The sequence below is a fragment of the Caloenas nicobarica genome, chromosome 2 (genome assembly GCF_036013445.1).
Source record: "Caloenas nicobarica isolate bCalNic1 chromosome 2, bCalNic1.hap1, whole genome shotgun sequence".
Lineage (NCBI taxonomy): Eukaryota > Metazoa > Chordata > Aves > Columbiformes > Columbidae > Caloenas > Caloenas nicobarica.
Window position 1 is genome coordinate 153070835 of NC_088246.1, and position 288358 is coordinate 153359192.

At 42.8% G+C, this 288358-nt stretch overlaps 5 protein-coding genes and 1 long non-coding RNA gene across 15 annotated transcripts in view; 3 read left to right on the forward strand and 3 right to left on the reverse strand.

Moving 5' to 3' along the window:
- Positions 1–83075: 83075 nt before the first annotated feature.
- Positions 83076–119223, reverse strand: TMEM65 (transmembrane protein 65). 3 transcript variants are annotated; one of them, XM_065629233.1, is made up of 8 exons: positions 118629–119223; positions 110574–110654; positions 94829–94873; positions 92679–92746; positions 91392–91446; positions 90197–90239; positions 88690–88795; positions 83076–87124 (listed from the first exon to the last, which is right to left on the reverse strand). In XM_065629233.1, the coding sequence occupies exons 1-8, from the start codon at positions 118981–118983 to the stop codon at positions 87029–87031; spliced, it is 849 nt and encodes a 282-aa protein (XP_065485305.1). In that variant the 5' UTR covers positions 118984–119223; the 3' UTR covers positions 83076–87028. The 3 variants fall into 3 exon arrangements, with proteins under 3 accessions (XP_065485305.1, XP_065485306.1, XP_065485307.1); XM_065629234.1 differs by lacking the exon at positions 110574–110654; XM_065629235.1 differs by lacking the exons at positions 94829–94873; positions 110574–110654.
- Positions 119224–120995: 1772 nt separating this feature from the next.
- Positions 120996–127774, forward strand: LOC135986334 (uncharacterized). The gene is made up of 4 exons (XR_010605870.1): positions 120996–121104; positions 123032–123092; positions 124041–124149; positions 127704–127774. It is a non-coding gene; the product is annotated as an uncharacterized LOC135986334 (long non-coding RNA).
- A 10835-nt stretch (positions 127775–138609) lies between these two features.
- RNF139 (ring finger protein 139) lies at positions 138610–160140 on the forward strand. Of its 2 annotated transcripts, none has more exons than XM_065627345.1 (2): positions 138610–138629; positions 158084–160140. In XM_065627345.1, the coding sequence occupies exon 2, from the start codon at positions 158143–158145 to the stop codon at positions 159892–159894; it is 1752 nt and encodes a 583-aa protein (XP_065483417.1). In that variant the 5' UTR covers positions 138610–138629; positions 158084–158142; the 3' UTR covers positions 159895–160140. The 2 variants fall into 2 exon arrangements, with proteins under 2 accessions (XP_065483417.1, XP_065483416.1); XM_065627344.1 differs by lacking the exon at positions 138610–138629 and adding an exon at positions 152847–153089.
- Positions 160141–160675: 535 nt separating this feature from the next.
- Positions 160676–177292, reverse strand: TATDN1 (TatD DNase domain containing 1). Of its 3 annotated transcripts, none has more exons than XM_065627346.1 (12): positions 177256–177292; positions 175746–175811; positions 175080–175129; positions 173079–173142; positions 171724–171867; positions 171584–171626; positions 167149–167234; positions 166984–167024; positions 165519–165595; positions 164763–164833; positions 163826–163952; positions 160678–160921 (listed from the first exon to the last, which is right to left on the reverse strand). In XM_065627346.1, the coding sequence occupies exons 1-12, from the start codon at positions 177275–177277 to the stop codon at positions 160819–160821; spliced, it is 894 nt and encodes a 297-aa protein (XP_065483418.1). In that variant the 5' UTR covers positions 177278–177292; the 3' UTR covers positions 160678–160818. The 3 variants fall into 3 exon arrangements, with proteins under 3 accessions (XP_065483420.1, XP_065483418.1, XP_065483419.1); XM_065627347.1 differs by lacking the exon at positions 177256–177292 and adding an exon at positions 176853–177074 and having other exon boundaries at positions 160679–160921; XM_065627348.1 differs by lacking the exons at positions 171584–171626; positions 173079–173142; positions 175080–175129; positions 175746–175811; positions 177256–177292 and having other exon boundaries at positions 160676–160921; positions 171724–171816.
- A 26-nt stretch (positions 177293–177318) lies between these two features.
- Positions 177319–182435, forward strand: NDUFB9 (NADH:ubiquinone oxidoreductase subunit B9). The gene is made up of 4 exons (XM_065627349.1): positions 177319–177453; positions 178160–178352; positions 181087–181200; positions 182185–182435. The coding sequence occupies exons 1-4, from the start codon at positions 177368–177370 to the stop codon at positions 182314–182316; spliced, it is 525 nt and encodes a 174-aa protein (XP_065483421.1). The 5' UTR covers positions 177319–177367; the 3' UTR covers positions 182317–182435.
- A 3800-nt stretch (positions 182436–186235) lies between these two features.
- MTSS1 (MTSS I-BAR domain containing 1) overlaps positions 186236–288358 on the reverse strand; it is a 127122-nt gene continuing 24999 nt past the window's right edge. The window contains exons 4-14 of one of the 5 annotated variants that reach the window (XM_065627513.1): positions 219916–220000; positions 218576–218667; positions 216776–216850; positions 204942–205099; positions 203562–203669; positions 202693–202790; positions 200469–200676; positions 191921–192115; positions 189658–189822; positions 188758–188920; positions 186236–187512 (exon numbers count right to left, since the gene is read on the reverse strand). In XM_065627513.1, coding sequence (XP_065483585.1) covers positions 186815–187512; positions 188758–188920; positions 189658–189822; positions 191921–192115; positions 200469–200676; positions 202693–202790; positions 203562–203669; positions 204942–205099; positions 216776–216850; positions 218576–218667; positions 219916–220000 — 2045 coding nt within the window. In that variant the 3' untranslated portion in view covers positions 186236–186814. Of the gene's footprint in view, positions 187513–188757; positions 188921–189657; positions 189823–191920; positions 192116–200468; positions 200680–202692; positions 202791–203561; positions 203670–204941; positions 205100–216775; positions 216851–218575; positions 218668–219915; positions 220001–288358 lie in introns of all 5 variants that reach the window. The other 4 variants (XM_065627512.1, XM_065627511.1, XM_065627515.1 and 1 more) reach the window with 4 other exon arrangements.

Consider the following 288358-nt stretch of genomic DNA (forward strand, 5'->3'; position numbering starts at 1 on the left):
TATAGTCTGTTTGCTTGCCACTTCATTCCTTTAATGACTTTTAGGGTCACATAAAGCAGTTGTTTAAAATAATACAGGTGAAATAGCTCTATCTCTTCTAGGAAGAGGAGGACATAATGAGATAGAGCAAAGACAATATTTGATCAACATGTTGAGGAAGATTTTTTTTAAACATAACATCTTTTATGCTTCAGAAAGCTCTGGAGATTCAAACACAAGGTGAAGGGAAGAAGATGGTCTTGGGCTGAATTAAAGAGAGAGTGACGCTATTGATGCAGGAGCTGGAGAGAGTAGCGCAGCACAATGTTGATCATTTTTGGTAGTGAGTGATAACAAATACTTGGGGGTTAGCAGTGCACAGGAGGACAGACCCAAAGGACAGCTGGCCTGAACCGTAAGGTGCGACTTGACACTAATTGATTGGAACCCTTACAATGGAAAATAAATTGGTGGAGATACATCCTGCAAGTCTTAGGAACTTGGTGATAGTGGTAGGGGAAAATGCAGAAATGACAAGCAACATTCATGGGTACCCAAGAGCATTAACCTGCACCACTAGAGGTAATAGGTCCTTTTATTCACATTCAGGCATCGCAAGATCAGGCCTCACTTGCACAAGGAAATATGTGGCCTGTGCATGTGAATGCAGTGGCTGTGCAGTTAAATCAGGGCTATGTTGTGCACGCTTTTCCAAAGTAAAACTAATGTGCACAATCTGGAAGAAGGGTCCAGCTTAAAGAAAAGCTCTTAAAGTCCTTGAGTAACTGAATTTGATTTCAGAGCATGATTACTACTAAATTACTTTTATCCTCTAGATACTTTTCAACCTAATAAACTACTGCTGAAAATTCGCATGAACTTGTGGCAATGGTTTTATAGACTTAACTCTAGAATTTTGAAGGGTGTGAGAGTTGTGATGTGCATCTATGTTTAACTCTTCAGTCTTTGGATGGGTCTTTGGAAACCACCAGATATTTTGTTATTCTTGCTGATCAGTTGATCCAGAATTAAACAGATACTCCTAAGCAGCTGAAGATTTGGATATATAGCATGTTAAGGAGCCTTAACTGGGTTGTAAAGTAAGGATTTGTCTGAGCAAATATTGGCTTCTGTGTTCCCCATGTCTTCACCTAAAATATAATCTAGACACTCATTGGAGTCAGCAGAGTCGGTAGATTTAATATGCAGTTTGTCTCTTTTTACAACGGTGTTTAAATAGGCAGGAAGACTCACTCCCTACAAGCCCCTGTGTTCACTGGCTATCAAGAGACATTGAGATGCAAGGATGTTCTGTGAGCATACAAAGTTCAATGATTTGGGCAAACGTTAGTAAACTTGGCTATTAACAACTGTCTATGGGCAAGCTACTAGTTCTGATCAGTCAAAAGGTAATGTGAAAAGCTTTTTTATCTGGTGCTTAAAGTTGGTCTGTATCATCTTTCACTGAATTTTGACCTATTACCTCCTCTTCGTGGCATTACCTCTTACTGTAGTAACTTGAACAGGACAGTTCAGTAGGCCAGAGGTGACTTGTTCCATCTCCGCTGTTTGGTTCTTGTCTGAGCCAGACAGCCAGTACAAGAAGTCCAAACTTCATCTGCAACAGCCATTTGAACACGTGGTATTTTTTTTCCAAATCTATGGACATAAGTTATTTACTCTGCATTCAGAAATTAGGCAAAGTCTGCAAGGAACATAGATTTCTAAACAGGCTTACATTAATCTTTCCCTTTTTTCCGCCTCATCATTGCAAGCCTATTATCAATTATACAACTTAACATAGAAGATCCATTTTAAAAACCACACCTAGCACAGGTTTTGATTGATTGCACTGACATGTGGAGCCACAAAGGGTGGTTTGGCTGAAGACAAATAGACATATTTGAAAAAAAATGTGCCATTCCTGACCTTGCAAGATGTAGAGGAGGCATGAGAGTGTGAGCCTGAAAATCTACTTGAATGATAAGATGAGAATTCATTTCCTGATGAGAATATGCCTTCAACTTGTTCTTCCACACTATAGATCAGCATATATAGCTTAGGGAGAGATTTTGTGGCATTGGTAAACCAAAGATCAATCAACAGCAACACCCATGTGGCATAAGACACTTCGTAATCTATGTGTGGTCTAAGTCAGACCATTAAATACAAAGATGACAAGTAAATGTGGTTTCAGCACTGGCTGAAATGAGTTCCTCACATAGATGCATTTGCAGTCTGCAGCACCCACCCACTAAGAACAAAATAAGACAGTATTTACAACGCACACTTCATGTAGTGCTGTCTTTTCATTCTGTTTGCACAGGACCTGTCATGTACCATACTGGTCCACTCCTGAAATTAGGCACCAAAATCATGCAGTCAGCCAGTCCAGAGCAGGGGAAATCTGCAGGTACTTCTTGCCTTCTCCACTGTCAGTTGCCAGAGCAAGGCTGACCATGCAATAGCTCAAGAAGATGTCCTGCTAACAGAGCTGTGTTCAACCAGCTGGAGTAAACAACTAAGTGATGCATTGTTAATATTCAAAAAAATAGATCAGAGTTGAGAATTAGAAACAGGAGGCATGACCTTTCCTCTGTGTCAGGAGACCTGTGATTTGAGGGGAGTCTTTCTGTGGCAAAGCAATTGTTTGAATGGTAGATGGTGCCACTGCCCTTACACTGCGGCTGTACCAGAGGTGGGAATGAGGCAGAAGGGTCATGAATGGCCCGTTATCTGCCCCATCTGCCGCAGCATGGCACAGGGCAAGTTAGAAAATTTACAGGTATGCTTTTTATTTCTGTTAGGATATGGCACTAATTTGTGTTCCCCAAACCGTTTTTACTCATCTCTTGTACACATTCATGTTGAGGACAGGGGTTATTTTCATAAAATGGGGGATAAATAAAATCACCCTGCTTTTAAATAGGCGTAAAAAGTGGTGAGGGATGAGTTGCTGCTGTTGCTCCAAAGCATGCTGTCTGGGTGTACACTCTGTCAGAAGGAGAATGTGCGTGAAGAGTCAGGAGCACAACTGGAAAGCCTTGGTGAAACTAGAGGTGCAAACATCTGCTTAATGGTTCAGAAGCAACCTAGAAGTGAGCATCAGTCATTTAAAATTCCTGTAGCTGCCAACTCTTGTGGTTTTACAATGTATTTTTCTGAAAGCCCCTGACGCCGGGGTAGGTCATATTTGGCAATGAAAAAAACCTCAATTTTCCTTTAAGCTGTTTCCATTTTAAACCTTAGTGTGGAGGAGAGACTCTTCTGCCCCTCTGGAGATCTTAACAGATCAGATGTGCTTCTGGAAGGCTTGTTTTACTCAAACACATGCTGTTAGGCTTCATCCAAGAGTCCCAAGGTGGAAGTCTAAGTTCCTTCCATTCAGATTGTCACAACAAATTATTTAACAGTCTTTGCTGGCTTTAATATTTATGCATCTAAATAATAAAAACCAAATGGCAAATGAAAATAATTCCATTGGCTGTTGTTTTGGTTTTTTTAAAAGAAACTTTTTAGTATTTATCATTTTCCTGGTTATGGATGGTTTGGCAAAATTGATACCGGCTTCTCTCTTCAGCCTGAAAATATTTTTACATTTTTTTTACATCTAACATCTACAATGCAAAGAGATCAGCTAAAAGTCAGTGGGATAGATCCAGTGATGATTATGAGCATAGCATCATGAAAGGCAGCAGCCCTAAACTTTATCTTTTGATGAGAGCCAGGCATCAAAAGTTCATTTAGCCTCATAACATCTGCCGTTAAGTTTAGCAGTATTATTTTGTGCTTAGAGATGGGAAAAAAAAAGTACTAAGAGGTTATACAACATCATTATGGTCATTCAGTCTTTCATACAGATGGGAACTGATGTGGTTTAGAAAATAAAGACATTTGCAGCCATTTCATTGCCCATATTAGCAATGCTTGCACTAGCAAGCAATTTGATAGATCAGATTATTTGGTGCCGAGGTCTTTTTCTCTATGCTGTATGTTGCTGGGGGACACAATTTTGACGAGTTTCTATCTGTTTGCCTGGACTACACGTCCCTGTCAGTTGTGTTGCCCCAAGCTGCCCAAAGAAAGCTCTTCCACAAATCTTTACCCCTCCACAGGCTGCCCCAAGAGCTGCACTGAGCTCATGTGTCCCTACTGTCACCACCCGTATACGGCTTTGCAGGTGGGAGAAACCCCTGTTATTGCTGGTGCTCCTGCCTTATTTCACTAAGAAGTTACCATTTTTACAAAAATATCCTATACAGCCTTTGTGCAAACAGCTGGTTTCATCACTTTGGAAGGGGTCAGATTTCGCTGTGGAAAGAAGCCAGGCTGTAAGCCAACACAAAGCTCTTCCTTTGCCAAAAATTTAGTTAAAAAACAACAGAGCAAGTGTTTCCCCAAGCCCTGCTGCATCTCTGCTATCTCTCTCTATGAGTCCTCCTGAAGTGGGATGCAGCAGGACACAGGATCACAGGCAGGACCGCAGAGCAGCTTCCATAACTCAGTCTCACCCAAGGGCTGTTTGCAGGAGCTGGGAATGCAGCCCCTCTCATAAGGAAAGGGCCTCGTGTTTCCAGCAGAGCTGTGCAACTGTGCTCTGCAGGTCTGGTATTTTCTAGACACCAAGGCAAATTCTCTCTAGAAAGAGAAATTTGTCAGAACTGATAAGCACTAGATACTCTGGATAAAGTGCTCTCAGCTGAACCATTTCCATATTAACTCTTCTGGAGCATCTTTCTGAATGCTAACTCCAAAAGTTCAGAAAACAGGAGTCATATGCAGAAGCTGTGTCTTTAAAGCTATCAGATCTAGGGGGAAAAAAAATCCTTTAATTTGCTTTCTGTCTCGTATTTGGGTCATGAAATTTATTTTCCAAGTTTTTCTGCAAGCATGAGGAACGAGGAGCTCAGATTGTGGCAAATACGACCATCCAAGTCAGGAACTAGGGGTATATGAAAAAAGCAACCATAAGATGGGAGGTAGAAACAGGAAATCTTTTCAGACATCTTTCTAAATAATAACTGAAACCAAACAGAAAATTTTGCAGTTACTGTGGATATACAGTTCCCCTTTGACTTATTCTAATATCTTCAAACTCTTTGTTATTATTTATCTGTTCAGGACTCAAATCAACAGGGTGAGAGTGTAGTTTTGGGCTATAAGATACCATTCATCAGAGGTAAAAAAATGAGTGGAAGCAAAAGGTAAAGGAATTTAAATATGCTAATATTAGTTTCCCTCCTTCCTGCATTTTACCCATATTACATAAATCATGGCAACACCCAGTTGTAGACTCTCAGCAAATGAAAGGTTTTATAGCAACCCACAACCCACCAAACACAAGGATTAGAGTTTTATCATCCTAAGAGGTGATGATTTACATTTCACAAGAAATGTGATACTCTGACAAGTCCTAAATTATCAGATCTTGATGTTTTATAGCTGCTATAAAATAGCATATGGAATGATAATTTTAATGATGTTATTGCTTTATTCAAACAAAATGTGTTTGTTTCTGTTCAGGATTAACTTAAGAAATTAATGGTCTATGATGGGTACACTAAGTTCCCAGCTATTCTGCACCAGCAAGATTGAGAGACTTTTGGGCATTAAGGATCTCAAAAACCTTTACTGAGACAGAAAAAACTGGCCCAGGAACCTTCATAGTTTATCCATGTAGTGTTTCTAAAAGCTACATTTTGTAATCAGATATATAGAAATGTTTCTCAGAGCTCAAAAGTGTGCTTGTGCTTCAGATTAGAGGTGTAAGGTTGGAGGAGGAGGTTTCATTGGCAGAGGCACCAAACATGGTTTTACACTGACTAATTACACACGCCAGGTGTGGATTTTGCATATTGGATAGGGTTGCATCCTTTTTGCTGCTTTTTACAGTCACTTTTTGGCATGGAAAAAGTTAATTCCATTTCATATAGTTTTACTATGGATCTTCAAAAAACTTTGAGTTAGTCAATGACCATTTAGTTTTTCTTTACAGTCTGCCTGGCAAGTTACAGTACTGGTGCAGTAACTGTGGGAATGGATGCTTGATAACATGTCAGAATCCTTTAACCATGAGGAAATGAGTTTTCTCAGCTCCTTCTTAGCAGTGTTGAATATCCAGCACAGGATATATTTATTCAGACAATGAATTACAACACCATGCTGATAGGTTGGAAAAAAGGCCCTTTCTCCTACATGAGGACAAAATGATAGAAAGACAGGGTCACACTGTATGTTTCCTCCTGGTTGGCCCAATTTTGTGTATTTGTAGGGCTGAATGTACTCACACAATTGACAAAAGAATAAAATTGTCAAGAGCTGGAGCAATCCCGCTGATCAGACACAAAATGGAGAGACTGAAATGTCTGACTAGTCTTAATATAAAAGCCATTCATATTCACATCTTTCTTTCAAACATATGTACCAGCTGAGGACATGCTGCTCCTCTTATTATTTCCTTTTAGCTGTCTGTCTTGTGAGGGCTTCAATTATCAGATTGTTTAATTCTTTAGTAATTAATAGTTTGAAGTTCTTTATACATCTCAGCAGACATCATGACTCAGAAAACAACCCACTCTTCTGAACGGATTGTTTAGACAAAGCAGTTCCATCAATCATTCCATGAGCCCTTGAAACATATCCTGGTTTTCCTAACCATTCTTTTCATTTGGACTTCTGAGCCTGATTAGATGATGATAAGGGATGATGGATGAGCCCATGAGGGGCAGCACGGAGGCCAGATGGGTCAGGTTTGATTAATCCCTCCAGTGGTGGTATTACTGTGCTTGGCTCAGACACAGGACTTCACAATTCAAAATAAAGCATTAAAAGATGTGTACGTGTCTGGTGCAGATAGGGAAACATACACAAAAAGGACAGGATACAATTAGATGGGATTTTTTTAAATTGAATTCACCTGAAACTATAGATTCTTTCTGCTGAAAAAAAGTCAGGACCCACTTTTTCAAGGATCTGACTCAAGAAACCTTCACTGATGGCTAGAAGGGCTCCAAGAACAGTGAAACTTCTTCGAGTATGAGCTGTCACCCCTGGGCTCTCACATCCATCAGTATTACCAAAAGGTGCAGAGAAGGGCATGCAAAAATACTTGGTGTTGTTCCATCAGTCACCTATCAGGAAGACCAAACAAGAGTGTTACTGTGGTGGGCAGTGTGCCTTGACCACTGCGGGTGGTTCTTAGTCATTGGTGACTTGGTGCACTGGAAGTACTATTTCCATTCCCAGTTTCTGCCCAGTTGTTTTGGCTAAGCCAACTGTGAATTTAACTGAAGAACTTTCTCAGCATTATTTGGCTGCTGAACTATTTTCCCTTAGTTTCATTATATGTAATGATGTATCTTTGCAAGATAGTTATTCTGGTGAAAGAGTTCAAATCAGGTTAGCACTTGAGTAAGGATCAAACAAAATCAATCTGCACCACATTTGCTGTTTTGTCTCCAAACTATGAAAAAGGACCATAGGTCTGCTGAAACAGAAACTTGATTGTGTGGCTAAGTCCTTCACCTGCCTATGCCACAGCTGCCCACCTGCAAAATGGCAATTATAATAGTTTTTTCTCTGGCAGAGCCTCATAAAAACAAATTCATAAGAACCATGAGAAGTATCTGATGTTTTGAAGGAGTTATTATAGAATTCAGTCATGATATTTTCTAAGCTTAGTATTTGTCTGTCTCTGGGAAAGAAGTGGAAAACTAAACGGCCATTCCCAACTTCCAGAGACTGAAGTAAACTGGCATGACCTCTGGATCTGAACATCTCCATCTCCATCAAATTAATGATGAAGCTCTTCTTCCTTCCTGACTGAGATTTATAATGAGTTTCGACAAAAGTACAAAACTGAAATAATCATTTTTGTAAACCAGTTTTCTTCTTAATAACTGCATCTCATCAAGAATATTTAATCTGCTTCCTTGAGTGTTTACTAAGAAGCAGATTGGAGTCTTGTAGGTCTGCCTTGTGGTCTATTTCTCATTTGCTTTTATTTATCTTTTTATTACCCCAAACTAGGTGCTTACATTGTAATTCTGAAGCTTAAGATATTGTTCTAATTTTTAAAATCTGTTTTCCATACATCGTACCCACCTCTTAACATTTCTCTGGGAGCACGATCAACATAATGTAAAATTCTGTGTAGTAATCAACTGAATAATACTAACATGATATCAGCATATGATTTTCATGTTAAGTGATCAGCAAATTAAGAGCGAATTCAATGACACTCCTGTAAGAATTCATGTTTCTCAGAAGTGCATGATGCCAAAAACATTTCCAGGTGAGGTGGAAGTGAATGGTTTCATTTAGAAAATCTTCGCTCAGGTCAAGAAAATTCAACCACTGACGTAATCATCTCAAGACTTCGAACACATATTTCAACATCTTTTTCTTTGCTTTCTGCTGCTTGAGCCTGTACATTTTGTTCTGGCTGGTTTCAATTTGTCGTGCCATCATAGAAGAGAAAGACCTTTAAAAACAGAAAGAAGGGTGGAATTATTATAAATACACAAGAAATAAAATTTTCTAAAAAACACCACCTGGAAACCAGGACCAAAACCATGAGAACCAGCAGATTCTTAACATCTCAGAGCATGAGATTTACCCTTTCCAGACAAGAAAGCGATAGCCAAAGAGAAATAAATGTTAATCAACTAACACATGTCACTGCAGCCCTCAAAAAAACATAGAAAAGCAGAACTCACAAGGCAGTAAAAATGTCTAACTTTTGTCTTACACTGTCACTGTGGCTTTAGGAGTCAGTGGAGGAAAACACTGTTTCCTACATATGTCCCGAATTTAAAAACTCAAACCACTTTTATATATGCGGACATAAGGGGTAAAGCAACTATGAATGGCAGCAATATCTTCACATCAAAAAGGATCAAATTCCAAAATTTCCACCTTCGTCTGTTTCCTTTCTCCTTTTGTGGTGTATCAAGTCAAGGCAGATTTTATGTGCTGTGTTGCTTTGAAAGAAAGGAATTTCAAAGCCTGAGTCTAATCCTCAATCAAGTGTAAACCAGTGAGTACTTGTATATGACCCTTAAGATTTCTGCTGTTGGATCAGGAGGAGAAGGCATACACCATGAAAACAGGTCCCTGCAGGTACAACATTTGAAACCTTGGTGGCAGCCATAAAAGCCAAATCAGTTTTCCAGCCATGAGAGCCAAACCCATCTCCCAACCAAAGTCCATTTTCCATTATGGTCACTGTGAGCACCTCTATGGATGCTTCACGGTGTTACTATACCTTTAGTCCATTTCTTATATTTAGGTGCATTAAATGCATTTCATGCCTCTATCCCATGTGCATACTAATGGGAAGAGATATTCTTTCTCCACCCTCCCCTTCCAAAGAAAGTGAATGCACTGAAGTCAAGGTGCTTTGTCCGTAACTGTACAATTGCGAGCCTTCACATGCGTTGCAGTTCACATCAAGAGCACACCTCAGAAACAAATCCATTGACCATCTTGACTTATTGTGCTTCATTCTGTCTCCCCAAGTGTTGCTGGACAGGACCTGGGCTTCTTTAAGCTGAAATAAAATCTGAGTTGTGCTCCAGGAGCACCCCAAGCACTCTCATGGCTGATGGGTGTTCAGTCTTCAGAGCCAGAGTGGAGATAGTCCAAATTAACCACCCTGAAATAATTATAATGTCTTTAAACGGTGCTCTGATGATCTCTTAGGCAGAAGCTTCACCCAGTGAACTGTGGCTAAACCTACCAGTAGCCCATTACTGTGTGAATTTATCTGCTCCTTTTTGGAATCTTTTTGCACTTATGACCTCCTTTAGGAAGCCCAATTGGGAAATTGCACTTCCTATTAACCAGTACATCCTTTTCTTTGTTTTAAACCTATTACCTAGTAATTTAATTGGGTTCTACCTATGGAATGTATTATGAAAAGTAATGAATACTCTTTCCTTTCCACCTTCTCCTCAATATTCATAATTTCAGAGACTTCTGTCACATCCTATCTCTTGTTTTCATTCCAGACTGAGGTCCCTTCTAAAGCCTTTCCTCATACTGAAGCAATGAGATCATCCTTCTTGCCTTTCTGAGTTCTGTTTCAAGCTGTACTGTATCCTTTTGGAAACAAGGTGACTAGACCCACATACACTATTCCATATATTGATGTATTAAAGACAAACATGATTTTTGGGAGAAAAATCTGCACTTTTGGAGAAAAACTCAGCTGGTATTTATTTGCTGAACCGATAACTCTGGCAGCACCATGGCACTTTGAAATTGGATTTCAAGAGAATTATTGGGGAAAAAGGACTCGAAGTCTGAAATGAGAAAGAGACAGAGGCACAAAAGGGTTGTCTGCATCATCTGATGTTAGAGTAAATGAGCTAGGGAAAGCCAAAAAAGAGTTGGAAGGCAAAGCGTTGAATTTGCAGTCTGAGGAACCATCCCAGTTTGAGTGACAACTGAAAGCCAAAGTCACAAGTGACTGAATTTGTTTATTTATTAGGAAAAAAGAAATCTAGTTAACAAGCTTTCTATGTCACATAAATAACTTTTAATTAGGTAAAGTCTCAACAGTGAAACACCAAATTCTGTGTTGGAGAAAGAGACAAGCAGTAAACCTGTCATTCAGCCTTACTGAAGCACTTTACAAGAAGATGCTGCAGCAGCAAAAATATTATGGAACTGACCAAACCAGAGAAATTATCTTTTCCGAATTGGTGCATTTTCATAAAGTGCATGATTCTGCTCTTTTGTAGTGAACAGGATTTTCGTCATTACATTCAAGACATGCAAGTTAAAAATAGTTTCTCAGGAACATTTTTGAATCCTAATTTCTTATGGAATTGAAGGTTATAATTCAGCAAACGAAATGGTCAAAATACATTTTTCTGCTGTCTCCTGCTCTGTCACAAATAACTCTCCCTTTTTGCTTTGCAATGAGGACAAGAGTACATTCAAGCATTATCAAGAGCACCCTAAAGTTGTTTCAGAAGTTACTATATGAGGCTGACTATAAACAAAGCTTTTAATACCACACATTAAGATTAAAATTACAGCCATTACAAATCTAATTCTGAAGTCTCATTTCGCAGCTAATAATAATAATTGATCAAAACTTTCTGAGGGATTATGTACTGCTTGCTGAATATTTCCCAGATTCTGCAAACTTTCCAAACTCCTTCAAATGAACCTCTTTTCAAATTCTCACCTCCGTTTCCAGTTCTTGTGTGGTTTATGTATGAAAAGCTGGATATGGATGGCAACATCAGAGGGAGATAACAATAAAAGGACAAGAGTTGAAGACGAACCCGTGCTTGGAGATTGTTTACTGTGTCCAGTTCTCGTCCTCTCAATTCAAAAAAGACGTGAACAGACTGGATATGGTCCAAAGGAGGACCACAAATGTGATCAAAGGGCTGGAGAACCTGCCCTGTGACGGAAGATGGAAGGAGTTGGGTCTTCTCACATTGCAGAAGAGAAGGCTCAGCAGGGCACCTCATCACAGTATTTGAGCACTTCAAGGGAAGCCATGAAGAGGACAGAGGCTTTCTCTTCACAAAGGAGCCACATGGAGAAGACAAGGGTCAATGAGTGCAATTTGCACTAGGAGAGGTTTCATCTTGATATAAGAAAGACATTTTTTACAATAAGAATGATCATATACTGGAACAACCTCCCCAGGGACATGGTAGAGTCTCCATCACTGGAGATTTTAAAGACGTGTTTAAGCAGGGTACTAGAAAATTTCACCTAGGGTCCCTTTCCCACAAAATACTGGACCAGATGACCTTTCAAGGTCCCTTCCAACCTGGGCTGTTCTATGATTCTGTGATCATCAGCCAGGGCTTGGTGTGTGACTAGAGCAAGACCAGGAGCTCGTGTGTCTCCACTTGAGTTTCATACGGTCATCAGATCACAGGAGGGCTCAGAGCTCCAAAATGGGGCCACTGAAGGCCAACCAGGGCTCCTCATACCCAGACATGTTATAGTTACTAATGCCTCTTGCTTTCACTATGGCCTCTCTGGAAGGACAAAGAAGTAGATGGCAGCACTATTAAGATGATTTTCTCTTCAAGGCTGGCTGAAATTTTTCTGTTAATTGTTTTTCCAAGTGGAAACTGAGTTTTTGAGAGAACTCATTAAACCTGCTTCATCCAGCTGTGTGCCGGGATATTAGATCAGCACTAACTCAATAGGGAAACCATCTCTTCTTTTATTTCCAGGCTGCAGCCCCAGGAGAAGCCTGATCTCCATGCTATATCAAGCTGAGACCCGCATTAAGATGCTGTGGTTGTGTGTGAGTGACCAAAATCTGTCATGTCACAGCTCAGTCCCAAAAGCCCTTGGGCTTCTCTTACTTCTCCAGCTTCTTTCTTGTGAAAATGGCCAAATAACCAAACACCAGCTGAAAATCCAAAGCTTATGTGAAGCTTCAAACATGGAAATACTACAGTTGATTAGAGGAGGGTGTTATAAATCAGGAAGGATCATAGTGGCAGGCAAACCTACAGAGACACAGAAATCTGATCACCTCCAATACAGAGAAAGGGAACTGGAACCTCCCTTTTGCAGCTCAGCTCTCGATAAATTTAGACACATTAAAATGCAATTAAAGTGATCTAGTTTTGTGTAACTATCTTATGGAGGATAGAGCTAAGTCTAACTTCCAGGCTGGCCAGTAAGAGGAGTGTTGATGCACTAGTACGTTACTGCAATGGTTGATGTCAGGTGATCCAATAGCATCAAACTTATTATTATATCTAGCTGCTGGCTTTGGATTGTCAGCTTGTTATACCTACCTTGAAAGTAACTTAATGTAATGTATTGTCGTGTTCTCCTTCTGCAAGAGTTTGTTTGAAAGGACTGCTAGGGTGCAAGAAACACAACCTACTTTCATATTCTGCCACTGGGATTTGATAAGGAATGGCAGCAAATGTGCTTTTCTCACTGGTCCCTATAGCTGGTAGAATTACAGACTTCTGCTACAGCTTAAGTGAATAAAGGTCCTTTTTAGGATGGCTAGAGAAGCAGAAATATGAATTGAAGAAATGTATTTACATTTGCTGTGTTATCAACCTGAAAACGTCAGCTGTTTTCCTGTAAAGTTTTTCTTATTTCTGCTATTTTTGCACTTTAAAAATCTGAACACAAGCATGTTCACTCACACACACATATGCACGCATGCAGGCACACTACTTAAAACTATGTCCCTGTTAATCTCATCCTTGCATTTTGCAAGCCTAGACACTCAAAAACACTGCAACTGTCAGTAACAGGTCTATTCTGATGTGCTACCAATTTTTCTGCTTCTTTGAAAATGAAGACTGGTGTCTTAGTCTTTGAGGTTTCATTTTTCCTCACTTCCCTATAAAGAACAGTTTCAATCCAGCTGGAATTCCAAGGTGGGGGAGAGGACAACCCTGCATCCACAGGGTGGATGTTGTATTGGTGTGCTGGTGAAGGTTAAGTGACCCACATCCCAGCGCACCCTGGAGCCCTTGTGTGGAGGTACGTTGAGTTGGAGGCAGCAGCCACAGAGCTGCATGTCAGTTCTGAGCTGGATAAAGCCCCACAGGCTGCTGCCAGCCAACACACACCAAAGTACATCTGTTGGTCAGTCCAATTTGCAGCCTCAACAGAGGTGGACCTGCAGATGCAGAGACTGAAGAAGTGTAAGGGGCTCCCAGGCAACCTCCAGTGGCCAAGAGAAACCATCTCTCATCTCCATGGCACTTTATAATGCTCTGATACTCTTTTACTACATAGACCAACACACTTGCACACACCTGTGTCTTCATAGACACAGGACTTCCAGCAAATTCTTTGGTTCCTATTTTTAGAAGACTGGAATTTACTTTTTCACAAGGATAATTTCCCTATTTCTGTCCTGAGTATTTTGTCAAGGATCATATCCTAGGCACAGGCACAGAGTAAACTCTCTCTTATCCACTGCATCTCAGCTGAAAAGAAACTGTTTGGGTAAGTGTCATGGTTTAACCCCAGCCTGCAATTAGGACCACAGAAGCCACTCACTCACCCTTCTCTCTCCCCAAGTGGGATGGGGAAGAGAATTGAAAGAGAAAGGAGAAACTCATGGGTTGAGATAGAAACAGTTTAATAAGACAACATCATCATCATCACCATAATCATAGAAAAAATGTAATAAAAGATACTCAATACATTTATGCAATTCCTCTCACCACCCAATGACCAACACACAGCCCATCTGGCGCTGAACAGCCAGTACCAGAAAGGAGAGCACCTCCAGTCCCAAACAGCCAATCCCAGTAAAAGAGCGAAAAGGCAAAAGGCAAACAGGCCAAAGGCTGACTTCAAAATGGTAGAATAACAAAAAGACTGAATTCCAACAGGACTAACTAGCCGGAAAAGCCAACTCCAGTTATATATGGAGCATGAGGCTAATGGTAAGGAATAGTTCATTGACCAACCCGGACGTCAATCTAGGTGCTGTCCTGCCTATGCCACACTCCTAGCTGCTGTGTGCCTGCAGCTGGAAGTTGAAAAAGTCCTTGGTCTCCCTGGCAACAGCCAAAATATCAGTGAGTTCTTACATTCTTTTCATACCAACTCCAAAAGCCTAGCTACTCAAATGAAAACATGGAAAGCTTGGGTTTTATCACATTATTCTCACACTAAATCCAAAACAAAAGACCGTGCTAGCTACTAAATAGAAAATATTTAACTGCATGAAGAAAATTAACTTGATTTCCATTAACCCAGCGCAGGAAGCTAGAGTAAGGACATGTTTACGTGGGCATATTGCTACTCCTGCAGCTATAACTGCTATTGGAAGATGCTGAGAGCTCTTGGTAAGAGCTGATGTATCTCCTGATGAGTAGACAAAGTGTAGGAAAGAGACAGCTCTGAGGGTCACTATACTGCTCAATCCCTTTCTTATGGGGACCTGCATAACTATCCACCAGTGTCTATGTGCCTTGTGCATAGAGGCAGTAGGTAGCCGGGGTTGGCTAAACTCTCTCCTCCTTGCCTTCCAGCCTGAGTAACCACAAGGTCAGAGACAGTCACTGAGCTGAGTAGCTAAAAGGAAGGAGCTGTTGTGCCTCTGCATTAAAAGTTATCTCAGTGCAGTATCCAAGTGCTTGCTTGTTGGTGTCTGGCTACCATGATGCCCCCAGGGTTGACCCCCCAGCTGGCAGCCTTGTGGTATGGCAGTATCTCAGGAGAAGCCAATATCTTGAGGGAAATCCTGTTCTGTTGGTGCCTGAGCTGTGTATTCTTTTATTTTCAACTTTACTATTATGTATTATTAGAACCTGATAGAGTGAAATGAGCTGGTTTGTGGTATGGATTAATATGGGTAATATTCAGAGCGGTAATAACAGCTATCCTCTATATTGCCCTAATGCTGAAACATTAGATGATTTAAATGAGGGTCCTCAACCTCTTAACATCTATAAAGCCTCTAAATAGCTACTTTTAACATTAATTGCTCTCTTTCTAAAAAAATGGAAAATAAGAAGTATTATCAGCTCACTTTTTTTCCCCCATGCAGCACAGTCTCAAACCAGCAGTTCTCTCAGAAAGCTGCGCAGAAGGTGGGAAAAATGGGAGCAAGAAAAACTGCAGTCACTGCACAAAGGTAACATCACTCCCAGCTGAGAAGATCTGGATTTGGTGGAGGTGTTGGTGTCTTCAGGGATCTTTGATCATTTCACCACTCCTTCATTTCATCTTTCACCACATAAATATGAGAGGTCAGGAGCTGTATGTATTTTGCCTTTACATTTTGCCTAGTCTAAGCAAGTCAAGACCAGACCCTACTTGGAAGAAAAAAATCTGGGAATAGATTTATTTTAAAAGTACCCTGCCTCCAATAAATCAGTGACAATGGTTTCCTACATTAAGACTTGAGCAGGTTCATTTTTAGAAAATATGGAGTCTGGGGCATAATTTATTTTTATTGTCTTCTAAAATTCAGTGCAATTCCAAAATACTCCCTCCTCTACTAGCAGCAATATATTCCCAAAGTCCTCATTAGTGAGCTTTGGGAGAAAGAAAGTAAAAAAAAAAACCTTCAGGAGATAAACAGGGAGAAGATGGGAGAATACAGAAAAAGCTCCAGCCACGCAGCTAAGAATAGCAGCGATTTAGCTCAGGCTAAAAATATCTTCATTTCTAGTGACAGGATCCAGACGTGGAACAAACGCCAGTTCATGTCACTCAGCTCTGACCCGAGCACTTGAGGAGACAGTGTAAGCAAAGAAATGACGATTAAACAGAGTTATAAAACTGTGACTCATGGGATCAGAAAGCAGCAGCATTCCAGTTCCCAAGACAAAGAAACCCAGCTAGCTGGGCTCACTCATAAAATAATAAAACAGGCCAGTGCTTTTTATATCTGATAGCTTTAATAGCTCGGGCATGTCAAACACGCCTTTGCCAGAGATTAATCTCTGCTTTCCAAGCTCCTTTCAGCTCCCCACATCAGCTCCGAGCTCCTGAACTCGCCGCAGGTTTCCTGCTTTGTTTTCGGCAGAGAGCAGAGCCCGGGAGCTGATGGCGTTTCTGGCCAACTGCACCGGCACTCAACACCCTGGCCAGCTCAACCGTGATCTGGGGAGGGTGGTTTGAAAGGGCAGAAGAGCAAAGGGAAGTTTCTTTTCCTGGAAATATCTTTGCTGACTTGCAGCTTCCCCATGCTGATGTTATTATTTCCAACATGGCCACGAGCCTGATGAATACGGGCCAGAAGCAATTATGGTGGGTCCTAATTGCAGGGTGTGCATCACATTAGATAATGCTGACAGGGAAGGAATCTAGCTTTATTAAATTCAGCCTTGGAAACATGTATGAGTGAAATCAAAATGCATCAGCTGCATAACATGCCTGGATACACTTATGGGGACCCCCGGCCTGGGCAGTATGCCCTGGCAAGACCTAACACCACAATTGTAATAGAGCTCTGCTTTAGCAACTGTGTCATGTTATTGGGACAGAAAAATTGGAAGAGCAGCTGACTGGACTAGAGCAGAGGGAACAGAGAGCACAGTGGCATGGAAGAGCTCTGCTTGCTCCTTCCCTGCTCTCCCAGGGAAAAAGGATGAGCAGCTCCCACTTCTGAGCTCTGTCTCTGAACCCATAAGGCTGAGAAAAAGGCTGCCTTACTGGTGCAGATCTGGGAAACAGAGATGGCCTTCTTGGGACTCCCCTTAGTCCTTGGAGAAAAACTTCTGGGGCTAGACGACCATCAAAAGAGCAAAGGAACACAAAGTTCCTTTGCTGCAATGAGCCACGTTGGGAGTTGACCCCTGGTACCCTCATCCAGTTTGTTGTAACTGAATTACATGGTGAGAACTGTGGCTCTGGGACCCAAACTCCTTTGCATGGACGTATTCTGGAGACCCGGCACCACTGTAAATATCTCAGCCTGCAAACATTAGGGACCAAAAGACAGACAAAAGAGATACTGAAGTACCACTTTGGAGATACTTAAGCACCACTTCATGGTGTCCTTTTTGTTGTTTGTGAGCTTTTGGGGGCTTGCAGCACCCTGGGCCAAAGGGAGGTATTTGTCCTTATGGAAGGAAGACCTTGAAAGGTGAGTAGGGAGCAGGCAGAGTGCTCAGTGTAGTCCAGTGTATCACAGACTAAGGATGATGACTGCAAAGCGAGGCAGGACTGTCACAGATATGGCCGTGAGTCCAGCTCAACCGTGTTGCTGTTCAAGTTATACTAAATTGTCAGTCTGTAAGCAGAATGATGCCAGTAAAAGCTTAGGATATCAAATAAAAGCAACCTGTGTTGCAGGTAATAGGGAATTAATCTGGCACATCACTTCTTGCTTGTGGAACAAGTTACCTCTTAATTAGGTGCAGTAAAAGCTTGATTTGTCCTACTTTTATGCCACCTTAAATGCACAAGGTACTGCTCCTCTGAACCTGGCCATGCCCATCCAGAACACAGTATAAATGTCATTTTTAGGTTTGCTCAAGGCATAAAGGAAACCAGGACTACCAGAAGCTATGTCACTCCCAAGGACTGCAAATCTATAAGGTGTTAAAGCTGTCATCTGGATTTTCATGCCCAGATCACTCTGCCTGCCTTTTAAACACCTGTGATGGGTGGGAGATGCTTTGTTGCCTCTCAGGCTAGAAGGGTTTAGAAGAGACAGGCAGAGATCTCTGTGTTCGGCCCAGGCACCTCTGTTGTATGTCTGAAGTGTGATGGCTCAGCCTGTTATCCAGCTGCCTGCCTGTAAATGAAAAGCATCAGAAAGTATCTTTCATCAGGCTAAAACTGAAGAAGATAGTTTCACAGAATATACATATATATATATGTGCAATTAAGCAGGAATATAGGTCAAGAGTAGTAATAACTACTGACTAACGGTCTTTGACACAGTATTGGAAGAGAAGATGTAAAGGCTCAGTGTAGTTCATTAACCCACCCAAGCAGAGCACCCACAGTCGAAATACTGAATTAGCCTTTTCTGTGACTCAGACAAACTGAGGAAAGAAAATTTCAGGCCAGAAAAATTGTCATTAGGATTTTGCACTGTCAGATCATCCAACAACTACTTGATTTTCATCCTAATAAGAAAGTTGTGCATTGCTCCCCATTCAGCACTTTTCACCCTTATGGTTTCAAGGCATTTTGCAAAGTCAGCAACTGCCGGGATAACTGGCTCAGGAAACACTTCATTCACTGCTGAAATCAGGTGGTGCGTTGCATAGAGATGTAAAAACAAGATGCTCTCTCTTCCTACCCAGGAGTACAGAGAGATGCTACATAGCTGGGATGAAGCTGTTCAAGCTAGATGTTAACCACACTGCATTCTCATGATGAGTACACCACAAGTTTTGATTTTTTTTTTTTTCCATTAGGCCCATTATTAGGTAAGAAATACAGCAAGCAAGGGACTCCTAGGTCAGCTCCAACCCATACCGCACTTGAAGCCCAGTCCTCCATCTCTGAGAAAAGGCCATCTCTGAAGGATCCAGAAGGTTGAAGAACTGTCCCCCAGGGCAGTCATGCAATGATCTGCCCAGAAAGACTGCTTTCTTCAATCCCTTTTCAGGTATATCAATATAGTTGTGACACAAAACTATGAACCAGAAATCCATTCCACAAATGTTTTTACTCTGTCTATTCTGATTGCAGGTAGTGCTGTAATTGAGGCAGTTGCCTTTCCCTAGCTCCTTTTCAGTTGTCCCTGAAAAGCAGATGTTTAAAATACCCAAGCCACGTTCCTTCAGGACATCTGGTCCATTCCTCTGCAGAAAGCTTCACCACAGGGACAAGTATAATTTGGATTTCTACATACTCCCTTAGCATATGTTGTCAACATTTCTTTTTCACCAGAGGAACAAGAAGTCCAATCTACAGAAATCTTGATGAAGCATTTCTGTTCGTCGGATTAAGGATTTCAGTCTTCAGCCTGTATACTATATGTCTGCTCCTACATGTTCAACTGTCCCTTGAGTTTGGTTGTTTTGGCATCTGTAATGCATGTTGACTTTGGGCATTGCAGAATGTGCTGGATTTCATACAGTTGTGCAATAATTTGCTGTTCATTTCATGTCAACCATCTGCTCAGATCTTACTTTTCTCTCATGTGCAGCCAGGTTGAAATCAGAATTGACAGAATCAATATCTATAGGAAAAACAGATAAGTTAATAAAAGAGTTAAAAGTGCAGGGATTTTGAAGGCAGCACACAGTTGCTCTGTTTTCCTGCCAGTTACCTTAAGTTTCCACAGCATTTGAGTGAGACTCCTCAAAAACATCCAAGCACATTTTATTCCTGACTTTTTTTGCTGTGCAAGGAAAAGTGACCAAAAGGCTTTAAAATAATAGCTCTATATATCTCTTCTGAGGTCTACGCCCGGCTTAAGCAGAAAGCAAATCTCTGAGTATCGACTGAAAGGTGATTAAACTGCATCTGCTCTAGAAATAACGTTAAAACTCCAGCTCACACAACAGGAGGTCGCCAGAAGCCTCTCTGTGCTCCATCACTCCCAGGACAGATTTCCCCCTCTCCTTTGAGCCAATGGGCAAATTGTAGGTGAAGACCTTGCTGCTGACCAACAGCGGTCGGGGCCACTCATGGGTGCTCCTCCCATGGCAAACACCTCTCTCGAGGGACAGAGAGACAAATACATCAGGACTTCACCACAGTCAGCAATTCCCGAGCCAGTAGGCAAGCGTGTGCTGGGAGGAGAGCTTTAAGAAATGAATACGACTTTGCTATAATTGTAAAGTCAGAATCTAACTTGTAGGCAGCGCACTGAGATTGTCTCTTGTGCTGGGATCTAACCTGGTATCTAACCATTGAGTCTCTTCAGCTCTTCCCTCTATCACTGGCTACCAGGATTTTACTTTACAGGTAATGGGTTCAACCAATGTTTACAAACAGGAATGCTGTGGTTGGGTTTGTTCATTTCCATATGAAAAATGCACACATTTCAGAGCTGAATCAAGAGTTTCTGTCCCCTTTCTATGAAAGGATGAAAGTTCTATCTGTCCATATCTCTGTCACCCAGTACCTTATAAATATGCCACAGAATTAGATGGGCAGAGGGAATTCTTGAACAGAGGCCTGTTCTCATGAATTATATATTTCTGAGATGCCACCCCACACAGATATTAAAGATTCCTAATAACCTTGAATGTTTTACTGCAGGTTTAAACAGTTCAATTCATCAGTTAGCCCTACGGTCTGTGCTACATGCCTGGCTGCCATGGGCTAGATGGTGTTTGCAATGATCTTGTTCCAGCAATGTTACAGAAGCAAGATATACAGGAATGACATCAAGTGCAAAGGCAGCACGAATCATTTTAGTGAGCATGGTTTTCATGATCTGCAAGGATGAGTTACGTCTTACCAAAAAATGGGCAGAAAAGGTGCTCCAAGGTAGCTGCCTATACACACATAAACCAGGCAAGTGCTGAATACTGAGGGGAGCATATTTGTTTTGTCAAGAAGCAAAAGAAGAAAAATGTTCCAATCTGAACAGAAAGCAGAAAATAAAACAGCAGGCATCAGTCTCCAGGCTTTTTAAGCTGTCTACTTCTGCTGCTGAATCGGGAGACAGAAGGGACCTTTCATTGTTTTGAAACTCGTTCCTTGATCTTTCCCCTGTGTGAAAGGGAAGGCAAAAGCATAGCATGATTAGACCAAGCCAGAACAATATATTAAACCTGGCTACAAAAAGCCCTTAGCCAGCAAGAAACCTCAAGGGCTTTTATGGGTGGAAGGGCCACAGTTTGCCTACAGCAAATTCCAGATCAAAGTATACCGTCAACTGAGTGGGTAAAAAATGTATTGTCTACATGGTATCTAATAATTATATACCAAACCCATTAAAAGAAATAGTTAGCAGCTATTTCTAATTCAGACAGAAAGTGCATGTTTGATGGGATATCACTAGTTTAATTTGTGATGAATCCAGCACGTATTGAGCTACAGTTACTTGGATCTGGGTAAACTCCAGAAGGATGCCATGTGATTACTAAAGGCTTTAAAAATCTCTTTTCTGACAGTTTCATGCTCCTTCCTCATTTAACAACAAATACTCACAAAAGCATCATTCTGTGGCCTTATGCATATTTTCAGTTGTTGAAGTTCAATGCCACTGGGATGGATTTTTTATAGCAACTTGAGAAATACTAACGCCTTACTTACAGTGAGACTAGAAACACAAGCTTCCCTTAAAACTTATCCACGACACCTTTGCTCTTTACAACATAGTATCACATCCCACTCAGAAATCTGAAGTTATTTCCTGGTTTCATTCTTTTCTATGTAAGAATTTAGTATCGCCTTTGTTACTCCCCTGCTCAAGTTGTTTTATAGTAATTCATATTTCTTTAGAATCCCTATTGATCTATGAAGAAAATACTGAAGACTGACTTTAAGGTTCAACAAACATTTTTTTCCTAATTTTTACCAGCTCTCCTTATTTTATCATAAATCTCTTAATACTTGGTGTCCTACTTAAAACCAGAACTTCTGAAATCACACAGTGATGTGAATATTTCTGCTTTTTTAAAGAAAAATCTTCTCCCACAGGACTGCAGAATAAAACATTGAAAACATTAATATGACTTCCAATTGAAACTTTGAGAAGGGGATCCAGCTAGGTAAATAATTTGTATTAATAGAAATAAAGCAAAATCTGTGTTTTGCTCAGAGGTATTTTGAACAGAAACTGCTACTGTTTTCTTTGTAAACCACCACAGTTTTTACTTAGACCCTAATATTTGACTGCCCATCCTGTTCATAATATTTCAGACCCTGTTAATACTGACTATAGGGAGTTCTACAATAGAAACTTATTAGCATGCTCAAAACTATTTTCAGCTCAGCATGAAGTAGGATGTCTCAGTACTCATTACAGTAACACCCTGCTGGGTTTGAGTCTTAATTAGTGGATGATCAAGCACTTTTAAATCTTTGAGGCAAAAGATGATATACACTTCCTAAATATTATTACTGATTTGCTTACTTTTCCACTCCTTGATAATCATCTTTTATATCATCATTTCCTATTTTAAAAAGAAAAAGCATGAAAAGGCTGTTTAATGAGCAAGTTGAGCTCACACTTTACAGATACCGGTTGGTTCACTCCTCATAGCATTTTATAACACCAGGTGCACACATCTCTGTAACAGCTATGTTGAAATACTGACCGTTCACCTGTTGATTTGAAGAACTGGTTTATAAAATTAACCGTATAGACAAAAAGTAAAAAAAAAAAAATAAGATGACTGCATAATTCTCATGTCAAATGATCAATGAATGAGCCAAACGAAACCAATCTACCAAGAAAATGTTTGACAGGGTCAAAATAAGAACTGCAGTGCTAAATAAAGTCTAAGTCAGTTTTGATTAATTTGCCTATACCTTAAATACACTCAGGTTGTAAATAGAATGAGGGAAGAAAGGTCTAAGGTACTTTCTGTATCTATGTACTCATGCCCATACCCTGGCACAAAGAAAAGGTCACATTACCCCATGTCCTTACATGTGCTACTGCTTGTGTCCTGCTGCTGCTAGGAGCCTGAATGCATGCTAATAATAACCGCACAATCTAATCTTTCTTAGCAACGCATGGAGTAAAACTGCCACGTACCATACAACAAGGCCCAGCACAGTCAGAAAAAAAATGGGATTAGCTGGCCAAATTCAGGTATTGGCACCCATTTGATATCAACAGCAGTGGGCACAGTCAAACCAAAGAGCTCATCTGGACTAAACTGCTGAAATGACCCCAATAGATGGCTTTCAGCATGCTTTTTGCTACAGAGTGCTTCACATTCAATTCCCCTCTGCATGGGAAGCCTGTCCTCCTATAGTAGGATTATCAGGGGAGGGGATCTTCTACTATGCTGGAGAAAATGTGTGATACTGTCAGAAACTTCCTCAGGTCTCCAGGATGGGGAAGCTGTGTTGCTCCAGCAGTGTGCCCAGCTCACCCCACTAGACTCCAAGTAAAGAACTGTCTGTCATTTCTGCTCCAGAAGTTAGCCACAGTGGTTTGCAACCGGAGAGCGTTTGTCTTGGTGTTGGACAACTCTCCAATGAGTGTAGCAATCAACAGACACTCAGGACCATGCAGTGTGCCTGGTTGCACTCCATCAGGATTTTGGGCAATGCACAGGAGATAACACTCCAGGCCCATGAAGCTGGTTTCTCTTTCCACTGCTGGGTGGTGGATGAAATACCTCCTGTCCCTGCCTCCCTGCCTCTCTTCCATCTCAGATTCTCAGTGCACATCCCCATGGCAGTGCAACACTAACAGCGGAGAATAGGCACAGTGCGTTACCCTGTTTCCCTGAAAATAAGACCTATCCCAAATATAAGCCCTAGCATGATTTTTCAGGATGTTTGAGGATGCTTGAAATATAAGCCCTACTCCAAAAATAAGCCCTAGTTACAGTTCATTAAAAAAGTAAATTTAAATAGTGTCCAGGCAGCTATACATGTAAAAAAAGTAAGCATATTTTGGAGCAAAAATTTTAAAAGACCCCATCTTATTTTTGGGGAAACAGGGTAGGTTAAAGACAAATAAAACTTGTTATTCTGTCTCTGATGATGGCTAACAGCAGATGCTTTAGCAAGAATGACAGGCAACCAGAACGTAACACAGTCCTGGAGAACTACAGCAAATTGCTGCTCAGGGACTTTAGGCACTGAAAGTAAAAGTTTGGGGAGCCTAGTAGTCTTTGATTCATTTTTCTCCCATCTTCAAGAAACTTGTCCTGCCCCATATAAAATCTTAGTATTCATAATACTCTGGAGCAAGGGTCCCACCATTTAGCTGTATGTTGGAGGAAGAAGTCTGTCTCGTGTTTCTTTTGAACCTCCTGTGCAGTGCTCCTCATTCATGCTGCAAAGACACGCTCACCTTTTGTTCCTTATTTGCTTCCTCTGTTTGACCCATGATTTTACAGACTTCTGTTGGACAACCCAGCAGACATACAGATAATCAGGGATGCACCACTGACACCAGCGATGGTTACTCCTGAGTGATCACAGGGACACAAAATGTTTTCAAAAGCTTCAGGCGAAGACATTTTCCTCCAAGCCAACATACTTATACTGGCAGTCTTGCTGTGCTGATTGTGTTTCCTAAGGTCTTACAATACTTTGACTTCCTTGGGAAATGAAGAAACACATCAAACATAACAACTGTCCTACTGCAAGGAAAGAATATGCTATTAAGGGAGCAGATGTCGGATGATCACAGTGTGAGCCTTTGGCGACTTAAATGACCAATAGAAAGGTTGTAGGAGCAGGCTGGAAGCTACCCAGCAAACATTTCTGTTATCGATGCACTCTGTATTCTGCGCACTGAGAGGCAAAGAGAGACATGCAATTGCTGGGGATGAGGGATGAGCCAGCTGCTGATTCCCAGCAGCCAGCTGCGGGGCATGCACGAGAACCAGCAGAGGTATTGGGAGAGTGAGAAGAGCCTGAACTACATGGTCTGACACAGTTCCTTACGATAAATATCACAACATGAGACTTCATGCCTGTAGAGTCAGGAGCTTTTTCTTTTTTTTTTTCCCTTGGAGAGCCCTCCAGATCAGAAGGAAGGTACACTGTGCACCTACACCAGAAGAGGGGAGAACTTGGCTTTTCCCACAACAGGGATTCACGCAATGACAGTATGCCAGCTGCTCAGAAAACAAAGTGCCTCCACGGACCCTGTGAAAGTGCGGATGCATTCAGTAGTCCTACTCTCCACTGGAGGAAGAGTCTTCTCAAGAGCTTTCTGATGTATCACACCAAGAAGGGAAGGTGTATGGAGGAGGACACAGTTGTATCTAGTACAACACCTCCTGAGATGGCCCTCTGGCTCTTTGCTCTCTGTCTCTTTGAAGAGATCCAGTTTGCTGTGGAGCGATCTGGAGGACAACTTTGCTTATACCTCTTGGTGCTTTTCTCTCTCTTTCAGACCTACTTTCAGGTTCTAAAGCTTCATGCTTTTCTGTGAATGTCTCTTCTTCTATATTTTCTCACTTTATTACAGAAGGTCTCAGCAGGTGTAGCAAGAACAGTTCTTCAAGATACCATGAGCTCCAGAGTAAGGCAAACAGCCTGTGTGTTGCTGCTAAATTCAAGAGGCTAACACCAAAATATGAATATAACTCCCCTAAACAGATACAAACAAATTCATATGAGTATAAATATTTCTGTATTCATGGCTGTTGAACAGCAGCAGAGCCCAGTGAAACCATGGGCACACTTCTGGATCTCCTAATGGGGCGTGACCTGATGGAAAACGCAGTGCAAGCTATGAATTTTCTGATGTGCAATGGAGAGCATGATGGATATACGCTTTGGGGGATACTGTCTGGCAATGTCTGAGAAGTCCTCTGGCTGCCCACCACCATATTGTCCCTCAATGACCCATCCTCTCCCAAGATCTCCAGAGATTTGCACAGGAAAGGTCCCTGAAATGCTCACAGAACAAGGCAGCTCTGCTTCAGAACACCCAGGCTGTGAGCAAACGCCAGCTGGGTGAAAAGTTCAGCAGAATTTTTCCAAAGGAGCTGAAAATTGTGCAAGCAGAGATAAACTGCAGCCTTTACAAATGACAAAAAGCTGTGATCCTGGCCAAGTTACGCTCCTTCAGCAAATCAGGCATGTACTGGTTCGGCTGTTTTCGGGATCTAAATGCGACATCCAAATAGCGTATTATAAAAACTTGCGTCTGAGAACTGTGCAACCCACTTTTTCTTCTACAAAATCTTGTGAACTGGATGCACAATTACTGGTTGTTCACAAATCCTTTTCTAATTCCAGAGTATTTATTTGTTAGCAGGAAGATACTGTCACCATAGCTACCCTGAATGCTTCAGTACCCCTCTGCACATAGCTTGACATCAGGGAAAGCTGATTTATTCATTTGAAATGTGTTTTGTTGGATTACATTCCCACAAAAACCCAAGTTCTTTATGCAATAAAAGCCGATTACACAGTATTGACGTGGGAAGACATTTTGGCTGCTCTCTCCTGGTTTTACTTTGTTCATCCTGCATTGTGCTGCTAGGTCATGCACTTAAAATTAGTGACTTATTTCAACAGCAGAATTCTTTTTTTCCTTGGAAATGCACTGTCATCTGCCATCTGGGTAGGGAAAGAAGGTGACTTTTTGGATGCTCTGAGAAACACATGAAAATTAATGGTTTCAGTGAACCCTGACTCTGCCTGAGAAGGTAATTTGTCATTCTGTTCATCGGAGTATCAGTGAAGTCTTGGCTCTCTGATGGTTTGAATCACCTCCTTCCAGCCAGTTCTGATGGTTCTGCCTGGTCTTCCTGGAAAGTGATATTCTCTGTAGATAGGAGGCGTGATCCCACCACCTTTACGCACAAGAATAAAGCAAACAGGAATATACATCTGCTAAAGCTATATTCAGAGACTGAATCATGGCAGATATTCAATAAAACATGGAGCAGCAGCAGAGCTGGTGTGAGTGCATGTACATTAGCATCACTGAGATCAGTGTTCTTGACCTATTGACTGTACCAATACTGTTGCTAGTATGATGAAAAGTCTAACAGGAACAGAGTGGAAAAGAAAGAGAAATATCTACATAAAGTCTTTCTAAATAAAAGCCAAGTTTCCAAGAAACCATGAAAAAGAAGATGGGTAAAATTATACCATACAGTTAGGTTTTCTCAGTCTGAAGAGGGGATCCATTTTTCTTAAAAATCCAGGTATCAGGAGTTAATTCACACTATCCTAAAAGCAGTGCTTAAGTCATCTGGAATGATGGTCCTTCCAGATGTGCTTGTCTGCCTCCTTTAGCTCTATGTAAAATTTTAGAAGACCGAAGGCAGCTGAATCATAGATGATTGCCATGCTGAGAGTGAAACTGTATGCAGCACTTTACTGGAGTTAGGCAGAGGATGAGCATGGAACTTGTCAATATTTTACCAGTCTGCCATCTCTGGATGGTTAGCTGTCAGTCTCTGGTCAAGCAGGAGCCACTTGATGACAAAGGTTTCCTTTCCAACAGCTGCATTTTCTGTAGAAGACGGTCTGTGCTGACAAACAGGAACAGAAGAAGCAGAGAAGTAGTTTCAGTCCCCTTCTTTTCATCTTGCAACAGACCTTGGGGACACCAGTGACATACGAAACGCCAGGACCAGATCCAAGAGATACGTTGCAGGTTGCCTGGGGCCGGACTGGGCTCTGCTCTGCAGCCCTTCCAGCATGGCCTGTGGGGGACAACAGCTGGAAGCTCTTCCCACCACCAACAGCACAGGGACTTGACTGGCACGTTGGTGAACACTCAAGACCTGACTCACACGCAGTGAGACGGAGATGTTTATGCCATCAGGCAGTTGCTATTTTTTGACTGTTTTACCTTGCAGGAGAAGGGGGGAAAATCCTTTGTAAAAACAGATAGTCCTTCTAAACCAACAGGGAGCACACGTCACCACAGCGTAAGCCTAGATGTGTGTCTGCCTATGCCAAAGTAGCTGATGTCATATTGAGAATGACTTCAAGGTCATGATCCACTCAAACTGGGAGCATGTTGCTGGCACGCAACTTCAACAAAACAGTGCAGGATTGACCACAGGTCTCAGTTTACACTGACCTGAGGGATATCATATGTGGAGGAATAACACCAGGAGTGCTTACGCATCTTTGGCTACCACGTGCAGCTAAGTCAAATGCAGGAAGTGGCCACCACACACTAGAGATGCTGAGTGTTTTCTTTCAGAGCCTAAGACATGGGTAAAGGCTTTGGGGATGCTCGAGTGCTGTGGGAGGGAGGTGTATTCTCTTGCCTGCTTAGGCACGTCTAAAAATATCACAGGTAATCACAGATCTGCCTCTCTTTCATTCAATGGAAGACATCTGTAAATTAAAGGAAAGGAAAAGTAAGAGTCAAGTGTATCAGGAAGTAATTCAGTATCACCCTCTCCAAAGCCTTGGAAGTGGAAAGCTTCCAGTTCACTGCCCACCAGCTTCATCAGTTCCTCAAGATGTCCCAAGCCCTCGCTGCCCCCTCCCCTTGTGAGCAGAACAGACCAGCCCGGGTCAATATGGGGTTGTCTGTAGCTGAAACCATTCAGAAGCTGGGTCCCCTGATGTAATCTTGTCCTCAGGCACCCCTAACCACACAAAACCCAAGTACCAGGCATCGTGGTGAGCACGGTCAGCCAGCGACTGGCAGCACTGCCTCATTCATGCACGAGGCTCCAACAGCTTTTGGTTGCTTCAGTCACAGAGGAGTCAGGGAGGCTCAGTTTCCACTCTCCCAGCTCTTCTTGGAGGAAATCTCTTCTGGACCAGACCAGCGCCCTGGCCAGAGGGACATGGTCACCCCGGAGGATCTGTCCAACTCGGTCCCTCCAGATCTGCGGGACAGAGCTGTAACAGCACAAAGATCTGGACGACATGAAGGTTATGAAGATTGGTCAGCATCCCTCTGAAGTCACCCAAAAAATCTGTAGTTGCTGCAACACCCTCACATGGGTCTTTAACCTAAGGAAAATCTGCGTGTACCTTGCTGTGATCACAGGTCCACCTGATGCTCCAGCCAGTTCTTCCTATTGTGAATTTTAAAGCTAATTACAACGGCTAAATCTGCACTTAAATTTGGGTGGAAGCAATGGTCAAATCAATCCTATTTGTGCTTAAAAGATGTTCTTATCTGAAGACTCCTGGCTAAGGGAATTAAACTACACAAGAATGTGAACAGCATTTGGGGGTCTCTGAACAATTCATGAGCTGAATTGCCTGGCCAAAAATTAATTCATTGACAGTCCCCTTGGAAGCAATTACCTTCCGCTGCCTATTAAGACAACACCTGACGAGGTTATTTACCACCTCATTGCACTGCTTTGCCTAATTCAGCTGATTTGTTTTGCACATTAAGTGCTACTAGAAAACTTCTACTTTGTGGCATTAGCTGGCTAAATGATGCCATAGGCTTTTAGTAACAGCGTGGAAGGATGATAAAATACCGAACAACCCCAAATTACATACAGTTATCAAGGTACGTAAGTCCGTATTTTGGCCAAGCACTACAGCCACTGTCAGACATTTGAGAATATTTATAAGAGACTTAACTGTCCCCAGAGGTGATTAGCCTTGCAAGCTGGCAGGGAGATGAACTCCCCAAGCCACTGCTTTTGTGATCAATTGAAATCTTATCCAGTTGCTTTCCTGTTTGGGGGATAAAAAAGTGATTTTTAAGGCCTTTCTCTGTTTCTAGAACAAGACAAAATCCTGGAAGCTTGAAACTACAAGTCAAAAAAGCATGATGTCAGTGGAAAATATATAGATTTGATGTCATGCTGCATGTGCCAAAAATATTAGCTTAAATAATTAGAAGTCATATTGAGCCATAATTATAATATTTTTGTGTTAAAAATATCACGAGGTCTTTTAGAATTGAAACACCTGTCAAGGTCAATGTTCTCCTGGGAAAAACTTCTGTTTTGGCAAGTGTGAATTTTTTAATCTATTTATTCAATAGATACAAATTCTAAACTTATACAAACTTATACACCTTCTGTAAATCAATAATGACCTTCACCAAAGGATTGCTCTCAGATCCTTCATACATAGGAACAAAGCACCTACAGAACCTATTTGGGGAGCATATCAGAACAAAATATGGTTTTCCCTATTTGCAATATGTGCTTGGAGATATTTAATGTGCACAAACAGCACAGGCCTTTTTCTTCATCATGTGGCTGTACATTTTGATCAATCACAATTTATTCAAAGCTTATAAAAAACGAATTATATGCCTTTCCTGAAAAAAACAGTAGCTAATATTTATCTTTCTATGCAATTAATGTTAATTTTACATTGACTAATCAGTCTTCACTCAAGGATTTGGGAGACGCAGGGTGGTTAGTTTATAAGTGTATATACACCACATAGCAGCACGTTGATCCCTGGTTTTGATCAGGAGCTTTGAGCAAAGCCACTGCCTTAAAAAAATGCCAGTCTCTTTTTGTTTTGTTTTGTTTGTTTGTCGTGGCTTGTTGCTTTTGTGGTTGGTTTGTTTTGTTTGTTTATTTAATAAGACTGATATTTGTGTAGTGAAAGGTGCTGGGTTTCATTCTGACTCAGGAGGTATTCTGAAGGAATGTGTTTTTCTTTCCAGATCTTGGTTGAGTTCCACATGTATTTTGGGACTTCAAGGCAGTACATAATACTGCAGATGATATACTGTTATTTCAATGGCTAGAGCGGAAAAGTTGTTTGGCATCTTAAGTTGCGTAATTGTATTAAGGCAGAGCCTCATTTGCATTGAAACTACTTTTTTTAATGCTTTGGGTATTTATTGCAAATTTACAGTAACTGAAATATCAACATTATTCTGGTTCCACTGAGCTCCCTGCCAAAATGCTGTGACCAGTCCTGGGAACGGAGTTCAGAGAGTTTGGCTCCGAGTGCCACAGAGTTTTACATTTGTTCCAGGAAAGTGCTTCTGGACAGATATTCACCAAAAAAATAACAAAATTGATCAGAAGGCTAAAAAACGGAAGGGACTCTCCTTGTGTCTGCACAGTGGCCTCAGAGGGGTTAAGCATGGGAAATCAAGGCTGTATTTGGGCTCCGAAACTTATGTATTAAATGAGGTAAATTAGAACAGCTCAATTTTCCCCTTGACTCAGACTGGCAAATAGTCACTCACCTTCTCAGATATGCCGTGAAGATGAATTTATCAAGATTTTTTTTTTAGTCCTAAGAAGCCCTAAGTGTTAATGATTATTCCCACAGTACCGTCAATCATCATAAAACTCTCGAAGTCATGGTCTAGCAAAGGCAGCTCAAGGCAAGATTCCAGGTATTTCTGAATTCAGAACCAAGTCATTAGAGTAACTCATCATATATCCTTCACCAAAGCAGTTACATCCAGATTGCAAGGAGTATTTAGGCACTGCAGGATGTACATGACTGAAGCCAATATCGAAAATGGGACTGTGAAGTTACCCTGCTCAATGCAAGCCAAAATGAAGAGCCATCAAGTCATCTCAATTCTGTACTTTGCCAAGCAGGACAAATGCAATCTATCCACTGTGGGGAAAAATGAGAAATAATGCATGCAAAGTGATTTGGGAGTTTAAAGCAGATATAAAATGTATCTTACCTTATTGTCATCACACTGATAAGGTGCAATACTTAAATAGAATAGGCACTTCTTTGGCTGAGGGCACTTCTATGGGCTACCTGAGGCAATGCCTGAGAGAATCCAGGGCATAGACAGACATACAGAGAAAAACATGAGGGTTTCACACGAGCTTTTTCTCTTGGTGAATTTAGGAAGGATACTTATTCTGCATCAGACAGGGTGATTATAGCAGTTGGAAACTTCCATAGTGGCCGTAAGTCCACACCTTGTGGCTTTTGACACTTTCAGATGCCACCTTTGAACAGTGACAGTGAATCTGCGACAGACTGAGGAGCCTCAGCCTCAAATACAAAGACATAAATGGATAGACAAAGATAGACGGAAACAGCATACCCAAGTGACCCTATATGAAACCAGCTTCACTTCTTTTTGAAAACTTCTACAGGGTATAGTAATTGCCCCGTCAATACACAAGTTACACTGTTTAATAAAGAAAACAACTTTCTTTATTCCAACACCAATGAGAGTTAGAGCCAACTTTTCATGTTCCTTGGTCTATGGAATTGCCATATGTATCACAAAACATATCCTGACTTGATTTAGGAGGAGATCAGAAGTTACTCTGTTTGCCTGGGGCAATGTTAGACTGTTTAATGAAGTGAGAAAGTATTTTGTGTGTTAGAGCCTCCCTGATAGACTTTGCACTGTGCATAATGTAATTTACAGACTTCATGCAAAGGGATGGTAAGCATCATTCCAGATATTTGAAATGAGACAAATCAATGGAAATGAGAAAACCGATTGTCCATATTGGTGTCAGTAAATTACTTGATTTCCTCAGCTTTGTTTTAATGAGATTATCTAATGAACAATGTTTTTCTTCAATTGCCTACTTAACGGCTAATGATTATGAACTGATTTTTTTTAACTTTAATTTTAACTTTAACTGGTTCTTTAAAATGTACTGCTCCATTTCTTTGCTTTAAAAACATTGTGCAGCTTTACACTGATGTCTGCACCATCGGTGATGGGACCAGCTTAGGGCTGTGGCGGCACATGTTTACCAGCCAGCCCACTGAACTGAAACTCAGTAGCACTTGTCATAAAACTTCAATGCAATTTCAGGGAAAATACTACCCATTATTGCTCATGGCATCACTCCTGTCTGGTTTAACTCAGTTCATTTCACAAGTATAAGTAATAACCTCTATCATATTCCTGCTGCCCTTTAAATCAGTTACACATAGGGACACGTATATATGGCTGCATTACTTTACTTCCCAAATAGCAAGAGGCACAGCAGAGTGATCTTGTCCTCCCTGGAGATGGGATCAATCCTTGTTGCAGCAGTGCTGCAGATCCCACGAGCTCTGAGCACGCTCGGTTATAATGCATCGCATTGCTCCCCGTGGGATGTAGCACAAGTCCTCAAGCTTTTTGAAGACCTGCCAGCTGGAAGTGTCCCAGCACAGAGCATGCAGGTGAGAGACTGGAATGTTTTGCACTCATGCAAGCAGCCCCTCTGCTAGTGCAGACACCGGTGTTTATGTGGGGACAGCCCATGGGGTGCTGGGGCCAGTCCCACTGGCTCTGCCGCAGTGCGGTGCCTTCTTCCCCTCCCAGCAACTGGAGCTCCATGGGGCAAGTCCTGCTGTTTTCTGTCCCTTTGCTTTGCAGCAGATCAGAAAAAAAAAAAAAAAAAGGAAGCCCATTTGTAGTAAAACCTTTGGCCTTCTGAAGCAACTGCAGATGCTCCATGAAAGGCGGTGCTTGGTAGCTGAATCTGTCACCACTTCTAATGGGAGCGTTTGGCCCCTTGAGAATTAATCTGATGACCTGAGATATGTAATTGCTGCTCCCTGAAGCTCCAGTAGATAACCCTATGCATAAATCACCATAGCAATCCAAACACCAGAAAAGCACTGCTTTTTTTTTTTCCCCGTCCACTAACAGCTCTCCCGGTTTCTAAGTATGACATTCAGAGAGGGGGAAGAGGAACGTCACGGCAGGCTAGCAGAAAGAGAGTGCTTTTGCAGGGATTTTGACCAGAAAGGTTCTCATTACTAAGCTGTACAACACAAAGAGAGTTGCCCTTGTACATTTGAAGTGTTAAATATTACAGTTCGTGTCCCACTGAGAGAAGTAAGGACTGCTATGGTTTCCCTACTGTTGTTTAAAAAATGCATTTCTTCATGATAACCCAGCAAGTTTATTTGGCCAATGGAGGGAAGAGAGTTCAGGTCTTCTCTCCTTTAAGACAGAGGCAGGAATCGCTCTGGTGCTGCAGTGGAGGTTGTGCCATCATGGCAGCAGCTGCACAGAGAGTAAAAACAGTGGTAGCAGGTCTGGTCTATCACTGCATTGGTTTAAGTTTCTTATTAGGAAAATCACTCCTCAGTCACTCCTAAAATAATCAGAAAATCTTTTCTCCAGGTCCTCGTGGTGCTTGGTTGGTGCTTCAGCCTCCGGGAAGCGACAGTGTTGGCATGTGTTACCATCGCAGTCTCCTTTACTCAGTGTCAGTTCACCGAATTCAAGGAGTCCAAAGGCACATCAGTTCACAGCTCCAAAATCCCTCCCATCAGGCACGTAAATGCAGAGCGCTCTGAAATTTCATCTGCTGTAGATTATATTTGACTCAAGCTGCTGCGAGCTGATAAGAACTTCAACAGTTAAGCAAATGTTCATGCAAAACAATCAATTCTGTTTTAAGTGGTCATTTCCAGAACAATTCTGTGGTTTCTGAATGGCCAATAATATTAGAAGATTCCAGTGTTTTAAAGCTTGTTTAAGACAAATTGCCACTTTCCTAAGTGTAAACCACCTGGATTAATTTTTAACCACATTCATTCCAAGAATGTGGGGCTTATTGGTTGCTAAATCCCTTTTTACAGGTATAATTCATAAATAACTGGTAACAAGTTTTCCTAGCTACTTTGAGGAGAACTGCATAGAAAGTTTCCTAAGTGCAAACCACCTAGATTAATTTTTAACCACAAACATTTCAAGAATGTGGAGCTAATAGGTTGCTAAATCCCTTTTTACAAGTGCAATTCATAAATAAGTGGTAACACGTATCCCTAGCTACTTTCACAAGGATAGAGTAGAAAGACAGAGACAAAACTGCCATTTTAATTTTTTTTTTTTCCCTAAGGGCTTGTGTTTTGCATGGGAAGCACATATTTACCCTATTTACAAGGATAGTTTGCTCAGTGTCCTGGACTTCATATAATCCAAGTAATCTCTGTTGTTAGCTTGAACAGACACATTCAGTCTAATTCAACGCATGGAAAAAACACAACTAATACAATCAAAACAGTAACAGGAATATAGACAACCTCTCCACATCAGGACACCACTTTTTGGGCTGCAAGGCAGTTTTCATGGCCAAGACAAGCATGAAGCAGGATTTGTATCGACATACCAGCTGGCTAGCACTGTCCTTGGAAAGCCACCATGACTTCATCCCATGAGCTTATCTCCTCTGCTGTCGGGCTGTGCATCATGTCCTTAAGCCAAACTAATACAATGCCCAACTGTAGCAAATCCCACTGTCTTCTTTGTAGGGTGGTCTCACTTTTGGGCAAACTGAGAAGGCAATGAAACTAAGTATGTAGCTCACTGGAGAAAGAGAAAACCCTTGCTCTGTGCTCCTCCATGCTCTGGTACTGCTAATGCTCCCCCACAGCAGAGCTCTTTGACTGGGGACAGCCTGAGACTCGGGATACTTTGTTCAATTCCTTGCTCTTCCATAGACACCTGATCCTTGACAAATCCCTTTGAAAGACATTTAGGCACCAAAATGCCATTTGTATCAACAACAGGGAAACAACAAAATAATTTGCGGTCACTACTGGGCTTCAGTTCTTATTATAGACACAATTGTACATCCTATCAGTTCAGAGTGTCCACAGCAACGTGAGAGGCATGGCAGAGCCAACCAAAGACGTTTGGACGTCCCTCCCAACCAACATTTTGAACCTATGACACTATGAATTGGTCAGTTCACTCTGAATTCAGACTCAAGAGTGAATTAACATTTCGGTAGCTCGGATGGTCATGTGAACCAAGATCTTCTTCACAAGTCAGAAACACTTTGAGGACTTTCTCAAGTCCAATGCTTCTCCCATCCGACTGCTTCTGTCTCACACAGATTGGAAGGCTTTCTGGTCAGAGTCAGCCGTCTCTTTCCTCAGAGAAAATTGTGGAAATCTTTCAGTATGGACAGGGAAACCAGCTTACATGGTGTCCTGCAGGGACGCTACCGCAGGCTGCCCCCCAAACCAGCCTCCCCCAGACAGCCCATGTCACAACCTGTCCCCAGCTCTGCCCAGACTGTCAGCAAAGTTCTCAAACACCATCTGAAATGAAAAGGTCAGGAGAAAGGAAGCCCTTCCCTGACCACTGCAGGAATCCTGGGAAAAACAGCACAAGTCAAGACAACTCAATATTGCCCGCTTCATTCTGAAATATTCCTCAAGCACAGAAGAAGAAAAGGCAGGTTTTACATTACCTTGTGTTGACAAGTGATGGTCTCAGAGAGGAGGGAGCTTTGCCCATCCCACCTTTTATTGCAGCTTCACATAGAACACAGATGTCTGGGGTTTACCAGTCATCAATTTCCACTCATGAAGTTGCCTGCTCTGACCTTCAAGAGCCTGCTTATGTCCTTCCAGGCCAAATAAGCTCTTCTCCTTGAAGGGATTTCAGCAGGCTCTGTATGGGATTTAAAAGAAGGAAGATAGTACAGCGGTTCTTTTGATTTTTATCAAGTTCTGTTCAGCTTCATATTTCTTCAGAGTTTTATTTTATATCCTCCTACCTGCCCCAGTGACCATGTCCCATTTTAGGTATGATGCACATAAATTGCCCTCATATTTTCATTCAAGCTTTCCTGTTACCTTTCACACTTCACCTCTTTATGCACTCCCATCTCTTCACTGTAAATAAATCTAGCCCTGACCAGCAGCTCAGCTTTCCTCCCCTCACAGTTTCTAGTCTAATAGACGTGCAATACCGAATGACCACCAGGGTGCTAATTTGGGGTTATTTTGTGCACTGGAGCATGAGTAGCCATAAACTCACAAATGAAAAAATTGATCTAACTATAGAAGTAGATACAGTTGCGTTGGTCATCCATGACTCCCTTTCTCGTCAATGCAGATGCCTATTTTAGGGATCCTGTGTAGGAATCCGTGTCCCTCTTGGTTGGCCAGAGGGGAAGGTGGCTAGCTCCTTGTGCTTATACCAGAGAAATCGGTCAGATGAATCTTGCTCAACACACCTGCAGGCACTCCCCAGCTCTCTTAGACAGAAAATCTATAGCCTACATCTTGCAGTGCGCTGCTGCAATAAATCGCCTCTTTCTCTCCCTCTTGTAACAGCTCATTCATTTGTTCTGTAGCTCCCAGACACATAGCATGTAGTCCATGCCTGGACTATTTACATTTCCCTGCCTAAGTTAAAAAAGGGAAAAGGCAGCCAGGATATTATTTCTCCCAATCAATTCAGGAAAATGTTCTCTCCTGTCAGTTGGTGTTTGACAATATACACACACAAGTCTACAGCCCCACTACTCTGAATGTTTTAATTTACTGCAGTTCCCAGCTGTGCTCAGTGGAACCGCAATTCAGACAACCAAAAGAGTATATCACAATTCTCTTCTTCTGTCCCAGACTGACAGCCCAGATTGTACCTTTGCACCACGCAGACTACATCTTTATTAATTTTTACTATGGTTAGTTATTTAATCTGCAGAACAAACACCAGGTCAGAAAATGCAGAGGCTGTTCTGAATGATGATGATGATGTCGCTATCACTAACAGCCCTTTGGTAACAGAAAACACCACAGTGTGCTGGCTACTGGACAGATATGAAAGGGAAAAATAGGTGTGAACCCAAAGACCTTAGAGAAAGAGTTGTCACACCCTGCAAACAATCATCTCCAACTAATTACCTTTCACTACATAGCATGTATGGGCCTGGAAAACCAAAGGGCAGGATTTTGCCCTCTGCTAAGCTGTATCAAGTTGTGGTAATTAAGAAGCCCCAGTTCTGTTTCTGCTTTTTCCAGTAAATGACCGAGTCATCAGCGAGTTACTGACCCGTGCTCATCCACCAAGTGTAAACACTCCGAGATCTCTCACTGAAAGCCATTATAATGGTAGATATTATTAATTCAATGCGAGACGCGAGAAAATACAAAAAGAGTATGGTATTTGAGCAAGACTAATGGCAACACTGAACACAGATTTTTAAGTCTAACACCTTGCTCATTGCTTCGTCTTGAGTTCCTCCTGGCAGCTCTCACCTCAGATAAAACTGAATCCCTCCTAGCTGAAAGCCACGTCAGGAAGGACTCTGCGTAATGAGACTGCTGCCAAAATGACAAGTAGGGGATGGAGTTTCAGCCTTTGACAGCAGACAGGACAACTGGCTTGGTGACTGAAGGTCTGTGGAGCAAGGGCAGGGAAAAGGAGATTCACCCCAAGGGGGTGTCTTGGCCGCTTCTTCAGATAAGCCAAAAGGCTTAAGTTTGGCCGAGAGTAGGTTTTATAGATACGTAAAAAGTTTTGTAGTTTTCAAGATAAGGGGTGCAAAGACTTTTACACAGGCAGAAGACATTGAGTGGATGTTTGGAAACAACACTCCTGGCATATCCTGCTCACAGCACTTTGGAAATCACCAAGATGAGCATCCAGCACTGTCCAGCTGTTCTGCTGCTCCTGTTCCTGGAAAATAAGGGAGTGTGAAATGAGAAAATCTTTCTGGGAACACAGAAGGATAATCAAATTCTATTCAAATTTATATGAAAAAGACCTCGAAATTGGGTCACTGAATCACCATTCCTGGCAAGTAGCTTTCCTATAATTCACTGTCCGGATGCTTCTGTTCCAGTGACTCAGTAGCTAACTAACCTTTGGCACACAGCTGAGTTGCTGCCATCAGCAGAAAGAAGGGGGTACAAAAGGCACAAGGGATCTTGCATGACAGAGGGTGTCCTTTTCCAAAAATACCAATCTGAGTGGCAGCGTTGACCTTACATGGTCCCCCTTAAAGGACACATACATATGGGAAATACCACTCTCATCCCTACTATTACTGGAGTTTGAACTCCTGAAAACACTGCACCGTGAAGCTTGTGCTTTTGTAGCACCTATGGAATGTACACAAATATAACAGACATTTCCCTTTGCTCCTTCCTGCCTGAGTGTCCTTTGGCCCAGTTATTTCTGTATGTCAGAGGGCAATTTATTGTCAGCAGTAAATATAAGAAAAAGGCACAGAGGAGAAGTGCAAGAGGTCAGTCACTCACGGGTGCCCAGAGACAAGCCCAAAGCTTTCAGTGGGAGCTATAGGACTTGGCATTGTTACTACTGCACCGTCTTTGCTCTGTGGGGGCTGCATACCTTCGCCATACGTACATCTGTGTGCCAGTGCTTGCTGGCTGGCTCTGCAATGTGAGCCACACAGTTGCTGGAACAAACACAACGTATGTCCCTGATTCTGTTTCCGTGCCCTTCTCTATAAACAGACAAAATGAAAAAATGAAAACAAAAAAAAAAGCCAAAATATATTGGATGTGAAATTTTAATAGTTGCCTGGCATCATTACCCTTCTTGTACAGCAGGAATAGATGAGGAAGAGGGTTCTTGACCTGCAGAGCTGGGACCTGACTCCAGGTGGGGGGATCTGCTAGATGCTCCTGCAGGCATGCTGCAAGCCAGGAGTTGCCCACACACCATCCCCAGCCCGGGTTTTGGCCACAGAACCAGCCTTAAGTGAAGAAAAGGCAGAGGATAAAAGGGCCAAGGAGGCCCACAGCCCTGAGAGCCAGCTCCATACCGAGCAGTGAAACCTCAATATAATGGTCGAGGGCAAGCCCGGGTCTCCTCCTTCCCCAGCTGCGAGGTCCATGGGGAATCTTTTGAGGCTCTCAGTGATGAGAAGACCTGTGTAAGTTGATGCCCTATAAGTAGCAAGTAGTAACGTCAAGTTTGTCTATCATTTTTGTGGTGTCACTGTGTTACCTCCCCTGTGGTCTGCCCACTTGACTTTCAGCAGGACAGAAGATACTCCCAGCTACATAATGAGCAACAGATCCTGGAGACCCCAAGAAGGGGAGAACAAAACCTCAGCACTGCAGATGAGAGTGAAACCTCTGCTAAGTGAAGGGGTAATTCTGCTTTATCTGAGTTTGCAGGACTGGAAAAACCTCTCGTCTCACCATTCCTTCTGCTTGGGAAACTTTATGAGCAGTGTCTTGCAAATGTTGCCTTTCAGCATCTCACCAACAATTTGATTTTAGGGGCTTCTTTTTTTCTCTTCAACCTCTATTTTAAAATGTCTTTGAACACTGAAGATGAATAAGCTGACCAGAGAATGCTGATGATACATGGCTATCTTGAGTCAGATGTAAAACAGTTCTGCTTGTGGTTTATGCTTATCTCACTGAAATTTCCTGCCCATTAAGAGAGGCATCAAACAGATGAAAAGTTTTAAACTGTGTAGTTTGTGCAGTATAATAATAGGCCAGACTGAATATTCAAGTTAAATCAGAGCACTGCTTTTTGCAGAATTATTCCTACTACAATAACAAAGACACACCACAGGTATTTATCATTATTCACACCCTTTGCTGACTTCACTCTGCTCACCACGACTCCCACACCTGAAAGATATTGATATTGATTCTGATTAATGAAAAGTTAATCCCTAGGAAGCGTGGTTTAAATGCAGCCTGCACGTCAGTCTTCACTGTGCAGCCACATGCCTTTGTTCAGTAAAATCCTGGGAGCACGCTGGATTCAAGGCTCAGCTTTTTCCCATTGTTATTTCTCGTGCATGGCAAATGAGCATGGGACTTTCACCCCAATGATATGGCCAATTTACAAACCCTTGCAAGACAGTTTTTATTAACTGGGTTGTTGCTCTTCTATTTTGCCATCTGTTGGTTCACCTAAAAACTACTTTTTTGTTGTTGTCATTTATATCCTAAAAGCTTTCCAGTTAAAATACAATCAGATTTATTTAGGAAATACATATGCCAGCAATGCAGACATTTACCTCCACGCTAATCACTACCTCCTTGTTTCAACCAGCACGGAGCAATAGAGTCTCTCAGGGTTCTGGTCATCTGATCATAATGCAAACGCCTAAAATGAGTCAGATGAGCCCTTCAAGTCCCTGTTTCTCCCTAGACCTTAGAGGGAGTTTTCATGAAAGTCGTTTACAGCCAAATGGGAATTATCAAAATCTCTTTGCTCATATTCAGCAGCACGTATCCATTTATAAACACATAGATATATGTATTTCTAATTCAATTCATGAGATTTAATACATTTATATATATTTGATTTTATTAGTAACAAGTAATACAACAGCGTTTCATTGTATTGCCAATACAGTCAGATACAATGCAATACATCTGAACCCAACCAACTGAAAATCTTTCAGTCTCTCCTACAGAAGGTTGGGATGGTCATTAATGGCTCTTCCTAGCCTCAAATCCTTTACTCTTCAGCGAGATTTTGCAGCTATCTTTTTATGTATTCCTCACTGACCCATTGCCCTGTCCAAGCCGGACTGAGCTACCAAAGCACTTACCATGGGCTGGATCAAACCAACTCCTGCTGGTATCAGCAAGGAGAAAAAGACTCCTGGTCCTGCTTGCAGTGTGTGCTCTGATGTCTGACCTAGCTAGAATACCTGCATATCCATCACAGTTTTCCTCCAATAACACACTGGAAAATTAATTAATTTACCTGCACTGAGTGGAAACTAACCTGACAGTAAGCTCTGTTTTGCTGCACAATTAACTTAATACACAAGTGTGAATTTGTTCCATTTAATTAGTGCACTTGACATCCCCTGTTTGCAGAAAGGGGTTTTCTTACACAGACGCACAAAAAAGCCATCTGTTCACCTCTGTGTAGATCCTAAAAATATACTTGAGAACTGCATTAGACTACGGCTTTACTGAGCAAAGCCTTAACAAAATAAATGTAACTGGTGTTTTTATATTAACAGAGTGCAGTCCTAGATTAAAATAGCATGGTGATGAAAAGGTTAAGGATATTTTAATGTTTGTTCTTGCTCCCATCTGCAAATTTCCTCAAGATCCTCATTTCAGATTTTGCCACCTAAAACAGATACATTGAGCCTGGAACACCAATGATGCTTAGTGCCAACAAATCTGCAGTATAAAAGTCATCAGGATCTCAAAGCTGGACTGACCTGTGGGGAACATGCTAGTACTGCTCACAGGGCAGGAATGAAGCACTGGACCAAGGGGATGCTTTTATCTCCCAGTAGTGCTCTGGGAACATAGGTGCCCTTCAGAGCTCAGAGGAACTTTGTTCTGGAACATTGTTGTCTTAGAAAATATTACTGATTTGTTTGCTGAGGATACTAAGGTCAGACCAGCTAAAGAGAAAGTTCATTTATAACATCTGCCCTGGTGCGGCTGCATTGGAGTACTGCGTCCAGTTCTGGGCTCCCCAGTTTAAGAAGGACAAGTAATTACTGGAGGGAGTTCAGCAGAGCACTACAAAGATGATTAGGGGGCTGGAGCATCTTTCTTATGAGGAGAGACTGAGAGAGCTGGGTCTGTTCAGCCTGGACAAGAGAAGCTGAGAGGGGGTCTTATCGATGTTTATAAATATCTCAAGGGTGGGTGTCAAGAGGATGGGACCAGACTCTTTTCAGTGGTGCCCTACGATAGGATGAGGCACAACAGGCAGAGACTGAAGCAAAGCAGGTTCCATCTGAATATGAGGAGAAACTCCTTTACTTTGAGGGTGCCAGAGCCCTGGAACAGGCTGCCCAGAGAGGTTGTGGAGTCTCCTTCTCTGGAGACATTCAAAACCCACCTGGACACATCGCTGTGCAATCTATTCTAGGTGTACCTGCTTTGGCAGGTGAGTTGGACTAGATAATCTGTAGAGGTCCCTTCCGACCCCAACCATTCTGTGGTTCTGTGTGATTTTATGAAGGTTTTTTTACTATTTATATGGCTTTTGACCTCAAGTCTGAAGGAAACATCAATCCACACCATAATGTGAGGTCCAGTGAATGCAGACATGTCAGACATTTCCATATCAGCTGCAAGACCTTTAGGAGCACACACAGACTAGCAAGGCTCTCTCTAGCACAGTGTGCACTGAAGATAAGCAATGGACAAATTGCTTGTCAGCAACAGTGAAGAGAAAATTTTACCAGTGACCTTTTTCTTTCATCTGCCCAGGGCTGAGAGATGATGCGTGAGCGTGCAGATACCTGAAGAAGAGGGAGCCTTGGGAAGGGCATGGGTTGGTGTCAGAAGGTGGGATTTTTCAGGTTTGCTGTGTGACTTCAGAGGAACCAGTATCCTGTTTCGATCCTCCCAGTTCTCTTCAGTGTTCTTGTTTGTTTAGGTAACTCCCTCCTCCTGCGGGAAGCTTTTGGGGCAGTGACCTACAGCTTTCCATTGCTGCCAGGCTCTCCCTATACCAATATTAACAAGCTGGCTGGAAATAGATTTTGTCAGTCCCTGAAAGGAAATCAGATTCTATCAAAAGCCTCTGTCTTTCGCCCAAATGCTTTTATATCCCTGTCGCCTTCCCCTGGCACAGTGAGTGCTTCTGTGCCCCGTGAACTGACCTCATAGCATTCAGCTATGTAAAACCAGCATTCAGATGTAAAACCAAACCCCAGACTACTACATCCCTGCAGAATAAGTAGAGCATTAAGATCCAGGCTATATCCTATACAGAAAACAAGTTAGCTGGGTTTCTTTAGTACTTTTTAAAAGGGTGCTTTGTATTGAACAACATCCTGAAGTCCTAGTTCCCTCTTACTGCAGCATTATCCTCTGATCTACAAGGTATCTACTGATCTGCTTGCTGCTGTCAGAAAATTAAGGGGCCATGCGTCTAGGGTGACTAGTTTCAAGACAGCCACATAATTACCATCATCACACTAAAATCATAGGATGCTTAAGAGGAGACAGTTTTCGTCCCAGGTTTTCAATGCCCTCGACATTCAGTAACTTCATTTTTTAATGAGGCAAGCTTGTTATCCTGGCTAGCACTACAGCTCGAGGAATTAAACAAGCAGGTAGCAATGTGTGGAAGGAAAGCAGAGGATCCCACACAAGCGCTGGGCTGTGGGCGGGGGCTTGGTCCCTCTGCAATGGGGCTGCTGCAGGTGGAAGAACCAGACGCAGCATGGGAAGGCTGGACCTTGCTCTTGACCCTTTTCTCATCCCAGTACAGCCAAGTACAAGAAAACAGCCTTGCAGAGGGGGCTCTAGAAAAATCCTAAAAATGAGAGTGAAAAAAACACAAATTCCCAAACACAAAAACAATGCAATAGTAAAACAGCTACTGGGACTCCTTGAATAGTAACTCAGTGCCATTTAAAGGAAATGTAATCCTTGCTTGGGGTTTGTACAAGGATTTGTGAATGATGATAAAAATAAGGCCTCCTTCCAAATACACGACTGCAGCAGAACCACCACAATTTGTTGTATGCAGGAAAAAGCCCATGTCTCCTCCTCAGCCATTCTGGTTTATGACTTAACTTTCACATATAGTGGGGCTTTGTAAAGACTGACTGGCCCTGACTACAGGACAGGATGGCAGCATTAAGTGACCCTTTGAAATCTTTGCTGCAAACCGAATCCTCCTCAGCACGCAGGGAATGTAAACAGGTTCATTCTGTTGTCACTGTCGCAAATAAACCATCCCTTTCAGAAAGAAAGGGAAAAGGTGTTTGAAACATGACCTAAAGCAGGAGTCACAGCAGCACTGAACCGGTCAGGCTGGAAGGCCCTGGGGAGGTCTCCAGCCTCTTGAAAAGAGGACAGAGACTGCAGAGCCTCGCTGGGAAACCTGCTTCAAGCTTAGTTATTCTCATCATGAATATTTTTAATTCATGTCTAATTAGAACATCCGTTTCCATTTCTGACTACTGTCTCTTGACCACCTGCGATGCACCGCATCAACAAGCCTGTCTCTGTCTCCTTGATAACTCCCCCATAGGTACTGGGAAGTGCTGTTAGGTCTCATCAAAGTTGTCCTTTCTTCAGGCTAAACAAACCTAATTCCCTCAGCCCCTCCTCATACATCACGCGCTCCAGCCCCAACCATCTTAGCGACTTCTGCTAGGATAAAGATTTTCAACATCTGTCTTGTACTGGGTGTCCCAAAACTGAATGCACTATACTAGATGTGGCCTAAACACCACACCTCTCCCAGTGGGGGTTGGTCTGCAGACATCTGACACACTAAAGCCAAAAGGCAGAGAACAAGAACGACCTCTTCTACAAGGACAAAAGTTCACTAAAACCCCAAACACATGTAGGTATGGCAGAAGTGCTTTTCTGGTCTTAAGCTGAGACCTCATCACTAATGTTAAGGTTGTCACAGGTGCAGCACTGTGGTGTGAGAACTGCCTTGTTGGAGTTAACAGCTTCTTGGTGGGCCTGGAGGTTCCCGGTCCTACATACAGGCAGGAACAACTGACTGTATGAATACTTAATGGAGAACAGCTGTTGAAGATGGCTCAGGAATGCCTTGATCTGGGAAAATGGTAAACATCCCACTGGGATGTGAAAACCTCCTGCAGGAATGTGAGGTGATCCTTGCACATGCTACTGTGCTGGTGGAAGGAACCAGCCCTTGCGCTACAGGTTCAGGATACATGAGGACCAAGAAGAGCAGACGCCACCTACCTGGCAAAAAGGGAAATCTGTAACTCCTAGCCTGGTGATCATGTGGAGGTCATGAGCAGAGGCAGCATACATGAACCTGAGATCTTTTTTGCCAAAGCATGAGAGACATGTCAGGGTGTTGCTGTGCAGAAGTTCTTCGGTTCCATGTGGTCTCTGGGACATCACTGGAGACGCTTGTGTCTGAAAGCATTGATGATGCTGCTGGAACTGTGTCCTGAGCAAGTCAGAATATCTTTTTCTCTGGTAAATGAACTATCTGATGAATGGAAGCTCAGATCATCTCACTCTTGCTCAATTTAATTCGAAATAATAGTACATTGTTCCCACACACTACATCATTGGAGAACTGATCTCTGCAGGCTCAGCCTGGACCAGAGGACCTGGCTGACAGGACCAATAGCCAAGACATGAGGCCAAGGTGTCCAGATGATTGCTGTTGGCAAAGAATTGTTTCCATCTGACCTCAGAACCTTACAGTAAATTTACAATAATTAATCATATTCTAAACCTTATTTAATAAAAAGCCGTTTTAATTGGTAAGCACCTCAAATAGATGGTTGCTTACATGTCCACATCTGTTTCTATTTGTGTGCATGCACAGATGTGCATATGTAGACTTTTCCCATATTTTTCAATACTCCTGCAACTCAAATGCTTGCCTTTATAAGTCTTGCCTCGTTTGCAGATGTCTGCTGAAATTTATTAGGAACAGCATGGGTTTTTTTAATTTAACCAAGATAATAAGACAATGTATCACTTCCAAATTTAATAGATGTCTGGAAAATGATTACATGGTCATTAAAGTAAATTCTTGTGCAAGTAGATTTCATGTAATGAAAAAAGCTACAACAGAAAAATCAGATTATGGATCCGGAGAAAAGTTAAGTCACCTTCCCTCATGTACAAGATTGTTCTCACTTCTAATTTTCCTTCCCTCCCAATCCACTGGAGGGCCACACTTTGACCGCTCGATTAAAAAACTGGGGTCTCTGGTACAGAACAAGACCCAGGCAAGGACGAGATTAAGAGTCTAGTTGTACACGGGAACGCAGCTCACTTCTGCAAAGCACTGTTCTACAGCTTTTTCCTTCTAGTGTGAGAAAGGACTTTGCTTTCCAAAGTGACAGAGAAAGCTGTCTCTGAGCAGCCCTTCCTCTCTCCTGAGAGTCTGTAAAAAACATGCATCTTGTACAAGTGTGAATTGGGATTGACGATCCTTTAATTGTTCTCCCTTTCTTCCACTCCTACTCAGCCTTTATACCTCTCTTTGCCTGCTCTGCCTTCCTCTTCTCTTACTCCTTCTTCACCCAACTCTACCTCCTGCTCTGTCACCTTTATAGCAGAGGTTGTCCATATTGCAGTGCCATCTGGCCCCTCAGCTATCAAGACTTCCATTTTAACGTCGTATTTCGTGATTAATGGAGATTTGCTCATGTATTGCATTTGTCATTATGTTCTCACTGCCTGTCTTGCCTTTCTGCTCTTCCTCAGCAGCAGCCATGTCCCCAGAATGGCTCCCTGCTGCACCAAGGCCACTGTGCCACCTTTAATGGAGGTTTCATCCCTTACAGCCAGCCCTGGACCGCTTGCCCCACTGTAAACACTTTGCCCATGCCATCAGTCCATCACTTTGCCCATGCCATCAGTCCATCTCAGCGTTCAACTCACAAATCATGAGAGCTTCAACATGAAGGTTTCTCTGGGTACCTGCCGTTTACAGTAGGGACACATGGGTTGCTGGGCAACGTCCAAGTTTTGGACATCTTAATTCTAATTGGAATGGCAACTGCCGGTCTCACACGGCTTGCCTCGATTCACAAGTCTTCTGGAAATAGTTATAAGGCAATAGCTAAGAGCAACAAATGGACGCTCACTCCCAGACCTATTCAGTCTTGCTCGTTTGTTATCCAGCCTCCTCAATTATGTATTCCCAGCTGAAGGCAAAGGCCTAGAACAGAAATGATGCTTTATGAAACTGACCCAGTTACAGATCAGCAAGCTGGTGAAATCTGCAACAGAGTAAAGAAAATGAATGAACTCGATGTGCAGCTATATCCAAACCCCAGCCGAAAGAGCCTCAAGAGATCACATTAAGATGGCAATTTAAACAAGATTTATGGCCTTCAGCTCTGGTCCTGGGCCGAAGGCCATATTTTCCACTCAAAATCCCGGGAAGTGTAAACCTCTGAGCTTCCTCTGTGTGGTCTGGCACAAAAGCAACATGAGGGGGAGTGATTGGCAGTAGGGAGCTAGTTTATCAAATGAAGATAATGCCAACTAAGGGAACAATCAAAGGAAAATGCACATAATAATTTATGCTGGTCTTTCATTCCTGCTAGCAGAGAGGTATCTAGTGGGACCACAAACTCTATGGGACAGGGCCTGTGGCCTAGATCTGCAAATACACAGGGATACCAAATTCCACTGGCATTTCTTTGAGCATTAGGGGCCTAAATACCTTTACTATAAATCCAAGCACCTAAAAAAGTTTCCTGTATTTAATCTTATAACTATGCCTTTGTATATAACTTATGCATATATACGTGTGCGCATGTTTGCAATTTTACCTCTGGTGACATAAAGATGAGATTAGCTGTCTCTTCACAACCCTGAGCAGCCCTCACATAAATGACCTATCTGACCTTGTATCACCAGCTCTCTCAAACTCTCATCCTCTGTTTTCCTATTTGTCCTTAGTGAGATCTCACCCTCCCACATGTTGGCCTGGAGGAACAAGCCCTGAATTAACACTGAGAAGGTGAAGTAGGGACCAGTCACGGTTATTAGTGCAAGAACTGCCCTAGGTCAGAGCTCAGATAAATGAGCAAGTGGTTTTGAAATCTTCATCTGTTTCTTGTATGCCTTGTGTTACTCAAGACTCAAATGTGTGGAGCAAGCAGACCAGCAATGCTGAAGCCAGATAAACATCACCCTTGCTCCTGCTCATCTTTCCTCCCTAGTCCGTTGCAGAGATAAAGAAAGACCTCATGTAATATAGCTCCCTGCCAAGTTGATATTTCCACTATGCTAGATGTTTTGTAAATCCATTTAAGAGCTCCCCTGCTCCCAAAATCTCATAGACATTAACTGGCTGTTCAATATTTATACACCAACAATCCTACAGAAAATGGCAGAGTTAGCAGTAATTTCAGTCTCTTGACTTGACTGCAGTGCTCCAACCCAGAGGACAGTGCTGCCACATGGCATGGAAAACGATGATTCCTCTCCTGTTTAAGTGATGCCCAGGCACTCTTTGACTTCAGCAGTGCAGGCGGAATAAAGGTGCACACCAACCCAATATTCTCAGGCTATTGAGTCTCCCACCCATGCTGGTGGGACGGGATTGTGTCTGCAGCTCTTATCTAACACCCACCAGTAACAGCCTCCCTGGGAAATACTTCTTCCTCCCTGCCACCAGACTCCATCACTATATATAACTCCACCGTTATCTGTGAAGTCTAGAGGAGGCAAAGTGAAAATTAATCAATAGGAGCATTTTAACTGAATGCAAAAATATCTTTCAAAAAATAGTTTTTGAGGCCAGGGGGAAGAGGACTTTGTTTATATAACGTGCTATTTTCAGATTGGCAGATGATTGATCATAATCAAAGCTGACTCCAGTAGCAATCATTTTAAAGTGGGACCAGCTTTCAAGCTTGGTAGAAAATCTGTTCAAGTTTTGCACTCAAGGCAATCCCACATGTTTTACCAAAGGGAAAGCAGGGAGACTCAACAAAGCTCAGTGTTCAACTGAGAAGTGGAACAACTGGGGCCATAAGGGCAGTAGACAGGCACAAGCTGCTGGAGCCTTGGTCATCTTGCAGGTACACACACAGAGCGAGATCCTGAGAACAGTCTCCACAGCCACCTCAGGAAAGAAGTAGTGATGGAGATTCATGGATGCAGCCGCATTCCCATTAGTACCTCTGCTTGTAAGAATGGCAGAACACTGGCAAGGTGCTTTTCAAAATCCTCCCATTCACTCTGCAGCACAAACTGAGCTACCGAGCCAGCTTTGCTGCAAAGCTCTCTCTGTGAATGGCTTTGTATTGGAAAGTCAATTTATTCATTGGGGAGGATGGCTGGTTTGGGGCTTTTCTTTAACTGAGTGCTGGAGTAAAAATGAGTCCTTTGCAATTAATAGCACCTGGTGTGGCAATAAAGCTGATTTGATTTTCATTTCTTGATAAAGCTCTGCCTATTTTCTCTCTCTCCACTGCAAAGAACTTGCAGGATCTGCCTCTCTATGAATAATTTGAATTCCCTGATAATGTGATTGTCTTATAAAAAGTGAAATGGTGCTGAAAATTATGTGCATAGGATTTGATGTGTGTGTCAGATTAGAGGAAAAGTGTATTGCAGCTTTCTGTCGTTTGTCTGAGATGATGTATGTTTACTCACCTCTGCACACCATTTTCCATATTTTATGAGCTGAGCACTTACAGCTCCCATCAAATTAGTGAGAGTTATTGGTGTCCTTCACACCTGAAATAAGTCAGCTCATCAAAGGGAACTCATTCCAGTATGCAGAAACTTTACGGCAGCACAGGACACCCATCAGCTCCTTTTCCAAGGACCTTTCCCAGTAAAGTGGCCCAAAGCACAGAGGAAGGTTTATGTGCAGGGAGCTCAGGTACAAGCAGCAGCTTCTGGTGCAGCTCAGAATGTACAGATGACTTTTCTGAGATGAATCTCTTGCTCAAAAGGAAGTTTTCTAGGTAAAGTACCAAGAAGGAAGCATCTTGAAACCTTTCCTGAAATATTTGCCTTAATTTCTCTGAAGTCCTGGCTGTTGGCTGAAGTTCCTCTTCTATATAAAGCAGACAAGTAGATCTGCACTAAAGAGCTTGCTGTTCTGCTAAGCAGACCCAAATCTGACACACCATCTTCACTGTCTCCCTTGGTTCTGCTCAATCTGCAAGGTGCCTTTGTTTTCTGAGGTATTTGCCTACTATAAGAGGAATGAATGGACAAAAAGTCACTGTAACTGGTTTTTTTGCAAGTATATCAAAATCTTGACAAACATTTCCAAAGAAGCAACTTGCAAAATTTGTGCTTTCTTACTGCCTTTTCCCATGTGTTTTCCTGCTAGAGGCAAGAGACAGAAGCATTACAGGAAAACCTTCAATGTCATCCTCTGTCATCTTGTTGCCTTTGATTTCTGAGCATAACAGAAGTCCAGCCCATACCGGTCCAGCTGACTGAGCTCTTCATACAGCATCTTCCCAGTGGGATCTGGATGAAGCAGCCTTGAACTGTGAAGGTCCCGGTTCTCAGTCATTGTGTTGAACAGATGTCAGGGCCAGGCTACCACCAGCCCAGCCAGCATCTGGCAGCATTTGCTGCCCTGCCTGCCTGGCACCAGCTTCAGCAAGGATGAGATTGCTCCACTGACTACTAACATGTGTCACCGCGCTGCAGAGGAGCCACCACTTTCCTTGTGCTCATCCAACATGAACACTGGGACTGAGCCTAGAAACACCAGCAAAATCACAGAGAATTTTTCCCACTAAAGTGACCACTGAGACATCCAAGAGACCCTAAATTTTCCATTTTCTGCCAGTTTCCAACTACCACCACCATCTGTGAGCTACACAGCAAACACCGTCCAGTATATTTACGTTTACAAGTGCAATACAAAAATACTTTTAGGAAATATATTTTTAAAAAAATATTATCTACGTGAGGTCCAGTTGGTGCTAGATGAAAGCCTCAACTGTCAGATATCAGTAACTAATATCAGCAAACACCTACATGGTGCCTGAGAGGAGGAAGCAGCCGCCCCATCCATGATTTGGCCCGTGCCCTCTCCAGCTTTATGCCTACAAGAAGGTCCCACCACTAATTTCCCCCAACATGGAGTCCACCTCCAGCATCATGGTTTGCGGGCTGGGGTTCTCTCATTTGTCTGTAAGCAGCAAGAACTTATCAAATATAATACTGAGACTGACTCATCTCCCATCAAAAGTCTGAAATTATCCTGCTACAGTGCTGGATCACAGGGAACCAAAATCTTCGGTCAGCTTGGCCAAAAAGATGGTGATGTTTTTCTCCGTGGAGAGAGGGAAATGGATGTTATAACTACAGATGGAAGACAATTGTAGGAGGAAAACACTAATAAAGACATAGGAACCTACAGGCAAAGGTATTATTTACTACTAAGCCAAGAAAAAACAAACCTTCCTTTAATTTACAAGTGGTTTCAGTGGTGCCATAAGCAGAGATTGAGCCATATTAAGTAAAATCAGTTTTGCAAACAAGCCCATAATGAATGCATTTATTCTTGACTGGCTGTTCACCAGTAGTAAGGCACAAAGACTGTTTAATACCTTTGTTTGTTTAATGTTTCCTGCTTATTGAAACTTTCCCCTCAACAGCAATTCAGGAGCCTTGAAGGGCACACTGGAGGTTGCATATGGACCCTGCTGCCTGGAACACCATTCTGGTGGCATTTTAATATGGTTCTGCTGTGATGTGGACAGCTCGCTGCTTTTATTGGAGAAATATTGAGCTATTTCAATTACGGGTCTTCATGAAGCACATGCTCAGGGGAGCACCGTGACTGTCTGGAAAGTCAAAGTAATTTTATGGCTTCTTCACCTCACCACAAGCTGCTTTGGGCTGTGCCTACGGTGAGAGTCAACCACTCCTCAAGAGATGTGTAGTCAGAAAGAAAATCCTGGGTATAACCAAACTGCAGTGTTTCGCACTAAAATATGTTGATTTTTGGCTCTTGCCATGTTTAGATGTGTGGGTGTAGACAGACAGTTGCCAGGGTTGTTGTATAACTGTTTAGATTTTCAATTCCCATATGACTGTGAAATATATAGTTTATGTTAGTACTATTTTATACCACGTAGGTGCAGGCTGTGCCGCACCAGTCCTGCATGCTATCCCAGCGGAGGCTGTGGCAGAGGGAGGCTGCCCGCCTGGTTGGGCTGGGAGCTGCGCTCCATGCACTGTTGATGCTTGAGCAAGCCCCTCTGTGCCTGGAGGGGTCTGGAGCCCACTCCGGGCTTTGGCTTGCCCATGAAAAACTGGGGCTGAAGCAAGGGGATATATTTAACCCATATGATGTTGGCGAATGAGGTGTTCAACCCACAAGAGGAACAGAGGAGGAGGTGAGGTGCCATCTGCTAAAATTTGCAGCCAAGAGCCTCAGAGGGAGAAGCCAGAGATGTTTCAATGTCTCCGGGGAAACTAGGGAAACCACCAAGGGGCTGAAAATCTGCCAAAGCCCAAAGCTCCCAAAGAAAAAAAAGAACATAGAATCATGGCATCATTTAGGTTGGAAAAGACCCTTAAGATCATCGATTCCAGCCATTAATCTAGCACTGCCAAGTCCATCACTACACAAGTTCCTAAGCACCACCTCTACACGACTTTCAAATATCTCCAGGGATGGTGACTCAACCACTTCCCCGGGCAGCCTGTTCCAATGCTTGACAATGTGCATCAGATTCATTTCACTTAGCTTTGTATCCCTCATTCTTAGCTGGTTAGCATAGGCTGTCCTTTATGGTCAATGGAGGGAAACAGGTCCCTTTATCCAAACAATTTATTCTAAATATATTTCATTCTATATATTTCTAGATACAGTTTCAGTCTAAAACCATAGAATGAAATGAATGAAATTCTGAAAGTGGTTTTCCTCCATGGAATGCAAAGGGGGTGTAGACAACCTGCTCAGATACAGATGTACAGTTGGTGAGATGGATCCCAGCAACAGGGTCTAAACACAACACACACAACTATAGGCGGCACATCAGCATGACACACATCAGCCAGCTCTGAAGCAACATCAGTCATGGCAGCCATGCTGCTCTGCACAGAGAAACACCATCACCCTTCCCTTCCAGCGGATGGGAGAGGGTGCAGGAGGGTCCCACCACAGCCTGGGCGATCCTTTGGCAGGACTGCATGGTGTGTCCACCAAGTGTTTAATGTTCTTGTGCACCATCACATGGTGTACTCACAAGCGGGGACACAGCCTGGATAGTCTGCACACCACACATTTTTCTAAGGGTCTGCAAACATGTACTGCTCTCCGAGCTCCCAAATCAGGCTCCCTCAGTAAACCTTCCTTTAACACTTTCTCAATGACACTGAACGAGATGCTATCCCTAAGCAAATCATTCTCAGTGTTTCCTTGCTCCCAGTTTCCTGCTTTCCACTCAGTTTGGTGTTACACTCAACCTCCTACACGGTGAGGACAGCAGAACTGATGTCTGGTTATTTGGGGACAGCAGAACCTCCTAAACATTTTCAGTGATGCGGCCAAAGGGATAATAAAATGGTTCCTCTGATAATACATTATAAACAACCATATTCTCTTCTGCCATTGTACACAGTAAAAGGTGACTTTTATGCTGCCTCTTTTTTAAGATGCTTCTGATATGTTTGTAAACATGCGACAGCTCCTTCCGGCTCTTCGAGACTGAGGAAACTTACCCCATCAGGAACAATAAGAAAGCAGATTGCAAGCCTTGGTGCTTTTCCTTGTATTTTTTTTCCTGGTTGAACAGATTTTCTTGCACAGTCCCTGGGGATGAGATTCCTTTATCTACAGTATATGTAGCAGTTAGTTTCCCCAGGCTTTCTTTATAGTCTATGGAGAGGAAAAGGCACTTCAGGTGATGCTAAAGCAGAGATCTAACAGAGGGCAGCCAGTCTCAGTGTAAGAACTGCCTGAGCCTCTCCACAGCTTAGGAAAGAGCTGGCAGCCACTGTCTCACTTGCAGCCACCTGAAGACACACGAGACAGGCTCCACTTTGGGTTTTGGACAACGCTTGTGCTATGCACCAGCAGTTGTTTCTGGTGCTCTGCTCAGCCTGGTGTCTTCTCCCCATTGGCAACCCAGAGTGAGGTTCACGGCTGAACCCAAACCCCAGGAGCTGTAAGCGGACACCAGCTCAACCAAAACCTCCTCCTGGTGAACTCTGAGCCAGGCTCAGCACACACAGAAACCTGCTTTTGCATGGTAACACTTCATTATTTTGCAAGCTCCACACTATATTGCATGCTCATTCAGCAAATACCCACACTGCGTACCCACCTGCATTTGGTAGTTTTGGCTTTTGCTCACTCTCCCTGGTGACCCTCAGGCTTATCCCCTGAGAGCTCATTTCCCCATCCATTACTGAGAGGAAATGTTGAAGAGTTTGATGCCTCAGTATCTCAGTGTGGGACTTGGAAACCATTTCTCTTGAGAGGTTTTTGTGTCATTCTGCAGACAGGCATTGCTTTTTGCATGCCAGACTCCTGCCTGCATCCGCGGTGGGACAGTGGCCCTGATCCGGCTGGGACACCTGAGCTCTGCAGGGCCACCTTGTCCACCATGGGTGAAGTGCGGTCAGGTGAGGAAAATGCAGGTTGAGCTGCTCCTGTCCTTCAGGGTGCCTTTGTGGTCCTTCTAACCTTCACACTCTGCCCCTGTTTCCCCTGGAACCCAGCGGTGGCCCCGCAGGCTCCGCCAGGTAAACCTGTGGACGGCTGATGAATTTTGGCTCCAGCCCATGCCCAAACAGCAGCACCAAACCAGACACTTTCCTCCTACCCACACCATGCTCATCACTACTCTGCCTGATCTCAGAGAGAACAAACTAATCTCACCATGGTGTCGCTATTAGTTATAAATATATATCTATTGTTAGCACTCAGAAACAAAAAACACTGAGTGGCCCTTGTGCTGGGGGCTTAGGACAGAGGAGACTTTTGGTCTCTTAATAAGGAATGCCCACTAAATTAAAATCCATAATCCATCTGACCTATTTATTTTTTAACCAAGAACACAGGCTTTTGACTTCTACTGCTCAGCATTCAAACCAAGCATGATCTGAACAAGTCTCCATCTCTGCTTACCAGAGATGTTCCCAAAACACAGAATGAAGTTCTCCTTTAAGAATCCATATTCTTTATTAATACCTTGCCATTAGCAAAGTAATTTCTGCCATCATAATTGGTTTTACCCAAAACTTTCTATAAAGATAAAGGAAATGGCATAGTAATTTCTTATAGCTTCCTTCAGCATTTATTTTCATGGATTAATCAGAATTATCTATATCCAAAAAGAAAATTTGTTAACGTAATTCTGTTCCCTCAATCACTTTGCTGATACCTCTTATACTCTAAAACCATCTTCCTTATCTGCATTTTTCAATTTGGATCCTGTCACCTGCATGCCAATCCTGTCTTATTTGCAAACTCACAGAAAGCCTGTGCTTCTATTCTCGATCCCTGCCCTGGGGGAATAAAAAAAAGAAAATTGCCCAATTGTGAGGCTTAGTTCAAGAAAACAAACCAAGTGGAAACGAATACAAATTTTGCTTCTGTGGTGAATTGCTGAAAAAATGAAACTTGAAGTTGAAGTTTAGGGTTCATCTTCATTTGGCATAAGAAATACCTTCTGCTCAGAGTTCAGAATATATTTCTGCAGATATTGATGTTTAAAATAGGCCTGCTGGCCAAGAATTTTAAAATTCTGGTTTACAGTTCAATAATGAGATGTATAGAGAGACAGAAAGAAGATTACCGGTTTACTGTAAATATTGGACACATTTTTCCCCTCTCAGTAGAAGTAGACAATGTATACATTCCATATATAAGAGATCCCTAGCAGACCCATTGTAAATTACCATTTATATGCAAGTGTCCTTTGAGGAATTTGGCTACTTTACTGTTCAGAGACAAGAAGTAACAGGTCAGACATGAAAGATCACTCTTTCCTGAAACTTTTCTGAAAACTGGTGACACTCATTGCTGACTCAAAGCAAATCCTATACAACTGCGCAGTAGCAAAACATGACAAAAAATCCTTTTTTTTCTGACAACCTGGCTTCATATTTTCTCAGTTGCTCACTTATGACCCAAATCAAAACACACTGCAGTCAGTAAGAGTGCTTCCAGTGATGTGTTGAGCAAATACATAGAAAAAATTGTACCTTCTGGTTTTGTGGAGGAGAAAATAGAGGTTTGAGCTACACATGTGAGTGAAGTGTAGGCAGCAAAACATGGGGACAGTTTTTATAAGAGCATAATATTTATAGAACCAAAGCCCAAACAAGATCTTTTCATTTAGCTTGCAAATGGTTTCTATGCTGTAAGAAGAGACTGAGCCATATTAAGCAAAATCAGCTTTGCCAGCAAGCACTGAAGCATGCGTGTGCGCTTCTGAAGTGCTGATTAATGGCTGGGTGAAAGCCATAGGACATCTAAGAACTCTGAAATACTTCTGTTTGCTTAATGCTTTCTGCTGATGGCAACTTGCCTCTCACTCAGCTGCTAGGTTATGGTCAAGCCCTTCCCCACCTCAATGCCTCTGGCACAACAATTCACAAAGAAATGGCATCCGTCAACTCACGCCTCACCTCCCAAAAGGCAATGTGAGACACATAGCCTCAATCTGCGTAAACACATCAAGAAAATGTGAATTCAGGCCAGAGGTGTCTGACTACAGCAGTATCCCTAGGATAATTACAGAAATAAAGTCAGTGAGACTCTCAAAAGTGCCCAGCACGGGTTTTTGTACTCCTATTTTTGTACTTCTATTGAGTTCAAACAAATCAGAGTTGGCTCAATCCAGGCTGAAGTTCTGCTTCAGAGAGGCTCGTTTCAACTTGGTAAAATTCAATCACTTTTCCAATCTCTACCTGACAAATTTTGTTCATCCTTGACCAGATTTAGGAACTGGTATTTGTACAGCATTCAGTAAATCAGAGCCCCAGAGTCGGGGCACATGCTACCACCATAAAACACAGCAGTGAGGATGGGTGACCATTACATGACTCATCAGAAACAGCATCAGTGCAAATCAAAAGAAACATCCAATCATAAAATCACTGTTGGCTCAGAGATAGTGATGAACAAGCCAACTGTGAAAGGAGAACTGTCTCTGTCTTTCTCGCACTCAGACACTCGCTGCTTTTCAAACATTCAAGCCCATTTGTTCTCTTAATAATGCGTTGATCAATTTGATGCTAGAGATAGTGGGTTTGTAAAGAGCACTTTCTTTCCTTTTGTACCCCTTCCTCACATGCACCAGACTGTTACAGTAAAAGATTACACAGTATAATCATCTATTTTTTCAGTGATATCTTGGCTGCTGCACAAACAACAACCACATTCGTTACTTCTAGGTAAGCTGATAAGAGAATTTTTCTCTCCTACTATTTGCTGCAAAGGCTGCTCTTTTATTTGTGTTTCCTGTCGATCCTGGAGCATCAGTTTATGGAGGTAATGATTTTTGGAGTAGAAATGAGCATTTAATTTGTGGGATTTGCTGTTCAGGTCTAAACTCTTCACGATGCTCTTGCAATACTAACATGTTTAGGAGACGAAGTCAATATAGGAAGGCTAAAATCCTGATTTGTGTGGGGAAGGCAAAGAGGAATTTCAGTGAAAGCATCTACAAACTGAGTTTTTCAAGCAGGCTTTTCCTTAAGGACAGCACTTACGTGCCTATGATTCTGTTGGCTCCCATACAAACCAAAGGAGGAGTTGCACATTGTTAAAATGCTTTTAAACTGCAACTGCAGGTTTATTTCTAAGAACAGATTTTAGGTTTCCCAGCATTGCACGCCTGTTGCACAGACCCCCATCCAGACCTGTGCCTGTAATTTCTCAGCTGCAGCATGTCCTGTGGAAAAGCTTTCAATCCTGCTCCTGCCTAGCAGATTTCCAGTGATGAGGAGAAGGGGTTTTTTTAAATAAAAACTTCACAAAGCAAAAATACATCCATCTGTAAAAAGAAGGTGGATCATGGGTGTCAGCTGCTATACTCGTAATTCGCCACTTCATTCTGCTACTTTAATCAAGATTTTAAAACTGTAATTAGTTTTCTGCAGCTCTTTAATCATGAGTAACTACAAGAAAAAGAAAAACCACCAATACTTTTAGATATGGTACTGTGGGGAAATGCACATATTTAAAATGGATTAAAAGAGGACCTTCTCCACCATCGGAGCGAGCCAGAGGCAGCAAGTCGAGAGGGAGGACCCATGTGAGATGCTGGCCTGGGTTGCAGAGGGGCAGAAGCTGAGTGCTTCATAGAATCATAGAATCATTTTGGTTGGAAAACACCCTTAAGATCAAGTCCAACCATTAATGTAACACTGGCACTAAACCATGTCCCTAAGAACCTCATCAATACATCTTTCAAACATCTCTAGGGATGGTGACTCCACCATTTCCCTGGGCAGCCTGTTCCAATACCTGACAACCCTTTCCACAAAGAATTTTTTCCTAATATCCAATCTAAACCTCCCCTGGTGAAACTTGAGGCCACTTCCTCTGGTCCTATCACTTGCTACTTGGGAGAAGAGACCAACCCCCTCCATGCTACAACCTCCTTTCAGGTAGAGAGCGATGTCAGTGGTACTGTCTTCTTGTGTGACTTTAAACAAAATGATTTTATCCCTCTTCAGCTCTCATCTGTAGCCTGCAGACATCAGCAGCTTCCCATCGTTCCCCCTCCTCCTATCCCGTTTATTCCCACTATGAGCTCTTTGGAGCCGCACCTCTATTTTGGTGTGCATTTATACAGTGCCAACACCAGCTTGGCTACACGCTCACAGCTGCATCGGTACCAAATCCCTGATGCAAAGCAGGGAGGAAACACCACTCCTGAAAGCTGCCAGCTCAGCCTCCCACCCCGCGACTCCATCCCCGGCCTCTGCAACGCGGGGAGCGTGGAACAAAACGTGCTCAGTCTCGAGCACACATCCCTGAGCAAGTGTGAGTTTTCCCCTCCTGCAAAGACTCTGCAGCGGGCTGGAGGTTTTCACAGGCATTTAGTTCACTTCAGATTTTAACTGAGCATCTCAAAATAATAGCGAGGAGGAAAAACTACTTATGTTATAATTAGATACGCTAGAAATAACCTCACCTTTTTCCTGACACAGCCTAAATTAGTATTCATTGGGCATAAAACACTGTGAATAAGCTAATGAAATGATTCATTTGCTCACTTGCCTATGCATGTTTATAACTATATGCCAAGAACCCAATAATTTGTTAACAGCCTCATTTATTTTAAGGAAGCTGCTGTCATCCATAAAGCACTGGCCAGCTGCCATGCATCCCTTCACCTTTCCCTCTTGCCTTCATAAATCTCCAATTAAACCCTCAAGTGTCTTAGGCATTTTTGTGAGGAAAACAGCAGCATCTATTTGGAGACATCTGCTGCTCATCTGCTCACCTTGCAAAGGTTTCTTAGCCCCTGCCCCTTCTGCTGCCTGTTGCATCCTGCAGCTCATCACTTCTAGTGCACGTGGACATTTCTCATCATCGTTTGGTGCTTTGTCACTGCTCTGTACAGGAGGAGAGGAAGCCGTATCTCTCCTCCTCTCTTAAGCAAGCAGCTAAGATTAACCATAAACCAGATCATTTGCTCTCAGTGCGATTTTGAACGAAGCCGTTAAAAGTTGGCATTATTCTCCATAATGCACAAGGCGCACGCAAGAGCTGTCCCTCTGCTCCTCGGTTTGGCAGGGAGGCCACGAGAAACCAGTGACTGGCAACTTTCCCATCCACAAGAACTGTTGGTGCTCATCCAGCCTCTCCAGATATTTCTGAGCATCCATGTGAGACAAGTGAGTCGGTGCCATCACCTCATTTTATAAGTGGGCACTTGAGGGCAGATCTGAAATAACTGCTCAAGGTCACGCACAAAGCCTGATCAAGAAATGTAGCAAGTGTTTTCCTCTTCCCTGGAGACTGCAGTCCATCTGCCCAGGGACAAGAACTCACCTGTACTTACACACACAACTCACCTCAGCTGCTTCCTAAACCTCCTCCTGCTGTGATGCTTCCCCTGCACAAGGAGAGCGGGGAGGTCCCAAGCCTGGCAGTGTTCAAGAAGTGATTGGCCCAAGCCCTCAGACACTTGGTGTGAATTTTGGAGTTGTCACATGCAGGGACAGGAGTTGGACTCGATGATCCTTGTGGGTCCTTCCAACTCACGACATTCTATGATTCTATGAGCTCTTCTGACAGGGACGACAGCAGAGGCACCAGGTGCTCATTCACATCTGTCTTGTGCCTTGGGCCCCCTCATTGTGCCACATCCCCTCTGTACAGATGATGACTCCTGTCTCCTGCTACTCCTCTTTCAAACAGCTGTGGCTCTTCAGACATCCCTCCACTGCCCCAGCACCGACCAGAGCCCAACAAGGATCACAGACACATTTAGGTTACAGGCACGAGTTGTAGCGATCAAGTTAACGTGGCTAAATGATGATCTTCCATCAAGTGAGCAATCAGGTGAGCCATAAAGATTATTACATAAATTCGTCTCCTCCACCTGTCCCAGTTGTGCTCATGGTTGTTTCCCAATGCTGAGCTGACAATAACTCCCTGTGCTCTGGCAGAACACGTTCACTGAAAGGCAAAGGCTGTGTCCTCCACCCAGGGCAAGCGTTTCTGATTTACACAGAGGGATACAGATTTCACATCCATGCCTAGTAAGTAACAAGATACTGGATCCTAAAGCAGATGATTAGAAAGTTAAGTATTAGTTTTAATATTTTTAGAACTCCTAGGATTCACTTCTCTATATTTTTCAGGACTCACACTACTAAGAAAACTAACTTCACAGCAAGAAGATATTATACAAGAGAAAGTACTTGTAAGGGGTTTTAAAGTCAACCCATTTTCCCATGAAAGTCTGACAAAAATAAAATTGAGACATTCCTTTAGGAGGACCCATATAATTCATGTCAATAAAATATTTATAACAGCTACATATCCAAAAGAGAGAAACTAAAATTCTGCAGTTTTCTTAAATTTAATAGAATTCAAATGATAACCTAATTCAGTTGAAGCGGGTATTGGTGAAAAGCTTTTATATGTGATACTAAATGAAATTCTGTGTTGCTTTAATAGCTAGATTTGCCTGCAGGCAGCATTTACCTTGCTGAACTTTGGCTGTTCCAAAAGACAAGCACAAGTTGTCGGGGACCCTCACACCAGGAGAGGAAAACGGGTTCCTCCAAGAGCAGGTGCTGCCCATCCTATAGCAGGGACTGCGGTGGGTACAGTAGCTCACCCCCCGGGAGATCTACCTCCCTCCACTAAATATGGAGGGGTCTGATATACCTAGACACCACAAACCTAATTCTACTCTTAATTTAAAAAAAAAGTAATGACAAAAAGCTGCGGGGGTGAAAAGAGCAAACAGTTTTTAGTAACAACAAAATGAGCTTTATGAATCTTAACAGTGCATCTTCCTTGGAAAAGCACAAACCATTGATCAAAGGTGTATTGGCTCAGATGTTTATCGCTTTGTCTACCTCTATCTGTCCTGTAGTTTTCTGCTTGACAAATTTGAAAAGTCAGTGTGGTTTCCAGTGTAAAAGAGTGGAAATTGTAATTGAAGGGTGGTCTCAGGTTTTAAATCATAGGGGCTATTACTTTGCTGTCATTGCTGCTAATTTAATGATTATTCATACGTAAAAGGTATCCTGACTCTCTACAGTTGGCCTCAACCCACCAAATGACTTTTATCTAAGAGTCTACAGAATTAAAAAATGAGGTTTAGGGAAATCATTTATAACACATGTAGGTCAAGCATAAAATCAGTTGGTTAGGTCACTCACAAGAAGGATGATTTCTGCTTACAGAAGTTATGCAAAGTGAACTACCAAAATCACAAGGCTAAACCAAACCAAACGAGACCTTTCGAGATGACCCTTTCCATAAAAACACCTGCCACTCTCGTGGAGTTAATAACAAAGGAGACTCTTCATGACACGGTCACAGGGTCTGTTCCGAAGCTCTCAGCAGCAGAAGAAACCATTTCAGACAGTAAAAGCCAACACTACAGATTTTCATTCACATTATGTGAAGAGCTTTGTTTCCATACGAAGACACCAAAGTCTGCTTAGTTTCTGCAGAGAACAACCTATTTCAAAACCCAGGTGCAAAAGGCCAGAACAGTCAAACTCTGAAAGACAGCAGAAGAAAACAAGAAAGTCCTCAAAGGACTTTAATCCCATTACTGCCTTTAAATGGCAAGGAACACTCTTGTCATCACCTTATTTCAGTGTGTCTCCCCTCAGCCCACTGCCGGTGATGGGAGCAGCAAGAAGGTCCTGTAGCCCTCGCAGGGTTCATGGAGAACAGCACAGCAGTGGGGCTGGGAGCTGGGTTAGGATTAGCCCACGTGGATTGCCCCATAAAAGAAAGCAAATGAAAAAAGGATGTGAACTGAGGATGTTTCGGCACATGAAGATGAACTGCATAAATAAACACAGTTTAAACTGTTTGTCCAGAGAAAAAATAGACCTAATAACTTTGACAAGCAAAGTGCTGGAGATCCAGATCCGGACATATACATTCAAGCTGAAACTAAGAACTAGAAGAAGGCTTTTTATTTTTTTTTTCCCCCTCCAAACCACTGCTTCCTGCATAATAAAAATGTGTCATGACAATACTTTGTGTTAAGATAGATGGAGAACTTAGTATTTTGAGAAACTGTCTCAGGAATCCATCAATCAAACTTTGCAACACTGGAGTGATTAAATCTAATGTTTGCTCATAATTTTTAATGGCATAGTAATAAGCCATAATGGAAAAAATAATTGTTATTTAATCTGAAAGGGGTTGGAAAGAGAGATAAATCAAACTATTTAATAAGATTTCTCATCTGTATGTGTAACTGCAGGAAAGCCAGATCAAAATGGATTACCTAGATGCACGTTCAACTTGAAAACGCAATTTGTGAGATGTGTTTAACCCACAGGCATAAAAACATTTTTTTACTTTGTTCTTTAACAACCAGTTCGGGGCCTGCATGACAGAGCTAGCCATGGAAACTTAAAATGAAATACAGAAAAGGATTTTAGCTATTTGGAATGGGTCTAGGGTGTAATGCACTTACCTAAGCTCAAAGTTTTGAACCAATGCATATAAGGGCATTTAAGGTCACCTTCACCAGGGAGAAAACAAAATAACTGGGTTTTTTGAAAATGTTTTCCCAGAATGGCTGAGGTCCTGCTGGGTAAGAGGTTACTGAACATCTGAGCAAGGGGATTTTTGCTTCAGGTGGATGCCTAAGAGCTGTCCAGTGGACCTGAGCAATATGCTGGGGAGTCTTGAATGACAGCTGTTGGCAGAGTCATTTGAAATTCAGTTAAAAAGCACAGATTTAGCACTGTTTATTTAGACCATGACAGAGACAACTGCAGCACCTTAGCAATGTGAGAAGGGCCAATTACCAGTGCTGGCCTCAGCCTCACTGCGTGTGCTACAGAAATCCCCAGGGGCTTCTGCAAGCGCAGTTTTCCTGTGTGATGCCCATCACCAATGAGGAAGTTGACACTGCAGGTCTGGAAAGGTCTTGAATGAAATCTTTAATCAATTGCATTTAACCAGATTTCTACTTTTTTCAGGGAGCCCTGGACAGCACCCATTAACATCAGGGAGAACTTCACCCTGGGAAACACAACTAGTAGATCTAGAGCTCTGCAGGGGTATCACTATATCAGAAGGGAAGGAAAAACGGATAAGCAACAACAGGGCATGTTTTTTGTGTTCAAATTATTAACGTGGAATGTTTTGTCTTGTTCTGCAAATTATATTTTCTCATCCAGCAGTGATTTCCCTAAAGATACCATTTATCTCTGACCACCTCACCAGCAATCTTCCCACTAGTTCCATTTCTAACATCGACGGCTTGCACACTAATGCCACTAAACAATGGGGAAGGAGTTACCTTTTAAACCAACCACCAGTTCAAATAGCCACATGCCTGGCCCCAAGTTGTGTATTTATGCAGCCAGAGAACATTTCAAGGCTTCTGAGAAAGCAGTTAGGCATTTTCACCTGTTTTCATGTTTTATTTTGTCTTTTAGTCAATGCTGTGCACATAATCAGCCAATTATCTTCCCCCTTTACAAAACAAATCCTTACACCTACATAGGGAGAAACAAGAAAACCCTCACACAATGGATTTTAGAAAATTATATATGAAGTCCTGTGGCAGCCTGGCAAAAAGCCAGTATACGCTTCACATTAATTGCACAATATTTATGCCAAATGAAGATGTGGTCCACTCTCTAAGGCAAGCTTCAAAAATTCAGTAACCTTGTAAATAAGATGTAAAATCTTTCATTTTGCCCCAAGGCATGGAGTTTCGCTTTCAGATTCCATAAATCTCATTTGCAGGGTAAGTAATTTTCAGTCTTTAACAAACACCAGATGTATCTTACAATCTCTGGAAACGAGAGCTTCCTATTGCTTGATAAATTAAACCTCAGCATGATTCCTGACACCCTCAGGAGTTCCCAGTCTCCCAAGGGTGGTTAGTGGTGATGCACAAACCACACACAGTATTCTGTCCTCGCTGCCTGCCTGCTCCTGCAGACCTGGACCACGGTCCCTGCAAGTGGTCACTGCTCTTCGCGTCACCCGCTGCTGGCGATGCTCTGCATCCTTTGCCCAGGATGCAAAGAACAAGGAGCACCAGGTGTGTGAGCAAGGAAACAGGCTTAGTCTTCTCAGGAGGAGAGGACTGAGCATTTTCCCTTCCGTAAACACACAGAGCAGCCAGAGCAGGGTGGCCCTGCTGCCATCGCAGCCACCAGTGTCTGCCACATGACTTTCAGACGCACTATCATGCAGTCTTTTATCAAAAGAAAGCCATTGATATCTCATTATACACATATGCTTATGTATCGATTTTTTTTTTTCCCCTACCAAGCCTGTAGAGGATGAGCTGCAACTGCTAGAGGGTCCTGGCTTGGCAGGTTGTGGCATATGAGAAAAAAAAGTTACGTTAGTGTGGTGATTTGGTGCAACTGGGTTTTCAACACTTGTTCAGCAAGCCCTGAATAATTCAGCGGTAGCTTTGCCTCCCGTGAATTATGTGCTCAGCCTTGAACTTGAGCCAGTAAAAATTTACACTGCATTGCTGTGAATTTTCTGCTGTTCACAATACCAACAGTGATGCTTACAGATAAACGTCTAATGGGTTTTGATTATGAATTTGCTCTGCCTGTGCTCCAGTATAGACATACTCCTATGAATAACACCTGCTTACTGCTATTTAAATGCTCACATGACACAATGGACTACAGTTTTCCATACCCAAAGGTGGTCATTAGCTGGATTGCATGACATGGCTCAGCGGTCCCAGTATTTGCTGTTCCATCCTTTTCCTACTAATTCCTGGGTAGACCAATTTGGTTTTTTGACCACTGTTGAGCAATCAAGCCAATGTCTTCGTAACACAAGCTGTCATAGCCCAGGTAGAGCACTCCTGACTGGTAGTGCTCAGCTCAGAGCCAACCATTTTATACTAGAAGTTAGAACTGCTTTTGTCCACGTATATGCCATTGTATTTGCGCATATTGAATCTCGTGGTTTTCTGCCCAGTCACTATGCCTTGAAAGATCCTTCTAGAATTCTTCCCACTCGACCTGAATTTTTTACTGCCCCCAAAGGTTTAGTGCCATTATTATTCATTCCCCTTTTCAGTCTATTGTGAATATACTGAACAATGCGTTCAGCTGCCTTAGCCATGAAATCATTCACTCCTTCCACAAGTTATTCACTCTTCTCTCCACGCAAGTTGAAAGAACTGATTTTTGCAGTATAAGGAAAGACAGAAATTGGAAAGTCAAGGTATAAAAAAATATGAGCAGAAAGGAGATAAGATGAAAATACATATAGCTGGGAAAGGGGATAGCTTTCCTCCCAGCCTGACATTATCTACCTGGGACACAAATGGTGTGTAATTTAGGGTGTCTGTCGCACACGCACCCCTTCCTGCTCTGTGGTGGCACCGCACAGGGACACCCGCTCCCAACCTGCCTTCATGCACACACTCGTGTGTCTGCAAAGGGGATGGCGGCATTTCGGTGTCCCCTGAAGAAGGGGCTCAGTTTGCCTTAACGCTGAGGTGCAGCACTGCAGTCACAGAATCACAGAACAGTTTGGGTTGGAAGGGCCCTTCAAGGTCATCCAGTCCAACCCCGCTGTGATGAGCAGGGACATCTTCACCCAGATCGGGTTGCTCAGAGCCCCGTCCAGCCTGGCCTTGGATGTCTCCAATCAGTGCCTGCAGCAGCACCCACAAAGGGGATTATCTTTCTCTCCAGCAAGTGAACTATTTTGAATAAATAAATCCACATCCCAAACCCATCCAGAGCCTGGCATCTTTACAAAAGAATGGCATCTCTTCAAAACTAATTGCGCGAGGCTGATTGCCGAACAATGCCCCTTTGGCACGTAAGGTCCCAAACACGCAGGCCGTGATGGCTTCCCGGCGGAGCAGAGGAACGTGGTGTGGCCTCTGGGAGCAGACGCTTTCAGGCGGACAGCCATCGGCCATTCTGCTCCACAGCTCCACGGCAGGAGGCCTGGGGCCCACCAGCCGCCCCCTCCACGCTATGGAAAGGCAGGTGGAGGTAGATGAAGCTCTACAACATGTACCAGATTCCTCCTCTGTGCCAGTCCATCTCAATTCATTCTCGCTGCAATGCCTAAGCAATGCATCAAGTGTCAGTTTAAGTGAGTAAAATAGAGGATTTAGAAAAGAATAATAAAATGCCAGAAGCTCAGGAGATCAGACTATGTAATCATATGGCTGCTCCAAATCCTTAATAATAAAGCCCCTAAATACACCACATGCTAAGTCAAACATCATCACAGACAAGGTACATCATGTTCATAATAAATTCTCCTAAAAAATGTCTTATCAATCAGCACAAATATTGCTGGTAGTGCACCTGACAAGGAACTTCAACATTTTAACTTCTCTTTTAGACATGCATTTCTCATGGAACAAACTGTTTCTGTTCCTTCTGGCACTTTTCATTTGCATCTTTTCCACTCACTCAAGTTAGAATATTGTATTACACTGAAGGGATTACAATAATCTCTTTGCAGACCTATGTCTAAATGAAACACTTTGGCACTTAAATGGAAGTAAAGAAATCTTCCAGTTAGAGCCCCATAAAAATCAGCAGGTATCAGGTAAACGTTTCCATTTTGATGAAATTTCACTCTTCAGTGGGAAACTCTTCCACCTGCAGGTTGGATTTATTCTCGTTAATAGGTACAGATATCTGTGAATTGCTGCAAAACACAAACCCATTAAAAACACCCACGTGCAAGTGATGACTACCACTTGGTTCTGGTTCTTCACCTGTGTGGGATGGCTGGCTTGCAGCACACACGTAGGAAACACCTGGATCACAGCAATGAAACCAGTCCATCATTCTCAGAAATGTGGAAGAGACTCTCATGTCTGATTTGCACGAGTGCTGTGGTGCCTGTTGGGTCTGTCTCAAGGGCTCAGCTGCCAAGCAGCCCTGGCGCAAAGAGAGTTCTGCTCCAGGAGAAACTGCTAGCGAGACCCAAGAGGCTGCTCTGAACTAATGGTTCATGTATTTTCATTTTGCGCTCCTGTTCGCTATTCATTTATTCAGATTTATACCCAAACCTCCAAAGCGATTCCCAAGATTTTACAGCAGCACTCCCAGAGGTTACGAAAAATAGGAATAAAATATAATTGCTCACCAAGCTGTAAATTCCTCCTTCTGCCTCCAAATACTATTTGTTCTCAAATCCACGTCATCTAAAAGGCAACAAACATCACGGGCATCTCTGCCAGGTTAAACTCAGCAACACATCTGTGTGTGGTTTTACAGTGCCCCAAACATATTATCTCTGCCAAAGACCTGATGTTCTGAGCTGATCTCTGAAAGTTTCTCTTTACCTGACTCCTTTTCCTTCTCCCATCTTTCAAGACCAGGCTGTAACCAAGCCACCAACAGATGGGTGACAGCACGCTTCCTTGCCATGGCTGCGTGGCTCTCTGGACACCTGCTTTCACCCTCGCATGGGAACTAAGTTGCGCTATTCTCTTTTCTAATTATCACAGGCATCTATTAATAAATACATTTTTATCAGCACCCTTAGTAGAGCAAGAGGGTCCAAATCAGTAACTCCTGCTCATGGTTTCTCAGTACTTAATGCTGCTGGTCTCATGGGCTCTTACTTCTGAAGATGGGTTTAAGCACCTCGTCCTCACCATGATGTTCCAGAGGGCTGTTCCTTCTCTTCTCCCAAGTAGCAAGTGATAGGACAAGAGGAAATGGCCTCAAGTTGCGCCAGGGGAGGTTTAGATTGGATATTAGGAAAAATTATTCACAGAAAGGGTTGTGAGGCATTGGAACAGGCTGCCCAGGGAAGTGGTGGAGTCACCGTCCCTGGAGGTGTTTAAAAGGTGTTTAGACGAGGTTCTTAGGGACATGGTTTAGTGCTAGAGTTAGGTTAGGTTATGGTTGGAGTCAATGATCCTGAGGGTCTCTTCCAACCAAAATGATTCTACGATTCTATATCAGACATTGACCTCTGCTCATCTCTGGTCTTCATGTTTTCTCAGTCTTGACCAGCTCTGGGGACAGGCAACAACCTGAAAAGCCTCTGTACAAAGGCGCAGCAGACGATTACACCAAATGGGAAAGCCTTCATGAAATGCTAGCCGCCAACAGCCTGAAGAACACATTGCAACACAATTTTGATTCTCTCTAAGCCTAATATTTACATTTATTTTCAAAAACACAGGCATGGCCCTCACTCTCTATGATCTCTTGTTTGTTTACAAATTGTCACAAACACTTGTCAGCAACAATTTTCCAGTGTTTAACAAGACCAGTCTCATTTCATGTTAAGTGTTCAGTGTCCAAGGCATCCTCAGACACTAATGGGAAGGAGCTTTGTTCAGCAGCTCAGCTCCCATAAGACAAGATTTCACTTGCAAACAGCAAAACTCAAGCTCCAGCCACAGCTGCAGGAGTCTCATACTGATCAGTTGGCCCCTGGGAGACCTTAAGGACACGCACAAAAGCATTTGTTAGAAACAAGAAAAGTCTCTGTACAACTGAGACACTTCCTGGGTGAGTCCTTAATTTCTAGGGTTCAAATACTGCCAAAGCACTTAAACCAGTTTATTTCAAGTTCGCATATGAAGTACCCTTTGTCTGATTGAGTCAAATCTGCAAGCATCAATGATCGGGAGCCATTTTGCCTGTTAACTGCAGTTCCTCCGAGTTTCAACATTTTTTGAAATCTTCAGTTTTCCTTTAAATGTCATGTTCAGGTCGATCCAGATATCCAAAAGTATTCAGGATCCAACGCTGCCCCACTCCAAATGACCCTCCCACCATGCAAAATATTCATAGCAATCGTTGACTGTCTCACCATCCTCTGTTCTTCTCCGATATTTTGGACCCTGACCCTTCTCTCTTGCTATGTCTGGTCAAGTTGAAAGCCTTCCCAGCATCCAGCCTGAGTCCAGAGACAACAAGTCTCACCAGCTTTTGCTGAATGTTATCCGAGTGCTGAGACGGTGCCATAGGGTTGAGCATCAGTGTGAGGAAATACGGGGAAACGAGCCCATTCTGAATCATTCTCTGCCCCTTTGGAATTGCCTCTTTATCACCCATCCCTGCAGGTGCTGGGCAGGGAAATGCCAAGGGGTTGCCTTTGCCATGAGTTGGAGAGGAAAGCATAAAAATAAAAAGGGTCTATCTCCTTGTCTATGCAAGAGGCAGCAGGATTTCTTCCTTGATGGAGTAAACCAATCCTGCATCCCTGTGGGGAAGGATCAGCATAACGTTTCTACTGCTCACCTGGAAAATCCTGAAGAACAAGCATCATTTTAAACACTCCCAAGGTACAGATTTACTGCAGGATCTCTGCTCAGATTCAGGCTCTGGTATAGAGAATTCACACTACTTCCAGAGGGACCCAGAACTCTTGACTGTAAACGAAACCTGAGATCCAGGAGCCTAACGCAGACAGCTGAAAACAAAAAAGTATTTTCATTGTGTCACACTCGTGCGTTTCCCAAGGTCACTCTGCGACTCTGGGTATGACAGTTTAACCAGAACTTGTTAGCACAGCTGTCTGATGGCCTCCCCCACAATGCACAGACATCATAACGCAGCAAAGGAATGAAAAGCAGAATCAGTCGGGAAAACCAGGGTTGATTTGCAATTAAATAACAGCCTTTATGTTCTCCAGCAGATTTATTCCAGCAGCTTTAAAATCTCACTGTGCACAAGAGGTGGTTTTTATCTAATATTTGCATAAAGCGACAGTTTTTGTTTAAAAAAAAAAATCTCCCTCCAGTTTTTTGATTTACAGTGATAAATATATTTAGAAGAAAATTCTCTTCTCCAGCTGCAGTCCCACGGCCCACACGTTAATTACACCAGTAGAGTGCCTGGAACCCAATATTACTATTTAGCAGATGGTATTTCTGAAGCTCCAATTGCTACCATCTTTTTCACCTACATTACAACCAGTCTTTTCCTTATGCCCACCACCAGTCAACTGCAGATTATATCCCCATCTCAGACACTCTTTAAACTATAAATTAATATTGATGACGATTTAGAACAAAATTCTTCAGTTTTCTTCTCTCTCCCCTCCAGATGAGAAGAAATGCCCATTTCCACTGCTGTCACCTCCACTTCAGAGAGAGCCCTTAAAATCTGCCAAGTTATCATCCTGCACTGATCAATATTCTCCAGAGCTGATGAGAAAATAACTGCTCTCAGAAGGAGAACGGCCCAGAGGGCAGGGATAATGTTAAGTGGTTGCAATGAGATAAACTTGGCCTGTAGGAGAAGAGCTATTTCATGCCAAGCCCTGCAAGCTACAGAAGGATTAGGCTGCATTTCTCACGTGCGCTCAAGTAACTCATTCCAGAGAGATCAGACCCTGCAGCTGTTGTACCCCAGCCTGCCCAGAGCCAACCGACCTGGAGTCACAGAGCCACAGAATCACAGAATCGTTTAGGTCGGAAAAGACCTTTAAGATCATCAAGTCCAACTGTTACCTGACACTGCCAAGTCCACCACTAAACCACATCCCTAAGCCAACACACACGAAAAGGGAAGAGAGACAGAAATGAGCAGCAAATCAAAGACACATTCAAAAAGTAAAGAAGGTCCTGCTTGCTGCCAGAAGGGAGGCAGAGAAGTGCACCAGCTCTCCTAGGAAGCCCCCCAGCTGTGGTACATCCCACACACAGGTAACACCAAGCACATCCCGTGCTAATTGCAGGAGCTTCTTCCCACTATGAAATTCAAAGACACTTTTTCCAAACCAGGCTTCAAGAACCAACACCCTCCCAGTGTAATTCAAAACATGTATCTTTCCTTCCTTCCTGAGAATCCTGCAAGAGGTAAAACGAGGACTTGACCATAGTGATGTTTCCAGGCTCTAATTACCAATGAACTTTTAGATAACAGTGCTTGTTTTCTCTCTCTCTCTCCCCGCCCGCCAACCAAAACCCTTGGAACAATTGCAGTTTCATTCCAGTAAACAAATTTTTTTGCACAGGATAACAAGTATATATCCTACCCACAAAATCGCATCATGGCTGAGGTGGGAAGGGTCCTCTAGAGATGGCCTAGTCCAACCCCTTTCTCAAAGCAGGGTCAGCTGCATGTTGCTCAGGGCTGCTTCAAGCCAAGTTTTCATATCTCCAAGGATGGAGACTCCACGACCTCTCTGGGAAACCTGCTCCAGTGTTTGAGCACCCTTGGAATAAAGTTTTTGGGTTTTTTTAATGTTTAAATGGAATTTCCTATCCCGACACTGGGAACCACCTGGCTCTGTCTTCTTTACTCCTCCCCAGCCAAGTATTCACGCAAGGTCCCCCTGAGCCTTCCCTTCTCCAGGCTCTCTCAGCCCTTTGCTTATATGACAGATGCTCAAGTTCCTCAACCATCTTTGTGGCCTTTACTGGACCCACTCCAGTACGTCCATGTCTCTCTTGTACTGGGGAGCCCAGCTCTGGGCACAGCACCCAGACCTGTCTCACCAGGGCTGAGCAGAGTGGAAGGATCACCTCCCTTGCCCTGCTGGCAACGCCCAGCCTAATACAGCCCAGGAAGCTGGTGGTCAAGTTTGCCAAATGGGCACATTGCTGGCTCATGGTCAACTTGGTGTCCACCAAGAGCCCAAGGGCCTTTTCTGGGGTTGGCTCCAGCCTTTAGCGGTCATGGAGCTACCACTGCCCAGGGGCGACGTGTGGCATATCCCTTTGTTGGACTCCATAAAGTTCCTGTCAGCACATTTCTCCAGCCTGTCCAGGTCCCTCTGGATGGCAGCACAACCATCTGGTGTATCAGCCACTCCTCCCAGTTTCGGATCATCTGCAAATGTGCTGACAGAGCGCTTTGCTCAATCTTCCAGGTTCATTAATGATGAGGTTAAACAGTACTGGGCCCAGTATTGACCAGTGACTGGTCTCCAGCTGGACCTGGCTCTGGGCCCAGCTGCTCAGACAGTTTTCAGTCCACCTCACCATCTACTTGCTAAAGGCAGGATAAACAACATCCATCACCCTCCACTTGTCCATCATCTCCATAGAAGGCTATCCAAATTCAATATGAACTATTGAGAAATGGCACGCATGTACCAGAGGATAAATGACCTTATTTTAAATTTCAAATAAAGACGATCCTTGAATTGTGGTTCAGTTTATATGCTCATCTAAAACAACACAAATTCATGCTTTGCTTAAGAAGAACTAACATAACACCAGAGTGAGGTCTGTATTACAAACAGTCAGGCAAGTAGCTATTCCTCCCCAAACCTCCTCTGAAAAAGTACATTTGCTGGAGCTCCAACAGAGATGTCACCGAGATGAATGCCCACTTTGGTGAAAGGAATATACCACAGCCATTCATATGCTGACTTAACCTTTTTGTCTCTTGAATTAAATCCATCATCTATGATAAGACTAATGACGAACATTAAGTATGTGTTCTGAAATACACATTAATGAAGATGGCTTCGTTTGAAGCCAGTCAAAAGTGAAATTTCTTGACTTCTATCTGCTGTTGAGCTGTACAGATTTTTTTTCCCCCCAGTTTATTCAATTTCCATTTTGAAATGAAAAAATACTGCACCTCTCTGCCAAGTAAGTCGTACAAAATTTGAAAAAAAACCCCTGAGACTGTGAAGAAAACCATGAAGAATCAAAACTTTTCAAGTAGGTTAGTCAAAGCGTCAAAATACAGTCTCTAAAGCTCATCAACAAAAGCATCTCTGATTTTCACAGCAACACCCACCATCAGAGCTCAAAGAGTACTGGCACAGAACATCCCTTCTCGCCGCCTTAATATCCATAAAGGACCACACGCCCACACAAGGTTTTAATATAGTTGGTTCATTTGATAAGATTTTGAAGCATCTTCTCTTTCCTTTTTTTTCCTTTCCCTTTTCTTCCTTTCCTTTCTCCTTCCTTCATTTCTTATAAGCTAATTGTCAGTCCTCCTTCATTTCCCTACCTCTATCCTGCTGACTCATCACTTTTGCCCCCCATCAGCCCAGTTTTTAACACCTAAATAATGTTTTCTCTCACACTTCCCCATTTGACCCCTCCACCCATTGCACTCTAAGTACAGCTCCGCAGCAGCAGGCATCCCTCACATGTACGTAGCATCTTAGATCGCATTTCAGCCACCCTGACTTTAAGTGATACTTTTTCTCCTGCCTCCCCTTCCCCACTGACTCTGCTTCTCTTTTATTTTTGCCAGATGTGGGTTTCTGACAATTTTCCAGGCCTCCCTCCCACGGCACTGAGGGTTCAATATGAGGAGCTGGACTTTGCATGGTGCTGCAACTACAGTTATTTTTGTGTCTGGTGCCAGACTGATTTTCAAAAGCATCACAGCTCCCTGTTGCTGGTGTGAACCCAAATCTCTCCTGGTGCCAGACTTGGCTGGTATCAGCATGTGCCACCACTGATGCTGTCTGCCAGCAGCTCCTCAAGGAACGAGGTTCTGCAGCAGCATGATCCACACGACTACAGGCTAAACATCAGGTCAGCAAGGGATCTACAGCCGTGAGTGGACAGGTGATGGTATCAGACAGGCAGAGGACACACTGAGACAACAATCACAGAATCACAGAATGTCAGAGAGTGGAAGGGACCTCAAAAGCTCATCCAGTCCAATCCCCCTGCCGGAGCAGGAACACCCAGATGAGGTTACACAGGAAGGCGTCCAGGCGGGTTTTGAATGTCTGCAGAGAAGGAGACTCCACAACCTCCCTGGGCAGCCTGTTCCAGTGTCTGTCACCCTCACTGAGAAGTAGTTTCTCCTCATATTTAAGTGGAACCTCCTGTGTTCCAGTTTGGACCCACTGCCCCTTGTCTTACTGTTGGTTGTCACTGAGAAGAGCCTGGCTCCGTCCTCATGACACTTGTCCTTTATGTATTTATAAACATTAATGAGGTCACCCCTCAGTCTCCTCTTCTCCAAGCTAAAGAGCCCCAGCTCCCTCAGCCTTTCCTCATAAGGGAGATGCTCCACTCCCTTAATCATCTTTGTGGCCCTGCGCTGGACTCTCTCCAGCAGTTCCCTGTCCTTCTGGAACTGAGGGGCCCAGAACTGGACACAATATTCCAGATGAGGTCTCACCAAGGCAGAGTAGAGGGGAAGGAGAACCTCTCTCCACCTACTAACCACCCCCCTTCTAATACACCCCAGGTGCCATTGGCCTTCTTGGCCACAAGGGCACAGTGCTGGCTCATGGTCATCCTGCTGTCCACCAGGACCCCCAGGTCCCTTTCCCCTACACTGCTCTCTAATAGGTCATTCCCCAACTTATACTGGAACCTGGGGTTGTTCCTGCCCAGATGCAAAACTCTACACTTTCCCTTGTTATATTTCATTAAATTTTTCCCCGCCCAACTCTCCAGCCTGTCCAGATCTCGCTGGATGGCAGCACAGCCCTCTGCCGTGTCAGCCACCCCTCCCAGCTTGGTGTCATCAGCAAACTTGCTGATAGTACACTCAATTCCCTCATCCAAGTCATTGATGAATATATTGAATAGTATTGGTCCCAGTACAGACCTTTGAGGGACTCCAATAGATACAGGCCTCCAACCAGACTCTGCCCCATTGACCACGACTCTCTGGCTTCTTTCCTTCAGCCACTTCGCAGTCCACCTCACTACCTGATCGTCCAGACCACACTTCCTCAGTTTAGCGTGCAGGATGCTGTGGGAGACGGTGTCAAATGCTTTACTGAAATCAAGACAGACCACATCCACCACTCTGCCATCATCTGTCCACCTCGTTATGTCCTCATAAAAGGCTGTGAGGTTGGTCAGGCACGACTTCCCCTTGGTGAAGCCATGTTGACTGTCCCTGATGACCCTCTTATCCTTGATATGCCTTGAGATGGCACCAAGCATAAGGTGTTCCATCACTTACCCAGGGATGGAGGAGTGGCTGACCAGTCTATAGTGGTCTACTAGTGTGTTCCGTGGTCTCAATGTCATGCCAGGATCTGTCACGTTTGTGACAGAAAAGCCAGCTTTTCCACATCATAAGAAGGAACCTTTATTAACATTTGGTCAAAATGATCCTGTGCCCATAAAAAGTCCTCACCTTCTAGATTAAAGGAACACTCACACCTTACTTGGTGTTGGTGCTACCATAAACCCTTTATCCAGAACATTTCTGCAAGGAGATGTTGCACAGCATCTTCCCTCATCTCAGTAATTCCAGCTTCAACAGACTAGACCCTTAGCACTTACATATGCACTTTGATGTTAAAATCCCAAGTGAAGTGACAAATGATAAGCCTACAGCATTGTAAAGGGCAGGAATGCACCACATCTATGGTTAGATGATTCTTATCTATGTATGAATCTTATAGGCCCTATCAACCGTTAGCTAAAGAACCAGTCTCAAGAAATTAATTGGTGTGGCCTCAGCACAGGACTCATCAGAGGCTTGTCCCAGGTAGATGTGTCCTCTGCACATGATGGGTGCTCATCCTATGGCAGCTGCTTCTTAGTTCAAGTTTAACTGTGGCTCATGCCCCAGGAAAAGGGGCCTCCCCTCTTCCCCAGACACCCATTGTGCATCCTATATGAATATTTCCCACTGCTAATAAAACCTATCCATCTCATATGGTGGAGAATCAGACCAGCAGCCATCGAACTGAGGCCACATCATCAATTCAATGAATGTCACATAAGTCTTAGCACATTTTCCATTTTCTGGTGTGTTCTGGATACGGCCCTGCCAAATCTGCTTTAAACTGCCTAAAAGACCCGATACACCATTACAAGTATCTGTTCTGGCCCGGTTTCCCCAGCTGTACAGAGAACGAGAGACTGTAAAAGCAGCTGAGCAAAGAATCTGAGCTGCTTTTCCAAAAGTCACTTGATTTAAGATATTGAGGCAAGTCTCCAGCACAGATGAGGCACTGTATTTCTTTCAGGCCAAGAACATAACAGCCTCCCTCTCTTACCAGTGAAGGACAGCAGCTTCTTTTGTTGCTTGCCAACAGGAATGTCAGTCTGCCAATCCCGCACCACAACTAGAAATAATGCCTTTATTTTCAATTTAGTAGTCCTGAAGGTGAAAGATTTTATTATAGCTTTGAGTTTGCTCCAAGCTTGCAGCACGCTCATGTTAAAATAAATTGTCTCATCCACCATTATTATTCTTCTCTTCACTTACACTGCAGGAGTCTTCCAGACCCTACAAGCCATGTACGAAAATCACGACACAGTCAAGAGCAACAGGAGTCAGGGAGATGAAGGTGGGACAACCCTCGGAGTTACTCAACAGATCTGCAAATACCCATTTCCCTGGGCTGGCTCACCGCAGTGACTCAGATGTACAACGCTCTTTTCTGCCTCACCTTCTCCCAGGATTCAGACGACCGGGCAGCAAACCTTCAAACCCACCCCCAGAGCCCACCATGCGATGTCACACGAGCACAGGACCCAGGCCTGAGGAGCCACAAAGCTGCAGGCAGCTCAGAAGCAACAAGGTGCCAACACTGGATTTGCCTCACCTCCATCCACAAGTCTAAAGTTTGGGGCATAATTTAGCCGGCTAAGCTTCCTCTTTGGAAGGAGAGAGACACGAGCATCCTCTGGAGATGTCTGTCTGACTCTCTCGAGCGGCTCAGAGGTGTCTATACCGTCACAGTTAAGTGAGACAAATCCCACTCTCCAAACAGAACGACAAGCTGATGTACCGTCACTTCCACCAGCAATGTTATTAAGTGACAAAACTGCCAGTTTTTATAAATTGATTCACTGTTTCTAAGATCAGCAAAAACACAGAGTTTCATCTTGTGGGTTAAACATTTAGTAGTTCTTAAAAATGATGCAAAAAAATGCTAGAAAAGAAAAAAGATTGTGGAGAAAAAACAGCAAAAAAAATTGATGCTGTTCTTTGCACGGGTGGCCAGTAATGCCAAAAATAAGGGCAGTTTGATATAACTGGCATTTAGAAGACAGAAAGAAAAATATTAATGTTAATAAATAAATAAATACACTTTTCCTTCAACTACTGCTCACACTTCTGCTAGTGAAAGGATACTGTAAGAAGGATTCAAAGAGGTTAGGAGAAAATTCAAACATTTTTAATACAAAATAAAATCTAATTGCACATGTGGAAAGAAATGGGAACAACCATTTAGTGTCAGGAGTCAGTGGGCTTGGAAATTCACAGGTGAGAGAAAATTAAGAACATTTGCTTTGAGCAGTAATGAAGGCTGAGACAGTTTTAACTGCACAGACAGTAAAATCAGGAGGAAGGAAAAGTAACAGCTGTAAAACTTTCCTCTTTGTTATAGCTATCTTGTGGCAATCCCCAAAATACTCCATCCTGTGTTTATGAGCACAGGAAAATGGAGATTATTTACTTGTAGAGAGGATAGTGTTATGCAGGATTAATGAGATATATAGAAAAGAGCAGCATGTTTCATTAGTGATGAAGAGTGGTTAAAAGAAAGGATATCTTTTCAATCTATGAATATTTTTCAGTGTGTATATACACCAACCACGGGGAGGAATTACTCAGTATGACACACTGTGGAGTACTAATTCAAAGCAGTAAACTGGAGAACAGTAAAAAATGAAGGTTAGGGAAAAAAATAAAAACTCTATTGAAAGCAAAACATACCGAAGCAGTAGACCACAGTTTGCAAAAGAACTATAGCATCACCATGACTGCAACGTCTCAGACACGATACTGCCAGGTGTAGTCAGAACAGTTATTCATGGACAGCAGCATCAACAGCTTTGGTTTTTTTCTTTTATTTTTTTTCCCCCTAACATTTATACATCTCCACAGCACCTAAGCAAAGAAAAAAACATGTTGAGAAAATGCAGAAACTCTCCCACCTTTCATTCTAACCCGCTGTGCCACCATCCTTCCCTTTGCATTTTATTACAACCTGGAGGAAATAAGAGCAATTGCCCCATCACCAACATACCAAAAGGAAGTTACTAGCAAAAATTACCCAGAATAAGATTAGGTAAGGATGTGAGATAAAATATGCAAAAAACACAGTGCACACTGAGTATGAGGCTATTCCAGAGGTAGGCGAGATCAGAGGACACAAACCCTGGTGCATCAGAAGACACTGGCTGTCCTGCAGCGGACTCTTCCTTAGACGGATGCATCCTGGCAGCAGAAGACTTCCAGGCTCAGAGTCTCCGCACTTGCCCTCTGGTCTCTGCTTCTGCACGCATAAGCCATGGGTTCTGCCTCACCAGGAATTCCACTGGCCACGGGAATTACCGTCAACTTCACCCGAGCTCATGGGAGCTGTCAACATGGCAAACCCCAGGGCAGTTGGTGGCACTGGTGGAACGCGGACTCCAGGTCTCCTGCGCTGCCATGCCCAGCCTTATGGACTGCATGTGGCCTCAGAGTCCCAGCCACCCCACTCACAGAGCTGGGTCAGGTGATTTCCTAAATCCTTCCAAAAAAAACCCACTACGGGAACCGAAACAGAGATCCATGACTCGACTAGAACAGATCACACACGTGCGTGAGTCATAGTGTATCTTGGAGATTTATAAAGGGCTTTCATCTGAAAATTTTTAACCTGATTTGCATGAACTGATGACACAAGCCAGGTTATTTTGGTGGTGGATTATATGAAAAAGTCTCTCCCATAACATTCAGGGCCACCTCACCAGGACACATACAAGATTGATGCCATAAGAGAAACCAACAGAAGGCTGCGGGTTTAGTTCAAAGAGCAAGAAGCAAACAAAATCTATGAAACCAGTATGGTTACCACACAGGGAACAATTAGCTACCATTGTATCTCCCATTGTGGCTGGAAAGGTCTTTTAAAGGAAACAGCCAGATCATATGATGATTGCGGGGCTGGAGCATCTTTCTTACGAGGAGAGTGAGAGAGCTGGGTCTGTTCAGCCTGGAGAAGAGAAGCTGAGAGGGGATCTTATCAATGCTTATAAATACCTGAAGGGTGGGTGCCAAGAGAATGGGACCAGAACTCCTTTCAGTGGTGCCCAACGATAGGATGAGGGGCAAAGAGCACAGACTGAAGCACAGGAGGTTCCATCTGAATATGAGGAGAAACTTCTTTACTTTGAGGTGCCAGAGCCCTGGAACAGGCTGCCCAGAGAGGTTGTGGAGTCTCCTTCTCTGGAGACATTCAAAACCCACCTGGACACCTCCCTGTGTGATCTGCTCTGGTGAACCTGCTTTAGCAGGTGGATTGGACTGGATGATCTCCAGAGGTCCCTTCCAACCCCAGCCATTCTGTGATTCTGTGATAAATAAAGCATACTAATAATTGCCAACACCTAATCAAAGTGAAACACAGACAACAAATAATGACCCATTATTGCTCTTCCATGTGGGTGGTGATGAAGCTGCAATGCATAGTTCAAAGGCAATCAAGAGACTTCAGGGCCTTGGGATGGTTTGTAAGGGCATCTGGAGCAGAGGTAATTTTCTCCTCTATCCTTCCAGTTGCAGACAGCAGCAGGTCTGTCCTGGAGCATTGGCTCTGTTGGACGTGGGGGAGGCTTCTAGCAGATTCTCACAGAAGCCACTCCGTTAACTTCCCTGCTACCAAAATCTTGCCACACAAACCCAGTACATTAATTCAGATGAAGTTGCCCAGCTGCAACATGGGAAGTCTACATTAGGCAGAGAAACCCCATGAACATATATAAAAACTGAGCCTTGAAGCCTGCATGGTATCTGCAAATGACCAAGCTCAGAAGTACCCAAACCATTCACATGCCATCTGGGTGACCCATAAAAACGCCACCTGCAACTGCATTTTGCCTTTCCCAGGACTTTGTAATCTGATAAAACATACAGCCAAGCCATTCATCTACTGCAGAGATAAGGAGATGGTCACTCTAAGAGACGTTAAGGTTTCCAATGTAGGTAGCCTCCTCTTTTTGTAGTATCTGGATGAGGAACTGCAGTGTTCCTCAGCTTGCCAGTGTAACAACCCTTGACATAAACTAACACAATCCCACAAAATAATGTATTTTTTCCAGAGGAACTGTCGCATCTACCTTTACAAGGCCGCTGAGGAGGACTACAAATGAAGATGGGGCTGCCTCTCACAGCACCACCTCTTTGTGGGGTGTTTCCCCACACACAATGGTTCCCATTGCAGTCGCTCTCCCAGCCCTGCCATCCCTTTGAGGTTTTGGGGGTCCCACAGGCAAAAGTGGGTGGAAGGAAAACACCAACCTCAGTGTTCATACACAAAATGGGGCAAGTAACTCATCAGGAAAGGCCACGCAGAGAAAAAGGCACTTGCAGACCTGCATCGAAGCCTATCTGAACCTTCACAAATAGGGGCTGTTTTCCTTTTACGATTAACTGGCTTTTGATGTGGTCTTTGGTAGCCAGGCAGTTGTATCGCAAAGGTAAATCACTTGTAATTATTCTCCTCTTCCTATTCAAGGACTCCTGTGCTCAAAAGGGGGGTATTCTACTCTCATTTTTCCTTTGACAGTCACTTCTATGCAGGGATTACTGGCTGCTCAAGAGCCGAGATGTACAGAAAAACCACACTGGGGGAATGAAGCCTCGTCAGCTCTTTCTTCCAACCCCCCAGCATGTTAAAAGCACTCTGAGGCACAGAGAACAGCAAGGAAGTAGCACGAATGCAAATGACAGTTATTTCTCTTTCCCATGTAGTGAAAATGATCTGGCAGAATCCCGTTCTCCTCCCTTTCCTCCTTGTTCCTACCTGGAAGCGACAAATAAGCCGTTTTCAGCAAAAACAGATAGCATCACCGCAGGGCAAAAAAGATCACCCTGCCGAATCCAAGCAGGGGTGCTGTGTGGAGACAAGAACAGACTCTGTGTTACTGCTCTACCATCCTGCTCAGTGGCAACCTCTTCCCAACAGGAACGGCAGCCGTAGGTCCAATGTGGCAAAACCTACTCCCTGCATACGTGGTTTCTAACCAGTGAATGGTCCCATTCAGCACGCTTCATAATCCGCTGCAAAATAATCTATTTACTGATAAGTAATGTCAATACTTACTGGTTTTGAAGGGCCTAAACCCTCTAGGCAAAAGTGTAACGCTCTTTTCATGTTTAAAGATATACAAATAAGACACCGATAAGTACAGCATCAAGAACAGAATACAAAATGGACACAAAAGGCATCAGGTTTAAAATCTGAAATAATTTCCCTGTTTCACAGCAGTTTAGTCTCGGCACACATACACAGAAATGCTCTCTATTAAGTCACACATAGGTGGTGAGGCCCAGGTTCCCTGCAACTATGAAACACCTTGGATCTGGCTGATAGTTATGGAAAGAGCTCAGTGTCTATCTAATACCTTTCTCCTCAACCATGAAATCAGGTAACATGTTGTTCGTTAACTCTCAGTGTAAGAGAGACGCCACATGCACCTTCGGAGAAATTACACCACCACCTCGGATCTTAAAATCTCATTTTGAACACAAACAGCGCTCTCGTTTCTTGAGGAGGACAGATACCAAATCCACACCAACTTTCAATTCAATTTCACGTTAGCAGGTGGAACCACCCTGACCCTGGAACACAAGCAGATCTCAAGAAGTTCCTTGAGACTAAGCACTGCTGTTCACAAAAGGGCGACCCACATTTCCAGATGAATGGTCTTCAGGTTCAAATCCCAATCTTTTAACAACTCTTATTTCCCATAAAATACTAAGCATCAAGATTACGGGATGGGAGAAGTATCAGGGTATCACTGCTGCAGCATAGCAAGTCTCAACAGCAATTTCTGTTCTCCATGCAACTTTCAAGACCTGGCATTGTGAACAGGCTGGAGCTGGCTGACCTATGCTTCACTTGGGGAAAAAAAAGAAAGAAAAAAACCTGATGAAGTTGAAAATGTCCCTGCTCATCGCAGTGGGGTTGGACTAGATGAGCTTTGAAGGTCCCTTCCAACCCAAACTGTTCTATGATTCTATGAAAGCTGTTGTGACTGATCTTCACAGTCACCTATATGGCTCATGAATAAATGCATACAAACCATGATGGGTCACACAGCTGGCTCAAATCTTCAGTGCACATATTTTCTTTTACTTCAATGCGTTTACTGCATTAAAGATATTACACACAGGGAAACAGCAAATGTTGCTGCACTTCACTTCTCACCATCCTCAGCATTATGTATACACATGACTTGGTACATGTCACATCACCAAACAAACAAACAAAATCCTTCTGCATTTATCTTGGCTGGTTTTTAAATTCCAAGTCCAAAACTCTCCATCGTTCCCGCCCCAATACTATTTTGAAGCAACACTCTGGATGCCAACGGTCCTGTTCTGAACACTGAGACAAGTGTAAAAGCTTTAACAAACATTAAATAAAGAGTTTAAAACAGAAGCTTGAATTTGTGTTATGAGAGTGTTAACTGCAACCTGGAGTAGCTCTTGCTATTTTCTTAGTATTTGAGGTTAAAAAAAGATTCCAGAGGCATGAGGCTCTCAGGGCAGGATGACAATTCCTCAATACTTTATTAAGGTCTTCAGTTTATATACTGTCGCTCTGTCAGCTTGTCACTAGACCATATAAAACAGAGAAGAGGGAAATGTGTTGGCTAGAAGTGCAATAGACTCTCTGAACACTAATGAAGAGTTCTACTACACAATGCAGTCAGAAGAGAGTAAAACAAGCCACCCCGTACAGGTTGCCAAAATGAGACGAGACCATCTTTCCAGTACAAAGGTTTTACTCACAGCATTTCTTTACGCTCAGACATCCACAAAAGGGACTGACCAAGGAGTGAAATGAAATTAATAGCTCGAAAGTTCAAAAAGGCTTAGTTTGCATACAAAAACTCTGTTAATTCTAGAAGTTTCAGTGCAAGTGGACTTCTTACTAATATTAATTGCAAACACCGCTAATTTACCATGCAAGCATTTTAATTGTTTAAATCACTCTCTTTCAAGCATCAAGAGACAGAAGTACCACTCCACTGTGGTATCTCCTACAACAGTGACAAAGAACCACCTGCTTATAACTTAAATAATAAATTCCTGTTTGTTAACCAAGGCTGAATACCCACAGGATATTATTAACATTTCCCCTCCAGCATCTGGTCTAATAAAGAAACACAGAACAGCTTTGCTGCAGTACAAACGTTTACATAAAGTTCAACAATTTAATTAAAGACAATACAAAATATGTTGTCGAATTCAAATAATTTATGTAAAAGTACATGAATGAGAAAATATTGGCGAGAAGATTTGGGTAACCATCTTATCAGATGTATGTTCTTTGTCCCTAGAGATAACATACAGTCAAAAATACAATTATATTTTAAGTTAAATAAAAGACAGCATTTTAAAATAAACACAATTTCAGGTCTACCAGCCCTTTAATGTGAAAAATTCCTGTTAACATAGGACAAACTGACAGAATAATTAAAAAAAAAAAAGCAATACTGAAGTCTCTGAACAAGCCTGTTAGTGTTTGCTTTTCCTTTTATCAAGCAGAGAGAAGTCAACAGAAAACAAAGAGGAGTGTTTTGTTAGTGCCCTGTCTTCCAATTTAAGTATTTAAAAGTGTGATGAGAGCATCAGGGATTCATTTCTGCTGTATACCCCAGAAAAAAAACAAAAACGAAAAAACAAAAAAACTACAGACAAGCAAAACCAAACCAAACCAAAACCAAACCAAAACAAAACCCGCTCTCCTTGAGAGGAGACGGGTACAGCCCAGGCACCGCATTTCCACTGCACACAAAGCAGCGATCGCATCCTGGAGATAAAGCAAGCGACCCCACGGTGCTCGGGGCGGCAGCTCGGCCCAACAGACACTTTCAGCTTCCAGCAGAGCCACCATTCCTCTCAAATCACAATTTATTTCTTCACGTTCGTCAGATACTGAAACCCCAGAACTCACCTTCTTCATTACAATATCAGACAACAGCCTGAAACACCCAAGATTTCCTACCATGTGTCACTTGCCCTCCACATTCTCGTGGTCAGCTAAACAGTTTAACAAGACGACACATGATTAATTTCTTTGAAGGTATTTTAGTTCATTAATTTTTTGATGAAAGCACTGTTTGCAGTTACAAGTTTGACATACAGCAACAAAACGTACTCAGTTTACATGCACAAGCTATTTAACAATAGTACAGGGTCTCTCCTATTTGCCATTAGAAAATGAACATTAACTATGAGAGCTGACAGAGCCTCCTGATTGTTCTCGTGAGCTCTAAAAAAGTGATGAAAACAGAGTTCCAGTTGGTACGATGGCAAAGCAGAGAGGTGTGGCCTCTACTGGAAGATTCCAATGAAGATGCCAGTGTCGTAATGGGAAACAGTGTTGGAACTACTGCAAAAACAGCTACAAAAAAAGCTACACAAAATTGTTTTAATGTGTACTTCAGTTTTTAAAAAAAAGAACACATGGGAAATACTTAGAGCTCTGTATAGAAACATACCAGAAATAAAAGTATATACAGAGGCAGTGAAGTTTAAGGCAAGACAAATGAGTGGATGATTAAAAAAAAATAATTAAAAAAAAAAATCACTGAAGTACTGTAAACCAGCAGCAATCTGTTGGGGAAAGAGTGCATAATTTTCTAGCAGGAATGGGTTTTGTGGTTCTTCTTTTCTCTTTTTGTAGTTGGAGGGGTTTTTTTGTTGTGGGTTTGTGTTTTTTTTTTCCTCCTAATGAAGCTTCCAACTTTGAAAATGCAATCCAAAACTCATCTGCACTTGTGTTCTATTCTGGTCTGGCTGAGATTTCTTTCAGTTTTACAGTTTGGTCCAGATTCTCATGGTTTCATTTACAGAGTACAGTAAAGGCTACTACGAGTACTCCCTGCAAGGTTTCACAGTCTGCTTTTCAAAAGATACAACACCGTCACCCTCATGAAAGGTTGATGTCAAAGTTCAGTACTGCTGTTAAAGAGCTTCTAGAAATGAACACACAGAAATCAGATTTATGACCAAGAGATAAGCGATGAGCTCTGTAAGACATGCACATTACAATAAGGCTTTTCCTATAGCAAATAAAAGTCATCTGGGACCTTTTTTTCTTTTTAATATTTCTTTCTAAGTTTCAGAAGTGCTAACAATTTCAGAAATAAAACTTCCAAAGTGCCTGGCTGTGCCTCTCTTTTTAGTGACTTTTCTAAATGCTATCCAAACAGATAAGAAACCCTCTCTTTTAAGCAACAGTTATCAGTTTAGCATTATGCTGCTGGCAAGTCAGATCTTGAAATACTAAGAATATTTGATAGTTGTAATCAATTTATTCATAACCATATAAAAAAAGCAGAGTTACGTGTGACTGAGCTGTCAGATCCATAATACACCAAGTAAGACTGCAAAAATAAAAGGCAAAAAAAGTAAAAAGGCCTTGAGTCTCCTTTTTTTGTTGTTTGGGTTTTTTTCACTAATTGTCTTACAGCAAAAAATAAATTAAAAAAACAGTAGCAAAGGCTTAATCTTAAAATACAAAGTCATAATCTGCAAATCAGGTCCTCTAATCCAGACTGATGGCACACTTTATTGTTTCAATTGAACCGCCCATTACAAACTTGCAATGCCAGCAATCATTCATACCCTGAAGTGCTCCCCAGCCTCAGCCACCCAATCAACTATCCACACCTTATTTTAAGCAGAACAACAGAAAAAGTTGGTTGTGGTTTTGAAACAGTTGGTCTGAATTCTTTAATACCACACTCAAAACACAGGATGACAACTTTAAGGATCTCTCAACTTAATTCTCAAAATATTGTTTACAAATGAGAAAAAAAAAAGGCACAAATATGAAAGTACAGGAGGTGTTAAAACACCACTTAAAAATGGACTTGGTAGGGAGCCTGCACTGGAAACACTTACCTTGTCAAAGCATTAAAATGATCATCTCAGAAGACGATTCAGAGACAGTCAGAACTATGAAAAAAATGCAAACTAGTCTGTCGTAGGTCACTGAAATATCTAAAAGTCGTGCAAAATGATGGCTGGGGGGGCAACCAGTCATCTTGCAAAGTGAGGGACTTCACATCACTCATCACTGACCTCCTGAATAATCTGCACTGAAGGACCTGATGAACAGCAGTGATATTTGTCATGCAGTTACAACTGTTAAGCAACCAATATGCAACTCGAGTGATGCTGTCATCCACGGTGGATTATTAAAGTAATAATCCATTCAAGAATAAGGTCAAAGGGAAGAGTGGTAAACATCAGTTGCCATAAGTGAAAACACTTCAAAAATTTACAATTAAATAAAAAGTTAGATGATACCTTATAAAAAGAAGTACTGAACACAAAGCCACAATAAATTAGTGTTTCCATAAAACGACATGCTGAAGGTTTTGTTCCCAAGTCTATACATTTTTTACTGTCTGTTAATTCCTAAATATTGACAGCGTAATTGAATAATTGAGGTACAGTAGTTTACATTTGTATACATCTTGTAAAAAGGTTAATTTTTTTCTTCCAGTTTTTCTTCCTCATCGCCAATGAACAACAAAGGAAACATTCCTAAAATGCAGCCAATGGTCACTCCAATAGCTTTACCCTAGAGAAAGGGGGAAAAAAATTAAGTTTCTCACTGATCAGTTGTTACTCATTTGCTGTGTAGTATCAATACAACCAGGAAAACAGACCCTTTGTTCTAGCTTTCGGTTGGGAGCCACATTTTTCTTAGCATGCAGACTAGAAACACAATCTATGAGAAACACATATGACATGGTTAGAGACTGTGGGCTGTGATAAAAGACAATTCTGAATAAAGAGGAGGGGAATGACCCACTAAGAGCTGCACAGGTGGAAAGGGAGGAGACAGAGATTCAAAGGGTTAGTAGGATGGCCAGGAAAACAGGAAAGGGGAAAAAAAAAACCCACCACAAACAAAAAAACTATACCACATTTCAGGTGCAATTATAAATGTATCTGCTTGTATCTGGTAATGCAAATTATCTCAGTCAGGAATGAAGAATTCCTTACAAACACGATGGTTTGCAAAGGCACAAGAAAAAAAAAAAGGATTGGAAGAGATTTCACAATCGACCTAGATGTAAAAGTCAACAAAAAAGGAAAGAAATAAGAAAAGGCAAAATCCAAACCACATTGCCAGCGGTAGGTGCATAGTGTTGAGAAACTTGAGGCAGCAGGTTAAATAAAAAAAAAAAAAAAAAAAAAAAAAAAATCACAAAACGCCAGCACGCAGGTGAGGATGCTCAGGAGTCTTTTGACAGAAAGTGCTGTAATGAACTGCAGTGCAATGACGGGCTTTGCCACAGACTCAGCTCCCTCCGAGAAAACTCGGATGCGGATGTTGGGCAGACTAGAGGGCAGCCCACTGACCACACACCAGTTCTTCCTGGCTCAATGCTTTGATCTACCACTGCTGAAAGCAGACGTATTTTTCTCCTAGCTTTTCCTCAGCGAGTGTTATTTCTCTTCCTTTAAATGTGCAAAGGTATTTTTTCCCATGAAGGTTCATTTTGGCAAACTGAGAGAAATATCTGTTTCTTTACTCAGTTTCTTATAATCTGTTTCTTTAATCAAAACGAACTAACGCTCTTACTGCTGAAGTGGGACTGCTTCAAATGTTTAAATGTTAATTAAGTAATCTTCCTGAAAATTAATCTGCAAGGTAAGTGTTCTGTAACCGTAAACCCAGGCAGTGAATATTACTCAGGTGTTTAAAGTTCACCCAGGAGAAAGCTAATTCCATATCCCAGCTAATTATAGAACATTAGAAACTAATACATACTAGCACAGGTATATGGATAACAAGCACTTCACAAAGAATCTATAGGAGCAAACTACTAAAAGGTCATTAACTTCCAAATAAACAGTCTCATCACAGTGGTCAGAGCTCAGCCCAGGTATCTGCACTGCAGAGACGGTCTGTGTTACTAGTCACTCACGGCTTGTTGCATATAAAAAAAACCACCCAAGCCCATAACAATCCAGTCTCATGATGCTCCCTGACATCAGCTCACAAACAAACCTTTCAGGAAACATACAAACTCTCGGTGGTCATTATGTATTTAATGGCAAAAGCAACAAAAAGCATTTATCGCACATTAAACAAAAAAGCACCATGCAAACAGCGCCTGCCTACAGGATACTCACCAAGTGTGCACTGAGACGCGTTTGCCACATGTCAGCTTGTTTGGGTGTCAGGTCAGGGATTGACAGACCCAGTCGTGAAGCTAAAGCTTCTACATAACCTGCAAGGCTGGAAAAAAATAAGAACAAATTATTTTGGATCTGACAGCATCTTCTAGTGAGGATTTTGAAATATTCAAAGCACTTAAAATGAATAGCTTTGCCTTCAGTAGAGTCATAAAGCCATTGAGAAGTAAATACAGGAAAGTGTTCAGACTTCTGATGGTCACATTTTGCAATGCAAATTAACTAATTTTCTCACTGATTTAATATGTAATATTTCCAGAAAAAACATGACGCAGTAAGACACTGATGGCGTGAATGCTACTGTATTTTAGCACAGCTTGTAAATAACCTTTGGTAAAGGAAATGTTCCACACTCACACACTAGTTAGTAATAAGCTTTGTTATCTTCACCAAAAAAAAAAAAAGCGGGAAAGTGGGAAAAAAGAGGCACAGGAGACAGCTTTACTTCTAGCAATTCCTCAGAAATTTCCTTTAAAAAAGTCAGCTGAATTTGTTTACATCAGAAGTATTTGTTGCTTATTAGCGTTGGATGGGTATGCCTAGATTTTAAGACTGCAGATATACAATAATTGTTATATCTGAGGAGAAGGAAATGTTATCAGATCTAGGCATAACAATACCTGAGGAGGCATATCCTATCACAATGGTATTTTATATCACAACAACGATGTTTTTCCAAGCTGTTCACAGCAGTAGCTGTACTGGTTCAGCAGCAAGACCCCCGAATCCAGCAGCCGCACTCTGGGAACAGAGCAAGCGCTCCCAGGGACAGTTCAGGCACCCGGGACTGTACAAGGGAACAAACACGATGAATCTTCCTGCAAACAACCCTCCCAGTTCCCACAGCCCAGGGACAGTTACCATCACTGTTAACATGGTTTTCTCAAAAAGGTGTTGGAATTGAGAGCTAAATTGAGTTTCTTTATCTGAACGTAGGTTTTCGCCTCCTATTCAAAGACATTTAACACAGCTTGAGCTCCAACTCAGTGACTTTAGAGGCGAGCGTTTAGAAGATGTTCTGCTCAGTCTCTGCTTGAAACGCGCACAAAAATACACGGCTCACATACTTTTAACAAATGTATTTTTTTGTGACAAAAATTCTCATAATTCCTTAGAAGCAAGTAATACCTACATAATACACTGAAAGGGTTAAATGCCAATCTCAATTTTACCACTTAGAATATATAATACTGTAATAACAGAAGGCTTTTAAAACAGTAGCACTGCAGTTTTAACCTCAATAAGAATCACCTAATATTCCAACTTTTTCTTAGCAAGGGCAGAATATATTTCTACAGCCATGTAGCTAACTGAAGTAAAATTCAAGAGATAGGTAAAAAATAAAACCATTTCAGCAGTTTATATGTTTTAGTTTGGTAGTACCAATAGTGTTTGCAAAAGAGGAAAAAGAAAAAATACATTCTTAAAACAAATTCAGACATACCCCAGTCCAGCTAAATCTGAAACAAGGTTTCCCAAAGCAGCAGCTGGAGGGAAAAGAAGAAGGTGGCAAAGTATTATTTCAACTACAAACAAAAACAACCAGCTCCCTTCCCTCCACACTAGTGACCCTCACTCTTATCAGTATATCTTACATAAAGGACTAGAGGTAAGTTTATTTTGGAGCTTTTCCTCTGACCTCATTACATCTTGTAGTAACAGCAGCAGCCTAATAGGAAGTGCAATTATTTTTCTCAACTTAGATAAAGAAAACCTCACAAACAGAAAAAGATAACACTGACACCTGAAATCAAGGTAACAGCTTTTCAGATCAGAGTTAAAAAACGGCCACGCGTGGTTTCCCACAGCTAACGCGGGACATCGCGCGAGGCCTCCGGTGCCTGCAGGGCCAGCACCACTGGAAATGGAAGGAGCTGTTACTCACGTATGTAGCTTGGATAAAAGAATTCAAAATATGCATGAACTGTGTCACTTTGGGAAGAATACACTTAAAATACTGCAGATCTGATTGAGATAAGCTTGTTTCTGTCTTGCATTGCAATGGAGGGCTGCAAATTTCCAAATTATTAATTTGTTCTGCTATATAAATTTTTATTTAAGCCATCTGCGTGCTTTTGAGAAATGCTTCACCTGCAGTTGGCAGATCCACGAGCAGTTTATTTTTCCCCTCTGACACTGCAGAGGCACCAAAGCTGTAGAGTGGAGCTTATCAGTTTTGGGCTAATGCAGGAGGGGGGCGGCTGCTGGGCTGTGATATCGCGGGGAGGCAGAGAAGCCACCAAAAACACCGGCCGAGACAGCAACAGGACCCCAGCACCGATCTGATCTTAACACCGCAAGCAAACAGCAACTTACACACACGTGTACACATGCATAGGTATCAGACCCTAGGGCATTTAGAGCAGTTCCATTACACAAATGCAAATACGCTTTTCTAAGCGACCCTGGGTTCAAACTTTTAGATTAAAACTGATAACAAGCATTTCAAAAGCTCTTTGAACTGAAATTCTGTTTCTGCAAATGGAATATGTCCTGGCTTCAACCACAGGTTGCTTGTTTATGAGGAAAGGCAGCTGCAAGACCAAGGAAGAACCACTTCCAGCCCTGTGGCCCACGTTGAGCCTAAAATGTAGGCATGTGCTGTATTAGTCCATACATATTACATTTTTATTACTTGCCTGCCATAGTTGAAATTCCTAAGACAACTCCAATTGACAATTCTATTTGCGTTCCCTGAAAAAGAAGAGGTTTTTCATTATTTGAAGGATTTGGAGTTAAAATAGATGATATTGATTCAACTGGCAAAAGTATCACTTATGTTTTTTTACATTTGTTTATGTTAAAATTGAAAGGATAAATGGCCATAACATCTACTAGATTTGCAGAGCTCCTGCCCTCCTGACATGTGCATTTCTCCCTAGGACAAGAGCCTACTTCTGATATTAATATTTTCTATTGTTTCATAACAGCCACCTAATGGACAGAACTGCAGTCCCTATCTCTACATACCACTTTCCCCACTGTAATTCTTAGCTTAATGCACAGCTCTCAATGCGAATTTCTACAAATACTCAGCAAACTAATAAAATGCAGTATCATAGCTCCTTATTTTTTCAGTTGAAGAAACAAAATCCCACTGAACCGCACAATGAAACAGCAGTGTGTGCCCCAAGGGAGAGAGATAACGGGCGTGAATCAATATAAGACACGTTCCAGTTGCAAGAAGATGTTTTATACTGTGAGGACTGTCAAGAACTGGAACAGGTTTTCGAGTCTCCGCCCTTGAAGCTTTTCAAGAACCACAGGATAAAATCATGAACAACTTGGTCTGAGCTTGGAGCTGACGCTGGTTTGAGGAAGTCTGACTAGAGACCCCGAGAAGGTCCCGAGCAGGAGCGAGACCAGAGACCCAGTGGGTCCTGCACTCTGTTTCCACCTGAATTATCCCACGATTAAGATCACACTGTCAATGATAATCCTACCCAAGGAACAGTATCTTTGGCCTTTATCCATCTCCCTGCTCCACTAGCCCGTTTCATCTTCCAAATGAACAGGAAAATAACTCAGGAGTGTTACTCAGACACGTCAGTCTGCGTCAGTGCAAATCAGCATCAGTGCTGACATCGCCTGCATCAACACGTGACTATCACATTATCATCAGTATGTACAAAAAAAAATGCATTGACTACATACAGGATCATAAATGTGTCTCGCAGCACAGGTCAGGAGAAGAAAAAAACCAAGCCCCTTCTCAATTCAGTAAAATTAGTTACAACACTCCTTTGCATTCTGCAAAGGCTCAATAGAGTGCGGGCATTTTCTTTGAAAAAGAACAAAAAAAACCAAGAATTAGTGAGTTGATACAAAGGCAGAGTCTTGCTGAAGCTCCCATTTACTCATTTACTCCTTGAACAATACAATATGAATCATGCTGAATTGATGAGAGAATTTAATAATTAACTTACCGCAGCAATCATAATTGCATTATCCAAAAATCCAAACCCTACAAAAGGTAATGCATTGTGGAAGAACACTAAAAGAAATAAGCAACAAAGAGAAAATAAGTATTTATAAGACAGTTCACACAAACAACTGAAATGTCAGTCTGATATTGCCTTTAAGAGAAACAAAGACAGCATACGCAAAATCCTTTTCCTACTACTATTAGTGACCTTTTCATTTTTATCAGATTTGGTAAAACCCTTTGCTACACATGCTACTAATGGCTTGTGACGAACCAGTTAAACCAACTTTTTGCAAATACTTGTACAATTTTGGATGGAAGCCACTTACGTCTACTAGCGCGTAAGAGAAACATGTAAAATTACACAAACTTTTATACTATTTACAATCCTTCCAACCAATGTTCCAGTATCACTGAGGATTGTCAAACTGTCTCACCAGATCCCCTGTGTTCTTCTCTTTCTCAAAACAAAGCCCTTTTCTCTGCAAGTCCCTCTATTCCTGTGCAAGAGCTCCATCTTATTCACATCTTCCTAAAAATTCATATTTTAGAAGCATTGCCTGGAGCTAGGCAATTCTTATCAAAACTCCTTCAGCTAAATCTGCAAATGCTGAGGTGCTTTTCCCTAGTGTGTCATACAGCATTAATTATCTCTGTATCTTGATTTTGTTTGGGCAGGATGATGAGGACAAGTTAGACTTTAAGCTGCTCCTCAGTACATTAAGAAATCTTTCAACTTTTGTTTCATGCATTTTATTCTTTTTGTTCCTGAAACTCCAAGTAAATCCTATGTGAAAAGATTTTCTATTGCCCTGTTCCATTTTCTCTTTCAAGTTTTAGTTTGTAAGCCACTGATGGAGATTGAATTTGCAGAGCATTGCCTCCAGCCGAGTCTCAAGGTGCAAGCATCATAAACTAAATGCAGCACCGAGGATGGACTACTTGACTAAAAATACAGCTTAGAAAGTTACATCTTTTCACTTTTTTTAACATTTAAAAAGCATTCGGCTATTTAGGTTGGGGTTTTTTTTCCCACTTCAGATAGGAACAATAATTCCTGCATTTAATAAACTAACAGAGATGCAAAGATAGGAATAGTGAAGAAAGAAAAGTGCATGAAACTCACAGTCATGTGAAACCCTCCCCTCCAAAAAAAAAACCAAAACCCTCAAAACAAACAAACAAAAACACACACAAAAATCCACACACACATACTACAAAAACCCCACAACACACTAGTATGAGCCCGTTTTGGATCTACTTCTCACAGACAGCATGAATCCATGATCATATAAAAACCAAAGTCACACAAAAGATCTTTCATGCTCAGGTACTAGAACATGTTTGGACTTCTGTAACTACTTTGGAAGAATACACATCCCTTCTTTGTCTGTGTTAAAAGACTAAAACACAGAAAGTACGAAATTTTCCAAATTATTATTATATTTTTTTAAACCACCACAGCACAACCCCCCCCAAAAACATAACAAAAAAGCAGAAGGATATGCCCAGTATTTTCAAGATGTGTGCACCAAATTCTGGAGCTCATATTCTTATCACAACTGACAGAATTTTGGAACCCATGGGGTTTATGGCAAAAAAAAAAAAAAGGGGGGGGGGCAGACAGCTAGAATGTGAAAATGTTCAACTAAATTAATGTGCTCACTGAGAGAATATAAAACCACAAAAATGCACTGATTTGGAAACTAAATCAGAATCTGAATAATGATGGTATTATAAAGAATACTAAATCTATTTGCAATTTCTCTGCAATTTTATCCCACTTCTTGGTTCATGTAAAATATAAGCGACAGGAGGCAAGTCAATAGTTTTAAGCTTAAACACCGAAACGTCCCACGAGGTGCTGCAGCACCAACACCGCTTGGCTCAGAAAAACAAGGTTTGCTGCTGGCTTTGAACAGCACGCTCTCGTTCGCCTTTCTGTCCTACTTTCTCTAAACCGTGCGCATTCTCCAGCTGAGGTGTATGAAATACAGAAAAAGCAGGATGGCTGTTGGGGCTCGCTTTGGTTTTCTGTTCCTCCACAGGACAGAGATGGGGACAGAGCAGCACTCGCAGGAGAAAGATGAAGCAATTCACAGGCAGACTGCACAAGTACCCAACCACATTCAACAAACATTCTTCTTTTACCATGTCTCAGTTGTCCTGGAGATGGTGGTGCAACCTCCAACTTCTCTAGAGAAGTCAAAATGAAATGAGAAAGTTAGCTAGTTCATCACAAATTCAGTTTGTTATATTATAAAGTGTTTACCAAATTGCTAGCAGGCAAAAAAAAAAAAGGCAGTTATGTTAAATAACAGCTTTAAAATTTGAAGAGAAATGCTTCATATCTACATTTTTATTATTTTTACAAAAGATAACAAGCCAAAAATTCTTAGAATTATATTAGAAGATTAAACTAGTGATTATGCAAAGTAACAGCACATATTAGAAGCGGCCCAATAGCTATTTTTATTTCTGAAAATTAGAAAAAACACACTAAAATTAGAAAAAAACCAGGACATTTAGATAGAATTGTATTTTATTATTTGTTATTAGAGGCCCTCTAAGCACGCAGCAGGCAACCTTTTTTCCTCCAGAGACATCTGCAAAAACCTCCTACCATTTCTGTCCTGACAGAGGGCATCTTTTAACAGCTAGTATGAGAATAAAAGAAAAATACTAAGAGGACATTCGAGATCAGTGATTTCAGTAACGGCAGGTCACATCTGGTCATTTGGTGCGTGTTTCAGGTATCCCGGCCTCAAACCATTAACGGTTTGGAAGGACCAGGACGTCACTCCTGAGCCCGACAGTGCTCGGTAAGGAGCCAACAGTCTGACAGGTGATGCACAGAGCGCAGCAGCAACACTTACGTGTTACATTTTTACAGGCTTTTTTTTTTAATGTGAATTTTGAGCATAAGACCGGTTTTTAAAGCAGAAAAATAGTTGCCCCATATCTTCCAGTATTATGAACCCTGAGCTTTTGATACGTTGCTTCCCTGCTTTCAATTAAGTAACTCTTCTAGGCAAAGGTAAAAAATGGTAAAATGTAAGAGGAGCCTACAACACTACCTCAAGTATTCAAATTTTGCTTGGGGCAGCCAAGTACATGAAAATACAACACTGTAAGACACAGGCTATAAATCATCTTAGCACCTCTCTGAACTGTGCAGACTACAGTGAGTCTCCCTGCACCCAATTCCCTCCTATATTCAAAGTTATTGTAAAGGAGAAACTAAAATATTCACTTAAATTAACTTTGAAAAAAATTTAAAAATGGTTAAACCGTTACACTAGTGTTCAGCCAACCAGGACACTGACTGCCAAAATAATTTCATTATTATATTTTATTATTATAGTCCGAAACTATAACAACTTCCAGGCTTCAGCAGTTACTGAAGAGCTGCTTCTTCCCTCTGCCCAACAGATGAACTACCTGAGCTCTACAAACACCAGTTGTACTCATCACACGAGTGGGAGAAGTACAGGCCAAATCCTACAGAAATATATTTTTTTTTCCCCTAGAAGATACCAAGGAATTCACAGATTCAAACCTCAGGCTGGAGGAAGAACAGAAGAACATTCCATGGTGAACAGACAGCCTCCGGCATCGCTGGTGCCCGACAACCAGAACAAGCCAGACCCAAATCTTCAGCTTGTGTTCAGGAAGGATAGGACTGAGGATGGGACCCATTTTCCCCAACACAAACTCCTGCACTGGTCACGTATGCTCTCCCTCCATCCTGGCAGGCTAAGCAAAGCTTTTACAGAAGCATGGAAAAAGAAAGCACCGTCTGTACACACCAGCACTGCCCTTTCAGCAGCTTTTTTTCAGAGATCAGAGGAAGAACATTCGTACCACACCGGGGAAAATCAGAGCCACTTTGAAGCAGAGTGATTAACTGAGGCCACAGTTTCCAAGAGCTCTCGATGCCCTGGGGGTGGCCAGACAACATAAACCAGCAATGTCACAGTCCTGATGGAGCTCTCCTATCCTCCTCCTGCTCCACCCTCCCGGTACGAGGGACACAACGAAAACCCAAACCCACGAGCTCGAGCACAGGAGGTCACAGAGAGTGTTGTCCTCCATGGCCGCCTGCTCCGATGGGACCAGCCTGGGTCCTTGGCTTCGTGTGACACTGCCACTGAAACCATCCCCGCTGAAGTGTCATCTGTTCCTCAAGTCTAGTTCTCCATATACAAGGATTTCATGATAAAAAGCTGTAACGGCATAGATAAACTTCCAGGAAACACTATTTACCTCTGAGGAAGACATCTTTTCATAGCTTGCCCAGATTACAATATCCAGTTAGTTTAGATAACTCCCAAGTGAAGTAACTCTGGGTACCAATACGGAAGGCTATTTGGTTTGTCACAAAACACTACAAAGCTCTAGAACATCAGTCTTGTGGATTTAACTAAAGCTGATCTTTGAGTTTTATAGTACATGGCAGTCTACATAATTATACTCTCCTCAGTGTAGCTAGAAAGCTATTTAAAAAAAGCTAAAAACCACTGCATAATTGATTTTAGAAACTCATTAGTAACAGGAGGAATTGAGGATAAGTATTTGGTAGGAGAAAAAAAAATAATCTTTTGCCTTTATGAATAATGGGAGTTTCAAGTCACATGAACTAAAAAGGACATAAACCTCGTCCTTTGGAACATAAATCAAGGACTATCTTGGGACGGATTTAAAAGGAGTGAGGCTGTAAGACACTACTTTGGGGACAGAGGAGAGGTGAGTTAGAACAAGGTAGCTGGACGCCACAGGGGTTCAAACATAAGCAAAAATTACTTAATAATTGACTTAACCTGCTCTGGCAGTGTGGGATTCCTGCTAAATACCCCTTCGTCGCGGTTATATTGCGGGGTGACAATAAAACTGTGGCAGATGTATTGTTAACCCCCTCCCCCTTCCCACTAAGGACGGGCGATTGGGAGGGAAAGAAGGACAGAGAGAAGAGAGTTGGAAAAATTAAAAATGTTTTACTAATGCTACCAATAAAAATAGAGAAAATAATACAAAATATACAAAACCAATCTGGAAAGCCCCGGCAGCTGCTCCGGCAGATGTGGGGCCGGCACCCGAAGTCCTGGACTGGACTCTGCAGCCAACCGGAGCTGGATCCAGTCTGTCACTGGGCCTCAGTTCACAGGGACGACTCGCAAGGTCCTCTCCCAATGTCGGCCACAAGAAAAAGGGATGAGATCCTCATGATCTCCCACTTTTATACGAAGTATGACGTGAATGGGATGGGATACTTTAGTTGGTCAGTTTTTGGTCACCTGTTTCAGTTCACCGCTCTCACGGGATGTGCATCCATCCTTATCAATGACCTCGCATTCCATTTCTGTGTCTACCAAAACATGTATCTAGCTTTCAGGAAAACTGCAGTTATTTAGAAGGCTTTAGCTGACAGGGAAAGTCGCTAAAAGAGAAACTTGTTTTTTAACAAAACCAGGACACCCTTCCATGGAGCAGGGCACCCAAGGTGCTCCAACAGCACTAGGCAGCCCAGTGTTACAAGAGAGGTCCCTAAGGACAGCATGGTGGCTCATGCTCTGCAGACCAGACTGCTCTTGTCCGGCCACAGGGAACTCTCATTGGCTCACAGCATCCTCCCGTCACATCCATAAGGACTTTCTTTTCCAAAAGAGCGTCTCGCTAAACCCACCTGGAAACGCGCCTGACATACAGCTTCCCTCATTATTGAGATAAAAATTAATGTGGGTGAAAAAAAAACATCTGGCTCACACATATTAATGAGATAGGGATAAGAGCAGCGTGACAGAAGTTCCGATAACAAAGTGCAGGTCAACCCCACTCCTGGTCCGGGGGGGGAAGCTCCAGTCCCGACACCCTCCCTGCCTGGGCCAGGACTCGCGTCTCCAGCCCAGAGCGGGATCCAGGCCCAGCCTGCTCAGAGCAGGGACCACTCGACCGGGCTGCTCAGGACCTCGCCACACGGTCCCTGCAGGACAAGGCTCAAGGACAAAGCTGTGGAGCACCAAAACCAGCCTTTAAGCACGAAGAAGCGTTCGCTGATGGCTGAAGCACAGTCTGCCCCGGCAGGACCAGAGCTCTGCCTGCACCAGCTCGGCTCCACTCGCAGGGGCCAAGGCTTAGTTTAAAGCTGGGACACTGGGAGGGGAAAAGAAACAAACGCAAACCAGAATTACAGCAGAAAGAATTAAATAACCACTGTTATTTAATAACCTTTTTCCAGAATCACTTCCAATGCCACCACTTCAAAGCATAACATACTTTAAAACTCAAAGATATGAAGGCACTGGGGAACAAATCTCATGGAGAGCCAAAAAATGTCTTTAAAGCAATTATTTAAAAACTCTAGATAGCAAAACATATTTCAGAATAGGGTATTTATTCATAGGAAGCTGTTCTGACTATTTGAATTTTCAAGGCTCAGCAAAAAAAAAAAAAATCTTCAGAGAGTACGGCAGAGGAAACATGCCCTTCGCCTCTTTTACTGTAAAAAACAAGAATCCAAATTGCAAAATCCCCTTTCAATAACTGAATTCAGTCAGAATCCAACAGTCCAGGGTTTAAATCTCTGGGAAAGAAGCCCTAAAGTACTCCAGTATTGCACATCACAACAGCCATTCACCAGCTTACCCTGTGCCACGGTGCTGAATAAGACACCAGAATTCATTTTACCACAGAAGGACTAAAATGAAACGGGAGAGGAAGGAATACTGCTATTTTGTAACTGACATTCATTACCAATAAATGAAGTTATAAACCAAGGTTCAGGTGCAATACAGGTCACAAACACTGAATTAGCCAAGTCTGGAGACCAGAAAAAAAAAATTAATTGGCTCTTAAATCTGTTCTTGATCTTTTGAATTTACAGTGTCATTTTTTTCCTAACTAAACATTTACCTTTTTTTTTTAATAGATAAAATTCAGAGGGGAATACAAAACTGTCAACATAAATAATACCATTATCCACAACTTGGCCCAAATCCAACAAGTTAAATTAACTCTGCCAATTGTAGCTAATTTAAACCAGGATAGTACTTGCAATTTATTTTTAAGATTATTCTTCTAAGCTGATAACCCCCCCCAGCTGACTAATGGGTAATAGGGGTGCATTTATTCAGACAACTGGTTAAAAAAAAAAAAAAGCCAAAACTCAACCAAAAACCAGAGAGTTGTCATCACCATTATTTGAATTATCAATTTTTTAAGAACTGGAATACGAAGGAACTTTCAAGCCTAAAGGCACATATTATTCTGTTTTATTCAAATTGCAGCTAACACTGTCGTAAAATTTTAGAGCTAAATCTGTTACTGTCACCCAAGGGCAGGAAACACGTAACAGCAATAACAGGTACTATGGCCAGGGCTATTCTACAGCTGTTAAATCTAAGAGAAGAATATGAGCATCATTTTGTAGATTTTCAGATAGTGACCAAATTGTTAAGATGAATGCTTTAACAATGAATACCAAGAAGGTAAGGAGGAGGAATACAAAAAAAAGTATTAATGATCCAGATACATTACCACCTCATTGTAGGCTCTGAAGGTTCATGTCTCATCTGGAAGTTAGAGATGGTTTGGTCTCAAATTCATCAGCTGGTTTCCTCCAAAAAGCCTGTCCAGGTCACTTCAGCAAATCATTCAGATACATGATGGAGACAGCAAGGCTTCACTCGCACACAACAAGAAATCAAAGCAACTGCTGTGTCTGCTAAAGAGAGGTACTGTACATGGGAGTTCAGAAGAGGATCTTTATCCCCAAAATTCTGGATTGGAGCCTAGAAATGAGATGTGTGATATATGTGTTATTGCTTTGTTCGTTTTCTAGAAGTGGATCTTTAAGAGTAAATTCTGACTATGGTGTAGAAGTTCATTCATGGAATAAGCTCATAGGGCACATACTCCCTTTGTTCATCATCAGGTTTTAACAAAAACTGCAAAAATCTCAGTACCTGCAGCAAAACACAAAAGTTGAAAAACCATGTCCATTGATCTTCAGTTGGGTTCCCTTAATATTCCAGATGGGAAAAAAAACCCAAATATCATGAGTTGATAGCAAATAAAAAAATTCTGCATCATTTTTTATAACTCACAAATGGTTTCCTGCTACTCCAGCAATTAAGGCATGAAAGGATGCGGACTCGTGCGGTGCTAAATATAAACCTGGCTGTCAGCCCATCCAGTCACATGCACACAAGAAGAGAAAGCTTAGCGAAGCACAGCAAGAGATGAATAGGCAGCAGACATGATAACGCCTATAATAAAAATTTCTCGACTACCCCCGAAAAGATAACTATGTCCAAACAAATATTCTGCATAAATACAAATAGGACATTATGGGCATGAAAGAACCTTTTTTTATACTCTCCATAATACTTTAGAAAATTATACAGTGATCATGTTCCATCTCCCTCCCTGAGAGACCTTGAAATAGTAGAAGAGATTATCATCTTATATTTGAAACTGCTGTTATATCTCAGGGACCGAGTGCTGAAGAGGCTTTGCAGGAGTGCCGGTTGCTCCCTGGCATCAGCCAGCCAACCCTCCAGAACAAAACCCGAGTGATTTCAGGGATGGCTCCCATCCCAGCAGGGGGGTACTCTGCACATATGGGCCCCAGGACAATCCAGGGCTAAGTGCCACATACCATGGATGCAGCAAGCCTGCTCCAAAGGAAAAAAACCCTACAATTTGGACTATAACTACTCTGCACCACTTCATCTAGTGGTCAGTAGTTACTCCCTAGAACAGATGCATTTAGCAACAAAAATGTATATTACTTCTTCACCAGATGCAGGATAGTCTAGATTTAAGTATCACAGAATTTACTTTCAACTTTATCTGCAGTTTTACTGGATGCTCATCATCAAATATTGTGAGTATACAATACACTTATTCTATTATCCCTTCCAAAAACATGATAGACCATTCCTTCCCTTTTAAAGATGTTTAACAAAATGCAGAGACCTAAGGTAGAAAGCCTGACCAGAAATCCAGGCAAAAGCATAAAATGCAAACAGGTATCCAGAGACTTGAATCACTTCTTTCATCATTAGGAGAGTTTTTTCCTGATCTAGTTTAATTCCCTATCAGTGCTTATAAACTTAAAGGTCAGCCTTTCATTTTCACTCAAGCAAGTTCATGCCCAAATAGGATTTGCAGTGGTTTGCTTAACAAGGTCTCCAACCACAGCTAAAAAAAGTTAGAAATAAGATGCTTGCCTCAAGATTCAAGGGAGTTAATCGGTTAAAGTGACGACAAGGCAGAAAGGACTTAAGTTTTTAATAGAGATGCAGGGTGTGGATAGAAATAGAGTTTAAGCTGTCTGCTTCAGAGAGAAACCAAAAATGTTAAAAAAAACAGCTGAAGTGTTTGTATAAAAATGCCAGAAACACAGTAACATTGACAGGAGAGTGAACAGGAACAATAATGTGGTATTCAGCTCTGTGCATTCCAGATATGAATGGCTACATATTATTTAACAATGGAAATTAAAGAAAAGAAGGTGCTTGAGTGCTGCCAAGAAATAAGCTGGCTGCAGCAATTCCCCGACTCGGAGTGAACCATCCGCAGAGGCAAAACTCTCTGCCTCAGAAAACCAAAGTAATACTCGTCACCCCGAATGGAGGTTGGCTCTTCTTTCCCTCCTCACTCTCCCCATTTCAATGCTCGGAGACCGCAATGAGTTCCCGGGAGCTGGGAGAGGGGAACCTCCCAACAACACAGCAAACTCCGTCTTCAGATGAACGAATCTTCCCCTGGAGCTATTAACACCCTCTCCACTAGCTATGGGAAAAGACCAGAGAAGTACTTCAAACTAACAGAGTAGAATTAATCTCATTCAAATATATTTGTCTAACTGTGTTCCAGTTAGATGAGGTGTTGCACTTCTCTGGCAGCACTGATTTTTCTTGGGTGTCTGTGGTTCAAGTCATTGCACCCGTTTGCAGTCAAGCAGTAGATCAGCAACAGTTTTGAGCTGGAAAGAAGATCTCGGTATCGCTGTATTATCAGGGTACGAGATGAGGTTTTTGACTGTTTTAGTGTGTTCATGTAAGAGGATAAGCAAACCAATTCTGTGGGACACCACAAACGATTTGTTAACAAGAATTATCAGAGCCCTGCGCACAACCAAAAGAGATCTGATCTAGTGGACGGCTTTCATCACCTTTAAATAGAGCAGTGTTCAGCCTACACGAGTGCTCCTGAAATACCTAGGGAGTTATACATACAATTATAATATCCTTTCTTTAATATTGCTCCCCCAGGCCCTATTTCCATAAAGAAACTTGAGAAGGTGATAAGACATGAGCTTGATTATTCCCACCCCTCCTCTCCCTTACGCTCTTCCCTCAAGTGACCAAAACCATACTCCCTCAGGAAAGAATTGAGGGGGGAGAAGGTAATTTCTGAAGAGCAGGGAGCAGCGCTGGCTTTCAAGCCCCGGCACAGGACCCTGTGCTGGCAGCAGGTCCCCTCGGAGGATGCAGGTGACCGATGACAACCTGCGCAGCACCTGGGGGAACTGGGACCCTCCCTCCTCTGCTGCCCCAGCACAAAATAGAGCGTGTTAATAACACAGGGGGCTTGTGCCTCATAGCAGATGTAGTGGATCAGGTACTCACTGGCTTATTTCAACACACTTGCTGTCATCCCCAGGCACAGAGTGTGCTTTTGCCTTTTGCAGAACCCAAGGGTCTTGAAATGAGAAAGAGTTAGTTATTGATATTAATCAATAGAGACACTTACTGTAAGAGCAAACTCAAGGTTTTTCCCATATCCCTGGTACCAGCAGCACCAGCCCTGCCACCTGCCAGCACCACCTGCAGCAGCCACAGCCACCAGCAACACCAGGTAAATCTAACCGGTTTGGTAGGGTTTTATTTCTCCCTTTAGGAGAAATCTACTCTGATCTTTAAAGAAAGCTGAAGACAAACTGCTATTAAATCACATACCCTTATGTATCAGCCTTTTCTCAAGCAGATTCATTCCCTGCCTGATGATGAAGCAAGTTAATGCTGTAGAAATAAGCTTCTCTCTGAAATAATTTTAAATGCGTATAAAGTTGATCACTTTTCACCTGTCTCAGACTTAAGACAGCTACCCAGAAAGAGAGACAGAGGACAGATAAACTGAATGATGTTCAAACATTTTGTTACAGATTCACATTAAGCATAATTACACTCCTAATTTTTCACTGTGTTGGGGAAACAAAGACCGATGTATGAGCTCCCCTGAAGTCCTTAAGAAACTATGCATACCTGTCAGCAAAAAGGAACACCACAGGAAATCACTGACAATTTAAGTTCCAGCCATAAATTACACTCTGTACCTCTCCATATAAATGCCTAATGAATACAGAACACAGCAGCAATGAAGCTGTTCTTAACTCATAACCTACTGCTACAGGTAGCACAGCGGATTCATCACCTGGGTACCTTTCTTCTTCCCTGCCCCACGTAACTCGGCAAAGCCTCCAGCTGCATTTGTGGAACCAGTCGGACTCCAACACCCGATTCTCCGCATAGCTGACACTGCGGCCTGGCTTTGGCTATCTTTGGCAAACGGCTGAAGGAAAGAATGTGACATGATATAATGTAAAAATAGATAAAATACACTTTACACAGAACTTGACCTCAAGGTGTTCTCTTTCGGCTTTTACGCTGTAAGAATACAGACTATCTCCTGGGTTCTTATGCAGCTGCATTGCTTAGAAATTTATTCTGCAAGTGAATTTTAAATTCTACTAAAAAAATTTGCTCTGTTCATGAAAAAGATCTGAAATTACTAGGATTGTTTATTTTTGTAAATAAAGTTATATAAGTAAAGAGGAATGGAGGACAACAAAGACTGCTGGGCTCTACTCTTCCTGTAAGTAAACACAGTTCTGACCAAGTTCACTTTTAACTCTTTCTAGAAATTGTCTTTATTCTGAAAAACAAACAAGGAAAATTCCTCTCCCGGTCAGTGTTTCAGCAGCCTTTGGTAAGCAGGAGGATTAACTTTATCGGTTTCAAGTGCACCTCTGCAGCTTCCAGCCGCAGAGCGAAGGCAAGCGTGAGCGTCACACCGCTGCAAGTCACGGCTGTGCACACACTCCAAAGCCGCGTCACGGCCTCTGCTCTATCAAGTGCTACACATCTGATCTGTTTATTTAATCCCAATGTTGCTCAGTCTTCCCATGAAACTACTCAATGCCAGCTTAAGACAGACAGGGTTCCGCTACTTAGCACAGTCTTTGGTTTTCAACTTTGCACGTTTTCCCTTTTCCACTGCTTTTTTTTTCTACCTATTCCTTTGTCACAGATTCAACTGGGAGTGTGCAGCACTCCTGTGAGCACTGAAATTACATGTTCCACCTCCAGTTCTGCTAATCAGCTTGAGAGTTATTAAATCACTAACACAAACCCCCAGCTGAATCCAAGAAATCCAATGGAATCTAATAAATTTAACACTTTCCCCCTCTGCAGTAGAAAGTATTCTGTGGCACTAGTGTGTTGCCGCCATCAGTGACATACCTGTAACACCAACCACTGGAGACCTTAATTAAATTTGCACTCCTACAGTTCTTCTCATGCTGTGCACTGGGGGCCGATCTCAGTGTGCCGTCAGCATCCTTCCCTCCCTCATTCTCATCTACTTGTCCAAAATCTGGGCAACATTTACACAGCCTTTCCTCCAGCAGTGACAAAAGATTCAGGCTGAGGATGCTTTTTGTAGCGCTGAAGCCAAGTTCTGCGTGATGCAGGGAGGCGGCCACTGATCCCAGAAGGAGAAATCCTGGACGGAGAGCCAGAGGAAGGGAAAAGAGACACAGCTCCCTGCCTAGCCACAAAATTAATTTTGAGGTCAAAAATGCTCTCCAATATAATTTCAAGTACTTCGCAATACTAGAAAAGTAACCTGGGAGATGTAAGCAGTATTGCTCACTAGCGCGAGTCACCGTCTGTGCTGCTGGTGACAGAGAGGGATCCATCCCAGCACTTCCCATGAGAGAACAGGAGAGGAAAAACCTCGGGTCAAATACAAAACTGCACCCTGAAGTGACCTAAAGTCACGTTGCTGCTGCAGGGGGCGATTTGATACTTTTCCTCCTGTTCCTAAATTCCCTCCTGATCATGTATTTGGGACTTTTCCTTTATTCCAGCACTTGCGCCCAGCCGGCTGTACAGCCAGGCCCAGGGAAGAACGGCGGCGTTAGCGTGGGAGGCAGGAACAGGACTGCACACCCAGAGGTTTTTGGGGCAGAGGGGATGAGAATGGAACCCCACCTATGCACAACCTGGGTGAAGCCGACGGTAAATCTGCACCATTCAGACAAATCATATCTGCTGCACATCAGCTCATCCACGGCTCATCCGTGCAGACTCTTATCCCACAGTAAGGAAGCCACCTGAAATTTTCCTCCATGGCTGGGAAAGAATAATTAAATGAGCTCTTTTTTATTCTTGTTAACTGAGCTTTTACACAACGGTTGGACATAAATTGCAGTAAAACTCAGCGATACTAGTGTCCAACTGCAAAAATTGAAATAAGCAGCATCTGAAAACAAGGCTGATAAGATAGATTCCTAGCATCCAACCCAAAGAAGTAGACCAACAGTGAAAACCTTAAAAATCCAATTTTTTTTTTCTTTCTGATAAACCAGATCCAATAAATGAGTAAACAATAGGATGCACACATTCCGACTGCAACCAGTCATCTTCGACATGGGCCATTTGTGCTGTCTCAGATCCACAAACGCACCTTTTGTTACGTTCCTTCTGTTCAAGGAAAGGAACACAGAATCACAAGAAGTGTGTCCGATATTTTCAAGAGGAAAAGGTCACCAGGCTGATTATTTACAACACCGTTGCCACTTTTGCGGCTACCTATTTACATTGTTTTATTTACTTTACTCCATAAAATAAAATAGGTAGCAGGAAAACTGGTTAGGATTTCAAGCTGCTGTCCCTTCTCTCTGGTAAAAATATTTATTAGGCAAGAAGTTTGTGGATCCAGCTGGCAATTCTTACATGGAATCATAGAATAGTTTGGGTTGGAAAGTACCTTCTCTTCATCCTGAACAAAACAGCTACATTTACATTTGTAACATCACATCTTGTGCTTTGTAAAAGTCAGCTCATTGCCAGGGCTTAATGAAGCAAAGAAACAGCTGGATTGAAAAGCTATTTGCAATCTGAAAATCCAAACTGATGGTATTTAAAAGAACGGGTGGCTAAAGAAATCAGTTTGTTCCGTGCACGTGTCTCTCCAGTCTTCCATGAAACCAAATAAAGTCAATAAACCACAGTTTCTGCCCATTTGGCTTGCCATGAGAAGGAGCATAATATCCTAATGGAGACTGATGATGCACACTTTCAGTGTAAGATGAGTTATAGCGAACTGGCCAGCAGTAAGGGATGGATCAGTGCATAGAGCCAAAAGCTATGGAGAGCAAGTAACTGAAAGCCATGAACAAAAAAGTTATTTTAACAGTACAATAACCAGAAACTGATGCTGTCTAAAACAAAAATGCAGCAGGTCAAAATGCAACAATTACGTGTTGATTCACAATAAGCATTTGGACCTGAAGAAAATACCAGAAGTTGGTGGCAATACACTGTTACATACACCAGCACAGCCCAAAGCAGACAGACCTCAGTCCACGGGATGGACAAGAATCACATATTGTGTCCTGTGTCTCCTCCTAACCCTGCCCAAAGGCTTCCCAGAACATTTTAAAAGGACTGCTGGTGTCTGGCCACCAGGTCCCAGACTATCTCCAAGAAGTGACCTTTGGGAACCAAAGCCTGGGCCATTGGTGAGACCCATATCTCTGGCTCCTCTCAGTTCAAGTTGGCCTCACTGTAGAAGCTGTTTTCTCTGAAACTTTTCTATTCTTTTTGAAATTAGAATGATTTTCCAAGGCTTCATCCTTCCTCCAGGTTATGCACGAGCCTTTCAACCAGGATCACTGCCAAACGGCAAGGCAAGGTTTAGTTCTGAAAATGCCTATGCTCCTATCTGACATCCCAAAAACTACAAAGTATTCAGCAAGCATGTCGATGAAAGGTTTTATCCTTGGGTACGAGCAGTAGGCAAGAATAAAACAAGCTACCTGCTCCTTACATCTGCTTTAAGGTGATAGGAGAGTTAGAAGCATAGCATCATTTTGGTTGGAAGAGACCCTCAAAATCATCGAGTCCAACCATAACCTAACTCTAGTGCTAAACCATGTCCCTAAGAACCTCAGATCTATGTCTTCTAAACACCTCCAGGGATGGTGACTCCACCACTTCCCTGGGCAACCTGTTCCAGTGCTTCATAACCCTTTCCATAAATAATTTTTTCCTAATATCCAACCTAAACCTCCACTGGTGCAACTGGAGCCATTTCCTCTCATCCTATCACTTGCTACTTGAGAGAAGAGACCAACCCCCTGCATGCTACACCCTCCTTTCAGGCAGTTGCAGACAGCGATCAGGTCTCCCCTCAGCCTCCTTCTCTCCAGGCTGAACAGCCCCAGTTCCCTCAGCTGCTCCTCATCAGACTTGTGCTCCAGACCCCTCACCAGCTTCGTTGCCCTTCTCTGAACTCTCTCCAGCACCTCAATGTCTTTCCTGTAGTGAGGGGCCCAAAACTGAACACAGGATTCCAGGTGGGGCCTCACCGGTGCACAGTACAGGGTGACGATCATTGCCCTGGTCCTGCTGGCCACAGTATTCCTGATACAAGCCAGGATGCTGTTGGCCTTTTTGGCCACCTGGGCACACGCTGGCTCGTGTTCAGCTGCTGTCAGTCAACACCCCCAGGTCCTTTTCCCCCAGGCATTTTCCAGCCACTCTTCCCCAGCCTGTAGCGCTGCCTGGGGTTGTTGTGACCCAAGTGCAGGACCCGGCACTTGGCTTTGTTGAGCCTCATACAACTGGCCTCAGCCCATTGATCCAGCCAGTCCAGATCCCTCTGTAGAGCTTGATCTCTGTAGAGTTGATACAGACTACGTCCCATCTCCAAACAAAAAATATTGCAGTCTTCAAACACATTCCTACTTGCTCCTTTTATTATCTAGAGAGAAACGTCTAAGTTAAAATAAATGACCTCTTGGAATTTGCCAAAAGCTAAAGTATGTTAATTTGTCAAAATTAAATTTAAAAAAATGCAAAGAAAACGAAACAAAAAAAACACAACACCAAAACCACACACGAACAATGAACATGATCAGCCTATCACATACAAATGGAAACCAGCAAATGATGCAGCAAAAAAAGGACAGCAAGTAGCAAGCATCAGTATGTATTATGGCTGCTAGGGTAGATATTTTATTACTAATTAACATACAAATATCTAAAAATCCAAAGTAACTGAACATTGGAATAAACAGCTGATTTCATATGCTGTAGTTTTGAATGAGAAATGCACTCTGCTGGGTTAAAAACAGTATTTGTGGGCTCTGCCTTAAAAAGCTCCCCATGTTTCAGAGGAAGCAAGGGTTTCATTTCAGGCACGGGTTAGTCACATCCCAAAAATTTCAAGGGGCAGGTTTCATGTTAAAGGAAGCTCTTACATACAGCAACTAAACAGAAACAAGAACACGTGCTTTCAGGTTCTTGAAATAACACCATGCTTATTTAAGGAGAAAGAAAGAGGGGAGGAGGCACAGGCAGCTCACACATACAAGTCCAGCCTTCCCCAGTCTGAGATACTTCACTACCGGAGGAGAAAAACAAACAAAACCCCACACCACAAACACGAAACAGCACCAGAGAGATCCAAGACAGCTTCCTCAAGTACTCTGTTTGCAGATATACTTACCTCCTGTTTCCATTTACTTTTTCTTTTTTTAAAAGATTTTCTGCCAGAGGTACCAGCTGCCTCTATAGTTCTGTATTTGGATTGATTAAATAATAAATAAGGCTGACTAAAGCTAAGAGTTCTCAGTAGAATGAGTAAGCTTTAAATAATTTCTTTCTTAGAGCAACTGGTAAACTTTGTTTTCTTTTAATTTTGATTACACACTAAAACAGTACCTCTGTGTTCACACAATAAACATGATCCATTTCATTCATGCCTATTACATGGAGATCTGAATGTTTCTAATAAATCGCTCCGAAAGGCTTAAGTTGTAAGCAAAAGTTGCATTTCAAGTGATCTTTCCTAAAAAGATCTCAATCAAAAGCACCCCTCGTACCAGACAGGATAGCTAAGCAGAAAAATCTGCCTCCTGATAACTATAAAACGTATTGTTTTTACACTAGACAAATACAGTTGCAGAACAATGCCTCAAGGTTTAGATTTTTTTAAAACTCATGATTTTAAAAACGTTCGTGCATGAGAACTATTTTGCACACATCACATGCTTAAACACATGCAAAAGATGGAAAACAAATTTTAATTGGACTGATCTTTTATTTTCTCTTTTCCAAAATATCAATCCAGGGAAAGGCAGCTTATTAAATAACGATATTTCTAACAGTAATGTTATTTATGCATTATATTTGGACCGTGTAATTTAATGCACAGCACTTTCCTAGGAAACAGCATAAGGTCGATGCCACTGAGCTTCTTCAAGCAAATGAAGCTGTTTCACGGCCTGAAATCTCTGGTCAAGTATTATCTGGAAATGATACTATAGCTCAGAATTTCTGTAAGATCAGGACTTAAAACATTTGTTTGGCCACATTAAGTCCACAAATTATTACTGGCATCACTGAAATTCTTGAAACTGACAGCTTTCTATTAAGAGAATAAATAAAAATTGTGTACTTTTATTTCTTGTGGGAATACATGCCAACTGCATCAAAACAAGCAAGCAGAAAGTCTGTCAAACCAGGAGCCTGCTGGCTTTATGCAATGCCACATCTTAGCAAACACATTATTTGTTTGTTGGGGGTTTTTTTTACTGTACCAAAAGTACTGGTCGTCTCTGCAGATACTACCTCCTTCGCTGGCTTCTCCAGTGGTACCAGTGGTTTAGGATATCTGGATGCTACAATGAGTTTCCAAAAGCAAGACAGCAATAAGTCATTATGTAAAATCTTCCCATCAACACTGGAGTATCCACCAGCAAGGAAAGAGCTTTTATAAACTCTAAGACAGATAGATTTCCATAGGTCTTGCATCAATTCCACTTGAATGTTTGCAGGCTCTCCTTTGCAAAAACATGTGGCAAAACTTCTGCATTTATGCAAAGAACTTAGAATAGAACCTGCTTTAAGTTATATCATAGAATAGTTTGGCTTGGACGGAGCCTTAAAGATCATCTAGTTCCAACCCCCTGCCACGGGCAGGGACACCTTCAACGAGACCAGGTTGCTCGAAGCCCCCTCCAGCCTGGGCTTGAACACTCCCAGGGATGGGGCATCCACAGCTTCTCTGGGTAGCCTGTTCCAGTGTCTCACCACCCTCATGGTGAAAAACCTTCCCTTCTATCTAATCTAAATCTCCCCTCTTTCAGTCTAAAGCCATTACCCCTTGTTCTATCACTACATGCCCTTGTAAGAAGTCCCTCTCCAGTTTTCTTGTAGGTCCTCTTTAGGTACTGAAGGGCTGCTAGAAGATCTCCCCGAAGCCTTCTCTTCTCCAGGATGAACAACCCCAAGTCTCTCAGCCTGTCCTCACAGCAGAGCTGCTCCAGTCTTCTGATCATCTTCATGGCCTCCTCTGGACTTGCTCCAGCAAGCAAGCAAAATATCAGAGTATGGAAGAAAACCAAACCACAAGAGCACAGCCTTCTAATACCCAAGTAACATATGCATGGCCCTGTCCCAAAGTACCATCTATATTAGCGTGAATAGAATAAGCCTCACAAATGGAGTTTAAAGCAGAAAAAGAATATTACCCGATTTGTTCCAAGTTAAAATTCTATGAAAATTTTTCTATATAATTAACATTTCTGTAAGATACTATGCTATACTGAGATGATATGATGAAAACTCCAACTTGCCAAAGCTACCCAAATTTGCAGTTTTATTGTATTTTAAAAATGGAAGTCCAAATAAATCACACACATTCATTTGAAGTAAAGCTTAACACATGAAAAAGCACCACAATAAAGACACGCAATACCCAATTGACTAATGCAACACAGTAAGTGCTAGAACGAACAACGAAAACAGATCTTGTACTGCCCAAGAGTACATTTCAGAAGTGAGGTTTTGTTCATGCATATTTTGCTTTAGAGTTTTGGCATTTGGTTGTGCTTGGTTTTGGGTATTTTGTTTAACTACACCTTCACTTTTGAAAGGTTTCTTGAGGAAACGGGGCATACCTCTCAATAAGACTTTAGAATTATTAAATCTCCTAACTAAGGCACCCCCGTGCAGCACCCAGACATTCCCACACTTGCCAGCATAAAGAGCACCCATATTCTTGAGACACAATGGACAAAAAGAGAATCTTAAAAAAAAAAAAAATTCACTAAATTTCATTCCCTGTCCCAGCTCCCTGAAGAGGGCAGAATGCAGAGCCCCGCTCTTCAACATCAGGCCTGGGGAAGCCACATAGGGTTTATGCATCCAGTATTCCAGATACAGAAGCACCTGACAGCTAAGGAGCTGAATGCGGCTTTTGATTCCTCCCTCTGTTCACCAAGGCTTAAGAAAAATAGTATCAGAGTACCCAGAAAAATAAATAACTCCTATTCCTGGCTCCTTTCTTATTTTTTCCCTGGCAAAATGGTATCAATTTCAAGTAAATGGCCAGGACTTAATATTAGTGTTAACTAACACTTAGGGTTCAAAGTCTTTTATAATAGTCTACCTTATCGGGGTAATAAAATATGAGGCATTACATAGATGACCACCATTGGAAAACAGAACAGTTCCATCTGTAGATTTTAAAGAAAATCAGTAGAGTCTGCGTAGCACTCTGCCTTCATGAGAGGGCTCGATGATTTTGGAAAGAAAAAAAAGAGAGATGGTTTCCATCTGAAATGTAATACTGCTTTCAGCACTGAGATTAGCAATCGTCCTGGTGTACGCTGCGACGGCCTAAGGACACAAAGGGACCGCAGGCAGGCTGGGAAGACTCTGTCATTTTACCAGCTTGACGGGGCACTTCAAACCTGCAAATTAGACGCTTGCCAGCGGTCTGCCAGAAGACCTTTTCCCACAGTAGCAATCAAACACTAGAGTTAAAACACAATTTATTGACTTAGGTCACAGCAAGAGAGAAGAGGTAGATGATCTTTCTCCACACACAGCCCAGAGTTCACCTGTGTACATTGGGCCTGAGGAGGAGAGAGGGAGAAAGAACCGTCCCCGCCAGGTGCCATCGGACCTGCCAAAACATACGGGTTACTTCTTCTCGGTGCTCAGCGGGATGGGTGTCCTCCCAAAAAACCTCACACCTCCGCTGTGAAATCACTCTTCAGACAAGACCAGTAATTCCAGAAGGATCGAATCATGCTTTGTTTCATTGACACAGCTTAAGTTCTACCAAAAAGAGGTACTAAAACCTAAGTGGTATCTAAACCACCACAGCAGATGAACTGGTTTGTTTGCATTAGCAAGAAGCCTCTGACTCATGCTACAAAGGGGATCTTTTTCATATGAGATCACGTTTGGAATGCCTAAAAACCTCAGTGAAATCCGTTTGTCTTCGACGACATTTGCAGTTCTAGGAATTAACTTTTCTTTTTGAAGTTGTGGAAGTAGGGACATCAAGGCTCTAACACTCCCTAAGCTATTCCAGTAAACCGAAAAGTTCATAAATTTAACACCAGATCATAAACCAGAGATGTTTCTTCCGATACCAAAACAGGACTTCACGCAACAATAGCTAAAAGCTCACAAATTCCTAAAAAAAATACCTTGCCGCATCTGTCAAGCTCTATTGAACAAATGGAGGTGGTGCCCTTTTGATGGCAGCACCTTTTTTTTTCTTTTTTTAAACAAAGACAAGATACAGTAACTTGAAATTATGAACATCTTTCTATGAGAATGCACCAGTTTGGTCAGATTATGTATTAAATCATGTATGGCATGACACACCAGTGACTTCAAAGAGAATCTAGCTAGAGACTGCATTCTCCAAGACCTGCAAATTAAACCAACAAAACCAGCTGTCAAGACTTCATTGCTACTGGGTGTCTGCATGTTTTCCAGTTAATACACAACCTCAGCAGGCAGTGAAACAAGCAATTACACTTCAGAAGGCCTTTAATTTAGTGATCACACCACAAAGCCTTCGATTTAAAATATAAACCACAACTTCATGGTTTGAGGGAGTTGTGTTCAATGTACATACACTATATATAAAAAATATATATTTATATATTATACATACAAAAATATATATACTGTATACATATTTTATGTATATGTACACAAAGACAGAAAAATATTTTTTTTTCCCATCTTTGCAACAAAATATGGGAAAATAATTGATTCACTCACTACTGAGACCTGAGATTTCTGAGACGCCCCAGACAGCCATCGTGTTAGTATTATTAATGGAAAATGGTTACATCTGGGCTCAAGAATATTTTAACCCAGCACAGATAAGAACAACAGCACCCTTAGAAGAAATAAAGACGCAACACACATGCAAAGTTTAATATTTCTTATCTAAGCAAGTCAAACCCTTTAGTTTTTTTCCTCCTTGTCACTGGGCTTGCTGCACTGCTGAGAAGTGTTTTCATGATTCATTTTCTATCATATGCTGGAAACTAAAGGTAGAAAACCTGAATATAAGCCCTTTAAGAAAGAACTTACACCTTTCTTCTAATACCACTCTGTAGAAAGTGCGAAGCATTAAATCATTCTCCACAATGCCAGGAAGATTTTAACACATTCATCTCCCACATGCGAGAAATGAGCAACATGAAGGAGGATTTGACTGTTTATTTCCAACAAAACTAAGCCTTGATTATGGGGCACCACTTCCACAAACAGGAAAGCAGAACTACTACACTTAAAATGAATTGGCCTACTTGCTACTTCAGTGTTTCTGTGACTATGAGAAAAAAAAAAAAAAAATTTGTATTCAAGTCCACATGCATCATCTCCACCTGGTGCAGCTCACATGCTTAGAAGAAACACAAACTGAAGTTTTAAAACTCTTTCAAACACCTTCCTGGGAAAATGAAAGGCCTTATTCACCTTTCCAAGATGGGAAAGAAAAATTTAAAAAAAGGGGGGAAGAAAAGAAAAGGACAATGAAGAAGGAAAACTAATCGCAGGTGGGAAGGTCTTGCAGCTTTCTTCAAAAAGAGCAACTTAGTGATGTTTTGACTTAATTTAAAGACAGTTGTAAAATACAGATTATAGTCTAAAACAGGACAGTTCTCAAAATATCTTCTAATTCAGTCAAGATTCAGTTTCATTGCCTTCCTCCCAGCTTCTCCTATGCAAAACCCATATATTATTTCAACTCAGGCTCCCAGGTAAGCAAGCACAGCTCCACAGCCACCCTCTATCACGAGTTCAAGGATAGAGCTCTGCTTTCTAACTGAAAAACTACAACAAACAGAAGAACCTCAGTGTTTATTAATAATGTCAAGTTTCAACAGCTAAACTGTTTAAAGTGACTCCGGGCGCTCGGCATCTGGAAGCTCTAAGCGTCCAGACACAAATGTCCAGGTAAGACAAGCTGATGGCAGAAACACATTCCAAGCTACCCCGTCACAAACCTCACCTATGGATTTGTGACTACAGCGCAAAAAGATGTGTTAAGTTTCAAAAACACTTCAAAGATTCAACTAACTTATAGGTTAAGGGCTACAACCCACCTACCTGAGGACCGTCCTTCGGCGTAGCTGCCGCAGCAAAGGGTGGGTTTCCCTGCAGCCTCTGCCATTAGCGGAGGCCACAGATAGTGTGTCCTGTCATATTTCGCGCTAGGGCAATTAGTTGATGGAACTGCATCCTTCTGGTGGTGGGGCTGGGAATGGGCTGAGGGACAGGCCCCATTTGGTTCTTGATGTGCCCAGGTCTCCCCATATTGCTGACAGCTTCCCCTAGCTGATATGGGGTCTGTTAGGGCACAGAAGAGGCAGTGAAGGAAGAAGGTCAAAACTTAACCCAATAAGGACTGTGTTAAGAAGAGTACGGACTAAAACCTCCCTTTCCATATAGAAGTATGAAAAGATCACAGGCACGAAACAAGCTCAAGCACCCTGGCAGCACCGCACAGGCATCTCATGATCGAGGGGAGACTGATTTTCCAAACTCAAGCAGGACACAGGAATTTACCCAGAAGATAGAGAAGTGAATTTGAAGGCTGCATTCAGATCACTTGCATAGGAAATCAACATAACACTAAAATTAGCAACCTCATCTGAAGAATCAGCTATTGGGAGCTACAGCATGCTGCCACCCAATGAGATGATCGAAAAGAAACCCAGCATCTCTTTTTATCTTGATTGAACTCATCGGTTGAAAAAACCAAAAGTGACACTAGTAGACTGGAGAAAGTACTTGGAAAGCAGAGCACAAGTAACTCTCAACCCATCTGCTACTCATAATCACTGCGAACCTAGTTACATCATTCCTACACAGTCACCGTTTCAACAGCAGGACAGAGCTAACATATAAAATATCATCTAACCATAATAAAGCACATTAAGTACAGAATATCAACATCTACTCCAGAAATCATGTAATTTTATTTCCAGTGCAGCCCTTCTATACACTTTGTTTTCTTCTGGCCGTCCTTGGTGTTGAGAGTGACAATACACACCCGACACTCCTCAAGAGCCTGGCTCTGCCTTCACTGCCTTTCTTCATGTAAAATCTGAATTCTGTCAATATCAACCCTCTGCAGCAAACAGCGACAGGCAAACCAACCCCGCCAGGGGCTCCTGGCATCACTGCTCCCCTCCTCAGCCCAGCGCGGCTCACACAGTGCACACCAAAGAGGATCCACTGCTGTGGTGGGTGCACCTAGAGAAACACGAGCACCTATCTTACCAGTGCTGAATGATTTTTGTGCCACGTTTCTGCTCTTGTTCACATTATTGTAGTTCTCTAGAACACCAGGGAATGTACATGAGATACGCACTATTGTTTTAAGATTTTTTTTCCTCTTATTTTTATTCAACAGATTTACTAGAAGCCCTTCTTGGTTATGGCTTTTCTCTTTTTCCATAACACGTGCAGAAATATAAATTCATAGATTTAAAAGCTGACAGATGTTATCATGCTGTAGTCTAGTTTAAAAAAAAATGAATGGAGCTGGCTAAAGGAAAATATTCTTTTTGAAAAAGTTTTATCAAGCTACTGGTTGGGCAGATCAAGAATCTGGCTCCAAGGACCAAGGTCTGATGGCATCACAACATTTTGTGCAGCCCTTACCCATGAGACTACAGAGCTCACAACTGAGGTTCTGTTGAAACAATCTCCCTTGCAAGATTAATGCTTACAGTCTCGGGCATAAGTGAATTGCAGCTTCCACTACTGACATAAAACTTGCAGTTTACTACTAAGCAGTAAAGTCTCTAAACTCAAACTAATGCTTTTGTCTTTTACTTTCGTCTTTTACTGCCTCCTAAATCCTGAATCATCAGAAAGTCACAGTATTTTATAGAAACAGGCTTTCATACTATAGCTAACAAAAACTGAGCAACAAGATATTTAATAGGACCATCTGCTGAGTTATCTCTGTATAAACCTTGAGATGTTATACTGAAATGCATTTTCAAGTCTCATTTTGATACCCTGCACATGATGCTGCAGGCATACGAAGCACTGTGAGCAGCCCAGCTTCACCTGAGCAATACCTGCTGACATAGAAACTCACACAAAAACTTCAAGGCAAGGACCCTTCATACACTGAGAAGGATTTATTTAGGAAGAGTATTAGTTGTTAGTATTCAAAAGTTAGTGACACCTTACAGCTCAAAGCATGCTTCCCACTATGTTGGAAAACAAAACTGATTCACGCTCTGCAAAACAGCAGCGCTGCTCCTAAAATGAACCGTTTAAGTGAACTGCTCTCGCTCTGACTAGAAACACTGGTGTTCATATGCAAGTGTGCTACAAACAGAACCGAAGAGGTACCTGAAAAGGTTCTGCCTCCTGACAGAAGCAGCGTTTCTACGGCTGATCCCTGGACCTGTTCTCTGCCCACCACAGGGTTTCTTCCAGGCATGTACAGAAGAGCCACAAGGCACAGAAATGCCCTTCCCAAGGGCACGCTGCTATCAAAGTCATGAAGAGGCCTAGATCAAACAAACCCTGATCTCTTACGCACCTGCTGTCATCTTTGTTAAAATAGGGACCATAAATTACAGCTAAGTATCAGAAGTACTGAGGTTGTAATTAACAGGATTTGGTTTTCCCAGATTTTTTATTTGCTTAAGGAAAAGCATCAAGCTGGCAAGAACAGTTGGATCAGACAAAAAAAGAAATCACCATGAATTATTTTACTTGGCGTTGGATGGCACTATATTCAGGGACAGATCTATAAACCTCCCCAGCACACACACACCTTCCTGCCCAAGAACCGACACTTCAGCAGCGGAGACGGCAGCTCCCTGTGCAGGGGAGTGCAATTCGTGAATGAGCTCGCAGAGCAGCAGCAGCCCAGCGTCTCTCAAGAGGTCTGAAGTCAATTTACTGCTGCGCTGGCATCGAGAGGATTTTCTGAAAGGCACTTTTCTACTCCCATCCCGAAAAGCGGCCACCCACGCCCCTCCGAAACTCCTCGAGAGGCGACAGCCACACCGAGGACTTGGCACAGCGGGTCGTTTCGAGTTCTGAAGGTGCTGCAGACGCTTCTGGAAACCAAACTTCAGGGTTTGTGCCTCGTTTATACCCGATTATGCCAAACCGCGCCGGCACACGCCTCTCGGTGCCTCCTCCTGCCGGAGTTTCCCACTCGCCCGGAGGAGCCGCTCGGGCGAAGGCGGGAGGAGCCGCCGCATCCAGCGCCAAACTTCGGGGCTCAGACCCGCACCGGCCCGGTCCCCCCGGCCCCGCCCGCTACCGGCCCCCCGGGGTCGGCCGGAGCCGGCGCTCACCTTGCGCGATGGCGATGGACTCGAAGCGGTGCAGCTCCCGCAGCAGGCAGCTCCGCTCGGTGGAGTGCAGGCTGTAGATGAAGTCGCGGGCTCCCTGTGCCGTGTTCAGCGCCTCCATCGGCTCTTTCTTGGGGTGGGTGCCCAGCGCCCTCCCGGGCGCCGCAGACCCCCGCGGGAGGAGCTGCCCCTCGGCGCCGCCCCGCAGGCTGCCCAGGCGGCGGCGGCGGCAGCAGCAGCGCGGCGGGCCCCGCAGCGAGCCCAGGCAGGAGGAGGAGGACGAGGAGGGCGCGGCGGCAGCGCCGAGGCCCCCCGGCCGCCCCAGCAGCAGCGCCGCCCGGCCGAGCCACGCCGACATGGGGCAGGGCAAGGGCGCGGCGCTCGGGCCGCCACAAGCGTCCGCCGCGGAGTCCCGGCCGCTTATCACCGGGGAACCCGCACCCAGTCAGCGCCCCGCGGCCGCTCCCGCCACAGCGGCGGCGGCGCCGCGTCCCGCCCGGCACTTCGCTTCCCTCCGCTCCGCTCCCCGCCGCTCGGGCCGCCTCAGCCGCTGCCGCCCATGGCCCCGCGCCGGCGGCAGGGCGGGGCGCAGGGCGGCCGGCGGGGGCGGCTCCGCGCAGGCGCGGGGCGGGCGGCAGCGCGGCCTCCATCGCCCCCTCAGGGCCGAACCCCGGCGGCCCCGGGCCTGAGGCGGTGCCGGACGGCACCGCCTCAGGCCCGGGGCCGCCGGGGCTCGGCCCTGAGGGGGCGCCTCTCTGGCCGCAGGGGAGCGCGGCCTGAGGGCCGGAGATGAGGGGCCAGCGGGGCTTGAGCACCAGCTCTCCCCTCAACACCGCGGCTTGGCGAAGCGCCCTTCCAAACTCTTCATATTACACCTGTTATTTAGGTACTTGTAAGCCCACCGGGCCTTTTTTTTTTTTTTTTTTTTTCCCAGCGACAAAAGGTGTCCCTAGCCCGTACCCAGCATCATACCAGAATAATAAAAATCAGGTTTCTGCTTGTTTTGCTATTTTCCAGGCCTTTTTTTAGAGTATTGCGGTGTCGCAACATCCACTTTTGGTGTAGTATGCTTTAGCTGCATACAGCTTTTTTTTTTTAATTAATTGGTAGGCATCGTGTTTGAACCGCCCAGAATGTTTATTTTTATTTTTAAATACACATTTAGGACATGGTTTATATCTTGAAGGAACGGAGGGTTTTTTTAAAATTCACATTTTGAGTGTTTTGCCGCGCATCCTGAACGCTTCCCCGGCACATACGCTATCCTAGGGCTTAATCCAGGTTCTGGTTTTTTTCAAAACGTTGCATTCAAAAGGTATTAGATTTTGTAATTAGCCTACAAAGAAACTAAATAACAACAACCACGGGGACTCAGTTATTATAATGTATGCCTAGCTCAATTAATGCTATGGTAAGAGCCTTCTGGAGACACTCAAAATCTACTGCTCTATGTCAAGCTCTTTTCATACCAAAAATATCCGACTTCAGGTGGGGGGGTGTCCATCCAGGGGGTTTCGTCAGCTGCCTTGTTGGAGGGGGTCAAGGAAGAAGTTTTAACTTCTCTGTGCTCCGTTCTCTGTGGGGAGAAGTTAGAAGTTGACATGAAAAAGCAGCATTTTCTCTCCAGTTCCGCTGCCGCGGAGTTAATGATGCTATAGAGACAAAGATCTCATGATAAACAGAGGTGTCTTACCTACAGTATATGTTCGATATTTTGGATATTTACATATAGGATGCGTACTGTGGGGAGTGAGAAGAAAGTGAGCGCAGAAATATAGCAAATAAGTCATAAAGGCTTGGATATAGGATGTTACAATTTTCACCCTGTTAGAGAAATAGCAAAGATAGATGAGTGTTGGCTGCTATTTCCAGTTAAATGTGGTTTTTTTCCCATGCAGCTGTCAGATCCTGCCTCTGAGGCGAGAGATTTTTTACCGGTTTGTAGGTCTTTCTTCCAGTGCTTACTCCTGATCCAGAGCCACTAAGGCCTTGATGATGCTCAGAACTGTACTTATCTTCCCAGGCATCTTATTGGAAAAAATAGCATCTTCTGCTACTCTTCAGGGGCAGCGTGGCTGTCGGTAATAGTTTTCACTTCCAGAGAGCTATAACAACAGAGTTCATAGAAGCGTTCAAAGATGCTGTTAAAATTTTTCTCAATCAAATAGCTTTTTCAATAAAAATGAATGCTTCCACAGAGAAATGCGGGACGCGCAATGGGATGGCCGAACACCTGAAAAAAACGCCACCAGAAAAACAAGGAACAAACAATCTTTCCAGGTGCCAAACCTTTAATACTTCGATTTAACATATTTCTGATTGTTTATGTTGTATTTTGTTTTATTTTCACACAGCTTGATTGCACCAGACTACAAAAAAAGAGTAAAGAAGGAACGCTGGTACCTGACAAGGAAGGAGAATACCTGTCTTTGGCACCAACGCAGCCCATGCCAGTCATGCTGTACATCTATTGCAAAAGGTGGTTGCATCTGGATTATTCTTGGGGTGTTTTGACAGTACTCAAAACGTTGCAGGTGTTTTCAGACACTGAAGGAGAGAGTTTCTTCGTCCAGAGTCTGTTGTGCCAGTCTCGTGGATTTCCTTATAGACAGGACCCTGTGGCAGCGTGGATCTCTGATGAAACGGATATGAAATCAATGACAATGAATGGGGAGTTTCTAAGACAGCCTTTAGGTATTTGCTGTATAGAAATATCAACTGTAGAGGGAGGTGCAAGGGCACTGTTTAAGTAGGCATGATACAATACTGTTGCAAAAGGACAGTCATTATTTGTATGTCAAGATAGAGATCAGAGTTTAGCAGATGGTAAATTATTCTGTGGGCAGCAGCTGTGGCTTATGCCTTTCTAAGCCTTTAAAACTGTATTGAACAAATTGGAATAAAAATGTCTTTAGAGTGACAATTCTGCAGTGACAGGAAATGAACTAGACAACCTAATAGGTCTTTTCCATAACTCTTTGTCAGAACTTCTATTTTGTTGAAAAGTGAAGTTGAAGCCATTGGTTAAAGTGACACTTGAATTAATCAGACCATCCATTTAACTTGATTCAGCAGGTGGTGTGGAGTAACTTTCATTAGTCTCTGACACTCCAGCAGAGCTTGTGAACCTGCCAAAATGCATATTTCTCACAATGTTCTGAAAAATGCAGAAATTTCCCTTTGTTTGCTTGGGGTTTTTTCTGATAGGTTAATTTTCTCCTAACATGATTTATTTTATGAGTGACCCAACTAAAATCTGGTTCATACACCAGCTGACAGAATAGTGATTTGTTTAAAATACTATATGGAAAATTTGGTGCTGCTCAGCCCTAAAAGCTAGAAAAACGCATATGCGGAATCAGCAGAAAAATGCCAGCCATCTTTCATAGCATTTCTGCAAGGCCTTCTAAGGACTGCAGGGCTGGGAGACAAATCTTTTTGTGGAGACTGGCAGGAAATATTAGGCTGCCTTCATGTCATATAAATATTGAGTGCATGTTTAATAATTACATTTTTATGTGGTGAAGTAAGAGAATATTATTGATGAAGGAAATTTCTGTTAAGGGAGTAACATGATTTCTCTGCCCAGTGTAAAGATAAGTATTGTTAGCTAAGGCGAGACCAAGATTTAAGGGTTGGTAAACGTTTGATACCATAAATTGCAACAACGCACAGTTTCTGTTCTACAAGTTAAGCGCTATATTTAGGCAGGCCAGAATTTCTAGGAAACTTCCAGATTAATAACTTCAGAGAGGCATGGACAAGCTACTTTTCCTCTGTCTCACATTTCTGAAAATGATGTGGCTCTTCTGGTCTTGCCAGCCCAGCGAGGGGCTGATCCTACAGTTGTTTGTGTGTTGGCACATGGAGGAATCCGCAGAGAACGCAACATGATGCTCACTTAAAAAGGGAGCCCTGAAATACATTGACCACTTGCTAAAATTAGAAATCCTATCTACAGTCTAAAATCTGAATGTGATACAAGATTAGGAGCTTAAAATATCATTACTTATTGAAATAGTGCAAAAATGAGTAAGATCTTGTCCTTCAGCAATGAAAGAAGTTACAATAATCTTGTGAAGTTGTAGGAGATCAAGTGCAAACAATCTTTCTGACCATCACTGCTTCCCTCCTTGTACAGCTTTGTACAATCATTTACATTATTATATTGATAAACACATATATGATTTCAAGACACTTTTTGGCTTAGGACTCTGTACTGGCTTTGGCTGGGATACAGTTAAAGGTCTTCGTAGTAGCTTGTACAGGACTGTGTTGGATTTGTGCAGAAAACAGTGTTGATAACACTGGTGTTTAATTATTGCTAAGCTGTGTTTACACAATGTCAAGGCCTTTTCTGGTCTTCATCTTGTTCATGTAAATTATTCCATGTTTTTTACACTCAGGAAGCAGACAGACGCACAGCGGTTTGAACAAAGCGGAGGATCGTGACAGATAATCACTGAAGTAAGCTCACTCTGCAACACTGTGCCTGAAAGGGACGGTGTGTTTTTTTGGTTCATAAACATGGGGTTATCAAATACAAGATGAGAAGTTAGACTTTTTCTTTCTTTCAAGATAAGTGCGTTTAGAATATTGTATTCAGCTACGGTGTCCTCAGTCTCAGATAAATTGCACATAGCTCAAAAAGCTTTTGGGAGAAGCATTAAAGGTTTGGGAAAATGCTTCTTAGTAATAGATTCCAAAGATCAATTCATTCGCTTTAATTAACTGGAAGTTTGTGAGTTTAATAGAAACATAGTTTCTAAGTAACTTACTTTATAAAACAACATTTTCAGCACCCAATAAAATTGTATGTAACAGCCACAGCCATCACTGTGTATCGATGTATGGCAAGTCTTGAAGCTGAAACTAGGCAGAATCAGACTACTGTAAAAATTTTAGCAGTGAAAATAATTAACAACTAGAACAACTTTCTAAAAGTTTATTTTCTAAAAGATGGGATCTACTCGTATCATAATTAAGTGAAGCCTTAGCTTAGACAAGCTCTTAGCTCCTCTTTTAACTTAGAAGAGCTGAGACTAGGCGTTTAGTGTAATTTCTCCCACATTTATAATATGTGGATTCACAGCACTTCTCCAAATGAGTCCTGGAGTTTTTCCACACCAAACATGTTGGAAAACTTTGCCCTTTTTCCTCCAATATTTCTGTTCCACCTGAAAAAGATAAAAGATCTGTACATCCTTTGAGTTCAAAAAGATTATCTTTTCAATAAACTGGGTAAGGTGATGGGGCTGAACTGTTCCATTTAGTGAACTGCATTAAAATGTATCAGGGGAGAGATATTAAAGAAGAGGAACATTCCAGAGAGAGGAAGGAATGTCAAAGAAAAGCAGTATATAGAGCTTACATTTATTGGGTGTTCTTAGCTGTTTTCTATTATGTGTTTTTCAGAAAAAGGACTGGGTGGTCTAAAATAGTCACTGGAAATTTCCACTGTACAGAGGGTCTCCCACATCAGCATAAAGCTGAGACTTCAAGGGGTACTTGAACATACTTTCAGGTTTGTAACACACATTTTTGGGTATATAAAAGTGCCAAGCATGAACCGGAGTGGCAGCCCTGCAGTTAGGCTGAGCAGCTCCTGTATCACACTGACGTCAGGTGAATGTACAGATGCTGTAAAGCACCTTTGCCCAGCACCTTCCTCTGGCCCCTACACACTGGGGTAGGTAGTGCATCATACAAAGGATATTGTACCATTACATTTCCTTTGAAGACTGGAAAAAATAGAAAGCTCTCAAAGAATTACGAAGCAGCTGGATTAGAACCTTTGAAACTTTCACCACTTTGTGGTGTAAAGTGCATGAGGTGACCTATAGGGACCCTATCTTGATAATTTTTTGCTGTGACTGAAGCAGCCGTTCCCTTATGCTATATAAAACATTTCCGTCAGCATTTACCGTGTTGCCCATTGACCCCATTTACCTCTGTTGAACAAAGCTAATTAGTGACAGAAGGTAAGAGTTAAACACCACCAAAAGGGCAGCCCAAGCAGTGGTTCAGCCTATTTACACATACAGGGGAAGGGGTGATGGACAGAGCTTTGTTACCTTTCACCAGGGGTTTTCAGGCAGTTTTACATCACGGATTTCTCTGTATTCCTTGTTTTTTCCTCTTCATCCGTTGCTTTATTTCTCACTTTTCACTTTAATAGCCTTCCACCTGCGTTATCCTGTTAACATACCCTGGCTGTTCCCAGTCTAGTACTTTAAATGGGCCTATGGCTGCCTTTTGGAGGCTTTCCCCAGTGCACTGTTGCTCCTTGCTGGTCCTCTCTTTTCCCAGTAAAGTCATTCTTGTCAGCCCTGCCGAAGTCCTCCAGCTCCAAAATTCAACCCTTTCTCCTCTCTCCAGCAAGAACTAAGCTCATCCTTAAGCAACCTGTTTTCCACTCTATCATGCAAGTTGTTTGCTCAGTCCTACCTTCCTTCAACAGATGTATGGTTTAAATTTAGGCCTCTGGAGAGTCTACACAAAGGTCTGAAGTTCGGACCTTATGTACAAGTGCACAACCATGCAGTAGCCAAATGCCTTCCCCAGGATTTCCGCAGCACTCAGTCCCTCTTTAGATAACGCCTCCTTTCACCCTAATAGCACTAACTCCTCTCGACAGGAATGAAGACAGACAAGTTCTTTTAAGCCATGCCACAAAATCCCAGATCAGGGAGTGTTTTCCTTAGAGGAACAGTGGCTTTTTCTTCCTTCACTTTGTAAATTGCTATTGGAGTGTTGCAGCAGCAATTGCAGAAAACGCAGAGCAAAAGAAACACTGAAATGGAATAATGTCCAGGTCTAAAGTAAAAGTTATTCCACACAATGTGTAGCAGAGCTAGATTCTTGTAGAAATTGATAGATCTCCTTAACTCCTTGAAGTGCAACAGTGTAATACACATTGTGACTTCATCTTCCCATAGTTTCCTTCAGTAACTGTGGCAGGTTAAATGCCTTGTATTGAGGGCACCCATACAACATTTTCAATCTCCATTTACTCACTTATTAATGAATAAGTTGCTATTTGAAGCTACCTTGCTATACAAAAGTAAATATGACTATATACCATGACAATCTCACGGGCCCTCTCTATAATTGTAAAATTTCATAGCCTCAGCTCCTTTTAAAAATTTCATTTTAAAACTACATGATACATTAAGTTCTGTGAATACAGATTAGGATGCCAAACAATTAACTGATTCTATTACATAGATAGTTTTCAAGAAGAAAATAAGGAGGTGTGAATTGCCAAAAAAATCCAACATCTTACTGCAAAATTATTTGTGTCCTCATTGTCTGGAAGCTTGAGACTCTTCTAAACCAGCAAATGAACTTTTTTCTCAGCAGGGCCACATGCATGTCCCCTCAAATTAAAAATAAAATAAAATAAAAAAAAATAAAGTATCAGTAATTGTAATAGATTAGAATCTACATTTAGAACTTACCTGATGAATAGCTGTTGTGCAGATTTAACTGCTGGATTAATTCATTAGGGGACTAAAAATTATTATCTATTTAAATTTCAGAATACTTGCACTGTTTCAGTGAGATCTTCAAAAGTTCTATTGCAGACAAGATGCTCCATTCTTAAAATTTTCATAGAGAGGGTATATAAGCCTATTTAAATTAAAGAGATGTACAATAACAGAGAGCTGAAATGGAAAGATGAGCAGAAAGAGATGGTGTGTAAGATCCTGATGAGAGTTTACACTAATATTTCCTTCATCAATGGAAAGAAAAGGCTGCAGATGGTTCATAATAACTACAGAGACATAATAACCTCCCAAGTATGCAAGTGATTGTCAAATGCTAAATCCACCGTCACACCAAATGGTGTTTTTAGCACATTTTTATGTTATGGTGGTTTTGGTTTTAATCTATACAGATGAATCAAGATGAAAAAAACGGAAGTCTTGATTCCTCTTTCCCTTAGCAATCAGAAAATGAATTAACTTCCTAAGAACGACGGTTACAAGGTAGAGAGCTTTTTTAGTCAACTGGCCACTGACAGAAAACAATTGGAATACACAGAGGCAGAGAGTGATGCAGCAGTTCGGTGGTACTGAGGGCTCAGTGCTGGCAATTCCTGAGCGCTCCAGCTGTACCAGCTGTGCGAGCGCAGCAGGAGCAGGGGAGGGAGCCTTGCCTTGGCACCACATTCTAAATAACCCCATAAAGCTGCCATCCAGCTGTTACAGGGAAGGTGTGACTACTGCGCTTGTTTTATAATATAAGCATCTATTCTGCAAAAGTTAGTATCCGTTATGTTTTAGTATTTTAGGTGATAATTGCAATAATTATTAATATATTTTCTAAATAAACAAAAGAAAGAACCTGGTTTCATTCCCAAAATTTGGATACACCAGCCTTATACAGGAGACCTGGACATGCGTCCAACACATGGAGTTCTTCTCCTAAACTCACAGGCAGGGGCAGAAAACTGGCAATATTTATTGTAGCAAAGTGTGAGGTTTCAGGCTCTACATCTTGGCTCCATTCCCTGTGTTCTCTTGAAGTCCACCCTCACCTTTTACTTTTTCCCTGTGCTGTTGCTTGGAGTGCTGCTATAAAACAATCTGCAGAGTACGAAATCTGTCCTTCGCAAGCTCTTTAAGAAAATGCTCTGAGCTAAAGCAGAGTCAGAACAAGGCAAAACACGGAGCAGAATGGTTGTCAAAAATAAATGTGAAAAAGTTGGAAAGGAGAATGAACATTTAAGTCAGGACCGAAGCCAAACTTTAGTCAGAAACCACTTTAGATGGAGAGCAGGTTATTCCATGCCTAACTGTGGGGTTTCTTATATTTATGCAAAGGTCAGAAACCAGTCACTGCCAAAGATGAGTTTTGTGACTAGCGGGACAATGGGCTGCGTGAACGATGTCAAAACTAATGCCTCTGGTCTCTCTCGCATCCTAAGTTATTATATTTGTTTGGAAGGTGTTACAAGCCAACAGTGCTGTGTAATAAAGGAGAACGCTTGCTGGCAGTCTTCTGTATCTCACTTGTGAATACCAAGGATTTACCTTGCTTTTAAACTACTTATATTTCTTTTGAAATTTTCAGCATCTTGGTAACCTGCGGAAGAATATAGTGCTGAATTAAGTGACCCACATTCCCTCAGACAGAGAATCGCCACTGCTGAGAGTGGCTGAATTGTTCATCGCTTTGATTTTTTTAAAGAAAAAAATGGCAGATCAGCCTTGAGTCTGTTTATTACCAATGCAATAGGCCATTATTGGACTCTTGTTTTTCTCTTTTACTCTCAGTCTACAGCAAGGACTCTTTGAATTCATTTCTTTTCAAATGTGGTTTGAATAAATGTATCAAATATGCATGTGGGAATAAAAGGTGCTGCAACATCTGAAGTTATGTTTATTTACTTATTGACCTATTTTCCTCAGGTACTTTGATACCATACAGGAATTCTTTTCAAGAAGATTTTTCTGTGAAAAGAAATAACAGATGGGGTGGGAATAAAGTGCCTTTATGAGGATTTATGTGTTACATAGGTATTGGTATTTGGTAAACAAATAGAGAGTTTGAGCCAAACTTTTAGGTGCCTGAAGGTAAATAGGCTCAGTGGAGCTACAACACTTCCGTCACTCAGTGTAATACTCCAGAACCATTCCGTTTATAGTGTCGCTTTAACAGGAAAATGAACCGCAAGTTTATATCTTTTTGTTTTGTTTCGTTTGTTTTATTCCACTGTCATTTTATATGCTTGCACAACCACAAGAGATAAAGATCATATGTTGAAAAAAAAAACCCAACAACCTTTTACCCTCAACAATGCTCCTTAGCACCACAGCCTGCTTGCCCATAGCAAAGACAGCCAGAGCCCGTCCTGCATCATTTCTTTACAACTACGTAATCCAAGAAGCTATCGATTTTCCTTTATTACTGTGCTTCAGTATTGGCCAGACCTCAGTGATCTCTGCCAGGCATGCTGGGTCATCTGTTTCTTGCATTTCAGCTTTGTACTACCTCTTGGAAGTTCGGCTTTTACTCCCTGAAGCCTACGTGATCTGGATCAGCAACACCAGCACTTAAAGTTTGAACTCTGTGTTACTCTTGTAGACGTTCTGTCCGTGTCCTTGGCTTGCCTGAGCTGCAGTTTCCCTCCCGGGCTTTACTGCCTGAACTTCAGATTTCCATGGACTATAGTGACAAGCGCAACCAGTTCAGATTTAGACATCTAGCTTTTTAGGTGTCTCTGATGGCACCTGCAGTGTAGGTGTCTGTGCTCCCAGTATAGACAGGAAGGGATGCGGACACCTCTGGAGGGCACCGCACTTGACTGACTTACATCCGATGATGATTGTAGCCACTCTCTACTTGTGCCTGGTTATCAGCATGGACTGTAAAGAGAACTGGGAGTGACTATGACTTAAATGTTTAACTTCTAGTTGCATAAGCTTTAGCAGATGAGTCTTACTCAGGATGGAACAGCTCTGCTGTGAGGACAGGCTGAGAGAGCTGGGATTGTTCAGCCTGGAGAAGAGAAGGCTCTGGGGAGACCTTATTGTGGCCTTTCAGTACTTAAAATGGAACTTTAAGAAAGATGGGGACAGACTTTTTAGCAGGGCCTGTAGCAATAGGACAAGGGGTAATGGTTTTAAACTAAAAGAGAGGAGATTCAGGCTGGACATGAGGAAGAAATTTTTTTACGATGAGGTTGGTAAAACACTGGCCCAGGTTGCCCAGAGAGGTGGTGGATGCCCCATCCCTGGAGACATCCCAGGCCAGGCTGGACAGGGCTCTGAGCAACCTGATCTGGTTGAAGATGTCCCTGCTCATTGCAGGGGGGTTGGACTAGATGAGCTTCGAAGGTCCCTTCTGACCCAAACTGTTCTATGATTCTACTCAAAACCACATTTAAAGCACAGATACACTGCCTTTTCCTCAGATTCTACTTAGCTTTTTCTACTGCAATCCCTGGACAGGATTTTAACCAAGGTCAGCAGTGCTTGCTCTCCAGCAGGAAATAAACACACAGGAGAAGAGGACGTGGGCTCAGTACCTGGGATTTTAGCTGGTCTACAGATTTGTGCAGACCAAGGGATCCTGCATCTTGTACTGGAGATGTGGCAGAAGGTAAATCCCACAATCCAGACTAACTTCATCCATATTTATCCTATTCTTTTACACTCCTCACTCTCAAATTATTCCAGAAGATAGTCCTATCTTGTGACTACAAATTGTTATCTGAAAAACAACAAATATTTTTCCAGAAAACTATGTATTTTGGCCAGAAAAAAGTATTGATAGGCACTTGTGTATGAACTGTAACTGAGGGAGAAGCAACTACTTTTCTAGAAGTTGCTAGTCATGAGACACCATAGGAGCCATTTGTTGATACCAAGCATTGCTCTTTTCTGCTATATTGCCACTAACAAAAATGATTTTTGAATGGTTTATGAAATTATTGCTATGTAGGATTTGAAGGCACATTGTGCTTGACAGAAATTGGTGGTGATGCAGACATAATGTTGAGCACCCAAGGCAAATGTTCATCTGTAGACATATTAGGGATGTGGTGGCCTCCAGAGAAGCAGCTTCCAAACTGGAGATTGCAATTCCACTTGGAAATACAAGTGGAATCATGAGCAGAAGTTTTGCTCTTGGCATTGCTAGAAGCAAAATAAATGATCAGTAATATAGCGATGGTAATACCAGTCATTGCAACACAATTTTTCCAGTTTTCTGGCTCTCCCATATGCAAGCTAATAATGCGATTATATAAGGAGAAAGAACCAACTCTTCAATGTGTATGACCAAAAAAATGCACTGTGTGTTCCCCTGTGTTTGTTGTGTATATTGCCTCTTCATTTTTGGAATTCTCTAAGTTTGGTAGTTTCTCTTAATAAAAACACTTCAGAAGGCACAGATGCCAATGAAACTGTGATTTGAGAGTAAGTGGCACATAACCCATAAAATCAGGATATGAGATGAAATTTTTCAGAATAAGCAATCTGAAGTCTAGTAATGAACAAGGACCTTTCTTAGCAAATTGACAGTGTATATCAGACACCACAAAATGCCGGTGAAGAGTTTCAGAATATTGGATTCCTAATAACAGAAGTTGCCTTTGGTTTCCCACAGCACAGAAAGCTGCAGTTGTTGCTTCCATGGCTGGGTAATTTCATTACCAAAGCGTGGCCGGACAAAGAGATCTATAAACACACGTAAAGGATTTTTGGGGTAGAATACAAGAAGAGCAATTTGTTAACACATCTATAAACTGTAAATAGCTTCAGAGAATCAACACCGAAACACTTCAATAGCTTTTTATTCTGGTCCAGTCTCTGCCAGCCATTTCCCATTTACCTACAGCTCTCGCTTAGGTTCAATGTATAGAAGACATTGGACACTTTAAAGTGAGTCTGCAGCCTGCACCTGCATCAGAGGTTTGCTTAGAAAGTTGTACTGCTTCCTCTTTACAAAACACCTTTTAGATTATGTTCTTTTTTTATTATTCTTTGGGAGTTCGGTACATTCTGTTAATATTTTTCAAGGCTTTTACCATAGTCACTATTACTAGAAATTTACGTAAAAAGCCAAAATAGACTGTCATGTAAACTTCAGACTTGAGCTCTCTGTATCATCACTCTACTGCATCATCAAAAGTGTATTAAAACCATTATTTTTTGCCCAGACAGGAGTTTTACTATATCATAGGGAGATCTTACAGCTGCTTGCACACAACTTTTACGTTTGCTTAGTGTTACGATCCTCAGCAACTTCCAATGACATTAGGGCGATCCTCAGCACATCTGAAGGTCAGAGAGCAACTGAGACACCAGAAAATTTAGGTTATGTGTACTCTAATTTTAAGATCCAAGACACTTAAAGAGTAACCTGGTAGTTCATGTGCCAATTTTTAATTTATACAACTCTACTTGTAAATATTGTTTATAATCAAAAGAGTAAATTAAGGCTTCTAGAAGTGTTTTGAACAAATTATGCCAAATTTCCAAATTATCTAGATAACTAAACTTTCAATCTTAATGGATTTCTGAGTGTGTTTGATCTTATATATGGATATAACACTTAAAAACTGAAATCAACATTCTGCCATACATACTGCTAATGTTTGGCAAAAACAAGATCAAAGGCTTATTTTTTTATTATGATAAGGCCCCGTTAAGCCATCCTGACAATGTAAAACATCTATACAATTCGGGGAAGTGAAGTCTACACCTTTTAAAAGCCCTATTACTCTGCTATTGTGCAGTAAACACATTTTATTGCTAAAGAAAATTTAAGAGCCAAGACTCTAACTGAGAAAAAAATCAGATCTTCACGAGCTCTTAAGAGAACTCTATGCAACTGTAACGCAATCAGCCAGGATCATCTATGAATTTGCATATTCTCCTATAAAATATGAAATTATGTATAAAATATGTCACAGAACTTGTTTTGAATTCTGCTTGTGTATGCACTTTACCTCTGGGCCTGTTCTCTCTTGTTTTGGAAGATCTGACTGAAACTTCTCTTTTTTCCATCGCGTTCTCAGCAAATCATCAGGAAGGGAATTGCTCAATAGCAGATTTAACAATCAGAGAAAAAATACAGCCTGTGTATGATTCCTTTGTAATCATAAAGGAAGGAAAATAACTTGTCTTGGTATATAGAAAGATATTCTATAAGGATCCAGTTACACAGAAGTATAGAATTAATACCAAATAGGTAAAATTCTGTGGGTAGAAGTGTGGGAGGACAAACATATTAATGAGAATGTAATACGTAATTATCTGTAAGAATTACATTACAAACACTGGTTTTTAATTTGTCTTACCGGTTCAAAGTATGTGCACCAGTACAGCAGCTGCAAACGTCGTGAGGGAATAAGGCCCTGACTCGGAGAGCTTCGTGCCAGAGAGGTCTGGCATTGAATGTCCTATTCGATAACCTTGATACCGAAACCATTATGAAATGCCAGGGATTCACAGGTAAATTTTCCTCTTGCCATTCTGATAACACATTTATATAGCACTTTATACTTTTAAAGAGGTAGATAAAGATCAGCGAATTAATTCTCACTGGAAGGAAATGCTTCCACTTTATTTTATGAGCAGTGAAAACACTTAATAGTGAATCACCGATTTAAGACCTGCCCAGTCTCATGTGCTGCATGGGAGACTTACTCATTTGTTTTGCTCTTCATCATCCTCTGCCGCGGCACGTCCATGTCGGGTGCTCGCTGTACGGCCACGCTGGCTCATCCTGCTCTTGGATCCCACACAGTAGGTGCTGTGATCACCTCACCAGCTGCATCCGAGATCTTTTTCCCAGCTGCAGCTTCTGTGCAGGGCCAGGTGAGCCCTCCCAGGAGCCAAAGCCCCCAGCTGTAGTTCTGCATCGTGATGTGATACAGGCTGACCTCACCGTGTGCTCTGACACACGGACATACAGCCCAGACTCAGACGCAGGGGACAGACGGACAGCCCAGCCATGGGCAGGCAAAGTCACACGTCCCGTTACATGATCAAACATCGGGGACTCCCATACAGGACTGGAAGAAATATTAGATCTGACTTGGAAAATCTACTGTAATATGAAAAATCCAAGCCAGGTTTGAAAGTATTTCATCTAATCCTGCTTTTAAAGCCATGGAAGCCCTACTGTAGGTCATGTTTCAAGCAGCCTGAAATGGCTTTAAAGCCCTCTAAAAATGGCTTTTAAAAAATTCAGTTAAAAAAAAGTCCAAGGCACCTAAAGCTTTATCTACACAATAGTTCCAACCAAGTTTAAGATTGAGGAAGCATCTCCCCAGCGTGCAGGAGGTTTTTACAAACTGGTAGTAGAAATTACATCTACCCTGAAGACGCAGCTTTGCCATAGTCCTATACAGAGTTAAGAACAAACATACTGTATCACACTTTGGGTAGATTTCAAAATATCCAGTTTATTTAAGTGTGCTTGAAACTGGGTATCAATATAAACTACTTAGGTCAGTAAAGAATATTGATACACTATGCACATCTTCTTTTATCTATTTATGTATTTACCAACTAAAATAGTTCCTAAGACAATGATCAGGTAGCATAAAGTCTTCGCTGCCATCCCCAGAGAAGGCCGGATTTTTTCCAGCCATGCGGCAGTTCTCTGTGCACGCTAAATATGGTCTCATTAGCCATGTGAACTCTACCTCTTTGCTGAAATAGCCCCTCTCAGCCGGTTACTCAGAATCCTGTAGCAAATTTAGCTCTAAAGCCCATCTCCAGGCAGCCATCCAGCTCCACTCAGTAGGGCTTTCCTCAAAACCGTGGCGAGGTTAAAGCACAGCTACTCTGGAGGTGATTCAGGGGAGCTCTCTCGCAAGCAGAGCCTAGTGAGAAAAAGCAGAATTTGGGAGGAAGGGTAACACAGAGGAACGCGTTTTAATCATTTCATTCATTTTTAGGCTTGTCGTGGTTTCCCTTGTGGTGTATAAGAAAATCAATCCCATACAAGCTTGGGACAGATAGCGGCAAAGGAGGAGCAGCTTCTGTAAGTGTTCTTCAATACCGGGAAACCGTGGTCTTAAAAACTATCAGGCCTCTCCAAAGAAAATACTTATTTTCAAATACAAATTAAAAGGCTACAGCATGCCATACGGTAACACACACAGCCAGGCCTTTTGCTTGGAAATTCCCCTCTTCCGTTTTTCCTCATTTACTTTAAAAATCTCTTCTTTATTTGACATCTGTTTATGTCAATGATAAAAATGAGGGAGATTTGGGGAGAAAGAACGTGCGCTCTTAACTCTTAATAGAGCTTTTTCCACTGGGTTATTTTTATATAGTCATGTGATAGTGATTTGTAGACCACAATACTCTGAAGATCATTTCCTCCACAGATGTTGGAGAAATCTACGTTACTTTACAGGGACCAAATGCTTCTGCAGACTTATATAGGCATTTCACTACAGCTAAAGAATCACAAGCTCAGATACAATGAACTGTCTGTAAAGTTTCATTTCCAAACTGGCTGGTCTCTGTATTCCTCTTTAATTTCAAATTAAAGCCACATTTGACCACTAAACCACTTATCTCTTCATGCAATCATTCCTAATAGCAAACCTGGAACTTCACATTACTTGATAAACTTGCAAAAATAAAAGTAATTTAAATGAAAAATCAGCAACGTGAATTTAAAAATTTGTTTCTAGATCCTAAGAGAGTTATCATACCAAATTAGGCTATACCAGTTAGATACTTGATTTTCTTGTCCAGTATCTGATTGTCATCAGTGAGAAAGATATTAGGCAACAACATTTATCCTTTGATAAATGTCTTCTTAATCACGTCATTAATGGTTTCCTCATCTCCTGACACATAAAGGTTCATACCCATTTTCCATATTCAGATCCATGTCCAACTCCTCATCCACATAAATATTTTGCTCTTTTCAGCTATGTCTCATTCAGTGTCATCCAGCAGCAAAAATATATTAATATAACATATTTTACTGATAGTTGCTTTTCTTTGACCTTATCCCAATTTCAGCTGTTCCTGCTATACACTCTATTGTGTGTGTGTAAACAATAGGGAAGCTCTTTTTTTGAAAGCCTCTGAAGTCCATGAATGAAGACAATTTTCTCTCCTTGACATACAATAAGATTCTTTCACTGACTGGCTTTATGCAACTGCACAAACACAGTGCAGTAGAGACTGAACTCAGCATCTCTCTTAACATTCCTGTCCCCTCACTTCTTTTATCTGTGACTAATGGTGTCACTGTTCTTCCTGCCACCCACGCTTTCTAAACAGGGTGTCATTTGTTTATTCCTTTTTTTGCAGCTCTTCCTTTTCACCATCATCTTCATTAATATAAAATTTCTTGTTCTCAGCTTCACAGCCCTGCAGGGTGTCCCATTAGCTTTCTTTTTCCCTTCTTCCTACTTTCACTAACTATCTCAATTCTTCTGTGTCTTTTTGTCCTCACAATTCAAGTCTCAGTATTGAATATCAAAGAAGAAACTCCACCAGCACACCGGAGCCTTTCTCTGATGACCGACTCCTCTCTCACATGCCCTGCAGCATCAAGAGAAACAGCTGGATTCAGAAATAGCTTTACGGCTTGCATGCATCGTCAGCCAGACACATGTGTGGGCAGTAATTTATAAATTGATATTTTATGTGGCTACACATATTTTAGAAACAGCAAATCACCCTTGAATTATTTTGATGTTGTGCTTGACATTTCATGTTATTTTTCTAGTTCTGGAGGAGGGAAGATGGTGAGGGGGAGAGAAACCTACTGTCAATATTTCCCCTGTGAAGGTTCATGGCATCTTTATCATTAACTGTCTTCAAACACTCTTAATTTTGAGAGAAGCACTTCGCTGTGCTTAGTGGGCTGTAAGGAATAGTATATCTTTATGCAGATTTGATTAATTATTATGAAACTCAGAAGCTTATTTTTTTTTACTGTGTGGTAGATTAAAACTTGCTTTTCTCTAAATTTCTTTGCCCTGAGATATATTCTAACGTTGGTTTGTCACTGCCAATTTTTTTGTGGACTCTCATCAGAATCAGAAAGATCCCATTAAAAGGCAGTTGATGAAAATTAGTTTTTGATGTTATGGATTCATTAGCACCTCAGCTGAATTCAAACCCACAAAAGGAATTTTGGTTATATGTGAAAATGAGACTGTCAAATTTTACCTTAGTTCCTCTTTGTTTTTCGGACACCCCTGTGGGGAAAGAAGGAAGCAGTTTTCTCAGCCTTTGCTGTGGACATTCAGTTTTACAGATTCTAAATTGGCAGAGTGTGCTCCTGCTTGTTTACTCACAAAAAATATCCCATACTAAATTAGTTCACTCCAAATCTCTTCTGTTATCTGCCGTGAAGCTCCAGTGTCCAAGTCAGTGATACTGTATTAGAAGCTCAAATGGTTTAAAAGCAATGTGGAAACGGGAGTTTATATAAAGTTATTCTTTCTACTTAAAGTGGTTTTCTACTTCTGGGAAAGCAACGGAGAAACTCAAATATGTACCTTTGAGAGGATAATATCTGTGGCACAGGTGAAGCTGCCAGGTGATACTCTGCAATACTTTGATCCACAGTAAGTTAAGGTTCGCCACATATTACAATGGAGAAAGACCAACCTGCTCCATTCAGTCATCTTAGGAGGCTGACGCTCTTTCATACAGTTACTTCTGGTCTGATCCTGGGTGGGTGGTGGAGAAACAGGGGCCTTCGTTTTATTTTAACAGCAGTAAAAGCCTCTGGAGGAGTTTGGTTTTCTCTCAACAACCCACAGCTGTCACAGGCTTTGCCACGCCTGATGAGCTAACGAAGACGATGGGTGAGAGGCATTACTCAGATCTGCGTGCAGCCGTGATGCCGGCCTGGAGAAGGGAAGGAGGGCTCTGAAGGCTCTTCTCTGTCAAGTGACATGGAACCACACCACGCTAGGAAGTATCAAAGCTGCAGCTGCAACCCTCTCATCCTTGCCCGGGAGAACCACCTTGCCAGGAAATACACACCAGCCTGGAACTGGCTCCAGCAGACAAAACAAGCGGTAGGACTGCAAGGAGACATCAACACAAAATCCTGCCCCGGGGAATTCAGTTGCAAGATTCTTATTATTTGATGGGACTGAGATGTTATCCCTTGCACTCAGCTACAGCAGTGTGTCTTCTTAAAACAAGTAAGAGAGACTCAGCAACCACTTTCAATAACCCATTATGAGATAAATGAATCCTAAAAATGTGCTGGCTCCCACCTCTTGCTGTAACTGCTTGCTTAAGCTGATCTTCCTGCTTTGCGTAAGTGAAGATTAAAGAGGATGGTAAAAAGCAGCTAATAGCTAAGGAAGGGGGGTTTATTTCTCTTCCTGGTTACAGTTCAGCTTATTTCATTACGTTATTTATCATCTCTGCTGATGTCTAAGCACACATGGAAGGGGGGACATCTAGGAAACAGCAAATTGGTCGTTGCTCCAACCACTTCTCTGGGTACACGGCAGCAGAGGTGATAATGTGTCCCAGAACAGGAACTTAATGGACTTGTCTGGTGGAACATTACTTTTCAGGGACAGAGAAGTGAGAACAAGAGGTTTCCTATGGCTAATTGCTTAAATAATGTGAAAACTAGATGAGTTTGAAAACAGCCTGAATGAGATATTGTGCAGAGGCAAGGGAAGCCAATGACTTACTTTGCTTCTCTAAGGTAAAAGTGAAAAGCTGCCAGGTACTTGGTGTTAGAAAGTAACAGTTAGGGTATGAAACTTTGTAGCAGTGGTTGGTTAGTAGCAAAACCTGCACTGTGTAACAGAACATTTACTGCATGTTTATTCTGAATTGTTGCTGACAAAGTGGCTGAGAAAAGAACAAATTCATACTTACCGTGTGCAGATACTTACTGTACTTACCATATAAAGCAGCAGACATCTTTCTGGGAAATGAAGGGCGAAATATCTCTCCACATAAATCACTGGGAATTTTTCTTTCAACTTCAATGAAGCAATTCAAAGACATTAAGAGACGAAGAAAATTAGCATAATCAGCTCATGTTGTTTAATCTCCCTAGTCCAACCCAGGAACATTCCCTATCTGTTATTGGCTAACACTTTTATCCCGGCCAGGTTTATATGACCTGTAAATTCCCTGTTCCACTGACTGCTGTAACTGTCAGCTCACAATGTGCACCTTGGATTTTATAGAAAGATGCACTGCACACAATATATTTTAAAAGTATAGATATATTAAGTATAATGGAGAAAGGAGAGCACAGATAAATATGGGAGCTACAAAAGAAAAAAAGCTTTCAAATCTGATTATACGGCTACAATATGCATATATTTTTGATTTCTTCATTAAAAAAAGCTGCTAAGATTTGATAGTAACTGGAGTGATGACCAGGGTGGAGGTGAGTGATGGATGACAGACTGAAGAACACAACAGGAAGAAGAGATTCATCAGAAAACTAAGGAATCTGTCGAAAGCTGCAACATTTCTATCAGACAGCAGGAGCACTGAAGGCTCAGAACTACCACAGGTAAGAGAATCAGCTTCTCTTATGCAAGTATTTATGTCTCACTTAAGTAATGCTTGGCACCTGTCACTGTGACGTTTATGTCAGAGACATGAAGTCCTCTCAGACTTCAAATACCAGAGCTGTAAATCCCATCCCTCAGTTCAGTCAGTGGCTAAATTCTCAGTGACTAAGGTGAAATCACCCACAGGTAGTTTCCGTCTGAACAGAATTGAATGTGCAGAAGAATGTTTGCAGACCATGCAGTGAATGCCACAATATTCATAGAACAGAAATTTGATACCAATTACTGTTATTAATGAAATTCTTGCTGTTACAGTGGAAGAAAGCAAGTTAAATGGCAGTCGTTCTTATCATTTTCTCTTGAGATCTGAAGAAAAACACTAGATCTAGACACCTCTGCTTGGTTTTGTGTCATTAAACAGAAATAATGCCAGTTCTGTAGAAACTTGCCCCATTTGTAATGGACTCAGCTGGTTTCCTTAATTCAACTGAGCTCAACAATATGACAACAACTCATAATTCAGCCTTATGGCCAAATATTATTCCATTATATAAAATCTGGATGTTATTCCAATACACAAAATCTGAAAGGGGAAAAGGTAAAAACAGTGTGTTATGCCAGTTGCTGAGACAAAAATCTTGACAGAAATGGAATATTGATTAACTTTGGCAACATAACTTGGCAGGAACAGGACTTGGTGGTTCAAAATGGCTCTAAGAATGCTGAACAAAGATGAAACAATACCAATACTATAGGTGGTCCCTGTATAACAAACTTTGGGCAATAGCTACAATTATTTTTTATTTTCTAGAGATTAATTTGGCTTTGGAGTGTGCAAAGTTCACACATACACACACCCCACCCATGAATAATTTTTCAGTGACACATTTATAATTCTTACAGATGTTATCTTCCAACGCAAGAAGAAAAACATTCCAGTCATAACAGTTTCTATTTTTAAACTGGCTTCTGGAAAAAAAAAAAAAAAGCAAATGAAGTACTACAAAAATCTGTAGCAGAGAGAATAATAATGGGATGAGCCAGTCAGTCCTTGATAGTCGGATGTATTACTCTGAGCTCTAATGTACCCACGCTCTATTCATGGCCACCTTCCCCTCCTCCCACAATCACCAACCGCATGCATGGTTTAGAGTATGAGCCAGTCAGACCATAAGACACAGGGTTTTTTTCCTGCAAAGAGCCTCGCCTGAAGGGATTACAGAAGTTTTTCAGGGTGTTTTTGTTGTTTGTTGTTGTTGTCTGTTTTAGGTTTTGTGGGGTTTTTATTTCAATATTTTTCTTTTGTTAAAAAGGTCCAATTCTGACTCCTAAGAAAAAATTCCTTCCAGTTAAAAAAAAAGATAACGGAAAAGATACTGAAGAGGTTAGAGTCTGTAGTTACAATCTTTACCATATGTGAACGGCAAGTTTTTGGGACACAGATGATGAAAAACAGTGTAACTGAATTTTCAAAGGATGTCCATCACTGCTCAGTGGGGTGGATCTGTCCTTAGCCCTGCTTTTTGTGCACGATCCCATCCTCTTCCTCAGGCTGGCAGTTGCGAATTTGATCAAGTGATAATCCAAATCAGGGAACTAATCTAGGAGGGGGCAAAAAAAAGGATGTTCAGTCCCTAGTGTGGTTCATTGTACAGCCACATAAGCTCCATGCTGGGACAAGGGAGGCCACTGAATCATGTTGCCAGAGGATAAAACAGGGGACCACCCATTTCACCATCAGTTCAAGCAGATCAAGAAAGTTTACCCAGATGGCCTGATCCAAATCCTGCTGCAGCCAGTGTGAGTGCTCCCCATCATCTCCTGTTTGGAAGGGTTTCAGAGATGGCTGACCAGAGAAAGCATGATTCATATGCCAGCACTACAGACACGGCGGCCAAACAGGCTGCCCAGAGAGGTTGTGGAGGCTCCTCTGGAGACACTCAAACCCGCCTGGACACATTCCTGTGTGATCTGCTCCAGGTGAACCTGCTTTAGCAGGTGGGTTGGACTGGATGATCTCCAGAGGTCCCTTCCAACCCCAGCCATTCTGTGATTCTGCGAATAGCAGGAAAGGGCACTCAGGAGCCAGAGCTGCTCCTGGAATCATCCATCACAACTTTGGAAAGGTTTCTCACAGCACTGAGAGCAGGGAGTGAATCCTGTTGAATCAGACTTTGGGTAGGGACCAAGGCTCTCAGAGAGGAGAACACAGCATATTTTTTGTTGACAGTGCAAATAAAGATCCTTTTTTAAAAATTGTCATGCCAGACAAATATATTTTGCGTAGTTGGTATCTGAAGACTTTTTTTATCTGGGGAAAACTGAGGGCGCAACTCCAGGACCGTTTCTTCAAAAGCAGTACTGGCACATAGCTTGTGTGGAAACACAGACCTGGGCTGGGGAACTGCTCAGCCAGGAGAAGGGAAACATTCTTCCCTTCCAGATTTTATTCCAGCAGGATGCCTTTTCCAGTTCAATGCACCATGAAATGATACTGTGTAGCTAAATGAATAGAATAGACCAGAACACATTATAGTGGCATAATACAAATGTTAGAAACACTCCATCATTTTCTGTGTAGATACTAATTGTGAATGTTCAGTCAATACACTGATGAAAGTTATTAAAATACGTATTCATAGTAATTTTGATTTGGTTCATCAGAAATGTCAATATGCTAAGTTGTTTGACATTGATAACAACAATCTGTACTCTTGCTATAATAGCGTAAAAAGGATCAAGAATGTTCCTTTTAGCTATTTCTCTACCCTGCTGGTAGAAAAACCATCAATGGCAGAATTTCCACAACTCACCAGGAAGCTCATCTTGGTGCTGAGCTGCCTTTGTAGATGGAAAGCTTTCTGTAATACCTAACTGAATTATCCTTTACTGCATATTATGTCATCCTCTTTTTTTGCCTGCCCTTAAGGGTAATACAGAAAATGTGATCACCACTGGGCATTTTTTCCTCAAAAAATCAACTGGTATATGGATATGTTTTGGTTTGAGGCTGCAGTGCTTTTAACTAAAAGAAATAAATCTTATCTTACATGAAGTAACAGGGCTGAGGGGGTTATGCCTTATTCCTCAACCTCATGTATAACACCATCCTTTGCAGGAACATTTGAAACTTCTTATAAGTCTGCAGTATTTCCAAATGAGCAGAAGAAATCTATCATTCCTGTACCACTTCCACATATACTTTTGAGTAATGAAACATCTAAAGCTTCTGTTTCATTCCTTGTTCACCACAATCTTGGCTGCTCAGAATATACATATGGAAATCAGGTTAAGGAAAGTCTCAACCATAATGAAAATCCATGGGGAAAAAACCCTGTCCCCTCTTTGTGGTCCATTCTGTTTTATTTGTATCAGCCTTCTTTCCCAAAATCCTTCTCTGCTATTCAGCTCCACTGCAAAGTGATAGTACAGACTGGAGTTTTTGGACAGCATTAGTGACCTGCGCTGTCTTGTACAGTCACCGCAGTCGTTTGGTGTGCACAGGTCATAACTGAAATGGGGACTGAAGCCCACAATACCCACCCTCAAAAAAAGCCCGTGGCAACAGGAAACATTTTGAGCCTTTGAATTTCCTGCTGAAAATGCCCATCCACAATTAATCAAATTCTTAATTCATGACTCTCAGACTCCTCTCCAGTAGGAACTTCTCACGTAGCTACCTCAGCATTACTGTCACCACCTCAGCATTACTGTCACCACCTCCGTTGACACAGGAGGCTCCTTCTGTTCTGGAGAACAAGGACTTGGCTTCAGTTATTCACACATCTATGACACCTCCGCCAGATTACAGCAATACAACATATCTGGCCCTAACATCTTCGACAAATGGCTATGTAATATTTCCCCATCTCTTCACAGCCCTGCCCTTTGCTCCCTGTGCCTGTTTCCATTACAAAATGTAATTAGGTTCAAGACCCCTGTCCCAGCCTTTGGGGGAACCAGTGACCTGTGCCCAGGATATCTGAAAGATCAGCTGAAGCCTACAAATGAAAATCCCTGCCAGCCACTCAGCTCTCCAGTAGTGGAGTCTCTCACAATTACAGTAAAGCTCCTTGGTCTAGTAAGTCACACTTCATGCAGTCCTGGCCCAAAACTATGAAATGATCTCCCATAGGTTCAGAGACTTTATGAGCATCGTGACATTTTGCTCTAAGTGATGTGTGTGTTTTCAACTTTGTATTTTCTGTAAACACAGAGTGTTTCCACACTGGGGAGCGCCAGGTCAGTGAATAGGAGCTTTGTAGAAACTGAATGTTCAGCTCCTACTGGGAAAGAAGTACTTTGCTTCCCTAAATTTGCATTTCTAAACAACTCAAAAATGAGACGATAAACTAAGAACTTTATCCAGTTACTAATGGCTGGAACACTAGACAGAATTATTCTACTTCTCAGGAAGTAAACGGACTGCTGGAACGGATTCAGAAATTGCCAGTCTTTGGTAGCTGAGAGGGAAAAGTGCCAGACTGTAACACTCTGTCGAAATTCATTGCATGCTAATCCTTGCCCCTCCCCATTGCAGAGTATGGAAGGAAGGAAATAGTAACAGAGCAAAGGAAAGAATTAACAGCAGATTATAATCCACTGTCATTTCATAAGGCAAGAAAAGGCATCTCCTGCCGGTTGTGAGAGCAGATGCTGGACAAGAAAGCCCAGAGATGGGAGATGTTGGGTAATATCTGTAACCAAACTATGCAGGATTCTTCTTCTCCCGCTGTACACATGCTGCTGTAAACCCCTGCAGGGTTTCTTATCCTTCGTTATCTTACAGTTTAGCCATTCCAAGTATAATGAAAAGAATGTGAACGTTTCTAGTCTTGGCTGTTATTTCATCTTACAACCAGAGCAGCTGGCTGGCGCGTCCCTTCCTCCCACAAAACGCGGCTGCCACCTCCTGGCCAGGCTCCCAGCAGCCAGGGAAATGCACTTTGCACTGAATGGGCTTTTCCAGCTGTTCGCGCAATCGACCAAGCAAGCAGGTTGAAATGAAATTTTGCTTTGGGATGTGAAGGTCGCCTACCACAGAAGAAGCTATGCAAAACTCCTCTCTCAATTCATAAGGATTTGCCTGAGATTTTCCTTTCATCTTCATACCTGCAAATATATCCTGACAGTTTCATTTATTCCAAGTCTAAAGGAGACGTTCTGCCACATGACTCATTATTATGCTGCTTTTACATTTGAATCACAAGTTGCAGTGACTCTCATAGGAAACCAATGTTGATCAAAACTAGAATTATGGCTTTCACGAATATTTATTATACACCAACACAGCAGTGGAACCCAAGGCCGAGCCAAGTTCATGCGGTGTCAGGTTCCGAAGCAAACACATGATGTGGCTCTAATCAAAGCCAATGCTAGAGTTTGATACCACCTTAGGAAGATTCAAGGGATTTGCTAACCAGGAGTAAAACCTTGTTTAGAAGCCAAGCATTAAATTCTGAAAACAATTCTTTGCTCCTTGCAATCTTCAAACCAGAGCTGAATCTTTTTCTGAAGAACATGAGTTATTTTAGGTGTAAGAATAACTGTTTGATATTTCACAGCCTGTTATGCAGAACTTTAGACTGCATGCTCATAGATCCTCCCTTTAAAGTCTATGACCAACCCACAAGAGCAGAACTATCAGATTTTTTTTTCCAGGTTAAGGCCATCCTGTTGGAAATTGGAATCATATCAAAATCAAAATACCTCAGAAACTGTATTGCATGAGTGAACTTAAGAGAAACGTGGGAAAAGGCTATGATGATGTTTTTAAAGCAGGACACATCTCCATTTTCTTTTCAATATCAAATGTAGTATATACCTATAATATATGCATATAATCTACATCTTACATGCATATTACATATATTATACACATCAATGCAAATAATAGTGAATCTTAAAAATAAATATTTGAATTGCTTAGAACTTTTTATATTTTCAGTGCCTTCAATATTAAAATACAAAACTGGTTCATAAAACAAATTCTGTGCTCCACATCACTTGCAGTTAAGAGGGATAGGGTGGGAACAGGAACCACCTATATCAGCCAGGTTAGTTTCAGCACCCTTCCAAAATTTATGAGGCCACTTTTTCCATCATTGATGGAGCTTGTGCGATTCAGCCCTTAGTGCTACACTTCCTCTCAGCCAGCTGAAGTCAAATGAAGGGCTGGGAACCATCCAGCTTCCCTGGACAGGCCATGAGAAGACATCTTCTCTGACATCTCTGGAGGATTCCACCTCTTCAAAGACAAGTGTCTAAGACAGTAGGTGTCTGTCTCTCCTGCAGGCAGCTGAGAGGACTCCTACCCCAGGCATCTCGAGATGGTGGTAAAACCAAAGGGCTGAACTGAGCTGATTTATCTCCATTACCAGAGGAAGGGAGGCTGCCTGGATGTCCAGCTTCACTTTTTCAACATCACGCAAAACTCTGCTAGACATTATTCCAGATTTCTGCATCAAGCCCATGAAATTTATCACCATTTATACTAAGGTCAGGATTTCCCTGGCAGAAGAGAAGCCAGACTGGTCATTGCTGCAAACCTTCTTTTGTGCTGTACTACGCATCACTGACACTCTACTTCATCTGAGACAAAATCACCTTCTTCTTCCTACCCTTTCACCAAGATGAGAGCTACATGCAGTCTGAATTACACTAGTTAATACTCAGACCTGTCTTTCTGCTGACCAGATTCAATGATTTACAAACACGTTGGTGAAAGCTTTTCATGGGAGCGATGTTAGGATCCTCATCTACCAGGGATGACCTTCCAAGAAGACCTCATTTTCTGCTGTGGCAGGTCTAGTTCCCAGTATAATTCAGATTCTCTCTGCTTTTGTCTCTCACATGTTGTCTGTGAATAAATATCTCTCAGATCAGCTTTTCTGAAGACTGAAATCATCACGAGAGATGTGTCATTTTGGCTAAAAACAGAAAATTATTCTTTCCAGTATGCTTCATCAATTAAAAAAAAAAAAAAGTGCTACAATACAGAGCAGTTGACACTTTCAGTTGTTTTTAATGAGTTTTATGTTAGCTAACTGGTGTTAACTAGCATGAAGTGGGCTCACTGGTGACCAGCAGTACAATTCGGGCCTGTGAACAATTTTCATTTATCAAGAACCAGCTAAATTTAGTAGCCCACAGATGAGCAAATCTCTCCCATTTGGGACCGTGTATGCAAAGGGCAGGGGAACCGGGGGCAGGGTTGTTCTGCAGGTGACAGCTTTTCCACTATGATTTTCCGCTACGATTTTTTCTGCTGAGGCTTTGTACCAAGTTCAGCGAGACTGGCAATTAATTACAGGGCGAACCTCAAGACTGTTCGGTATCGTTGAACACAGTCCTGCTGTGGGGCGCAGGAAAGCGCTGGCAGACCAGGCTCAGCCCGGTCGTGACAGGGACACGAATGTTTCCACAGCTGGGGTTTCCTCTCCAAGGCAGGATTTTTCAGGAAGACCACATTTTCGGTTGTGTTTTGTCTAGTTTCCAGTGTAATTCTGATTCTCTCCACTTTTGTCTGTCACAAAACAAGTCGTACAAACAGTAAAATGAATGTCGAGCCCTGAGTTGAAGGAACCTGCCTTCCTCTTTGTTATTTCACTTTGTAACTTGTAGGTTCTACCATTATATTTCAGATGTTGCTAAATATCTGAAATAGTTCTACAAGGCTTTTGCTTTGCATATATTGAATTAGAATAGCCAGATCTTGCCTTTCAGCTGTACAACTCACCACATGCAGCCACGCATCACCTCGTAAGGGGAAAAAAATTGAGTGTAACCTATTATTATTTTTGTTAGCTTTAAAAACAACATGTAGAGCAAAGTTCTATATGTACTGCTGCTATTTGCATTTTCAAAGGGAAAATTTTCATTAGTGAGGTTAAAAATTAACACTGGATCTGCATTTTATTTATTCCATTTACAGCTGTATAACACAAAGCATGGCTGAGGTCAGGGAAACTGCTTCGATGGCAGCATTTGCTCTTCCACGTGCTCCACGCAAAATATCACAATTATTTCTATTTCTCTTTCTCAGTCAGCCACACCATTTCTGAACTGTTGTCTGGCATTTGAAAAAAAATGAGCTGCACCAGCTGTCAGGCTTTTCCAGCTTCCCACCTGTTTTAGGAAAGACACATTTTTCTGTGAACAAATAGATAATGAGCTCACAAGAAGTAACAGCCCAGACCAGATACAGAACAGAAACTAATATTAAAATCCAGAAAAACACTGAATATCAATTCCTAGGACAATTTTCAAGCATCTGCTCTGAGATATTGTAGATATATTTTACTACTTTAGCATTCTAGAGTTATTTTTACTGAGTATATAATTTGTGGTAAAGCATACTGCTTTTTCTGCCAAGGATTAATAACAGGACTGGGGGGCTGGGGAAACAGTTGAGAGAGGCTGTGACACCCAACAGGCAAGAACATAATATTGCCTGTCTCTAGCAAGATGCACTTGAAAAATCAAACATCATGGCACAAGAAAAAGGCATATTTGGCAGTAATTTAAAAAAAAAAAAAAATTTTAATTATTCTTTCTTTTTGCTTGCTTAGTTAAGTCTTTAAATCAGGTCTGGAATGCATAGTTCACAGCTCTGGAAAAGAAAGCAAACCTCTGCAGCAGAAGCCACAATGTGTGTGTGTGGCGAGTTAGGAAAGACATTTCTCCATGTAGTGCTTGAAAAACAACACAACAACAACAACAACAGTGTAGGTGAAGGATCAGGGAGGAGCGATCTCCAGTGGAGCGTTTCCCAAAGGCCCCAGCACAAAGAGCTGGAGCCAAGAAAGCCAAAAGTGAGCACTGCCCTCAGCACGGAGCCTCCCGGCAGGAGCCGGCCAGCAGAGCTCTGCCCGGCAACCCTCCCGTGATGTCCACATCTGCTGTCCTCACCAAGGCCGGTGGCAGGTGGGACATCTCTCCTGTAGCCAGAGAGACAGCAGGAAGGGGCTGCAGACAAGTTCCGGGCCTCTTTCTTTTCTTGTCTCCTTGCTAAGTATGCTGGTCACAGTTAGGAAATGAGAGAAAAATGCCAGTGAGCAACTGTTGACATAATTCGTTCTTTTTACATGCATTTTCAGAGGAGGCAAAACCCAAAGGCTCTTTCTCTGCACAGTTTTATAGAAAATCGTACAGCCATAAACAGCAAGGTCTAACCTGTTTCTTTGCAATCATCTCTTTAGAGAGATTGAGAAAGTTTGTCATTAAAGGAATACATGGAAAATTACAGAACTAAGAGATATTCTTCATGCAGATGATGCACTTGCATGTGAGCCTTGTCTCCTGTCAGAGGTGACCAAGACTCGTCCCTGTGTTTTGACTCTCCAGTGTGTGCCTTGCTCTGTCAAGACAGAAATGCCTCTTCTAGGCTTTTTGAACGTTCCAAGAGAGCATTCTCTGCAAATAACACGCATAAAACTGCCTTCCTTCATTGAGGGAAACAGAATGAGCACTCATGTGTGACAGACATTGTCACTTCACACAGATGTGAACTCAAAATCAATCTCTCACACAAACAAGTTACTGCAGTTTTTGTCAAATGTTTACTAGGAGTATATTGCTTTCTGCTTTCTTAGCTTCTTTTAAGAAATGCTTACTAACCCCATGGCATTTCACTGTAGAGAAGGAAAAAACCCCAAAGTTAATATAATAACAAATCTTAAGCACATTAGCTTTAATAGGGAAATTCTTAATATACTGGAAAGGTATACAATATTTACATGTTTTACCTTAGCTTTTCAAATGTTATCTGGATGTGCTCTTTTTCTTTTCAGAAGACAAACTGTTCTTGGGTAAAGACTACCGGTGTCTTTCATTATAATATTAAAAATAGTCATGAGTGTAAATTGTTTCCATTGAGCCTTAAGTAGTAATTCGTTAGTCTTTATATATTTCACAAGTACCACATTGGAAGTGCCACATAAGAAAGTCAATCTGTACCAAGCTGCAGAACAAGTCAGATGTAGGACAGTCATCTCTCCACGTTAGCTGGCAATTAATTCTCATTAGTGGCCACCACCGCTGCGTTCAGGCGGGCAGGACCGATGGCACAAGCTGTTCTCCACGGGAGGTGACAAGCAGCCTCACCGAGGCACAACTGGGTGTCACCCGCATGCCGAACCCACCCGAGCTGGCACTGATTGTACACTGAGATCTGGCTTTAAAAAAAATGCAGACACACTGGCCTCTTTTATGCTAGAATATCATCCTAGGAGAAGAAAATCCACTTTAGGTTCCTTTCATGATTATTGGGTTTTGTTTCAGTTCAAAATATAGACGTCCATACTGATTGTAGTGAAAGAGCTGTCGTGACAAAATGAAAGATATGCTATACAGAGCTTTCTTCTTATGTAAAGACTGCAAAATGATATTGGGTGATTCGCTGCAAAAGGTATCTGAGAAGGAGAAATGAAATTTGGAAATAGTTAATAGATTGCTACATTCATTGCAAACTAAAGTGAATTTTTGACGTGCACATTTTGCACTGTTTTTCTTAGCAGCCAACTCATTCTTACAAAATTTATTGTTATTGTATCAGGCTAAAGGTACTTGTGGTATTTCAAAGCAAAGATATCGTGTATGTTTAAAGCATTTCAGGATCCTGTAGTTAGAAAAAAAATCTGCATTTTTATTCTTTTTACTTATAAAAATGTGATTTTTGCAAGACCATGTGATTTCACAATGGCTGATGTAAGCACTGGCATGAATCCAATAAAGCCTTTGCCTTGAGGGGCTCATGTGAGCACTTAAACTAAAGGAGGAGCTTTAAAACCTCAAAAGTTGTTTTGCCAAAAAGTGATTTTAGATGTGGCCATCCTATATGGGCGCAGACCCTAAACACAGCCTCGGCAGACTGGCATAGAGAGAATGTGGTTCTGCCATTCCGTAAGATAATAAAGGTTGCTTTGTGTCCGGGTATTTCAGCACACGCTACTTACACAGCTGTGGTTCACGGAAATCATCGGACACCGCACTTGATAATTTGTATTTATGCAGTTCCTCTTGATCCAAAAATCTCAAAGTGAAAGATGTTAATACCTTTTGAAAAAAATTATACGAACTTCGACCACTCTAAACTGTCAAAAAAAAAATCATTTTTACGTGACTGAGAGTAAATTTCAAACCTTAGGACACATGTTGAACAAAACATCAAAGAATTCCAGTGACTCACATTTGTTATTGAAATAAATGGATCTGTGACTTTCTGACTCACAGCCTGAGACGGGCGGTGTATTAAACTATTTGGAAAGTATTTTCCAGTGTTAAGTTTTTATTTATTACGAAACAGCTCCCTGGGGCGTGTTCTCTTGTGCTGCCATGTCACGGGGTGTGGACCGAACACCTGGCACGTTCACCACATCAGGTACGCTCCGCCACAACGACCCGCGGAGCAACTTTCACCTGGGAGTTCAGGACTACTTGCCCTTAACAATTAATCTATCTAGACAAATAAAGGAGCTTTTTACTTAATTTATATGTTAGTTTATGAACAAGAAGTCCCCAACTAAGAAAACTTGTTTTAATGGGACTATTAACGTGAATTTGCTTAGAACAGGATTTAACCCCCAAATTTACAAATAAGTTGAGACTGCATTTAAGCCTAGAAATAACATGACAAATTTTCCTGAATTTGTACATATAACCGAAGTGAATTCAGTAGAGTTATGCTTGTGTAACAAAGTTGAATTTGGTTTATTATTCTGCATTTGAAACTATGTATGGCAAATCGCAAAATTAAAAATACCCAGTGGGTGTCATCTTCTTATGTATTGTAGACATGATAATCACATTTAGATTTTTTTTTTAATTGAACTTAAATGAAAAGTAGAAGTCTTAAACATTGCAACAAGTTTTCTGAAGAACATGCGTTAAAAATGTATGAATTTGATCTGCTATGCTTTACTAACACTAGGATTTCTGGAATGTTTGCAGCCTGAAACTGTTTATGCACAAAATAATTTGTAGATATCCATGACTGTACTTACGTGCCTAAATAACAGCTGTAAAATATGCCTGTAAATGCACATATTAAACCTGAAAATCCACTTAATGCATTCTATTTAATTCACATGTCCTTAAAGCAACATAAATATGTACTACAGCATTGCCTCTGATCCTGTAGCCTGTATTGCAAATATAGATTCAAGATTTTTGTATGAGGATATTAAATGAAGTCGGAAGGGCCTCGAGAGGGCAGGGAATTCCATTTCCTCAAATGCTGTTTCAACTTGTGGATTTATTGAAGTTACACCTCATATAAATAAATATTTTCACGTGGATTATTGAGAATTATGAAGTACCCGGATCTGATTGATTTACATTGATTTTAATTCCTAATCAAATAATTTTTATTTATATTCAGCAGCCTTAGTTGAGGAGTAAAAATTATTCAGGCAAGTCTGAATCACGGTGATTCAGCCATCTTCAAATCTAAGTGAAATAAACACTTTTCACATTTTAAACCCTAACCTCTATTATTCGGCGTGCGGATACTTACTGGGCCAGAGTTATGCCTTTCAGCATGTGATTAAAACATGCACTTTGTCCACGTCCATGGATTTTGAAACACAATCCTTTAGCAATCTGGCAGCATTTCTGGCTTTGTTAGCACGGGGCATTGCTTAGGAAAGCTCCTCTGCAATGCTGCCATTGCCCGGTCCAAAATCCTTTCAAAATAATAGAAAGGCTTCCGAGGGCTTAATCCAGGAGCTCGTCGGGCCCATGGCAGGGCTGCGCGGGCAGGTGCAGCTGGAGGCTGGAGCGGGAATCGCAGCGCGGCAAAGGCCAACGGGCACTAAAACTATTTCAGCTGTGGCCTGAAACCAGCTTTTAATTGCACAAGCGATGGAGTGGGAAGCGCCCCCGTTTCAGATGGACTAACATCCATTACACATTTGCATCCTATTTATTTTAAAATCGAGCCAGCGTGAGGTTTCCAATAGTCCCCGTATCTGGGGCTTCTGTGGAGATGTATAAGGAAGGAACCGATTTCCAAGAAAAATGCCTTTTTTTTCCATATGACCATGCTCGGCGGCTACGCATCGAGCAAGACGGGGCTTTTGCGTCACGCACGAAGGAACAGGAAATTCTGCACAACCCTCCGGTGATTAGCAGCTCATTAGCGGTGCAGGCTGGCTGTGCGGGCTCGCGGCGCGGTGGGCAGCGCTGGCGCAGGAGCAGGACAGGAGCAGGAGCAGGGGCAGGACAGGAGCAGGACAGGAGCAGGACAGGAGCAGGGGCAGGACAGGGGCAGGAGCAGGACAGGGGCAGGACAGGGGCAGGACAGGAGCAGGGGCAGGAGCAGGGGCAGGAGCAGGACAGGAGCAGGAGCAGGGGCAGGACAGGAGCAGGGGCAGGGGCAGGGTAGGAGCAGGGGCAGGACAAGAGCAGGGGCAGGACAAGAGCAGGAGCAGGACAGGAGCAGGAGCAGGACAAGAGCAGGAGCAGGACAGGAGCAGGGGCAGGGCAGGAGCAGGGGCAGGGCAGGAGCAGGGCAGGAGCTGAAGCAGGAGCTGAAGCAGGACAGGAGCAGGACAGGAGCAGGAGCAGGGCGGCCGACGGCCTGTCAGGCGGGCGGGAACGGCCCTGTCAGCCAGGCCCGCACAGCAAACACGAGGTTTTATTCTTTGAGAAGGCCTCTGCGATGCAGCAGCGGCTCTAGGAACACGGGGGCTCAACCCATGTTTACGTTTTACGTCACAGAAGAGGGCGCTTTGTTTCGCCCCGCTGCTGCGGCCGTGCCAGGCGGGAAGGGTGAAGCCTCCCGGGAGCACCGCGGGGCGCGCCCCGCGCCGGCTCGGAAATGCCACTCGGACCGACTCCTGCTCCCGCAGCCCGCTCCCCCGCGCCGCGCAGCCTGCCCCGCCGTGCAGGGCCCTGGCACCGGCACGGCGCCCCCGCCGGGGCGGCGCAGGGGACGAGCCGCTCCCGGGGCCTCCCGGCCGCCTCGGGCGGCGCGCGCCGCTCCCCTCAGCCTCCCGCGGGCTGGGCGCGAGCCGGCGCGCGCCGCCAGCCGCCTTCCGCGTGCGAGCCGGGGGCGGGGCCGCGCACCGCGACGCCCGCACGGCCACGCCCCCCGGCCCCGCCCCCGCGGCCCGGCCGGAGCGCACAGGAACATGGAGGCGGCGGCGCGGGCGGGCGCCCGGCCGGGGGGCGCGGGGCGGTAGCGAGCCCACCGGCCGCCTTCCCTCAGCCCCGCCACGCCCGCCCCCGCCGCTCCTTAAGAGGCGGGACAGGGGGGCTGCCGGCCTCCGCGCGGGGGATGGCGGTCCCGGGCCCTCCGCAGCTCCCGTGGCTGCGGCTGGGCCCGCGGCTGCGGGCCGGGCTGGAGGTCGCGCTGCGGGTGCCCAGCCTGTTCCTCATCGACGCCATCTTCAACTCGGCCCCGCTGCCCGGGGGCTCCCTGAGCGCCGCGCTCCTGGGCGTGCTGCTGCGGCTGCTGGGTGAGACGCCTTCCCCTCCCGCCGCCGGACGGGCCGGCTCCCGCCCCGCCGCCCTTCCCCGCCCGCCGCGCAGCGCCGGCCTTGGGGCGCCGGGGGGTCGGCACCCCCGCCGGGCCCGTCCCCGCCGCCGCTGCCCCCCGCCGGCCTTGTTCGAGCCGCGGGCCGGGCTCGGGCGCCGCTTCTGCCCCCCGTCCCCTCAGCCCAGCGCCGCGCCGGCCGCTGCCGCGCCTGCCGCTCTCCTGCCCTGTCTCTCACCCCTTCCCCCCGCTCCGCGTCCCTGCCCGGGGTCGGTCATCCTCCCCCCGCCGCAGCGCCTGCACCCCAGTGCCGCGTGCGCTCCATCCGCGGCTCCCAGCGCCGATCCGGGCGGGGGGGGGACGGGCCGGTCCCCCCGGCTCCCGCCGCTGCCCCCGCGGCGGTGTCACCGCGGGAGGCGCAGGGACGCGGCGGAGCGGAGCCCCGGGCCCGCCGGGCGTGGCGGGGCCGCTCGCCATGTGCGCGGGGACTCGGGGCCGTGGCCTCCGCCGCGGCGGAAAGCGTGCGACTCCGCGGATATAGATTGTTGTGGCTTGTAAAGCATTATGGATAGCGTGATGTCCTCCTGAAACACGCTGCTAAATCCTCAATTTAGGAACAGCAGTTCAGATATGCGGGAAATGTGGTTCCCAAATGAAAGAGAAGTCTCTTGAAACTTGCCGTTGGTTATTTTTAAGCTATTTTTTTTTTTTTTCTTCCCTGGGATGAAGGCTGAAAATGACTGGTGTAACTAGGTGATACTGTTTCCAGTATTATTTGTAACCGTGGGTTCCAGCTGGGTTGGAGCCTCGTTGTGCTGAGTGCTGTGCTGGCGATGCCGCATCATGGAGCTGCGGATCCCGAGGCGGGAAGGAAAGAAGGCTCCAAAACACAGCTAGAGTTTCTTGCAGGCCTGTGACGTGTTGGTAGCGTGTTTTGTTTGATGGTTATAGCAGAAAAAAATCGGAAGGAAGTAGGTGGTATGGCTGTTGGGAAGAGCGGTGAAAAGCAAGGGTGTGCAGTGAGAGGTGCGGCGGTGACGGCATTGCAGAAGTTGAGGAGCGCAGGAGAAGCAAAGGGTAACCCACAGTGAGCCAGGGGTGGGAGGAGAGGAAAAGAGAAAGTGATAAAGCCGGCGCTTGGTTTGGGTGGCTCCTGCTTCGGTGAAGGGTGCCAGGGGACGTCGCTGCTGGTGTGAGGAGCGAGGCCGAGGAGGTCCTGGCTTGCACCCTTGGCCTGGCCTTGCGACTGTTCCTCTAGGACAGAGAGGAGGTGCCTCCTCCTACTTCCCATGTTCTGGAATTGCTAAGAGTGTTTCCCACTGAAAATTCCTTTTTTTTTTAAAAAAAATTGTGTTGAAGTGCCTCACCAGCATAACTTTAGGAGTCCTTTGTCAGATGAGCCAGGGGCTGTAGGAAGTGCCTTGAAATTAATCCCGCGTACTTGAAATTAATCCCATGTACATCCCACCCACTCTTTGGTGGGTGTGTTATTTGGTGATCTCTAAGTGTGTGATATTGGGATGAACAAATTAAGGCGTTTTCCAGGATTGCATTTATATGATCACTTTTCTGGAGGGGTTTGGGGGAAGAAGCGGTTAATCTCTGCCTCCTGCGAAAGAGCTTTGCACCTTGCACTTTGAATCGAGGGGTCTGTGGTTCTTGCCTTTCCAAAATTAAAGAAAAATTTAAATGTAACCGCTTAAAGATGATGTTAAAGATCTTCCATGTGGTTCAGAAAACAGAGTGCTTTTGCATCTATTTTTTCCTCATCTGAATTTAAGGATTACAGGGTTGGGGTTTTGCTATTGTTCAGATAGACCAAAAATACTTATTTTGGATCATTCCGTATTTAAATAGTGGGGAAGTTGCCCTTTTAGTTACCTTTTTCAGGCCTTGAAAGACTGATCCAAATTTTTGCTGCAGCACAATACTATTTAGCATAAGATAAACACACAATTTACCTTCTAGATACAAAGATTGTAGCTCTGGAGAGATTTGGTGGCTTTCAGGGGTGCTTTTGAACAACTCTGAAGTATTCCGTGAGCACAGCTCTTCAAGAACACCAGTAGAGATCTATATGATTTCTTTTTAAGAAGTTTTACTGCAGGATTCCTCAGTTGGATTACTCAATCATGTTTTCTATACAAGTACATAAAGTTACACACAACACAGAACCAAGTTCTACGACTGGAGCGCAGTTTTTCTTTTTTTATTAACCTCGCTTTGTCTCCAGCACGTTTACCTTTCATACCTTTGCATGTTCTTTTTTTAAGTCTCTCAGTTCCAGCAGAACCACCACTGCTAGGAGTGTGAGATTGTAACTTCAGACTGCAGCCCCTCCTTAGCAAGGACACTGATTTTGGAGAGGGTTACTATAGATACTGTAGGCTGTAGAAAGATGTGGAAGCACACAGAACAGCTGGGACTAGGGAAAAAAAATTATTTGTCAGTTCCACATGATTAAAATATTTATGTGTAAAGGTAATTGAACTCCGCAACTGACTGGAAGTTGAATCCCAGGTAGTGTGCTACTTTACTGACAAATTGCAGGAGTTAAAGGAAAAAATGACGGGAAGGGATTCATTGTAACACAAGAAATTATTTTAAAAATAAATGTTTGTGGTTTGATTAAATGCTGTGTTCGGAGGCCATACTGGAGACAGTTGGTGATGGAGTGGCACAGACAGGAACAGTAAAGACGAGCAGAAGTATAAACAGAAACAGGAGACACATCTTCTCAAAGGAGGAACTGCAGAAGGAAAATGGGAAAAGATTTGCTGTTTGATGAACACTTTGCAGGACAGGGGGAAGTCTCATTGTGGCAAGATGGGCTGAATGACACAGGTGGCGATGGGGGAGAGGAGAGGAGCGCTCACCTCTCCTCCCGACACTTGAGGAACCTCCTGTAGTCTCTGAGGTTCCTTTGGGGGTTTTTGAATTTTCCACACGAGCACTGACAGAAATGCTTTATCTCTTGTTAGTCCCCCTTTAGAGGAACCAGTAGGCCTGGCTTTTCTACGGACTCAATCTAGTCCTGTTTTTAGGGATGTCTTGCATGTGGAACACCAGTGTTTTAGGGTGACCTATAGTATCTAAACAGAGGCCTGTGACTGCAACTGTCAGGAAGAAAAATAAGGTCTCTTAACAGATGTGTTTCAGAGCAGCCTGCTGAGTTCAAAATGTGTCTCATTTGGCATAAATGATCAGTTACGTAAATAATGACCTGTTACAGGCATGGGAGCCTTTTCTGTGACTTCTGGGAGAAGACCAAGGGTACAAACTCATCAGCAGCATTAGCTTTCCTATAGTGTTCATGGTGGTATGTATGCATGAAAAGCAATGAAATTGTCCAGCTTATTTTTAAATAAGTGCTGTATGTAATGAATATGCTGCTTTTCACAGAAGAACTGAGCTATGATACAAGGCACTTTCTGAAAACCAATTGAGGCTTTTCCTCAGTCAACTTCACAAGGTTACGAGGTTAATGATTAGTTAAGGAGAGTGGTTTTACATCAGCCAGTGCTGCTGGCAAGCAAGACTGGTAAGGAGCATTAAGAACTTTTTTGTAGTCTGTCTTTTGCTATTGAGTCATGTTGACCCTCTCCCATCTCATTCAGTTCGAGGTGGGTGGTGGTGTTTGGTTTTTTTGATACAAGCAACTGGTAACACTACTGGTGGAATCAAATACTGGTTCTTAGAAAAAAAAATTATTCCCATGATCAAGATACCATGGCTTAAAATATATATATATATTTTTTTTTCAAACACTTGATTATGGAGGATTTGGAACAATCTAAAATAGTCGTCAGAAAAGACGGATGCTGTCCTTGAGCAGAAAGAGGATTACTTGGATTTCATTAGTTTTAGTACGGAGATTGAAAGCAACTTATAATCAAATGTAAGTTGTAGAGACTGAAATCTCTCCAAACTGGTTTGGATGAGAAAGCATTTGCATTGACTGGAATCTGATTGAGAAGCCTGAAACAAAGGCAGTGTGTTTCCTGAAGGAAAAGAATGTTTAAGGAAGTTAATCTAGTGATAAATGCCATTTAATTTAATGTCTGTTAGGGCAGAGCCCCTATCTACTACACAGTGATGAAATTCAAAAGCTACACTATAGAAGGACTTGACTGCAAGGTCATAAAATACCAAGATACTGCAGATGCTGTGACAGGATTTCTCATAGGAAGGTGCAGGCTTCCCAGTCACGGTCAGGATTTGTTCACGGTCAGTATGAGGGGAAGGTCAGCAAACAGGAATGTCAAGATCTAAATCTGACTTCTAGCAAGTAAGACGCAAGCTTGCACTGGCATTGGCGAAGAGGCGATTGGTGCGGTTTTGGATTCTGTGTACAAAAGCTTTATATTGCGGAAGGTCTTTTCCATGAGGCTTTTGTTTCAGGGTGCCTTATCAGAAATGAAAGCAGCTGAAGGAAATCGGAAGAAGAGTACCCTCCCCCCAGTAAACTACAGCAATTTTAGAAGTTTTTTTCCCATTAAAGGGTTTAGCTAAACTGTTTTGGTGACTTACCTTTAGTATTCCAGCTTGGACATCTGTAGTTGAATGCTTTGGTCAAGTGAATGAGGGGATGTAATAATGAATGACTAGAACTTACTAACTTTGCATATAAAGGTGATGCTATATCTGGCAATTCGTGCTTTAAGAACTTGTCTACCCTTAAATTTCAAGAGTAAGGCTGGGAGTTGTTACTGCTCTAGTCTGAAACTGTAGATGAACATAATAGTAATTGTGCCTTAATGCTGGTGTTGGCTTTGCATCGCAGCTGCAGCACACAGATGTATTAAAAGCAGAGATTATATCATCCTCTTGCCTGTTCGCTGAAAAGGGCACCATTGGTAAAGTTACAAGTGACTAACTGGAAAGTGATAGACAAAATAAATGTCACTCCAGAGCTAATAGGTTAAAATCAGTTGCTGAATTTCTGCTGAGAACTAATTTATTTCCATCTGTTTTTAGGTGTCTTTGTATCCAGTGTTGTTCTGGTCTTACAACAGCGAGCACTTTTCAAGTTTTACATGATTGCCTCGGCATTCCTGCTGGCTGCGACTTCAGTGTTGGTGAATTACTATGCTGCTTTGCACATAAACTTCTACAGTGCCTACTACACCGCTGCGTTTGGAATTCAGATCTTCCCTCACAAAGGACCTTCGCTATGGATGGCACTTTCCATCCTTCAGCTCACCTTTGGAATCGGCTATGTTACACTGCTAAACGTGCAGTCCATATACTCGCAACTCATCATCCTGGATATACTGATACCTGTCATTGGCTTGGTTGTTGAATTACCTTTAAATGTCCGGCAGATACTAGTTTTTATTTCAGGCCTAGTTCTGACACTAAATACCACAGCCATTCTAGTTAAGAAAATTAAATGGTTCTATTATTCGGTGCGATACGTTTACCTGCTGGTGAGGCACATGTATCGCATTTATGGATTACAGCTATTGATGGAAGATACATGGAAAAGGATTCGGTTTCCAGCTGTCCTGCGTGTCTTCTGGCTAACGAGACTCACAGCACAAGCTGTGGTATTAACGTATGTTGTGAAGATGGCTGAAACGAATACGGAAGAAAAATTCTTCTTGATATCGTGGGATAACTGCTGGGAACTGATTTGCAGCCTGATCATAAGTGGGTGTGACTCGACTCTAACCGTGTTGGGCATGAGTGCCGTCATTTCCTCAATAGCGCATTATTTGGGACTCGGTATATTGGCCTTCATCGGATCAACTGATGAGGATGACAAAAGGCTTGGTTTTGTAGCACCTGTCTTGTTTTTCATTCTGGCTCTGCAGACTGGTTTAAGTGGACTGAAACCAGAAGAACGATTAGTTCGCCTGAGTAGAAACATGTGCCTTTTGTTAACCGCAGTCCTGCATTTTATCCACGGAATGACAGACCCCGTGCTGATGTCTCTCAGTGCCTCCCATGTGTCATCGTTTCGCAGACACTTCCCTGTACTGTTTGTTTCCGCTTGCCTTTTCATCCTGCCAGTTCTGCTCAGTTACATCCTCTGGCACCACTATGCACTAAATACATGGCTTTTTGCGGTTACAGCATTCTGTGTAGAGCTTTGCCTAAAGGTAATAGTTTCTATCACTGTTTATATATTGTTCATGATTGATGGCTACTATAATGTGCTATGGGAAAAACTTGATGATTACGTCTATTATGTTCGTTCAACTGGCAATATTATTGAGTTTATATTTGGAGTCATCATGTTTGGAAATGGAGCCTACACGATGGTTTTTGAGTCGGGAAGTAAGATTCGCGCTTGCATGATGTGTCTACACGCGTACTTCAACATCTACTTGCAAGCAAAGAATGGCTGGAAGACTTTTATAAATCGCCGGACTGCTGTTAAGAAAATAAACTCGCTTCCAGAGGTAAAAGGAAGTCGGTTACATGAAATAGACGATGTCTGTGCAATCTGCTACCATGAGTTCACCACCTCTGCTCGCATCACTCCATGTAACCATTATTTTCATGCACTTTGTCTTCGGAAGTGGCTGTACATTCAGGACACTTGCCCCATGTGCCATCAGAAAGTGTATATTGAGGACAAGGAAAATGCCAATGTCTCTAACAACAATGGGTTTGTGGCACCAAATGAAAATCCTGTACAAGTTGCAGAAGGAGCTGCTGATGCTGAAAATGAATTAAATGAAGATAATGACAGTTCTGATAGTGATGAGGAAGACGATGACTGTGTGGCACAGCACTTGAATGAGACTCTTAATCCTGACTCTAACTCTCTTGGCGATTAAGATGTCCTCTACTAAGCCGTGAGGTATTTGTTTAAGATTGACTTCAACAGAATAAAAGTATCACTTTGTAGTTATTGTACTTAAGCACAACAGCAGTATCTCAGTGTCGAGTCTGTGAATGGTGGTTGTTTACTGTGGTGTGTGCTACTGTAAATATACCTCTAATTTTTGCTGGTCTCTTTCATGACCACCTTAAAATTATGTACATTATTGTACATGGAATAAAATGTTTTCACATGTTTTTAAGATGGTTGGAAAAACACTCTTTAATTGATGTAGTGATAGTGCTGTGCCAAAGACTGTAATCCAGTAATCCCCACCCAATGAGTTCTGGGTGCAAATGAAAAATACTGGTGAAAACGGACTGTTCAGCAGGTCAAATCGGAAATGAAAAGCCTGAACCAAAGCAGCTTTACTTAACAAATTCAGTATTAGCAGAGCTTTATCGCTAAAAAACTAGTGAGTTATGTTTAAAAAAAAATTACGTTGGTAGACTTAATGTTATAGCATTTGCGTATGTGGAACAAAAGATGAAACTGCTAAGCTTTCTGGTAAAGGAGTAAAACACACCATTGATCTGTTAAATGCTTCTGAATTACCAGTAGCAGCCTGAAGTGCTGTGCATGTGAGCTCAGCAGCCTGGTGTTCATCCTGCGCTGCTGACAGGTAGTGACAGGAGCTGCTCAGCTTGGGCTGTCCTTGACATCCATCCTGAATCTTGATGGAAGGGAAACAGGGCTGAGAAACTGCACAAATGCAGACCACGTTTTCAAAAGCAGCTTTAATTTTGTACCATATATATATATATATAAAAAGCACTACACATTGGCTTCCATTGGTAAGAAGTTGCAGATAAGATAGTTTTTAAGTTTTTGCAATATATTTAGTAAAGTTATGCTGAATAAATGTAAGAAAAAAACCACTTTATATATTTGGAAAGAAGACTTTAATAGTGTTGTTATATAGTGTATTGGCCAACTCAAGTGGGTCATCTTCTCTTACCGCTGCCATTATTTCCAGTATTTGACTAAAAAAGAAAGATTGATATTAGAAGACTCAAACTCAATACTGAATATACTTCAGACTGCTCTGCATGTAAAAGTACAAGTCACTGAGATTAACCTGGAATAAAAACCTATGCTGAGAGCAACAGGGCAAGGTGCTCACACATGCACCTTCACTTGTAGGTCACTAACTGCCGTTCCCATCACACTGAACGCTGGTTGCTCACTGGTACAGATTGATCTTTGGTCTTTCGACTCATTTGGAGGTAATTAAACAGCTTTCTGTTTCAAAGAAAGTGTCATTTTGTGGTTGTCTTTATCAGTGGTTTTAATTTTTCAGAGTGAAATTTGTTAGTCTTTCAAGGCTAAAGCTGCACCATGAATAAACTGGTCTGTGGCAAAGCTTAAATTCCAGATACAGCCTTATCTGAGAGTAATGCTGCCAAGTAACTTATTCCTACCTCCCTGTTCTCTAGATTAATGGTCATTAATGCATTCAGACGTTTCCAGTAAATCTTAAATGAAAAATTTTAAAAGGCTGATAGCCTTGATACAATCCAGGAAAAGGAGGCAAAAGAAATTGCATGAATAATATTAACACTAAGTAAACAGAAAACCAAGCTGCTATCCTTTCTGTATACTTGTATTCTTGATTTTTGTATCAGTCATTCTGAAAAAAAAATATTCTGTACAGTTCTTAAGATGCTTCATACTTCCATTTTTTTTTTTTTCTAGTAGAAAAAAAACCACCCTTCATGGTGAAGAGTAAGAACCTCAAGCCTGGTGGTGGGGTTTGGTGGTTTTGATTTTTGGATCTTGCCTCTTAACCTGTGCAATAGCTGAACTTCTTTTTGAGGCAGACAGAGTAGAAAAAGTTCCTCTTAACAATTACTGGAATGCAAATATTTTCCTAGATGCAGAATTAGCCCATTTCATAACCACTCCTGTGCTTTGCAACCAAACAGCTTCTTGATTTAAGGGGATGTTCAAGATGGATGGGGTGAGATCAGGCCTACACAGAAGTAGCAGATACCAAAAAATTTCACCCTTGAAGAGTTGGTAGCGCTTACAGATCTATCCCCACTTGAATGCAGTAGGATGCTACATGTTACTGTATCACTCTCTGTATGACATCACTGAAGGAGAAAAAAGAAGCCTCTTGCAGCTAAAATTTTAAAAAAATAGCTTCCAAGGGTAGTAGTACAGTTATAAAAACATCACCATTGACACTGAAAGGTGTCCAGCACCACCAAAACAAGTGGAAAATTCCTCCTGCCAAATGAGCTATATTAAACAGTATATATACCCCAAACTTTAAATATACTTTGTGGCTTGAGGTAACTTTCCCCTCACACCAGATCTTGCTACTTGAGAAGTCACAAAATTCAGTTCTCGGTTACCATACTACTTTTCTCCTAAGGTCTAAGAGGTTCTCAGGTTACTAATCTACAATTAGTACAGGTTATAATTAATGTTGAAGGGACAGTAACTTTGAAAGAAGGCTGAACTAAACAAGATTTTGTTTCGTAAGAGAAAGCAAAAGCCAAAGTATTGTGTGCCACTCTAGGAGAGACTCCGTGCATTTGCAGTTCTGGGGTTTCTGAAACCCTTCCGTAAACTACAGCTACGGCAGCAAAGACGCAGGGGTTGTTCACACACAGCCTTGCCAAAACAGCAACAGTAGAGCTCTTCCACTTGGGATCAGAGAACTGTTTTCACTCCATCTCTTCCCCTACTGCAAAATCATACACTGACCCCAGAAAGTCTTAAAATACTGAAAGAGCTGTTCTGTGCTAATGTGTGCTCTTCGTATTTAAAACACAAATAACATGAGTTTGAAAGAGTTTTACAGATTGACAGAACTGCATAAAATATATCTGAACACTGGGAGGTGTCACCATGTGATTTTAAACTATGCTTTTAGTGTGATCAGTGGTCTTTCCTTGCTAAGAGTTTCAAGTTTACCCCCAAAGCAGCAGAACTCCCTTCAGTCCTCAAATAAACTCTTGTTTAGACACCTTGCCAAATAACTTGATTCCTTAGTAGTATCCCGAGCAGTATTTCAAAAGCTACTTCCAAACAGGTAATTTACACACCTTTTCATAGAAATACATCTAGCTGTCACAGAAAAAAAAAAAAAAAATCATGTACTACATCACAAGAAGAAACCTTCCTGAATTCCTTTTCAGGGAGTTGATAACCAAGAAGATTGGCCTGACTTTAGTAACAGTTGTGAAAATTCAGGAATTTCATCTACCAGAGCTGTTTAATGGAGATAACTAAACATTTTAGCTAAAACAATGATACATTTCCCTGCTTTTCACACCTCTGCAAAGAAGCATGTGAAAAGGTGGCAGAAAATGGTTTCTGTACTTCCTAACTCTGTCCATAAGCCCCTGGAGTTTTATGTTGATGGCTGTTATTCATACCTAAACATCATTGGATCACAGTGTTCTCTGAAACTTACATTTTCTGTCTTAAGCAGCGTAGCAGAATGACAAAATGACCCAAACCCAATTCACATGACAGCAGTTCACACCGGAATGCCTGTGACACAAGCACAGGCCCTGCTCGGTGTCTCAGGGCTGCCCCATCCCTGGAGGACGAACAGCTCCCGTGTTCCATCGGTTCTAAAAGTAACGGGAACAACTGACTGAAATTTATTCAGATCAGGTTACTTTACAGGGTTTAATCCTTTAAAAACTACTGGTTTCACTTTCAGGGAGCTTTTTACATCCAGAGTTACTGAAATGGGAAAATTAAGACACTTAATTTTTTTCCACAGCCTATGAAGCAATACATCGCACAAGTTTCAATAAATTTAGAATTCATTTCTATTTACTACATTTCCAGTGAACTGATTTTTTCATTTTTTTCCCCCTGTGCCGTTTGAAGTATTTTAAATAATAGTACAGCAGTACACTTACATTATATGGCAGGGTTCATTTCTGTCCTTCAAGCAGTGCCCTATTTCCCATTTCTTTTTTGTAGGAAATGTAGTTTTAATATATTTTGATCCAGCGTGAGTATTTTTCACTCCACACCAAGGTGCATCTGGTTTAATTTGAAAAAAAGAATTAAGAGTAATTTAACATCTCCACAATCTTTGGATTTTTACACTGTTACCTTCAGGATTTTACATTAAAAAAAATCCACAGTAATAGTACATAACACTTATTTTCTCTGACGTGATAAAGCTAGCTAGATACACTGTATTCCACAGAAGCTTCCCGTATACTTTAAGAGGTCTGTACTTCATGTGCAAATACATTTAAGGATTTAGGCAGTTTGTGGTTTTCCTTTCTGTGATTTGGAAATTTAAAAAAATACTGTATTTATAACTGACAGTAATTGATAATTGAAATGAACATGCAAAAAAAAAAAAAAGGCATCCCTAGTCTGTCAACTAAAATCACTGTTCATTAGGTCAAGAGGGGAATTTAAACATTCTTCCGCCTTATAGTATTTAAAGAGCAGTTGTTTCCAAATGCCGTCACTGCTACCAGCAGCAAGACCATGGCCACTGCCCTGTGTTTGGGACATCTCCAACAAGCTGGATTTTAAAAAGATGCTCAAACAGGATTCTGATACCTGGGTATATGTAAAAATCTGTGCTTGTCAATTTGCCTTTTTCATCTTCTCCTGCAATGTCAGGAACTGGCATGACAGCTCACTCCTTCCAGCAGAAGGCTGCAATGGAATATTTCTGAAGCCCATGAACTGCTTTCCGAAGTGGAGAAACAGCCAGTCCTTTTCCTACTCAGAACTCCTCAGGTCTTGATTCTGCCTTATCATTGCCATACAAGTGTATTTCCTTGCTTAACAGTGTTTAAGTCACAAACTGACCAAGATATAAAATCTTACCAGTCTCTATCATTAATCGTTCACTAGGAATTGATTTCAGTGTTTCCAAGTTGGCTTCTGTTTTCAATGAACTAGAAAATCAAAGTTTGGTTAATTAAAAAAAATAAAAAGAGTATAAAAGTTTGCCTCTTAAAATGTTTTGCAGCAAAGGCAGCTTCCTAAATAATTTCATTAGTGAGTAAAATTTGTTTCATTTTTAAAAGTGCTGCTTGTAAATTCACACTTTGCAGAAAACGGCAAATGCGGGGAGTTCCTCAGTGAAGCCGTCTCAGCGCAGGATTCGGCAGAAACCCTGCCTGCCTGGCCTCCGCAACCCACGCAACTGGTAAAGTGCTGGCTGGCTTTGGGCCAGAGGGCTGCTGAGGAGCCAGAGTGTGGAACCAGCACATGAGGCTGCTCAGGTTACGTTTGCATTATTCCTGGATTTGACATGGCAGCTTAAAACGATGTTATTTTTTAAACACTTTTCAGAAAGACTGCCTCGAAATTCAGAAGGGCTCCTTCCATATTCAACAACCTTATTTATTTACAAACAAGGATCAACCTGAGGGTAGCGGAATGGACCTAAGACTAGATTAACTCACTGAGCTGTGAGTCAAGAACTTCTTATGACTAACACACTAATGAGTGCAACTCTAAATCTGTCAGATGATTAAGAGTCTAGTGAGCTTTGAAAACTTGACCTCATTGTTTAAAAGAAAGCAATGAGTTCACTACAGCTGACACTTTAAAATAGTTTTATTTCTTGGAACTTACCAGCCATTTATTCCAATATAAAGATCCAAATCTATTATAGCTGCTGCGTCTTCCTTTGTGCCATCAAAAGAATGTACCTAGAACATATATGAATATAGATGCATACATACATTCAAATATATGTACGTCATTTAATACTCATTTAAAAGTAAGTATTCATTTTTGTGACATAAATACCTTTGATAGTACACATTACACATCAATATAAACAAAGATGGGACATGGCTCAGTTGTTTCTCAATTTGGGCTCAGTTCAGGCTGAAGTCACTGGAGTACTGCAGTAGAAGGGGTCACTGTATTTTATTAGTGATAAATCTGGGTAGAAAAGGCCTATCCAGTGATAATGCTTTTGGCTCAGGAATTCCCTGTAGCCGACAGCTGGGAGACCATACACAGAAATAATCGTGTGCACATCGAATTTTTACATTCTTTCCTCAGTATTCCCTACAGGGCACTGTCAGGGAAATAGTAAGCGCAGTGTCATGTTCTCCAAGGATTTCAGTCCACTGGAACTAGAGAGACGGCCTCTTTGGTCATCTCAGGGACTAAAGAGGCACGTGGCAGGTCCCACGGTAAAACCAGTGCAATGCAGCTGGGAACTGCAGCTTCTCGGCCCAGGTGGAGTAAGGACACTGTCTGGTTCCCCATGCCGAGGGGGACATCAGCAGGAGAGGGTGCCTGCTTGTCATTTTTCCACTAGAGATGGGGTTTGCAGAAAAGAGAAGGGAGGGAAGGAAGGAGAGACTGTACAGGATGATGTAAGAGCACAACATGCAAAGTACTGAGCTAGGGGAAAGTTTTTGTGGTAAGAAAGGGGAAACCTGTGGACTGAGATATTATTGTAGGTGTGGTCTGATGTCAGTAGGACAGAATAATCCAACCATTTATTACTTTTGGAAAACCCTGCCATAATGGAAATGTGAAAGAGCATTGCTGAGCTTTCTTAAGCATTTCATCCAAAGTTTTTCCTGTTATGCTTTTGAATTAAACTACATGATCTGAATATCTAAAGGCAGGAAGCAATCAAAAATTACATCTGGATCTAATCTGACAACGATGTCTAACGTCAGAAGCAAATGTTTGAGGTTATGGCTTCCACTGGGAACATGCATCTTAATTATCTCTGGTCGGAATGCACTGCAGTTACAGACACTGAAGAATTGGGAAAAGGCCAGTGTCAATTATCAGGTGCTTAATCTGTCCTTCTGACAGGCCAAGAAAAACTGCTCATGTCAGCTGCAGAGCTTTTTCTCAGCCTATCATCTTACCTCAGAAAAAAACCTGTTGAATAAGCAACGAAAATAAAAATACTAGGACAGACTAGAAAACACTTATTAATTAATAACTTAAATCATTTAACAGGAAGCCTACCCAGATTCCATGACAAACAAGAAGTTGCATATTAAGCAACAATATTCACACTTATGCATGTAAAAACGAATGCTATACTGAAGTCCTTACTTACCACCCCTCCAACAAATCTATCTCGGTTTCTCCTCATTATATCTGTGAAACAAAATAAATAAAAATGTAAGACATCTTTATTGCAGACTAAGGTGAAAGATTCAGGTTTCCAGATTTTTCACATTCAGAATCTGCTCTGAATATGAAATTCTCAAAGAAAACCCACCTAAAAATTCAGCGTGTGAGTTTCTACAGTGGAGAAACATGGGCAGTTGCATCTGTTCTGACAGGTCAAATTGTTTTTCAAAATACCTGTAAAATAAAAATCCCATTTAAACAGAAACTCAGTGTAAGAGCAAATAAAGACAGCAGAAGAGTTTTTTTTCCAACATTTATGTGCTTTTGTCCTCCAGAACTAAAGACAGAATGAATGTATTTGCTGTGCAAAAGCTCATTTGTGCAAGGATTTAAAAGGAATGCTTTCCCATGGTATATTCCCATAGTAGTGATCTATGGTGGAAGACAGGTAAGAAGTAGCCAAAACCATCAATACTGGAAGAATGCACACATATATACACTCTCTCGTGTAGTGCAAGCGTTGGAGTTTGGTTTTATTTATTTGTTTTTAATGAAAGAGGAGCTGACTGGGTTCCTTCCACAAAGTTTTGAAACATCAGGAATGGCAGAGTGTGGATCACATGGAGATCCCTATTTGAAGCAGCACTAGTGAAGGATGTGAGAGCGAGTAAGGGAGCACTATGCAGGTTTCTGTAGCCTCAAAGGGGCAAAATTGCATCAGAGCTGGCTGGCCAGTCCAGAGTTTTTGTTTGTCCTTCCACAAAGGTAAGTCTTTTCTCTCCTGGGGTGGAACAAATACCAATATCTAGGCATCTTACTTCTGCCCTGTTCTGCCTATTGTCTTTGCTTTTTCAAAGTCTTCCACTGTTTTCCCTCCTCCCTTTTGTGTGCCTGTTTCCTTTCCTTTTCACTCATTTTTACCCCTCTCCTACCTTCTACCCCTAGTATTCCTTTTGAAGGAGTGGTAAAAGCGAGGCAGCTGTCCTACGAAGAGACATAAACATGTGGGTATAGGGAAGGTAATGAAGTAGCCAGTTTCCCCAGTGCAGTTTCCAAAGGAAACTAATTAGCACCGGACTAACCTGTCACTTGTCATTTGCAGCTAGTTCTGATCCCAGAGAGCTATCATTTCCCATTTCTGTCTGCCACGCTACACCCAGGCATGCAAATTACTAACGCTCAGGAAACACGGTAGAGCAACTAACGCATGGCAGGACAACAGTGCATCGGTGACCCAGTGTCCGTATGTAATCTGTAAGATGACATCACTCGGACAAAGCAGGGGGACAACACTGCCTGCCCGAACAGGCTGGGACTGAACGCACGTATTGGATTTATTTAGGTGTTGCTGTTAAAAGCAGCCAAGGGAATGGGGCATTCCCACCGTCACGTGTCAAACGTTTCAAATGCAAACTCAAGTTTCCCCATACTGTTGTGTATGATTCATGTATCCATCAGGAAAAAGTGGCAGCAAACCATTTGTTCGATTTACATTTTCCCAACATATAAATAAGAATAATAAGCAGAAAGAAAATGACAATGCAACTGGTCATTTCAGTTTCTGCAATTTTCAATATCTTCTGTATATTACAGGTTGATATTTCTCTGATAAAAGCTACCTTCCGTGTTTATTAGTGCAGATCTTTGAGATAAAACATTTGGAACAGAAATTGGCTGTAATGTTAAAAACTGACATGAAAATTCAGGAGAATTAATTACGCCTACTTTGAATCTTCTTTGTAATCTAGATTCTGTGCTTAGCTTTGCTTGTTTGACTGAATATAAATTTAATTGCAACTCACGATTGCTCTTGTGGTTAAATAGCTACAATTGCTATTTAAAAAAAAGAAGAAACCCTCGAAAAGCATGAAGACACCAGATATATGGTGATCAGAATGGTACCAAAAGAATCAGTTGGGTGAGTAGACTGTCATTCAATATATGCTGATTCTATGTTGCTTCTCAACAAGGAAGTTTGAAAGTACTTCTGCGTGATTGTATGCAAATTTTTATGTTTGACCATAAAGTTCAAATGCTGTGGTATTTTCAGGTTTGAGATCAAGACACTAACGGCGCTGAAGCAAATTGTCCTTGCTGAGACAGAAGATCTCCAGATAAACCATTCTGGATTCCGGTATGAACAACGATGCATGTGATTTTGTTCCCCCCTCCAATTTGGTTAAGAAAACTCCCGTTTCCCAGGTTGCTGAGCCACACAAACTCCTCTCAGTAATAGAGCAGAAGTGAAACTTCTATATAGTTATCAGTCCATTTATAATGTGACCTTCACCTAACTACCATTTAAATCATCATTTTCTGATGAAAAAGTTATGAGAATGGAGAAAAATTCCAAAAGAGTTCTTAGGCCTGCTTTGACAAAGGAATTTCATCTTTATTAGTTTTTCAATCCAAGAGAAAGGATAAAAATAACGTTAATTTATTACAAGAGAAAATTATTCAGAAGAAAACACTGCATAACTAACTGGAAAATAATGATTAAACATTAAACAAAATGGAGGTCATGCTCCGATAATCCACAGGGAAGCTGCCATATTTCTCTTCCATGGGGTAACTCTGCAGCTGCTTGCTACCTGTCCTAGTGACGCTACAACACCTGAACTACAGATAAGCCAAAATCCAGTGAACTGCCTCAACGCATTTCACTTCGCCTTCTTTTTTTTTAGTTCATTTATCAAGCATTATTTTCAAGAACTCACCATCCTATCTGCTGAAGGTCATGAAAGCCAGACTGTCTCCAACTCCATAGCATTTTAGCAGAAATAAAACCAACCAAACCTTGACTATACTTCACAAACAGGTGAAGGATGTGAAGCAGGGAAAGCTGTCCATTTAGAAAACATGGAATTCACAAACACAGTGTTTGCAGGCATCTGCCCTTGAGGCTTTCAATATTTCTTTAGGAAAGATATGGACCTGTTGGAGCAGGTCCTGAGGAGGCCACAAAAAAGATCAGAGGGCTGGAACAGCTCTGCTGTGAGGACAGGCTGAGAGAGTTGGGATTGTTCAGCCTGGAGAAGGTTCCAGGGAGACCTTATTGTGGCCTTAAAGGGGCCAATAAGAAAGATGGGACAGACTTTTTAGCAGGGCCTGTAGCAATAGGACAGGGGGTTTAAAACTAAAAGAGGGGAGATCCAGACTAGATATAAGGAAGAAATTTTTTACAACTGGCCAGGGTTGCCCAGAGAGGTGGTAGATGCCCCATCACTGGAGACATTCAAACTCAGGCTGGACGGGGCTCTGAGCAACCTGATCTAGTTGAAGACGTGCCTGCTCATGGCAGTGGGGGTTGGACTATGATTCTTCACTTCCTCATATTTCTTGATTTCTTTTCTTTCTCTCTCAATCAATCACCTCCTTCCAAATGCAATTTCCAGCAATGGCTCTGAACAGATCTCTTAGAAACTAAATTTATGTATTTCATATGATTTACTGAAATAGCTCAGATAAAGACTTTGTCATTATCAACCTTAATTAAAAAGGATTCACCTACCACTTTAAATGTGATTTCTGTCATCTCTTTCCTGACAACCCAATTTCAGTTCACTTGATTAGAAGGTTTTACTACAGGTCTTCAGCTGCAGTCCATCAGATAAGGAAAATCAGATATTTTTTTTCTCCCCAAAACATCAAGGCAGTAAGGGTCTTAAAATACAATACTCCACCGGTGGTTTAGTTTGCCACAGAAAAGAAACAGGTTATGCTCCAAGGTGTGTTTTGCTTAACTCTGTGCACACTGAATTCTACCAAGAAAAAAAGCTCTGTCCACTTTTCAGGATATTTTACTGTATGACTGTAGCACTGTGATGAAAGCTCTACCTACTGCTAACGTGTAGCAATTACAAAAAGCAGAACTGACCGCTGCCACCCAGTGACTAACTCAGAACAGTAATATGCAGGTGCAATTCATTAATCACTCATTTTATTTGAATTTATCACTTACATATCTCAGTTAGTTTCTCTGCAGACAGAAGTTCTCTCTACAAGAATGCCAGCTGATTTTAGGGGATGCACTCGCTTCTTTCCATTCGGTATCTACGCTGCATTATATTACTTCAAAACACAGATCTCTCCAGCTCCTGAGATTACCTCTATCATCAACTCTCAATTATCTGCTCCCATTAACACCTCCCTTACTAAAAGCTCATTGTTTTTCCACTGTTGACTTACCCTTTTTGACAGTTCTGTTCCCTTCCTCATGCCTTTCACTCAGCCTAATTCTTCCTTCACACATGGCAGGTATGTTATTCTCCCCACGAGGCTCTAAGAGTTTTTGAGTATTAGCGAGAATGAGCATCTGTCACACCCAGAAACCCGCCAATTCTGATCAACTTTACAGAAAAAGACATGCTAGGTCTACACCAGGCAGGTAGCAAAATTTAGCGTACAGCACTACTGGAATGTAGCCATCTTTCTTTAAAGTCCCATTTCTGCCAAAAAAACCCAGATCCAACCCTGCAAATTGCAGGTCTAAATCTGATGAAATGTTACCTGGTAGAACACAAGATAAAAACCACTCCTGCAAAATGCTACAAGTCTATTTATAGTTATCAAATGTTTCTTACTTGAGTTGGGTGTCCTTTGGGCAAAATTCTAATCTATCAAAATCTACAAATAGAAAGAACAAAAAAACCCACTTAGCATTTTAGGATTTTTTAATACATGTCCAGAAAACAAAATGTTGAAGTACTACAAGAACACTTACCTAAGCCACATTCTCCAACTGCCATTACCTTTGTCTTATTTTTTTCAATCAGATTTTTTAATTCCAACAAATACTGTTCAGGGCTACTCTGCTCAAATTCTCCACAGCGGGTAGGATGGCAGCCAACTGTACTGTAAAACATGTCTAAAGCAAGATAGGATTAGAAAATATTAAGGAAAAAAAAAAGAAAATTTATGTAAGGTATAGACAGTATTTGTATCTGGACCTTTTTTACTGCTCGCAATTTTAAAAGAGAACTTGCTTTGAACATCTTTACCTTGGTGATGATTTTATTACACTGGTATTTTCTATTTTAAAAATGTTAGACAGTGGCTCTACTGGGAGCGTGTATGTGTTTTTTAGTATTCATTATTTAGTATACTCCAAAACTGCAACTCAAAAATGAATTATTCCGGTGGAGTGGCCCTCAACAAATCATAAAACTGTTGAGGCTGGAAGAGACCTCTTGAGATCATCTAGAAATACATTTTGTTCAAAATGCACCAGGTTATCCTCAGCTGCAAGATTAGCAGACAGTACACGACTTCCCTCGTGTGTCTCTGCATTAGTCGTTACCGAATTTGGCAAGCAACACCTAGCCTGATTTACCCAACTATCTAATCCAGATTACTTTAGTGCCAAAATTAACATTTCTGGTAAGTGGCTTTATGGAGAATGTAAAAACACAGGGGAAGGGAAAGACTACATAAGGCCCTGAGCAACTTGACCTAATATCAAAGCTAGTCCTGCTTTGGTGGAGGTGGACGGGGTTGGACCAGATTACCTCCTCAGGTTCACTCCAGCCAAAATTATTTTATGGTTCTGGTCTGTAAATAGTACTTTAACACACATTTTAGCTCAAATACACATTTAAGTAATTAGTGGAATGATATTTGCCTTTTGACAGAAGGGAAAGCTAGAAGAACCATGAAGAGAAAGATACCTCTCCTGTTCAAGTTGGTCATGATATATCGTTAAGTAAAAAATAAACAAAAACCCACCTGGTCAAACCAGCACACCACCAAAAATATATTCCATACCATACAAGCATTTCATCTTATTTCTAGAGGAATTTTAACAAAAAATTTTATTACAGAAATTTCCTGTAATTTCTATTTTTATCAAGAAATAGAAATTACAGAAAAGACTGATTCCTTCCAACACCCAGGGATCTAAAGATCAAGATACAAAAACTCATACACAATATATTCATCTCATTCTGAAACGTAATTTCTCATTTTCATCTGAGATTCTGTAAACATCTATCTCCAAGGGCAGGTCCTTTTGAAATCTTAATTCTGAGAGTGGAGAAGGTTACATTTCTGACTGGCAATATAAGTTTAAAGTGAAAATACCATTTGTCTGTGCCAGCTGCAATGCATCTTTACTATCTTGAAGACTCCCACCTGTAATCAAAAACTTGGAAGAAGAAAAGTACTGTCAGCAAGTATGTTCTTCTTTGAAGATTGAACAAAACATTTAAGAAAACACTCAGATGTAAGTAAAAATCTAGACAGAGAACATCAGGAGACAATTATTAATGTATATATAACAAAATTTCATAAATCAGTAACGAACCTCAATCGTCCTCAGGTGCTAGTAAATACACTAGGTATCAAAACCTGATTTTTTTTTCCTTTCTCAAGTATCTTATATGCTAAGTATTCAAACCATTAAATGAGTAAAATACTTCAATTTGCAGAAATATCAACTTCATTAGACAATGACTCAAGAAACTTTATTTGCATTCAATAAATGATTTTCAGAAATATTCTCCCTTACAGATGGAGAAACTAAAAACTCTCAAACAAGACACAAGTAGATAAACCAACAAAGGAGTCTGTTTCAGTGTCAGGATTACAAATTTAAGAATTTCTGATGCCGATATTCTATTTTTACCTTAAGATCAAAGGTTATCACACCAGAATGTGGTCTTTTTTGAACAACCACTTGCAAGATCTTGCACCCTAGGTTCTAATAAATCATGACCCCATTGCTTTTGGACAACTCTTATCCCTACACATGCTATACAGCAGACTCAGCACCAGGTCAGACATTTCTGCACTACACTCCATTATAGATGGACACATCCCAACAGTATCATCAGAAAAATAAGTTGAGCTGAAATCAGCTCAGTGTACATACAGCACAGGGCAAAACACCAAAAAATACCATAAATCAGCAGCTGTATAGAAAACTAGAACTATTTTCAAATAAACAGATTAAGTTTCTAGGCAAGTAGAAACAACCTGGGATGGAACAGACTTCTGACACCACACGGGCCAGTAGCAGGTCTGAGAACACAGCTAAGGGCTGGGAACTCCTGAATTCCATTTCTGAATCTACTGTGCATCTTGAAAAGGTTCTGCAGCTAATCTATTTTTGATACTAAAATAGGAAAATGGCTGCTTACTTTCAGAGGGTGGTATAAAGATTAAATAGTACTTACACAACACATATAAACACAGTAAAAGTACCATGATTCTGTATTTGCTGCAGTGTGGTAACTTCTCCATCACTAGAATTTTCTTTTTTTGCCTCCCAGTTCATTTCCCACTCTTTTCAGACAAAAGCCTTTCAGCAAACTTCCAAGGTGCCTGTTCCTCCTCTAGAGGAGGGTTTATTTCTTATCCACCAGACTTAGTAGTGCAGTAGAACAGTTTGTTACAGTATGCATTGTATTCTATTTTAATTCATATTTTTTCTCTTGGCAATTTATTAAGTTGAGAGGTATAGGCAGGCTGGACTATTGTAACTAAAGGAGTTTGGTGCACTGCTGACAACACCAATTTCAAGCTAAGAGTTACAAACATGCTCACAATGATGCTGGTTTAATACATGTAACCCAGTATTTACTAACAGACTTCAGATGCCTCAACTGTAAGAATTTACAGGCATGCCCAGCTCTTCTACAGTTACAAATTTCCTTTACATCTAAAAATATCTGAAGGATCTCAATCAGAAGAGTTTTGAGGCTTTGATCTGTAGCAGCAACTGTTGAGTAAGAATCACACAAGATACAAGAAAAGAGTGGCTGCCTATAATACAACTAACATGGAAAATTATGTACTAGTTGATTGCAGTAGGTCAGAGGAGAACATCTTTCTGTTGAAACTGTACAAAAGAAATTCTATATACACATCACATCACTGAACTTAGATAACAACCGCCTAATGATCTGTGCAAATGAATGACAAGACCCTGCACAGAATGCTTTTGCTTTATGCTACTGAAGAAAGTTACTGCACTTTCCATTGTAAGTTCCAAAAACATTTGTTTTAATAGGGCGGCACTAAGAAACCGAAGCATTACAAAGCTGTTTAAAACACTAAAGAAGTTTTATTATAAGAAATTACCTTTTTAACGCCAACTTTGACTGCTCTCTCTACCACATGCAAAAAGTCGTCTGCAAAAGTTCACAAAAATGTCACAAATTGAACTCAAGGTTTTACAGCATAACTTAACTACTTTTCAACTACAAATCACTTCCATGCAGTCAAAATGCCTATCATGAACAATCTTTTAAACCACACCTGATTAATCTTTAGAAGACAGTAACAAAAAACAATAACTGAAGTTCCAATTTAAATCCAAGAAGTTAACAGAAGTTTTTCCACATACTTTAGGAGACTCTGTCGTTACATCTATATCTAAAGGCCATGAGAGCAAAAAAAGCATCAGCTGTAACCAGTAACTATGATTCAGCAATGCTATATTTGACAATTTATTGTTCATAATTCCCAAATCAGTTTTTCCATGCAATCCTAATATAAATAGATCAGCAACTGTACATTTTGCTCTAGAAGCAGTTACCTGTATGACGGCTTAACAGCAATTAAGAGAATGTATTTTGCTTAGAACACCAAATTATTTTTGTTGCACTTTCTTCTTCAAGCCCTAGTAAATAGTAAGTATCCAGTTTTTGACGAGAAAAAAACTCTAAGGTCATGTTCTGATACCTAAGAGGTTTCTGTTTTAATGAGAGGGATTCTGTCTTTCAGCATATACAAAGAAACATTTACCTTGATGTTTTTGTGTTCCCCTGTAGATTCCTCTGAACATAGGATCTGTCAGGTTAATACCAATATCTATGAAAAAGACACAGACAAAAATTAGATGTTATAGTTGCTCTAAATTTCATTTGGAGCATTAGTCAATTAGGGAAGACAAAAGTGTATCATAGTAGTCCCTGACTACCACATTCACAGGCCATATAAAGGTTAAGCGTAAGTTTGCTTGCATAACTTGAGAGCTTAGTCCTTACTAGAAGTGACCAAAAAACAAAATTTTGGCTGCCTGTGCAACTCCAGACTTTTTCTATGGGTGTATAAAACACACCCTCATAATCACCAAAGCTAATGCATGTATACTGTTTATTGCAATTATTAATAATTCTGCTTTTCACATGAATCACAGAATGTCAGGGATTGGAAGGGACCTCAAAAGATCATCCAGTCCAATCCCCCTGCCAGAGCAGGAACACCCAGATGAGGTTACACAGGAAGGCGTCCAGGCGGGTTTTGAATGTCTCCAGAAAAGGAGACTCCACGACCTCCCTGGGCAGCCTGTTCCAGTGTCTGTCACCCTCACTGTGAAGAAATTTCTTCTCATATTTAAGTGCAACCTCCTGGGAAAATATAAACTCATCTCTGCCAACAAGCAGCAGGGAAGGAAAAACGCAGCATCCGACGTACAGCCTCGGCAGGGGCGGCAGCAGGCTGCTCACACACCTGCCCGCGGTCACCCCGCCCGGGCGGCAGCACGAACAAACTCCCGCCGTGCGGACACCGCCCGCAGCCGCCCCGGGCCCTGCCCGCCCTTCTGAAGTTATTCAGAATCACAGAATCATTTCAGTTGGAAGAGACCCTCAGGATCATCGAGTCCAGCCATAGCCTAAGCCATGTCCCTAGGAACCTTGTCCAAAGGCCTTTCAAACCCCTCCAGGGATGGTGACTCCACAACCTCCCTGGGCAGCCTGTTCTGACAACACTGTGAGGATTTTTTTCCTAATATCCAATCTAAACCTCCCCTGGCGCGGCCTGAGGCCATTTCCTCTCATCCTATTACTTGCTACTTGGGAGAAGAGCCCAAACCCAACCTCCCGCCGAATTTCTAAAGAGTATCACCACCTTCCCCCGAGCCCGTTCCACGCAGCCGGAGACAACCACAACTACCGCGCAAAGGGGACGCGGAGGGGCCGGAGCCCCAGAGCTCAGGGCACGGCCCCTCAGCGCCCTACGTGCAGCCCCAGCGGCGGCGCAAACGCCTCTTGCGGGCCCGCAGGCAGCCGGCACCCCGGCCCCGCGGGGCGGCAGGAGGGACGCGCCCCGGACGAGGGGCAGGTCCTGTCACCCGAGCGGGCCCCGCCCGCCGCGCTCGGCCCCTCACGGAGCAGCGGGGCTCCCCGCGGGGCGGGCGCGGGCGGCGGCTGCCTCAGCCCAGCGCCGGGCGGGGTACAGGGGAGCCCCGAAGCGAGGCGGCCCCGCCAGCCCCGGGACGCGGGGCCGCACCGCCCCGCTCCGCCGCCCTCACCGATGAACTTGGCCCGGCTCATGGCGGCGGCGGGAGCGACGCGCCTGCGCGCGGCGGGTCCTCCGCGTTCCCGTCAGCCCCCGCGCGAAGGTGAGGGGTAGGGCAGCGCGCAATGGCGGCCTACCTGACGCACCAGCAGAGAGTGCTGAGGCTCTACAAGAAAGCCCTGCGGCACTTGGAGTCCTGGTGCATCTACCGGTGAGAGGCGAAGGGGAGCGGGCCTGGGGAAGGGTTGGGGTTGGGGCTGGGGAGGGCCGGCCTTCCGAGACGGGCCGGGCAGGGCCGGGTCTCGGCCTCTTCGCTTCTCCCAGTCGTGGCTGAAGGAAAAAGCCTGAGGGGTCACTTGTGTGTGCCGGCCACAGGCGATGTGGCAACAGAAACTCCTCAGAGCTCCTGGCCAAACCTTGCGTTTGCGAGGGGGGGGAGGGGCTGATGATGTTGCCAAGCTTGGTTTCTCTCTCTGATTAATTTTTTTCCCCACTGTACGTCACTATGCTTAACCTCTGAGGCTGAGGGAGCTGGGTCACTTTAGCTTGGAGAAGAGGAGACTGAGGGGTGACCTCATTAATGTTTATGAATATATAAAGGATGAGTGTCAGGAGGATGGAGCCAGGCTCTTCTCGGTGACAACCAATGATAGGACAAGGGGCAGTGGGTCCAAACTGGAACACAGGAGGTTCCACTTAAATTTGAGAGGAAACTTCTTCGCAGTGAGGGTGACAGACACTGGAACAGGCTGCCCAGGGAGGCTGTGGAGTCTCCTTCTCTGGAGACATTCAAAACCCGCCTGGACACCTTCCTGTGTAACCTCATCTGGGTGTTCCTGCTCTGGCAGGGGGATTGGACTGGATGATCTTTCAAGGTCCCTTCCAGTCCCTGCCATTCTGTGATTCTGTGTCTGCAGAGACAAGTACCGCTACTTTGCTGTCCTCCTGAGAGACCGGTTCGATAAGAACAAGGATGTGAAGGATATGGTGAAAGCGACAGAGCTGCTGAGAGCTGGTGAGGAGGAGTTCTGGGCAAACCAGCACCCCCAGCCCTACATCTTCCCTGACTCCCCGGGGGGCACCTCCTATGAGAGATACGAGTGCTACAAGGTAAAGTGGCCTGTAAGATTGTATATTGCTGTGCTTACCTTACTCTTCTTTTAGTGAATGTCAGGTGAGTGCTTTAAGTGGACTGAGCCAGCACTGTGCCCTTGTGGCCAGGAAGGCCAATGGCATCTTGGGGTGTATTAGAAGGGGAGTGGTTAGTAGGTCCAGAGAGGTTCTCCTTCCCCTCTACTCTGCCCTGGTGAGACCTCATCTGGAATATTGTGGCCAGTTCTGGGCCCCTCAGTTCAAGGACAGGGAACTGCTGGAGAGAGTCCAGCGCAGGGCAACGAAGTTGATTAAGGGAGTGGAGCATCTCCCTTATGAGGAAAGGCTGAGGGAGCTGGGGCTCTTTAGCTTGGAGAAGAGGAGGCTGAGGGGTGACCTCATCAATGTTTATAAATATGTAAAGGGTGGGTGTCACGAGGATGGAGCCAGGCTCTTCTCAGTGACAACCAATGATAGGACAGGGGGCAATAGGTCCAAACTGGAACACAGGAGGTTCCACTTAAATTTGAGAAGAAACTTCTTCTCAGTGAGGGTGACAGACACTGGAACAGGCTGCCCAGGGAGGTTGTGGAGTCTCCTTCTCTGGAGACATTCAAAACCCGCCTGGACGCCTTCCTGTGTAACCTCATCTGGGTGTTCCTGCTCCGGTGGGGGGATTGGACTGGATGATCTTTTGAGGTCCCTTCCAATCCCTGACATTCTGCGATTCTATGATTGATAGGGCTGCAGCTTGACTCAGCAGTATGATTTCACTAATATCTTACTGTTGCTGAATGTCTTACCACTTGCGTGGGAGAAGCAGTCCTGCTTGTCTCATCCTTGAAAATGGAGTTTATTGGTCTGTCTGAACACAGCCATAGTCTTTTGGCTGGGGTAATCATCTGCTCTTTTGCCAAAGGGAAGCTGTTCTGTGATGGGTCAGCAGGCACAGCGAAAGGGCTGGAGCTGAGCTGTGAGACTAAACAAGGTGGAGGAAGCTTGCTGCCTATTGTCGTGTCGTCTGGTCATAGCCTCTTGGCTTCTGTCTGTTCTCGGCTCTCGGAGAACTTCTCTTCACTCAGTCCCATTGTTCTTCCAGCATTTTGAGTAACTGTACAAATTAACATTTCCCTTCATATGCTTTGGTACAAAATATGTATTTGTGCATCACTCTGTGATAGAAGTTATATTTTTAGAATTTAAGGCACTTCTAGAGGCTTCTTTTTTCTCTAGATTGTTCTGTTTAGGAGGAAAGAAACAGGTTTCATAGAAAAACACAGATTTTTTTATTTGCTTGACATTGGCTCATTTAATGCATTATGAGATGTTAATTGTAACCTAGAGAGTGGATGCATCCATTTTCTCCTGAATTTGAAGGAAGTCCTGACACAAGACTAGGTCTGATCAAATCTTTACATGTAAGAAGCCATGTGAGAGGAAGAATCTGACGTAGATTTATCAGAGGCAGAGTAAAAAAACATAAGCAAAAAGGGAATAGAAGGACTTAAGCCTGTGCCAAAGTCATGGGCCTTAACGGTAGTAGGGGTAATAATGAGAGAATGCAGATAGAAGAAGGTCCAGTGAGCAATAAGTGGTCAAGATTAGTGTTCGTATAGAAATATAATCTGGTTTATGTTCTCTTTGCCCTGTTTGAAAGGCTAAAATTAACAAAATGGCTGTCCCAAGGATTTGGCTTCTTGATATATCAGTGATTGTCCATTGTGGATGCTGCTACAAAATGTAACTTTTAGATCTCAGGCTGTTTGGTTGTTTTAATTGGTATTTGAAGTGGGTAGATTTTTTTTTTTTTTAAATTATTAGCAGCTCTATTATTTCTGTTCGACCAAAGGTTTACTCGATGAGAATCACAGCAGGAAGCTGAAAGTGTAAATGTCACTGGATGAATGATTTTACTGGGGCAACTTCTAAATTTGCGTTTTCCAGAACTGGGTCTCTTGTGGGATTTTGTCGTGTTTTTTGTTGGTTGTTTTTTTTGTTTGTTTGTTTCATTTTGTTCGGGTTTCTGGGAGGGTGGTATGGTGTGTGTGTGTGTGTTTTGTAGGTGGTGTTGTTTGTGTTTTGTCATCCTTGGGTTTTGGTTGTTTGGATTTGGTTTTGGTTTGTTTTTTTGTTTGTTTTGGGGGGGTGTTTGTTTTTCTTTGTTTTGTGTTTGGGTTTTTTTGGTTGTTTTTGTTTTCTAATAAATGTTCCCATCACTGATATACTGCTGCAGAATTTTGAGTTTCACTTTTTTTTTTTTCTTTTGTGACTGGACATCTTAGAGGTCAGACCATTATCAAGATCTTAAAGGCCACTAATTTTGTAGTAGTTGTAGACAAGCAGCAATGAGCTGTAAGGTTGTCTCAAATAAAATAAATCAGTAGTTCAAGGAAAAGATTTCTCAAACCTGCTGATTTTGGGAGTAGGAGGGGAAGGAATTTACAGTAAATTGAGATGATCTAGTACTTGTCTTCGAGTTGCTGTGATTTATGCTGTGATGTCTTCCTGTGACTTAGGATAATGTGTGAAACAAAGATTAAAAGCTCTGAGCTCTGTCAGGTAGTTCTGTGAGACTAACAGTAGTCAGGTAGCTCTTAAGTGGTGTTTTTATGTAGCGCTTTATTTCCTGGGCTATTTATCCATCTTAATACTGGTTTCAGTGATTGCATTCAGTTCTTCTGTGTGCGTGCATACTATATATAATTTCATCTATAAAAATAATATATCTGAAACTGTTAATTCTTTAAAACAGATTCCTGAGTGGTGCTTGGATTTCTGGCACCCCTCTGAGAAGGCCATGTATCCTGATTACTTTGCCAAGCGAGAGCAGTGGAAGAAGCTGCAGCGGGAGAGCTGGGAGAAAGAGGTCAGTGCTTGCTCAATGCAGAGTAACGCCTCGTTAGCACACGAGTATTTCATGTGATGTTTAGATGTGTTCTTGGAAAATATCTGAATGCCTTTGCAGTCTCGTTTAGACTTTGCTTTACTAGAACTCTCCTCAGCATGAAACGCTGACTTAAAATGCCTACAGAGACATATCACAGCTTCTTAAAGGCTGCAAAGGGAATTTGAAGTTAAAGCTGAACCTGCAACCAGTTAGTGCAGGGCTGTTGTAGCAGCTTTGCTGAAGGAAATTCCAAGGGGATGAGAAGTGATTAACGGCCAGAGAATTCCTTTTCTGCTGCTGTGAAGCTCTGAACACTTTCTGGTTGCACCTTTGGAAGTGACTTCCCACAGCGTTCATCGTTTGGGAATAAAGAAGAGTTTCTGGCCAAGCTAAGCTGAGATTCAGCTGGGAAAAGTTGATGGTCTTAGAATAATTCTTTAATTCAGTTGTAGAGAACTAGTTGGATTGTATGTAGAATGGCACTCTATCAGAATTAATGTAGTGGCAGCCGGCACTTAATGCTGCTGCAAGAACCCTGTATTGGGAACCTCTGAGGGGCTGTTGGTGACACGCAGAGCTGGAGGTGTCCTGCTGACTGGAACGGGGCTGCTTAGGGCTGGTAATTATATAGCAGCTTTGAAAGCAGCAAGAGAACATGGTTTGTTTAATGTAGCACTGGTAGACATGAATTACTTGGAAATAAAGACCTTTTAAGTAGAAAATTCTCTTGTAAATCACTTTTTACTCCTAAAAATTCCTTCTTGGTTAGGCAATATGAGCCTGCAATGATTACTGAGTTTAAGTGAATACTGAGAAACAAGGAACGTGTCTGTCAGGCCCAGGGCTTCCTGCTGGTTCTTCCCTTCAGAAGCGGGGGCGTTTTGCGCACAGCCTGGGCACTGAAAAACGCGTGATGGAAACGTGCATTTATGTGCTAAAGTGATTTTATGTCTTGTCTTCTAGATTAAGCAGTTAGAAGAAGAAACTCCTGCTGATGGTCCAAGAACTGAAGCTTTGCCTCCAGCTCGTAAGGAGGGGCATCTGCCGCCTCTGTGGTGGCAGTATGTGACAAGACCTCGTGAAATTCCCATGTAAAAGCATTATTTCACGTGATAATTGAAGCCATCTATGTTCTGTAGGCAGCAGCCATGTCAGTGACTGCATGCTACTCGAAGTAATACAAAATAAAGCCGAATAAAGTAAAATAGAAGGCATTTTTCTGACGTCTTGTTCTTCTGGTATAGCATGCACACGCTTCCAGTTTGTGCAATGTAGACGACTGTTAACACCTACACTAACTGTACACCCAAAACGTTTGAGAAGGTTGACCAGCCTGTGAAGGCGTCTTAATGTGGCACTGACACCAGAGCAAGGTGACTGTACATTGCAGCTTTCACACTAAGAGTTAGAAAACTGTGAGACTGAAAAAATTTGCCATGTGAAACTCACGTTCCCCAAGAGGGAACGTGAGCTCAGAGGGGTGGTTTTACTGGGGGCTGGATCAAATGAGAAGCGACTAAACTGAGAGTGACGTGGTGTGGTGAGAGCCTGTGTCCCACCGTGGAGAAAGGGGGAGGGAGGGAGGGAGGCAGGCCTAGAGAGAGTGGATGAAAATTAATAAACAATTTCTATGAGCTTGATAACTTGGGGTCAGGCACTAAATACAGGCAAGGCGGTATGTGTTTGTGCTACAGCTGGAGTTTCAAGATACAGCAACAGGTGTGGGCTTTGGTTGCTCCTGGAGTGAGGGTATTTCTAACCCTGCATAGGGGTGAACACCTCTTGCCTTCCCTCCCCACCTCATTCGGCTTTTGGCTGCATTTTTCACCAAGGCATTGCATCTCACAAGACATAAGCCTTCCTTACATTGGCATGTTTTCCCCCAGTCATGGATAATGTTGCTGTAGAGCAGAGGCAAGTTCATCCCCAAATAAACTTACTCCTAGGTAACTACAGAGCCCCTGTGGAGGAACACGGCTCTTGTGTGCTCATTCATGGATCATAAACAGCTCTGGCAACCGCTGTATGATGAACCGAGCATGAAAGCTGCTTTCAACCACGTTCCCAAAGCATCTGTGTAAGACAAAGGAAATTTTGCTAACTTGTCCACTGACCTGCCAGCAAAACACAAGATGCGATATGACTGCCTGGCAAAGCTCATAGGGAAACCTTCCTGGCTCTTCTGCTCTTCTACCATTTTTAGGGCTAGAAAAGAGGTGATTTGGGTTACCTAATCTGACTTTCTAGAGAAGCTATTTGATTGTACTGTATTTAAACCTAAGGCTTAATTTTCCTGTAAATGCCAACTTAAAATGAGATGGCAAAGGCACCAACTTCAGCTGCTTTAAAGACTAAACATATTTAGCTTGGGTATAAGAAAGGCTTTAATCTGTTTTTTAGAAATTGTACATGTCCCTCTCCACTAAGCCAACATGCTAAAATATGCCTGAATTTTGAAAAAAAAAGCCCCAAACTAAAAAAAAGACTTTATATTCCACTGTGGTAATTCCCATTCTTACCAGGCAGCTGGCTCGCTTTTCTGCCCCTGTTAATCCAGAGGCAGCAGCAGCATGTAAACTTACAAAAACTGTCCTCTCTTCCCACACCTCACCTTCCGCCAAAAGGTGCTTCCCTGTCCTGTGCTTTGCTTGTCGGGGCTCTGAGCAACCTGATCTGAGTGAAGATGTCCCTGCTCATGGCTGGGGGGTTGGACCGGATGATCTCCAGAGGTCCCTTCCAACCCCAACCATTCTGTGATTCTGTGATAGAATGGTTGGGGTTGGAAGGCACCTCTGGAGATCATCCAGTCCAACCCACCTGCTAAAGCAGGTTCACCAGAGCAGATCACACAGGAATGTGTCCAGGTGGGTTTGAATGTCTCCAGAGAAGGAGACTCCACAACCTCTCTGGGCAGCCTGTTCCAGGGCTCTGGCACCTCAAAGTAAATAAGTTTTTCCTCATATTCAGATGGAACCTCCTTTGTTTCAGTCTGTATCTGTTGCCCCTCATCCTGTTGTTGGGCACCACTGAAAGGAGTCTGGTCTCATCCTCTTGACACCCATCCTTGAGATATTTATAAACATTGATGAGATCTCCCCTCAGCTTCTCTTCTCCAGGCTGAACAGACCCAGCTCTCTCAGTCTCTGTTCATAAGAGATTCAATGATCATCAGTGCTGCACCTTTGCTCTGCTACTACCCTTTCAGTGCACATCAGTAGAACACAGCTGGATGTGATTTTATTTACTTATTTTTTAATTCTCCCTTGCTCCTGTTACAGGCTGATGGAACCTGTGTGATCTTCCTAAGTGATGAAGGACACCATGGACACCTGGAGCTCTGGAAGCATAAAGTCTTTAAGAACTGAAATACAGAAGTTTTCCAGCAGTTATTTATTTATAATGTAGGCTTAAGCAATCATTACAATGTAAAGGGAGACACACTTACAGCAATTATTTATACCAGTTTAGAACAAAAAACTGCACAGGGAGAGGTCAACTCTCAGTACAAACTAGCAACTAAACCACAATAATTTACCATTAGAAACATTTTATCTTTTAGCTGTGACACTGCTTTTACAATATGCAAAAACACAAACAATAGAACTATCCCAAGTGTTTTGTCACATTCTTTCTACATTGAATTTGGCAACATTTTATATTAAATTTTACTGATTATACTAACGTTTAAGAACTAAACAAGTGAAAAGCTGTACTCAGGTACAGTTACATCCATTTATTTCAAAGGTTTAAATAACACTTTTAACTATTGAGATTATCTCCTAGCAGTTTTTGTTTATGCAAAAACCATCTCAAAGCCTCATTTGCACAATGCATCAGCTACTGTATCAAGATTGGTGGGCTACACCACAGGCACTACTGTTTATTATATTCTGTAATAAGGAGCTTGTTTTTCAAAGAAAGGAAGGTTTAATATTTCTAAGAATCATGCCTTTTTTTTTATTTTTGCTTTTAAGCCATAACAAAAAAAAAAGGTTATCAACCACAGCAGTGTAAAATGTTATATAGAACACAGTGACTACACAGTTACTACAAGTTTCACATCCAATGCAGTTATGTATTAAAGCATAAGAGGTTATGTAGGCAAGTCCAGAGCCAACAGAAATCTGCAGAGTGCGTGGTGGAAACCAGCCCCTTTTATGTGTTATTTGGTGCGTTTTCAGACGATCCCGGATGCGCCAAGTCCCTCGGGACCGTCCGACGCGAACGCGGGTCTTGCCCTGGGGTCTGCACATTTCTATCAGCTTCAGGAGATGGGTATTGCAGCAATAACTTACTTTTACTTGAAGGAAAAAATCCCACTCTTAATAATTCTATCAATAGCGTTCCGAAAAACACGACTTAAAGTACAAAAAAAGAGAATATAGTGGTCAGACTCCCGGTATTATCAAAACCCCAGTGTCCCTCCCCACCCCCACCCTTCACCCCCTTCTTTTCAGTATTTAAGAAAAGCCAATTAACTGCCATTTAAAAGAAGTTAAGAAAAACAAGCCCCTGTATTGGAAAGAAACATTCGCAGTTTATTAGATCACAAGCTGGTTACACCTGTCAAATTGTGTTTTCTCAAAATATTTGGGCTTTCCAAGGTGCCCAGCCTGCTGGGCACAGTCAGAAAAAGGCATTTTGATAATATCTAAGAACTCCCTGCTTGCATTTTAAAAATGTTTTCACATTTGTAACTGCCTTAAGCCTGTCGTCCTTGTTTGTATGCGGTGAGAGGATGAGTGGAACAAAAAGTGAAGGTGGAAGCACCAAGCCCACACAGTTCAGGCTGCATGCATGTGACTGAGAGTTGTTGCTGTGCAGTCAACAAAAGAAACGTGGAAAAACCCCAGGCTTTAAAACACCCAACAGAAACAGAACACTGCAATCCAGTATGGCTTATTCGGATGCATTTACCATGAAGCTACTAGTAATTAATCCTACTAGGCTACTTTTGTGCAACAGCATCTGCTATGTCGATGACATCTCCCTCCCCCCACTACCCCCCCAAATACTCTACCAACTGCAGGTTTCTTCCTTGCATTATATATTGCTTTTATTGTCAATTTTTATTCCTGCTTTTCAAGCTTTTTTTTTCAATAATACTTAAACGAGGATCCGTTCCTTACAGCTTGACTTAAACTCTAAAATAAGTCCCATTGTTTTGTTTTGTTTTTTAACCTCACTATTACAAGGCGCTCTACAAAAGCTTGCAAAAAAGCCAGATTTTTCATTAAATCCCTTTGCTGAAGTTACCTACTCGACTTTTTTTTTTTCTCCTATGATTTAAAACTTTACAAAGAGAGTTATAAAAAAGGTAAATGGGATTTGGCACCTTCAGAAAAAATTAAAAGTGTAACTTAGATCAAAAAAATGCAGAAACAAAATCATTGATATTTACAAATTAAAACACCAGTGAAAATTATGTCTTACTACGCTCTTTCACCTTGTTTTCACTTTCAGAGTACTTTCAGACTGTCTGTTACCGAGTATCTTAAAAAAATTCATTGATTACAGATTGGAATGGATAGAGACAAATTAGTTTCCTCACAGTTCCTTCTCGGCGGCGAGTACTCTGGCAGCTTCTCCACTCCTAGGAGATCCGAGGTGCTGAGCGATCGTTCGTGGTCGTCTTCTTCAGTTTGACGCCGCGCCGAATGGCGTTCAGCATATCTTCACCTTGCGAGACGTCCCCGGGGCTCAGCTCCGCAGGGTCGAGCTCGGGCTGGCCCAGGGGCGCGAGGGCGCCGACCCCGTCCCGCTCGCCCTCCTCCCCCTCGCTCTCGAGCACCGCTTGCCTCTGCTCCTCCGCACCGCTCAGTTTCTGGCTCGACGCTGGAGGGTTGACGGACGCTTGGCCGCTCCACGAGGACGAGGGCATGCTGGGGACACCCTGCGCACCGTCCCCTGCTGCTGGAGACTCGGGACTTTGCTCGGGACATTCTTCTGTCCCAGCAAGGGCGCCGGGCAGCCCCCCCGGGATGTCAGGGACAGTCGGCGTTTTGACAGGAATCACCGGCGTCTTGATGGGGATGGGACCTCCCCCGATGGTGCCGCGCCGGACGGAAGGCTTGGTGGAAGGCGTCCGTCTGATGGTGGCGACGCCAGGGGTGACTATGACCGGTCCAAGCGTGGTCGGCAGACCTGCGGTGGAAGCAGGACGCTTGGTTTGAAACATTCTGCGATAGGACTGGCTAATGTCGCTGTTTCTTGGGATGGTGGAGGATTTGTCAAACTCTTGTTGCTCTGCCTCCTGGTCACCACTCACAGAGAAATAATCATAATCTGAAACTGATGCCAAAAGATAGAGTTAGGAACAAGCTGGAGAAGGCAGCTGAGTCATGTCAGAAAGTCTGAAGTATATGTAACCAAAAAAGTCTGAAGATCAATAGCAACTAAGAGAGGTTTCACCTCTCGAAGGAAGGAAGGAAGCCTGAGATATTGTGACCAGGATTCTCAGTGTGGCTGAGGGCAGCACTGCAGCAGATCAACCCTAAACTGCAGGGTGCCCACAGCACTTGTGAAAGAGAAGGAGAACTGTACACGCTCAGTACCTTCTCTGAGAATAACTAATTAAGTAACGAAGACTCAGTGTTTGCTGCCGACATTAAGATACTGACACCAGCATCCTACAAGCCATATGCTACCACTTGTAGATACAAATACTTAAAACAGTCAGTGACTAAGAAGTGTACTTTAGACTAAGCAACGTGGGGCTCAGGGGACTGTGTATCAGTGATTTCAGCAGCAAATCTGCTCAGTTTGCAAACAATGTAAATCCCGGCTGTCAGCTCTGAAAACTCAGCCTCAGCTTCAATAATTGCATCGGGTTCCTTCCTTTCCGCGTAACTGCTGAGCCAAGCCAGGCCCTGCGCAAGCCCTGCTGCCTCCTGTGATTGCACAGCAGGGTCGATCTCAGCTGAGCAAACAACGTGGCTGCTGAACTGCAAACGCCAAACTCGGTCCCTCTCTGGTCCTGAAACATGGTACAGAACCCAACGCCTTATTGCAGCTTCCCAGGTATGCCCAAGTTGAGGTCTCTAAGGGATTCTTTTTCCAGTTACAAAATTTCTGCTTAGGTAGGAAATAAAAGGTCACAAAGGGAAACCCAGAGCAGATTCAGAGTTCTGACAGAGCAAGAAAGCAAAGCTCATGAGGTCGTATTTGCTAAGACAATAGCTCAGAAAGGACACCACTGTCACAAGAAGCGTGTGATGCAGGACCAGTGTCGTTCCACTTAACCCACGCAATATAACTCCAGCATCTTCTTTAAAATGGTTGCATCCTTAAGCTAAAAATCATTCTAATAACGCACAAGAAAATATTCAGCATGCTATGCAGCAATCCACGTTTCTAGTTAGTTAATAAATCCAGGATGCATTCCAAGCTGGAAAAAACTTCACAACATTCACTCCTTTCTCCCCAGCTGACTACAAAGCCAGCGAGCAATAGCTGCTGGGATAGAGCTCCTTGGCACCGCGGGGTGAGCAGCCAGGCTCGGAATGCTCTGAAAAAGAACGTCTCCTGGATGGGTACCTTGAGATGGGATCGTGTCCTCGGAACAGCACGGAGTTGTGGTCTGGGTGCTGTAGCCGCTGGAGCACTGCAAGGAATCCCGGCTGCTCCTCTGCGTGTCCAGCTGCAGCCCTCTCGTCAGAGCGAGCGCCAGCTCCTCACAGGCCTCCATCTCCTCACCCTGCTGGTAACACACAGGAAAGAGACTCGTTATGTCTAGAAGGGTTAGTCAATCTTCACTGACTTTTAGCTGTCTCTCTTCCCGAGCAGAGCTTGTCAGCATCACAACCCACCAGGATCACATCCAACCATCTACCAGGGCTTAGAAATATACACTTCTTTGGATGCCGTGCTCTGCAAATGCCAACACCCAGCGGTATAGTCACAGAATCACAGAATGGTTGGGGTTGGAAGGCACCTCTGGAGATCATCCAGTCCAACCCACCTGCTAAAGCAGGTTCACCAGAGCAGATCGCACAGGAATGTGTCCAGCTGGGTTTGAATGTCTCCAGAGAAGGAGACTCCACAACCTCTCTGGGCAGCCTGTTCCAGGGCTCTGGCACCTCAAAGTAAAGAAGTTTCTCCTCATATTCAGATGGAACCTCCTGTGCCTCAGTCTGTGCCCTTTGCGTCTCATCCTATCGCTGGGCACCACTGAAAGGAGTCTGGTCCCATCCTCTTGACACCCACCCTTGAGATATTTATAAACATCGATAAGATCACCTCTCAGCTTCTCTTCTCCAGGCTGCACAGACCCAGCTCTGTCACGCCCATGCTATTTCCACTGACCACACCAACACTGCACCAGTACTGCTTATCAGATAAACACGCCTCAACATAAAGTACATCAAAAAGCACTGGCAGGAGTTGGCGCATCCCCTTCCTTTGCCCCAAATAGTGTATTTGAAATCAGAGCTTCACCCTTGCAGCTGCCGACACCGTCATGCTCCGAGGTCTCTGGGCCTCCTCGGGGGCCACGGCTGCTCCACTCTGAGCTCCTCCATTGACATCTGGGTCACGCTTTTCTTTGCGACGTTGCAATGTGTTCACCATCGGTTGATCATATGGGCCTGGTTTGGCCCAGTCCTAAGGAAATGTGCTCATTAGTGATTGCTTTCATCAGTAATTGTGCTTTAATTACATGTAAAACTACACAAAAGGGCAATTTTAATGGAACAATTATCTATCAAACTGGATGTGCCTTTCTGAATAAGGCCCCAGAAATAAATTAATTTTGAGGATATTAAAAATCTTTACTTATAAAACCTATCTCTTTTATGAAAGGGAATCTAAATTTTGTATTCTACCTAAGTGTTCTTATATGAAGATATTTAACATTTTAATACTATCGTTTTCTCTAAATGAAATTCCATTGTGTTAAAGCCTATATTTTCAGAAATTCAAATGCAAAAATCACTAACACACAGCAGAGAATATACATAAATGTTCAATCAGCGATGTAACTGTTCTAGATGTACACAAGTTCTAGTATTATGTGCTGTTATGCACGTCTTCAATTCTGAAAAATTAGGCTTGAACAGATTTTTGATACGCATTAGAGGAGCAAGTCACTCTGAGTAATCTCAGTTTACTTACTAGCTGAAATCTAGTTTATAATAATGATCTGTACTGAAGAAAGACTAACTTCACTCTGAATTACTGGTGCTAAAATTGAAACAGAAACTCCTCAGGCCACGAGGGCAATGTTCACTCAGGGCTCTATTAAGCAAAGTCCTGAGGGTGTCCAGGAACCACACAGAGAGCAGGACTGATCAGTGACCGGTGCTGGGACGCAGAACCTCTGCTAAGCAGCAGCTCCCCAAATATGAGCTGCTGCAGGGGTGAGCCCACTCCTGAGAGAGTTTTCCTTCACCAAGATGTTGGGTGCTTTAAAAATAAACTATTTGTGTGTGAGAACGAGCCACACGCCCCACCGCTGGCAGCAGCTGGCTGCTGGGCAGCCTCTGCACAACCTTCTGATCAATAATTAATGATGGGCTAAGACCACACTATAGATTTTTACTGACACGTGTCTCAGTCCAAGGTATGAGAAGGGCATGGCAGCTGTACTGACAAGAAGCCCCTTGTGCAGACAGGTATTTTGGTTTTATTAACACACACAGAACTCTGCTTTGCCTGAACAGCTGTGCCTTTGCCCTGTTTTGCTGTAAAATACACTGGCAAAGTGCTGCTAGCACAGACACAACTAATGATGCTGAACCCCCAGGACCACAGTGGCCACCCTGTGTATGTCTCGACAGTCTCCAGCTGCTGGAGAGAGAGATGAGGGGGGTCTGTAACAAGGTATCTCGATTTACATGTATAAGAAGGTCCCATGGTGCGTATGCAGTATCATATAACCATCCACAGGCATCTAAGACCTGCACAGCTACTATCACCTGCGTATCAGCTTTGGGAAGATTCAGGGCAACAGCCAAGAGACCTTTCTCAGCTTGCTCCAGAGGCAGAACCTCCCCAGGGGAACCACCTGGCAGGGATGAGAGTCAAGGCTCTGGCAGAGCAGAAATGTTTTGATGCCAAGAAAGATCCCTGCAGATCCAGCTGGAGCAACTCAAAGAAGTTACTGCGCCCCGACTTTTTCAGTGGTCTCAGCCAGGAGAACAAAATAAGCTGTGGGAGCACTTCCAGGCTATGCCAGTAAAGCTGGGACTTTAGTCATCGCTTGGGTTCACCTGGTGACAAGCACCTTCTTCAACCACTCCAGCTGGATCTACAAGAGCATGCTGCCCATGGCCCAGGCGGGGGCCAAGCTCAGCCGCCGCAGGGAGAATATCGTGTCCTTCAAGGGATGGTTTCACCAACCCACGGGATGCCCAGGCTGCACTGCCCTGCGCAAGCGAGTGCTCTGACGGTGCTAAACAAGCTCTTTTCTTGCTGAATAGAGCCCAGAGTGCTTTCACCAATGCTCCAGAGTTAAACTGTTCCTTCCTCCCTAGATGTTGTCAGCTCTGATATGTTTTAGGCAGTGCCAGAACAGACAAGGTCGTTCGGAAATATCCACCACCGGATTTTTAGCTCCCTGATTATCACCATGCAGTGCCCATTCAGAGTGATATTAAACAAATCAACAAGTAATTACATGGATCGAAAGGTAGCAACAACTGCTGTGCGCACACTGTTGGTATGAGGAGGTGAGGACTGCCACAACAAAAGGAACACAAACCTTCCAGCTAGGGATCTTAGATGATGGTAACATGCCTGGCCCAATGGTGTAATAATGAGCGTAGTCTGGAAGGAGGGCTGAGGGAGCCCGAGTCCACGCGCGGGAGACAGGCGGGAAATGAGGGAAAGGACCTGCACCAACTGAAGCTACGGATGGGTCACTTGATAAACTACAGTGATAAAACCCATTAGACAACTGGAAACGAAACAAATAAACAAACAAAAACAGAGAAATTAATATAAACAGAATGAATATGAAAATATACTGCAAGTCTGATGCTCTAGGGAGAAAACTTCTGTATCTTAAAACAAAAGAAAGAAAACTCTTAGTTTTGCTGCAAATAAACAACAGAAAATTGATACAATGCTTGGTTCAGAAGTGAGATTGCTTGAAAATTGTTATTTGGTATAACAAATTTCAGACATCAATCTAGCAGTCATTGTCTCCAGGCTGAGCAGCTTTGCCGTCTGTCCACTAAAGCAGCACACTGTGAAAAAGCCTTTGCAGTTTACGTACCCGGCAGACTGCGGACATAGAAACAAAACATTGCCAATAGTGAAGCCACTTGCATTGCTGGCATTTATTCTACGTAGCTGGACAGAGAGGAAAAGCATCCAGCCTTTGAACATGACGTGTTCTGGCCGTGTGATGATATGGAATAAAAAAAAAAAAAAAAAAAAGAAAAAACCAACAGCAAGGATTTACCAGATGAGAATGGAGACCGCTATCACTTCCTCCCCTGATTCAGTGTGTATCTCCCGTAATTTATTCCAGCCATATGTGTTTTGTTTTCCTTTTTGTTTCAGTCAAAAACAAATCCCAATTTCCCAGTGTACCGTGTGCTACCCAATGGGAGAGAGGGGAGAAGCCACCAACAGTACAGCCTGGGCAAGATGCTCTTTGTCAGGCAACCAGCTGGGTTTGGGCAGCGTTCCATAATCTCTTTGAGTAGAAAAGGCAATGAGCATTTCTTAGAAAATTACCTCTGTAAAATGCCCAATTTGTAGCTTCCCCCTAGCAGCTAGTTTAAAGGCAAGTGTTCCTGTCAAATAGATTCTACAGGAGTGTGCAACAGTTCCTATTCTCATCTTCACAGAGAGGAATCCTGGCTGCGTCCCATGCACAGAGTTTTTTTTGCCCAAATGTTGCTGGGTTTGGATAATGAGCTAGTAGGTTTGTATGTCTTTGAGATGAAGTTTTTCACCTTATCTGTGGAGGCCCAAGCCCCCATGGTGGAGCCTGAGCTGACTGAGGTGGGGGAACTGCACTCGCTCACTGACTGGCAGGTTTCAGAGGCTTCTGAAGAGGCAGAGCTGGACGAATTCTGCAGCGTAAAACAGCACCGCAACGCAGGGAAAGGACACACAAGCCACCAAAAAAAAAAACCAAAACCACAAACCAAAAAAAAAAAACCAACACAAACAACAAAAAAAAAAAGACAAAAAGCACATACACAGAGACACACACAGGAGAGAGGGAAGGATGAGAGAAGCAAAGGGTTAGGCTTTTAAAAATCAATTAGAAACTGCTCAAAACCATTGCTAATGTTCAGGACATCTGTGAGAAACAAAATAAGCCATTTGCTTAATGCGAGAACTTGCTATGCTGCTTGCGAGTGAGGGACTTGAGGCAGCGACCTCAACTCCTCATCGCAATATCAGCGTCTCAATTCTGTTAGCTGTCTCAGAGCAAGAAGCTGAGAGAGCTGAGAGCACCTACGGTCCAAACATGCAATATACTGAGACAAGTGATTTCTACAGAAAAGCAGATCATCAGTACTTCAAAGACACAGAGTTTAGATTTAAAACATGGAGCGGCAAATGTCACAAGTTCTCAGATATTCTGATCTGCAAAAGTGCTTGTGAGAAGCTCATCTGAGTTCAAATATTATGGAACAGAGAAATAAGTGATACTTACCAAAGCTGGAGGGTTCCAAAGTGCGCTATCTGTATGCATGTGCCTCTGCGGGTAGTATGCATACACCAAGAGCACTCCGACTCACACTTTTCTGCCCAGCAGCCACTAGGAAGGTCTGTTCTTTGCTGAGGGCATAAATGGTGGCGTGTGCTTGCCCCCTACCCCCTCTTAACAGCGGAGACAGAAAATAGCAGGGGCTTGGATGGAGAGGGAAGGAAAATGCATGACACAGAGTGTCCATCAAACACCTCAAACATTTAGCTCCTAGCTAGCAACTTCTCTTCCACTTTCCAGCACATCTTTCTGTACATTTGCTGCTGTAAGGCCTCTACGACAGCATCTAATTCAGTCACAGGCAGGCCAAGGTGAATAACCATGTAGACCATTTTACCAGCTACAACATTATTACACATCTCCTCGAAAGTGGCATCTCCCTCAGTAGGGGTGTGCGTGCAGGTCCCACCAAGTGCTTTGAAATGGTCAAGAATACTGGTAAAGTTGTCAGGGTAGTTCTGAGCTCTATTCACTGTCAGGAAATACAACACCAGCAAGAATAATTCATCCTTTGGTACTCCAAGCCCTGTGAAGCAAATCCTTCTAACAATATCCCTGGCATTTTATTTTACAACAGCAGAGAGGATCGCTGAGATTTCCAGAAATGCGCTCTTGTATCAAGTTTTTTATCTCAAATAAAATTTTGTCAGTTAACTTTAGATGAGATCTTGTGGTGAGTTTGCAATAAAAAGACAGCTGGATAAGAGGCACTGTAGAGGAATTACTGCTAACACCCAAAAGCTGTCTCGCTGCTCACCAGAGGCTACGTATAAAGAATGTATAGCTAATTGCCTACGTAAAAAGAGACGTCGGCCTCCTGAGATGAGACAACATCACCACAAGGATTTTGGTGAAGATATTGGGGCTGTTGAGAAGCCAATACAGTACCAGCATCCTGAGCTTATTAGCAAACTAGATTTAAATGAAATTTTGCAAAGCCTGTTTAAAAAAAAAAAAGGCATGTCACATGGTGGATTATTTTATAGAAATAACACACATCCCATCTTATGTTGACATGAGATCAGATCTGCAGGTGACCTGTCAAATGTGTTTAGGGGACAAGTAAGCTCAGCTAACGAGGCTTGTATTCAAAGTGCAGCAAGACTTGAGGTGAACACAAGATCAGAAGAAAGTACAACTACAGCTGTTAAGGAGAGAAGTGAAAAGTATGCAGTGGGGTAGTAGATGATGGAGTGGTTTGATGTTTTGTGGCACTTGTCACATTCTTGACTTAATGCCACTCCCTTTACAGGAGAAAAACCTTTAAAAATAAGAATAATGACAAACATGGGCTGCAGTTGACTCTGCCATCAGACATAACTACAGTACACTAAATGGAGATGAGCCTATTTCTTCTATCCTTACAGAAAAATACATTAAAGAAAATAAGCTTTTACACTAAAACTCCAGAGTTCTGCCTGACATTCCAGGTAGCTCAGCAAAAGAAACTGTTTGAAAAGCCTTGTAAGAACACTCACACTACTGTTACATTTTGGCCAGGAAAAAAAAAAAAAAAAGAGTAAAAAAAGTAATTTCAGGAAGTGCTTTCTGAAACCTCATGCTTATGGCTTGAAACATCCTCCTGGGTCTGCGCACTCTGCATGTAGCAGGACAGACGGTGAAGGGTCTCAGTTCCAAATACAGTATCATGTCACCTTGTTTTCTGCAGATGGCCCAAAGATGACAAGTGAGAATTTGGAGTTTACATCTGAGAGACTAGTCCTGTTTACAAGCCAGAAACTTCATGAGATTATGTCAAGTAATGGTAGAAACGGGTCATAAATGAGGTTTATCAGCAACAGAGCTGCATGTAGCAAACAGACGGAAAAGGCCAAAAATGCAAATTCTGAAGATGCAAAGAATTGTTCCGTTTACTTGGCATATGGGCAAAAAAAGAATGGAAGTGGTCAACTTAGTTTTGCAATAAAGTGACTCCAAGGTGAAAAAAAAAGATGAAAGCAAAGACTCTCCCACTAACTCAGTGTGGGCATTTTCAGCAGGCAAAGGAAGAACCAAGATGCCATGGGGAAAACACCCTGGTAGCCTAAGGACATGCAAGAGGTGGTGGTAGGGAAACAGGGTCTCCTGGTCTTCAGAAACTTGCACAGCACAGGGAAGGGGAGTCTCTGGTCTTGCTAAAAAAGGGTTACAGCAGTGAGAAAACGCTGGGCAGGGAGGCAGAAGAATCCTGAACTCCTGAAGGAAAAGTGTGAAGAAAAGGCGAGTGGCAGCAGGTCCAAGGCCACCTGGAGCAGACGGCAGAAACACACTCGAGCGGTTGGACCCCGGTGGGGAAGCAGAGACCCCCACTTCAGCTTTTAGCAGAAAGTACATGAGGGGCTGGGAACAGAAACTGCACAGTTACTGCCTGGGCAAAAAGTCTCCACAGTTTTGAGTGCTTGTTGGAGCTACATGCTCACCAGTACACTGTATTTTCGGCTACTGGACTGTATGATTATATTTCCCATCTGTTGTCCTACTAACCTATAAAAGAACCACAGTTATCCTGGATTACTTGCAGCCATTGTTGCTACATTTTCCATTCAAACACAGTATTCCATTCTTAAACGCTTCCCTTCCTCAACTAGACAGAGCTCCCTGGGCAAGGCTTTCCCAGGAGGCCAAATCCTAACCAAGGGCTTGGTCCAGTGTCCCTCTACAGGTGGTGGGAGACGTCTCCGTTACCTTTCAAAAAGCTTTGCACAGTGACTCAAGGTCACCTCCTCAATTTGTCTCACTTCCAGGAACAAGTCTTTACTGACCCTTTTTTCTAGTCAGGGACAAACTATTGGGAAACCTAACTTAAAAAAGGAGGTTTAGGAGAAAGAAATAACTGGTGATAATTTACAGATGCATTTCAGGTTGTTTTGTTTTTCTTCTTTGTTTTTATTTTTGTCTTGTTTTGTTTTTAAGGTCAGATTTGCGAGCATTTCTTAATTTACATGGAGAACTGAAGAGCTTTAACAATCTCTTTCCCCTATTCTAACTTCAAGCTATTTCAAGCGATAGTCTCCTCAAAAGTAGAATCTTTCCTGTTTGCTAATCTGTACATGCAGAAGCAGTTCACATTCAGTTTCCCTCTACTTCACTGTTTACAGAAGGCGATTTCCAGAATATTCTAACAATAAAGACTTAGTCCTTTGGTGTTTGACAGCACGTCAACATTTTTTTTTATCTCTTCTTCATCTGCTTCTTTCTCTCACATTGCTTTCATCCTCACAAAGTCATAAGCAGCCCTTAAAATCCAACTGTATAATTGCTTCCCCCGTGCGTGTTCACTCCGAGTCCACTGGATCCTTCTATTATCATCCCTCTAAATCAAACAGAACCACACTATCACCACATGACTTGATCGTGAATACCCCCAGACCTCGGTTTACCTACTGCCCAGGGCAACGTGTGGGTTTAGCAGCACCATCCATGCTCAGTGTCCATCCAGGGGCTCGGTGCTGCCAGCAGCAGCTCTGTTGGAAAGGGCTTTACCTGCTGTCAGTACGTGCCATGGGCAACGCTGCCCAGGCCTGACCTCAAATCTGGCACTTAGAGAAACTGTTCCACGCCGGAAGAGACCTGTGATGCTTTTCCAGCTGTTCAGCTATACGCAAATGTACTTGTTCAATTAAGATTAAAGCATTTCACAGTGACCTTTCCACATTTGCTACAGGCTAACATGTTTACTCCCAGTGATGTTAACAGCAACGCTACAGAAAAGAGATCATGCTAAACCAGTGTCAGGGCAGAGTCTCGTTTTATGATTTCTCTTCTTCCTATCCTCTATGCAGAGTGCGATGACTGTAAGACTTACTACTCAGCACCTATCGGCTGAAAAACAGTCTTCATTTTGCCAGTCATCTCTCCTCTGTATATTGTTTAAATCTCCGCTTATTCCTTGTTTGAGATTTTTTTTCCCCATCTGTGATTTTAAATAAATTCAGTTTAATTTTCAGTGACGTTTGTCTAAAATCTAGGTGAGAGCATAAAAGCTTCACATAGCTCATACGTTCTCATTCCCATAATATGGGAATTTTATGTAGTCCCCTTCTACTTTCTATTTTAAAATCCATTATTAAAAGAAAATGGGCTTTGTTGCCCAAGTAGATGCCACAGCGTGTAGCTAGCAAACATCAGCAGACTGTCCATCTGCCCAAGATATATGGCTTTTAATTTCCTTTGTTGAGTCCAGAGCTTGCGTTTCTGCTTTTGGAGCACCACCACTACCAACAATGACATCCGTGTTTAAAAACAGCACCTGCTATTGCTGCTCCTCCCCACCCACCACCGAGCCTCAAGAGCACAACACCACAGGGCAGATCTGTCAGTTGGTTAGAGACACACAACATGAAATAATGCTGCAAATTGAACAGCTTCTCGGTAAGCTCACGATCACAATTAGATGTCAGCACAACACACACAATTTACTTAGTGCTGAACATAACAAAGCAAGACACTTAAGCAGAGACGAAGCGGCCAGGCAATGATCTGTTACCTTTTCCTCTGCGTAAAGGTACACAGAACTAGAGACATACAGAGCACGTACCTACTTCTTGTACCAACACACTACACTTGTCAAGTCAATGCCACACGGCTGCAGCCTTCTACAGCTCATGAATAGCTCAAGTGATGCTTGGATCAGTTTGCAACTTTAGGGACAGTTTCTAAAATGAAGTGCAAGCGTACGAACTTAGCTGGTGTAAATCAGCACGACTCCCATCAGCTCTCAGGATGTTCTGCCAGCTGATCCCAGCCTAAGTTCTCTCCCCTGCTGAACAGGGGAACTTGCAAAGAGAGGCGTTGGGCTTTTCCATGCTAAGGGCAATTGCAAAGTTACATCCTCATCTGCAAACGTAGCATCATCATGTGGATTACCACCCTTTTATGCAGGTGTGGTGGATACTATGAAAACCAAAGATGATGCTAGCATGTGTAACTGATGCACGTATCTTAACAGTCAACTTCCTTACCTTGTTACTATTCCAGTTTACTTTATTATTGCTCATTTACTTTTTTTTGCATTTCACTTAGGTTAGCCATAGCCAATCTAAACAAAACATTCATTTTATTAGTGTGCACAAAGTTCTTCAGGATGCCATCTATAGAAAAATGCTGATGTGTCCAGACTGGGGACAGTGCAGAAGATGCATTCATTTGAAAACAAAGCATTTCTATTAAAATGTTAGAGGTAAATATATTAAAAAAACTGTTGAGCTTCCCTTGAGAACATGTTCCAAGCCTAAATGAACTAGTGTTGTTTTGGATGATACCCTAAAAATTTCACTAAGGGTGCTACTTACTAAATGTTCTGCAAAGAGTGTGTGCTGCCAAAGGTGGTCCAGGAATAGTTTAACTGCGCTGGTGACACTTGGTAAGCGCTAACACTGAATTTGTTGGCTGCTTGCTGGCTGTGAGGATTTAAGTTATCATTGCCTACAAAACCATCTACTCCCCTACACACGAAAAGGAGTGCAATTACATTTATTAAACTAAAGGACAATCTTCTCCAGTAACCTCAGGATGCATTAAAAATAAGTGATACTCAACAACAAGATGTTACATCCACTTCAGTTTGTAACTAAGGTTTACGACGGGATTTATAATGTGAGATGGCAGTTCAGCCTTGTTTAAAAAATATTGCAGTTGCTGTGTAGTTAATTTAAAAAAAAACCAACACAGAAAAGATAATTCAGGTGCTGGAAAATACACGCCTTGGAGGCAAGCAGAGCTCTGCCTGCAGGTGGCTGGCTAGTTTTTACAGGAATGATGCCATGAACAAATAGAGTAGCACCTTCCTTCTGCAGAACAAAAAATGCTCTAGAAAAGTTTTGCTTATATATACAGTTAAATCTTCTTAGTTTGACTGGGTTCGGGACATTATCATATATGACTACACAAACTATAATTTCTTATGAGTTCCATAAAGAATTTAAAATATCTCTCATTCTCATACAGAAACCTTATTTCTGCAGGTGTTCAATTGAGAGTCAAAAAGAGCAAGTCTATCCACAGAAAGGGATGTCACAAAAAAAAGACAAAACCAATTTCATATGATTCTGTTAATGGCATTTTGAGTATTCCAGGCCCTTCGCAGGGGAGGAATAAAAGTAAGTCTCTCTGATGCCGAAGCCACCAGTATAAGGTCGTTCTGGCACCAATATCTGTCCATTAAACAGCAAACAGCCACTAGATATTAACAACTTGCAGTCTGTGCGGGATATTAATTGGTAACCTCAGTGGGTGAAGTGGATATTTATTCTGTCCTGTAAGGTGGGACTTCTTGCTCTTTCTCTTCTATATGGATCTGAAAGTTAGGCGTCTGGCTCCCTCCAGGGCCAGAGTGAAAAACCAAATCCCCAAGAACAACTCATCCCCTTCTTCAGTGCTAACTGCAAAAGCAGCATAACTCACTCCAGCTAGAGGCCTAACTTTTAGATGGATGAAGCGCAGCGAGACAAACTTTACCCTCCGTGCTTAACCTGACTCCAAGGCATCCCAAAACCACACCAGATCCTTTTTGTGTAAGATGAGCCAAGCTACAGAGTCCAGCTCACACTCATGTTTTTGTTCTCATGCTTGCACGTACCTGGTTAGGTGCTTCTGGTGGCATGGGGGATGGCGATTTGGACTGGAAAGCATCCTGGGACATGAATCCAGAGTCATGGGAGGACACACTGGACAGCCTCATGGGTGCCTGCTGAGGCAGATTGGAGCTGCGATAGCGATAGTGTGAACTAGGTGAGTGCGAGTGCGAGCCACTGGACCGGGAATCACTACTGTTAACGCTGTTCAGACTGCTGTGAGAGACAAAAGGAACAAAGAAAGGAAAGGGGAGAGGAAAAGACACAAGGGTGGGGTGGGGAGAGACCCATATACAGTACGATTAACATTCCACATGTCTCTAGCAACAGGCAGCATAAACCGGGAAAGAAAAAATGTTGACAAATTAAATTTAAATATATATATATATATGCACATATATATCAGTAAAGGACCGTAAGCAGCTGCAGTATCCCTTGCGACTAGAGAGAAAATGGCGTTTTTCCTTGAATTTCACTCAAAGGATCAAATTCTGTAACTACTAGAGTTCAAAGTCAGGTTAGGGACGAAGGTATCGCCACATGCCCTCTTTAGCATTTGCACAGAACTTGCACAAAAAATTTCTGCTGATGTCTCTCTCCTATTCCTGACTTGCACCATGGCCCAAATTTTCAAGGGAATCTCCAGCAGATGGTCCAAAGGCACCCTGGTTCATCTAAAAGGCTGCCTCTAGTTATGCTGCTGCAGCCAGTCAGCAGGCCAACGAGCGGGACTTTCGAAAGGATCACCAAAGCCCCATGCTTCAGAGTACCTGGGACAAGCTTTGCTCACATGAAAGCTTTCTGCCAGATAAAAAACCATGTGACAGCATGTCGTGTGAAGTCAAGCCTCTGGGTATGTAGCTTTAGTCAATAACAAAGACCATCAGAGAACTGAAACCCCAAATTAATATCCATGAAAAGAAAAATAATGGATTTTTCAAACAGAGAGATTGGTTTTCAATCTCCAGTATCCAGAAATGACAGCAACGACACGCCAGCCGCAACGTGGGAGCCTTTAAGTTTCCTGCTGGGGTGGCGGAGCAGGACTAGCAGGACGCCTCAGCCTGAAGGCAGCTTCCTTCCCACCTTTGCTGGCAGGACCCACTGACTAGCTGAAGGGACGGCTCTGAAGGACACCTGGGGAGGACCGCACCTCCTGCTCACAAATGCTACGTACACAGAAGATGTACAAGTTGGCTGGGAGCAGGGGAAGAAGAGCTCTGCCTTATTTTACCCATATGCAACAGTCTGTTGCCATGCAAGTTTTACTGCACAAGAAGATGAGGGTGATTAGGAACACATGATGGATTTTTTTTTCCTTTTTTTTTTTTAGCCATTTTCTTTTACATCTTCAGGATATTGCATCTTTAAGCCTGTGCTCATTGCTCTGAATATGCATGTTTTCACATATATATATAAAAGTACTGCAGCTTATTTTATATATATCTGCATGCAGAGACAAGTCGGTACATAGAAGAAGTCATGTTCACTTGCTCTGACATGCTAAAAGTAACTTTGCTCATACACAGGGAATCTGTGGTACATTATTCATAAAGCAAACTAAAAGGTAATCATTCAGGAGCGGCTGGAAAGGTGTTGAGCAGAATACACAAGAGGCTATCTTCCTTTTCAGTAAAAGGAAAGAGTAAATGTAGACACCGGGGTATGGGGGCAACATGCTAACAAACTGTTTTATGAGAGAAAACAGTTTTTATGGAGAAAGCATAGACAGAATCCAGTGTTTCAACATATTCCAGGACAGCATTAGACAGCATTAAACAGTCAAAAAAACTTGTACCAAAAAAGCATTTCCATCTACCAGACTGATAGGGCAATTGCCAAGGACGTTTTTCCTTTTCAAACAGTTTAACTTACTGATTAGCAACAGCTACTTAGAATAATCTAAAAAGTCATCACTTGAAAAGCAGAAAAGGAAATTATGAATGAACAATCTCAGAGCTTAGATCAGTACAGTCTGCTCTTTGATCTGAAATGCATTCAAGAGAACTGAATCAAAAGCATCTTCAAGTTGTCTTGAGTTCAAAAGTTGTTCAGACATGCCCATCCTTTTTAATATTCCCAGTCACACACTTAAACAGATAAAGACCACAAGGAACTGATTTCATTAAGAGTTGTTATTTAAGTATGCATACAAATCCATACCACAGCCTGAACTTGCCTCCCTTTGTCCCCAAACAGGTTAAAATTAAATATTACCAGGCTACTTACCTGCAAACACTAGATTTTCTGGACATGGTAGTACTGGGAGAGGATGGAGGAGTCTGATAAGACCAGCTGTAATCAGAACCTTTCAAATCTAAAATTACCTGATGAAAGATAATCAATAGCATCAAGGACATGGAATTTTTTTTCCCTCTATTAACAGAAAGCATCTGCTTGTCATACAAAATTTGCCACCACTACAAACTTTCAGTGCCAGTTGACCTCGTCTCAATTCTCTTCCAGAGTTATCACAGAATCACAGAACGGTTTGGGTTGGAAGGGACCTTAAAGATCATCTAGTCCAACCCCCTGCAATGAGCAGGGGCATCTTCACCCAGATCAGGTTGCTCAGAGCCCCGGTCCAGCCTGGCCTTAAGTGTCTCCAGGGATGGAAAAAACTGAGTTCACACAGTAGGGCTGGAGAAAAATGTCCTATTTAGAGTCATTAAATGATACACATTTTCCTATGCCCCTTAAGGACAGCATAGAAAAATGTTCAAATGTCAAGACTCCATCAAGCTGTCTAATCCCAGCAATCTTGTGACCACATAAAGACACAGATTTTCAAATGCAGGGTGAGGAGAAGACACTCATGCCTCATGTGCCCTCAGCATAAATTGGGCATCTTCATATACTTCCAAGTGTTACTGCTACCACTTTACACTGGTCTCACCAAATACTTCAGGAGCACTCAGTTGGTCCTTCAAAATCAATTTTTTAAAATTTCATATATTAAAAATTACTTTGCTGCAGTGAAGCATCTAAAAAACATAATATTAAGACACTAAATGCTAGCAGTCAATATGTCTTAAAACACAAAAGGAAAACCAGTACAAGCTACAAATAGGAATGTTCTCCAGGTAACAAGAGCTAACCTGTTCACTCGAAGATGGCAATTTGTGTGGATCCATGGTGAGACTTTTCAGGTCATCTGATATGGTTTGTAAATGGGTTATTTCTCCCAGCATTGATATTTCTTCTTCCTGAAAAGATAAAAGAGCAAGGCTAATCATAGCCTTGGTTTTAAAAATCAGACCCATAACACAATACGCAACCTTTTTCTTTTTGCTGATGACTGTGGGAATGCCCAGTGGAGCTGCTTTTTCTTTACCCATTAAGTAATCACTATTTATGAAACAGGGTTGGAAATATTAGAGTTTTATAACTACTTTAAGATTGGTGTAAGTTCTGAAGCCCAGAATTCCTTTCTCTCATCAATGAGGTAAGCCTGAGCCTTCTTTTTGTGACATCTTTAGAAAAAGATTGTCATTTCTGCTGCATTAAGAAAAGATTCAGCTCCTCCATGTTTACCACTAATGTGCCCTAAGAATTTTAACCTTGAACCTAAACAGGTGTTAAACGTTTTGCTAGTTTTTTGAAACTTTGAGATAAAGACACTATACAGATACAGAGCATTAATATACCTACGATTCATTCTGGCTCAAGCTACATCAACAGTTAACTCAGATGATTCCTGTTACGTAAATTACCATAGTAGTCCCTTAGCTACCATGGTAATTTCATCCAGGTCCTCAGAGTCTGCAATTCACCTCCTCCTGCTCAGCCATCATCTCCCCACTTCTCTAACCATGGTATTCTGTTGAGACTGATAGTCTTTGTAAACAAGCATTGGGAACATTTTGCCAGTGTGCTGGAGACCCTTCAGAAACACATCATGCTTGCACAAAGCCACAAGCCATTCATCGCCAGGCTTCAGACAACCTGAGATTATGAAAATATACTTAAACCTTTTCAATGAACTGAAAAAGCTGTCATGTAGGAGGAAAAGAGCTGCCAGAAAACTGCATGGGAGGAGGCTGCAATCTGTCAGATAATGTCATTATATACACAGGGGAGGTCTTGAAACATTTATCGGTCTTAGCATTGGAGTAGGAGTAAGGAAGATTTATATTAAAATGTGATGCTAAGAAAAAAAGCGGTGGAAAAAACTGCATTAGCAATGTCTCAGGTCGGCAGGCAAAGGGAGCTCAAGCCCACTGAAGTCTTTGTGCCCACTGTTTTTCCATTAGTCATATTGAAAGAGTTCAGTGTCTTCCCTTGCTGAATTATGCCAAATGCCTGCAAGAAAGAGCCCAACTCTCACCACTTCCCAGGCAGAGATGCAGGCTGAATTTCGGCTAGTTTCTATGGCTTTAAAGATTTATGCCTAAGACATAACATGCTACTCTTCTTAGAGGCTTTTGAGCAGTTATCCAACTTGTGAATTGTACCGACTTAAAACAGAGAGGTCTTACTATCACAGGTCGCAGCATCGAGATGAAAGTGCAAAATCGACCACGCTCCTCGATCAGAGCTTTTCTGACAGCTTGCTTCTCGGTTTCTTCAAGCAGCAGGTACTTATCATTGACATCTTGTAAAGCACTATCCAACTGGGGCTGAATGTCACCCCGGCCTGTATGCAGGAAACAATCAAGAGTATATTTTGTCAAAACTGTGCATCTCCACAGAAGACCTTATTTTCAGCCCACACTGCTGCCAAATTGTGCTTTTACAATTGGTCTCGACCAGCATTTTCCTTTAATTCACATCAGTAAGGTTTTTATTCCCAATTAAATCAAGCATTTCATAGCATTTGGTTTTTTTCCTTTTCCATAGAATAGAAATCCATCTCAATTCAAAAGGTTCCGATGAGCCAAAGACAGCATTTTACATATGGACCTTCTCGAAGTGTCAGCTGTATAAATCCTTCCCATAATCTCTGCTGAAAATCAAGATCTTACTAATTGGGAGGATATTAATCACTAATCCCAGGTATATTCCTCTTCCTTCCTACTTCCGTGCTCAGCAAGGTCCTAATGACAACTTTGTAGAGTAATTAAAGGATTGAATGAGTCTCCAATATGAGAGGATATTAGGAACATGTTACTGATCGTTGGACCACTGGATTCAAGTACTCTACACAAACAACTGCTGAAACAGTTTCCTTTGTTCCAAAGTCCAAAACAAAACAAAAACTATCAACATCTCAAATACGTAATAATGTCCAGTATTTGTCTATGGAAATTAAAAAAACCACAACAACGGTGTTTTGCAATCAAAAAGCTTGTGTTAATTATAACCAACTCATAATACCCAAAGTTTCTGTGACAGTTAAGTACCTTATTCTGCACCAACTGCTTACTCTGCATCGTGCCAAAAATTATTCCTCTAGGAATGAAAAGCTGCTGCTTAGCTGCAGTATTACTGCATCAGCAATGTTGCAGTTGCAAGACGTTTTCATGCTGCTTACATCCCTAAATATTTTAACGACTCTCAGTTGTGTAAATTTGTCTCAAATTTGTCTCCCGGAAACACCATCACATGCAAATCAAGTATCCAGGTACATATTCATGCCACTGTTGCTTAATACCGGGAAGATAACACCGAAAAATGGTGGGTGAGTTACAAGCAGCTACCCAAAATCAATTTTTATGGACAATAACCTTTCTCCATAGAGGACTTAAAGCTACAAGCAAGAGGAAGAAAAAAATCCCTTGATGTGTGTAGCACAAAATGCAGATGACTCAAGGTCAGCATTACAAAGGAAAACCTTTGCCTTATTATCACCTGCACTTCTTGAGTACTCCAGAGCAAGGTGAAGCCATCAGCTTCCCAGCACAAACACACGCAGCAAGAGCTGCTGCAAAGAGCAGGATGGAAGCAGAAAATCACGCTGGCTTAGGGGTATTATGGGCTGGATATATCCAAATCTCTGTACAGAGTTAGACCTGGTCCAGACAAAACTGCACAGATACCCACACGCAGGCTCTGAGATGCATCCTCGAAGAATCATGTGTGGCGCAACACCAGCACGGCCACCGCCAAGGCCACCTGGGTACCAAACTACCAGCAGGAACACCCAGAGAATGCTCTAGATCATGCTGACCAGCGCAATGTGGTCAGAAAACTGTTCTGGAAGTAAATAACCTCCAAAATAACTTACTCTGAAGTTGCAGTCACCTGCTTCCTCTCAAAATTAGCATCTGCCAGAAACAAGTTATAGAAGAGTTTTGGGTAACTCCCTGAAGGTCTTGTGCCTTCTGACCCGTCATCCTTAGGAGACAAACTGGGCCCTTCTGCTTGAAGACCATTCTGTACATTTCTGGACCTTCCCCATACTCTCCTTTGCTATCAGATGCAGTAATTAAACATTTTATACCTCTCTGAAGTTGTTCTTTCAAATTCCTGAAACTGAGAATTATACTATTGCTCAGACTCCTGAGAGCTGCCTGGAAATTACAACAGATGAAACAATCTCACATAGTTTAAACCTCAATACTGGCTCACTGCTGTAGATGTGCCAAATGAAAAATACATTTGTTGTAAACTAAATCACACTCTCATTAATTAGTTCAGCTCTGGAGAACTGCTGTGAACGTTCGGCTGCCCCACCATACAATCACGCACTTAACACAGTAAATCCTCGTTAAATGCATGCACCTACGCACTGAAAAGACACACACTTAGAAAGCAACTGGACTCCACTGATAAAGTGGGTTCAATTATAGTGAATTTTGGTAATTTAGATGGATCTCGCAGAGCAGCACGTCTCAGACCAGAGCAACAGAGCACCGAAAACATGGGGCAAAAGTAAATCTCATTTACACCTGTGTAACTCCCTCAATTCAACAAAGTTATCAGGATAATGTTCAAGCTGTGTATTTTAACCCTTCGGCAAAAGCAGACTTAAAACTGCATCACTCTCCCACATCCAAAACTGAACATTGTGTTCAGTTTTGGGCCCCTCATCATAAGAAGGACACTGAAGTGCTGGAGAGAGTTCAGAGAAGGGCAATGAAGCTGGTGAGGGGTCTGGAGCACAAGTCTGATGAGGAGCGGCTGAGGGAACTGGGGCTGCTCAGCCTGGAGAAAAGGAGGCTGAGGGGAGACCTGATCGCTGTCTGCAACTGCCTGAAAGGAGGGTGTAGCGTGGAGGGGGTTGGTCTCTTCTCCTAAGTAACAAGTGATAGGATGAGAGGAAATGGCCTCAAGTTGCACCAGGGGAGGTTTAGGTTGGGTATTAGGAAAAAATTCTTCCTGGAAAGGGTTGTCGGGCACTGGAACAGGCTGCCCAGGGAAGTGGTGGAGTCACCATCCCTGGAGGGGTTTAAAAGGCATTTAGACAAGGTTCTTAGGGACATGGTTTAGTGCTAGAGTTAGGTTAGGTTATGGTTGGACTTGATGATCCTGAGGGTCTCTTCCAACTGAAATGATTCTATGATTCTATGATCCTATCCTCTGTACTTCTACAAAGTTTCCTTTCTATTCCTGAACTGGGTCGGGATATGAGCAGACACACCATCTCCCCACCGCTACTTTCATGGCTGTTTTTATGCTGCGGCTGTTGAACACCTACGTAGTCAGTGCAAACACACAAGTTGTCTGGGATACAATTCAGAACAGGAAACAAGCTTCAGTGAATCACTTAGATGAGGCTCTGAAGTCAGATGTTTACATGGTATGAATGCAGCTCTCCCCTGATGTCTCCTTGCAACTCACCTTTTAGGAGCAGGAAAGCTTTACTAACATCCTTTGAAAGCTGCATAATGCAGACGTCAATCTGGTAAGTCTTATGAAATCAGGCAGAACTCTTTCTACTCCCTGAATCGCCAGCTGCCTCCCATGGCACTCAGATCTCTGCCCAATTTAACCAGTTTCCTTTGCTGGGCAGAGCAGAGCCCCTCGACAGCACTCCCACCCCCAGAGGACACCAAGGATGTCACAGCCATCTCCTGATCACCTCTGCTCCTCACCCGCCTTGGCTCTCTGTCAATTTGAATCCACTACTCATCTCAGAACCGAACACTGACCACTGGAGAGCAATGTCATTCTTTTCCCCTCTGAATTTATGAGGGGAAGGTCACTTGTCTGTGGCATCCCTGACAACTGGTTGCACTATTTTTGCTGTGGACATGAGGCACACTTTCATAAGGAACATCAGCAACTGATTATTTTCTCCAGCCCGTATTCTCTGGCCTTTAAGCTTACCCGCTCGGAAGCATTTCCAAATGAACACACCTATCATAATGACAGAAAATAGTTCCAGAACAGTCTCATCATGGAGCAGCTGTAAAAGTGCCCGTGGAAGGACATTCCTAATCCGGTTGCAGACAGGTTTGAATGACCCACCAAAGCAATCAGCGTTAGAAATAGTAAAAACCAGCAAATGTAGCCACAGGTCTCTGGTCTGGAACCAGCCAGACACAAACATGATGTAGGGATGGTTCTGCAGAGCGTGTCCGGTTGCACTCAGGAGAACGAGCCAACAACCTGAAAACCAAGGAGAAATTCAAATCCAGCCTTGCTGAAAGTGGAGCTCTGGTGTTGCAAAGAAAAGAAGAAATGAAGGACTAGAAGCTGTGGATTGACTTCTTCAGCAGCACCATGCTCCTGCAGCCCTGAGGCTTGCAGCTTGACACGGGCAAATAATAGCTAATGAACTGCAGAGAGCTGAGCTGCTTCTCATCGATATTAGCATGAATCCATCACTAATCCACAAACAGTCTCAAAATGTTACCTTCAGAGTAGGTGCTTCACATCATGAGCATGACGTGCGAGAGCTTTAAAGGACATGCATTAAAACCTCAGTTTTACAGTGTTCTGTGTGAATCTCAGCTGAAAGCCTCATGCAGCATCTTAACCATTGGTCAAAAAGTACTTTAGTAACGGAAACGTATTAGGGAGAAGAAAAAAGGTAAATCTATTTTTCAACCTAATTTCATGCCTATATATTATAAAACAAACTAGCAAAGCTGTCAGCAACAGCAAAGGAGAACAATGCTCTCAGTGTAAGTCTGACTGTTAAAGTTAATGCTGTTATTGACAAAGTAATGCAGAGAATACTGGTGAAATTATTATTTTCCACATTCTCACTTAAATAGTGCTCTCTCTCAGTTTTCAGGCATCTGCACAGAACTCAAATATTCAAGATGGACACTTTAGAGTGACAGAATTTACACTGTATGAAACAATGCTGAGTACACCTGTACAAACCAAAGCAGGCTCAAGTCATCCATTCCCAAATCACCTTTTTTCACAAGAGCACGCCTGCTTCAGCTGCCAGGATAAGCAACCCGTTTAAGTCCTGCACAGTCAAGCCAACAAATAAACTAACATGGATCTAAGCTGAGAATGGAATAATTCTGCCTCCATTTATGGAAAGGTGGAAAACCTCATTGCTGGGGTTAACTTCAGACTCCTTCAGCAACCAAATCTCTGTCTTTCTGGTGGCTGCTGGAGACCTGAATCAGCTGCTAATGTTCAAAAACGCTAAGTCGGCCCTTAAAATAAAAGTTCCAAGTTACCAAAGGAAACTTCCAGACTGAATTACAAACCAGGAAAAACATAAAGTGTGGTTTCAAACAAGGGGACAAGCAGCATGCACCACCGTGCCCAGCTCCAGGAGTCCAGCCGAGGCACCTGGGTTAAGAGTCTCCCGATCTAATCAACCCAGGCTTCTCCAAAGGCAACACCTGCATCATTACGCCTACAAGTGGAGGTTACAATTATTTCTTTCAAATTCAGAAACACTGCATTTCATTCACAGGAAGATCTTAAGGCACCTACTTTAAATTTGCAATACAACCGAAACAGTACTCTAATTCAAACAGATTAGAGATGTGATCAGGCAGCAGGAGAAAACTGTGATGCTGATTTCCACCCCTTCCCCAGTATGAAGTTAAACGTAGTGATTTCGTATCTATCGGTTAAGAAAGGTGCATGCGATTTTCAGAAAAAAGGGGGACTTTGATCACAGGTTTACAAATAACAACACTAAGGACTTAAGCTCTAGACTTTAAAAGTCATATTAACAATAAGATATTCAATTATTTGAACATCACCTTGATGACGTGTCTATTTCATTTAATTTCCCTCCCAACTGTGAAATGATTTATCAGTCCATGTTAATCCCTTTCTAAAATAAATCAGAGGTTTATCTACAATACTGATTTTCTTCTTTTACAGTATTTCAATTAGATGCCAAAAGAAAAGAAATCAAAAGATGGTTTGTTCATTAAGATTAGGCAATATTTTAGTTTCATTAGAAATTAAAGTCTAGGCAGTTAGTGGAGACCAGACACCATAAAGAGGCCACAGCAAGGGCTACAATAAACCAGCCACCAGGGTTACAGCATGGCACAGACTTACCCAGAGCCTCAGCTGTCAGGCAGGTGCGCATGGTGAGAAATTGCAGGACACAAAATTGACACAGAAAGGAAAATAAAAAAAGTCAAACTGGTATTCCAGCATTCCTAGAGTTTAGACATTATCATCAGTGCCAAGACAAGAGAGTGAGCAGTCTGGACTAGATTATTTTCACTTCTTCCACTGCTGATAAACGCATTAGCTTTGCTTCCTGATGAGCTGTTGCAAATTAAACTCTGGGTTATTTACCATATAGTTTTATTTTGAGAGACTTAAACCAGTTTAGGAACTTTGTTTAGCTTGCAGATTCCTACGTGAGAACATGTTAACCTGTGCTTCAGAGAAAATGCACAACACAGACAATTGTCGGACTCTGGTCACGCTGAGAAAGGGGCACAAAGCTCATCCCCTCGCGGGGGAGAGGGAACTCGGGAATCTGTGAACTCCAGGCGGGTGCTGAGTTGGAAACCACAGCGCTTTTTGATGCTCTCTACTGCAATTACATTAATAGATTGTTAATTAAATGAAAAACTAATTGCTGATGCAATGCGGAAGAACATCAAAAAGATTAACCATGATATGTGTATCTTAATTAAAAAACTTTATAAATAAGGTTTTGCAATAAACCTGGCTTGCTGCCAAAAAAGAGGGCAACTATCAAAGAGGCATTCAAAACTCAAGGAATGAAAATAAATCAAAGAAATACCTCCGGTCAGTGACTTTGCAATATGTCTTCGCTGAGCTTTTATAAAGTGGAGTTTACATTGTAAGTTTGCAGGGGAAAAAAAAAAAAAAAAAGAAAAAAAAAAACCCCAAAATCACCACAGGCACCATGGCCTCACCCATGCAGGAGTTTTTCCCTGCAACAGAGAAGAATATTTGCTCATCAGCTTCCCTCCTGAGCTGTATCACACTGACTCCACAGCAAGCCCTGGCTCTCACTTCAGCTGACACCCCACCCGTGATCAGTTGAGGGGATCAGGCTGTCCCCAACAGAGCCAGGTCTGCCCAGGGGTCCTCCCTCCCCAGAGCAAGGGCCACATATACAAAAAGTGTGAGGCACTTGAATGAGAAGGTCAACATTTGCTTTAAGAACTGAGACGTTCCCCAGTTATAACTACACCGAAGAGCTTCATGTTTTTCAGTTCAGAGTCACAGGGTTTATGTAATCATCCTGGAGAGGAGTATAACGATATTACAGTTTCGAAGACCAGAGTGTTACACAAAAACAGCTGCAAAGGCTCTAAACCACAAACAGGTCATCTTTGCTGACTGGGAGGAAGGGAAGAAAAAGCACTTTTGGCAGTTATTACAGTAAATTAATAATCATGTTCTACTCTCTCAACTTCATCAAAATACTTTCCAAAACTGCTGCATACTCAAAAGCAGAGTTTGTGAGTTGGGATACTCAACGTTGATGGGACACAAGATGAAATGTACTGAATGTTAAGGGCACTCTGCAGAAACTTCTACAAATGGCTTAGAGATAAAACTCAGTTTTCACACTAACACGTTGTATCATTGTGAGCGTTACATGTAACTCCTTTTCACAAATCTGCTTGGATTTAAACATTTTCCTCAAACCTCACACAGGGTGCCACATGAAGAACCTGAAAATGAAACCTACCAGTCAAGTTAGAGGCAGAAGGGAAATTTGTCCAGGTAATCATTAATAGCCAAGCTGAGATACAGAAAATAAAGCCAACATGCACTCCAGATTTTTCATAGACATTCAGTTATATCTTAAGTTTGTCCCTTGATGCTTTAAGCTAAGAATCATGCATTTTGTTAACTTTTCAAAATGGTTACATGCAGAGCAACAGCTGCTGTCTCTCCTCTGAATTCAATATAACATCAACAGCTTCTAGCAGCTATGGATACACTGATGAGGCCTTGACTCAGCAGAAACCTAAACATGGAATTTATTTTAAACATATGCATAATTATCCTGCTGACTCAGGTTAGCTGGGCTGACTTTTGATGTCCAATGTTTGTCTGAAAACAAAGAGCAATTTAGAAGACGTGTGCAGGTCTATGCACTACGTTGCTTAATCTGTTCAGACAAGAGCTAGGTTTCAATGTTGGGGTGGACACCAAGGGCATAAGGACAAGGATTCACCTTGAGGATCACCATCACACCCCCAGGGACTGCATGGATCTGGGAGGTGCACCGGGATACTGTTTAGAATACAGATATGTAGACTTTTTTTTTTTAATAGCCAAAGACAACAAAAAGAATGAAAATTAGCCCCGTAGGGTTTTTCAAAGTGCATGACCTTCATTTACACAGACTTGTCATTTTACCAGACAGACTCTAGCAAACTTCCAAAAAGGAGCCCTAACACCTTTTTGTTTTGTTTGGAAAGCTTGGTGTTTTCCCTGTCGCTTCAAGCTTTGGAAACGCCTTTATTGCAATTAACAAACCTCCTCTGCAAACGTAATAAATGATTTTAAACACTTGGCCTGAACTTTCAACTTGGCCCCATGGAACCAGGACAAGCAGCCCATGCACAAGCCAGAGAACAGGCAAACCTCCCGATATCACAGAATCACAGAATCAGAGAAAGTTAGGGATTGGAAGGGACCTCAAAAGATCATCCAGTCCAATCCCCCTGCCAGAGCAGGAACACCCAGGTGAGGTTACACAGGAAGGCGTCCAGGCAGGTTCTGAATGTCTCCAGAGAAGGAGAATCCACAACCTCCCTGGGCAGCCTGTTCCAGTGTTCCGTCACCCTGACTGAGAAGAAGTTTCTTCTCAAATTTAAGTGGTGCTCATGTGGGGTGTCCAACCTGCGGCACTCCTGCCAGGACAGGCCCATCGCTCCCTCCCAAACAGCCTGGAGATGCGGGCGAGGAGCCAGGAGCTGCTGTTCATGATGCAGCCATGGGCTATGAGAGGGAGCCTGGGCAGCCACGACATAAACGAGAAAAGCGGAGGGTTATATTTGAGTTCCTGGATCTGAAGCTGCCCAAAGCAGAGGAAAACCACTTTTCCATGCCGTCACAGCAGAAAAAAAGCTTGAAGGACGTTTTTAGTAGCATGCACAGTATTTAGGCAAATCCAGAATTCAACAACTATTCTCACTTGCCCACAGATGATCGTAAGGTTAATTCAAAAATATTCTGACAAGCACTAGGAAAGGTACGAATTGGTGGGTTTAGAGCTCCCATAGGTGAGTCAGTAACTTCACAGAAAAATCAAAGGGATAGGTCCTACTTGAGGAAGAACAGAACAAAAAAAGTAAGCCAGGGAAACAGGAGAGCTGAAGACACAGGAAGCTGTACATGCACTCGGCCACGTGCCTGCCAGGACAGTTTCACCCAAGAGTTTCCTTGCCCATAGTTCAAACCTCATTTGTGACCTAAACCACAATCCCTTCTGCAGCTTTATCTTTTTAAAAAGAAACCCCTTCTTTATTTTTTTTATCCCTCAGCAATAGCAAGAGCAACATACTTCACCACGTAGCACATTGAGCAGATCTATCAAGATGGGTACATACAAAAAAGTTTTCATAACGACATTTGACATTGCACTCAGACCAACGCATTACTCCTTCAAGGTAGGCAACAAAAAGGGGGAAAAGCATCTGCTACTTCTTTTCCTTCCATGTTTAAGCTCTGTAGGTAACTTGCAAGAAGACAGGGTGCAGTTCTTCCCACCTTCCACCCACTCGTGCTGGGAACCCCCTGGGCCAGTGGCTTTGGGCACTCCTCACAGCCCTGTGAGATGCAACACCGAACTGCGTCTCTCCTCCCCAGGGGCCTTGAGAACAACTCCCAGCTCCTCAAAAATATTGCAGCTCCTCCCTGCCCCTGTACCGGCTACCTGGGAGTCTTCATTGCTTCCACCTTCCCCATGTGCGTCCCTCTGTGAGCAGCTTTAACCCCACCTCAGACTCAGTCTCACTGAGTTTGTGCTCTGGATCCAAACACCACTTGTGTGACAGGAGTTCCAAGGGGGACAGCACAGAAATATAGCAGGTTCATTAACAACTCCAAAAGCATGTCATAACAACAAAATTAAGCAAGGGAATGACATTAAAATTAAAAACCAACCAAACAAACAAAAACCCCAATAAAACAAAACCAAAAACAACCAACCAAACAAAACACCCCGTTCAATCACAGCATGGCTGCTATAAAAAATTATAGCAAAATTATGCCTGTTCCACTCCCTGCTCAAAGATATTTAATCCTGAAGGAGGACAAGACACCAGTGTGCTGACCCTTGTCACTAGACATGGCACACATTTGGGGAGAGAGACAGGAACCCAGAAAATCCAAGGAGAAAGTCCACTTGCTTTAACCAGTGCTGACAGACACCTATGGTGGCATCTGCAGTACGAGAACAGTGTGGTGTTGTTTTTTTTTTTTCCAGAGGGCTTTAAGTGCTTCTCTCTCCTCTTCCCACCTTACAGAAAACGCTGTCTCCTCCTCCAAGACTGCAGATTAATTTACTCAATGCTTAGAAGCCAGATAAAAGGGAGATGGAGCCAGATAGCTGTCAATTCATAAAGAGGTTGAAAAAATGGTTTCTTCTTCCCAGATCACAGACATGCTTTTCTTGGCTCTCAGCTACCATGCATTGAGAGGTTGTATCACACAGGGACAAGAAGTAATGAGACAAGAAAAGCCGGGGGTGGGCAGAAAGGAAAAGAAATGGAAGGAATGTCACAGACTCACTCAGGCTGTTGGTCTGAAGTCAGACAACTCATCACACAAAATGAGAAACACGTTTACGCATCACCCAAAAATCTTACTGCATAATCATATCCCCCTAAAGACGACTGTTCTGGTTTAAAACACCAAACTTGTCCACAGACACACAGGGAGCCTCCTGAGCTAAGCTCCCTCTTGCTGGCCTCCATCTCCCCCTCTCTCATCCCTCATCTAAAGTCAGCTACAAGTCAGGAGCAGTTTTGCAGTCATGTGGCTTTCTATCAGCGTAATTATTGACTCACTATTAGAAAGGACAGTTCGAGACAGCTTGCCTCTTCTGGATAACACTTAGACAATTTAAAAAGTTAAGAAACTCCCCATCCCAGAATTTATTTTGCTTGTCCCTGGCTCACAGTTTTTAGGCAGGAAGGACAAGCTGCAACCTGCGGGCGAAGAGCTGCTCAAAGCACATGTCCTACCCGGCTGGGAAGAGCCCAGTGCCAGGAAAGGGAACCCAAAAATCTGCTTCTGTAGAAGCTCTGTCGCATTTTTCCAGAGCCTGGTGGGGTTTGCACTTGGCCAAGTAAAACCCTTAGTGATGGCCATGCTGCAGCTATCAGTGATGCACGTTTCCATTAACACGATGATGAAACTCCTGTGACAAGATGGTGGTGGGAGTGCAACAGGAGCACGAGATTCGGCTGCTAAAGAAGACAGATTGTCTTTGTGGAGAGCTCCCTTTCTTTTCTTACTCATCTTTAGTTTTCTATGGTTGCCAAGTGCCCTCCTCCTGACAACAACCCATGCCACCTTCTCACACTCTGAGGAATAATATAAGGTTTAGAAGATTACAGGCTGTTAAAAAAAAAAAGAAGAAAGGTGGTAGAAAGGGAGAACTAGGAGAAATGTTAATAGTTACAGAACATTTACATAATGGCTTTTTTATATTATTCCAAAAGATTCCAGAAAATGTTACAGGTATCTGTACAAGTCATGTTGCACTGTCAATGTTCCTAACAGGAATAAGTTAGCAGAAAGCACTCTATTTTAAAACATGATTGACTTTGTACAAACAGTTTTAAGGCTTTTGTATAAGAATATTAGATGGCAGCTTCAGAATATGATTTAAATGACACATAGTAATTGCACCCTGGTGTTCAAGTACGTACCAGGAATATATTACAGGGGACTGAATTATTACAACAGAAAGTCCTATTGCTGTTCAATCTTTGTCAATGAGCACAGCACAAAAGGTTTTCAACTGTTAAAGTATGAAGCAAGTTACCTTTCTTTGCTTTTTTCTGTAGCTTCAGTGTGTCAGACGATTTCTTTTTTATCTCTTGGCGGGCTTTTTTGTATTCTAAAAAAACACACAGTCTCTATTATCAACACACTCAATGCCAGAATGAATGTTTTTCACAGAAGAGGCTATGTTTAAAGACATTAGACTACAATTTTAAGAGGACAGCTACTAGCAATCAAAGCAACTTAAAACTCGCATTTTGTAGTGCCTATACATTTGGCTTAATATAACATTTTAGGGTGTGAGCACATTCACATACCAAAATCTTTCCCAAATAAACAGTGCCTTTACAGAAATAACAACTGAGAACACAGTACAAAATTAGAGTGCTTTTCATTTCAGAGACTCATCCACTCTGAGGAATGGAAAACAGAGATGACAGGTTTCTCGAAACATCTGTTTTCAAAAACAAGTATCCAAAAATGGCAAGGCAGACAATATTCTGCGATCCCTCTCCAGCATGAGAATCAGGCAGAGGGAGAGGGTGCTAGAACTTCGCCCAAGAAAGGGTCACATTGCCAGCTCTTGCTCATGAAGTGGAGCACACTGCAGTTGCCCTCATTTTCAGATGAGCTGCAAATCCTGGGAGAATTAAAATCCCGGAACAAAATATTCCACCTCTAGTCCAGGCACACTAAAGGTACCAGATATGAAAAGTGATACTTTAAAAAAAAGATATAAAAGGCATGTATATACATATACACATACACTTCAACAAAGGAGGTCAATGCTATTTCTCTTCTAGAGATGGAAAAACAGAAGCAGGCTGGTGATGGGCACAGGAACTGTACCGGGGCCAAGTGCACCCCCAACAGCCAAGTCTACCCACTAAACCCTAAATCTCGCTGCCACTTTGGCCAGGGCCACCCCTACCTGCAGGGACCCAGGTGATTCCTCCCTCCTGCACTACCTGCTCAACACTCTACACAGCACAAGGTGGAAATTTTTTCAAGAGCTGCTGATGGAGCTGCTTCTATTTGACCGCAGTAATAGTGGGGAAGGAAGCAAATCCTCTTTTGGAGGCCAAGCATGCTCCTTCCCACCAGTTCTCGCCCTCCTCAAAATAAATTATGGTGATGCTGCTTCTTTCAGGCATAGCAAAAGTCTTCAAGTTTCAAGGGTCAGCGGTGAACTGTAACCCGTGCTAGAGGGCCATCATCTCCAGTACAAATTTTGCAAAGCCAAAGCCATCTACTAACATGCTCTTGCTGTGCAAGACTTTGCTGCCTTCTGCTCATTCCCCCAGGAAAGGCTCTGGAGCTGCCACCAGCACTGCAGCTCTGAGCATCCCATGTCCAACGACACAGCGTTCCTGTTCCCCAGGTGCACATTTCTGTATTGCATCAGGTATAAAATAACGATGCTGAATGTTTTACAGGGCTGTGCATTCTCTAGAGGATGCTATATCTGAGGCATAACATGATGGTACAGTTAGCTTTTAACTACCCTCCGAGGCTTTGCAGGGATAGATGCGGCAACTCCAATCCTCAGCACTATTGCAGGTCGTACAAGTGAGAGTGGGCTAAGACAGTTAAAACTTGTCACTGCTTACCAGTCTAGAAAAACAACCCATCCCTTGAGGTCCTGCAAACTAAACCTTCAAAAGGCATATTCAAGAGTTAAAAATTTGTTAGGCACTTTGGGAGAGGAGTGTTTTAGAAGAGAAAAGTTGCTATACATATTTAAGCGCGTCATTCAGTTCCCCAGTACAAACAAGCAAAGAGGAAGAAAAGCTGATATTACAATCTTACTCCTATTAAAGAATTCTTCCTCTGTAACTACCTTTTGCATGGTCTTTATCCAGTTGATTGGCCACTTTCTTCCACTCTTCCATCTGTTCTTGAAGTGGGTTTATCAGACAGTCAATTAAAGCACTAATTTTGTTGAAAAAACACAAAGAGCAATCAAATCCTGCAGATGCCCCTATTCTTATATAGAGAGCCAAGGTCAATATTGGAGTTATTTTTACTTTTTGCTGTGACAGCTACCAGTGTCACAATGTAAGTATCAGAACATAAAAATGTTTATGCTGGAGAAAGCAAAGGAAAAGACTGGATCAAAGAAACAAATCCACATCACAAGATAACCAGAATTACTGCACAGAACTTCAGGATAGTGAAGAACAGAGTATAAACCAGAGGAGTGACCTAAAACAGGGCCAATATAAACAGTTAGATCCTACTCATCTGTCACACAAAGAGCAGTTTAAATGGATACTCTGGAGACTGGAAAGGTTCATGCAGCCATGAAGATTATGAACTTAAATAACACATGTATATGCACAAGAAGACAGAGCAATCGTACCAGCGGACAACATCCTGCGCATGGATGTGCCTCACCGCTCACAAGTGGAGTCCGTCATACAGCACTAGTAATGCTCCACTAATTAATGAGATTGGGATCGAATCATTTAAACAGCTAACTCTGGTGTAACTAGACACTAAAGTTGTCTTCTCGCAGCCAATTTCAATAATATCTTTATTTTAAAAGGGAAAAGGCATACCAGGTCTTCAGGAAAATGGTAAAGCATTATTTTGGTTCACCTCAGGTCAAGTATAACTTTTAAGTCTGGTTAAAAAAGGCATACGTGCAAACTACTACTTACTACAGAAGCAGCTTGTTTATGTATAGCCCAGCTTACATGTGACTTAACCCTCTCCCATTACCTCAACAGTTTAACTGCAAAAAGGGATAAGAGATTTTGCCTTTTCCATACTTGTTTGTGGAAAGATTGTCTCCTGGCCACGAGGTATTTGGGCTCCCCAGTAAGCTGAGGAAGCAGCACAAAACTTGCTGCTACTTTAAAATTTAGTGACAAAGCTCAAAGTCCCAAAACAAGGACAGGTCGGTCATATCAGCAACCATCTGCTCAGCACCGAGCAACAGGAACTAACAGTGGGAATTTGCAGCTTAAGGGTGATTTGAGGTGACAGGCCCCGTCCCCAGAACACACAGTGAAATCCTGTGTGTTCACAACACCTATGAGGGAGAAACCAAGCGCTGCTCTCAGTGACATGGTCAGAGATCAGCTCAGAAGCCAATGCTGGTGAACAGTTTTAGGTGTTTCCAGTAGGAAATGAAAGAAGAACCTTGAGCTCTGGGCCAGGTACAGAGGTGCTCACCTTGAGAACTGCCGGAGTTTGGACTCTATGCTTCTGTGCCTCATACACATCCTGGTGAGAGCAGACCCGATCTCTCTGGTACCACCTGAAAAACAAAACACGAGGCAGGTGAGACCCCTGATGAGATTCCTGCCTGTGGTGTAGACGTGCCAACCATAAGGTGGGTGTCAAGTCTTCCAGAAGAACTAGAAAATAGATTCACAGTAACTGTAGAATCGACCGGGCTGTTAACTGGGCAGACCTCAGGGATATCTACCACCTTGGGAACATTAATTCTTGTTCATCCAAAGACCAGAACTGAACAACTAAACACAATTAAAAACCAGTTCTTCCCAGCAGCTTCATGTGCCATGGGGCCCAACTCCGTGACAGAAGGGTAAAAGAGAAGGGCTTGAGATGCCAAAAGACAAGAAGCAAAGCTGGCAAATGAGTGGGCATCTACAGATAGTTTATTTCCACATTTTGGAAATAAATCTAGGGGATTCGATCCAATTTTCCCATATCTCGATTCCTTAGACTCAATGCCTCAAAAAGATTTTGCTCCTCCAGAATATGTAGCTAATCCTACATATTGCCTCACACATCACTGACCCCACCAGTGGACCACAGGTACTTGCCATCTCACATCACACAGATATTTTTCATCACGTTGCCAGAAGGTGGCACCATTTGCTCTAGACCCTCATTCCGTTTCTGACAACTGCATGACAGCAAGAGTCATTTTTTGCAAGCGTTGCTCCCCGGAATTTTTCCCTTTTAAAAGCACGCATTCCTCCATTTCCCACTTTAATCAGCGTTATCAACTTTGCTCAGCCTATTAAATTTCAATATAATTTTGTTTTGGTTAGTGTTAGTATTGATAATTGCTTAGTTCCTATTTGCAAAACAAATCTACTATTTTCAGGGTACAAACATTAACCTTTGTACAAAGCTTTTCCACTGGAATAGTGAAGACATCAGCATCTATTGAAAAGTCCCGTTTGATTATTAAAATGACCTTAAACTTGTAATATACAGTAAAATATCTTCCTTAGGCTTTAAAAGGGTGTTGTGCAAGTAAAAAAATATTTCCCTAGTAAAGAAAATTGAAAATTTTAATAATTTTATTTATTTTTTAAGCATGAAAACAAGTCATCATCTTCCTGCATTCTTGCAGAATTAAATCCTGTGCCCACGATATGGCTCTAGAACAAAGACACTAAATAACTGGAACAAATTGTGGCTATTTGGTATTTTCCATTGTTCAAAAAGATAAACAGAAAGTCCTTTGTCACTTGCCCAATTACTCATGTTTTTATAAGGAGCTTTTGAAATAATATTATTTGGTAACACTGAAGAGCTGCAGCCTCGCTGGGTGGCTGGGAAAATCATACGGACTCCAGGCTGGATCCAGACCCATCACTGCGGGCAATGCTGCACTGGCACGAGCTATGAGAGACTCTGGTGACTCGAAAAGCGATAGAGAAGATGGGGAAAAGCATACGGGAGAGAAAGCAACTGGAAGAAGAGGACAATGTCCACAACAAAAAGTGGATCTCTGTCCCAAAACATGGGCATTTTTCTCTGGAGCAGCTGCCAAATAAAATAACTCAGAGCCTCATGTGACATAATTTCAACTGCAGAGATGGAGAAATGAACCAAAAACTTTCGCCACCATCGGCAAAGCAATTCCCAATTGAGTTTAAGCAAAAGGGGGGTTTTCAGGTTGAAAACTCACTGAAATACTGGAATACTAACGAGTGTCAATGGTTAAGCGATGCTGCTTTCCTAAGCCCATTATATGAAAAAAGGAAGAGTCGTTTCACAACAATAAATAGGAAATAAAGCACCATGTGTTTTGGAGACTAGGAAACAAGGGTCAGTTACTATTAATATTAAATTGCAAGCTAACAAAATTCTAACTGAAATCCCAATAACCAAAGTATAAATATATCCCCCCAACACATAGCACAGATGGATGGGAAAGGTCAGCGAAACAGCTATACAAAGTCAGGTCTATACACTGGTAGCTGTGCTTCTTTAAAAAACACAACAAAATAAAGCCTGGGATAAAAAGGTTATTCCACAGAAAAAAAAAGGCAAACCAAACTGGTTTGGGATGAGGGGGGGTTACTGGTTCTTCCCACTTTTTGAAACTTCATGTTATCTACAAGTGTTTACAAGAGCATGGAAGTATTTATTCTGTGAATAAAGACTACTCCAACAAAGCAAAGGAAAAGGGAATAAAAAAATGGTTCTGAGAAGTTTTGAATGCCCCCTGTGGAAAAAAGGTGGGGCAGAAGACTGGTTTAGGAGCCTGCCTGGGCAGGGGAATGAGAGGCAGTGCTGGGCAGTTTGGGAGGGGGGAGCCAGCACCCCGCTCGGTCAGCGCGGACCCGGGGGGCTGTGGGGAGGTTCCACTTTAACAGCCCATGCCCAGGGGTCAGGCAGTGCCGGCAAGGATCTGTGAGGGGGTTTGAACTCCCGAAGCAGCAGCTCTTGCCAACCATTCACTGCGAAGGTCCTGTGCAGCCCTCCTTAGAAAGCGTTAATCCCCTCCAAACACCACCTAAATTATAAACTTAACCTGCCTAAAAATGAAGTGCTGGGGAACACGATCGCTCCGAATTGCTACGACAAGAAAGGATTCCTGTTCCTCTGCAAAATAACTTGTTACCATCAATAAACTGAATTTATTGATAAATAAACTGAGTTTACAATAAACTGAATTCAGAATAAACCAAGTTAAACGACCTCAAAAAGGAGATTTCCACAGTGCCACGAAATATCAACGTCAGGATTGCAGCAAATGCATGTCCCCTATACGTTCTTCCCAGCCGTCCTCTGCTCCTCTGGCTATACAACCATTTGAAGAGCTCCCCACAGCCTCTTGCCACAAGCCTTATGATGCCACTGGACACAGGCAGGAGTGAGCTTGGCTTTCATTCCTCACAGCCACCTCGCAGGCCCCGCTGCCACCAAAGCCTGTGCCCGGTGGCTCAGGGACACACGGTGAGCCAAGGCGGGGCAGGTGGCAGCACCCCGAGGAGCTGCTGTGGCCACCAGCTGCTGCCCCAGCAAAGGGGAACCCGTCTCCATTCAACCCACGCTGCTACAATAAAGTCATTATGCATTTCCAATTCCCATTTAAAAGCTCATGTTACTGGTGTGTAATTAAATGCAGGACTGAGAAGCTTTGCAAGAGACAAGGGGCTTTTTAGATTTGGCACCCACTTGATTAGCAGAGGCAAGAACCATGTCCAAGTGTCCCTACGTACCCAGCCAGGTGAGACAGCCCACAGAGGTATGGATACACCTCCTGCAGGCTTTCTGGATGCTGAAACAGCAGCAGCATTTTGGAAAGGATCACCTTCTTGGATATGCCTAAACAGTTTGTGTTTTGGGGGTGCCTCAGCAATCCCTTGTTAAAAATCCGCCACCAGACTGAAGGAAGGACGGTACCAGCCCATCTCCTCCCACGCCTGAATGCCACCGCTCCTCCTCAATGTATTAAGTACTTCAACAGCACCAGAGTTAAACAGAGCTTTACTTCCTTGTTCCCAACTATATCATCTGTGAAGAATCAAAATGCTTCCTGAGAAGGCAAAAAAAATTAAATACAGGCCTGTCGCCACCCCTTGATTTACTGAGTTGGAGCACCACGGCCATTCCCAATGCGTTCCACAGTCCTTCCAGGAACATGTGTGGTACAAGAGTTTATCTCAACTGCCAGCAGGTTTCTGCGAGGGCTGGTTCCCACCAGAACTGCACTGATGCTCCTGTTTCCAAAGGGCTGGGATCAGCTGGCTACACAACCTGGCAGAAGGGAACTCTTTTGTACTACTGCAGTGGTTTGAAAATGTCCAAAAATAACAAGGGATGGTAGTTTGGATTTGTTTCTTTTACCCAATCTCAGCCAGACAGCCTTAGTGAACAAGAGTAACATACGCTTTATATGACTTAGCGTTCCATGTTACAGTAGTAGTTTACTCACAGAGGAGTGGGTGGCCAACGCACATGCTCGGCAAACAGAGATGGACCTTACAAAAGCACCATTAATGTGTGTGCAGGTCCTGGTATGGGCTATGCAGGTGAGTACTCAAAATCTGGTAAGAAGTTTATTGCACTGGGCTATGCCACAGTCATATAAAACCTGCTTCAGCTTCCAAATTAATTTACAGTCTATCTTTTCAAAAAGACCAGCTCCATAAGTGACCAATTGCCCACTTACTCAAGAACAGAGCCATGAGCCAGGCGGGCAGAAGACCAAGCAGAGATATGACTCCTTTTTCGGTGCCATCAAGCCACAGACATGGTGGCAAAAAGCATCTGAAAAGCAGCATGTCAGGAGTACGTTGAAAGCATTGCCTGTCTCCACTTCACTTAGAAGCAGGTCCCTGGCAAAAAGTCATGACATTTTGCAGGAGCTATAATTTCCTGGAGAGAAATACTTCTTTTCTTTCGTGACCAAGGACAACACCCGAGGGAATGGCAGGAAGATGCGCCAGGGCAGGTTTAGGTTGGACGTTAGGAGAAGGTTCTTCACCCAGAGGGTGCTGGAGCACTGGAACAGGCTCCCCAGGGAGGTGTCACGGCCCCAAGCCTGACAATGTTCAAGAAGTGGTTGGACAACAAATTTTGTTGAATTTTGGGGTTGTCATATGCAAGGACAGGAGTTGGACTCTATGATCCTTGTGGGTCCCTTCCAACTCAGGACATCCTATGATTCTATGAATACTCTGGGCACATCAGCAAACTTTTCATCAAACCCAGTGTATGTTGGGTGGGTAACCTGGGCTCCATCCACTGCTCTGCAGCTATGCAAGTTCAACTACTGTGCCTTGGGCTCTCAGTTTATAAAATGAGGCTGTGAATTATCCTCTTCTCTGACACACTACAATAATTCATCCATTAAGGCAAACAATGCTTGGGAACAGTGTAAAGTAATACTTCAAAACCAGAGATGAGAGCTGTATTCATCAAAATTCCCACTCAGAGAAAGTGGCTTAACAAAATGCTCCTGTCAAATTTGATTAGAAAGTGGGTGATAACATCAGCCTTATTTCTCGTAAGTAAAAGGCAACTCTGCAAGGCAAAATGTGTTTTTGCTCTCACCTTCCCTGCTTCTCCCTGTTCCTGCCTAAGCCTGTGTAACACCAAAACCCCTTTTCACACAAGATAATTAAATGAAAGCCTGTGGATCACGACACTACAATGAGTCCACTATAAAGGCACAAATGATTTTCTTTCGACGCTTGCTTGTCATTCAACATTGCAGAGAGACAACAGGGAGAGATTGTAGGAAAGAGACTCAATTGTTTTATTGGCATCATTATGTTTGTACTTAATAATGATCATATATCAAGGAAATGATTATTTGATGAAACGTGCAGCTGTACAACTGCATGGCCTCTGTATACTCCGAACAACCCACTACAATCAACCTCTTATTTTCCTCCTCCCACTTCACTGCTGAGCAAGCCCAGAAGGCTCAGAAGACGACGGCCTTTCGGGAAGCGCCTTTAAGGCTCCGACTTATTAACGAGCTCATCTTTATCTTCAAGGGCAGAGTCCAAATGTGCCAGCCACCTCCTTCTTTCCCAAAAGGGAGAGAATGATGAAAAATGGGAGTAATACTTTAGTAATTTCAAAGATATCGGAAGTGGCTTCCATTTTCGAGCAAAGATTAAAGCAGGAGCAGAACAGAGGCCAGATTATTAAATCCAGCTCTGAACACAGAGACTACAACAGGATGACTAACAGTGGGACATTTTAAGTTAATGGTCATTACTCAACCCTTATCCAAACTCATGCTGATAGAAGAGCAAGCAGTTTCCATCACTGATTACACAGGGCATGGACCGTGATCTTGCAAAACTGTTTATGCGGATGCCGTCGTGAAACTCAAGGGTGATGGGCTCAGTGCCAGGGAAAATGTAGCAGACACGGAAAAAAGGGAGGCTTTTGCCTAAAAGTGACCAGCACAGGGGTTGTAAGCATTGCCACTAGAACAGAAACCTGAAAATGGAGCTATGGTAAAACTTTACATTTCAGGGTGTCAACAGCTTCCACGTAAGTTGGGAAAACATGTCAAGAACTGCAGACAACAGAAGGATATTGTTCAGCATCTACCAGCCAGGAAAAGAAAACAGGACACCCTTATTCCTACAGCTACTAAAAGCCTTTCTGATCAGTGCTTAGCAAAGTCTCTGAAAGTTGCTGCTCAAAACCAGCTAAAAAACATTTCCTGAAGTATTTTTTAAAAAATTTAATTTAGACATCTTTCAGGGAAGACTGGATCAACAAATGCAGACTGAAGGTCAAACTCACCTAAAGATTTTAGATTAACCCAATTTAATAAAACAACTGTGGCAGACCATTGTCACATTCTGCATCTCAGTGGTTGTCATTGCAAAGGAATAGCTTGCTTGCAATATTCAGTTGAGCGCCATTTGGGGCAAATTACTTGGAAAACATATTTAGAGGGGCCTGATATGAAGTTGTCACATTTGCAAGAGCCCCGTGCAGTCCAGATGATCCTGAGAAGAAAATGTAGTAGGTGGTTTAGTTTCTCTTTTGCAGAAGAAACTAGCATTTGTTCATGGATGGGACTAGCAGGATCTCAAACTGCATTTGCATTGGTTTTAAAGGAGGAAGAAGAGTTAAGGAGAAGGGTGGCAGCTCGTTAAGTAGTAAAGAATAAGCTAAGACAAAAGGAACAGGAAACCTGCGCCATCCCCAGCCCACAGCCTGCCCTGGCAACCGCCAACTTTAGGAAGTCCGTAAAAACAGGCTATGACCATGGGCCAGCCAATATGTTAACGAACATGCAAGAAAGCTCTTATGACTTCTTCTGATCTAGCTTATTCCTTTCCTCAGCAGCATTTTTGCTTACCCTAGCTGTTCTAGCAGAGCACTGGGTAAAATCCTCGCCCCACGGGAGTCAACATGAGCATTGCCGTTAAACGAGCAGTGTCAGAATTTCACCCTTGCACACAGAGGTCACTACATAGTCCATCCAACACATTAAATACGGTCATGAACCAGCCCTGCTATGATCTTTGGACAGTTTGGGTTCAGCCAGGGCACGCTGAAGAGCCCTCCTGTTGCTCTCTGGTTTTAAAGAGGATGTCACACAGATGGGTGGCTGGAAATGCTTTGGGAAGGTTTAAGTTAAATTACCGTAGGATGCCTCAATTGTTTTTTGGAGAAACTAAGCAGCCTGTCCTTGATTCACAAACTTGTAAGAGACACAACATGTATCACTGAACTGTGACATCCCATTATAGAGTGGTAAAAGCACAGGCAGAAGTGTTTCCAGTGACAAAAGCCTTAAGTTTGAGCATGTTTGTGTCAGGAGTGCAAGGCGACCTGCTCCCCCCTCCTCTCTTTTTCATAAACCATGTTCCTGGCACAGAGAGCAGTGCTTTGCTTCTGGAGACTTCTTTCAAGAATTAATATCCATTCCTCCTCGCAGGTGCTTGTTGCTCTTTTTCATGAACCCAGAGTTCTGCATCGAGGTTTTAATGCCACAAAAACAAAGCATCATTAGAAACAGATTTGCTTATAAGAGCAAATACCACACTTGTGTTTTCCAAGGGCCGTTATTTACATTTTATTCTTCGGAATACAAATAATTTCATTACTGAAAACACACAGGATCTGCTAAACATCTGTACTCACAGTGAAGATGTGCCCACTAATATTGTTCATACCTTTTCCCCCTTTCTTTTCAAATATATAGTCGAATGTATTTCTGAAATCATTCTATGAATAGCTACGTAAACCTAACGATCTTAATCCAAGCAGATCCAACTGCTACACCCACTAATGGCTTAAGAAAGGCAGGCGACGTGAGTCATCAAGCTTGCTCTCCAGAAAAAAAAGGGAGCACGCTAATAAAAAGGACTCTTGGTAATGAAAAGGGATTTCCTGAAGCTGCTGAAGAACATGGAGCCAAGCCCGTGTACGACTTCAGAGATACCCCTCACCTCTACAGCATCCCAGTGCTGAGCTGCAGGCCGAGTGGTACCCAGAGGCCGCTGCAACAGCCGGGACCCCCGCTGCACCGAGGACCACGCTCCACGCATGCTCTAGATGGCCAAAGATGGAAGCCTGGTCAGATGTATTTAGATAGCCAGACCCACTGATCTCCATATCTTCATGAATCTGGCTCTAAATGAACACTTAACGTCAGCCTGACGTGTGAAGAAGGCCGTAACTCAAGATCCTTATGTTCTTCTGAAGTACAGCTCTTTATTTTGTCTGGGCACAGCTATGAACTGCGATGTAATCTGATTAGGCGCCAGCAATATTCAATGAGGGGAAGGGATAATACACTTACAGCAAACGGCCTGGAACACCGAGTGCAATTCCGCTGCACACTCGGCAGCACATGCAGTGCTTATTTTGAACTGGCAACTTCCACAGAGACAGTGAAAAGGCTACAGGCATCTCTCCCCTTTGTGTTTCGCTATCGGCCTTACAAACACCTCTGGCCCCGAAAGTCTAAAGGTGCTTAACTCAGGCCTCCCAACCACCTGTGCTCTGATCCCAGTCCAGCAAGGATTTCAGCTATGACCAAATGGCTGCTGCCTCCGAAGCACAAAATCAAGCACGATCAGAACAAGCAGGTGCAAAAAGCAGAAGAAAAGATTTATTTTTTTTTTAATCTGAGTCAGCAGATCTAACTGAAACCCCACAATAAGCAGATCTGCAGAATAAGGCAGTGCTATTTTTACATGCTGCCTCTCCTTCCAACAGAGCACGCTTCCTTAGTGAGTGCAGGGAAAGATTATGAAGGGACAAAGGGAGGTTAAATCATTTAGACTACCTTAAGAAATTACCTGTTCAAGAAATTTTAGAAAACATATGTTATCGTTCAGTTAGTTATTCAGAGATAGAGCATCATCGACCCGTCACAAGACTCAACGCACACCTAAGCAGTGAGCGCAGCGTCTGAGTCCCTGGGCACAAGGGGAAGCTCTGGCCCTGCCCCAGATATTCAGGGACGTGGTTCACTCTTGCTGGGGCGGCCTCGTGCCTTTGCGCAGCGTTAACAACCTCTAACTGCAACACGGAGATAGGGGGGATGCTGGTGATGATGCTTCAAAAGGCAATAAACCCTCTTTCTGGTACTTTCTCATGGCAGCTGCTCTGTGTGTCCTAAAGGCCATTGAAAATCATCTCAAATATGTATTGGAATATCCATGGCTCAACCTCATCCCCCCTGATTTATTTAGTGTGCCTCCAAACTCATTTCAACTTGGTTTGGTAGAAGCCTGGAGATTAACACCACACCACCTTTGCAGACTTCTTTAAAACTCAGGAGACTTGCCAGCAGACACATGGAGAACCTGCCCACCTCTCGGATCGAGTGGCAGATAACGAAAGGATAACAAGAATCCAGGGCAGTGGTGTTTACAGTTATCCAGATTTCCCCAAAGCTCATTTTGCCCAGTGCTATATTTAAAGACAGTTGTGTTGCTCATTGGGTGAGCTCACAAACAGCTAACTAGTTTTGTCTTCACTGAGAGGCTTTTTATTTTTTTTTCGGTAGCATCCCACTTATTTTCAGCTTCAGCTTCTTCAACCTTACTACAATATAATGAATTTTCACAAAAGCAAGGGAGAATGTCACCACATGGGTTTGACACCAGCTGGCTGCTTATGCCCGCAGTATGAAGGAATTTGCTACACAACACTGAACTTGGCTTTAAAAAAAAGTAATATTCCACCTGTTACAGAAAGTGAAATGAGGACAGTCATCTCCAGTCAGAGAAAACAGAGGTCTTTGCACTTTGGCCCACAAACTCAACAAACAGTGCTCAGAAAGACTCAGCAAACTCTGAACTAAAACTCTTGAATTTAGAAAAGGTATGGACATTTTCTCCTTTATTTGTAAGCCACAAGTGAAGCAACCTTGACACACGAATGAGGCTGGACGCAGATCAGGTGAGACAGCTTACAAGCACAGGACCGTGCTCCCCAGATCTCTGGCTGCTTTGAATGCACAGATTCACATGCTCCACAGGCAAACTCCTGTTTATTCCACAAATCCTTCCAAACAATCGACGCTGCCAGGCTGCATTTAAAGTGTGCCTACTTAAGCCATGATGAGTGCAGCAGGAGAAAAGCTTCCTTCAAGAGTTCTTTGATTCACAAAAAGAAAACAAAGCACATCTTGTAGAAAAGATCAACTGGAGCTGCAGAGGTGAACGGCATTACCAATGGCACAGGCACTCAGCAGCACTCACTGGCACGCAAACAGCAAGGACGGGCTTATCTCCTTCTGCGAGGACAGAGCAGTTGGATTTCTTAGAATCACAGAATCATTTCAGTTGGAAGAGACCCTCAGGATCATCAAGTCCAACCATAACCTAACCTAACTCTAGCACTAAACCATGTCCCTAAGAACTTCATCTAAACGCCTTGTAAACACCTCCAGGGATGGTGACTCCACCACTTCCCTGGGCAGCCTGTTCCAACGCCTGACAACACTTTCCCTGAAGAATTTCTTCCTAATATCCAATCTAAGCCTCCCCTGGCACAACTCAAGGCCATTTCCTCTTGTCCTATCACTTGCTACTTGGGAGAAGAGACCAACCCCCTCCACGCTCCAACCTCCTTTCAGGCAGTTGCAGACAGCGATCAGGTCTGCCCTCAGCCTCCTTCTCTCCAGGCTGAACAGCCCCAGCTCCCTCAGCCGCTCCTCATCAGACTTGTGCTCCAGACCCCTCACCAGCTTCGTCACCCACCTCTGAACTCTCTCTAGTATTTCAATGTCCTTCTTATACGAGGGGCCCAAAACTGGACACAGGATTCAAGGTGCAGCCTCACCAGTGCTGACTACAGCGGCACAATCACTTCTCTAGTCCTGCTGGCCACACTATTCCTGATACAAGCCAGGATGCTTCTTCTTCCAAACAAGATCTGTTGGACTGTAGTGAACACTGCACTGAGCACTGGAAGAGCAGATCCACGTAATTCTGCTGTACGTGCCCGCTGCAAGCACACACATGCAAGGCACACCATGCTTTCTAAGATCTGTGCAAGGAGGCTAAGTTTTAAAATACCACCCAATCACCCTTAGTAAGAACAACCACAAGAAGCTTCAGGAAACCAGGATTTGAATCAAAGACCAGAAACCAGAAGACAGAAGGAAAACAAAAATGAATTAAAAACGGCTTTGCAAATCCTGTTTCTGTGTCCACAGAAGTTGCTTTACAGACCTGCTTCTCCACTGTTTTAGCAGTTCCCTCACTACAGTACAGAACACCTTTTGTACCTGCTCCCCAAAGGAGAGGACCAGGAGGGGATTTGCACCTTACACTCCACACAGGACAAACCTGTAGAGTACTATTACCATTCCAGCCAAGTCCTGCTCATCTTAACAGTCCTTAATTATCAAACCAACTGCGGCTGGGCAGTTTTAAATAAGGCTGCCATCCACACAGAGTGCTGGTAAGGCTTTCATAGCAATAGCATGCAAAACGATGTTCATACGCTTCTCAGGGGATGCCTCTCCTTCCACTGTGGGGAAGTCCATGTGCCTGTACCGTTCCCCTCCAAACATTGGTGTAAGGTCATTCCTTTCAGCATCTCATGTAAAACAGACACAAAACAAGTCAGGTTGGAGGGCACCTCAGGGGGTCGTGTGGTCTGCTGCCCTCTGAATGTGGGGCCAATATTGATGGGGCTCCTGGTGGCCTGTCCAGCCCAGCTTTGAGTGCCTCCAGGGTGGAGATTCCTGGGCTCCTCTTCCAGTTGCTGACTAGCACCACTGCAAAAATTGTTTTCCTTACCTAAAATCCAGAGTCCATTGTCCCAGCAGTTCAAACCTGTAGTTTTCCAGGAGCCTCTTGGGAGGCTGCGCTCACCCTGACACTGGTTCATCACCATAACACAGTAAATACAAGTGGAAAGTGTTTATTGGTCTTATCCAAGTAAAAGCTTTGATGCCAAAGGAATTTGAACATGCACTTTATGCACACAAAACAACATTGTCGCAAACCCATCTGGGAAAAAGTGACATTTGTGGTATTTTCAAAATGACACAAAACTGATTAAAGTTCACCTACAAAAAGTGGCCAGCCCAAGCGCTAACTTGTTCAAATTCATCCATGTACATTTACTTTTGTTGCATTTCTTGGGGTTTCTCAAAAAATAAATTCACGGTACTTTATGGTTAACCTGATTTTAGAACAGAAACACTAATCTGGTCATTTGACATCGCTGGTAATGCAGGAAATCTATCTAAACCTCACAGCTCCTCATACGCTCTGGTGCTCCCTTGTTCTTCTAACACACCTCATCAACCTGCACCTACAACACACAGTTGGCTGCGACCTATTGCCATTAATTTATCTATTAAAGACAAAGGGAAGTGTCTGACCTAGGCTTTAACCACTGTAACACACAGGACTAGTATATAAATTACAAGTTGAGAGGAAAGTGCTCAGAAAGGGTCACCTCCTATTTAGAATTTATTAACTACTCTCTCCAGAGGCCACCTTGATTTAGTACCATGTAACCCATATTCCCACATTTCACAGTGATGTCGTTACACAAAAGGTTTCTCTTCCTTCCATCCTGCTCAGCCACGTGAAGCCGGAACGATCGATTCACCCAGCTCCTCTCTCAAAGACTGTCAACTTGAGGGACAGGTCGCTCAGAAATTCCACACAAGCAAACGTGTTCACAGTTACTGAGGGTTCGAGGAAACCCACACGTGTAACACTGTGCTGGACATGCTGGGGAAGAAAAGCCTTGGATCACTCAACAGAAAGTCATCTTGCCTTGTGGTCTCAAAACCAGTTTGTAGCACACAGGACCAACAGAGATGACAAGATATTATTTTGCTAACTGAAGGGAGAGCCCCTGGGTTTTGGAAGCTTTCAGACGTGGGCTCTAGTCCCATATCCCCACATGTAAACTTGACTCAAAGCCATCGGCTGCTCACCAGCATGTTCAGCTCTGTCCTAGACTGAAAGGCAGAAATCTTGAAAGACAGGTAAAAATACAGTTTGCAGAACAGGGATGCAGCCACTCTGAAAAGGGGTGCAGGAAAGAAGCAGTTACTGCACTGTCCACCTTCCCCTGATGGGCAGTAATGCTTTAAGGCACTGATTCATGAGCTGACTTATCCAAAACAATGGTGTGTGCCCTACCCCTGGTCCACAGGCAGTGCCAAGCCCAGGCTGCAATGCAGCTGTGTCGAGATCAGGGCAAACCAAACACATCTGAGAGCAAAGCTCCTTCTCACTCTGCACCTACCATCAAGCAATCCCCACACGAGCTGCTCAGCACCACTCATGTACCTTATTTCAAGTCTGCACTGGGAAGTAATTTATGGTTTTATTTAAGGGGAGCTTCTTGAAAGAGGGCAAAGATGTCTCAAATTGTTTTTCCCAGAGTATATAAAGCTCTCGAGGAGCAGCTAACACATGGGAGTTTAATAAAACGACACTGTTCTCCTTCCTTGACACACTCCTGGGCACTGCAGGGTCAACACAGGCCAAAACTTTTGCAAATTTAAAGTTGCAGATAAAAACAAAAACACACTAACACTTTTCACATCATTTATAGACCAGACGTAATGTGTTCCAGAAAGAATCAATCCGTTTTTCCCACTTGTACAAATACCCACCAACCAACTTAACCATGCTAAACAGCCAAACACTTGTACTGGTAACTAGCTATGTTACCACAACATGCCAAAGTGAAAATGAACCTTAATAACACGATACAAGCAAGATTTTAACATACATGTTTTTTCAATGTGCTCATTTTTAATGTGGTCAACTTCTGCAGTTATGCTCTGGTAAGCGTGACATATCATCAGTCTTAATAGACTTCCAATGCAACAGCAGTTTCTGATTTATTTCCCTCCATCCCACATCCTCTTCAGAGTCCATTCCTATTTCAAGCATCAGTACCCAATGCTTGCACCATCTGCAGGTTGCCAAGCCAGTTTATCTATAGAAAAATGGATACGAACTACTTTGCCAACAGAAGAAAATACACCCTGCGCTGGAAACTATGGCTAGCTCGTGCTTTTTTCGTGTATCTATAAATACAGCAATGCCAACTGCTAATTAAAGCACACAGGTTCAAATGGTGTAAAAGCTGTAATCACAATAAGACATATGTAAGTCTCTAAATATATATATTAAGAAATGCAGCTAAAAACCCCTCCAAGCAAAACCCTGTAAAGGGATAAGCACTCGCAGCTTTTTCCACTAAGTGAAGGAGAACAGAGAGCTGCTGCTGAAGGCAGAAAGCACAAGATACGCCGTAAGAATCCCAGAAAACAGAGACCATGAGCTCTGTCGGTACACAGTACTAAAGCCACGCTCTCCTCAGGCTCCCAAGGAGCCCTTTGGCTGCCGGAGCATCAGTCCGTGACGTAAGCCCAGAGTAACTGCAATGCAGCACTCGCACGGGTGCCGATTATCCCTGAATTTGTCTTCCGAGGCAGCAGCACTGTCACTCATCCCCAGCGAACTCAAGGGCATGCCTTGAACTGAAATAATTGCCACATTTCATCTGTCCAGCTGCAATCCATTTCAGATACAACCGTCTGCAATAGGGTCTAGCCTAGATTTTTGTAACAGCTTGTTTAAAGTAGGTAAAATAAATGATTCAATTAAAAAGATAGCCCCCAAAGAACCAGGTTTTGGTACGGGAGTAAGGACGGCCTAATTGGGTCTTGATGTAAGCAATATTTCTTTGGTTAAGAAAAAAAATCTGTCTAAAGAAAGTAGTTTCGTTAATCTGACATTCCCAAAAGGATCAAAAGGCCGTGAAAGGCACGGCTTGCAGGACAGACTAGAATGAAACAAGAACAAGGCACCTCAGTTGGCAAATGAGGAGAAGCCAGGGATACATGTGGGACATATTCTATGCCATACATTGTCTTCCTATCTGGGAGATGTGGGACAACCCACAGTAGCAGAGGTGGGAAGCACTAAAAATTCCTGTGGAGACTGATGAATTGTAAACGTTAATAAAAACAGAATCACACTAAAGGGGCTCCAGTTAATCTACTAGCAAAGCCTTACACCAGGTTTGCTAAAATGTCGACAAGCTAGGGGTTAATGTAGGCAGAAAATAATTAAGAAATGTATTGAGCTCCAAAGAGAGACAAGGCAAGTTATCCGCTATGAAAACAAAATTATCCTAACACTATTTTAAAGCACTTAAGAAGATGATTGAAGACAAAACAGGCACAAATCAGCATCAGCAATTACCTATTTAGTGTCTCCTCCCCCTTCCTAGAGGCAGCTCTGGCAAGTCAAGTCAGCAGTCGCAATGGGCGAGGAGGGAGAGGATCCCCAGGGACTTCTTTTCTACCAAGAACCACATGTGAGAAGATTCCACTTTAAACCTGAAGTGCATATAGAAGGCAGCATGATATGGCTTCCTTTGAAGTTTGACTGCCTTTTGCAAGAGGAAGAAAAAAAAATAATATCAAAAGAAATGAGTTTGCAATAAAAGGTGAAGAGATCTTTTTAGTTGAAGCTACTTTCCAAGAGAGTACCAGCTTCCTTCAGCCCGACCCCTGCACGGGGCACCCTCCGGAGAGTCACAGGGACAGGGTGCTCCTCATCCCAGTGTAGCTGCTGGCTACCAAAAATGCACTTTTGCTTTAAGGTTTTGTTAAAAGAGTTGTGCTGGACGCGTCAAACAACTTTCATGCTACCAGGCTTTGCCAGGCAACAGTGTGAAACACCGACCTGTATCTAACCTGGATAAGTCAAACTGGGGGGACCACGAGCGCTCGGAGCAGGATGAGCGCTTACCTGTGTCACCTCTCTGCCAAAGCACACACCAAGCACAAGCGTCCCGACAAGCAGGCAGAGACCAAAAGTAAAAGTCCTATGCAATTTTCTCATGTAACAATATATCCTGTCAATTTATTCTGCCATTTCTTTGCGAGGTCAAAGGTCAATCTGAAATCTAGGCAAGCCACCAGCCCTCGTGGGTGAGGCGTCCTCCTTTCTGCAGACAGCGCTGCACGAGTGGTTGATGTGCTTGGGATCTCAGCCAGGTTCCTTTGGCTCTCTGGCCAAAGCACAGTGGTGGTTTGGAGCAAGGCTGACCAGGGACAGCCTCGGGCACAGCGCAAACCCAGGCACGAGTGTGGCTCACTGAATCTGCAGCAGGATCATGGAAACATTTTGGTTAGAAGAGACCCTCAAGATCATCAAGTCCAACCATTAACCTAACTCTGGCACTAAACCACGTCCCTAAGAACCTTGTCTAAACACCTTTTAAACACCTCCAGGGATGGTGACTCAACCACTTCCCTGGGCAGCCTGTCCCAATGCCTGACAACCCTTTCCAGGAAGAATTTTTTCCTAATATCCAATCTGAACCTCCCTTGGTGCAATTTGAGGCCATTTCCTCTCATCCTATCACTTGCTACTTGGCAGAAGAGACCAACCCCCTCCATGCTACAACCTCCTTTCAGGTAGTTGCAGCCAGCAATAAGGTCACCCCTCAGCCTCCTTTTCTCCAGGCTAAACAGCCCCAGTTCCCTCAGCTGCTCCTCATCAGACTTGTGCTCCAGACCCTTGACCAGCTTTGTTGCCCCTCTAATGGATGCTGTTATCCATCCTGTTCCTTTGGAGCTTTTGGTCCCTTCTGTCTCTAAGTGACTAGCATCAGCATCTCCCAACAGCAGTTCTGTAGCCCTGGAAAAGGCCACTAGTGCATCCAAGGATCCACCTGAAAAACAAGAAGCACTCACTAGAAATGAGAACACCCAGCAGAAAGATGGGCATAAAGACAGAACTCAACACCGAGAATCTCCCAACACTTCATCAGATGTCAGACAATATGACAACCTCCCCTCAGATCACAAAATAGTTCTCTGCAGCCCAGACTTCTCCTCTAGATAAAGTGTTCCTCGGCTTCACTTTCTTGTTGGCCATCAAGGTACGAGAACTTGGCAGCTGATAGGAAACACGTTTTTCCGGCACTGTGCTCCTTCCAACCCATTCCAAAAGTAAGGAAATGGTCAAGCTCAAAACATGCCAGTGATCTATCAATTTAGGACAGCCAACACTTCCGAAAGGAAAAACTTCCAGGCTTAAGTCATACACAGTCTTTAATGGAGCATCTCAAACATGCATGTTGATTTATAGCAGGATATGCTTCCTGCCATAAAACATCCATATGCAGAAAATATTACCGACTTCCTTCAAAATCTATATTTAAATTGGCGTGATAATGCACCGCTGGTACTCTCTGCTGATATTCACTGCTCATCACTGACTTTTGAAGTGAGCTAGAGGTTTCTGTTATTTTATCTGCAAGTTTGTCTCCATCACCATGCGAAGGCTCCCCCAGGAGAGCTGCCAAGACAGACACCACCTGCCCTGGTGACTCACGGCAGTAAACTGGATGCGATCTAAGCAGTGTGAATCATCAAGAAGAGCTACTTAAACCAAGTCCAGCATTTCAATAAGAAAAGTGTATCACCTTCGTTAGCCTGGAAGGCTCTTTTAGAGCAGCGAGTATGAGAGGATCCGCTAGGCAAAGAGCCAAGTCGTCTCTCTACAAAACCATCCTGACGAATGTTTCAGCGACCACAGGGACAGGAGTGACAGTCTTGTCCAAGTGACACAGTTCCCCTGCTCACCTGCATGGACAAGTTAACTCCAGAAAGAAACAGTCTGTTGTTTTCTCAGCCAACGCAGTAAAACCAGAGGTCTATGGTCTATTTAGGCAGAACTAGGAAAACTTAGTTTCCTGTAAGATGCATTTGACCCAGTGAACAATAAAGCACTATTAAATCTAAATATTGAACACATCTGGCTGTGGGAACCAGGGGCCTGAGCTCCAGTTTTACTCCTGGAATCCCTTGTGATGAACAGGAATGAACCCCCCAAATACCTGTATTCAAATTTTAGGAAAATGTGATTGTCCACTGAAGACCAACGCCATATTGGTGGTGTTTTGAGAAAATTTGGGCAAAGCTAAGACAACATTTTTCAGCATAGCCTCTCTCATAAATGAATGCATCGAGGTCCACAGTGTGAGCCTGAAAGATAAGCACGCTGAGCCTCATCTTCAGAATATGGATCTCCAAAGAGCATCTTCTCAATTTCCCCCAGTAACTTCAAACATAACACCCAGAGGGGGAGTGAAAAAAAGGCAACACAATTACGATTTCTATGACTATGACCTTCAAATGTTTAACTAGCAATCTATTCTTCGCAGTCAAGATAAGCAGCAGGTGATTAGCTTCACTAGGAGACACTATGCCCCTGTAGTGCAATAATTCAATTAGACACTTGAACAGCCTTCAATTTTGTTCAGGATCTGCTTACTAGAGCTATAGTCCCCTTGCTACAATTTTGTTTTGCCTCTCAAGCCAAGCAGGGTCAGTCCAGGTCAGCGCTGGATTGAAGGAGGGGTCTCGTAGAAAATCCCAGATGCCCTAAGAAATGGGGCTGATGTTTCCGGAGGAGGCGCTGCCAGTGAGAGCTCTGGGAGAAGGTCTGGAGCTGGTACCTGGATACAAGCTGCAAATTTTCAGTCAGCTACAACCAAGGCCCTGATCTCTACTACTCACTGATCTCAAAATACAAGTCTTTCACTTGCTCAGGCTGTCTTCCAGGTAAATCGGACACACTATTCTTCATTTTCTGTTGTAGCTGCTGCAAATATACTCTTAAGGGGCTGTCTCACACCTCCACAGACAGCGTCAATGTGGTGATGGATGTGTGAACACCCACCCACCTTCACCTTGTGCCTGATCCTTTCCCCAGCTGGTGTTACACTGTGAGGAAATTGCTGGAGCAGCTGAAAAAGTTTCCTGTGTAATACGTAATACACAACTTCATCGTCATTCAACCACACCTGGATTTTAGAAGTTATACAGGAAAGTATCGGCAAGCTTGAACTGCGTGCTTGACAGCCAAGGTTCTCCCCCCTCCTCCAGAGTAATTTCTTTTTCCCCAACAGCTTTATAAGCAATTCTGAAAAGGAAAAACATATTTCCCTCCCCCTCATAGCTGAGTCAGCAATGGCCATGGCAAACTCCCAGAGCATGCATGCACCCTGCTGACCTCTAGACCTCTAAAACCGTTTCGCTTTTCCCCCAGAACTTGAGTTCTCCAACCCCAGGCTCTGGCACCGTGTACTCCAGTTGCACCCATGCTCCAGGACCAGCCCCTGATTTCTGCTCCCAGTCCAGAGGGTCACCAACACAAAGATAAATCAGCAGGAAGGGTAAACGTTCTTTCCATCAACCCATGGCCAAATACACTTACTGAGAATCAAACCACACACAATGCCTGCTGTTGTAATCCTGCACCATGGGGCATGCAGGTTAAGTTTAAAAATTTACTTTTGTAAGTGTTAGCTTAAAAATTACCTTTGGTCTCCCTTTACTGACCATTTTGTAAAGCTTAAGAATCTGTTACTGGCTGCAAGCTAATAGAGAAGTGCTTTAGCTTGGACAACATCTGCTCAAGAGTTTTGATCCAGAGATCCTGGGTTCAAACTCCACTGTCATGGTCCCTTAGGGTTGTAGAGTTGCAACAATTAAAACAAATGACAAGCTTTCACAGAAAGCAATGAAACGTTTGTGTTCTACGGCAGGCAGTTCGATCAAATCCTTTTATTAAATATTCATCCAGTTCTTAAACCAAGTTTTCTGCACAATGGAAAGGGTTGTTTTTATCTCATACCTACCCTTGTTGTATTTATAAGGCTACATTTAGTATGTTGGTTTTTTTTTTTTAATCCAGGATTAGGCTCACCAAGAGTCTTATGAACACATCAGTCAGGGGTTTGCAAGGAAAATATTTGTACCATAAGCTCCAGCATGTATGCACATAGCTTCATTAACATAAACACTTTAATCCCAGCATAAACTGCATTTTCATTAGGTGTTGCACTGCTATTCTCAGAAGTGTTAAAGCAGGGTTACTGCTTAATAGGTCTAATATTACCAAGACACAGGGAAGGCCTAATGAGAGCTTGCAACACTCTACTGCAAAAGGGCCGGTTGCAGCAGGAAGATTTACGTCTAATACATCTGTACCTATACGAATGGGAGATGTTTAGTTTTGTAAAAAAACCTAAAAAACGTCGACTTGTAATAGAAAGTGAAGACAACAGAAATTTCATCTTACACAGCACAAAGATAAGGCAGGAAAAATAAAAGCAGGTAAAGTCATGTTATCAACCTTGTGACTAGAAAACAAGAAAGATGCAATCTATTTGGCTTCCACTCAAGTCCAAAATCTCAGATACCTTTCTAAGAAAGCCTTAAACTGAGACTCTTATCTGCAATTATAATCTTGTACTTTGGTTCGCACAATAACAGTCAAGGCACAGCATGTAGGCACCACAATCACTTTCTGTTTCCAGCTCTTCTAAAATCACTTTAAATGCTCCAACCTCTCCGCGCTCCTACAAGAAAAGCCTGGTGAGTCACCACAAGCAACCAAAACACCCAAACACCTGTGACCTGTGCAGAGCTGAGAAGCATTTCCACCTACAAGATTTCACCTCCCCAACAGACACCAGCCAATTTTGAGATGGTATTAATGCCTTCAAAACTTGGAACTGGTGACTTCTGGAGCTTTCTGCCAAAACGAGGCACAGCACAGGCGTCACCAGTGGAGGTTTACAGAGGGAAAAGTCAGAATAAAGCATATGTTTAACAGCTGAGCTTGGAGAGGCCGTAAACCTTTCCTTTTTAAAAGCAACGCGATGTCCACAGCGCATCCCGCATCCCAGCAGCGTGGGAGCAGACACGGCAGCCTGGGCTGGAACTCGAGCAGCTCCTGCTCTGGTGGGTGAGACATAAAAACCACTGTCAGCCTGAGAAACGACACAGGTTGTGCTCTTGTACCCTCAGCACATGGGCGACGGTCCTTTCCTTCGAGGAACCCAAGTGACTGACATTTGGTCAATTAGTTCCCTATTAACATGCAGCCATGGAACTGGTGACAAGAACTTTTTTTTTTCCTTCCTGATTTGATAGAAGAGACATCGAAACATGTTATAATCTGCAACAGAGACTGATAAAACCAGCAGCCCAGCAGACGGTCCCTTTCACGAGGGCTTAATTCTCCTCGCAGAGCTGCAGAGCAGCTTTACTGCCTGATAGATAAGTCATGTTTACAGCAGATCCTCAGAGCTGCTCAGCCTCCTGGATGAATTTAGAAATCAGACCAGAGGGTAGATTTGCAGAGCAGTAATTAGCACAGGAGATGATGGAGAAGCAATGGAGAAGAATAATTTAGTCTGTGTCAACATACGGCCAAGGACCAGAGCGGGGTGTCCGAACTGCTGGGTAGTTCATGGGGAGAAAGGCAGGGAAGGATAAAATGATGGGAATCTGCACTCCAAAAACCCAGTTATTCCCCCACAGACCAGCTTGAGCAGCCTTAATCAGCTTTGCAACTCTTGTTCCTACCCATGTCAGGGCTTTTTTTATTTTGTGTTTAAAAAAGGCAGGTAGTGGGCACCCCTGACAGGCAGCGCTGCTGTGCTGCCAGTGACTGTAACAGTACCCGACCTGTCGGCGGGCAGAGTATTTCCCCACTACTGCCTTTCTGCTAATGAGTCAGCAAGTGCCTTCACTTAAATAACACACCACCAGCTCGATCAGGCTTGTTGCTGGGCAATTGCACCCCAGAACAGAGCAGATGGGAGGGCTCCTGTTGTACCAGCTGGATTCAACCCTGCAACCCTCTAAAGCCACTTCCAGAAAAAAGTCAACGTGGGTAACTCCAGCCACCATTTGTGCAGAGCTCAGCGTCACCACTTCCATCTCAAATGGACTGCATCAGCATTGAAACAAAATAGAGGAAGCGTTAGACGAAGTCAAAAAGATATAAATATGAGACACAGATATAGGCAGACCTGCTCAAAAAAAACCAACTCAGGTCAGAGGAAGGCCAGAAACCATCAGGCAGTGCAGGTCCTTCTGTGTTCTCCAGATCCAAACCAGAGACACGGCAACAAAATTCATACATTCCCTCTCACGTGCAAAGAGACTAGAGAATTGGTCAAATCAGTGTCTGCCGGGCTGGTTTATTGGTGCTTCTCTCCATCTCCAGGAACTAAGCATCTTCTTTTTTTTAAGTCAGTACAAACCTATTATTGGCATTCCAGTCATACATGGAAAGCAACACCAATTCTGTCAATACCAAAACATACTCTTCAGACTGCCACTCCTGGAATTAAACTCAAGAACACAAGTTTCACAATAACTGCACACTCAAGAGCACAGAAACTAACCAAAGTACTCATATTCCTTAGGCCCTGCTATGCAGAACAACACAAGCAGATTCCCAGAAGAGCTAAGTACAGAGTCACAGACAGATCAATCAAGAGGTGGACTGGCCTTCTTGCCACGAGAGTTTATTGACTTTCTGAAAATGGAAAATGTGCATTAATTCAGGATGTAAAAAGTGGTTCAAGAAGAGAAATAACAACACAAGTAAAAGGAGGAGGCCAGACCCAGCCCTTTCCAACTTCCAACCTGCCCCTGCCCTCTCTCCTGTTTTTCAGGGCATTTCCCACTCCGATCTGTGCCTGGCTGAAACAAGCTGCTGCAAACCTGACCCAGGAGACAGTCTGTCTGCTGCTCCCATCTAATGGGGCACAGCAATTCCTGAAAAAAAATAAATCCCAGTGGCCAGAATAAGTACACGAACTTAGTACAAGGTATACGTAAGAAGAATTATTAGGTCTCACACTGTAACAGCACTGTGAATCACAATGATGCCCTATTTGCTATCCCCATATGCCATTAAGTCAATCATAAAAAGTTCACTTGGCACAGAACCAGACCATGAAGGGTTTCACCTGCAGTGTTTTACTTCTAGCCACTTGTGATAATTCAAAACTTGGCTGCTTTGGTGGAAAAAGATGGAGAAGTCCCACAGAGTCTCCAGGTTGGTGAGCGCACGGGGTTGACAAGCAATTCGCCAGGATGGGACTGCCCTGCTACGTCCACTAAGTTCAGGATACACATTAGACACACCAGTAAGTCAACGATCACAGGAATGTTAACAGCAGGTAATCTTATCTCCAACAACTCCTTTTTATTGGGAACCTGTGATCTGAACTCTCAAAAATCCCAGCAAGCGTTACAGGAGTTGATGCCGGTGTTGCTGTTGCAGCTGGTCTGCGAACGCTGCCGGACGCGGTGCGTTGGAGGGGCAGACGGGCTGTTCCAGCGAGCCTGGTGTGCAGCTGTGACAAAAGGGCCAGCGAAGGACCCCACAGAGATGGTGCCATGAAAAGCACAACTGGTACTACCAGCGGTAAATGGCCAAAGGAAACTACAAGAAGCAGTAAAAGGAGAAAGGGAGAAAGGAAGGCACAGTGCCTTTAGAGCACAAAGCCACTGATGGTAGGTCTGGTTTCTCCTCCTGTTTTCTACACAAAATGACTATGTAATCTGCCATCACAACCAGACTCCTCTGCGTGGCAGGTTTGCCATCTCTCCTCTTGAGGCTACAGAAGATTTAGCAATAGATTTTCAGAACTTCCACCAAAAAGCACATCCAAGCCCTCTGGTGCCAGGCATATCCAGTACTGGTGACAGTGACCTTCCACCTCCCAGGAAGTCCCACACCACTGCCCCATGTCCTGCCTTTCAACACTAAATACAGGCAGCAGCACAAGCTTGTTTGCTGTGCTCCACAAGCCTCTGTCTTGCTCTTGTTGGAAGCAACACCACCACATCATTTGATCTAAAGGAATATCCATACCCTCAGTTCACAAGCAGACACTCCCATTTAATGCTATTATAACTTTGGTGCTGGCTTCTCTGCTGGGAACATCTCTCTGGTGGGAAAGGGATGGTAACCAAATCTATTTGCACAAGCCTTAGGAGAGCTTTGAAGGTGGAGCAATATTCAGCCACTACCAGCGTGCTGCCAGTTCAACTCTGAAGTACAGCTAAGGACCCTGCAGTCACACTTCATCTCCTAAATCACTAATTTCCTGATAAATCACTGATGTGTGTAAACCAAAAGATAACGAAGCTGTAATTATCCTTCCCATCCAAATACACCTTGTATTTGCTGGCCCTGCATCCCAATTGTGGGAACTCGTCTGAGATCACCGGGGAAACTAAGAGATGGAAATGTTAGTTCTGAGGTCTACATATTTTTTCCATGATTAAAAGGGTCCCTCCAGCGCTGGTTCAGACATGAACTACGGGAGGTGAGGAACATCCTGGCTAATGCCCAGGGATCTGTTCACATTCACTGCACATTCCTTAGTACATTTGCCAGTGTGATCTCTTCTTTCACAACAGGTCCTCCTATTTGGACAAACCTCATTCAATCTTCGTTTGCCAAGGACAAACAAAACTGAACGGAACACCACAGTGCTCCCAGCCAGCTACAGCACAGCTTTGCCTTTACTGCTCTTGTTGTAGAAGAGACGTAACATGACCATCTCACATGAGCGATCAGGGAAAAATAGTCATCTCCTCTGGCATGCAGGGTGGGCTGCAGGTCTGGGAGGGACCATTTGAGCTGAAAACCTCCAGATGCTGAACAGGGAGAAAGGCCTGAGAGCGAGAGGCTGGAAGAAGGTGAAAGGGCTTCACAACAGCCCTGCGTGGCCTGAGAGCACCAGGGCTCACGACCAAAAATGGCTCTGCTGTGCATTCAGGATTATTGATCATCCCATCCTAATCCCACAACTGAGTGCCCGGGGGGGAAAAAAAAAAAAAAAAAAAAAAGGTTCATATTATATACAGATAGATAGCTACTTAAAATCATTAACAGAGATATATCTCTCTGAGCTAGTCGTCTGCTCTCTGGGGAAACCAGACAGCTGCATAGCAAGAGACTGAAAGCTACAATAAAATAAAGAAATGAGCTTCAATAAATCATTAAGCTGAAGCTCATAATGTTTATCTGCAATGTCATGTCCCTACCATCTACAAAAGCAGATGTGCAACTTTTTGTTTTTCTTTCATCAACTATTAAACTGTCATGCAGCTATTATAGAAGATTAAAACTTCTTTTTAAAAGCACTGAGCATCAGGGATTGCAGTTTCTTGTCATGGAAGGGATACTTGCATGCCAATCCATACCGTGCAAGAGGAACTGGAGATAAAATATATGGAAATAAACCCTTGAAGGAGAGGCTGTTCACCTTCTGCCGGTGTTCTGGCAGCTAGAGGTGCCTAAAACTCCATTGATAAGGCAGCTCCATGAGATCATTTTCACCAGTTCCGCTCCATCTTCCCTCATTTATTTTTTTCTGGTACATCCCATCCCTACGTTTCCAAGTGTATCACATATACAACAGGGCACAGGCAGCCCCAGGGCTCGTCCGAGGCCGCACAGCAATGCAGGCAAAGTCCTGTGCAGCTCTGGCACTTCTGCCCAGGGGAGGTGGGAGGAAAAGTCAGGCAGAAAGGCTGGCAGAAGGCAGACACATTTCAAGAGCAGAAGGAGGTTTCAGGGTCACCAGTCACTTCCCTACAGCCTCACTCTGCAGGTGCAAGGGTGGAGAAGGGAAAGGACAGCTCTGGAGACATCCCACCACAGCTGCCACCGCAGGGATAAGCTGATGGTGGACACAGATGGTTGTGGACCCACATCGTCCCTGAGAAGCTGGTGTAGCTCAAGGAGACATGTCACCACTTCCCCAAGACTCAGCGGTGACCACGAAAGGGGGCAGCCAGTGTTGCATCGCGAATAAGGTCCTTATGTGACCTCCCATTGAAAGCTCAGAGCTCGACTTGCTCCCCATAGCTCCATAAACACCACTGACATTTTCCAGCATTGCACTGCAACACACTATGGACACAGACCCTTCACCTCTTCTTCTGGAGCTCAACTGCAGCCACTAGCACAGAGGGAGGAGAAACCAGCCTTAAAGGTATTTCAGAGATCCTTTTTTTTTTTTTTTTTTTAAACCTTGTTTCTTTTTTTTTAGAAGGCCATGGGAAAGCCCTCTGCTCCCTCAGGCTTGACATCCAAAAATCAGCATTTGTTCGTTTTACCGAACAGAAATTGCTCTATCCAATTTAGACCCAATCTGTTAATCTACAAACAAAAGCAAATAAATACTGAAATTATGACTAAGGGGGATTTCAAGAGGCCTACAGCTTACTGTGGTTTTTTGAGGTATTACAAATGGAGTCTTGCATTTATTCTACTGTATTTCCTGCTGGCACGAATGCAAAATTCAAAGCTGCTGTGCTGCTTTTGTCTGCTGCTGCTGACGGAAAGCACAACTACGTGTGCAATCCAGCCTGCGAGGGCTGCTCTTTAAAAGCTAATTTGAAGCATGATTTCCAAAATCCCGACCGTACGAATCCACGAGCAAATCTCTCTACTGTTCTATGCAGGCCCTCAAATTACTGGTATGCTCAAGTCCTTGAGGTCCACCAAATTAACAAGCTCTACCCCACATGACCAAGGTTCACAGAAGTTCATCCCCAGCTTACGTAACAGACAGAATTGGTGTGTTTGCCTTTAAAAAACCCCACCAAGATAAATACTAGGGTCAGCAAACATGCTGTGCAATATTTAACAAGAAAAAGCTGGGGCCTTAGCAGGATTTGCAGCCTGGAACTGCTCCTGAAGGCAGCAAACATGACATGATCATTCTGACAGCTGTGACAAATTAGGTTTCATTTGCCTGAGAGCCAGCCATGTTCATTTAACTGCAATTACGGGCACATCATGATCCCCACTCCAGAGAACGCACCCAGCCAGCCGGACAGACAGCAAACCCAAGTGTTTTGTACAGATCAACGCATTTAAATGGTTCTTCTGCAACACCACCAAGTCTTCAAAAATAACCATTTGTTACTATGCGCCAATAGCTTCTTCAGGGGTTCCTTGTGGCCACTCGGCCCTTTTTCCACCAGTGGAACAGCAAGGTCTGGTTAAGATGCTTTAAACTCTGCAAGTCTTGCCCTGCGTGTCTGGTTGCCGAATGCAGAGCTCACAGGAGAACGTGCTATTTAGAGATGTTTACTCTGTCTGGTCTAATCCAGGAGATTTGAAAATGGTCTGTTTCATCCAGCCTGAAATCTTATTTGGAAAGACTAAACATAAATTAACTCCCTTTTTGTAACTTGTCTTTATGTCTGAGAACATATCTGGGACTTTGTAATCTTTAGAGTAAAATCCCACACACACATCTACAATTTCATAAGAACTCTTTCCTTATCCCGTTATACTTCAACCCCACCAAAGAAGAAAGCTTCAATCAATTATACGTGCATAATTTCAACGTATTTAGTTGGTGAGCTAATTTAAAGGAAAAAAACAAAAAAAACAAAAAACAAAAAAAAAATCCTCCAGGATGTGGCCATCAGCTTCCTTGAAAATTCCTAGATAACACATCCACAGCATGTCTAATCCATTTAGTCATGCCACAAAACATCACTCATTTTTCTTCAAGGAAAACTTTCTTTATTCCCAAGCAGGACTTTACAGGCCTATGCGTTCTATAGGCAGGAACACAGGAGTCCCTGTCCGTCTGTCCATTTGCTGTTGAGGCACCAGCTGCCGGCAGTAACAGGTGTTTTCTGGTTTTCTTCTCAAGAGAAAGTCCCAGGCTCTATCTCGGGTGGAATGCAAAACCCCAGCGCGGCACGTAGGGCCTGACGCGGAGCCGCATTCCTCTGGGAGCTGGCAGGCGAACACCCTCCGTGCAGCGCCGCCACCGCGGGGGCTTTCCCGGGGACCCAGCTGCGTTTGGGGACACGCACTCAAAAATTTCAGCCAAATCAGCACTCGAAAGACAGTTCCCCCCACACCATTTTTTTTTTTTTTTTTTTTTCCCCAAGGAAAGGCGGTTTATCAACACCCGCAGAGCACAGTACATTTGCACAGTGCAACATTAACCAACTCGCAGGACACCATGAACTGAGGCTGAACTGAGGCTGAAGACTCTGCCCTGGCACTAGTTAACTCTTATTCAACATTCCTATGCACGGAAAAAATCTTCAAAAGTTATTTTCAATATTTTTTTTTTCCCAAACTCTGCAGTGAGCCAAAATAGCTCAATTTTCTGAGAATAAGATATGCAGGAGAAAAAAAATGAAAATACTGAGATTAAGAAAAACAAGTGGTGAAGATGAGGAAAAACATGCAAATGGATTTTTGATAAAAAACTGCAAAATGACCCATGACCAAAGCAAACAGCCATGTGAGACACCACCAACATCGTCTGAGGAATACTTAGCAGCGAGGCATCACACGAGTGAGCACACATTTCAAAATGAAATCAAGTTTGTTTCTGATCTTCAAAGGCTTATAAATGCGTTAACCTTTACTCACTGTGTAGCCCTGCATATTTAGAGTGAATTAAGCTAAACGTGGGCATAAATAACTGTAGGATTCCAGCTTAAATCACTCCTGCATGGATGGAGTCCTTCTTATACTGTTGTGCACTTGGCATTTTTAGACAGCAGCTTCCCCATGGTGGAGACAGACGACAGCACCCAACATACTCCCAACGGGAATGTGATACAAGCAACAAAGCAGCCACCCAAAATCTGCTCATGTTGCCCATGTTTACAATATAAAACGTTATGTTCATCCTGATAAACACAGCTTTTGAAAAGGTTATTTCCTTCCCCCTCTGCAAAGAGAAAATGTTAACTTCATCATCTGCTACGCACACGTCAAACTATCTTGCAAAGGAAGAAGCTGCAAGAGCACAGCCCTGTGTTCCTCTGCGCCAAAGGACCTGCCAGAGCATCCCAGCAGAACGACCAGAAAACCATCCCAAAGTTACACTAACCTGCCTCAAACTCCTCTGCCACAGCCTGCTTGTTCAGTAGACTTAATTTTAAAGCAAGCCTATGAGGTATGCATTTATGGACAAGTCCTCAAACCAGTAAATTCAGAGGTAAAACTCAGCTTACCTTTTCATTTAGTGTAGTCATTAAAAGTGAAAGAACAGGAGAGTTCTTCCCTCTGCCTGCTTTCAGATTAACCCCACTGACATGGCTAAATCACAAACATTTGCTTATTCAGTTATAAGTGACCGCTGCACTGCTGAGACCTGACTCCAGCTAGTCTTTACCCTTATTCCCCTTTTTTTTTTTTTAAATGCCCAGAGGAACATCCATACTGTAACACTAAATATGACAGCACCTGCAAGCTAAATTATTGCCTACAAGGCGTATCAGCAAAGTTCAGAATAACCATTTCATACACAGGTGGGCAAAATGCTCAAAATATAAGAGGTCATTTCAGCAAAGCCCAGACATACAGGAGCCAGAGCTCCTTTGGCAGTTGCCTGGCAACACTTCGCTGTCTTATATTAATTTATATTATTTTTTTATACCTTTACACTCATCCCAAAGTCTCACCCAGGGCTCTCCCCAAAACAAGTCTGGCATTTTCTACCACGGAGGGGGTACTTGCTTTCTAGAAGCCTGGAAACAACTAAGTTCTGCCAAAAAGAGCACGAAACATGAGAGCTTTCTGAGAGCAGTTTTTGGGACGGGTCCTGCACCCTCCAGCCTCAGTTTTGCATCACGACGTGCACTTTGGGAGGCTGATTCTCAACAAGTTCCTCTCATGGCTGCTACCTTTCATCAGCATCCAGCCAAACACACAGTGCGTCTCCTGAAGAGATGGGCTGCACAGACTCTATGAGGTAAAAATATCAGTTAATGGGAAGTTACTGTAATATTAAAAGCATTTTTATGCTTAAAAATCAGTCAAGTTTATTCCCTTGTCAATAAAAACAAGGCAAACTTACAATTCAAGAGGACCTCGATTTGTCACTAGTTTTTCCAAATCAAAGAAAAAAATGTTCAATTATTTATATCTGGGGAGAGAAATCTCCCCCTGTCCTACTTCCCCACTGAAAGGAAAATAAAACATAATCAGTGTCCACACAAAAAACACCCTAAAGCCCTTTGGGCATGTTTTGAAGAAGCTATTTAGAGTAAGGAACATGGGCATTCTCTAGCCTTGTATGTATAATGAGGCTCCACCATCCCCAGGAGCTAAAGCAGAATGAAAATGGGTCACACGTCTAATTAGCACTATTGAAGCGTGAAGCCCAAACATCCCTGAAATGTAATAGATTTTCTTTTTAATAACTCTAGCTTCATTAGAATATCCCAGTCACCTGTGTGAGATGCCAGAAGCTTAGAGAAAAAGGTAGCATAAAGCAGGCATGTATCCAGTGCCATGCTGCTTTACTAATGGGGAAGGGGAGACAGCATTTTTGACAAAATCTAATCTATTAGCTAAAAAATGAAGTGATTGGTCAAACAGCCTAGCACAACCTGTTCTTTAATAAATTTTTATAATTTAAAAAGAAAGCCAAAAAACAACACAACCCTCTGGACTACAAAACCAGCAGACAAGTCCACAGGCGTGGATGAAGCACGTTCAAGAAGGGCAGTATCTAAAGCAGACAGCGGGACAGAAACCGGTGCATTCCCACTCCTTCTCCCTGGAGACACCCACACGCTGCCCCACACTTTGCCCCCTTCCCCACGTTTATCAGCAAGCTGGTAAGGGCTCCACAGCAATCCCCCCTCCCAGCTCCACCCCTTGTCTGCACCTCCTTCTACAGCTGTTATCACCATCCAAGTGTCAGACATCACCAGGCATGTCGGGCTGTCATAGACGAACATGTTTAAATTACAGGTGTGTGTGCTGGCAGAGAGCACTAATGAGCTTCTCCTAACTCCTTACTGAAGAGAAGGCACAGGGAGATTGCAGGGCTGGCTGGAGGGGAAGAGAGGTGGCAGATGACTTTTGATGTGTTTACAGTACGCATGGCTCCAAAGAGGGGGCACGAGCTCCCGTAGGTCAGGCTGCCGTGCTTTGCTTTCCCCTCCGCTTCCATAGCCCGCTACTCGCTCCCACCTCCCACGGCTCGCTTTTCATAGAATCATAGAAGATTTTGGGTCGAAAGGGACCTTCAAAGCCCATCTAGTCCAACCCCCTGCAATGAGCAGGGACATCTTCAACCAGATCAGGTTGCTCAGAGCCCCGTCCAGCCTGGCCTGGGATGTCTCCAGGGATGGGGCATCCACCACCTCTCTTGGCAACCTGGGCCACGGTTTTACCAACCTCATCGTAAAAAATTTCTTCCTCATGTCTAGCCTGAATCTCCCCTCTTCTAATTTAAAACCATTACCCCTTGTCCTTTTGTAACAGGCCCTGCTAAAAAGTCTGTTCCAATCTTTCTTATAGGCTACTTTTAATTACTGAAAGGCCACCATAAGATCTCCCCAGAGCCTTCTCTTCTCCAGACTGAACAACCCCAAGTCTCTCAGCCTTTTATTTCAGGCGGGCTCATAATCCTGCACCCAGCACCCAAAATTTCATTTGCTTTGGGCTGGACAAATGCCAGTGAAGCTATTGGGAAAGCACCCCCAGGGAACAGCAGTGAAGCTACACAGAAGCACCCTCCTTTCCATACTTAAAAAGGGTCTTATAAGAAAGATGGGGAGAGAGTTTTGAGCAGGGCCTGTTGTGACCGGACGAGGGGTGATGGTTTTAAACTAAAAGAGGGGAGATTCAGGCTGGACATGAGGAGGAAACTTTTTACAATGAGGTGGGTAAAACCCTGGCCCAGGTTGCCCAGAGAGGTGGTGGATGCCCCATCCCTGGAGACATTCAAGGCCAGGCTGGATGGGGCTCTGAGCAACCTGACCTAGTTGCATATGTCCCTGCTCATTGCAGGGAGGTTGGACCAGATGGGCTTTGAAGGTCTCTTCCAACCCAAACTATTCTGTGATTACCCAGCAGCTCTGTCTGCCTCCCCAAAAAGACACCCAGTAAAGATTTCTACATGCGAACCCGCTCTCTACGTGAAGAGGACTCTGCGCTTCATTTCAGTCGAAGTCAACACACCATAAATGCCACTCACCCGTGAGGATTTGGAAGTCACTACAGCCTTCTGGAAAAAAAAAATGCATGGAAAAAATCGGATAGGGGAATTAATTGAGCCTGCAGCTGTCTGCTCTACATATCAGACATCATGAAGTTCATCTTGCTGCACAGGATTTTTTTTTTTTTTTTTGTACAAGAGATGAGCAGAGGAAAGCCAAACAAAAACCAAAACAAAGCGTTTACTCTGCCCATCCGTGACAAAGCTCTTACCTGGCAGATAATGGTGTATTTTGTGGGACTTTGCCTATAAACACTTTGATGCACCTTCTGCATCAATTTTGCATTTCTGTTTATTACAGTGAGAAGACTACTTCTTTTTGTTTAAATTCTCTCACCACAATGAAGAGTGAGGCACACAACTGCATGCAAGTGAAACACAGTATTTAATTTTGTTTTATCTAGTAATTCCCTTACCTGCAAAGGGAAGCAAAAATGGACACTTCAGCTCTGATTACAGAGGCATGTACAAAATTTGTCTGTTTTTAAATGGTGTAAAATGGGAGTTCACAAACCACAAAACTCTCCCAAACTGCTCAGGTGTGATGAAATTTAAAGCTAAAGCAAAGCAAACAGTGATGGATGCTCCATGCCAATGATGGAGACGGGCAAATCCTGGAGACCACTGGTCCAGCGTCTGAAGTCCAGACTTCACCTTATCACTGCTGGGGTGACAGTGGCCATTTTTATTGCTTGTAATGGTAGAATTTTGATTACATTAGTACAAATACAACTTACTCCGAAATTTACTCTTCACCATTTCTTCTGTAATGGAAACGTACTCTTCATCACTTTACTATAATACCAATATTAACAATATGGCTATGAGAAGACTCAGCCACTAGGAATCTCTTAAGTGGTTTGGACTGTATAATGCTTGACGTGTCTACAATTTTTTCCGCCCCCCCCCCAAGCAAATTATGCAGCAAAAGCTCCAGAAGTCCTGAGACCAAGCCTCCTGAGGCGCTCAGCTTCCACCAAAGCGCTCTCTCACCAGCTCAGGCAGCTCATTCCACACACAGTTCTCAAAATGTGGCCTCCTGCTTAAATACATAACTGGAAGACGACCTGGGATGTTCTTCCCACCACGGTTGATACTGGGACCTCCAGGTTGTGAAAAATGCCTTTCAGGGGACTGAGGTCATACACCCAAACCAGGCCCTTTGCTGTCCAAATGGCACATTCAAGGTGTCCCACCCAAAGAGATGGACACAGCCCACAAGAAGCCAGGAACAGTGTCCAGAGCCTCTACCATCAGAAAGCCCCATTTACCATGGAACAGAAATAGCAGAGGGGAGGCTTTCAGTGGAAAATGTGATGAGAATAGAAAGCAAGAGAGTAAAAGCCCTGTCAGCACATTTCATAGACAGTCTTTTTAATGAGGAGATAAACAGATAAAGCTTTCAATCCATGTATGGAGCACTTTTTTTTTTAATTTGAAAAGAAGCTAACCAAGCACACAGGATTCAATAGAAAACAAAGGCTGCACAAAACATTTTCTGACAAGGCCTAAACAATCTGAAAAATGTCAGTTCTAGTGCCATGGAGAAAACGAAGGTTTTCCCCATTCCCTACCCACCCTATTTATTTTAATTACCTCTTCCTTTCAGATATCTGGCTGTGCAATGAAGTTCACAAGCCCATACAAAATCCAACCCCCAGTTCAGCGCAGGACCCAGCTTTGCTGCAGTAGCACTGGAAGGCAGAGCAAAGCCTGGGAGCAAGCTGACCTTCCCTCCTGGGGACAGAAACAAGCCACACCGCTTAGATCCAGACCTCCCCAGGTGCCAGAGAGCTCCACTGGCATGGCAAGACTTGGTTCTTATTACACAATTGCCAGCTATAGTATCTGCCACCCTCTACAACCATTTGATAATACGCTGGGTTAGCTGAAATCAAGTTAATTTTCCATGCAGTTCAAATCTTTTCTTCTTAGTAACTACCACAGTCTTTTGGTTTGGATTTAGTATGAGAATAATGTGATAGCAACCAAGCTTCCCATGCTTTTTTTTCAGTAGTTAGGCTATGTTTTGGAGTAGGTACAAAAAGAATGTAAGGACTCATGTATTTTGGCTGTTGTCAGGGAGACCAAGGACTTTTTCAACTGTCCAGCTGCAGGTGCAAAACAGCAGCAAGGATGGAGAATAACAGGACAGCACCTACAGTGACACCCAGGCTGGTCCATGGGATATTCTCTACCATTAGCATCACATTCAGTATTTAGCTAGAGCCGGCTCTTACAGGTCCTAGTTGCAGGCTGGGGGTAAACCATGGCAGATGTGCAAAGAAGCTGTCCTGCCAATAACACACTAACTGTTTCTTCAGTCTGATGCAACACATTTAAACCCGAAAGTCAGTGTTCAAAAGCCAGCCTGAAGCTATTAAGCAACAAGAGAGATTTCTTCATATGAGGATCATTTTAAACACAGAATTTAAAAGACATGAGATGGGACCCAGACAAGCAACTTCACAAAGGAAAGCCCTACCTTCAGATGCCGCTCAGCAACAGCAAAGTGCTCTCCCACCAAGGTTTCTCCCGTTGTAACCTGGAATGGTAACCTCAGACGGGGGGTGATGCCTTTTCTTCACTGGCCCCTTGAACTTTCCCCTCTTCCTGTTGACACTCACCCTTTGGGTGGAATCTCCAAATGAGTGATTATCTCCCATGCACAAAGAGATTAAATGCCAGCAGCCTCCAGTGAAAGGCTTTATATCACCTATGCTATGCTCTCCTGGGTAGCATAGCATACATGGCATCTTCAAAGATAAATGATTTAGGGGGATTTTCAGCACAATCAGAATCTGCTCTGCAAGTACAACCACAGCTTTATCCCTGCTGCTATAAGAAACCATGTGCGTACGTATAGCAATGGACTTTGACCTAGACAAGGTGATATATATCTACACAAAATCCAAACTTAAAAATGGAAGCAAAACCAGTTTAATATACGAAATCCAACTAAGTGAGAATCATACTCTACAGGAAATAAATCTTGGTTTGGGGTTTTTATGTTTCAGAGATTGCATTTCAGGTTAGCAGAAGAAAACCATATCCTGAAGAGCCAGCCACAGAAATCCATTACAAACACATATACACTTAAATATGAGACATGGCTGCCAGAGATATTCAACAAACTGCAAACATACTGCATATTCAACCATCTTGAATAGTCCCCAGGGACCACTTTCTATGGTAATATTCAAGATGTGTGTTACCATATAGCAAGTAGCACAATTCCATAACCTGTTACCCAGGCTATACACACCATGCAATTCAAAGCATGTATGTTTATTATTTTGAAGTAGAGCTAAAAACTGCCTCCTGCATATAGTTATTCATACAGAAAAGCAGAATTAAATCATTGCCTACATGTCAGATGAAATAAAGTCTAATATTTCCTAATATATAACAGCTAGGCCAAAATTCTCTCTAGACATGAAGAGTCATGATCAGAGCAGTGACTCGACGATCCTTGTGGGTCCCTTCCAACTCAGGACATTCAATTACTGTGATTCCACACCAAGGCAGACCCCCAGAGTGGTATTTCAGCCACCCGCCCTGGCTCCCTGCACAGCAGAGCCCGTTTCAGACCCGCTGGTGCAATGGCCCAGCTCAGCTCCCGCCTCTGCCCACAACAGGAGCCGGCGGCACCATTCCGCACGATGCCCATTTTGCTCCGTGTTCTCTTGAATGAAGATGCTGTGGTACGTGACTATACACATCTTCAAGGCTGTATAATGCAGTCTGAATACAACCACTCCAACTCCCGCTTTCTCATCTTGATTTGCTCAAATAGCTAGTTAGAAGGGTATTCTTCCCAAATGACAGCTTAAGCGAACATTTGAGTTTGTTTTACAAATTCTTGCATCCTTGCTTCTATTTTGCAGAAGCAAGCTGGGCTAGATTAACAAGAGCAGTGTAATAAGGGAAGCAACAAATTCATCACCACTCAGGCTTCAAGTCCGCAGAGGTTTGAACAGCCTACCCAAAAGTTCTAGGCACAAAAGCTTTCCGTTCACACCAGGGAGACCTCATTACAGGAATTCCTATGTGAAATTTTCAGTCTGAATTGAGTAAGAGACCAGATAAGATAACAAGGACACAGCCTATTTTCAAAAACCTCTTCAAAATATACATGCTCTCTGAACAGATGCAGAAGTTAATAAACCTACCTAGGACTACAGACGGATCCATTAGTTGCACCAGTGGTTGCGCCTGAGATCATGGAATAAGCCCAGAAAAATGGGAAACTGCAAAACGAAGTACTCACAGCAAAGCCGACTGTCTGCAGTATCCCAATTTATTCTAATAGTTGGCCATTTCAACATGAAGTATGATCTCTGTCCTGCATCCTAACCCTAACTTTTGAGATATGCCCTGTACTGCCCTCCTCCAACACCTTTGTTTAATTTGAAAGCTGACTTTGGTATTGAGAAACCTGAGTATGCTACTTATTAAATTGTTGAAAAGGAATTCAACAGTTAAGCACTTTTTTCACCTCGGTATTTCATCTGGTCCAGAGCATTCACCTCTCACTCCCATCAGTAAAGGAATTTGTTAATGGACTTTGCTTCAGTCCCACTCACTTTCATGGCATCCATCTACAGCAAGGAAGTTTCTACACAGATGGCAAATTTCCAGTGTTTGCTTTCAGACTGCTCATCATGAAAAATATAGATATATTCTTTAACTATTATATAAATCAGAGCCATAACTCAAAGCCACAAGTAATTACCTTCTCTGGACAACATTCAACAACTCATTCCCTTTCTCCCTGGCCTGCCAGCTGCCTTCAGCACAAGCAGCCACGTTCCTCCTTTTAATTGTCCGCTCCTTTGTTTCTTGTGGTTTAGTCTTTTCCCATTTTTCTCCCCATCTTTCCCACTCTGGCTTCTTACAGGGGTTATACGGGACTCCATCCCTGGCTTTTTGCTCTCTGCACTCTGCTCAGCTTCCTGCTGGGAGACAAAACTCCCCCTGAGATCTTTTTATTGTGATCAGTAGGAGTGCAGCATCCTCAACCCTTTAAAAAAAACCAAACAAACAACCACCAAAACCCTGTGTTTTCAGTATTCTCAAACATAAACATAAAATAAACAACTTGACATGGATGACTCAGATTAGCTCTCCTTTTCAGTCTTGCTCTCCATCCTAAATGTCTTGGATAGCTTCCATTTTTTGACAATGTTCAGGCATTACTTTAAGTGAAACACTGCCAAAAAAGGCAGACTCCAAGCATACTCTACCACATTTTCTGATTGCTGGAGACGTGAGACGTGGCCACTGACGGACAGACTCAGCTACACAGGGCTGCTTTCTGCTTAACTCTTTCTCCAGATCATTCTGTCCAGGTTGTGCTTGTGGATTCCTTGCAAAGAAAGCAGCAAAGATGTGCTTTTCCCACCATTCCTAGTATCAAAGCTCATATGCAAGGACAGGAGTTGGACTCGATGATCCTTGTGGGTCCCTCCCAACTCAGGACATTCTACGATTCTCATAATGAAGTCTGTGTTCCGGTAATGCTAATGTTTCCTTTTTTGAGACACATACTGCTGCTTTGGTCAGATTTAGCTCCCCCAGCCCTCCAGCTTTTCCAATGTACTTCAAATCATTGCTTTCCTTCTGGTTTTGCACTTCTTCAATGCCTCCTTCAGGCTTATGCTTATTTTGACTTTCAAGAACTATATTGCGCTACTGAAGTGTCAGCTCCAGTCTCAGGTTGGCCAACCGGTCTAGATGCCGTTGTTCACTGCGTAAATTCACAACGTACACCAATACGATTTTTCTTGAATGAGTTAACCATTCATTCGGCCACCTACAACACACATCCGTCTTTCCTCACAGCTTTTGCAGTGCTCGACCAGTAATTTTTGCTTCTTGCCCATCATAGTGATCCTCTTGTCAGGGTTATACACCCTACAAAGATGGTGGAAGAAAAAGCTTTCACTGGGTTCAGCGCTATACAATCTTGACTCAACACCAGCCAATGTAACCCTACATTTATTAAAAACTGGCCACAAAATAGCTCAAAATATTCCCAAATATTATTATAACTGAAAATACTCTCAACTAGTTAATAAAAAACGTTCCCTGCCCAATTGCTGCTTTTTACTTTGGAAGTCTGTCACAATAATAGCAGCACTGATACCAGCATATGGAACAGACTGCAGTATTTTAAAGTTGCCAACAAGTTTAAACAAACAAATTGCAGAAATTAGAGTTTAAGCAAAACTTTCTCCCCAGAAACAAATACTGACACTGGATACAAAATATGAAAATGCAAAGCCAACACAAACACCGAAGGAGACAAAACAAAACCAGGCAGGAATTCCATTTTGGCATAAGTGACAACAGTTTTATGCCTGGCTCACAAAGCTGCGGTTTCACTTCTGAAAAATTAAGTGTCTGTACCCCCAGGTCGGTTCTGAAGCACCTGGCAGGACTGAGGAGGATGATGTAAAGTGCCGCGTTCCCTCTGCCCAGTGACTCACCAGGCAGATGCTCGCCAGAGCTTTTCTGGTGGTGTTTTAATAGTTTCATGCAGGGCAGACTGGCAGCTCCCGGGGGCTGCTCTTCTGAGTAAATATTACACTGGCAGATTACAGACTCCACGAGTGGACAAGCCTTGGAGGCAAAACCCAGGGTGTGCAACTTCAATGATAGAGACTTGCTTTGATGTGACCTACAGGATTAACCGTAATCCTGGTGTGACTAAATATGTTATTTGCCATCTTTACTGCCCAAGAAGGAAAATTTAATGACACCTCTACTTCTTTTCACTCTTCCAGGCTAGCAAAAGACTGGGCAAAAGATAATACGCAGTGCACTCAGACCCCATTTCACACTAGCTGGTTACTTTCCCCCCTTGTTTGGATGGATGCTGATGCAAAACTATCAAGACATTAATAAAAGAGCAATCCAACTGTCAGGAAATTAATAAAAGAGCAATCCAGGCATCCTTATTATTATTTCCTCTGAACAAAATGCATTCTGTAGTCCTCAGCTCCATGTGAGCTGTTGCCACGCACTCAGAAATCGGCTCCATTTGCCTATGCAGACACTGCACAGACAGAAAGGAGCCCTCTTATGCACAGAGCCCTTTGAGTCACCCAACATGAGCCATTCAAATCAAAACACGCATAACGAGAACAAGTCAATCTTGAAGCACTGTCATTACATTGCCAAGCCAAAATGCAAAAGCTATGCATCTGAACAGTGAGCTCTGGCTGAAGTAGCAGCCCATCACCTGAAAATGCTGCTTTAAGAACATGCTGAATGTAGCACAAAATGTTGTGAATTTATTTTGCTATGGGACACAATCACTGCAGGCTAACATTAAATATGGCCACTGCAAGGGAAGCAGCAAGCAATAAGGCAGATTACAAATAACCAAATCTTATCTCACGACCTTTTCAATCAGATGCTAAGTAGCAACTTATCTCAGTGGCAGATCATCGGTATCATCAAGGTTGCTCCATCAGATTCTTCCTACAGTCCAGTCTAATATTACATCAGCAGGTCAAGCAAGGACACAGCCCCTTAACTTTCTGCTTTAATTGAGACTTTGCAAAAGAGGAGTGATTTCCTAGAGCTTTTTTCTCTGCTCGGAGAAGGCCACCATATTCACACTTAACTATCCGTAGTGCTTACGGGCAATGCCTAAGTGGTCCAGGACCAGGTTCTCCCAAAGACATTCCCTATGGGCTCTCCTACGGCATTGCTTGTGCTGAGCAGGGTCTCAGTACTCTGAGCCGGACTAAGCGCATCTCGCCCAGATGGTTTCATTTTAACAGTCAGTACACAACGGACTCTGGCTTAAGTCCCTTCTGGCCATATCTCCTAGAATTAACTTCAAGAACTTGAGGCAAAGAGTCCCATCTATACATAGTCTGGCTTTGCCTCAGCCCGAACGCTACAAGCTGAGAAGTTTTGGTTGCACACAGTTAAGTAGCGGATAAGAAACCAATCACTTCAGACAGCACCGCATCATTATTCAGAAGCTATCCAGATCACAGCAAAATCCGGGACCATAAGAACACACAGGCTCCTGAGCCTAGGCAGATACTTTTCAACTTAATTGCTTTTCCTGCTCTACAGATTACCCCAAAGTAATTTGTCCCAGTCTGCATTCCTTCAACTGCTTGCTCACGGTAAGTACCTGCTTATTTAGCTGTCCTCGGTCACGTACGCAGCTTGTGCAGCTCCCTGCCCATGCTTTGCCTTGCCTGGAAATTAAGCAGCTCTTTCTCGGGCTGATTTTGAACAACATTACACTCTGCCTCACGGTTGAAAGCAAACTCATACAGAAGGTCTGACAGGCCACAAGACCATTTAGTGGAGAGGAAAACAGCACCCAGGGTAAACAGGCTAAACTGGCCTATAAAAACACTTTGCACACTCCTAGGAGGAAACCTTTGTTAAGTGTTAGAGGCTTTAAGCAATGGGAAATCGCATGCCTAAATAACCCTGTGGAGTTGTACCCCCACATCAAGGCTCAAAGGCTTTAGCCCCACATTGCAGCACAGCCGTGTTCCGGCACAACGGCCGGCTGGTCCCGGGAAGAAAAATCAGCGCTGCCCTACCCAGATCTAAAAGAAGGTGCTTTGTCTAATTGCTCAGCTTAAAACAGCCTCACAGAAGTCCAGCTCGGTAGCTCCTACAAGAAAGCTATAGGATTTCCTCAGTATACATTAGTCTATTATCTCTTACAGTCAATAATGTGAAATTTGGTGCCGTGTTTACAGGCAGGGTGCTGACTGCACAGCAGGATGCACCTTGAGCGAGGTATAAAATACCAACTGCTACCTGCTTCTGTCCCGGATAAAACTCCCAAGATAGGAAATCCCAGCGTCCACACCTTTGCATTGATGAAAACAGACGGATGATTCAATTCCTATGCATGCAGAAAAAAGAACTTCTTTCGTTATCAGCCTCCCATGGCCATTTTTGCCACACAGCCTTGAATAACCTAGACAGAGGAAGTAAATTCAGTTTCACTTCTCTTTTGTTGTTATTCAACATTAAGTCCTGCTATTAGTCAGATGTAGAAACTTCATTTTTCACTGAAGTGCCTGGATCTTCATTCCCATTCGTAGCACCCCAGTGGCCGCAGCAGCTACGTAAGGACCAGCAAAGCAGAGAGGGCATAAAACTTTGGTACTGCTAACATACAGCACATCAGACATTTTATCAAGACTAAACCACAACAGCTACAGCAAAACCCCATCTCTTGTGCCCATTTCTCGCTGTCTGCATTTAAGTCTGTTGCAGCCTGTCAAGTATCTGGAAGCTTTTCCTGCCATCTGTTTCCTTCCTCCGAGGGTGCAGCAGTTTTCCATCATTGCTCCCTCACAAAAAATGTCTTTATTTCTGTGAATCTTAAGAATTATTTTTTAAACAGGCTGTGTATTTGGAAGCTGCCTGTGCAGACTGTAATAATTGTCATTGACTTGGATTGATAAAGTTCACCCTGTTACATATCTCTGCCTCCATCCTCACAGAGTCACACCAAAATCTATTTTCCCCACCCTTGCTTTGTGAACAGGTCATGTTAAATCCAACCAGTTAAAGCGGCAAGAACACACCAAGCTGTTTCCAGAATGCAGTGGCTTGCTTGCTCCCTCCCACAAAAAGCTGTCACACCAATTACCAAACCAATTAAGAGCAACTAAGCAAGAAGACAGATTTGTAGAAATACTTGCTTGAGTTTCAGCGCCGAGTGGTACTTCTATTGTTGCCCTTTGAACACCAAAGTTTACAACAGATTATTAATGGTACCTTTTCTGTAGCGCAGATGAGCATCTGTCTCCTCTCTGTATGTAAATATTGCCCTTTTCCTCGCTTCCTACAGAAGGCACCTCAGGATTTTACCATTTCAGGAAACAGGCTGCCCTAAATATTTAAGGATCCTTTTGGAGTTTTACAGCAAATAGCCCTACAGATACATAAACATCTACTTGTAGTTATAACAATGTCTCATTTTTCCATAATGCAGAAGGTATATTACATAGCAAACTGTCCTTAAAACAACAAAAAATAACACAGCACCTTAAATCATAAGTAATACCCTTGAATAAACAGTGAATTAAAAAAGAAGGTCATTTAAATAATTTACTTTCTGCAGCTACTAGCTTTGATAACCAAAACTGGGGATGGGCTGGCTACTTAGCACTCATTTTTCCTTTTTTTTTTTTTTTTTTTTTTTTTTAATACTGCAGCACTGTTGCAGAAAAAGGAGTACAGGATTTCTCATAGGCAAACATTTTCATTTTAAACGTGAGGCTAAATAACTTGTAGTGGAACATTTACCTTAAGAATACCATTGTAAAAGAGTCAGCGAAAACACTGTGGTATTAATATCACATTTGGAAGTAAAGACCAAAATATCTGTTTAGAGTATACTTTGCAGCAGGACCTCAGAAAGCAAAGGGGAACAAAAAAAATGTCCTGCATCAGGTGCATCTATTGTATCTGAGAGTTTTAATAATAATGTCTTTACATAATCTCACTGGAAAACACCAGGACAATCTGACCTACATGTTTTAAATAACCTGATGCTTCTACTTTATGGAGAAGCTGGTATTAAACCATTAAGCTAATAGTCAGAGCTGGCTACTGTTTGGGTTTTAATAAGATCTGGCCCCAGCTGATGAAGTACAGTGAGAAAGACCTTTGCAAATGGAAGCTTCGCGTGAAAACCTGGTCATGGTAACACCAACTCAATTTTCCTTCTTAAAAAGAGGCCATGAAGCCAGCACACTAAGCTGATTTGCTCCATCTATTAAAAGATATCAATACCCACCCATGTTCCAGCAGGTTGTGGGACCAAAGGCATTTCCAGCATAAGGATGCTTCCCAGAAGAGTGTATGTTTTGCTGTTCACATAAAGAGAGCAGAGCCTTACCCATATTCTCCATATTTAGAATACTGAGGAACTACCATGTGCCACGCTACCTGCTAAAGCAAAAAAGAGCAATAAAATTCAGCACATCTGCCTCTACACTGCAGAAGTGGTTGTTGTAGAAGTCAGAGCTGAAATATTTGTAATGGTGAAATTGTGCAAGAAAACTAGGAGAAGGCAGTGTTGACAGGAGGAAAAAAAAAGAGAGAGAGAGAAAAAAAAGGAGGGGAAAAAAAAAAGGCATTCTTCCAATTAACTCCAAACTGCCAGGCACTGCTTGCCTCCCTTTTTCCACCCTCACAAGCTCCCTGCTATGAAAAGGCAGCTTCAGTGCAGCCGTCCCTCCCCACACATCCGTACCAAGGGGGTTTGTATCCTCCAGGTCGCCTCTCCAGCATCACTGCTTTCCCATGACCAGAGAACAGCAGTAATTCACAGCATCACTGAACAGCAGACTGGGACATGCGGGACAAATGAGCACTGTTAGATTTGGAATGCTACAGACTGCAAGATGAGCCCCGCAGTTTGGTCTGCGACCACTGGGCTGGCTGAAGCTGCTGCCTCTGCTTATTAGATGAAAGGGCTCTGTCTGCTCTACCCTCAAATTCCCTTCTATCTTCTACCTGGTCTTCCTCCAAAGCCAACACGATTCTGGACAGCAATGCCTAAGATGTTTCCCAAGGGCTTCGTTACATGGCAACTCCCGAGGCGCAAAGAGAAAGCACTGAGCTCAATGTTCAACCTTGCTTAATTCCATCATTTTTACAGCAAAGGCTTATCTGCCTACCCTACAGCACAGCCAACGTCAGTGGTTAAAAGGCACTACAATTTAAGAAATTGAGCTGTCTTCTGGTTTTCTAGTGTTTACAGCACATTCAGTTCATGTTTTCAAGTTCTCCTGTGCTCAAAAATGCTGGAATTCTTTTTAATCAAATATTTTATAAGATTCACAAAAATACTTGAAAAATGTGGAATGCATTCTTTGAATACAAGCCCAGCAACACTCCATATTTGTAGCATCTCACAAAGACCTTCAAAGAAAAAGTCCTCTCTAAAATGGCAAGCAAACAGCAGAGCACTTTCAACTCCCTAAAGGTAGATTTGCTTTGGGTTCAGATGTTTGGGGCGAGCTATGCTGTCTGCACAACCCTAACCATTGCTTTCCATCTGGATTTCCCTTGAGAAACTTAATTAAAATCAAGTTAAAACCCTACCTCCAGCATCAGGGAGATAATTGAAATCCAGGCAGTCCCAAGACTCTCCTCAAATTGAGGAGTTGCTAAACCAAAATGTAAAGCTGCGGCGAGATGTTTATATTAATTATACTAACCAACCATCAAGGGGCTCCTATCTGAGGGCACTTTTCCATGGATAATTCATGGCAGCTTTTGAACGATGATCCATAATACACTGTGCATTCCTCAACAACACGAACAAGCTGTTACAGCTACTTCAGGCTTCCAGTATCAAAGTGCAGTGGCTGCTTAACTCCCCAAAGGAACCAATCTGTCAAATATTATCTTGCAGTGGCTCCTTTGTCAAAACGGAGGGGCATTTAATGGTTTCGTTTCCAGCAAAGTACTGCCTTTTAAACACTCCCAAATTATCACCATCCAATGAAGATACCAATGAGCTAACAGCCTGAATTTTCAGGCAAAAACGTCTTTGAACTTCTTTTAATAAATACCTCAGTGTTCAACTGCTTTTTGCAATCCCTCCTTACTAGGTTTTGGCCACTTTGGGTTTTCCCCCTTGAGGTTCCACCCAGCAAAGCTTTTTGCAATTCCTCTATATGAAACTACACAGAAGAGTTACACCAATACAGTTGGTAAATATGTCCCCCTTATATGGGTAAATCAATTTAATTGACTAGCCACAAAGTTAATCAATTAGATTAACGGTTGACCTACTTAAAGATAGGGGAAAGTATCTTATACCTATTTTGTAGAAAATAACGTGCAACACAGCATCACCGCATAAGCAGCCAGGCAGTCCAGACTGGGAGAACGCTGGGTTCAATGGGACCCAAAGGACTCAATTTTACACTGATGCGTTCACATGAAGTTTGCAGTCTTGGGGGAGGAAAAGCAGCAGGACAAAGTCTCTCTGTGAAATCCGGAAAGCTATCTGCTCAACACACCGAGTTTTTCCCCACAGGGCAACTCAAACGATCATCAAAATTTGCCCCTTTGAATTTTCGCAGAGCTCTTCAGAGTTTGTGGCTTGAGGGTTAACAAGTAGAGCGGAAGCAAACACTACAATTCCCTATTGCATGGTCAACTTGCTTTGAAAACCTCTCCCAAAAAGACAACGGCGTGAAGTCCTGCGGACCCGCATTTCTCGCTGCTGCATCTATGCCTGTATAAGCCATCTATCCTGCGGCGAGCTACGGCACAAGAGGTTTATCTGCATTGCCCCCCAACTGCAGTCAGCAGTTCTCATTGCTCGCATGGCCAAGAGCCCTACTTCTGTCTAGGCATCCATTTATTGGACATCTGATTTTCTAACCCACTTTTTCCTATTCAACTGACAGCATTTTAGGGCCATGCTGAATTAACAGTTGATTCACATTGTTATTCCAAACTGTCCGTTTACATAGGGGGAAAGGCGTGGGGCTTTCGTTGTTGCCATTTTGGTTTCAGAATAACAAGCTTTGTTGGGAGAAACAGTGCTTCAGACAAAGGCTATGGGTTCATGCTCCACAACAGGGCAAGCAGCAGCAGCTCTGCTCAATCCGTCTCCACGCGACACGCCAGCTCCTCAGTCTGCGGCGCGGTGTCACACCTGCATCGCTGGCTGACGGCAGCCACTAGAGTAGAAAGCCCATGCAAGTCTTTTGATGAAAGGCCCCTGTGCCACTGCTGTGCTACTCAAAAAGACCTATTTGTACTGGAAGCTGGAGCTAGAGCAATCCTAACAAGTCATTCCTTCAGCTATTTGTCAATCGCCATGTGGGTACATTGATGAAGGCTGCACTGTCTCCTAGTGAAATGTGCTTTCCTTCTATGCAGTCAATCTGAATGTCATAATTCTAGCTCGTATCGGACTACGTGTAACATCACTTATAATTAACAAACCTCAAAAGCAGCAAATAATTCTTATTATGAGACACAAATGAACAAACGATGTCAGGTTTTATGACAAGGCAGTTGCGCCACAGGCGATGCATCAAACAGCTATGTGACATTAAACTTTCTTCTGGAGAAACAGTCACCTGCTCTCTATTAATTTATTATTTGATATTTAAGGACTGACAGCACTGGAAAAGGAGTCATTCCATGAGACAGATAGCTGTCCTGCCTCTGGGGGAAACGCCGTTACTGTCATGGAAAGAGATTTAAGGCTCGTGTGCCGTCAGCCTGCGTCTGCCCCGAGCAGCTGTTCAGAAACCCCCCGCAACCATTCCTCAGGAAACCACAGACTCAACGGCACAGCCAGAAGTTTCCAAAGACATGAAAAGCATCTCTCATCCCTCAAGAGAATGTGGGTAAACAGAGAGAAGAACGAACAAGGAGGAGAAGCAGAGCGAATAGTTGGAGTCGAGGCCAGCTTCTGCAGAATGCCTCTCGCACGAGGCAGTTCAAGGCAGGAGGACATCATGAGAACGACTCTGCTTTGCAAGGTAAGTTAGGACAATTCACTCATGGTTCTTGTACTTGCAAGGCAGACCAGCACATTTCATTCAATATATAATACACACGGAGAAAAATAAATTTGTAATTTGTATTCTTACTTGCTCCCAAGAGTATCCTTTCCTTCCAGTTATGCAAAAATAAAGAAAAACTCATTCTGGCTGACTTTATTATTTTTTTTTCCCCCGACTTTTCTCCCCACTTTTCCCAAAGGCTTTTCCTGAGATACTCAGATGACTTCAGTTGCATACTTTCCCTTCAGTCCTGGTCCTCTGAGTAAATTTCAGGGTCTTCTAATGAGGTGTTGTCACACAATTTAGTTCTCAGAGTCACCTGAACAGTAGCGTTGTGCAAGGACAGCAGCAGTCCTTGGGATGGATTAATTTCACCCTCGACCAACAATAATTTCAATACCCACAATGCAAGATGAAAGCTAAGAAGAAGAAAAACAAATGGGGAACCTGATTACAGAGGAGTCCAGCTACCAATGCAGTAAGCAGAGCCTCCTGCCATTTCATTTTGTTGATATATTCAGCGATGGCACAGAGCAGGTACTGCTACTCCCTGCTGAATAGGAAATATGTGAGATAAGAGATCCGGAGTGTTGGGTTGCAAATTGTACATTATTTCCTAATCCTTTCAGACAAACTGACCACATTGTTGCTTTTCTGATGCCTGGCTTTCATTTCCTGGCAGATACCTATTCCCTAGCTTAGAGGTGTGAAGAAAGCTGGGTTTGAGATCTTGAAAGCAGCATGCCAGTACTTCTCAGCCCTTCCCCGACCCCTCTATCTCAAAAGCAGGAGTGTTGCTGGTCGAGTGCCATCCCGACCAGCTGGCCCTCTCAGCGCTCTTCACAGCTGTCTAATATCTTTGTATGACCTTCACGGTGCTAACCAAGCGTGGGGAGGACCAGGCAAACAACTCAAGAACACTAAAAATATCCCAGACTTGCATCAGTCACAGGACTACGGCCCTGCGGAGAGCACAAGTCGCTGCTCGCGTTGTGTCGCACCCCTGCTTTCCCAGCTCAAAGGGATTTGTGCATCAACTAGGCTCAGAGTCTTTCCTTTGGGTTATTTTAAAACGGCAGTGAAGAAATACAGATCTCTACTGCTGGGTTTTGTCCCATGACCAAATCAGAGTATTAGGAGGCAGCTCACTGATCCCAATCAGCATTGGCCATAATTCAGCGTTCAATAGTGTTCTTGTGCCATTGCACCACCACATCAAAGCTCTGCCACGATAGGTTATCCTCCCGTGATTTACTGAAACCAGGCTTCCTCTCAACAGTTTGTCAGAAGACGCAGCTGAGGAAAGCACTTGCTCAGTCCTTATCTTGGAAAGCCACCCCTCGCAGATGTGGAAACGCAGCCATACAAGCTCCATACTGAGCTAGGGAGTACCAGGAGCTGTCGGGAACAGCCCACAGGTGGATTCAGCTACTTATTTCCCATCTGGTTAAACTAAAATGCAACGTTAAGGATGGATGGGGGCTAAAAGGAAGTAAAAGAAAATAAACTATAAATTCCCGGGCCAGAAAGGGTTTCAGGCATTAAAGGGTGAGCAAAACATGTGAAGATGAGGAGAAGCTGACAAACGAAGCTCAGCATGAAAACCAACTTTTCTGCTAATGTGAATGCTTGCCCGCAAATGAAACCCTCTCACTACTGTCAGAAAAGCTGGTTATAGTAGAAAAAGCACCCGTATTTTCCCCTCAATTTTAAAGTGGTGACTCACAGAAACGCCTGTGCATTCCCCAAGCACACCAAACTTTGGTGCTTTTTTAATAACCTGCAAGAAAGCCTCCCAGGTGGCCAGTGACCCACAGGCAGGCAGTTCAGAGGAACGGGCGTGTGTGGGTGCACAGAGAATGAAAAGCCCCTTTTTTCCTGGGTATCCCCAGCAGCCGGTGCTGTGGAAGGGCTACGGCTGCACAGGCTGAGGGCAGCTGCTGTGGGACATAAATAGGCAACAGCTGTTTGGCCACATGCTCGTTGGGCTCCAAAGGGTTAAACTCTGTCACCATCCTGCACATGGAGATGCCTGGCCCCAGGGCAAGACCCTTCCCTCTGCCTGCAGTGTCACTGCTTCAGCCCTTTGGGATACAGGGAGGAGGATGAGAAGGGAAAAGGCTGCGTTGTTCTCAAGGAGCAGAAAAAATTCTCAAGATTTTTTTTTTTTTTTTGAAGACAAAGGCAAGGAGAACCTTGGAGGGAAGTGAAAACCCGTGCCATGAAGTACTCGGGGTGTGCCGAGCCAATGCTCCATCCCATTTGTCGTGACGGCACTAACGCAACACTGTGTGTGTCACTACTATTTCAGACCAACAAATCCAAGAACATTTTGGCGCACGGTGACAGCCACCCTCAGACACAAGAGATGCTTTCTCCTGCTATCACTGCACAGCTGGAAGTGGCTCCAAGGCCTGGAGCACCTCGTTGCTCAAGGAACACAACCCAGTCTCGCACCACAGCTGCCCACTGAAGTCTGGGGTTTTCCTTGGCACCCTTCTCTTTTCAGGGGACTGGTCGACACCTTCCCCCAGCTGCCACCACCATCCACAACACTCCAGTTTCTGTGGAGACAATCTCCTGACTGGGGCACACACAGGCAGCACTTTTTGGAAACAAACTCCTTGAAAGGAGTCGAGAGCAACCACAAACAGCAGCTTCACAACAAAATATAGAACACAGCCTCAGCCTGGTCTTCCTGTCAGCCACGAGCACAAGGAAAGGAGCATTTTGGGGGAATCATCTCAGACTGAGGTGAGACAGACTGACCCACTCGGTAGACAAATATAGCAGTGTATGGAGTGTTACAGGAGCAAAATGGAGCCTAAAATGTTTTTTGAATTGTGAACTTTAATCCTTCTCAAATCCTTCCAGCCATGTTGCAAGGATGGTTTATTTGCTGTTGTTTGTCGAAGTAACCAACAGAGCCCTTCCTCGGTTTCCCCCTCCCCTGGGGCTGGGACAGGGCAGACGGAGCTGCTGTCGCTGCTCCCACATCCAGCCGTAGCCACTTACCATCCCAAATAGTTTGCATTCTGCATCTACTGCCAGGAATGCATTCCTCTCATCGCATGGCAGTCATGCAAGATTTAACGAAGACACACACCACACCTGAAAAAAAGTGACTGAAAGAAAGGGATGAATTATTTAAACTACCAGTGTATCTCTTTTCCCCATCAAGAGCAATCACACGAACGCCCTTCTCTGATACAAACCCATATCAGGTAACCAAGTACCAGCTTTCTGGAGCAGAGACCAGGAGCAAAATTGGCTCTTCCCAAAACCAGATATGATACAAACACTAAAAAAAAAAAAAAAAAGGCAGTCTCCCAACCATCACGAAGCAATAAACACATAAACACAACCAGTGATTTCCCAGGGCGGCGAGGAGCAAGAAGCATGGACAAAACAAACCGCCGTACATTAACAAGAGATGCTATTTCTGGTAGAAGCCTGGGCCCCTCACTTCCTTTGACCAATGATGTTAATAGTATTTGGCAACAGAATGAGAGCTAGAACAAAAACAAGACCGAACTGTTTATACAGAGAATTTACAGCACACTTTGGAACTTCTGCAGACACTTATTTCACCAAGCCAATGCTGTCCCCATCGCCACTGAGAAACACAGACCACTGAGTCGTCCCAGGGAAGCAGCACTAGGGCCTTGCAGGGGCCTGACGCCACAGGTTTACACCCAAGCAAAGCAACTCTGTCCACTGTTCCCTTACATGCTAAGTTCAGTTGCAGTGAAAATCTTAGGGACAAAACACTGTGCGAAGAACCACCCTGAATTACCAGGAGGAAAGTCAGTTTTCCCCATACCAAACCACCTTAAGGTGAACTGTGGCAAGCGGACCAAAGCTTTGGTTTAAAACAAAAAAAAGGGGGATGAAGAGCACTGTGATGATCCTGTCAAAGAGGCCACAAGAAAATGGCAAGTGCAATGGATTGGATTTGGCTACAATTTTTTCCATTTACTTCAATGATGTCAGCCCCGTGAGGAGATCCCATTTATGTCATCCGGCAATATTTGGAACATCATACCTTACAACAAGCCATAACCATAATGCAGAAGACCACGGAAAGCAAAATGGTGATTCCTCAGGAAGGAGATAAGTTCATATTTGTCAGGTACTGTAAGGGAGATTTCAAAGTCACTGGTACAGAGAAACATTTCCATTTGCTAAACCTGGTCAAGACAACCTACATCATTCATAAGCGTGGCTACACAGAATTGACAGTCCCAAATTAATGTCTGGATGCAGTAAATAAAATCATACACTACAGCATTAGCTGGGGTTCGCATGCAGCAAGCGCAGTATCTGGAGAAGAACAAGGATAGTATTGTAGAAATCACCAAATTACCTAAATACTCATTCCCCTTTCACTGGTATTTCACACTACTTGCTGTGTCAGCTCGCCAAACAGAACACACAGTTCTACAATAAACACCGGTGCTGTTTATTCCAGTGCTTTCTCTATTTTGGGTGTAAACACACACATAAGAACCTGATGACACTGGAACTATCCAGCTTTACATGCCTTTTTCCACATCCCACTGAAGTTACAGGTACCTGGTGCAAATTATTTTGTCAAAACCAGATTTTCAGTAAAACCATGGCACCAAATTTGTTTATTTCTAACCAGGCACTCCACAGGTATTTGTTTTTCCTAAAGCCACGTTCTTAACCAAGTGCAACTTCTTTTTAATATCTTTTTGAAAGTTAATTAAAGGAAATGGAATCCACTGTTCTAAGTGCATGGACCAAGCTTGCTCACCACCCCTTATGGAGCAGACAGCTCTCCTCAGAAAGTAAGTTCAGCAATATGAAAAAGAACGTTGGGATACATTAAACCATATAAATCAAGTCCTGCTAGTCTGTAGCAAGCAAACAAAATGGTTAGCTACCAAACTTTACTGTTGCTAAAATAAATTTATACTCATTACCACTTGGCTGTTCATTGTGTTGATATTTAAAGGCATTGGGAACCAAGTAACCAGTCCAGGTCTGCAGACACCTGGTATCGGCCATCGGGCAGTTGCACGCACGTTCATTTTGGGGGAACCAAAGTTGAGCTGCTTTGAGATACGCAAGAATTTTCTCTGGACTCTTCATAAAGTGATCAGTCTCAGTAAGCCAAGGACAATACGCTTTCATGGAAGCCATACAGCCTATTTATTTTAATCCTATTTTAAGCAGAAGCCAGCAGTATTTCTTTGCAGTCGGTCGACATCAACAGGATGCAGCTTTCTGCTAACAAGCGCAGGTTCCCTCTATCCGGGGATATCTTCCAGAACACATTTCATGCCATTAAAGCACTCATATTTAGATTAATTGTATTCTGTGTGTCCCATTGTTAAACTATTTCTCCTTCCTTCCCTGGAGTTCATTTTCTTCTTGAAAATAGTAATAAGAAAATGAAATGCTCCCTCAGAACTAAAGGGATATTCAGTAACTAATCCATAGAACAGTAGACCTATTTGAAACCCCACTATGCCAAACTATCGGTTTCTGAAAATTGTTCTTTTCCTTTCACAAATAACTAACTGGGCAGTAAAAAAAAAAATGTTGTGGGGTTTTGTTGTTGCTGTTTGGTTTGTTGTTTTTTTTTTTTTTTAAACTACTACTGGAATAGTTACAAACTGTATTACTGGTTATCAATTGTATCTTTTTATGGTAGTGAAAAAACAGTTCCAAATTCCAGAATTAATGCTGTTATTAGACACTTGTTTGGCTTGAGAATTGAATATGAAAACGCAAGCTTCCAAGTGGCTTCTTTCTATTTGAGGCTTGGGTGACTAATTGTGTATTCAGATGCTGCTTGATTTAATATCTACTCAATTCCCCTTCTGTTTCTGTGGGAAAGAGACTCGAAAGACCTTGGAAGAAAGTTTTCCTGACTGTGAACCAGAACTTTATGATGCAGTATTTTAAAAGGAAAATTAAATCTCACAATTGCAGCAACATAAACCTACCTGCTTCTTGGCAGAGGAAGTCAAAATGTTTCTGCTAGCAACATGTGAAAATGGATAATGATCGCAAAAGCTGAACTACGCCCTAATCCTCCCTCCTGCTTAATATGAACAGTGCCACTGTGCTACTTCAGCACTTAGTTCTGAGAAAATGCATAGAAAGAGCAGCAACTGAAATTCAGCAACCTCAAAATCTAAAGTGTCCATTTATTTGACTAAAATATTAAGGATTTCAGATCCAACAGAATATTGAAAGGGAGGTGGGCAAAAGCCCAAGTTCTAGACAAACTGGAAAATTAACTTGAGTTTACATCAAACTAAAAGGATTGAACTTTGCTTTTCCACACCTGGGAAGCCTCCAAAGTAATCCCCTAAATTTTGTTTCTTTGTCATACAGTTTGATAACAAATACACTCTGTCCTGCATGAGCAATGTGAACCTTAGCCTCCCATTCAAGCTCTAGTTTTCAAATCTGTCAGACACTCCAGAAACCCATTTTTGGTTGTTCAACAAGTATCCAAAGCTGAAAGCAGACACCTATTATACCTACGTGGGTGTGCAAACATAGAAAATACACTTTTTTGCAGAGACTTGTCTCTGGAAAAACTGTAACCTAAACATGTCTGTTATTGGTTACTTCATTGCAAATATGAAGTTTAATACACTACTGTAATTAAATGAGTAAGACAGAATAAACAAACCATTTAATTATTTAAAAAACCTGTTACCACTAAATTCACATATCTGTTTAACCCTTCCTTCACCCACCTCCACGAGGTTATATTGAACTCCTCAATCTCCCTTTTTGTCTCCCTGTTTTAAGATGTTGATGGTTTAGAACATTTACTGTTGGGTGAATGTAGGGAATGAGAAGTCAAAACAATTTGTGTAGTCTTAATTATACGGTAACAGATTTACATTTTGCTTCCACAAAGACTAAATTACAGCATTTCCCCCAAGACTAAAGACACAGGATGTCAGATTCGTCATCTGTGCTTCTCTGTGGACTGTCATTTCTCTCTAAAAACAGCACCAGCAAACAAGGGTGCAGCACCGAGACGTGCTCTCAAAGGGAGACTTATCAAGGCCACATTTCACATGCAGCCCAGCACATCCACTGGCAACAGCTCGTGCTTCATCCAGGAAAAGACTGGTTTATTCTTGAATTTTAAACCTGTACTCCTACTTACTAATTTTGTTAAAAAATACATGCAAACTAATTGAGCCAGACTTGCTTCTAAAGCCACGTGAACTTCAATGAAGTTATGAATTTGCTGTTGAACGCGCCTGTTTTCAGTGCAGATTGGACTGCGTGATGTAAAACACCCCAGACAGTTTAACTCATTACCTATTTTCATGCTTCCTCTCTTCCAATTTAAAAAAAAAAAAAAAAATGTAATAGCGTAAAACATTCCAACCCAGCTAGAATTTTTTTCTTCTTTTGGGCACCCAGGAGCAAGTTCATGCTCAAAGCAAGTCAGTGCTGACACCCACAATGCGTTTGCTGCCACCTTGAATTCATCCACCTTTCCTCAGAGGTTCATTTGAAACTTGTTACTTGTTCTACTCAAACACCAGGAATCCTGAAGGCCTCCTCCCTGCCTCTCCCTGCCCCTCAGACACTGGAAAGACGACGGCAACAGGCGCTCGGATCCCAGACACTCGTGTCATCCCTTGGCACGCGTTCCCAGGTCAGCTGTGCGACGCTGCTTCCTCTTCCAAGAATGAGGAAACGGTGCCAATCTCTTTTCCTCCTCTCATTTTTAGTCACTGTTTCACAATTAAGCGCAACCCTCATGACACTTAAAAATGTCCCACCATCAGTTTTCTCTTCCTCCCACTTGCTATGTGTTTGGTATGTTTACTCAAATATTTAAATTGCGAGGTTCTCCTGTGCCCAAAGCAGTGATATTTGGGGTATTACCGGTATTTTTACAAGATGCAGGAGTACTCAAAGTAATTAGCAATTAAACACAGATGCATCTTTTAGCAGTTAAGAAACACTGAGCAGCACTATTTAAATAGATAAGATCCGGCTACCAAGAAAATATGACTAAAAGTGTATGCTAGTGAAAAGAATCTAATATGTTACAACAAAAAGGAAACAACGGAAACAACAAGCTCTGCAAAATGCCCTTTTTTAAATAGAGACTGTGTTGAATATAATGCAGATTATCTGGGAGAATATGTAGGTATCAGAAAAGAAAGAGGAGACAGGAATTTTAATCATGACAGAGAAGATTTAGCAAGAAGCTAAAAAAGAAATTCTTTGTCAATTAAGAAAAAATTGCTTGAACAACTCTGGCACCTGATACCAGTTAAAGGCTATTTGGATACTACAGGCTTCGCCTTTTTGTCTTAATTTGGTCTGTGTTAGAGACCACACAAACATTCTTCTGCTAGAAGCATTTGTTTTTTAAAGTTATTATTAGCCATGAAAATCTAAAGCAGATCTGTTCTCAGCTACATTCATAGCCCACATGTGGATATTGTGAAGCCTCTGCATGAAGAATCAAAGCCAAGATTCCAGAGTCCCGTACAAGAGGATCCGCAGGAGATGAAAAGGAGGCTGTCTTCAGCATTTCCATCTTACCAGCTATTTAGGGGACTATGACTTCATACTTGTTTGTTCTCAAGTAGCACAGATGTGCTCCATCAATTCATAGAGTTGGAAGACGATGTGTACAACGAGTGTAAAGGAAAAAAACCCAATCAATCAAAAATCACTTTTGCACCCAAAGTTGTGGCAGTACAGACATGGGGTTGATGATCTTCAAGGTCTCTTCCAACCCAAACCATTCTATGATTCCAGGAGCTACAAAAATACAGCTTATTTTTACTGCTGTGTGTATTACAGTGTATGTTTTACAGCACGTAACATTTAGGTTTTTCTAAAAAATTGCCTCCACAAATGTGAACACTCCCTCCCATTGCTTTTTCCTCTCCCACTTCCATTCAAAGGTGGTTAGCTAAGAAAAAGCCCATTCACAGGAATTAAGAGCTAAATATTCAATCCACTCTCGCAATGAGCAAGCAGCCTCAGTCAGTGTCCGTGCCAGAAACCTGCTCTGGAGGTTTATAAACAGGCCTCTGTATTTTTTAATTTGAATGAAACACGTCTGAGCTATTAGAGATGCCCATAACAGTAAGACCTACTCAAAAACTGCAAGACCTGTGTTTTGCATTACCTTTACTGAAATAAAACACTTGCTTTTAAAAAAGAAATTAAGATTCACCGATTAAAACAAATCAAGATTCACCCATTCACCCATGCTTCTGGACTAAATCCCTACATTTTCAGTTACTTCTGTGGTGTAAACATCTCCGGAATTAGAAGAGGTAGAGGTTCTCAAGTTTTTACTCTGATGGTACTATGAACAAAATCTTTCCTGCTGATATTCTTGTTCGAAGGCAAGCCAAGCCACACAGTGCTGAGCACGCAGGCATTGTCTCAAAGGTCCTGTAATCGGCAACTTCATTAAGAACACCGTTAACTATTAACCTCCAGGTTTCTGACCTGCAATTGCATTATCACTCAGCTTCCAAGCTCCTCAGCCAAGTCTGAACACAGTTTAGCCTTTTCAGAACACTTAGCGACTGGCAAGATCAGTGTCCTGACGAAGCTCAAAGCGTGGCAGATGCATGGAGCCAGCACTAACTCTTCCTGCAGAGCATCCCATTTAAAATAAAGCACTGAACCTCAATCCTGAGACATAAACATCTGTAGATCTGTGCAATTCCATCTTCAACCAACCAAGAGGTAAGAAAAGTTCATCTAACCACTAGGATGACCACTGTTTACTGCCAAAGAGGTCCCGCGTGCCTAAAGCAGCAAATTCTGCAGGAGAAGGGTATTCTGAAGATGGCCATACTTTCTACTTGGTGCTGCAAACCTTGCTCATGAAGAAAGACAACGGTCCATCTGGGTAACAGGTACACTGGGATCCTCCACATTTTACGTACTATCTTGGTCCACAATTTTTTTCTGCCTATCTCCATAATTAATCCAGCAGATCTATTAAGGCACCATTTCCATCAGCTAACTCACAGGAGCTATACATCAGTTCAACGCAGCGTTAGAATAGCTCGTTCCCAGTCCCTTTACAGCAGGTGATGACAGGTCATACCACCTGCGGTTTTATGACCCGTTGTGAACATACAATGAAAGACACATGAAGGTCACAGCCCATTGTAGAGACAGCTCTGTACAGGTCACAGGAATTTGAGAGAAACCAGAGATCTAGCAGTTGAAGTTGTTACTGCTTTAACCACAAAAATACGATGCTTACCGCTGAAAGACAGGCTCTAAAGTGAATAATTGAGACTACTAGATGTGCAGCACAAGAAAGTAGCCTTAGGATTACAAATAATAAAATGATTTCATATAATAAAAATATTCCTTGCCAGTCTGGCAGCTGTGCAGAAGCACTAGCAAATCTGCAAGGTCTAAGGCTGTCTTTTCCAGATATACTGGACACATCCAATTGAAGCGGTCTGGAGTAGAAACCAAAATTGCATTTTACAAGCTGCTGGACATCTGTTGCCAAATGATCTCTGAATTCTTCTGTGTCTTCTTAAACAGAAAATCTATCACCCTCTATAAAAATAAAAATTATCAAGTAGTAGTTGATATAATTAAATTTAATGCAATAAAAAAATTGCCCAAACCGTAAGACCACTCTATAAACGTGTAAATTTCACCATTATGAAAAGACTAGTCAATCAACTCCATGAACAGGTACTGAGATACCAACTTGTTTATATTGTTAAGTGCCCATCGCTTTTGTCCAGATTGTTAAAATTTCGACTTGCACATACAAAGCAGTATTTTTTTTTTTTTTGCAAGCTGAATAGAGACCAGCATGTCATTTCTCTCCAATTAAAAAAAGAAATTCCTGAATGTAATCAGTACATTTTCTCTCTAGATGAGAATGACAAATGCAGTCAGTAACGCATTGTGCTGTATTTCTGGTCTTACATCTGCTTGAAGCCTCTGCTTCCAAAAGCAAGTGTCTCAAAAGTACACAGCAGTGAACGTAACTTGCCCTATGCAAATGTCTCTGACTTTAAAAGAAAACTAGTTCCCTCAGTGCCTATCTCCTCCTTGTAGTGCAAATAAGGAGGAAAAGAGAGGAAAGACAACGTGCTCAGATTCCCCCTCTGTTATTTCAGGAAGCTGTTTGGGAAAATAGTTTTTCAGGTTCTGCATTTTGGAGTCGCCTGAATTACCCCGGCCACCACAGGGCTTCCCTGCAGCCCAACATCGGGCTGCAGCCACGCACTCCGCAAAGCTCCTTCTGCTCATCCTCATGACCATTCCTGGAAATTCTTATTTGTGCAGCACAAAGCACAGCTAGCTCCAAGCACATCTCTCTAGTCAGAACAACACATGCCTGACAGTGTTATAAACCATTCTGCACACAGTACAAGTGAATCCGTGCAGCTTCGAGGCATTTTGTAAACAAGCAGACATGCTGCATACCAGACAGAAAGATTTAACAGAAGAGAACTAGGAATTTCAAATGCATGCAGGACATCACTGACTTAATTATAGCAACCATCACGCTTTTTTTTTTTTTTTTAAATGCTTGAGGTTACTTACCCTACTTATTTTTAAATGCCAGAATACTGGCACAAAAATGGGTACTAATCACATAAATAAGCAAAGCAATATGCTGATGCTTCTCTTTGTACAATTCTACGCCAATAACACCCGCAACTTTTTTTGTGTTTCTCCACATCTTCTACACAGCAGAGGATGAACATGCTTACAGCAACACAGGAAAAAGTACCTGGAAGATGGAACACACTGGCAGGGCACTGCCTACATTAATCCCTTAAGCCTAAAGCAATTTCAACTCTTACACTTTCACAGACTTCTGGCTGAACAGGGAGGTGGCAGAAAATGGAGCAAAGCTATCTTCAGTTACTGTTATTTTATATTCTTGCTCTCATTTTTAGCCAAGTGGACTGTGGAAAAAAAAAAAAAACCTCACAAAGCATTACCACAGATGGCAGTTGGGCATCCTCCAGCCAACCTCACACCTGCACCTTCCACGGCCCCTGCTGCAGCTGTGCTTTTTGTCTCCTCCCAGCACAGACAAAAGCTGCAAAAATACGCAAGTGTGAAGCAACCCACCACCACCACCACGTATTTCATTAACGAACTAGGTCCCTAGGAAATCAAGATGCAAGTCTCCACTCCTGGCTCTGCTCCCACCGACACAGCTCTGCTTGCACCCCACGAAGAGGGAGTCTTCAGGCAGTTTGGTCAAGGATCATTTGCTATGGGGGTGAGGCGGGGGGGGGTATATTTTTAAATCTTAATTTGACAGAGGGAGGAAAAAAAGAAACTGACAAAACTGACAATTCTGAAGAGACCTCGATGGTCACCAATGCCAGCACGACCCACAGCAGCTCTCTGCTAAACAAGGCGTCGTGAGCCCTGTGAGCACAAAAGCGGATCTCTCCCCTGCAGTTTTATTTAGACTCTTGCAGCTAACCACAGCAAAACAGGAGTTACCAGCTCTCCCCGCAACACCTTACATATTCCTGGCTACAGCATTTCATTCTTGCCACGGCTTGGCACAGCTGTTACCATAAGCACCATGAGATTCACATGTTACAGAAGGCGGTATGTTTTCCTGCCTGCTCTGAGATGTGGCAAGACGATCCCTCCCTGTCTGCAAATTTTATGCAAAATCCACAGATGATAGACACCACCAAACCAAATGTCTCTATTTCCTTCAGGACTCAAGTCATGCAAGGCAATCCAAGCAAGACTTCTTGTGGGCATTAGCTCAGTTAACATTTTTTTACATGTATTTTTATACAAGAAAGATGCAGTTGGAGGATTTTCCAGCACACCCGTGACTCCACAGCCACGGCCCATTCCCACGCCTGTCTCTGCCGCAGGGCTGCAGCCACGGCTGCGTCCAGCACCACGCTGGCAGTACACTAAGCCCTGACCAGTCCTCCAGAGATAATCAGGTTAGATGATCTAATGGTCCTTCTGGTCCTTAAAAAGAAAATTAGCTGTGAATCACTTCGATGCTTTGAAACCCTGGTACAGCTTCTCCTGCAGACCCAGACCAGCCACTGCAAGACAAAACTCAAATCAAAGCCAAGTTTTCCTTTTGTGGCAAGCTGCACGAGGCTGCAGCCAGACATATTTCAAAACCAAGGTGAAGTAGATGACCGGGGAAGAGGGCTTGTGAAGCCAGACTGGCTGCTACTTGTCTGCAGGACACAGAAGCATTCAGTTGGATAAAAAACAAAAAGGTTGGGAGACGATGAACCTGAGGGGCTTCCTGGCCTGATGCCTTCCATCCATAAACCCCGAACTGGAAGGGACGGGTCCAGCACCGTTCATCCACTCACCTCTACTTATCAAAGCACAGTTCTCTCGTCAACTGGGCAGAACTTGTCATCTTGGACATGTAACTGGAATAACTTATCCTCTAATCATGTTTCACCCTAACGCTTTAAAAAACAGATCTGAATTATGCACTAGATGGTTATTAATAAGGATAACCCAAGAGGCCTTTTTTTTTAAGTTTAGAAACTACTTTTTCGCCAAGATCTACCCGTCCAGTTATCCATAGTATGGTGGTTCACCGATATTTAAATCATCTGAGGCCATTGCTGTTTAGTGCTCCCTCAGAGATCCTCCCAAACAGATTTAATTAACTGGTAAGTTATATTGAGAATACATCCATCTGACCTAGAGATGCTGTTCCTCACGTTCCTGCCAAAGCAACTCTACTCCTAGTCTTCCTTCAGCGTAACAGAGTCTAAAAATAGCCTTATAAAAATATTAAAATGGTTTCCATCATAGCTTGAACTAGTGAGATGGCTTTGACAACTCTTCCCACAAAGCAAACTCCCTGTAGACCTTTTTAAAATATCCTAGAAAGAGTTTCAGCTCTACCTACAGAATTGAAATCTAAAATAAGTTAACAGAAAACAAAAGAAGAGGTAAATTACTGTAAGAGAAGCGTTCACTGGTGCATGGAAAGGTCTTTGATCAAATATAGTGCACTTAAGAAATCTTAATATCATGTAATTAAAACCTGAACTAATATGGCCAGGGAAGCGGAGCTTTAAAAAACAAGGCTTTCAGGATTGTCTAGTTTGACACCTTCTTTACATGGCAGAAACAAGTCTGTCTGCCTTAATCCTTCCTATACAACCACTGAGAAAGGTCTGTATGTGTTATAAGAAGACCAGCCGAGGTTTTTAGGGATCAAGGAAGAGTAACAAAACTGTAGCTAGGCCTAACCCCATTCAAACAATCAAGAATACTTTATCTTGTTCATCTCTTCTTATTACCGGTCCTCTTGCAAAACCATGCTATTCTTCAAGTTGCATATTTCTGAGTCATCCAACTTAGTGCAAATAGACTGAAAATGCTGCAGGAAACATGTAGTGCCACAGAAAGAAAGGAAAAAGCACAGAGTCCCACTGAAGTTGAAAACACAAAACCACAGGTAAGCCTCTTTCCAATAAAAACAAGAGCTGCCCTCTGCAAAGCAGAACGAACTGAACCAGAGAGGGAAATCTAGACAGATCTACAAAAAACTAGGAAACAACAGTTATCTCAGTCTTCTTAGCAAAACCAACCAACCAACGAACCAAAAGTAGTTGCCCCCAAGATCCTGTTCAGCCCCAGTAATGTTTTGGGGTAGTTCTGGACATGCAAAGCAGCATATCTGGGATCCCACGTAACATAAGAAATTAGGTGGCAGGAATTCCAGAGTTGCAGGAGTTACATGGCATCCCATGCTGGATCTCCAAAACAACAAATAATTAAATAAATTGCACAAACTTTATAGATGTTAAGACCAGAAGAAATTCTCATTGCTATAAATAGGTCACCGAAAACAGATGTGCCTGGTAATGTTTGACATCTAAGTCTTGTGGTCAAACTACCACTTCACACCTCCATCCCAGGGGATGTTCAAACCTCTACAATCCAGGACTATTCTTGGAAGTCTTTATTTTATTCTCCCTTTAACTAGAAATAATTCCAATTATGTAAATTGCTGTTATTGCATTGCTTGCTTTAAAAAACAAAAAATCCAAGTTATACTTGGAAATTATAAATTCTGTGTATCTACACACTGAAGCTATAGTTTGAGGCAAAATATGTCACTACAAGAAAGAGCTAACAGAAGAGACTCATATTTGCCTTATGTCCCTTCAACCTTTTATCTTTGCAACTGTTGGAAGCAGTGAATCAAAGGTAAAATGAACTGACTTGCCCCAGTTTGTTTCCATGCAACTTAAAGCTGTATCATCAATATTTAATGTTTACTCACATTGGTCACAAGAAGCTTTTTACATGCTGAATATGTTTCATCTAAGAGACCTTTTCTCTTAAAGAAAGCAAAAGAAAGATATTCATACACACCCTCCAGCTTACGGGTAGACCGAGAGGGCACAAATTTTGAGTCCAGTTTCCTTTTCGTGACAAAAATCACACATGAAAACAACTCGGAACCAAACCGCGACTAACCTGAAGAAAACAGAAGTTAAGCATTAACGCAAAAATATACATCACTTTATCCAGGACAATCGTGACCTCAAAAACTGAGATCTAGAGAGGCTGAAATTCTGACCTTTTTCAACAGATGAGGCAATGGTTGAAAAAGCACATTAGAGACAGGGAACTTTGGAAAGGATACTGAATAGTTGTGTTTTCTAACCTGACCACGCTTCAGCATTCATTAACCAAGCTCTTCACAGAGCACAGGACAAACTTCTTGCCACTCTGGTTTAAAAATCCCTTGGCAATATTCGTGATGGGCAGATGGGTGGTTGTATGCACTTTCAAAGGCATCAGCTTTTTCCCTGTGAGAGAACCCATTAACAAGAAAGCTTTATTCTAACAAGTACATTTGTTTTAAAATACTTGTGTCTAAACTTTAACCTCAGTTACGCTGTGCATAAAGTCATCCTGCAGTAACATCTCAATCACCTTCTTCACTATCTCTATAGATGCACACCAGAAGTTCTGCACTTCCACACTAATTGGGAACATAGATCAAGCTTTTCCTCCCATTCCTGATTTTGGAAGCCATGTTAAGTGAGTAAGAAAATACACTGTAAAGAACAACGAGCCTGAAAACAGGCAGCCACTTCAGAGGAAATAGCTTGAGAAACGTGGAGTTTGTAGCTCCTACTAAGGCGAGCCTTTAGACTATCTGCTAGTCTAAATCAATTATCCATCCTGAATGCACATGGTGCATTTGAACCACACAGTCTGGAGAGGGCTTCGCATCATAGTACATACGCGGTAACAGCACTCATCTCGCCAGCAGCAAGCTAAATTTCAGCTTAATAGCTCAAACATTTCCTTGACTATATCCATAACCAAGGCTCCTGCCTGCACAGTAGGCGCAGAAGAGCTACATCTGAACTCTTTACCTTTGAATCAATGCTACTAATGCTCACAGTGAGCTGCTATTCTCCTCACAAGATAACCTAGATTCAAAATGAACACACATTCATAACAGCATTAAAAGGAAATGTGCTCTATTGGACTCCAGTGATTTTGCAGAGTAGCAGAAAATGAACAAACATTAAAAATAGGGACAATCCATCACAATATGCACTTGAAGTATTTAGCAAAGGTACTTTGGATTTAATTTATTTATAACAACTCAATGTCCCAGACTTGCATCATTGTATTGTGTAAATATAACAAATTCTTACCCTGAGCCTTTGTTGTAAGCACTCTGCTTAGTACCTGCTTGCAAGAAAGGGAGACTTTTTACTCCCGCACAAGTATGCGGATGATTTCTCAGCGAAATCTGTCATTATACTCATAAAAGATAGTTTCCAATAGTGCTTCTCAAATTGTTCATCTGGTCATATCTCAGTGTCAATTTATCTTGGATTATTCAAATGCGTCACTACTCTCCTCTCTTGATACGACCAGCTTAATCCAGAAACAATTTAAAAAAAAGGTACTGTCATACTTTTTATTATGGACTTTCATGCATAAGCATTAAATATATGACCCCTCTGAACAGACTTTAATAGAAAAAGGCCTCATGGCAATAATTTATTTTCCAGTTCAAGCTTGGCCTCAACACAATTCAGTGGAAGGACTGGAGGGGCGGGCAAGAGACTACTGCTGACTGCCCAGGTCCAATTTCTGTTCTTAGGGGACTTCTCTAGACAGAGACCACTACTCTGCATTCCTTACCCACCTCCACCACAATGCAAGTTTTACTTTGAAAGTGACTGTAAATGAAAAATCATTTTCATGCACTTGATCCCTCTATGCCTTTCTGGACTACTTGCAAACTGTGCAAACCAGGCTCTCAGTGCTGCCCGGCACCCTGAAAACCCACAGTCTACAAACCAAGCTTCAACCCTCTACATCCCTTTCCCTGCTTAACCTGGCAAAACAAGTACATTTAGTAGGCGTGCCTGGGCCTAAGTGACAGCAGAAGCTGGTCCAGCAGATGAAACCACATTAACAGTGCTATTTATCATGTTTAGCAGAACAAACACCAGCTCTGCTTCAAAACAGAATAATGGCAACCGCAATGGCTGCTGCTCTTGGGAGAAAAAGCACCTAGTTCCTAGGCTTATGTTTCACTCCAGGCTGGGCTGAAGTGACTCCAGAACAAACATACATTGGTGTATTTTTCAGTGTTTCCATTCAGCAGCTCTCTCTCAGGAAAAAAAAAAAGGGAGGGGGGGGAAAGACTCCTCCCCACCTCATATCCAACTCCCACGTTTTGCAAAATGCCTATTTTGAGACCTCAATGTACATGCCAAAGTGCACACACTACTACTGTAGCAATGGCAGCCACAATCCCCAACTTCTTGTTTGTCATCAAATACTCGTACAGGATTGCATTGAACTTCAAAATCCGCTTAGATACAGCTCCGAAGCGAAGTCCCAGCCAGCTCCTTGATATTAGTTACTATAGAAACCAGTCCCTCGGCACAGGCGCTCACAGCAGGAGATCATGCAGATTTCAGTTTTACATAGTAATAAATGCTGCAGGAGAGGAGAATTTCACCACAATTGCAGGGGTTGATTGTACAAACCCAGACTTCTTCTACCCTGTGACACCACCACGCTGCAGATGACCGTGCTCTCCTCCCCCGCCACGCACGCAATTGCCACCGCCATCGGTTTTGAAGTGGTTTCCACAAAGCCTGTGTTGGGGTGGCTGCTGCAAACCTTGCAGCATTTTTCAATGGCTTCATTAGCTCAGAAAATGTACTCATTTTTACATGCAAGATGGCCAGGTGAAAACAACAATAAAAGCAAAAACTGGAAAGCTGTAGAAAGATTTAGGCATATACAAATATAAGTATGCACAGTCCAAACATTTCACAGAAAATACTGACAGGTCACAACCCAGAGCTCCTTTGGAAACAGCCCATCTTCCTTTCCTCTCCATGCTGTCCAAAAAAGCAACCTGGATGGTGGGCAGGTCACAGATTAATTTGTAGGGAAAACTGCTGTAAAAAGCACAAAGACAAGGGGAGGACTCTGAGCCCTGAAGTGAAACAGCAAGGTAATTGTATCATTTTAACTTTTCAGAAGTAGTTCTACAGGTTGGACTTCATTAGGCATGGGAGTGAAAGAGGAAGACACAGCACAATGCACTTCTTGTCCTAGGCAGATGCTAATTTTCTAGTGAAATTCAAGAATCAGTGAGAACTCTTCCCTGCCTCTCTAAATGAGCCTGTAAGCCTCAATGGTGCAAAAGTTTTGCTACCTCAACCAGTGAAAAAAGAGCAGGGAACTGCCTCACTGACGAAAACTAACGCGTAGGGGAGGAGGGAAAGGGTGAACAGCTTGCACAGCAACAGGGACAAACATTTGTGCTGGCAATACCCGACAAATCATCGAGCAAACAGAAGGACAGGAAAACGAAGGAAGATGGTCTATTTTTAAATAAGACCTCATTACTACCATGAACGTGCACTGCCTCCCTGGAAGCAGCAGGTATGCAAACATCAGCTGGATCATATCACCGAGTAAATCACCTGGCAGTAGGAACACTAGTTTGCATGGACACACACAGAGCGAACATATACAATCTACTGTCCTGACACCTCCAAAAGCGCGTGGAGGAGCATCCTTCTGGGAGGCAGAAGAGAAAAACACCCCACAAATGTCAGACAATGCAAATGTGACTGGTGCTTCTGTTAATGATTTTTGCTAATGCTTTTGTTAATGATTGGACAGAGCTCCATTGTTCCAGACGCTCCATTCAAAATTAGTCTGCTGGAGCTTGTAATTTGACTTTTTGTATACCTCTCATGTTATTAGAAACAAACATGACTTCTGTACAGGCAAGGCAGGAACAGACTTAGGGAGCTGGAGAAGACATGCCAACTCAAAGCACACATTTTTATACCACAGCCTCCACACAAGCTGCCTTGCTGATACAAAGAAATGCCACAAGTGGTTCAAGGGCCCTATGGACTGGGATGCAATGCGGTTGAGAATCATAGAATCATTTCAGTTGGAAGAGACCCTCAGGATCGAGTCCAGCCATAACCTAACCTAACTCTGGCACTAAACATGCCCCTAAGAACTTCGTCTAAAAGCCTTTTAAACACCTCCAGGGATGGTGACTCCACCACTTCCCTGGGCAACCTGTTCCAATGCCTGACAATCCTCTCCATGAAGAATTTTTTCCTAATATCCAATCTGAACCTTCCCTGGTGCAACTTGAGGCCATTTCCTCTTGTCCCATCACTTGCTACTTGAGAGAAGAGACCAACCCCCTCCATAAGGTGGAGGGTGTTACCTCCATGAGGTAACTGCCTGAACTCTGCTGAGGTCCACAGTGGTCTCCCTAGAGCTCTACTGAGTTCACATGAAGCCAGTTGACAGCACCAGCCTGATCCTTCACCGACCCTTTCTCTCTTCTTGAAAGCCGCCTCCAAGGTGACCAACAAGAGGACAACTGATGAACCTGCATTTCAAGACAGCTGCAAGGCACAAGGGATGAGGCAGCAGAAGCACAGCAACTGCTCTGCCGCCTCCACAGTACCTCATGGGAAAGCTCCGCAAGGCAACAAGCACTACCCTACTTAGCAGAAACCAAGCTTAGACTCAACTGATTTTTTAATTCTCCTCCCACAGCACACACTACCTCCTTTTCCATCTCTTGGCAAATAAATAAGATACTAAATAGAACGCAATGGAAACAGATCTTCAGCTACCTTTGCTATCCAACTGGTGACAGATAAGAAAAAAAAAAAACTCCAACAACTCTCTTGTTGTGGTTACTATAGAATTGTTGCTGTGTGCCAACTAGCGATTTATCACATCAAAAGGCTGACTGAATTAGCCTGAAAGGGGATCTCCCACCACAGGAACATGTGCTACACTGGGAAAACCAACCACCAACCAAAACCTCAACCTCCATTTCCAAATCCACCTCCCATTATCAAAAGGATGCTTTTGCATCTTTGCTTCTAACTTCATAAATCATCCAAAGGAAATTCTCAAACACATTTATGACTTATCCTCATTATTTCCCAAACTGTTTAAGACATCGAAAGTTTGGTTATGTTGCTAATACTGAGAAAAATCTTTGGAGCTACAAAACCAGTATTTAGTTACTGAAGCGTAAGTGCTATGCATGAAGATGCCCACAGAGATACAAAGTCAACATGCAGTTGGGAACAACAACCAATCCATCCATCCCAAGCCTGCAGGAAAACCAGGACCTGATATTCTATCCTATTAAAAGCAACACAGCTCCCTAAGGAAGGTGAGAGGAAGAACTACAACTGAGTATACAAAAAATTAACTCTGCTGTTCCCCCTCCCCACACTCCCAAAGACTTCTGATTCAGATGATAGCGAGTAGATTTACACTGAGTCATGAAAAAATGTAAAAAGGCCAGCCACTCCTACCTTGACATACCTGCCCACTCCTTGGGTGAAGTATTAAAGCAGCTTATTTGCTTCTTCCCCCTCATACTTTTATTTTTCTCCTTCACAGCAGTTAGTCTTGCATTCAAATTTCCTGCTAGCATACACAATCACCTGGCAGCTTTACCCCTTTCCTAACAATACTTCAGTCTCCATAGCAAAGCGCCTTAGGCTCAAAAAAAAGATACAGAGTTGTATGGCAAATACAAACTCTACTTACGGATCAAATTGTGCACCGTACCAAGGAATAGCTGACTACATAAGTTACTGTAGTGGTTAATTTCATCTCTTGCCCTAGAAATTTCTCCTTAGGTAGGAGCATCAATGCAGCACAAGTGTTGCCAACAACACTGAACTAGATTTTGTCTTGACCTTGATGAAAAAAAAAGGCTAAATAAAATAAATAATATTTCTTTATGCTGCAATGGATGCGCTCACCCAAAGAAAAGGCAATGGTAATGTTTTACTTGCAGAGCAGCCCTTTTAACCCTCTAAAAATAAAAACTAGCCATTAATAACCAAACCACTTTTCTTGTGTTTGGGCATAGAAGATGTTAATTCCATTTTGACTCTGGCAGCCAAATGGGCTCACAACAGCAGCAGAGTTCTCAGGGTGCCACACTTGTTAGAAGACATAGACTGACATCTGCTACTTGTGTAGAAAAAGACAGGAATATGGAAACAGAGAATAACGAGGCGCTGCCCGTTTCACGTGTGTTTTGTAGTTTTAGCACTTGTAAGCAGCATTTCCAAGTCCCACTTCTCAAAATGCAACAGATGTGTAATATGCATCCAGCTTCAAAATTGTCTGCCAACGATTTTGAATTGGTCCTGTGTTTTACATCATCTTCATGAAAGTATAATGGAAGACTGAATGGTTCATTTAAATAATTTTCTTCCTTATTATGTTATATTTGAAAATCCACAAAGAAAAAGCCTGGACTGTATTATTTTACTTCAAAGACTCCATGGAAGGAATAAGTGCTTATTACAAAGTCTTATCTTAACTGACAGGAAGCTCAAACAAAGGTTTCGTTATTTGAGTATGAGCATCTGAAGTTAAAGACGAGTCAGAAAAACAAAAGAACTGGACAATGAGAATCCCTTTCCTCTTGCACCCAGCTTTGT

Bases quoted from the DNA above. Each gene is read 5' to 3' on its own strand.
- TMEM65 (XM_065629233.1), bottom strand. From the start codon at position 118,983: ATGTCGGCGTGGCTCGGCCGGGCGGCGCTGCTGCTGGGGCGGCCGGGG. The intron at 90,240-91,391 runs GCAAGTAATAAA...TTTTCCCTCCAG, and splicing joins AGGAATTTCAACTATGGCAG to CTGCTGCTTTGGGAAACCTT. The intron at 87,125-88,689 runs GTGAGTATCCTG...CCCTTTCTCTAG, and splicing joins CGCGTCTCAGTGCACACTTG to GGTAAAGCTATTGGAGTGAC.
- NDUFB9 (XM_065627349.1), top strand. From the start codon at position 177,368: ATGGCGGCCTACCTGACGCACCAGCAGAGAGTGCTGAGGCTCTACAAG. The intron at 177,454-178,159 runs GTGAGAGGCGAA...CTGTGTCTGCAG, and splicing joins GAGTCCTGGTGCATCTACCG to AGACAAGTACCGCTACTTTG. The intron at 181,201-182,184 runs GTCAGTGCTTGC...CTTGTCTTCTAG, and splicing joins GGGAGAGCTGGGAGAAAGAG to ATTAAGCAGTTAGAAGAAGA.
- TATDN1 (XM_065627346.1), bottom strand. From the start codon at position 177,277: ATGAGCCGGGCCAAGTTCATCG. The intron at 175,812-177,255 runs GTGAGGGCGGCG...TCTTTTTCATAG, and splicing joins GAGCCGGGCCAAGTTCATCG to ATATTGGTATTAACCTGACA. The intron at 165,596-166,983 runs GTAAGTAAGGAC...TATATGTTCTAG, and splicing joins ATAGATTTGTTGGAGGGGTG to GTACATTCTTTTGATGGCAC.
- RNF139 (XM_065627344.1), top strand. From the start codon at position 152,909: ATGGCGGTCCCGGGCCCTCCGCAGCTCCCGTGGCTGCGGCTGGGCCCG. The intron at 153,090-158,083 runs GTGAGACGCCTT...ATCTGTTTTTAG, and splicing joins CGTGCTGCTGCGGCTGCTGG to GTGTCTTTGTATCCAGTGTT.